At 45.4% G+C, this 288,358-nt stretch overlaps 3 protein-coding genes across 3 annotated transcripts; 1 reads left to right on the plus strand and 2 right to left on the minus strand.

Moving 5' to 3' along the window:
- Nucleotides 1-41,719: 41,719 nt before the first annotated feature.
- Nucleotides 41,720-114,689, minus strand: LOC138643469 (serine/threonine-protein phosphatase 6 regulatory ankyrin repeat subunit B-like). Its single transcript, XM_069732375.1, has 28 exons — nucleotides 114,549-114,689; nucleotides 112,185-112,286; nucleotides 109,550-109,648; nucleotides 108,833-108,946; nucleotides 108,389-108,493; nucleotides 108,139-108,237; nucleotides 107,207-107,308; nucleotides 102,361-102,462; nucleotides 101,893-101,991; nucleotides 100,979-101,179; nucleotides 99,865-99,966; nucleotides 89,136-89,234; nucleotides 88,704-88,832; nucleotides 88,460-88,585; nucleotides 85,328-85,444; nucleotides 81,740-81,838; nucleotides 79,799-79,999; nucleotides 79,280-79,378; nucleotides 76,266-76,472; nucleotides 63,359-63,460; nucleotides 56,601-56,699; nucleotides 52,051-52,197; nucleotides 50,188-50,295; nucleotides 49,853-50,050; nucleotides 49,377-49,583; nucleotides 47,608-48,976; nucleotides 45,892-46,041; nucleotides 41,720-44,488 (listed from the first exon to the last, which is right to left on the minus strand). Exons 1-28 carry the CDS (start codon nucleotides 114,687-114,689, stop codon nucleotides 44,277-44,279), a joined length of 4,935 nt encoding a protein of 1,644 aa, XP_069588476.1. The 3' UTR covers nucleotides 41,720-44,276.
- A 21,190-nt stretch (nucleotides 114,690-135,879) lies between these two features.
- Nucleotides 135,880-209,635, minus strand: PTP4A3 (protein tyrosine phosphatase 4A3). The gene is made up of 7 exons (XM_069731985.1): nucleotides 209,520-209,635; nucleotides 189,150-189,182; nucleotides 144,723-145,368; nucleotides 141,580-141,672; nucleotides 139,025-139,155; nucleotides 138,186-138,260; nucleotides 135,880-137,433 (listed from the first exon to the last, which is right to left on the minus strand). Exons 3-7 carry the CDS (start codon nucleotides 144,825-144,827, stop codon nucleotides 137,316-137,318), a joined length of 522 nt encoding a protein of 173 aa, XP_069588086.1. The 5' UTR covers nucleotides 144,828-145,368; nucleotides 189,150-189,182; nucleotides 209,520-209,635; the 3' UTR covers nucleotides 135,880-137,315.
- On the plus strand, nucleotides 173,500-173,979 carry LOC138643470 (octapeptide-repeat protein T2-like). The gene has a single exon (XM_069732376.1). The coding sequence runs from the start codon at nucleotides 173,500-173,502 to the stop codon at nucleotides 173,977-173,979; it is 480 nt and encodes a 159-aa protein (XP_069588477.1).
- Nucleotides 209,636-288,358: the final 78,723 nt, after the last annotated feature.

The following is a 288,358-nucleotide window of genomic DNA, read 5'->3' on the forward strand; positions in this document are numbered from 1 at the left end:
ATCGTTCTTTGTGGTCATTCTTGCATCGTTCTTTGCGGTCGTTCTTGCATCGTTCTTTGCGGTCGTTCTTGCATCGTTCTTTGCAGTTCTTCTCGCATCGTTCTTTCCGATCGTTTTTCTTACATCATTCTTTGCTGTTGTTCTTGCATCATTCTTTGCAGTTCTTCTCGCATCGTTCTTTCCGATCGTTTTTCTTACATCATTCTTTGCTGTCGTTCTTGCATCATTCTTTATGGTTGTTTTTTTTGCGTTATTCTTTGCTGTCGTTCTTGCATAGTTCTTTGCTGTCGTTCTTGCATCATTCTTTGCGGTTGTTTTTTGCGTTGTTCTTTGCTGTCTTTCTTCTTACTGTGAACTATAGAGACAAATACTCCTTGAATAATCCTCCTTTTGATTTCAGTGAAAAATACAAAATGATTTACAGGTCTCTGATCAAGAAATTAGTCTGTGTCTGTCAGACAAGAGCCTTAAGAGCCTCTTCTACCTGCTGGCATCTCCAGCACCTCTTTAGATTAGTAGACCAGTCACGACATCACCATTATGTTGTGATGCTCACATGATGTTGTGCCAGGTCTACTGATCAGATAAGGCACCAGTTGGTAGGAGGTTTACAAGCTTCTGGTTCGGCGGACGTTGACTACCGATGCAGCCGCTGGACCATGGTCTTGTGAATCATTTTGTTAATTCAAGTTGTCCATCATGTATTTTATTCAAAATAGAATCAGCATTGTCTAACAATGAAAAACAAAGACATGCTAACCTATCAATCCCCCGCTGCTAAAGGATAAAGAATAAAATAAAAAAACAATCCCTTCAGAATAAGAGATAACGTAAATTGGAGAACTAAAATACTGTTCCCCTGAAGAGTCTCGGAGGACAGTCCAGGGGGAATTCTACATATTGGGCCGACAAGCCCTGTGTGCCACTGGAAATTATGCCAGACAATTGACTTTTCAAACCCTGGCTGGCACTGACCCAACGCAAGAAAACAAGCCTGAGAAAATGCAGAGAAAGCCATGAGGGACAGATCCTCAGGACGGAGGAAGAATCTCTTCTTAATATGACCACTCACCATCATATCTCATCCATCCCCAGCGTTCGGGACGCCGTGTGGTGTCACCAGGCTCGGGTATCATATTTGTATATTTATGTTTTATTATGGTGAAGAAATGAATTATAATATAAAGAATAACTATGTGCAGAAATACATTTGCCCAATATAATGAGCTAATAAAGAATCGTTTAATTCACTGATCATTCACAGAACTGAGTCAGCGCCTCGTGATACATTTTTCAAAAGGCGCAAATGAAAAAAAATAAATAAAAACAGTTTGAAATACCTAGATTGGCCTTTTATGGAACTAATAATACCACAATAACCCAAACCTTTCATGAGTTCCTTTACAACAATTCTCCCTCTATTCTTAGTGTTAGACAGTCTACCATGTTCCTAGGGGGTTGGTCTGGCAGTAGAAAATCCCGCCCCTGAGCACTACTATTATAATCAGTGCTTGATGTAAGTTGAGTTTAATAGAACATGCATATTATTTTTGTTCAAATTTTTATAGCCTACATGGTGATTCAATTTTGAGGAGGATAATTTGCATATTCCAGGTGCCTTCTGGGAAAAGCGAAGAGTCTCCCTCAGCTAGAAGATCGTTGGGTACAGCCGGGACCAGCTGCTTGGAAAGCATCACCAAACCAGGGATTCAATTTTGAGAAGGATAATTTGCATATTCCAGGTGCCTTCTGGGAAAAGCGAAGAGTCTCCCTCAGCTAGAAGATCGTTGGGTACAGCCGGGACCAGCTGCTTGGAAAGCATCACCAAACCAGGGATTCAATTTTGAGGAGGATAATTTGCATATTCCAGGTGCCTTCTGGGAAAAGCGAAGAGTCTCCCTCAGCTAGAAGATTGTTGGGTACAGCCGGGACCAGCTGCGTGGAAAGCATCACCAAACCAGGGATTCAATTTTGAGGAGGATAATTTGCATATTCCAGGTGCCTTCTGGGAAAAGCGAAGAGTCTCCCTCAGCTAGAAGATCGTTGGGTACAGCCGGGACCAGCTGCTTGGAAAGCATCACCAAACCAGGGATTCAATTTTGAGGAGGATAATTTGCATATTCCAGGTGCCTTCTGGGAAAAGCGAAGAGTCTCCCTCAGCTAGAAGATCGTTGGGTACAGCCGGGACCAGCTGCTTGGAAAGCATCACCAAACCAGGGATTCAATTTTGAGGAGGATAATTTGCATATTCCAGGTGCCTTCTGGGAAAAGCGAAGAGTCTCCCTCAGCTAGAAGATCGTTGGGTACAGCCGGGACCAGCTGCTTGGAAAGCATCACCAAACCAGGGATTCAATTTTGAGGAGGATAATTTGCATATTCCAGGTGCCTTCTGGGAAAAGCGAAGAGTCTCCCTCAGCTAGAAGATCGTTGGGTACAGCCGGGACCAGCTGCTTGGAAAGCATCACCAAACCAGGGATTCAATTTTGAGGAGGATAATTTGCATATTCCAGGTGCCTTCTGGGAAAAGCGAAGAGTCTCCCTCAGCTAGAAGATCGTTGGGTACAGCCGGGACCAGCTGCTTGGAAAGCATCACCAAACCAGGGATTCAATTTTGAGGAGGATAATTTGCATATTCCAGGTGCCTTCTGGGAAAAGCGAAGAGTCTCCCTCAGCTAGAAGATTGTTGGGTACAGCCGGGACCAGCTGCGTGGAAAGCATCACCAAACCAGGGATTCAATTTTGAGGAGGATAATTTGCATATTCCAGGTGCCTTCTGGGAAAAGCGAAGAGTCTCCCTCAGCTAGAAGATCGTTGGGTACAGCCGGGACCAGCTGCTTGGAAAGCATCACCAAACCAGGGATTCAATTTTGAGGAGGATAATTTGCATATTCCAGGTGCCTTCTGGGAAAAGCGAAGAGTCTCCCTCAGCTAGAAGATCGTTGGGTACAGCCGGGACCAGCTGCTTGGAAAGCATCACCAAACCAGGGATTCAATTTTGAGGAGGATAATTTGCATATTCCAGGTGCCTTCTGGGAAAAGCGAAGAGTCTCCCTCAGCTAGAAGATCGTTGGGTACAGCCGGGACCAGCTGCTTGGAAAGCATCACCAAACCAGGGATTCAATTTTGAGGAGGATAATTTGCATATTCCAGGTGCCTTCTGGGAAAAGCGAAGAGTCTCCCTCAGCTAGAAGATCGTTGGGTACAGCCGGGACCAGCTGCTTGGAAAGCATCACCAAACCAGGGATTCAATTTTGAGGAGGATAATTTGCATATTCCAGGTGCCTTCTGGGAAAAGCGAAGAGTCTCCCTCAGCTAGAAGATCGTTGGGTACAGCTGGGACCAGCTGCTTGGAAAGCATCACCAAACCAGGGATTCAATTTTGAGGAGGATAATTTGCATATTCCAGGTGCCTTCTGGGAAAAGCGAAGAGTCTCCCTCAGCTAGAATATCGTTCTGTACAGCCGGGACCAGCTGCTTGGAAAGCATCACCAAACTTTTTGCCTGTAGGACATTATTGCAAGAGAGCTTGGCTGAGTAGATTGCACAAGAAAGAAAACACACAGCAGGTCAGCAGGATCTAGGAGCAACATGGCAGATGTGACAACCTACATGGTGAGCTGCAGAATGTGCTACATGTGCTACATGTTCACAGATCGACCAGAAGAAGAATCGAATTTCACCTGTCAGAAGTGTAGACTAGTGGCGCTTTTAGAAGAAAAGGTGCGGGGTCTGGAAGAAAGAATAGCAACTTTGAAACTCATCAAAGAGAATGAAGACTTCCTAGACAGAACAGAAGCATCTCTACTGGTCACAGAAGGTGAAAAAAGTGTCAGAGAACCTCCAAAAGCAGATGAGTGGAAGCATGTGACCAAAAGAAGCAAGAAGACCATGGAGAAATCACCAACCACACAACTGAAGAATCGATATCAAATCTTTGTAGAGGATGAAGATGGCACACCTAAGGATGAAGCAATACCAGCAAGCAAAAAAGAAAAGGGCACACAGCAACAAGTGACAGCAAGAAGTACAGCCAAGAAGCAACGAAGAGTGGCGGTGGTGGGAGACTCACTACTGAGTGGCACAGAAGCAGCCATCTGCAGACCGGACATAACTGCAAGAGAAGTATGCTGCCTTCCAGGTGCGATGATCAAGGATGTGACCGATAGGATACCAAAGCTCTTCAGCTCCAAGGACGTCCACCCATTTCTTCTGATACATGTTGGCACCAATGACACGGCAAGGAAGGACCTACCGAGAAGCTGCAAGGACTTTGAAGAGTTGGGGAAGAAAGTAAAGGAACTGGATGCACAGGTAGTTTTTTCTTCTATCCTTCCAGTAGACGGGCATGGCACCAGGAGATGGAACAGGATCCTTGATGCTAACAACTGGCTAAGACGATGGTGCAGACAACAAGGATTCGGATTCCTGGACCACGGTGTGAATTACTTGTACGATGGACTCCTCGCCAGAGACGGATTACACCTCAACAAACCTGGGAAACACACATTCGCCAGAAGACTCACTACACTCATCAGGAGGGCGTTAAACTAGAAGAAGAGGGGACGGGAAGAAAAACATTAGACTCGAACAAAGAAGACCCAGGAAAACATACTCAGAAGGGAGGTAAGAACATTTCTAAAACAATCCACAGCGAGGAGATTGGAACAAAACAAAATCCTCTAAACTGCATGCTCGCGAACGCCAGAAGCCTGACAAACAAGATGGAAGAACTAGAAGCAGAAATATCTACAGGTAACTTTGACATAGTGGGAATAACCGAGACATGGTTAGATGAAAGCTATGACTGGGCAGTTAACTTACAGGGTTACAGTCTGTTTAGAAAGGATCGTAAAAATCGGAGAGGAGGAGGGGTTTGTCTCTATGTAAAGTCTTGTCTAAAGTCCACTTTAAGGGAGGATATTAGCGAAGGGAATGAGGATGTCGAGTTCATATGGGTCGAAATTCATGGAGGGAAAAATGGTAACAAAATTCTCATTGGGGTCTGTTACAAACCCCCAAATATAACAGAAATCATGGAAAGTCTACTTCTAAAGCAGATAGATGAAGCTGCAACCCATAATGAGGTCCTGGTTATGGGGGACTTTAACTACCCGGATATTAACTGGGAAACAGAAACCTGTGAAACCCATAAAGTGTTGTGAGTTCTGTTTTTGGGCTCCCTCTGGTGGTTACTGATGGTATTGGGTGATTTGTGTTCTGCTGTCTCTGGTGTCCACCTGTTATTAGGATTTGGGAGTTTCCTATTTAACCAGGCTTTCTTGTCATTTCCCCGCCGGCTATCAAGGTTATCAGAGTGTTTTGTTACCTCAGCTTCTGGCTTCAGTAATCTTCAGGACAAGCTAAGTTTTGATTTTCTTGTTCCACGTTTTGCTTTATTTTTGTCTTGTCCAGCTTGCATATAATTGTCTCTTTGCTGCTGGTTGCTTTAGTGGGCTGTAATTGCTCCTCATGTTCCATGAGTTGGAACATGAGTTCAAGTAATTACAGGATGGTTTTTTGAAGGTTTTTTTGCTGACCGCGCAGCTTACTTTTGTATCCTCTGCTATCTAGTTTTAGCGGGCCTCATTTTGCTGAATCTGTTTTCATACTGTGTATGTGCCTTCCTCTCATTTCACCGTCATTATATGTGGGGGGCTGCTATTTCTGTGGGGGATTTCTCTGGAGGCAAGAGAGGTCTGTGTTTCTTCTAATAGGGGAAGTTAGATCTTCGGCTGGTGCGAGACGTCTAGGATCAACGTAGGCACGTTCCCCGGCTATTGTTATTTGTGTGTTCAGGTTTAGGGTCGCGGTCAGCTCAGGTTCCATCACCCTAGAGCTCGTTGGTGCTTGTCCTTTTGTGATTCCCTGCCATTGGAATCATGACAATAAAGGCAACAGGTTTCTGCTAATAACCAAGAAAAATTATCTTTCACAATTGGTGCAGAATCCAACCAGAGGAGCAGCACTTTTAGACCTAGTACTATCTAATAGACCTGACAGAATAACAAATCTGCAGGTGGTCGGGCATCTAGGAAATAGCGACCACAATATTGTGCAGTTTCACCTGTCTTTCACTAGGGGGACTTGTCAGGGAGTCACAAAAACACTGAACTTTAGGAAGGCAAAGTTTGACCAGCTTAGAGATGCCCTTAATTTGGTAGACTGGGACAATATCCTCAGAAATAAGAATACAGATAATAAATGGAAAATGTTTAAGAACATCCTAAATAGGCACTGTAAGCGGTTTATACCTTGTGGGAATAAAAGGACTAGAAATAGGAAAAACCCAATGTGGCTAAACAAAGAAGTAAGACAGGCAATTAACAGTAAAAAGAAAGCATTTGCACTACTAAAGCAGGATGGCACCATTGAAGCTCTAAAAAACTATAGGGAGAAAAATACTTTATCTAAAAAACTAATTAAAGCTGCCAAAAAGGAAACAGAGAAGCACATTGCTAAGGAGAGTAAAACTAATCCCAAACTGTTCTTCAACTATATCAATAGTAAAAGAATAAAAACTGAAAATGTAGGCCACTTAAAAAATAGTGAGGAAAGAATGGTTGTAGATGACGAGGAAAAAGCTAACATATTAAACACCTTCTTCTCCACGGTATTCACGGTGGAAAATGAAATGCTAGGTGAAATCCCAAGAAACAATGAAAACCCTATATTAAGGGTCACCAATCTAACCCAAGAAGAGGTGCGAAACCGGCTAAATAAGATTAAAATAGATAAATCTCCGGGTCCGGATGGCATACACCCACAAGTACTAAGAGAACTAAGTAATATAATAGATAAACCATTATTTCTTATTTTTAGGGACTCTATAGCGACGGGGTCTGTTCCGCAGGACTGGCGCATAGCAAATGTGGTGCCAATATTCAAAAAGGGCTCTAAAAGTGAACCTGGAAATTATAGGCCAGTAAGTCTAACCTCTATTGTTGGTAAAATATTTGAAGGGTTTCTGAGGGATGTTATTCTGGATTATCTCAATGAGAATAACTGTTTAACTCCATATCAGCATGGGTTTATGAGAAATCGCTCCTGTCAAACCAATCTAATCAGTTTTTATGAAGAGGTAAGCTATAGGCTGGACCACGGTGAGTCATTGGACGTGGTATATCTCGATTTTTCCAAAGCGTTTGATACCGTGCCGCACAAGAGGTTGGTACACAAAATGAGAATGCTTGGTCTGGGGGAAAATGTGTGTAAATGGGTTAGTAACTGGCTTAGTGATAGAAAGCAGAGGGTGGTTATAAATGGTATAGTCTCTAACTGGGTCGCTGTGACCAGTGGGGTACCGCAGGGGTCAGTATTGGGACCTGTTCTCTTCAACATATTCATTAATGATCTGGTAGAAGGTTTACACAGTAAAATATCGATATTTGCAGATGATACAAAACTATGTAAAGCAGTTAATACAAGAGAAGATAGTATTCTGCTACAGATGGATCTGGATAAGTTGGAAACTTGGGCTGAAAGGTGGCAGATGAGGTTTAACAATGATAAATGTAAGGTTATACACATGGGAAGAAGGAATCAATGTCACCATTACACACTGAATGGGAAACCACTGGGTAAATCTGACAGGGAGAAGGACTTGGGGATCCTAGTTAATGATAAACTTACCTGGAGCAGCCAGTGCCAGGCAGCAGCTGCCAAGGCAAACAGGATCATGGGGTGCATTAAAAGAGGTCTGGATACACATGATGAGAGCATTATACTGCCTCTGTACAAATCCCTAGTTAGACCACACATGGAGTACTGTGTCCAGTTTTGGGCACCGGTGCTCAGGAAGGATATAGTGGAACTAGAGAGAGTACAAAGGAGGGCAACAAAATTAATAAAGGGGATGGGAGAACTACAATACCCAGATAGATTAGCGAAATTAGGATTATTTAGTCTAGAAAAAAGACGACTGAGGGGCGATCTAATAACCATGTATAAGTATATAAGGGGGCAATACAAATATCTCGCTGAGGATCTGTTTATACCAAGGAAGGTGACGGGCACAAGGGGGAATTCTTTGCGTCTGGAGGAGGGAAGGTTTTTCCACCAACATAGAAGAGGATTCTTTACTGTTAGGGCAGTGAGAATCTGGAATTGCTTGCCTGAGGAGGTGGTGATGGCGAACTCAGTCAAGGGGTTCAAGAGAGGCCTGGATGTCTTCCTGGAGCAGAACAATATTGTATCATACAATTATTAGGTTCTGTAGAAGGACGTAGATCTGGGGATTTATTATGATGGAATATAGGCTGAACTGGATGGACAAATGTCTTTTTTCGGCCTTACTAACTATGTTACTGTGTTACTATGTGATATAGACGTCTTAGGAGGGTTGATCCTATTGGAAGCCGGAGTGAAGTTTTCCTGGCTGAAGTAGGTGCTGGCGGGACTGTAGACGTGATGCCGATGCAGGTGTGCATTGTGGTGCTGAAGTGCTGCACCCAAATGTTGGTTATAGGGAGGAGTGTAAATAATACGGGCACCCAGAGGAAAGTTTGGTGACATTATGTGATTTGCCTCGAGAACCTAGTACGGGCCTTTTGTACCTGGGCCATTGGCATGTACTGTATGTTAGACTCAACCCTGGAAAAGTTGGTGGGTTGGGTGAGATCTCCAGGCCTGGGCTCTGAAACGCGTCAGCCTGAGAAAAATTTCAATTAGTGAGAAAAGGGATGGTTGACTTCCCTGTTAGCCATCTATTATTCCAGTCCTGGAGGGTGGTGGTCAGCGGACGGGAGTTTGGAGGGAGTGTTTATCTAATGGGCTCGCTCAGATAAAGCCAGGTGCTTAAAGAGTGGCTCTCCTCCAGAGTGTTAAACAATTGCCGGTTTATTGAAAAACTCCTGACGCGGTCTGTGTAAACTAGTGCACTTGGTGGCTTGAGGCCACTCATTTGTACATGCAATCAAAATTTTGCGTTCTTGGCAAATACAACGTTGGCAACGACTGTTAAAATATGTTTTCACGTGTGTTTAAGTCCCTAATGATTGGTTTAATAAACCAAAAGCCTTTCAAGCTCCATTTATAAATCTGTCTACATTGAGCTCCCCCTAGTGGTGGATGCAGGCAGAGAGGATTTTATCGTGTCACTTTATGGCTATTAAGGCTATTTGGATTTTTTAATATTGCAGATAAATGAAGATAAGTTAAGAAATTAATCAGCAACAGGAAAATTGACTTTATGGGTGCAATGACGAGTGATTTCCCAGAAAACATCAGGATGACATAATCCGTGGATATTAGCCACGAGATGAGGATCAGACTGATCTCTCGTTGTCGGTAATCTCATGATTTATAAGGGATCAAGACGAGTGTATTAAAGTTGAGAGCCATTAGATACATATAAATCACCCAGCAGAATGTCAGCATCCTAGTATTGGATATTTTTATATATCTGGCCGCATGCCTGGAGCGTAATATTCTCATGTATCCGCGGGCCGTTTCTCAGTCAGGTTAGTCGGGATCTATTTAGAGCTGGTGTTGACCTTGGCCATTGGGGCTTTGTAATTGTATACTATGTAAGTTCATGTTGTCCAATTACACCGGTGTCTCAAAGGTCTCAAACGGACCGGTCAGCCAATCGAGGGCAAAATAGTCCATAAATGACAAAATGCAAAAACATTCATCTCTGAGGAGCCGTGTGATCTTCCTAGTTCCTCCAGGTGCCCGATGTAGGATGATTATCCATTCATATGAAAGGAAACTGTCAAAAAGCAAAGCTTCTATCATTGTAGAGTGGCATGCAAAAGTTTGGGCACCCCTGGTCAAAATTACTGTTATTGTGAACAATTAAGAAAGAAGACAATGAAATGATCTCTAAAAGGCCTCAAGTTAAAGATGACACATTTTCCTTATATTTTGGGCAAAAAAAAAGTCACATTTTACATTTCAAAAATTACAAAGAGAAAATTGGGACAATGCAAAAGTTTTAGCACCCTTGGAGATTTGTGTGCTCAGATAATTTTGACCAAGGTTTCAGACCTTAATGAGCCTGTTAGGGTTATGGCTTGATTATTATTATTGTTAGGAAAGGCCAGGTGATGAAAATTTCCCAGCTTTATAAAAACCAGCCTCCTCTAACCTTGTGCCAAAAAATAGCAGCTTCGGGTTCTTCTAAGCAGGTGCCCAACACTCTGAAAATGCCGACAAAGGAGAAGGCTATAAGAAGATAGCAAAGCGTCTTCAAGTTGCCTTTTTCTCAGTTTGAAATGTTATTAAGAAATGACAGTTAACTGGAACAGTGGAGGTCAAGATAAGGTCTGGAAGACCAAGCAAATAGTCAGTGAGAGCTTCTCGTAGGATTTCTAGAGAAGTGAATCAGAAGAGAGGCAAATCTGAACCCCCTGTTGACTGCAAAAGAACTTCAGAAATATTTAGCAGACTCTAGAGTTGTGGTACATTGTTCTACTGTTCAGAAACAACTGCACAAATATGGCCTTCATGGAAGAGTCTTCAGAAGAAAACCTCTCCTGCGCCCTCACCATAAACTTCAGCATTTTTCTTTGTTCCTGCTCTCCTCTATTCCTGAGATGTGACTCTTTTTTACTTGTATATAAATTTAGCTTTGTGAGCAAGAAGGTGTGGTTCTCAACTATTCTATGTGGGCTTCTTCTTGAGAACCACACCCAGTTGACTGATAAGACTAGATTTACTGTATGTGCAAGGAAAAAGGGACCATATCTCAGAAACAGAGAGGTGCAGTAACTATAGAAAAACAGCACTGGACTCAGGAAACCAGCGGCATTTACATCAGGTAAAAAAATATATATATATCTATCTATCTATCTATCTATATATATATATATATATATACAGTATATACACACATAAATGAGAAATGACAGGTGCTATTTTAAAGGGTTTTCTGCTTTCTTTAATTTTTTTTTTTTTAAAAAAAGCTCAGAATTTAGACAGATAATAAAAGAAGTACCGGTAATACTTCTTTTACGGATCCCCTGCTACTCCAATTCTGTTGCTTTCTGGGGACCCTTCCCATCTCTGTACTTCATTGACATTTTTTTGAGCCGAATTCTTCAAAATGAGGAATTTTGTGCAAAATAAAAAAATGCAGCGTTTTTGGGTCTTTTACAGTATTTTTTTTTGCCTTTTTAGAGTAAAAAGTTGCACGGTATTACAAATGTTGCATGCAGCTCTAACATTTGTGCAAAAATTTCTGACGTACACTTATAAAAAAAGATTACTCTGGTAGGGAGGGGAGGAGGAACTGCAGTTCATTTGCTCAAAAATTGTGCGTCTTTTTAAAAAGATGCAATAATGAGTTTGGTAAATATCAGGATGGAAAAAAAGTGACAAAACAAATAGAAAACTGCAGAAAGCCAAGAAAAAGTAGACAAAAAATTAAGCATATAATACCGCCAACCGTAGCATATGAGATACGGAAATGTAACGCACACGTTTGTGACCGTTCTGTGTACATCGATTTTTCATGGTCCACCCTGTATAATACCGCCTACCGTACCATATGAGATAGTACAGAAATGTAACGCACACGTTTGTGACCGCTCTGTGTACATCGATTTTTCATGGTCCACCCTGTATAATACCGCCTACCGTACCATATGAGATAGTACAGAAATGTAACGCACACGTTTGTGACCGCTCTGTGTACATCGATTTTTCATGGCCTACCCTGTATAATACCGCCAACCGTACAATATGAGATAGTACGGAAATGTAACGCACACGTTTGTGACCGCTCTGTGTACATCGATTTTTCATGGCCTACCCTGTATAATACCGCCAACTGTACAATATGAGATAGTACGGAAATGTAACGCACACGTTTGTGGCCGCTCTGTGTATGTCAGTTTTTCATGGCCTACCCTGTATAATACCGCCAACCGTACAATATGAGATAGTACGGAAATGTAACGCACACGTTTGTGACCGCTCTGTGTACATCGATTTTTCATGGCCTACCCTGTATAATACCGCCAACCGTACAATATGAGATAGTACGGAAATGTAACGCACACGTTTGTGAACGCTCTGTGTACATCGATTTTTCATGGCCTACCCTGTATAATACCGCCAACTGTACAATATGAGATAGTACGGAAATGTAACGCACACGTTTGTGGCCGCTCTGTGTATGTCAGTTTTTCATGGCCTACCCTGTATAATACCGCCAACCGTACAATATGAGATAGTACGGAAATGTAACGCACACGTTTGTGACCGCTCTGTGTACATCGATTTTTCATGGCCTACCCTGTATAATACCGCCAACCGTACAATATGAGATAGTACGGAAATGTAACGCACACGTTTGTGAACGCTCTGTGTACGTCGGTTTTTCATGGCCTACCCTGTATAATACCGCCAACCGTACAATATGAGATAGTACGGAAATGTAACACACACGTTTGTGACCGCTCTGTGTACATCGATTTTTCATGGCCTACCCTGTATAATACCGCCAACCGTACAATATGAGATAGTACGGAAATGTAACGCACACGTTTGTGACTGCTCTGTGTACATCGATTTTTCATGGCCTACCCTGTATAATACCGCCAACTGTACAATATGAGATAGTACGGAAATGTAACGCACACGTTTGTGGCCGCTCTGTGTATGTCAGTTTTTCATGGCCTACCCTGTATAATACCGCCAACCGTACAATATGAGATAGTACGGAAATGTAACGCACACGTTTGTGACCACTCTGTGTACATCGATTTTTCATGGCCTACCCACCCTGTATAATACCGCGGCGCCAACCAAACCATATGAGATAGTATGGAAATGTAACGCACATGTTTGTGACCGCTCTGTGTACGTCGGTTTTTCATGGCCTATCCACCCTGTATAATACCGCCAACCGTACAATATGAGATAGTACAGAAATGTAACACACGTTTGTGACCGCTCTGTGTACGTCAGTTTTTCATGGCCTACCCTGTATAATACCGCCAACCGTACAATATGAGATAGTACGGAAATGTAACGCACACGTTTGTGACCGCTCTGTGTACTTCGATTTTTCATGGCCTACCCTGTATAATACCGCCAACCAAACCATATGAGATAGTACGGAAATGTAACACACGTTTGTGACCGCTCTGTGTACATCGATTTTTCATGGCCTACCCTGTATAATACCGCCAACCAAACCATATGAGATAGTACGGAAATGTAACGCACACGTTTGTGACCGCTCTGTGTACATCGATTTTTCATGGCCTACCCTGTATAATACCGCCAACCGTACCATATGAGATAGTACGGAAATGTAACGCACGCGTTTGTGACCGCTCCGTGTACGTGTTATGGTATTACATTTCCAGTTCGGACTGAGAGCGACACTTTTCTCCTGGGTAATTTGTACATTGTGTTTGGTGCACATCCTGCTTTTATGCACCGCAATCCCCTGTGTCATAAATCTGCTGTCACCCGCTATAACGTTTTGATTTGTGTCCAGATTGATCTGCAGTCTCTGCGCTGCACATTACCTCCTTCCTGCTTACATCACATGTCACAATGACACAGCGCAGAAAGGCGCAGGATTTACACCAGCGATCCACGGGGTCACATCACGGGACGCCACAGTCTCACAATACACATAGTATGCTCACAATAACGGGTTATGGATCAGAGGTGAAAATGCGAAGAGACCCCGACTCTCATTTATGTCCCTGATCCCTGTGAACGATTACAGCGACGGAGCGCAGAACTCGCCTCATATGTCAGAACGTCACACCGTACACCGCCATGATGGATTTTACTAACAATTCTGTATAATTCATCTCTTCCTGGATTGTTGGATCTCAAAGATAACTTCCCATACAATTATTAATAACAGCGTGTCTCCTGCTTCTCACTGGTACTGTCCAGATGTATTTACACAGAGCCCAGATTTGTAACAAACTGTGACACCTGCGATGTGTAACCGGACATGTCACATTACTGCAAAAGGGTAGATATATTCCTGCACATAGGGAGCACGAGAGCAGTATTATGGTAGTTATATTCTTGTACATAGGAGCAGTATTATGGTAGTTATATTCTTGTACATAGGAGCAGTATTATAGCAGTTATATTCTTGTACATAGGAGCAGTATTATGGTAGTTATATTCTTGTACATAGGAGCAGTATTATGGTAGTTATATTCTTGTACATAGGAGCAGTATTATGGTAGTTATATTCTTGTACATAGGAGCAGTATTATGGTAGTTATATTCTTATACATAGGGGCAGTATTATAGTAGTTATATTCTTGTACATAGGAGCAGTATTATAGTAGTTATATTCTTGTACATAGGAGCAGTATTATAGTAGTTATATTCTTGTACATAGGAGCAGTATTATAGTAGTTATATTCTTGTACATAGGAGCAGTATTATAGTAGTTATATTCTTGTACATAGGAGCAGTATTATAGTAGTTATATTCTTGTACATAGGAGCAGTATTATGGTAGTTATATTCTTGTACATAGGAGCAGTATTATGGTAGTTATATTCTTGTACATAGGGACAGTATTATAGTAGTTATATTCTTGTACATAGGGGCAGTATTATAGTAGTTATATTCTTGTACATAGGGGCAGTATTATAGTAGTTATATTCTTGTACATAGGAGCACTATTATGGTAGTTATATTCTTATACATAGGGGCAGTATTATAGTAGTTATATTCTTGTACATAGGAGCAGTATTATAGTAGTTATATTCTTGTACATAGGAGCAGTATTATAGTAGTTATATTCTTGTACATAGGAGCAGTATTATAGTAGTTATATTCTTCTTGTACATAGGAGCAGTATTATAGTAGTTATATTCTTGTACATAGGAGCAGTATTATAGTAGTTATATTCTTGTACACAGCAGTATTATAGTAGTTATATTCTTGTACATATGAGCAGTATTATAGCAGTTATATTCTTATACATAGGGGCAGTATTATAATAGTTATATTCCAGTACATTAGGAGCAGTATTATAGTAGTTATATTCTTATACATAGGGGCAGTATTACAGTAGTTATATTCTTGTACATAGGAGCAGTATTATAGTAGTTATATTCTTCTTGTACATAGGAGCAGTATTATAGTAGTTATATTCTTGTACATAGGAGCAGTATTATAGTAGTTATATTCTCGTACACAGCAGTATTATAGTAGTTATATTCTTGTACATATGAGCAGTATTATAGCAGTTATATTCTTATACATAGGGGCAGTATTATAATAGTTATATTCCAGTACATTAGGAGCAGTATTATAGTAGTTCTATTCTTATACATAGGGGCAGTATTATAGTAGTTATATTCTTGTACATAGGGGGGCAGTATTATAGTAGTTATATTCTTGTACATAGGGAGCAGTATTATAGTAGTTATATTCTTGTATATAGGGGCAGTATTATAGTAGTTATATTCTTGTACATAGAGGCAGTATTATAGTAGTTATATTCTTGTACATAGGGGCAGTATTATAGTAGTTATATTCTTGTACATAGGGATCAGTATTATAGTAGTTATATTCCTGTACATAGCGGCAGTATTATAGTAGTTGTATTCATGTACATAGGTGCAGTATTATAGCAGTTATATTCATGAGCATAGGGGCAGTATTATAGTAGTTATATTCTTGTACATAGGAGCAGTATTATAGTAGTTATATTCTTGTACATAGGGGCAGTATTATAATAGTTATATTCTTGTACATAGGGGCAGTATTATAGTAGTTATATGCCTGCACATAGGGACAGGGCCGCCATCAGGGCATGACGGCCGTGACTGGCGTATGGGGCCCGGTGAGCAGAGGGGGCCCGCATCGGGCCCCGTCTTATCTGCTCACCGGGCCCCTACCGGCAGCCGCAGGCTGAACCGGGCCCTTAGCGCCGACACTGCAGCTGTTTAAAGCTATTGACGTGCGGGCGCGGGCCCGCACGTCAATAGTTAACAGCCGCGGCGCCGCCAGCCAATCTGAGGCTGACAGGCGCTGACGTCAGCCGCAGCGTGCGTGCATGTCGCCGGCGTCTGACATCATTGTCAGTCGCTGGCGAGTGCATGCACGCTGCAGCTGCGAGACTTCGCCCGCCGCAGGAGCGCGGCCAGGTAAGAAGAACTTCTTTTTTTTTTTTTTCTTGAGAGCGGCGATCCGGGGGCCCAAGGAAGAACGCTGGACACAGGGGCAAAACGCTGGACAGAGATGGGGCAGAGTGCTGGACAGAGATGGGGCAGACTCGCAGAGTGCTGGGAAGAGATGGGGCAGAGTGCTGGGAAGAGATGGGGCAGAGTGCTGGACAGAGATGGGGCAGAGTGCTGGACAGAGATGGGGCAGAGTGCTGGACAGAGATGGGGCAGAGTGCTGGACAGAGATGGGGCAGAGTGCTGGACAGAGATGGGGCAGAGTGCTGGGAAGATATGGGGCAGAGTGCTGGGCAGAATGCTGGACAGAGATGGGGCAGAGTGCTGGACAGAGATGGGGCAGAGTGCTGGGCAGAGATGGGGCAGAGTGCTGGACAGAGATGGGGCAGAGTGCTGGACAGAGATGGGGCAGAGTGCTGGGCAGAGTGCTGGACAGAGATGAGGCAGAATGCTGGACAGAGATGGGGCAGAGTGCTGGACAGAGATGGGGCATCAGGGCATGACGGCCGTGACTGGCGTATGGGGCCCGGTGAGCAGAGGGGGCCCGCATCGGGCCCCGTCTTATCTGCTCACCGGGCCCCTACCGGCAGCCGCAGGCTGAACCGGGCCCTTAGCGCCGACACTGCAGCTGTTTAAAGCTATTGACGTGCGGGCGCGGGCCCGCACGTCAATAGTTAACAGCCGCGGCGCCGCCAGCCAATCTGAGGCTGACAGGCGCTGACGTCAGCCGCAGCGTGCGTGCATGTCGCCGGCGTCTGACATCATTGTCAGTCGCTGGCGAGTGCATGCACGCTGCAGCTGCGAGACTTCGCCCGCCGCAGGAGCGCGGCCAGGTAAGAAGAACTTCTTTTTTTTTTTTTTCTTGAGAGCGGCGATCCGGGGGCCCAAGGAAGAACGCTGGACACAGGGGCAAAACGCTGGACAGAGATGGGGCAGAGTGCTGGACAGAGATGGGGCAGACTCGCAGAGTGCTGGGAAGAGATGGGGCAGAGTGCTGGGAAGAGATGGGGCAGAGTGCTGGACAGAGATGGGGCAGAGTGCTGGACAGAGATGGGGCAGAGTGCTGGACAGAGATGGGGCAGAGTGCTGGACAGAGATGGGGCAGAGTGCTGGAAAGAGATGGGGCAGAGTGCTGGGAAGAGATGGGGCAGAGTGCTGGGCAGAGTGCTGGATAGAGATGGGGCAGAGTGCTGGACAGAGATGGGGCAGAGTGCTGGACAGAGATGGGGCAGAGTGCTGGACAGAGATGGGGCAGAGTGCTGGACAGAGATGGGGCAGAGTGTTGGGCAGAGTGCTGGACAGAGATGAGGCAAAATGCTGGACAGAGATGGGGCAGAGTGCTGGACAGAGATGGGGCAGAGTGCTGGACAGAGATGGGGCAGAGTGCTGGACAGAGATGGGGCAGAGTGCTGGGAAGAGATGGGGCAGAGTGCTGGGAAGAGATGGGGCAGAGTGCTGGACAGAGATGGGGCAGAGTGCTGGACAGAGATGGGGCAGAGTGCTGGACAGAGATGGGGCAGAGTGCTGGACAGAGATGGGGCAGAGTGCTGGGAAGATATGGGGCAGAGTGCTGGGCAGAATGCTGGACAGAGATGGGGCAGAGTGCTGGACAGAGATGGGGCAGAGTGCTGGGCAGAGATGGGGCAGAGTGCTGGACAGAGATGAGGCAGAATGCTGGACAGAGATGGGGCAGAGTGCTGGGCAGAGTGCTGGACAGAGATGAGGCAGAATGCTGGACAGAGATGGGGCAGAGTGCTGGACAGAGATGGGGCAGAGTGCTGGACAGAGATGGGGCAGAGTGCTGGACAGAGATGGGGCAGAGTGCTGGACAGAGATGGGGCAGAGTGCTGGGAAGAGATGGGGCAGAGTGCTGGGAAGAGATGGGGCAGAGTGCTGGGAAGAGATGGGGCAGAGTGCTGGGAAGAGATGGGGCAGAGTGCTGGACAGAGATGGGGCAGAGTGCTGGACAGAGATGGGGCAGAGTGCTGGACAGAGATGGGGCAGAGTGCTGGACAGAGATGGGGCAGAGTTCTGGACAAAGATGGGGCAGAGTGCTGGACAGAGATGGGGCAGAGTGCTGGGAAGATATGGGGCAGAGTGCTGGGCAGAATGCTGGACAGAGATGGGGCAGAGTGCTGGACAGAGATGGGGCAGAGTGCTGGGCAGAGATGGGGCAGAGTGCTGGGCAGAGTGCTGGACAGAGATGAGGCAGAATGCTGGACAGAGATGGGGCAGAGTGCTGGGCAGAGTGCTGGACAGAGATGAGGCAGAATGCTGGACAGAGATGGGGCAGAGTGCTGGACAGAGATGGGGCAGAGTGCTGGACAGAGATGGGGCAGAGTGCTGGACAGAGATGGGACAGAGTGCTGGACAGAGATGGGGCAGAGTGCTGGAAAGAGATGGGGCAGAGTGCTGGGAAGAGATGGGGCAGAGTGCTGGACAGAGATGGGGCAGAGTGCTGGACAGAGATGGGGCAGAGTGCTGGACAGAGATGGGGCAGAGTGTTGGACAGAGATGGGGCAGAGTGCTGGACAGAGATGGGGCAGAGTGTTGGGCAGAGTGCTGGACAGAGATTAGGCAGAATGCTGGACAGAGATGGGGCAGAGTGCTGGACAGAGATGGGGCAGAGTGCTGGACAGAGATGGGGCAGAGTGCTGGACAGAGATGGGGCAGAGTGCTGGGAAGAGATGGGGCAGAGTGCTGGGAAGAGATGGGGCAGAGTGCTGGACAGAGATGGGGCAGAGTGCTGGACAGAGATGGGGCAGAGTGCTGGACAGAGATGGGGCAGAGTGCTGGACAGAGATGGGGCAGAGTGCTGGGAAGATATGGGGCAGAGTGCTGGGCAGAATGCTGGACAGAGATGGGGCAGAGTGCTGGACAGAGATGGGGCAGAGTGCTGGGCAGAGATGGGGCAGAGTGCTGGACAGAGATGAGGCAGAATGCTGGACAGAGATGGGGCAGAGTGCTGGGCAGAGTGCTGGACAGAGATGAGGCAGAATGCTGGACAGAGATGGGGCAGAGTGCTGGACAGAGATGGGGCAGAGTGCTGGACAGAGATGGGGCAGAGTGCTGGACAGAGATGGGGCAGAGTGCTGGACAGAGATGGGGCAGAGTGCTGGGAAGAGATGGGGCAGAGTGCTGGGAAGAGATGGGGCAGAGTGCTGGGCAGAATGCTGGACAGAGATGGGGCAGAGTGCTGGACAGAGATGGGGCAGAGTGCTGGGCAGAGATGGGGCAGAGTGCTGGGCAGAGATGGGGCAGAGTGCTGGGCAGAGATGGGGCAGAGTGCTGGACAGAGATGGGGCAGAGTGCTGGGAAGAGATGGGGCAGAGTGCTGGGCAGAGATGGGGCAGAGTGCTGGGCAGAGATGGGGCAGAGTGCTGGGCAGAGATGGGGCAGAGTGCTGGGAAGAGATGGGGCAGAGTGCTGGGCAGAATGCTGGACAGAGATGGGGCAGAGTGCTGGACAGAGATGGGGCAGAGTGCTGGGCAGAGATGGGGCAGAGTGCTGGGCAGAGATGGGGCAGAGTGCTGGGCAGAGATGGGGCAGAGTGCTGGACAGAGATGGGGCAGAGTGCTGGGCAGAGTGCTGGACAGAGATGGGGCAGAGTGCTGGACAGAGATGGGGCAGAGTGCTGGACAGAGATGGGGCAGAGTGCTGGACAGAGATGGGGCAGGATTGGACACAGATGGGGAAGAGTGCTGGACACAGATGGGGCAGGATTGGACACAGATGGGGCAGAGTGCTGGACACAGATGGGGCAGGATTGGACACAGATGGGGCAGAGTGCTGGACACAGATGTGGCAGGATTGGACACAGATGGGGCAGAGTGCTGGACACAGATGGGGCAGGATTGGACACAGATGGGGTAGAGTGCTGGACACAGATGGGGCAGAGTGCTGGACACAGGTGGGGCAGGATTGGAAACAGATGGGGCAGAGTGCTGGACACAGATGGGGCAGAGTGCTGGACACAGATGGGGCAGGATTGGAAACAGATGGGGCAGAATGGAGACAGATGGGGCAGGATTGGAGACAGATGGGGCAGGATGGATACGATGGAGACAGATGGGGCAGGATGGGGAGATCATATGGGGCAGAATGGATACTCATGAGGGCAGGATGGGAGAACATATGGCTGGAGCCTGCAATGAGACACACGGGGGCTAGGATGGCGAATATTACCATAGGGGCTAATTAAGGGATATTATTATTGCAGTGATGTATTTATTTTATTTTTTGAGTATACTGTTTTAAATGGGGGGAGGTCCTGTTACTGTGCAGAGTGATACTATGTCACCTTCTTTATGTGGTGTAATGTAGAGACTGTGAAAATTAAGTAATGTGTTCTGCAAGTGGAACTCGAGATAACTGTGTTATTTCCTGCAGAGACGAGTCCTGGCTGGAAGAAATGATGGCGGTCTGTGCTGGATGAAAGATGAAGGACTTCACCTAGAGACGTCACTGGTGAGTCAGTGTTAACTATACACTGACACTATACACTGTATACTATATACAGAGCTCCTGTGTATAATGTCACCGGTGATCACTGTATTACCTGTACACAGACACTGCTTACTAATTACAGATCTCCTGTGTATAATGGCACTGATGGTGATAGTATTGTGTTTTTCTTTTTTTTATTACTGATCATCAGTATTGTAGTATTCAGTCATTGGTGGTAATATGTGGTCTGGTCATGATGTGGTGGTATTTGTTCCTTGTATTTTATATTATTCGATCCCTGTGGTGGTAATATGTCATCTGGTCATAGTGCTGTGGTATTTGTTCCTTGTATGTAGTATTATAGGTCATTTTAAAAATTGAAAAATAAATAAAAATATACCTAAATTGTATTGCATATTTTAACAAATATTTAGTAGGTTACAGTACAGTAGGGCCCGGCCAAAAGTATCAACCGTGTTCTGGTGGCGGCTTAAAAAATCTTTTGGCCAAAACAAAAGCTGCCGGCTATATGTGTGATCTGGTGATGGGAACTGTCAATGTGTGATAGGTGAGAAGTGGAGATTTTCCAAGAGATGGCGGTGGGACTGTGGACAGTTCGAGGGGTGGAGCCTGGAGGCAGGGCTGGGGTGGAGCCTGGGCCCCGAAAATTTTGCCAGTATGGGGCCCTGAAATTTCTAGTGGCAGCCCTGCATAGGGAGCATGAGAGCAGTATTATAGTAGTTCTATTCCTATATATAGGGGAAGTATTATAGTAGTTATATTCTTCTACATAGGAGGCAGTATTATAGTAGTTATATTCTTGTACATAGGAGCAGTATTATAGTAGTTTTATTCTTGTACATAGGGGCAGTATTATAGTAGTTATATTCTTGTACTTAAGTGGCAGTATTATAGTAGTTATATTCTTGTACATAGGAGCAGTATTATAGTAGTTATATTCTTGTACATAGGAGCAGTATTATAGTAGTTATATTCTTTTACATAGGAACAGTATTATATTAGTTATATTCTTGTACTTAAGTGGCAGTATTATAGTAGTTACATTCCTGTACATAGGGGCAGTATTATAGCAGTTATATTCTTGTGCATAGAGGCAGTATTATAGTAGTTATATTCTTGTACATAGGAGCTGTATTATAGTAGTTATATTTTTCTACATAGGAGGCAGTATTATAGTAGTTATATTCTTGTGTATAGGGGCAGTATTATAGTAGTTATATTCTTGTGCATAGGGGCAGTATTATAATAGTTATAGTCTTGTACATAGGGGCAGTATTATGGTAGTTATATTCCTGCACATAGGGAGCATGAGAGCAGTATTATAGTAGTTCTTTTCTTGTACATAGGGGCAGTATTATAGTAGTTATATTCTTGTACTTAAGTGGCGGTATTATAGTAGTTATATTCTTGTACATAGGAGCAGTATTATAGTAGTTATATTCTTGTACATAGGAGCAGTATTATTGTAGTTATATTCTTTTACATAGGGGCGGTATTATAGTAGTTATATTCTTGTACTTAAGTGGCAGTATTATAGTAGTTATATTCTTGTGCATAGGGGCAGTATTATAGTAGTTATATTCTTGTATGTAGGAACAGTATCATAGTAGTTATATTCTTGTACATAGTTTTAGTTATATTCTTGTACTTAAGTGGCAGTATTATAGTAGTTATATTCTTGTACATAGGAGCAGTATCATAGTAGTTATATTCTTGTACATAGGGGCAGTATTATAGTAGTTATATTCTTGTACATAGGGAGCAGTATTATAGTAGTTATATTCTTGTACATAGGGGCAGTATTATAGTAGTTATATTCTTGTACATAGGGGCAGTATTTTAGTAGTTATATTTTTGTACATAGGAGCAGTATTATAGTAGTTATATTTTTGTACATAGGAGCAGTATTATAATAGTTATATTCTTGTACATAGGAGCAGTATTATAATAGTTATATTCTTGTACATAGGAGCAGTATTATAGTAGTTATATTCTTGTACATAGGAGCAGTATTATAGTAGTTATATTCTTGTACATAGGAGCAGTATTATAGTAGTTATATTCTTGTACATAGGAGCAGTATTATAGTAGTTATATTCTTGTACATAGGAGCAGTATTATAGTAGTTATATTCTTGTATATAGGGGAAGTATTATAGTAGTTATATTCTTGTACATAGGGGCAGTATTATAGTAGTTATATTCTTGTACATAGGGGCAGTATTATAGTAGTTATATTCTTGTACATAGGGGCAGTATTATAGTAGTTATATTTTTGTACATAGGGCCAGTATTATAGTAGTTATATTCTTGTACATAGGAGCAGTATTATAGTAGTTATATTCTTGTACATAGGAGCAGTATTATAGTAGTTATATTCTTGTACATAGGAGCAGTATTATAGTAGTTATATTCTTGTACATAGGAGCAGTATTATAGTAGTTATATTCTTGTACATAGGAGCAGTATTATAGTAGTTATATTCTTGTACATAGGAGCAGTATTATAGTAGTTATATTCTTGTATATAGGGGGCAGTATTATAGTAGTTATATTCTTGTACAGAGGGGCAGTATTATAGTAGTTATATTCTTGTACATAGGAGCAGTATTATAGCAGTTATATTCTTGTATATAGGAGCAGTATTATAGTAGTTATATTCTTGTAAAATAGGAGCAGTATTATAGCAGTTATATTCTTGTACATAGGAGCAGTATTATAGTAGTTATATTCTTGTATATAGGGGGCAGTATTATAGTAGTTATATTCTTGTACATAGGAGCAGTATTATAGTAGTTATATTCTTGTATATAGGAGCAGTATTATAGTATTTATAGTCTTGTACATTGGAGCATTATAGTATATACAGCACATTTTTTTTCAGTATGTTCCAGTTCTCCTCCCTGTATATAACAGTGATGTAATTAGTGGGGTTATTTTGAATCTAGAAGGTGCGTCTATAATTTATTTGACAATATAATTTCTTAGTGGGATTATATAGATGTCGGATTGTTACATATTTATATTTCTAGGTGAAATCCATCTCCATGAGGGCGAGTGTTGTAATGGTGATGGTGACGTTACTGAGCGTTATATATTCGGTGTTTATATGAGGAGGGTGAAGGGATCAGACGTTCGGCCTAGCTCCACTTTATCTACTCGGAGTCTTTAGGATGAGTGTCAGCTGGATACAGTTACTGAGATCCCATTACCACCCAGGCTTTATATATAGGGCAATTAAAGGATTAGAACAAAATATTAAAAGAACATCACTCAGAACACAAAAGTGTACCGCAAAGATGCTAAAAATGTAAGGAGGGTCATTAGTTTTGTGTTATTTTAGAGCTAAATGTAGTTCCTAGGGATTTAAGTTGGGATCTCGTTGCATCTTTAGTGTAGATTTTGCAGGCTGATTTTTAAATTGATACCGGTAGCGTTTCTGCATGTAAAATCCTTATGAATATTCAGGCTTTTTTTGGTGCATTTCTGTTGCAGAAACCCAACAAAGCCATGGAATGCCAGTGGTTTTACCTGCAGCTTTAGGATCCCCATTGAAGCCAATAGTTAAAATCCACAATAAGAAAGTGTATTTCCGTAGCAGAAATTAACCTGCTGCCTTAGGCTAGGTTCACTCTTTGTGGATTTGATGCTGATTTTACAAGCAGATTTGCATGCAGAAAATGTGGAGTGTAAATTACTACCAGATTTCAACAAATTGGGATCTTAACTTCAAGGTTTCTCTACTTTAGACAATCCCTTTTTAGTAAAAATAACCTCCAATAATAAATTAATTACAGTTTATCCAGCTACTGGGACCCCAGAGCAACAGCTGTAACCTGTAGGGAAATAGGGCAGCACTTATTCTTTCCACTGCAGCACCTCCCATAGGGGAAATTAAGTATTGCGTGGTTGACATTGCAGTCAGCATATCCTCTGTGTATGAAGCATGGATACATCAGACTGCCCGTCGTGAGCAGTCTCGTGTCTCCTATATGATGTACATATAGCAGTCGCAGTGTCTCCTATGTGATGTATACACAGCAGTCACGGTCTCTCCTGTGTGATGTATATACAGCAGTCACTGTGTCTCCTGTGGCATATATACAGAAATCACATTGTCTCCTATGTGATGTATATTCAGCAGATTCAGTGTCTCCTGCCGTGTATATACATCAATCACATTGTCTCCTATGTGATTTATATACAGCAGTCACAGTGTCTCCTGTGGTGTATATACAGATATCGCATTGTCTCCTATAAAATGTATATACAGCAGTCTCATGACCCTATGTGATGTATATATAGCAGTCTTAGTGTATCCTCGGAGATGTGTATACATCAATATCACTGTATTCTATGTGATGTAAACACAAGAGTCTCAAAGTCTCCTGTTTGATGTTTATACAGCAGTCTCATATCCTATGTGAGGTATGTATAGCAGTCTCAGTGAATGCTAGGTGATGTGTATACAACAGTCTCAGTGTATCCTAAGTGATGTATGTACACCAGTCTCAGTGTCTCCTATGTGATGTATAAACAGCAGTCTCAGTGTATCCTATATGATGTATATACAGCAGTTTCAGAGCGATTCGGGGAATAAATATCATCCAAAGCATTTCAGGAAAAAATGAACTGCTCCAAAAACAAAAGCTTCTTAAAGCTCCCCCAAAAAGGAGCTCTCTTGATATAGTTTTTGCATGAAAAGCTGATGGTTTTTAATCAACTCAAAGAACAGAGCCTAAGAGTGACAGCTCCTGTGTGACTGCTCCTGTGTGAGAACGACTGTGTGACAGCTCCTGTACGACCACTCCTGTGCGACAGCTCCTGTGTGACCGCTCCTGTGTGAGAGCTCCTGTGTGGCAGCTCCTGTGTGACTGCTCCTGTGCGACCACTCCTGTGTGACTGCTCCTGTGCGACCACTCCTGTGTGACAGCTCCTGTGTGACAGCTCCTGTGTGACAGCTCCTGTGTGACCGCTCCTGTGTGAGAACTGCTGTGCGACTGCTCCTGTGCGACTGCTCCTGTGTGACTGCTCCTGTGTGACTGCTCCTGTGTGACAGCTCCTGTGTGACTGCTCCTGTGTGACTGCTCCTGTGTGAGAGCTCCTGTGCGACAGCTCCTGTGTGACCGCTCCTGTGGGACCTCTCCTGTGTGAGAGCTCCTGTGTGACAGCTCCTGTGTGACAGCTCCTGTGTGACCGCTCCTGTGTGAGAACTGCTGTGCGACTGCTCCTGTGCGACTGCTCCTGTGCGACTGCTCCTGTGTGACTGCTCCTGTGTGAGAGCTCCTGTGCGACAGCTCCTGTGTGACTGCTCCTGTGGGACCTCTCCTGTGTGAGAACTCCTGTGCGACAGATCCTGTGTGACTGCTCCTGTGTGAGAGCTCCTGTGTGACAGCTCCTGTGTGACAGGTCCTTTGTGACAGCTCCTGTGTGACTGCTCCTGTGTGACAGCTCCTGTGTGAGATCTCCTGTGTGACTGCTCCTGTGTGAGAGCTCCTGTGTGAGAGCTCCTGTGTGAGAGCTCCTGTGTGACAGCTCCTGTGTGAGATCTCCTGTGTGACAGCTCCTGTGTGACAGCTCCTGTGTGACAGCTCCTGTGTGAGAGCTCCTGTGTGACAGCTCCTGTGTGACTACTGTGTGACAGGTCCTGTGTGAGATCTCCTGTGTGACTGCTCCTGTGTGACTGCTCCTGTGTGACTGCTCATGTGTGACAGCTCCTGTGTGACAGCTCCTGTGTGAGAGCTCCTGTGTGACAGCTCCTGTGTGACAGGTCCTTTGTGACAGCTCCTGTGTGACTGCTCCTGTGTGACAGCTCCTGTGTGACAGGTCCTTTGTGACAGCTCCTGTGTGACTGCTCCTGTGTGACAGCTCCTGTGTGAGATCTCCTGTGTGACTGCTCCTGTGTGACTGCTCCTGTGTGACTGCTCCTGTGTGAGAGCTCCTGTGTGACTGCTCCTGTGTGAGAGCTCCTGTGTGACAGCTCCTGTGTGACAGCTCCTGTGTGAGATCTCCTGTGTGACAGCTCCTGTGTGACAGCTCCTGTGTGACAGCTCCTGTGTGACTGCTCCTGTGTGACAGCTCCTGTGTGACTACTGTGTGACAGGTCCTGTGTGAGATCTCCTGTGTGACTGCTCCTGTGTGACTGCTCCTGTGTGACTGCTCATGTGTGACAGCTCCTGTGTGACAGCTCCTGTGTGACTGCTCCTGTGTGACTGCTCCTGTGTGACTGCTCCTGTGTGACAGCTCCTGTGTGACTACTCCTGTGTGACAGGTCCTGTGTGAGATCTCCTGTGTGACTGCTCCTGTGTGACAGCTCCTGTGTGACAGCTCCTGTGTGACTGCTCCTGTGTGACAGCTCCTGTGTGACTGCTCCTGTGTGACTGCTCCTGTGTGACAGCTCCTGTGTGACTGCTCCTGTGTGACAGCTCCTGTGTGACTGCTCCTGTGTGAGAGCTCCTGTGTGACTGCTCATGTGTGACTCCTCCTGTGTGAGAGCTCCTGTGTGACTGCTCCTGTGTGACAGCTCCTGTGTGACTGCTCCTGTGTGACAGCTCCTGTGTGACTGCTCCTGTATGAGAGCTCCTGTGTGACTGCTCATGTGTGACTCCTCCTGTGTGAGAGCTCCTGTGTGACTGCTCCTGTGTGACAGCTCCTGTGTGACTGCTCCTGTGTGACAGCTCCTGTGTGACTACTCCTGTGTGAGATCCCCTGTGTGACTGCTCCGGTATGACTGCTCCGGTGTGACTGCTCCTGTGTGACAGCTCCTGTGTGAGATCTCCTGTGTCACTGCTCCTGTGTGACTGCTCCTGTGTGACAGCTCCTGTGTGACAGCTCCTGTGTGAGATCTCCTGTGTGACTGCTCCTGTGTGACAGCTCCTGTGTGACTGCTCCTGTGTGACTGCTCCTGTGTGACTGCTCCTGTGTGAGAACTCCTGTGTGAGATCTCCTGTGTGACTGCTCCTGTGTGACTGCTCCTGTGTGACTGCTCCTGTGTGACAGCTCCTGTGTGACAGCTCCTGTGTGACTGCTCCTGTGTGACCGCTCCTGTGTGACTGCTCCTGTGTGACTGCTCCTGTGTGACTGCTCCTGTGTGAGAGCTCCTGTGTGACTGCTCATGTGTGACTCCTCCTGTGTGAGAATACATTTCAAAAAACCTGATCTGCACATCCAAACATAGACACAGTGTGAACAGGTGCTGAACCCAGAGTCGCCAACTCGTATATAATCAAACAAATAGGGCAGCACACTGCAGCGCCAAAACATGCAAACTTGAAAACACGAAATTTTTTTAAACTGCATTACTGCACTAGAAATATGAAAAATGAGAGCTTTTAGCGCATAAAAATGGCCAATTTTATGTGTACCTCGTAGCCACGTTACGGCATCTCTCTTATACGAGGTCCTACTCTAAACCTACCTCTCTGAGAATAAACGTCTCCATCTGAATGGGTACATGTGAAACCTCTTCTTGGACTCAAATTCTCTCTCACTGTGGAGGGGTATTGGACCTACTATAATTAAAACACCTGAAGCTAGGAGGCGGGAGTGCACGATCAGAAGGCTAGAGAATACATTTCAAAAAACCTGATCTGCACATCCAAACATAGACACAGTGTGAACAGGTGCTGAACCCAGAGTCGCCAACTCGTATATAATCAAACGAGATGTGTGAGAGCTCCTGTGTGACTGCTCCTGTGTGACAGCTCCTGTGTGACTGCTCCTGTGTGACAGCTCCTGTGTGACTGCTCCTGTGTGACAGCTCCTGTGTGACTACTCCTGTGTGAGATCCCCTGTGTGACTGCTCCGGTATGACTGCTCCGGTGTGACTGCTCCTGTGTGACAGCTCCTGTGTGAGATCTCCTGTGTCACTGCTCCTGTGTGACTGCTCCTGTGTGACTGCTCCTGTGTGACTGCTCCTGTGTGAGAACTCCTGTGTGAGATCTCCTGTGTGACTGCTCCTGTGTGACTGCTCCGGTATGACTGCTCCGGTGTGACTGCTCCTGTGTGACTGCTCCTGTGTGAGATCTCCTGTGTGACTGCTCCTGTGTGACTGCTCCTGTGTGACAGCTCCTGTGTGACTGCTCCTGTGTGACAGCTCCTGTGTGACTGCTCCTGTGTGACAGCTCCTGTGTGACTACTCCTGTGTGAGATCCCCTGTGTGACTGCTCCGGTATGACTGCTCCGGTGTGACTGCTCCTGTGTGACAGCTCCTGTGTGAGATCTCCTGTGTCACTGCTCCTGTGTGACTGCTCCTGTGTGACTGCTCCTGTGTGACTGCTCCTGTGTGAGAACTCCTGTGTGAGATCTCCTGTGTGACTGCTCCTGTGTGACTGCTCCGGTATGACTGCTCCGGTGTGACTGCTCCTGTGTGACTGCTCCTGTGTGAGATCTCCTGTGTGACTGCTCCTGTGTGACTGCTCCTGTGTGACAGCTCCTGTGTGACTGCTCCTGTGTGAGATCTCCTGTGTGACTGCTCCTGTGTGACTGCTCCTGTGTGAGAACTCCTGTGTGAGATCTCCTGTGTGACTGCTCCTGTGTGACTGCTCCTGTGTGACCGCTCCTGTGTGACTGCTCCTGTGTGACAGCTCCTGTGTGACTGCTCCTGTGTGACTACTCCTGTGTGACTGCTCCTGTGTGAGATCTCCTGTGTGACTGCTCCTGTGTGACTGCTCCTGTGTGAGAACTCCTGTGTGAGATCTCCTGTGTGACTGCTCCTGTGTGACCGCTCCTGTGTGACTGCTCCTGTGTGACAGCTCCTGTGTGACTGCTCCTGTGTGAGATCTCCTGTGTGACTGCTCCTGTGTGAGAACTCCTGTGTGAGATCTCCTGTGTGACTGCTCCTGTGTGACTGCTCCTGTGTGACCGCTCCTGTGTGACTGCTCCTGTGTGACAGCTCCTGTGTGACTGCTCCTGTGTGATCGCTCCTATGTAATGAGGGTTGGAGATGCAATCACATTTTTTTTATATCTGTATCAATTAGTTCCAGCTCCTGACGAGCGGTTGATTAATTGAAGGCATTGCAATCACAGACACATTGCCCTTCCCTGTCCAAAAAGTTCAAGTGTTCAATTAATTTATTCATTAGACGGCAGTAATTCCTCTCCCGGGGGGAAAAAGGGGTCAAAGGGTAATCACTGTGAGATACTAAAATTTTTGGGCCCAAAGAACATATTTGTGATGTAAGCAGCAAAAGACTGTGGAGGCTGCGGAATAGACTTCTACAACTTATGTATCTTCTTCTATGTAATTATATATGTATATATTATATACTAGTACGTACAGTATATCATATATGTACAGCTGGTATAACCCAGTCATTTCCGGTATAACTTGGGCATCTCCTGTACATAATTATATATGTACAGCTGGTATAACCTGGGCATCTCCTGTATATAATTATATATGTACCGCAGGTATAACCTGGGCATCTCCTGTATATAATTGTATATGTACAGCAGGTATAACCTTGGTATCTTCTGTATATAATTATATATGTATAGCTGGTATAACCTGGGCATCTCCTGTATATAATTATCAATGAACAGCGGTTATAACCTAGGTTTATCCTGTATACTAGTATATATATATATGTACAGCTGGTATAACTTGGGTATCTACTGTGTATAATTATATATGTATAGCTGGCATAACCTGGGTATCTCGTGTATATATAATTATATATTTACAGCTGGTATAACCTGGATATCTCCTGTATATAATTATATACACTGCTCAAAAAAATAAAGGGAACACTTAAACAACAGAATCTAACTCCAAGTAAATCAAACTTCTATGAAATCAAACTGTCCACTGAGGAAGCGACACTGATTGACAATCAATTTCACATGCTGTTGTGCAAATGGAATAGACAACAGATGGAAATTATCAGCAATTATCAAGACACCCTCAATAAATGAGCGGTTCTGCAGGTGGGGACCACAGACCACATCTCAGTACCAATGCTTTCTGGCTGATGTTTTGGTCACTTTTGAATGTTGGTTGTGCTTTCACACTCGGGGTAGCATGAGACGGACTCTACAACCCACACAAGTGGCTCAGGTAGTGCAGCTCATCCAGGATGGCACATCAATGCGAGCTGTGGCAAGGTTTGCATTGTCTGTCAGTGTAATGTCCAGAGGCTGGAGGCGCTACCAGGAGACAGGCCAGTACACCAGGAGACATGGAGGGGCCGTAGCAGGGCAACAACCCAGCAGCAGGACCACTACCTCCACCAAGGAGGAACAGGAGGAGCACTGCCAAAGCCCTGCAAAATGACCTCCAGCAGGCCACAAGTGTGCATGTGTCTGCACAAACAGAAATCGACTCCATGAGGATGGTCTGATGGCCCGGCATCCACAGAAGGGGGGATCAGGATGCTTGGCATTTGCCACAGAACACCAGAAATGGCAAATTCACCACTGGCACCCTGTACTCTTCACACATGAAAGCAGGTTCACACTGAGCACATGTGACAGACGTAACAGAGTCTGGAGATGCCGTGGAGAGTGATATTCTGACTGCAACACCCTTCAGCATCACCGGTTTGGCAGTGGGTCAGTAATGGTGTGGGGTGGCATTTCTTTGGAGGGCCGCACAGCCCTCTATGTGCTCGCCAGAGGTAGCCTCACTGCCATTAGGTACCGAGATGAGATCCTCAGACCCCTTGTGAGACCATCTGCTGGTGCGGTTGGCCCTGGGTTCCTCCTAATGCAGGACAATGCCAGACCTCATGTTGCTGGAGTGTGTCAGCAGTTCCTGCAAGATGAAGGCATTGAAGCTATGGACTGGCCCACCCATTCCCCAGTCCTGAATCTGATTAAGCACATCTGGGACATCAGGTCTCGCTCCATCCACCAACGTCACGTTGCACCACAGACTGTCCAGGAGTTGGTGGATGCTTTAGTCCAGGTCTGGGAGGAGATCCCTCAGGAGAACGTATGCCACCTCATAAGGAGCATGCCCAGGCGTTGTAGGGATATCATACAGTCACGTGGAGGCCACACACAATTCTGAGCATCATTTCCTTGTCATGAGGCATTTCCACTGAAGTTGGATCAGTCTGTAATTTCATCTTCCACTTTGATTTTGAGTATCATTCCAAATCCAGACCTCCGTGGGATATAAGTTGTGATTTACATTGATAATTATTATGTTTCATTGTTCTGAACACATTCCACTATGTAATGAAGAAAGATTTGCAACTGGAATATTTCATTCAGCGATATCTAGGATGTGGGATTTTAGTGTTCACTTTATTTTTTGAGCAGTGTATATATACAGCTCGTATAACCGGGGTATCTCCTATATACAATTATATACGTACAGCTGGTATAACCTGGAGATCTACTGGCTCCTACTCCTCATTGCTGGCGACGTATCCGCAAATCCTGGCCTTCTTCAACACTCTCATTTCTAACTCCCTGCCATGATCCACTACACGTTTTCCCAACCATGATAACCTCATACTTTTTCATTCAGCCCCCACTCCCCCGGACCCCTTACCTGGAGTACTATGGAACGCATGCTATGTCTGCAACAAACTGCCGTTTATCCAGATACTCTTTATAATTAACAAACTCTCCTTCCTCGGCATCACGGAAACCTGCCTTACCCCCTCTGACTCAACCTCTCCAGCTGCACTTTTCTATGGTGGATTCCACCTCTCTCACACCCCTTGCTACAGCAACAAACGTGGTGGAGGAGTTGGCTTACTCCTGTCTGATACCTGCTCCTTTACCCCAATTCCGCTACCACCCTCAAGTACTCTTCCCTCGTTTGAGGTGCACTCTGTCTGCATCTACTCCCCCTCCAACCTCCAGCTGACTGTCATCTACCGCCCCCCAGAACTAGCCATCTCCACCTCTCTCGACCACTTCTCCACCTGGCTACTTCACTTCCTCTCTGATGACATCCCCACTATCATTATGGGTGACTTCAACATTGACTCTTGCACCTCAGCTGCCTCTAAACTTTTATCACTGATTGCCACCTTCAGCCTCACTCAACGTTCTTCTGCAGCCAATCACAAAGATGGCCACAGGCTGGACCTTATCTTCACCCGCCTCTGTTCCCATACTAATCTCACTAACTCATCCCTCCCCCTGTCTGACCACAACCTACTGACATTCTATTCCCCCTCCTCTCCTATGCACAACCCCCACTCCACAAACTCACTCACCCTTGCAGAAATCTCAATCACTCTCTGTGTCCCTTCTCCCTCTTACAGACATAGCCTCCCTTCATGACACAGATGCTGCTGAAACTTTTTATAACACCACAATAACAGCAACACTCGACTCGGCCGCCCCCTCACGCATAGCAAAACTCGTACAATCAACAGGCAGCCCTGGCTGACCAGCCTGACCAAAGAACTGAGACGGGCTTCCAGGGTCGTTGAGCGGAGATGGAAGCGTTCCCGCTCTACCGAGCACTTCATCGCATACAAGCAGTCCCTCGCCAGCTTCAAGTCCACGCTCACTGCCGCAAAACAAACTTACTTCTCATCTCTCATATCCTCCCTGTCTCACAACCCTAAACAGCTTTAATTTCTGGGACAGCTCATAGAATCCCACGGTTTGCAGTATCATCTCTATGCCGACGACACGCAGATCTACCTGACCTGACCTCACGTCCTTACTCACCAAAATCCCACACTGTCTGTCTGCTATCTCAGCCTTCTTTTCTCCTCGCTTTCTAAATCTGAACATGGACAAAATAGAAATCATCATCTTTCTCCCATCTCACTCTACCCATCCGCGAGACTTATCCATCAATGTCAATAGCTGCTCACTTGCCCAAGGCCCGCATGCTCAGTGCCTTGGGGTGATCCTCAACTCTGGCCCTCTCTTTCAAGCCACATATCCAAGCCCTTGCCTCCTCCTGCCGACTCAAACTCAAAAATATTTCCCAGATCTGTGCATTCCTTGACCATCAAACCACAAAAACGCTAGTGCATGCCCTTATCATCTCCCGCCTTGACTACACTCTGCTGCCTGAATAATCTACCTGTCTCCCCGTTATTCCCCAGCCTCTCCCCTGTCAGGACCTTTACTGGCTTCCTATTGTCCAGAGGCTCCAGTTCAAAACCCTAACTATGATATACAAAGCCATCCACAACCTGTCTCTTCCATACATCTGTGACCCGGTCTCCCGGTACTTACCTACATGCAACCTTCGATCCTCTCAAGATCTCCTTCTCTACTCCTCTCTTATCTCTCCCTCTCACAACCGCATACAAGACTTCTCCCGTGCTTCCCCTATACTCTGGAACTCTCTACCCCAACACATCAGACTCTCGCCTACCACGGAAACCTTCAAAAAGAACCTGAAGACCCACCTCTTCCAACAAGGCTACAGCCTGCAGTGATCCCTAGTCTGTTGAACAGCCGCACAACCAGCTCCACCCTCTCCTATTGTATCCTCACCCATCCCTTGCAGACTGTGAGCCCTCGCGGGCAGTGTCCTCTCTCCTCCTGTACTTGTGTGTGCCTTGTTTTACTCATGTTTATTGTGCTTTGCCCATTTCACATGTAAAGTGCCATGAAATAAATGGCGCTATAAAAAAGTGTAATAATAATAATAATCTCCTGTATATAATTATATAGTTACAGCTGGTATAACCTTTGTATCTCCCATATATAATTAAAAATGTACAGCTGGTATAACCTGGGCATCTCCTGTATATAATTATATATGTGCAGCTGGTATAACCTGGGTATCTCCTGTATATAATTATATATGTACAGCTAGTATAACCTGGGTATCTCCTTTATATCAGGGGTGTCAAACTGCATTCCTCGAGGGCTGCAAACAGGTCATGTTTTCAGGATTTCCTTGTACTGCACAGGTGATAATTTAATCACCTACACAAATAATGAGTTGGTGATTAAATTATCACCTGTGCAGCACAAGGAAATCCTGAAAACATGACCTGTTTGCAGCCCTCGAGGAATGCAGTTTGACACCCCTGCTTTATATAATATATATGTACAGTTGTTATAACCTGGGCGTCTCCTGTATATAATTATATATGTGCAGCTGGTATAACCTGGGAATCTCCTGTATATAATTATATATGTACAGCTGATATAACCTGGGTATCTTCTGTATATAATTATATATGTACAGCTGGTATAACCTGGGTATCTCCTGTATATAATTATATATGTACAGATGGTATAACCTGGGAATCTCCTGTATATAATTATATATGTACAGCTGATATAACCTGGGTATCTTTTGTATATAATTATATATGTACAGCTGGTATAACCTGGGTATCTTTTGTATATAATTATATATGTACAGATGGTATAACCTGGGTATCTTCTGTATATAATGATATATGTACAGCTGGTATAACCTGGGTATCTCCTGTAGATAAGTTTATATGTACAGCTGGTATAACCTGGGCATCTCCTGTAGATAAGTTTATATGTACCGCTGGTATAACCTGGGCATCTCCTGTAGATAAGTTTATATGTACCGCTGGTATAACCTGGGCATCTCCTGTAGATAAGTTTATATGTACAGCTGGTATCACCTGGGCATCTCCTGTAGATAAGTTTATATGTACCGCTGGTATAACCTGGGCATCTCCTGTATATAATTATATATGTGCAGCTGGTATAACCTGGGCATCTCCTGTAGATAAGTTTATATGTACAGCTGGTATAACCTGAGTATCTCCTGTAGATAAGTTTATATGTACCGCTGGTATAACCTGGGTATCTTCTGTAGATAAGTTTATATGTACCGCTGGTATAACCTGGGTATCTTCTGTAGATAAGTTTATATGTACAGCTGGTATAACCTGGGCATCTCCTGTAGATAAGTTTATATGTACCGCTGGTATAACCTGGGCATCTCCTGTAGATAAGTTTATATGTACCTCTGGTATAACCTGGGTATCTTCTGTAGATAAGTTTATATGTACAGCTGGTATAACCTGGGCATCTGCTCTATATAATTATATATGTACAGCTGGTATAACCTGGGTATCTTCTGTATATAATGATATATGTACAGCTGGTATAACCTGGGCATCTCCTGTAGATAAGTTTATATGTACAGCTGGTATAACCTGGGCATCTCCTGTAGATAAGTTTATATGTACCGCTGGTATAACCTGGGCATCTCCTGTAGATAAGTTTATATGTACAGTTATATGTTAGCGCCATTATTCCCTGGAATGACCCGTATGAGGATGTATCAGATGAGCGGATACTTTATGTTCTGTACGAGGATTTTCTCGTTGCAGGCTCTTGATCATTTTTCCCTCTAGGACAATTGCCATTTGTAATAAGAGCACAAACCTTCCCCTTTTTCTGTACACTCGATGTCGAGCTTGATACATGACAGAGGATAAGAGGCGACTTGTTCGCTGCCTATGATAACAAAACCCGGATTTGTAGAATTTAGGCTTGCCAGCTGCAGTCAGTCATCTGTAAGCAACGGAAAGAAAAAAATAGACATTTTCATCTAGAGGCCAAAAGGCATCTTGTTTCTGAAGCGTCCTCCAGCGTTCTGTAAAAAGAAACATTTATTGGCAGGACACTTTGTTGAAAATCTATGGAAAGGCCATCGCCTCCATTATTCCCAGCCTCTCATATGATCACATCCCGGATTATTCCACTTCTCCATGTATGGTCACGGACCAAGGAGCCAAGGACGAGATAAAAGATCTTCCATTCACACTGGGCGGATTATGGAGATTTTAGGATCTTCTCGTGTTGATCTCTCGTAGTCGAGATGCATAAGGCCACAAGGTGGGCGCTCATTCATTCAAGGTTTCCAAAAGAAGAGAAGAAATTGGATATGTCCTTAAAAGATGCCACTTTTTGAGCTTAAAAGGCACCATGGCCAACACCTTTCTGGATAGTTGAGTGTGCCTTAGCTCGTAAAATTACACTGTTGCCTCTATGAGATGACAGACGATAACTGGACATCCCTTCTTAGAAGTTATCCTCTATCATCTGATCATTACAGGCTGGACTCCAGTAAAGCTTTGTGTACTTCACCATGGTATTTGTTCATTACATGGTCTTGTTGACTCTACAAAGTAGAATCTGCTCTTTTTCCATCAGCTGTTTTTGGCTCTTAGATGGCACCAACCTCTATATAATCTATAAGTCCAAGCATGGATGATATGATTTGGGTACTCCATCCCTTCGGAAGATTATTTCCATACTGGTACTATTGAATTCTGCCATTTACTGCTGTGGTACTTTCTGGGTTTGTCAAATTTCTATTTTGTCTGATAAACTGAAACACCACTCATTGAATATTTTTGGGGCCATTATATTATATTTTGATCCATTAAGTTAATCCTTCATGATCTGAGACAAGCGTCAGTCTTGATCCAGTTGCCCAAAATATAGAGAATAGTGTGACAAGCCTCCCTACCATTTTTCACCCATCTGCCCCAAATTAAACTTGAGCTGAAGTTCTGAGGAACTAGCAAAGTTCATTGACGTATCTACCATGGCAGCATCTATAGGAGTTGCACAGGACCACTGGGGGACATGCCCAAGATATTTTTGCATGATGCCCCAGTGAGCAAAACTTAAAAATTGTACTAATGTCTTCAAGATACTAATATAGCAAAGAACATGGGCAGAGAACCATCAACTCCTTGCCCCGTTATTTACTCTTGTAGACTACAGGCTGGTTTGGGGCTTATGAGAAATTGGGAACAAGCTGAGGATGTACTCGGCCAAAGAAATCACAACGACGTCACTCCATCCTGCTGCTTGCGCTTGTCACTGATGGTACCGCCAGGAAGAAACATCTTCTCGCCACGGTAATACGGCTTGGTATATAGTGTTTTCCAGATTGTAGTAGTTTGGAAATAAATAACTTTTTATAAAAATTTACGTTGTAGTTTCCTTCCAAAACCCTACGTGTGTTTGGGATAAATCTATGAGCATTTGTCTTGCACTGGCAAAAAAAAATAATGACCTGATGACATCTTTGCGAAGCAAGTAGAACTTAACATCTCCATGCTGCCTTTGGTTGTTGTGCTTTTTTTGTTGGTGGTTGTCAAGTATCTAGCCCTGATTGTGGTCAAGTGTCCTGCGTGGATCCTTTGTGTGAAATTCTGGTTCCAGGTTTAATCTTGGGCCCAGACTTCTCATTGGGTTTGATATTGGTGCATATATTCACATGCAGGCGCCTGCTCAAGACGTAGTCTGCTCCAGTCATCTTTTAACTTCCATCTTTTTAATTACTTTGAATTAGACTGAATTCTAGAATGCATTTTGGCTACTCATCACTGCTACAATATTGTCATCATCTACACCATCTTATCAAGCTGTTCTCCTCTTCCCACAGGTATGCACTGACTTTCCCAAGCTCTCCTTGGTTCCTGAATGTCTCTGTATATTGCATTGATTTTCTATGGTATGCACTGACTTTCCCAAGCTCTCCTTGGTTCCTGAATGTCTATGTATATTGCATTGACTTTCTATGGTATGCACTGACATTCCCCAGCTCTCCTTGGTTCCTGAATGTCTCTGTATATTGCATTGATTTTTTATGGTATGCACTGACTTTCCCCAGCTCTCCTTGGTTCCTGATTGTCTCTGTATATTGCATTGATTTTCTATGGTATGCACTGACTTTCCCCAGCTCTCCTTGGTTCCTGAATGTCTCTGTATATTGCATTGATTTTCTATGGTATGCACTGACTTTCCCCAGCTCTCCTTGGTTCCTGATTGTCTCTGTATATTGCATTGATTTTCTATGGTATGCACTGACTTTCCCCAGCTCTCCTTGGTTCCTGAATGTCTCTGTATATTGCATTGATTTTCTATGGTATGCACTGACTTTCCCCAGCTCTCCTTGGTTCCTGAATATTTCTGTATATTGCATTGATTTTCTATGGTATGCACTGACTTTCCCCAGCTCTCCTTGGTTCCTGAATGTCTCTGTATATTGCATTGATTTTCTTTGCTTTCCCTGGCATCTGAGTGTCTATGTGCAGCACATATAACCCTTTTCTGGTATGCTTTCTTACCTATCATCTTGTTTCCATGACCCGTTTCATGTCTCTCATTATGTTATTCTGGCATCTCTTTGAGTGGTCAGACCAACCCCCTCCCTCCCTTTATGACCTTTGCTTAACTCTCTACATCTGGTCTCCCATACCCAGACACCTCCTCATTCACACCTGATTGCCCTTTGCTGGGCAATATTCACATGCAGGTGTCTGCTCCAGACGTAGTCTGCTCCATTCATCTTTTAACTTCCATCTTTTAAATTACATCTTTTTAATTACTTTTAATTAGACTGAATTGGACTGGAAGGTAACAAATTACCAAGCCACTACAATGTTTCGGTTTCTTTTCTCTTTCACTCCCATACTGCTTTCCTTCTTACAATCTCCTGCAATCCCTCCACCTAATAAAGAACTAGTCATTTCTTCCTCCATCTTCCTCAGCCATCTCACCTTCTCCTCAGAACTGTTCCTCCACATACAATCCTTTTTCACCAGACACTCACAGCCGCCTTATGTTCTATCCTATCCTCATCGCTGGTGATGTATCCCCAAATCCTGGCCCTCCTCAACACTTCCCCACACTGATTTCTAACCCCCGGCCACGATCCTCTGCATGTTTTCCCAACCATGATAGCCTCATACCCTTTCATCCAGCCCCCACTCCCCCGCTACCCCTACCTGGAGCACTATGGAACGCACGCTCTGTCTGCAACAAACTGCCATTTATCCATGACCTCTTCATCACCAACAAACTCTCCTTTCTTGACATAACTGAAACCTGGCTCACCCCCTCTGACTTGGCCTCTCCAGCTGCGCTTTCCTATGGTGGTTTCCACCTCTCTCGCACCCCTCGCCCCAGCAACAAATGTGGTGGAGGAGTTGGCTTGCTCCTGTCCTACACCTGCTCCTTTACTCCAATCCCGCTACCACCCTATGCTACTCTTCCCTCATTTGAGGTGCACTCCGTCCGCATCCATTCCCCCTCCAACTTTCAGCTGGCTGCCATCTACTGCCCCCCAGATCTAGCCATCTCCACCTTTCTTGACCACCTCACCACCTGGCTACTTCATTTCCTCTCTGCTGACATCCCCACTATCATCATTGGCGACTTCAGTATCCCCATTGACACTTCCACCTCAGCTGCCTCTAAACTTTCATCACTGACTGCCTCCTTTGGCCTCAATCAATGGTCCCCTGAGGCCACTCACAAAGATGGCCACACGCTGGACCTCATCTTCACCCGCCTCTGTTCCCTTACTAATCTCACTAACTCACCCCTCCCCGTCTGACCACAACCTACTGACATTCTCTTCCCTTTCCTCTCCTAGTGCACAACCCCCACTCCACAAACTCACTCACCATCGCAGAAATCTCAAACACCTCAACTTACAATCACTCTCTGAGTCCCTTCTCCATCTTACAGACATAGCCTCCCTTCATGACACAGATGCTGTTGCCACTTTTTATAACACCACAATAACAGCTACACTTGATTTGGCTGCCCCGCTCATGCATAGCAAAACTTGTACACTCAACAGACAGCCCTGGCTGAGCAGCCTGACCAAAGAACTGAGACAGGCTTCCAGGATCGCTGAGCGGAGACGGAAGCGATCCCGCTCTGCCGACCACTTCACTGCATACAAGCAGTCCCTCGCCAGCTTCAAGTCCACGCTCACTGCCGCAAAACAAACTTACTTCTCATCTCTCATATCCTCCCTGTCTCACAACCCTAAACAGCTTTTCAACACTTTCAATTCTTTTCTCCATCCCCCCGCACCCTCTCTCTCCCCTCTCATTTCTGCTGAAGACTTTGCCTCTTTCTTTAAACAGAAGATCGATACGATCAGAGAAAGCTTTGGCCCGCAGTGCCCAATGTTCCTCTTAGCTGCTCAACACTGTTCCTACAAAACCAGCTTCTCCACATGGCAGAAGATCAGCTCTCCACCATCCTCTCAAGATCCCACCTCATCCCTAACCTAAAGTCTTCATCCCAACCCTAACACACCTCTTCAACCTCTCACTCACAACAGGTGTCTTCCCCTCATCCTTCAAACATGCCAAGATCACACCCTTCCTCTGTGTCTAGCTATCGCCCGATATCTCTTCTCCCTTATGCCTCCAAATTGCTGGAGCAACACATCCATCTTGAACTGTCCTCCCACCTCTCCTCCTGCTCCCTCTTTGACCGGTTACAATCTGGCTTCCGACCCCATCACTCAACCGAAACTGCCCTAACTAAAGTCACCAATGACCTACCAACTACCAAGAGTAAGGGACACTACTCTGTCCTTTTTCTCCTGGACCTGTCTTCTGCCTTTGACACTGTGGACCATTCCCTTCTGATACAGATCCTCTCATCTCTTGGCATCACAGACTTGGCCCTATCCTGGATCTCGTCATATCTGACTGACCGAACATTCAGTGTCTCCCTCCCCCACACCACCTCCTCACTCTGCCCCTTGTCCGTCGGTGTTCCTCAAGGCTCTGTTCTAGGACCCCTACTCTTCTCCATCTACACCTACGGCCTACGACAGCTCATAGAATCCCACGGTATGCAGTATCATCTCTCAGTGGTTTGGTGGATGCTTGAATGTAAGATCCAGTGTGTGTCATGTGCCTGACAATAGGTGGATGCGTGAGTACCCAGACTATTAATGAGATTAAATTACGTTATTAGGAAAACATAGAATCTCACTCAGATGTCAGCAGTCTGACATTACCTTTTCCCTGTCTGTAAATGGCCAGGAACCTCCTCACTTTCTAAAAGAGTCATGGAGGAGGGAGATGCAACTGCAGCTTCTCTCTCTCAGTATGCTGTGAGAGAGGAGTAAGTTGGAGACGTCTGATTGGCTCAGAGCACAGCTGTGACATCACAGCAGGAAGTGCCCGCCCACATAGCACACATGGAGAGAGGGAGTATGCATAATTAAAGGGAGAGGAAGACCCCAAAACACATGATAGACACAAGACCCCAGAAAATGCCTGTCTCATCTTACCCACCTGGAGCACAACGGTCATCTACCCCTGAGGAACGTTACACAGGGAACCACAAATAACTTCTTTCTCCTTGAAGACATCTAGTTTTTAGCATGTCACAAATGTATAATACACAAGCCAAGTAAAATATCCAACGTTTATTGATTCATTACAAAAATAGCAGTATGTCCCCTCCGGTAGCCAGGCGAGAGCATTGGGAAACAATGGAGGAGTAGCGGACATGACATTCATTAATGATCCATGACTTGCTTCTAAAACTATCCTAAAATAATGTCTTTTCCCATAAGAGGCTGTCGTCTGAGCTGCAGATGATGACGGCTTCATCTGGTGTCTGAGGTATATGGGGAGCAGACAGCGTGTGTAGAATGTAAGTGGCTGATATAGGAGACTTCCTAGGCGCCACACAACACCAGAGGCCACCATTTGTTTCCAGAGGTTGTCATGTGTCTAAGCCAAGTCCCTCCATAGTTCCTTTGACATAAACCCTGCCCCCTGGAATAAAGCAGGGTCTGGCGGCCCTTACCCCCCACAACAAGGTAAAAATGATTTTCATGCACAAACCATTCAAATCCAGAAACTGCACTGACTTACATTTTGTAACTTGCCATCTACTCTTTCTGATTTATTAGTTTCACTTCATAAGCATTCTGCCAGCATCATAGATGCAGAAACTTCCTTTCCCTTTCTTCCCTAGCATGGTTTGCTACCACTATTATGCAATGGATTTTCTACCTTTAAAGGGAGTGTCCATCAGTGGAAATCCAACAACGGCAACCCCTTTCTGATCAGCTGTTACTGGATCGAAAAAAATTTGAATGGCGCTGAAAAGCTCAGCTCCGCTCAATGTGTAGTGACTGGAGGGCAGCTCCAATTCAAGAAAATGGACGGTGTTCTGAAGGACATTGAAAGGAGCTATGCTGTGAAACTCCATCCCAAGTGTTTGCATCCGGCAGATGCCAGAGAAAATAAAAGCTGAAAGTAAGGGGGTGTCAGAACCACCACCAATATCATATGACCTATCAATATATTGTGACCAGAAGACCCCTTTAACTGAAAGCCATCAGTTATAACTCCATGCACGCCTACAGACAAGAGATCTGGAGCAGAGAAACATTGACTTGTACCACTATCTGCAGAGAAACAAAGGCGTGCCTTCACTCCCCGCGATCCGTCTCGATGCCTCGCCTGCTGAAGAAGGATTACTCTTTACAACAGGCAGAAGATAACAGTGGCTGACACTTTTGGATGATTTTTCAGGGTTAAAACAACATCATATTGAAATTCTGTGATTTGCAGATTTTACGTTTATCCCATGTTAATCAATAAATTCAGGTGTCTCATTCAGTCCCATCGCCCCCAGTAGATAACATACAGCCCCTCGCCACCGGTGTATGGCCCCTCAGTATATAACATCCGGGCCCTCAATCCCTGGTGTATAATCTCCGCCCCTCGACCCCTGGTGTATAACCTCCGGCCCCTCGACCCCTGGTGTATAACCTCCGGCCCTTTGTCTCCCACTGCACAACAAACTGCCCCTCATCCTCCGGTGTATACCATCCAGCTCCTCACCCCCCAGTGTACAACACCCGGCCCCTCACTCCCAAGTCTGTAACATCCGGCGACTCGCACCCATGGTGTATAACATCTCCCATTATTCCCAATGTATAACATCCAGCCCCCACCATGCCGTCAGAGTGGTGCAGAGCTCACTGATGCCAGCGTGGTCCTGTAATAGGAGCCAATGGGATAACAAGTCCGTCCATAACATTTCTTCCTCCAAAATTTTCCCCCATCACCTGTGAGTGATACTTTTAAGAACGTGGGGGCCGGGTGCTGAGGGGCAGAGCGCAGAAAAGTCAACTCATCACTGCTCTGCTCTGCTGACCCCATAACTGCAGAGTCCAGACCTCCTCTGGTATCAGCAGAAACACTTCACCTCACACTTCATGGCTGAGCAGCTGCTTGCAGCCGTACATCACCAAGCACAATGGCGAGCGTCGGATGGAGTGGTGTAAAGCCGCCAAAACTGGACTCTGGAGGAGACGTGTTCTGTGCAGTGACGGATCGCACTTCTCTATCTGCATCTGATGGAGGAGTCTGGGTTTGGTGATTCCAGGAGGACGTTACCCCCTGGCGGCATTGTGCCCCCTGTACAGATGATGGAGGAGGATAATGCTATGGGGGCCGTTATCAGGGGGCGGCCTCGGCCCCTCAGCTACAGGGAAGGGAAATCGTAATACTTCAGCACAAGACATTTTGGACAATTCAGCTTTGTGGGAACAGTTTGGGGTAGACCGCTCTCCCTTCTCTCTTCCCCGAGACTGTGCCCAGTGCACCAGGTCCATACACACATGGAGGGGGGAGTTTGGTGGAAGAACATGACCAGTTGCCCCATCCAAGAACTAGAAGAGAGGTTGTGAGTCCGGCCTCCCCCCAACACCACAAATGCTTTTCTGGATGAAAGGACAAAAATCCCCACAGACGCCTCTAAAATCTTGTAAAAATCCTTTCCAGAATAGCATGAGCTGTTATATCTGCAGAGGGGCGAATCCATATCTATGGATGTGGTATGGAAAAGCTCGTGGAGGTGGATATGGAAGGGGCAGAATGGTATGTTGGAGGCAACTGTCTTCTCCTGCTGAGGACCTATGCCTCATGGATCTAGGTTTTCAGGAAATGTGATGGAAGGACTTGAGTTATTGACCGCACGGTACAACGTGTCCATTCTGTCGCTCAGTCGGTGATTTCTTGTTGGTTCCCGTGATGTGAGGGATGAAGGGTCTCTCCGCACTCGTCACTCCGTCCGTCTGACCCTTCAGAGACATAAATCGTACCGCTACAGCGTGCCAGTCTATAATCTCATCCACATGTACGGGGCCCGGATATGGATGTTTTCTATGTATCTCACCTGCAGGAAGGAGAGAGGGTAAGATACTGTCCCATATTCATACCTGGGTTCTCGTGTGTCATAATGTATCAATGGGATAGAGAAAGGTGGAGCACCAGGAGACTCCCGTCTGGGCAGCTAAGGACAAAAAAAATGCACCTGGATGGAATAAAAACACATTGACCACCCTAGACCACCAGGGATATTAAGTATCATCTGCTAAGCCCTAAGGGTGTAATACTTCATTATTCCTGCGGGGGCACTGCAGGGAAATGTGAGTACTTGCTGCTAGATTTCAGCACAGATTCCAGCAGATCGCTGGCGGTCCAAACAGACAATCTGGTCTGGAAACTCTAACGAAAAAAAATTCTGCCTCTTTAATTTTTGCAAATTAGTCACAGGAAACTCAATGAAAAGCTTAACTGCAGTAATTCTGCGACGTGTCATCATTTATTATAATCAGATGACATGTATCTCTGCTGATGCTGGACGTGCTGCTGTCTCCTGGGGGGGTTCGCATAATTTACAGCTTTCCTGAAAACTCATAGGGAATTCCTCTCCACTCGCGTGGTTCAGGAGTTTTCCATATTTGTCCAGGCGGCAGCTTATATAATCCTTGTAATAGGCAGTAAAGGTTGGAGCAACCTGACACGACAGCGGAGCGATTTATTGGCATATTTGGCGCAATTATTGGTTTCGGAGACTCGTGAAAGATCTACATATATCACAAGCACAGCTCAATAAGTTACAGATAAAGATTTCTGTGTCCTCAGTAATGTAAGGGCTTGGGTAGAGAGTTTGCCGATTAGTGACCACCATGAAGGGGGATTCCATTTTTAGAGACCTGTCAGGTGTTTTCTGCCCCCAATCCATACAGTCCTGCCCCAGTTCGGTCTATGTCTATAATTCTAAGCCTAATTTTGCAAAAACAGCAGCTTGCACCAAATGCAAATTACTATTCTGAAGTCAAGTAGGTGGAGACGTGCCGAGAAGTCAAGCTGTGACGATAAGGTCTTGCCATGACCTAATTCCTCCCCAGTCTTATCCTGAAGACAGCATACATCATCTCCAACCTTTCATACAGGTTCTACAAGCCTCGACTCCACACGCTACATGAGCTGGACTTAGACGTCCAACAGGACATCGAGAGGTGCCGATGGAAGACCAAACCCCTTAGAAGCTCCAGACAGTTTTGACCATGACATCAAGGGGTGAAACTTCCAGGAACGGAGCAGAAGGAAAGCTTTGTTATACAGCTTTGCTTCCACCGTGGTTTCTAGGGACACTGGACAGTGCCTACAAGATCAGTATGATGGACATATCTCCCAGCCACTCATGGAGGATAAGTCCCAATCTCAGATCAACGGGCAGTGATTTGTTTCTTGGAGACTTCAGTGGCACACTAAGGACAGCGGAGAACTTACTTTCCGGTGATACCTGCATGGTCCTCTTGGCATTTGTTCGTATCCACCCAAATGACGAGTGGGCAAGAAGGTCAATGGAGCGAGTGTCGGAAAAGCCATCCAAATCCTCCTCATTCATTAGAGTTCTGGCGTTAGAAGAACACATCTTACCTGTAATATAAATAGGAATAAGAAGTAAAGTTTTGGTTACAAGATGAATAGAAGGGAACCAAAACGTGAAGGGTATACAGTGTCTCCTTGTGGAAACCACCAAGCTTTAAACTTTAAAGGGAAGCATCATCAGAAAATGACCTATAGTTTAGTTCAATATTTTGTGTTACATGTTGTTCTTAAACATTTTTGGCACTTTTTTTTATCACTATACCTATTAAAAAAAATAAAATAAGTCATCTTGAATTTTTCACAAGACCCTGTTTTTTTTTTAAGACTCTTACATCCTGTTCAGGAAATGCACATGAATATTAGCCTTCATATACTGACTCTGACGCTGTCTTTTTTTATTGAAGCATCTAAAGAGTGTGTGCAATGGACATTGTGAAAAGAGGGGGAGCTGTGACAATGGCTCTTGCAATTGGCGGATCCTTTGTTATCAGCTGTGAGTAGTGGTGTTATCTGTCATTGTAAGGCTGTGTTCACATGGAATTTTTTTCTCAGTTTTTGAAAAAGGAGCTCCTCCAAATTTCTCTGCAAAAACATAAAACTACTCAAAAAATGTAGAGTCTACATTCCAAAAACTCAGCAAAAAAACTCATTGTGAACACATTTTAGGGGTATGTGCACAGAGTTTTTCTTGGAGTGGACCCTCTAGGAAATCCTCTTCAAAAAGTGCTTTATAAGTTCTTTGAAAAAAAAAACCTCTTACAATTGATTTCCATTTATCTTTATATTTTTTTCCTGAAGAAGTAAAAAAAAAAAAAAACGCCCGATGGAGAAAAAAATGAAAGTGAGTGTCAACTCTTTGAAATGAATCCTCAAGGAAACTTCTCCTATCTAGGCACTGTCGAATCAAAAGGCAGCACAGAACATTTCTGGAAAAAAAACTCTTCAGAACCGTTTCAGGAAATAAAAAAACTCCTCGAAGAAATCCCCCAAAAAGGCGAGTTTCCTGCAGTGGTTTCTGCTTGAAACATGTGGGATTTTTTAACTCCTCAAAAAACTCTAACCCTACCTCTGATGGTAAGGAGCCTGCTGTTTCCTGGAGAGACAATGGTGGTAGTGGCCAATGTGAAAATCGCAAGATTGCTAATTTTGTTTTTAGCAAAGATCCTTAGATGAAAAAAAATATATAGTCAACAGTTGTTTTTTTTTTTTGCAATACATGTAACTCAAAAGCCTGATATGACCAATGGATCATTTTATGATGATGTTGCCCTTGAAAGGCAGACAATGTTGTAAATGTGGACTCTTTATCAAGCCTTGCCATATCATTTAGGAGATTTAGCTACAACAGAGTCTTCTACCATGAGGGAAGGCTCGATAAAAGGTCTACAAGAGCACAGAACTTTTGGTAATCTGTGGGCCACTTGTAATGTTTTGAGACGATAGAAGAACCCTCTTTTTGGGTTGTCTAAGAGTTGGGTCCTCACCTTACATATGTTGACTATTCTAATACTTCTCAGAGTAAGACTCTGCTCACATCTGATTTGGTGGCCTCGACAGGACATTGACAGAACCAGAGTTAAATTTGTTTTTTATTTTCGTAATTATTGATCTTACCTTTATATTTGCATAGCAGTTTGATGTAGAAAAATAGGTTGGTGAAGAGGTTGAAAGGAGAAGGCGTCCCGGGTTTCCTGGTCATATCTCTTATTAACGTGGCCCTTCCGAATTTCCATTCCGTGTCTGATTGCGCTTGTATGCGTTGGTAGGTATCACTCATCATCGCGATCAACAGATTGATTAGGACGATTAAAGTAACAACTAAGTAAACTCCAAACACAAAGCGGATGATGACAAAGGTGAACTGCGGAGTCCTGCTCAACGATGGAAGGCAATCAGGTTCCACCAAGCCAAAGAGTGAGAAGAACAAGAGGACAGTGATGTCTATTGGATCCTGGATATAGGTTTCATTTTTGTTGGCTCTGGTTTCGTTGACTGATTGATTGGCTCTGGGTTCTGGATACACCGGCTGATAGACCGCAGATAGTTGCATTGTGAAGGCCACGTGAAATAAAGCGAGAATTACTGCAAATCTGGTGAGATCCTTGATCAAATCTCTTATAATGATCGCCCATGGTCCAAAGAGGTGATGAAAGGTGAGGAACTCCAAGAACTGGACGAATGAGAGAGTCATGGCGATGCCAAGAAAGATATTCCTGGCAAATAGGCAGTGTAAGCGATCGATATCTGTAAACAAGAATGCAAGTAGATGGCAAAAAAAGGCGACGGCAGAAAATCCCAAGACAAATACACGTATCCAAGCAAGACCTGCCCTTTCACCTTGATGAGTAAGCTCTGAAACCAACATCCCTGACAACCAAGCGAGCAGCAACCACTCATTCCAAGATGGGATCATTTGTCCTTCATAAATTGGATTCAAAGGAGGGTAGACGATGGTGATGATGAAGAGTGCCAGCAAGAATATGTGTGATGCCAAGTAACTCATGAACTTCATGATGGGGATTTTGTTAAATCTATGTTTGAGAGGTAGAGAAAAGACGAACCAAACCGGAGGGCATGCTAGGAAGGTAAAGAAGAGAAGGACCAGTTTCCAGGTGGTCCAGTCTAGATTTCCATACCAGACCTCAGTCAAGTATTTTTGAACTGCAGGGTGGGCAACCACATTTTTCTGCTCACACTCAATTAAACAGTCCAATATGGTGGTGCCACGGTGGTCTATAGCTCGGAGGATGTATCCAGCATTTTTACTACCAGATGCTAATGTCAAAAGTTCAGTGGCCATTGATTCAGTGTACTTGGCAGCATTGAGTAGGTCGACTGCCCTCTCCTTCTCTTTCAGGGCAGTGATGGTAAGCGCTCTGGAAAGTTTCACGGCAGTGTCCAGAGGAGCGGCAGAATTCAGGATGTACTCTTCTATAATCTTGTTCCTATTCAGCTTCCCACAAACCATCAAGTCAAACACAAACTGTAAAACAAATAAAAAAGTGAATTTCATGAAACCATAGAGTTAGAGATAATAGGCAAGAAACCTTTTTCAGATAGGCTATTGATAGCTTGGTCATCACTTTTTAGACCTTAGATTTTTTTTATAAGACTATGGAAAGTAGATCGATAGAAATTGTAGAGTGTTCACGAAATACTCAGGGCTAAACCAACAACATCTCTCTCTTTTACCCAACCAGTAGCCTGCTTTGTGCTGATGAAAGGCAAGATCCCCGAAACAACTGTCCACAATTGGGTTTCTGGGTTTGTCTCATATCTCTAGTCCTGTTAGAAGGCTCAAAATAAGGACAGACAAGATCACCCCTCCTATTTAGGATTCACGCACTACACCAGTCCACATGTCACCTCTTGATGAGAATTACCTTCCTGTCTTCGGTTAGTTTGAGGGTATTATGGCTTCTCTTCAGTAAGAAACTCACTACATCTTGGTGGTTGTCACCAGCAGCGTACTGGATTGCTGTCTTCCCATCATTACACTCCAATGTAGGGTCGGCACAACATTCGACAAGAAACTGAACGGTTTCTAAAAAACCAGACTTGGCTGCGAAGTGCAGAGGAGACCACCCATTCTGCCCAAAAAAACATACACAAATTTACATAGTAAAGTATAATTCTGTAATGTTATTCTTAGGTCTACCTGGCCTTTGAAAACAAAGATTATTAAGAAGGAACCATGTCTGGGTGATAACAGACATGATACTTTAGTTGGAAGGTTTGTACATTGTTTCCTGTTGGACTTTATACTCAACCAATTGTGTAAAGGTAATACATTAAAAAGTACCAAGCCCCGCCCCTGAGGAGCACATGCCATCTAAATCACTTTATTAAAGAAAATCACCTTATCAGTCACATTAATCTCTGCTCCTTGTCCAATAAGGGCTCTCATCATCTCATTGTGACCATTGGCAGCTGCTAAGTGGAGACACGTTCTTCCTCTGTTGTCTTTTACATGCAGTTGAGAGGTAGATTTACTGAGAAGGAGCCCTACGACAGCTGTGTGACCATTCTGTGCTGCAAGGTGTATCGGAGTCGAACCCTATGAAAGAGAAATTTTCGATGGCATTTTAAACTTGAAATTCTCGAAGACCAAAAGTAGAAGACTTAGAAAGAAATGATTAGTTTCTTAATTTACAAAAAGCCGAAACATAGCAGAAACAAAATGAAAACTGTCACCTGGCGCCTGGTGGCCGCATCTGCCTGGACTCCTGGGTGGTTTAGTAAAAGGCGTACAAGACTTTCATGACCGGATTGAGAAGCCAGATGCAAGGGTGTGTAACCAGACTGTACAAGAAGAAGACTTATTGATACATAGTGCCTGTGTAGAATGTTATATATATATAAATATATATATATATATATATATATAAATATATATATATATATATATACATACACACACATACTGCTCAAATAAATAAAGGCAACACTAAAATCCCACGTCCTAGATATCACTGAATGAAATATTCCAGCTGTAAATCTTTATTTATTATATAGTGGAACACGTTGAGAACAGTAAAACCTAAAAAATGATCAATGTAAACCACAACTAATATTCCACGGACGTCTGAAGTTGGAATGATGCTCAAAATCAAAGTGGAAAATCAAATTGCAGGCTGATCCAACTTCAGTGGATATGCCTCAAAACAAGGAAATGATGCTCAGTAGTGTGTGTGGCCTCCACATGCCTGTATGACCTCCTACAACACCTGTGCATGCTTCTGATGAGGTGGCAGACGTTCTCCTGAGGGATCTCCTTTCAGACCTGGACTAAAGCATCCACCAACTCCTGGACAGTCTGTGGTGCACGGGACGATGGTGGATGGAGCAAGACATGATGTCCCAGGTGTGCTCAATCAGATTCAGGTCTGGGGAACGGGTAGGCCAGTCTATACCTTCAATGCCTTCATCTTGCAGGAACTGCCGACACACTCCATCCACTTGAGGTCTGGCATTGTCCTGCATTAGGAGGAACGCAGGGCCAACGGCACCAGCATATGGTCTCACAAAGGGTCTGAGGATCTCATCTCAGTACCTAATGGCAGTCAGGCCACCTCTGGCAAGCACATGGAGGGCTGTGCGGCCCTCCAAAGAAATGCCACCCCATACCATTACTGACCCACTGCCAATCCGGTCAAGCTGAAGGATGTTGCAGGCAGCAGATCGCTCTCCACGGCGTCTCCAGACTCTGTCATGTCTGTCACATGTGCACAGTGTGAACCTGCTTTTATCTGTGAAGAGCACAGGGTGCCAGTGGCGAATTTGCCCATCCTGGTGTTCTGTCGCAAATGCCAATCATCCTGCACAGTTTGGGCTGTAAGCACAACCCTCATCTGTGAACGTCGGGCACTCAGACCATCCTCATGGAGTCGGTTTCTAACGGTTTGTGCAGACACATGCACATTTGTGGCCTGCTGGAGGTCATTTTGCAGGGTTCTGACAGTGCTCCACCTTACACAAAGGATGATGTAGCGATCCTGCTGCTGGGTTGTTGCCCTCCTACGGCCCCCCTCCACGTCTCCTGGTGTACTGGCCTGTCTCCTGGTAGCGCCTCCAGCCTCTGGACATTACGCTGACAGATAATGCAAACCTTCTTGCCACAGCTTGCATTGATGTGCCATCCTGGATGAGCTGCACTACCTGAGCCACTTGTGTGGGTTGTAGAGTCCGTCTCATGCTACCATGAGTGTGAAAGCGCAAACAACATTCAAAAGTGACAAAAATATCAGCCTGAAAGCATTGGTGCTGAGATGTGGTCTGTGGTCCCCACCTGCAGAACCACTCCTTTATTGAGGGTGTCTTGATAATTGCCATTAATTTGCACCTGTTCTCTATTCCATTTGCACGACAGCATGTGAAATTGATTGTCAATCAGTGTTGCTTCCTAAGTGGACAGTTTGATTTCACAGAAGTTTGATTTACTTGGAGTTATATTCTGTTTTTTTAAGTGTTCCCTTTATTTTTTTGAGCAGTGTATAAATATACACACCAGAACATACTATCAGCCCAGGACTTTGGTCGTTCTACATACACCCTTACCTCTCCAGCATGTTCTTTTACAAATACCACATCACCCATGAACTTCGGGACCTCACTGTGGATCGTGGCCGGGACCTTTGTTAAAATCTCTCTGACAAAATCTGCTTGCCCAAAATGTGCAGCGACGTGAAGTGCGGTGAATCCAGTCTGAAAAGTAAGCTCATAAATGATGACGGCTACAATTTTTGTTGAGTCCCAATACCAGGGATATTTGATGAAAGTGGAAGTGATAAAAAAAAAAAAATCAGGTCTAAAATATTACATAAATTAATATATAACATTTTTTGTCAGTAACATGAGTAAAATATTGTGATAATAATTGCTGCATAACACGCAATGTATTCCTTAACCCTTTCACTCCGGGGCCATTTTCCATTTTTTTCGTTTTAATTTTTCCCTTACCTTCTTGCAAGAGCCATAATGTTTTTTTTTTATTTTTCCGTCAATATAGCTGTATGAGGGCTTGTTTTTTGCAGGACAAGTTGTGCTTTTAAATGACATTATTAATTTTAATCATATAATGCACTGGAAAGTGGTAAAAAAATTCCAAGTGCGTTGAAATTGCAAAAAAAAAGTGCAATTTCACAATTGTATTTAATATTTTTTATTTACCATGTTCACTATATGGTAAAACTGACCGGCCAATATGATTCTTCAGGTCAGTATGAATACTAAGATACCACACATGCATATTTTATTTATTTATTTATTTTTAATATAAGTGGTGGAAAAAAAATTGGAAATTCTTTAAAAAAAAAAAAAAAAAAAGAAATGTTGCCATTTTCCGAGACTCACAACGTTTTAATTTTTCGGGATATGCGGCTGGGAGAGGTTTTATTTTTTGCACCCTGATCTGATATTTTTACTGATACAATTTTGGGGTAGATATGATGTTTTGAACTCAGCTTATTGCAATGCTGTGTTGGCCAAAAAATTGTAATTCTGGCATTTCGATTTTTTTTTTCTCATTACGCCGTTTAATTCACTTTATATTTTTACAGATCACACTTTTATGAATGCAGCGATATCAAATATGTGTATTTTTTTCAATTGTTTTACTTTCAGTAGGGCAAAAGGGGAGTAATTTGAACTTTTGTGGGTTTTTTTTTATAAAACTTTTTACCATATTTAACAGTTCCCTTAGGGGACTTGAAGCTGTGATCATCTGATCGCTTGTGCTATACATACCAATGCATGATCCCTGCTATACAGTACAGACCAAAAGTTTGGACACACCTCATTTAAAGATTTTTCTGTATTTTCATGACTGTGAAAATTGTACATTCACACTGAAGGCATCAAAACTATGAATTAACACATTTGGATTTATATACTTAACAAAAAAGTGTGAAACAACTGAAATTATGTCTTATATTCGAGGTTCTTCAAAGTAGCCACCTTTTGCTTTGTTGACTGCTTTGCACACTCTTGGCATTCTCTTGATGAGCTTTAAGAGGTAGTCACCGGGAATGGTCTTCCAACAATCTTGAAGGAGTTCCCAGAGATGCTTAGCACTTGTTGGCCCTTTTGCCTTCACTCTGCGGTCCAGCTCACCCCAAACCATCTCGATTCGGTTCAGGTCTGGTGACTGTGGAGGCCAGGTCATCTGGTGTAGCACCCCATCACTCTCCTTCTTGGTCAAATAGCCCTTACACAGCCTGGAGGTGTGTTTGGGATCATTGTCCTGTTGCAAAATAAATGATGGTCCAACTAAAGACAAACCGGATGGAATAGCATGGACTCATCAGACCAAAGCGCAGATTTCCACTGGTCTAATGTCCATTTCTTGTGTTCTTTAGCCCAAACAAGTCTCTTCTGCTTGTTGCCTGTCCTTAGCAGTGGTTTCCTAGCAGCTATTTTACCATGAAGGTCTGCTGCACAAAGTCTCCTCTTAACAGTTGTTGTAAAGATGTGTCTGCTGATAGATCTCTGTGTGGCATTGACCTGGTCTCTAATCTGAGCTGCTGTTAACCTGCGATTTCTGAGGCTGGTGACTCGGATAAACTTATCCTCAGAAGCAGAGGTGACTCTTGGTCTTCCTTTCCGGGGGCGGTCCGCATGTGAGCCAGTGTCTTTGTAGCGCTTGATGGTTTTTGCCACTGCACTTGGGGACACTTTCAAAGTTTTCCCAATTTTTCGGACTGACTGACCTTTAGTTCTTAAAGTAATGATGGCCACTCGTTTTTCTTTACTTAGCTGCTTTTTTCTTGCCATAATACAAATTCTAACAGTCTATTCAGTAGGACTATCAGCTGTGTATCCACCAGACTTCTGCACAACACAACTGATGGTCTCAACCCCATTTATAAGGCAAGAAATCCCACTTATTAAACCTGACAGGGCACACCTGTGAAGTGAAAACCATTCCCGGTGACTACCTCTTGAAGCTCATCAAGACAATGCCAAGAGTGTGCAAAGCAGTCATCAAAGCAAAAGGTTGCTATTTTGAAGAACCTAGAATATAAGACATATTTTCAGTTGTTTCACACTTTTTTAAGTATATAATTCCACATGTGTTAATTCATAGTTTTGATGCCTTCAGTGTGAATGTACAATTTTCATAGTCATGAAAATACAGAAAAATCTTTAAATGAGAAGGTGTGTCCAAACTTTTGGTTTGTATTATATATAGCAAAAATCACGATATCCTATGGACGTGGGCAGGCTTTCAAGGGGGTTTTCAGCAGATCCATTAGCACCTTGTAATCACATCATGGGCGTGCCGATGGGCGGGTGGAATGACACGCCCCCTTGTCAGCGCATGTTAAACACCTCACTTGGGAAAGTTGTTTTCTATTGGAGGAGTCTGGTCACATGCTTCTTCATAGACTGAAGTTCTGTGCAGTTTGTGAGGAAAGCTGCACTAACTAGAGAAAGTGGCCAAACCCTTTAATATGTAATGGTGAAATAGTAACTTAATTTACTCATAAGTAAAGGGGTTACCTGGATACATGACTTATTAAAGCATTAAAGTTTCTCAGAGATTAAGAAATTTCATAATTTAGTTTGTATTAAAATTCAGCTCTATTACTGAGCTGTAACATGCAATGATATGACCTCCAGCTCCTAAGATCCTGCTTGTCACGGTTCCACCCTCAGTGTGTTTGAGATGCAGTTACTGATGGCCCAGCCATCCAATCTTGTACTTAAGCTGTCAGTACTTTGATTGAAAGCTCAATGTCCAGTCTGGTGCAGGGGTGTGCTGAACTGTCGGTGTTTTGATTGACAGCTCAGCCATCCAATTTGAGACTTGGAGGTGCTGGTTGTCTCCAGGTGTTCATTGTCCCAGGTGATTGCTCTGCTACTTAGCTGGGCTGTTAGTCCCAAACGTACATTCAGGTAAGTGTGGTTTGCCTCTCTCTGCCTTGTGTTCTGCTTGTTGATCTTTCGTTCCCTAACCTTGGACCTCGTTCTGATCATCTGTCTGTTTAATCCCTTTGTTCTGATTCCCAATATTCCTGGTATTTTAACATTGCACTGTTACCTGACTACGCCTTTGTCTCTTCCGTCTGTTTATGATGTACCTTCCTGGCTTTTGACCTCGGACTCCTTTACTATCCCAACTCACTGCTTGTCCATGTGACCCACCTTGACATTGCTACAATCCCGTCAAAGCACAGAGTAGAGATTTCCTGTCTGTGCCTTGAATGGCCCAGCCAGCAGCTCTGCAGTATTTCTGGATGGTGATGTCATGGGGAGATATACTTTCACCTACAGCGAGTTTACAGTGACTGGGGATGTGCACAGCAAGGAAGGGAGAGCACAATGCAAACTTCAAACAGAACAAGTAATATTATCAACTTGTGCATTTGGCCAGAAGGGATCGTGCTGGGTATTCCAGAGTGCTACATTACATTATAATACAGGAATACATTATATGACTTACTGTTCCTTGGCAGTACACTAAGTTTATGTGGGGCCAGAGTCAGCACCTGTAGCATTGCTGACTGTAGCAGAGTGTCAGGACACCACATACCAGGTATGTCCACATGATTTATCCATCTTGAGACTGTGCCTGAGTATCAGGATGGTGCTTTGTATATAAAACGGGCAGACACAGGGTGGAAGTAGATGAGAAATGGGAGAGATACAGCTCTGTCTTTTAGAGGAATGTAGACTACAGACACAAAGGAGGAGCTGGCAGGAGGTGCATCAGGTAAACAATAGCAGATCACAAAAAATGGCTGCAGAGTATGAGGGGGAGCTAAAAATAAAGGCAGCCGGAGGTTTGGAGACTCATTGCAGGGCCAGTCAGATTATTTTTTTTGCGTGTGGAAAACCCCTTTAAATCTTTATTAATTTTTCATACAAACGTCCAGCTTTTTCAAACATCTAAATATAATGAAATGACCCTACGTGCACATTTATCATCATCGAATGTGGAATTTTTTTTTATGATCTACTGGTCATTAATAAATATCTACTACTGTATATACAAAAGCTGTGTCAAATCCTGCCCCCAGTGGTCTGTGCTTGTAACTACAGGGCGATGTGTGTATGTCTTCTCAGTGTTCCATCAATAGTTAGAGGCATCATTCTCCAGATCATACCTTACTGCTCGTAATATGAAATGAGACGCTGCCCTTTAACACGTCCAGGACAATGATGTGACCCTTCTTGGCTGCCAAGTGGATGGTGGTCATACCTTCCTATAACACAAAATGACATAGGTCTAAAAAATTTTGGAAAATGTATTAGAAGATTGAAAATCTTTGCATGCACAACATCCGGGTAAATTTTGCACCAAATCCCCCTTGTTAATCCCAGATAGATGTGGGACTTATTTGTCCCCATAGGCAAAGTTACAAATTCGGCACTACATGGATCCACCACCAACCCATCCATGGCTTCTTCAGTTGATCGAAGTCCGACTAATCCATCCTGGAATCTTGTAGCGTTGTCTTGGAGGAAAGCAAAAACAACTCCCACAAGCAAAGTCTAATTTAATCAAAGCGAGAACAGCAGTTCTGACAAAGGTCGAAACTGCAGCAAAAATGGTAAAAAGTTCGTTCTTGGGGAACCCTGCCCACAAAAAGGAGTAAGTAACCCTAGAGATTTTCAAAAGTTTGCCCCCAAAAAATCATTAATTCTCTGCCACACGGATCCTGCAGCAATCACGCATAAGTCACTGTTATGAACAGGTGATTCAGAACCACAATGGACCTTGAAGTTCAGAGCACACAAAGTGACCTGACAATTACCAAAAACATAGGACGAGCTCTGAGACGTGGGAACTCTGCTGACCGCAATCCCTAATCCTATACAACCACACTAAAGGTAGCCGTGGAGCGCTCCTGACCAGTCCTATGCGCCTCGAGCACAGCCTGAGAAACTAGCTAGCCCTAAGAAAGAAAAATAAGCCTACCTTGCCTCAGAGAAATACCCCAAAGGAAAAGGCAGCCCCCCACATATAATGACTGTGAGTAGAGATGAAAATACAAACGCAGAGATGAAATAGATTTAGCAAAGTGAGGCCCAACTTACTGAACAGACCGAAGATAGGAAAGATTGCTTTGCGGTCAACACAAAACCCTACAAACAATCACGCAGAGGGGGCAAAAAGACCCTCCGCACCGACTAACGGTACGGAGGTGCTCCCTCTGCGTCCCAGAGCTTCCAGCAAGCAAGAAAAACCAATATAGCAAGCTGGACAGCAAAAATAGCAAACAAAAATAACACAAGCAAAACTTAGCTTATGCAGGATAGACAGGCCACAGGAACGATCCAGGAGGAAGCAAGACCAATACTAGAACATTGACTGGAGGCCAGGATCAAAGCACTAGGTGGAGTTAAATAGAGCAGCACCTAACGACTTAACCTCATCACCTGAGGAAGGAAACTCAGAAGCCGCAGTACCACTCTCATCCACCAAAGGAAGCTCATAGACAGAACCAGCCGAAGTACCACTCACGACCACAGGAGGGAGCTTGGCCACAGAATTCACAACAGTACCCCCCCTTTGAGGAGGGGTCACCGAACCCTCACCAGAGCCCCCAGGCCGACCAGGATGAGCCACATGAAAGGCACGAACCAGATCGGCAGCATGGACATCAGAGGCAAAGGCCCAGGAATTATCTTCCTGACCATAACCTTTCCACTTAACCAGATACTGGAGTTTCCGTCTCGAAACACGAGAATCCAAAATCTTCTCCACTATATACTCCAACTCCCCTTCAACCAAAACCGGAGCAGGAGGATCAATAGATGGAACCACAGGTGCCACGTATCTCCGCAACAATGACCTATGGAACACGTTATGGATGGAAAAAGAAGCTGGAAGAGTCAAACGAAAAGACACAGGATTAAGAACCTCAGAAATCCTATATGGACCAATGAAACGAGGCTTAAACTTAGGAGAGGAAACTTTCATAGGAATATAACGAGATGACAACCAAACCAAATCCCCAACACGAAGTCGGGGACCCACACAGCGCCTGCGGTTAGCGAAACGTTGAGCCTTCTCCTGGGACAAAGTCAAATTGTCCACTACATGAGTCTAAATCTGCTGCAACCTATCCACCACAGTATCCACACCAGGACAGTCCGAAGACTCAACCTGCCCTGAAGAGAAACGAGGGTGGAACCCAGAATTGAAGAAAAACGGCGAAACCAAAGTAGCCGAGCTGGCCCGATTATTAAGGGCGAACTCAGCCAAAGGCAAAAAGGACACCCAATCATCCTGATCAGCAGAAACAAAACATCTCAGATATGTTTCCAAGGTCTGATTGGTTCGTTCAGTCTGGCCATTTGTCTGAGGATGGAAAGCCGAGGAAAAAGACAAATCAATGCCCATCCTAGCACAAAAGGCTCGCCAAAACCTCGAAACAAACTGGGAACCTCTGTCAGAAACGATGTTCTCCGGAATGCCATGTAAACGAACCACATGCTGGAAAAACAATGGCACCAAATCAGAGGAGGAAGGCAATTTAGACAAGGGCACCAAATGGACCATCTTAGAGAAGCGATCACAAACCACCCAAATGACCGACATTCTTTGAGAGACGGGGAGATCCGAAATAAAATCCATAGAGATATGTGTCCAAGGCCTCTTCGGGACCGGCAAGGGCAAAAGCAACCCACTGGCACGAGAACAGCAGGGCTTAGCCCGAGCACAAATCCCACAGGACTGCACAAAAGAACGCACATCCCGCGACAGAGATGGCCACCAAAAGGATCTAGCCACCAAATCTCTGGTACCAAAGATTCCAGGATGACCAGCCAACACCGAACAATGAACCTCAGAGATAACTTTATTCGTCCACCTATCAGGGACAAACCGTTTCTCCGCTGGGCAACGGTCAGGTCTATTAGCCTGAAATTTTTGCAGCACCCGCCGCAAATCAGGGGAGATGGCAGACAAAATTACCCCCTCTTTGAAAATACCCGCCGGCTCAGGCAAACCCGGAGAATCGGGCACAAAACTCCTAGACAGGGCATCCGCCTTCACATTTTTAGAGCCCGGAAGGTACGAAACCACAAAGTCAAAACGGGAGAAAAACAGCGACCAACGAGCCTGTCTAGGATTCAACCGTTTGGCAGACTCGAGATAAGTCAAGTTCTTGTGATCAGTCAAGACCACCACGCGATGCTTAACTCCTTCAAGCCAATGACGCCACTCCTCGAATGCCCACTTCATGGCCAGCAACTCTCGATTGCCAACATCATAATTTCGCTCAGCAGGCGAAAATTTCCTGGAAAAGAAGGCGCATGGTTTCATCACCGAGCAATCAGAACTTCTCTGCGACAAAACAGCCCCTGCTCCAATTTCAGAAGCATCAACCTCGACCTGGAACGGAAGCGAAACATCTGGTTGGCACAACACAGGGGCAGAAGAAAAACGACGCTTCAACTCCTGAAAAGCTTCCACAGCAGCAGAAGACCAATTGACCACATCAGCACCCTTCTTGGTTAAATCAGTCAACGGTTTAGCAATACTAGAAAAATTATTGATGAAGCGACGATAAAAATTAGCAAAGCCCAGGAACTTCTGCAGACTCTTCAGAGATGTTGGCTGAGTCCAAACATAAATGGCCTGAACTTTAACAGGGTCCATCTCGATAGTAGAAGAAGAAAAAATGAACCCCAAAAATGAAACCTTCTGAACACCAAAGAGACACTTTGACCCCTTCACAAACAAAGAATTCGCACGCAGGACCTGGAACACCATTCTGACCTGCTTCACATGAGACTCCCAATCATCCGAGAAGACCAAAATATCATCCAAGTATACAATCAGGAATTTATCCAGGTACTCTCGGAAGATGTCATGCATAAAGGACTGAAACACTGATGGAGCATTAGAAAGCCCGAATGGCATAACTAGGTACTCAAAATGGCCCTCGGGCGTATTAAATGCAGTTTTCCATTCATCGCCCGTTTAATACGCACAAGATTATATGCACCACGAAGATCTATCTTGGTGAACCAACTAGCCCCCTTAATCCGAGCAAACAAATCATACAGCAGCGGCAAGGGGTACTGAAATTTGACCGTAATTATATTTAGAAGGCGGTAATCAATACAAGGTCTCAGCGAACCATCCTTCTTGGCCACAAAAAAGAACCCCGCTCCCAATGGCGACGATGACGGGCGAATATGACCCTTCTCCAAAGACTCCTTCACGTAACTCCGCATGGCGGCGTGCTCAGGTACAGATAAATTAAACAGTCGACCCTTAGGAAACTTACTACCAGGAATCAAATCGATAGCACAATCACAATCCCTATGCGGAGGTAGGGCATTGGACTTGGGCTCATCGAATACATCCCGGTAATCAGACAAGAACTCTGGGACCTCAGAAGGGGTGGATGATGAGATAGACAGAAATGGAACATCACCATGTACCCCCTGACAACCCCAGCTGGACACAGACATTGATTTCCAATCTAATACTGGGTTATGGACTTGTAGCCATGGCAACCCCAACACGACCACATCATGCAGATTATGCAACACCAGAAAGCGAATATCCTCCTGGTGCGCAGGAGCCATACACATGGTCAGCTGGGTCCAATACTGAGGCTTATTCTTGGCCAAAGGCGTAGCATCAATTCCTCTCAATGGAATAGGACACTGCAAGGGCTCCAAGACAAACCCACAGCGCCTAGCAAACTCCAAGTCCATCAAATTCAGGGCAGCGCCTGAATCCACAAATGCCATGACAGAATAGGAAGACAAAGAGCAGATCAAAGTAACGGACAAAAGAAATTTCGACTGTACCGTACCAATGGTGGCAGACCTAGCGAACCGCTTAGTGCGCTTAGGACAATCGGAGATAGCATGAGTGGAATCACCACAGTAGAAACACAGCCCATTCTGACGTCTGTGTTCTTGCCTTTCAGCTCTGGTCAAAGTCCTATCGCACTGCATAGGCTCAGGTTTATGCTCAGATAATACCGCCAAATGGTGCACAGATTTACGCTCACGCAAGCGTCGACCGATCTGAATGGCCAAAGACATAGACTCATTCAGACCAGCAGGCATAGGAAATCCCACCATGACATCCTTAAGGGCTTCAGAGAGACCCTTTCTGAAAATAGCTGCCAGCGCACATTCATTCCATTGAGTGAGCACGGACCACTTTCTAAACTTCTGACAATAAATCTCTATCTCATCCTGACCCTGACACAGAGCCAGCAAATTTTTCTCTGCCTGATCCACTGAATTAGGTTCATCGTACAGCAATCCGAGCGCCAGAAAAAACGCATCAATATTACATAATGCAGGATCTCCGGGCGCAAGGGAAAATGCCCAGTCTTGAGGGTCGCCACGTAATAAAGAAATAATGATCTTAACTTGTTGAACTGGGTCACCAGAGGAGCGGGGTTTCAAAGCCAGAAATAGTTTACAATTATTTTTAAAATTCAAAAACTTAGCTCTATCTCCAGAAAATAACTCAGGAATAGGAATTTTAGGTTCTAGCATAGGATTCTGAACCACTAAATCTTGAATATTCTGTACATTTATAGCGAGATTATCCATCAAAGAGAACAGACCCTGAATGTCCATGTCCACACCTGTGTTCTGAACCACCCTGATGTAAAGGGGAAAAGAAAGAGAGAACACAGTGCAAAGAAAAAAAAATGGTCTCAGAACTTCTCTTTTCCCTCTATTGAGAAGCATTAGTACTTTGGGCCTCCAGTACTGTTATGAACAGGTGATTCAGAACCACAATGGACCTTGAAGTTCAGAGCACACAAAGTGACCTGACAATTACCAAAAACATAGGACGAGCTCTGAGACGTGGGAACTCTGCTGACCGCAATCCCTAATCCTATCCAACCACACTAAAGATAGCCGTGGAGCGCTCCTGACCAGTCCTATGCGCCTCGAGCACAGCCTGAGAAACTAGCTAGCCCTAAGAAAGAAAAATAAGCCTACCTTGCCTCAGAGAAATACCCCAAAGGAAAAGGCAGCCCCCCACATATAATGACTGTGAGTAGAGATGAAAATACAAACGCAGAGATGAAATAGATTTAGCAAAGTGAGGCCCAACTTACTGAACAGACCGAAGATAGGAAAGATTGCTTTGTGGTCAACACAAAACCCTACAAACAACCACGCAGAGGGGGCAAAAAGACCCTCCGCACCGACTAACGGTACGGAGGTGCTCCCTCTGCGTCCCAGAGCTTCCAGCAAGCAAGAAAAACCAATATAGCAAGCTGGACAGAAAAAATAGCAAACAAAAATAACACAAGCAAAACTTAGCTTATACAGGATCGACAGGCCACAGGAACGATCCAGGAGGAAGCAAGACCAATACTAGAACATTGACTGGAGGCCAGGATCAAAGCACTAGGTGGAGTTAAATAGAGCAGCACCTAACGACTTAACCTCATCACCTGAGGAAGGAAACTCAGAAGCCGCAGTACCACTCTCATCCACCAAAGGAAGCTCATAGACAGAACCAGCCGAAGTACCACTCACGACCACAGGAGGGAGCTTGGCCACAGAATTCACAACAAATCACCACTTAATCCAGTGATTGCCTGCAGTGGTCAAGTGACCAATGGATTGATTGTTTGTTTGCGGCAATGGAGTTGAGAAGGATTGAACCGGTGAGTAATAATTCTTTTTTAATTTTATAACAATTCCTGCTACATTTTTGAAAATCCTGGACAATCCATATTTAGGGGCTGACAGATGTACCGGGACCTCTGAGCTCCATGCTTGTCCCTCTGATTAATAGATGCCAAGCGGACCCCTTCCCCTCCGATAATCCTTCTATAGAACATCCGAAAAATGTTTTTCTAAACCAATCGACGTTTCCAATAACGGAGCTTCAGTCTCTCACCCGAGGCGAACTTACCGCATCCTCGTCCGACGCAGATGCTCCCGCTTCCAGCAAAACCTTCACTACTTCTGCGTGTCCCCCCGATGCCGCCAGGTGCAGAGGCGTGGAGTCATTAGTCTGGACACCAGGAAGAGGGACAAAATAAATCAGAAAGAAATGGAGGAGTGGATAATTTGAGATTTGAATGAAAGTTCCCATTCAGTTTCAGCTCTGAAAATTCCTGGAAAAACTCACATAAGCTGGAGAGTTTCCGCTCAGTAAATTTTCCTCTAAATCTCAAAATTCTTCAAAATCTGAGTTTCCAATGAATTTCTGCTCTGAAAATTCAGCAAAAAGACTACAAATGCACCCGACGTCTTTAATCCGAAGGTCGGAGATTTCTTACAGATCTTCTTCTACAGATAGTGGGCGGATTAATTTGGAAAAAGTTCAAAGAAGTGACGTAACCCGAAACAGGTGCACAGCAATGCAGTAATGTCCATTTTTTTGCGGCACTTTTTCAGGCAGATTCCATATTGGAATCCATTTGCAAAAGAAGTGGTCTGCACATACCCTAAGGGGGTTTCAGTCGTTTTTGGTGCAGCTTAGTAAGCGCACACTTTTTTTAATGCATTTTTAATTATAATACGGGATGTAGCAATAGAGTTTATTTTCTGTCGCATTCCCACTGCAAGAAAAAAAAAAAAAACTCCAGAAAAATCATCAAAAACCTTGATAAAAACTGCAACAAAAACAGACATTTTGCCATGATTTACCTGCAGAAAACGCACCAAAGAATTGACTAAATGGTTTAATAATATGCATCATCTGCACGATTGATGCGTCTCCTTATACAAAGGATTGTGAAGCTTCTTGTAAGCAGATTTTAAGAGTTTTTCACTTGGATTCTGGTGCCGAAAAACCACAATGAAAAACTTGTGAACAAACCCAGCGGCATCTGCCACCAGGGCAGAAATGGGGATCAAGTATCCTAACAAAGGAAAATGCTATTTTGGGGCAGTTTCCTACCGCACACCTGTATACATTCACATATAACACCCATTGTCCGGGGACGCCCATAGATTATGGAGCACGTGTTATCATTTTCCCAGCCATATGGTGGATAATACTGCAGCACAATGGAGAGGAGCGGGCAAACTCGGGAAGTCTCACTACTATTGTACAGTTTACATCAAAGATCTCGTACAGACACAAACATATCCGTCATTACACAAGGCGGGGGATGGAGAGCGCGCCGTACAGTAACCTCTCTGCACACAATAGTGACTTATATAAGGGTCGATGGATATTAGGAAGTCACAGACTAAGGCTTAAAACAAACAAAAAATATATTTTAACGCTTTCATTGCCAGATGAAATCCAGTGAATATACTCATGTACAGATAAGCAGTCAAAAGAACTAATGTACAAGATGGAAAATGTTTACTGTCTGTGCACATATATTCTGCTAACTCCTACAGATCCTGAGTTACCTCCTGTATTATACCCCAGAGCTGCACTCACTATTCTGCTGGTGCAGTCACTGTGTACATACATTACATTACTGATCCTGAGTTACATCCTGTATTATACCCCACAGCTGCACTCACTATTCTGCTGGTGCAGTCACTGTGTACATAAATTACATTACTGATCCTGAGTTACATCCTGTATTATACTCCAGAGCTGCACTCACTATTCTGCTGGTGCAGTCACTGTGTACATACATTACATTACTGATCCTGAGTTACATCCTGTATTATACTCCAGAGCTGCACTCACTATTCTGCTGGTGCAGTCACTGTGTACATACATTACATTACTGATCCTGAGTTACATCCTGTATTATACCCCAGAGCTGCACTCACTATTCTGCTGGTGCAGTCACTGTGTACATACATTACTGTTGTGAATTCTGTTGTCGGGCTCCCTCCTGTGGTCATGAATGGTACTTCGGCTGGTTCTGTCCATGGACTTCCTCTGGTGGGTGTTTCTGAGTTTCCTTACTCAGGTGACGAGGTTAATTCGTTAGCTGGCTGCTCTATTTAACTCCACTTAGATCTTTGCTCCATGCCACCTGTCAATGTTCCAGTATTGGTCTAGTTCACTCCTGGATCGTTCTTGTGACCTGTCTTCCCAACAGAAGCTAAGTCCTGTTTGTTTTTCTTTGGTTTGCTATTTTTCTGTCCAGCTTGCTATTTTTATTGCTGTCTTGCTTGCTGGAAGCTCTGGGACGCAGAGGGAGCGCCTCCGCACCGTGAGTCGGTGCGGAGGGTCCTTTTGCACCCTCTGGGTGGTCTTTTGTAGGTTTTTGTGCTGACCGCACAGCAACCTTTCCTATCCTCGGTCTGTTCAGTTAGTCGGGCCTCACTTTGCTAAATCTATTTCATCTCTGTGTTTGTATTTTCATCTTTACTCACAGTCATTATATGTGGGGGGCTGCCTATTCCTTTGGGGAATTTCTCTGAGGCAAGGTAGGCTTTATTTTTCTATCTTTAGGGCTAGCTAGTTCCTTAGGCTGTGCCGAGTTGCATAGGGAGCGTTAGGCGCAATCCACAGCTATTTCTAGTGTGTGTGATAGGATTAGGGATTGCGGTCAGCAGAGTTCCCACGTCCCAGAGCTCGTCATCATTATCAGTAACTATCAGGTCATTCCGTGTGCTCTTAACCTCCAGATCCATTATTGTCCTGACCACCAGGTCATAACAGTACAGGTGGCCCAAAGTACTAATGCATCTCAATAGAGGGATAAGAGAAGTTCTGAGACCATTTTTTTTTCTTTGCATTGTGTTTTGTCTCTTTTCCCCTTTACCTCTGGGTGGTTCAGGACACAGGTGTAAACATGGACATTCAAGGTCTATCCTCTTGGATGGATAATCTCACTACAAGGGTACAAAACATTCAAGATTTTGTGGTTCAGAATCCGATGTTAGAGCCTAGGATTCCTATTCCTGATTTGTTTTTTGGTGATAGATCTAAGTTCTTGAGTTTCAAAAATAATTGTAAATTGTTTCTTGCCTTGAAACCTTGCTCCTCAGGTGACCCTGTTCAACAAGTAAGGATCATTATTTCTTTGTTACGTGGTGACCCTCAAGACTGGGCATTTTCCCTTGCGCCAGGAGATCCGGCATTGCGTGATGTTGATGCGTTTTTCCTGGCACTTGGATTGCTTTATGATGAACCTAATTCAGTGGATCAGGCAGAGAAAATCTTGCTGGCTCTGTGTCAGGGTCAGGATGAAGCGGAGATATATTGTCAGAAGTTTAGAAAGTGGTCTGTGCTCACTCAGTGGAATGAATGTGCCCTGGCAGCAATCTTCAGAAAGGGTCTCTCTGAAGCCCTTAAGGATGTCATGGTGGGATTTCCCATGCCTGCTGGTCTGAATGAGTCTATGTCTTGGGCCATTCAGATCGATCGACGCTTGCGTGAGCGTAAAGCTGTGCACCATTTGGCGGTACTATCTGAGCATGGGTCAGAGCCTATGCAATGTGATAGGACTTTGACCAGAGCTGAACGGCAAGAACACAGACGTCGGAATGGGCTATGTTTTTACTGTGGTGATTCCACTCATGCTATCTCCGATTGTCCTAAGCGCACTAAGCGGTTCGCTAGGTCTGCCACCATTGGTACGGTACAGTCTAAATTTCTATTGTCCGTTACTCTGATTTGCTCTTTGTCATCCTATTCTGTTATGGCATTTGTGGATTCAGGCGCTGCCCTGAATTTGATGGACTTGGAGTTTGCCAGGCGCTGTGGTTTTTTCTTGGAGCCCTTGCAGTATCCTATTCCATTGAGAGGAATTGATGCTACGCCTTTGGCCAAGAATAAGCCTCAGTACTGGACCCAATTGACCATGTGCATGGCTCCTGCACATCAGGAGGATATCCGCTTTCTGGTGTTGCATAATCTGCATGATGTGGTCGTTTTGGGGTTGCCATGGCTACAGGTTCATAATCCAGTATTGGACTGGAAATCAATGTCTGTGTCCAGCTGGGGTTGCCAGGGGGTACATGGTGATGTTCCATTTTTGTCTATTTCGTCTTCCACTCCTTCTGAAGTTCCAGAGTTTTTGTCAGATTATCGGGATGTATTTGATGAGCCCAAAGCCAGTGCCCTACCTCCTCATAGGGATTGCGATTGTGCAATTAATTTGATTCCTGGTAGTAAGTTTCCAAAGGATCGATTGTTCAATTTATCTGTGCCAGAACACGCCGCTATGCGGAGTTATATGAAGGAATCCTTGGAGAAAGGCCATATTCGCCCGTCGTCATCACCGTTAGGAGCAGGGTTCTTTTTTGTGGCCAAGAAGGATGGTTCTTTGAGACCTTGTATTGATTACCGCCTTCTTAATAAAATTACAGTCAAATTTCAGTATGCTTTGCCGTTGCTGTCTGATTTGTTTGCTCGTATTAAAAGGGCTAGTTGGTTCACCAAGATAGATCTTCGAGGGGCATATAATCTTGTGCGTATTAAACAAGGCGATGAATGGAAAACAGCATTTAATACGCCCGAGGGCCATTTTGAGTACCTGGTTATGCCATTCGGGCTTTCCAATGCTCCATCAGTATTTCAGTCCTTTATGCATGACATCTTCCGAGAGTACCTGGATAAATTCCTGATTGTGTATTTGGATGATATTTTGGTCTTTTCGGATGATTGGGAGTCTCATGTGAAGCAGGTCAGAATGGTGTTCCAGGTCCTTCGTGCGAATTCCTTGTTTGTGAAGGGGTCAAAGTGTCTCTTTGGAGTTCAGAAGGTTTCATTTTTGGGGTTCATTTTTTCCCCTTCTACTATCGAGATGGACCCTGTTAAAGTCCAGGCCATTTACAATTGGACTCAGCCGACATCTGTGAAGAGCCTGCAAAAGTTCCTGGGCTTTGTCAATTTTTATCGGCGCTTCATCGCTAATTTCTCTAGTGTTGCTAAACCGTTGACTGATTTGACCAAGAAGGGTGCTGATGTGGTCAATTGGTCTTCTGCAGCTGTGGAGGCTTTTCAGGAGTTGAAGCGTCGTTTTTCTTCTGCCCCTGTGTTGTGCCAGCCAGATGTTTCGCTCCCGTTTCAGGTTGAGGTTGATGCTTCTGAGATTGGAGCAGGGGCTGCTTTGTCGCAAAGAAGTTCTGATGGCTCGGTGATGAAGCCATGTGCTTTCTTTTCTAGAAAGTTTTCGCCTGCTGAGCGTAATTATGATGTTGGTAATCGTGAGTTGTTGGCCATGAAGTGGGCATTCGAGGAGTGGCGTCATTGGCTTGAAGGAGCCAAGCATCGCGTGGTGGTCTTGACAGATCACAAGAATTTGACTTATCTTGAGTCTGCCAAACGGTTGAATCCGAGACAGGCTCGATGGTCGTTATTTTTCTCCCGTTTTGATTTTGTGGTTTCGTACCTTCCGGGCTCTAAGAATGTGAAGGCTGATGCCCTGTCAAGGAGTTTTGTGCCTGACTCTCCGGGTGTTCCTGAGCCGGCGAGTATTCTCAAAGAGGGGGTAATTTTGTCTGTCATCTCCCCTGATTTGCGGCAGGTGCTGCAAAAATTTCAGGCTGATAGACCTGACCGTTGCCCAGCGGAGAAACTGTTTGTCCCTGATAGATGGACTAGTAGAGTTATCTCTGAGATTCATTGTTCAGTGTTGGCTGGGCATCCTGGAATCTTTGGTACCATTGATTTGGTCTCTAGATCCTTTTGGTGGCCGTCTTTGTCACGGGATGTGCGTTCTTTTGTGCAGTCCTGTGGGACTTGTGCTTGGGCTAAGCCCTGCTGTTCTCGTGCCAGTGGGTTGCTTTTGCCCTTGCCGATCCCGAAGAGGCCCTGGACGCATATTTCTATGAATTTTATTTCGGATCTCCCCGTCTCTCAAAAGATGTCGGTCATTTGGGTGGTTTGTGATCGCTTTTCTAAAATGGTCCATTTGGTACCTTTGTCTAAATTGCCTTCCTCCTCTGATTTGGTGCCATTATTTTTCCAGCATGTGGTTCGTTTACATGGTATCCCGGAGAACATCGTTTCTGACAGAGGTTCCCAGTTTGTTTCGAGGTTTTGGCGATCCTTTTGTGCTAGGATGGGTATTGAATTGTCTTTTTCCTCGGCTTTCCATCCACAGACAAATGGCCAAACCGAACGAACTAATCAAACTTTGGAAACATATCTGAGATGCTTTGTTTCTGCTGATCAGGATGATTGGGTGTCCTTTTTGCCGTTGGCTGAGTTCGCCCTTAATAATCGGGCCAGCTTGGCTACTTTGGTTTCGCCGTTTTTCTGCAATTCTGGTTTCCATCCTCGTTTCTCTTCAGGGCAGGTTGAGTCTTCGGACTGTCCTGGTGTAGATACTGTGGTGGATAGGTTGCAGCAGATTTGGACTCATGTGGTGGACAATTTGACATTGTCCCAGGAAAAGGCTCAACGTTTCGCTAACCGCCGGCGCTGTGTGGGTCCCCGACTTCGCGTTGGGGATTTGGTTTGGTTGTCGTCTCGTTATGTTCCTATGAAGGTTTCCTCTCCTAAGTTTAAGCCTCGTTTCATTGGTCCGTATAAGATTTCTGAGGTTATCAATCCTGTGTCATTTCGTTTGGCCCTTCCTGCTTCTTTTGCCCTCCATAATGTGTTCCATAGGTCGTTATTGCGGAGATACGTGGCGCCTGTGGTTCCATCCGTTGATCCTCCTGCCCCGGTATTGGTTGAGGGGGAGTTGGAGTATGTGGTGGAGAAGATTTTGGATTCTCGTATTTCGAGACGGAAACTCCAGTACCTGGTCAACTGGAAGGGTTATGGTCAGGAAGATAATTCCTGGGCTTTTGCCTCTGATGTTCATGCTGCCGATCTGGTTCGTGCCTTTCATTTGGCTCATCCTGGTCGGCATGGGGGCTCTGGTGAGGGTTCGGTGACCCCTCCTCAAGGGGGGGGGTACTGTTGTGAATTCTGTTGTCGGGCTCCCTCCTGTGGTCATGAATGGTACTTCGGCTGGTTCTGTCCATGGACTTCCTCTGGTGGGTGTTTCTGAGTTTCCTTCCTCAGGTGACGAGGTTAATTCGTTAGCTGGCTGCTCTATTTAACTCCACTTAGATCTTTGCTCCATGCCACCTGTCAATGTTCCAGTATTGGTCTAGTTCACTCCTGGATCGTTCTTGTGACCTGTCTTCCCAACAGAAGCTAAGTCCTGTTTGTTTTTCATTGGTTTGCTATTTTTCTGTCCAGCTTGCTATTTTTATTGCTGTCTTGCTTGCTGGAAGCTCTGGGACGCAGAGGGAGCGCCTCCGCACCGTGAGTCGGTGCGGAGGGTCCTTTTGCGCCCTCTGCGTGGTCTTTTGTAGGTTTTTGTGCTGACCGCACAGCAACCTTTCCTATCCTCGGTCTGTTCAGTTAGTCGGGCCTCACTTTGCTAAATCTATTTCATCTCTGTGTTTGTATTTTCATCTTTACTCACAGTCATTATATGTGGGGGGCTGCCTATTCCTTTGGGGAATTTCTCTGAGGCAAGGTAGGCTTTATTTTTCTATCTTTAGGGCTAGCTAGTTCCTTAGGCTGTGCCGAGTTGCATAGGGAGCGTTAGGCGCAATCTACAGCTATTTCTAGTGTGTGTGATAGGATTAGGGATTGCGGTCAGCAGAGTTCCCACGTCCCAGAGCTCGTCCTTATTATCAGTAACTATCAGGTCATTCTGTGTGCTCTTAACCTCCAGGTCCATTATTGTCCTGACCACCAGGTCATAACACATTACATTACTGATCCTGAGTTACATCCTGTATTATACTCCAGAGCTGCACTCACTATTCTGCTGGTGCAGTCACTGTGTACATACATTACATTACTGATCCTGAGTTACATCCTGTATTATACCCCAGAGCTGCACCCACTATTCTGCTGGTGCAGTCACTGTGTACATACATTACATTACTGATCCTGAGTTACATCCTGTATTATACTCCAGAGCTGCACTCACTATTCTGCTGGTGCAGTCACTGTGTACATACATTACATTACTGATCCTGAGTTACATCCTGTATTATACCCCAGAGCTGCACTCACTATTCTGCTGGTGAAGTCACTGTGTACATACATTACATTACTGATCCTGAGTTACAGCCTGTATTATACTCCAGAGCTGCACTCACTATTCTGCTGGTGCAGTCACTGTGTACATACATTACATTACTGATCCGGAGTTACATCCTGTATTATACTCCAGAGCTGCACTCACTATTCTGCTGGTGCAGTCACTGTGTACATACATTACATTACTGATCAGGAGTTACATCCTGTATTATACCCCAGAGCTGCACTCACTATTCTGCTGGAGCAGTCACTGTGTACATACATTACATTACTGATCCTGAGTTACACCCTGTATTATACCCCAGAGCTGCACTCACTATTCTGCTGGAGCAGTCACTGTGTACATACATTACTGATCCTGAGTTGCATCCTGTATTATACCCCAGAGCTGCACTCACTATTCTGCTGGTGCAGTCACTGTGTACATACATTACATTACTGATCCTGAGTTACATCCTGTATTATACCCCACAGCTGCACTCACTATTCTGCTGGTGCAGTCACTGTGTACATACATTACATTACTGATCCTGAGTTACATCCTGTATTATACCCCAGAGCTGCACTCACTATTTTGCTGGTGCAGTCACTGTGTACATACATTACATTACTGATCCTGAGTTACATCCTGTATTATACTCCAGAGCTGCACTCACTATTCTGCTGGTGCAGTCACTGTGTACATACATTACATTACTGATACTGAGTTATATCCTGTATTATACCCCACAGCTGCACTCACTATTCTGCTGGTGCAGTCACTGTGTAAATACATTGCATTACTGATCCTGATTTACATCCTGTATTATACTCAAGAGCTGCACTCACTATTCTGCTGGTGCAGTCACTGTGTACATACATTACATTACTGATCCTGAGTTATCTCCTGTGTTATACTCAAGAGCTGCACTCACTATTCTGCTGGTGCAGTCACTGTGTACATACATTACTGATCCTGAGTTACATCCTGTATTATACTCCAGAGCTGCACTCACTATTCTGCTGGTGCAGTCACTTTGTACATACATTACATTACTGATCCTGAGTTATTATTTATTATTATAGCGCCATTTATTCCATGGCGCTTTACATGTGAGGAGGGGTATACATAATAAAAATAAGTACAATAATCTTAAACAATACAAGTCATAACTGGTCCAGGAGGAGAGAGGACCCTGCCCGCGAGGGCTCACAATCTACAAGGGATGGGTGAGGATACAGTAGGCGAGGGTAGAGCTGGTCTTGCAGCGGTTTGGTCGATAGGTGGTTACTGCAGGTTGTAGGCTTGTCGGAAGAGGTGGGTCTTCAGGTTCTTTTTGAAGGTTTCGATGGTAGGCGAGAGTCTGATGTGTTGGGGTAGAGGGTTCCAGAGTAGGGGGGATGCGCGAGAGAAATCTTGTTTGCGATTGTGGGAAGAGGAGATAAGAGGGGAGTAGAGTAGGAGATCTTGTGAGGATCGGAGGTTGCGTGTAGGTAAGTACCGGGAGACGAGGTCACAGATGTATGGAGGAGACAGGTTGTGGATGGCTTTGTACATCATGGTTAGGGTTTTGTACTGCAGTCTCTTGGCAATGGGAAGTCAGTGAAGGGATTGACAGAGGGGAGAGGCCGGGGAATAGCGGGGGGACAGGTGGATTAGTCGGGCAGCAGAGTTTAGAATAGATTGGAGGGGTGCGAGAGTGTTAGAGGGGAGGCCACAGAGCAGGAGGTTACAGTAGTCAAGGCGAGAGATGAGGGCAAGGACTAGGGTTTTTGCAGATTCTTGGTTGAGGAATGTACGGATCCGTGAAATATTTTTGAGTTGAAGGCGGCAGTAAGTGGAAAGGGCTTGGATATGTGGTTTGAAGGAGAGATTAGTGTCAAGGATTACCCCGAGGCAGCGAGCTTGTGGGACTGGGGAGAGTGGGCAGCCATTTACTGTAATGGATAGGTTCGTTGGGGGGGGTCGTGTGAGATGGGGGAAAGACGATGAATTCTGTTTTGTCCATGTTAAGTTTTAGAAATCTAGCGGAGAAGAAGGATGAAATAGCAGACAGACATTGAGGGATTCTGGTTAGAAGGGAGGTGATATCTGGTCCAGAGATGTAGATCTGTGTGTCATCAGCATAGAGATAATACTGAAAGCCGTGAGATTCTATGAGCTGTCCCAGGTCAAAGGTGTAAATGAAGAAGAGCAAGGGCCCAAGGACTGAACCTTGCGGGACTCCAACAGATAGGGGGCGAGGTGAGGAGGTGGTGTGTGAGTGGGAGACGCTGAATGTCCGGTCTGTTAGGTATGATGAGATCCAGGATAAGGCCAAGTCTGTGATGCCAAGGGATGAGAGGGTCTGCAGCAGCAGGGAATGGTCCACTGTGTCAAAGGCAGAGGACAGGTCCAGGAGGAGGAGCACAGAGTAGTGTCGCTTGCTCTTGGCGGTTAATAGGTCAATGGTGACTTTAGTTAGGGCAGTTTCAGTGGAGTGGTGTGACCGGAAGCCTGATTGTAAGCGGTCGAAAAGGGAGCAGGAAGATAGATGGGAGGATAGTTCAAGATGGACGTGTTGTTCCAGTAGTTTTGAGGCATAGGGGAGAAGTGATATAGGGCGATAGCTAGATACAGAGAGGGCTTTTTGAGGTTAGGTGTGATTGAGGCATGTTTAATCTTGAGGGGAAAACACCAGTTGTTAGTGATAGGTTGAAGAGATGGGTTAGGGTTGTGATGAAGACTGTGGCGAGGTACATCCTGTATTATACTCCAGAGCAGCACTCATTATTCTGCTGGTGCAGTCACTGTGTACATACATTACATTACTGATCCTGAGTTACATCCTGTATTATATTCCAGAGCTGCACTCACTATTCTGCTGGTGCAGTCACTGTGTACATACATTACATTACTGATCCTGAGTTACATCCTGTATTATACTCCAGAGCAGCACTCATTCTGTTGGTGCACTCACTGTGTACATACATTACATTACTAATCCTGAGTTACCTCCTGTATTCTACTCCAGAGCTGCACTCACTATTCTGTTGGTGCAGTCACTGTGTACATACATTACATTACTGATCCTGAATTGCAACCTGTAAGATACTCCAGAGCTGGACTCACTATTCTGCTGGTGCCATCACTGTGTACATACATTACATTACTTTTCCTGTACTGATGCTGTACTTGCCTCCTTCCTAATTTCCTATAATTTTGCATGTTTGTTAAACTTAAATGTTTCAGATCACCAAACAAGTTTAAGTGTTAGCCAAAGATCACACAAGTACAAGTAAAGATCACACAAAATACAATTTCTAAATGAAAGTCTTTTTTATTAATAGAAAAAGAAATCCAAACTTGCAGGGCACTGTGTGAAAAAGTGATTGCACCCCCACCACCCCCACACTTAAAACATAAATGTAGCTGTGGTATATCACATCTTTGGGAAGCTGAGTTATATTTCCCTAGCAATACCCAGGCATGATTACTGCTACACTTGTTTTCAATCAAGAAATCACTTAAATGGGACCTGCCTAACAAAGTGAAGTAGACTAAATGATCCTCGAAAGTTAGACATAATGCCACAATCCAAAGAAATTCTGCATCAAATGAGAAACAAAGTAATGGAGATTTATCCGTTTGGAAAAGGTTGAAAAGCCATTTCTAAAGCTTTGGGATTCCAATGAACCACAGTGAGAGCCATTATCCACAAATGTCGAAAACATAGAACAGTGATGAACCTTCCCAGGAGTGGCAGGCTGACCACAATTACCACAAGAGTGCAGCAACGACTCATCCAAGACATCACAAAAGACCCCACAATAACACCAAAAGAACTGCAGGCCTCACTTGATTCAGTTAAGGTCAGTGTTCATGACTCCACCATAAGAAAGAGACTGGGCAAAAATGGCCTGCGCGTCAGAGTTGCAAGACGAAAACCACCGCTGAGCAATAAGAACATACAGGCTCATCTCAGTTTTGTCAGAAAACATCTTGATGATCCCCAAGACTTTTGGGAGAATACTCTGTGGACTGATGAGACAAAAGTTGAACTTTTTAGAAGGTGTATGTCCCATTACATCTGATGTAGAAGTATCATAGCATTTCAGAAAAGGAACATCAAACCAACAGTAAAATATGGTGGTAGCAGTGTGATGGCCTGGGGCTATTTTGCTGCTTCAGGACCTGGAAGACTTGCTGTGGTAAATTGAACCGTAAATTTTGCTGTCTACGAAAAAATCCTGAAGGAGAATGTCCAGCCATCTGTTCGTGAGCTCAAGTTGAAGTGCACTTGGGTTATGCAGCAGGACAATGATCCAAAACACATCAGCAAGTCCACCACTGAATGGCTTAAGAAAAACAAAATTAAGGCTTTGGAGTGGCCTAGTCAAAGTCCTGACCTTAATCCGATTGAGATGCTGTGTAGTGAGGAGCGAGTATACTCGATGCTCGGGTTTTCCCGAGCACGCTCGGGTGACCTCCGAGTATTTGTTAGTGTTCGGAGATTTAGTTTTCATCGCCGCAGCTGAATGATTTACAGCTACTACCCAGCCTGAGTACATGTGGGGGATTCCTGGTTGCTAGGGAATCCCCACATGTATTCAAGCTGGCTAGTAGCTGCAAATCATTCAGCCGCGGTGATGAAAATTAAATCTCCGAACACTGAGAAATACTCGGAGACCACCCTATAGGTTTGGATTTCTTTTTCCTTTAATAATAAAGACTTTCATTTATAAACTGCATTTTGTGGTTACTTGTGTTATCTTTGTCTAATATTTAAATTTGTTTGGTGATCGGAAACATGAATCATGCAAAAGAATAGGAAATCAGGAAGGGGACAAACACTTTTTCACACAACTGTACATTACCTTGCTGATCCTATATTATACTGCAAGGCTCATTATCAGTACCGGCTTGAATTCTCACCTTGTTCCGTGCTGTGGTCACACTGCTCATATTTGATTTGAGAAGCTCTTTGATCACGGCGACACTGCCTTTGGCGGCTGCGATATGAGCGCATGTTGAACCCTCCATGTTGGCTGACGTCACCAGCTCCGGACGATGTTTCAGGAACAGTTTTACTACCTCAGAGTGGTCATTTTCAGCGGCGAGGTGAAGAGGGGTCTGTCCTTGCTGGAATATAGTTATAGAACACAAAGATGATCGTTAACTATTTATCTCCTTATATGATTTTAGGAAAACCTTTTAGATGAAAATGGAGAGAAATGCACTTATATTACAAATTTCAATTCGATTCAATTCAAAGAAGCTTTATTGGCAGGACCAAATAAACATTAGTTTTGCCAAAGCACAAATACAGTAGGGAATGGGGAGTAGAGACTGTGGGGATAATGGGTGGGGACTGTGGGTACTGCAAACCACCCAACAAACAAGAGAAAGGACAGCAGCCAATACGACATGGCACCATCACGAGGGACACTGATCTATGATTCTATAGGAAACAACCTAGGGGTTTTCAGCTCCGGTTGGAAGGACACAGATCTGATTCAGTGACCATCTCTGAACCATGGATATGTTTGGAGAAAGCCAGGTTTGGGACCCGCTGGTCGCCTGGTTTCATGGAGATGGTCAGATAAGCCAGGTGGTGACTCTCGTGTCAACTGGCTTTGGACCTTGTATGGACTCTATGGACAGTTCTTGGTCATCTACCTACGCTTGCCGTTACCTCTTCTCTGTGTGTGTGTGTATCAGAGGTGGAATAGCGACCCAGGGAGCTCTGACATCATGTCAACTGGCTTTTGACCTTGTACAGACTCTTCAGGATCTTAGCCGAGGGTCTGTCGGACCCGGCTGAAGAACACAGGACTCCTCTCTGCGTGCATACCACAGATGGAGTAGCGACCCTGGGAGCTCTGACATAACAGCTACCATTATCTCAGCGAGTCAGCGGAATGGTGAGCCCCTGTAATGTGCACCATCTTGGGGTAATTGCTGGGATTGTTCTGTTTGCTATTGTGTGCAAGATACAAGATACTCTTGTTTATTGTATCCAAAGATACAATTAAATTTGTATAAAATTTGCATCAACAATTCTGGAATTTTTTGTAGTCGTAGACAATGACATTCTGCCCGATTTTGGTGGAAGTGTCATTATGTTATGCATAAGCACAATGATGGCAATAAACATTGTGCAAACTGATGAACATCGACATCTCCTTTTTGACTGGATCTCACGAAAATTAGGTTTTCTTACCCACATGGAGGTCTACATCAAAAGACCCTCTTGTGGTGGATCATTGACAGTCCAGCAGATTGATCCATGAGATGACCATCCAACATTGCATGAAAGTTTTCTTTTGAAGAGATGACCAGCCGGCATAATATACGTTGGAAATAAAAACTCTGGTCTTCTCAAAGAGGAGTCTTTCGGAGACTTTTCAGGGTAGTTACAAGACATCCTCAACCAAGAATCTGCAAAAACCCTAGTCCATGCCCTCATCATCTCCCGCCTTGACTACTGCAACCTCCTGCTCTGTGGCCTCCCCTCTAACACTCGCACCCCTCCAATCTATTCTAAACTCTGCTGCCCGACTAATCCACCTGTCCCCCCGCTATTCCCCAGCTTCTCCCCTCTGTCAATCCCTTCACTGGCTCCACATTGCCCAGAGACTCCAGTACAAAACCCTAACCATGACATACAAAGCCATCCACAACCTGTCTCCTCCATACATCTGTGACCTCGTCTCCCGGTACTTTCCTGCACGCAACCTCCGATCCTCACAAGATCTCCTTCTCTACTCCCCTCTTATCTCCTCTTCCCACAATCGTATACAAGATTTCTCTCGCGCATCACCCCTACTCTGGAACCCTCTACCCCAACACATCAGACTCTCGCCTACCATCGAAACCTTCAAAAAGAACCTGAAGACCCACCTCTTCCGACAAGCCTACAACCTGCAGTAACCACCGATCCATCAAACCGCTGCATGACCAGCTCTACCCTCACCTACTGTATCCTCACCCATCCCTTGTAGATTGTGAGCCCTCGCGGGCAGGGTCCTCTCTCCTCCTGTACCAGTTATGACTTGTATTGTTTAAGATTAATGTACTTGTTTTTATTATGTATACCCCTCCTCACATGTAAAGCACCATGGAATAAATGGCGCTATAACAATAAATAATAATAATCCTACTGAGTGAATGCTACAAAACTATTTAAAGTATGAAGAAATGTTGTATTTTCCTTTTTTTAGTTTAGAATTTACTAAAACTTTGTGATAAGCTTAGGGATCGGTGTGGTCTCCAGGGACTGTCTGCTTTGCAAACTCATTTTGGTCAGTCCCAACTTTAATCCGGAAGTTTGAGGAAATTCTTTCCACATTCCAGGCAAGGTCACAGCTTGAGTGTCATTGGCGATGGAGTAGGATAATTACTGGGAGGAAAGGGAGCAGCCCAAAAGGGAAGTGTACTGATCTCCGACCGAGCGAGTCATCCAGGAAGAGATACTTAATGTGAGCGGCGGTCCAGCCTTTCATGTCTGATGTGACACTTGTGATAGAAGTGCCGCCTCTGATGTCAGAGAGTAAATATTATGTAGTGGACATGCGTCACACGACACGAGAAACACAAAGGTGGCATTATATACGTCTGACCACACCTCGGCCTCTGCTGCCACACGAGAATTCCAACATGACCCACAGAGGAATACCGGCTCCATATTCGCTCCATTGTAACGCGATGCAACACTTCCTTGTCGGCAGAGTTTGTATCTTGGATGATTCCTTTGTTGGCAGCCTCCTTGCTAATTTTTCAACTCTATCCATGCACAGTCCCTTATTAGTTTTTAACCCAACTTAGGAAAGATATGTGGTCAGTGCCAGTCAGATGCAAAAGAAGCGGGTAACCGGAGACGCTACAGGAAAAAAAATGCAACCACCACCGGTCAAATCAATGGCAATGAGATTTCTAATGACTCTTACAATATCGGCTGCGTAGACGTCGGCCTTCATGTTCAGGAGGCTGTTGCACACGTCCAGTTGACCATTCAAGGCAGCCAGGTGCAGAGGGGTCCGTTTCGTCTGCAGCATCAAAAAATAAATAAAGAAAAAGGTTGAAATCTCTTTTAAAGGGGTTGTCCAGGTTTAGCTCTTTTTTTATTCCACAGGTAAAGTCTTGAAAAGGTCAGCTAAATCAGTTTAAGTTACCATCTACTGCTCCAACACTTCCTTTCTGATGTCCGGGGTCCTTGTTGACATGGCTGCAGCCAGTTCCTTGGATCAAGTTTACTTCATCATGACAGGTGATTGGCTGCAGCGGTTACCTGCTGTCTTTGTGACAGGCACCACTACAGCCATGTCAACAAAGACCAGGGGTCAGAGGTGGAGAGCCAATGCTGGAGCAGCAAACAAACCTTTGGAATAGAAAATAAAATGTGGACAACCAGTGGAGAGAATTCAGTTGTGACCCAGAGGCCATTGGGTTCTCTGTCTGGAATTTACCAATGACATGATATCAATACTGGCCAGATGGGTTTCCACAAGTAATTTGACAAGATGGTTGAAGCCATTTTGGGCGCACAGGTGAAGAGGTGTCAGACCAAGCTTGGTTTTTGCATTCACAAAGGCTTTGTGCCCGAGCAGAACGTCGGCGATCTTGTCATGGCCGTTCTCACAAGCCAGGTGTAAGGCTGCTTTGCCATGCTGCAGATGAAAGGAAAAATAATGCATTACGGTATTATATATTAGAAATTACGGTATTATCTTTGTGCTTTTCTTTAATTCGTTGATCAGATTTGACTTCTCTATTCTGCTTCCTAATAAAATGCATCACAAAATCCAGCAAAGTGATTGGACGTTAGAAACTAACAAAACATTCATCCCCCATGAAGTCTTACAAGCTTTAGTACCATGATCAATAAATGAGCTCACATTATCAAATGTACATTTACAGGACACTTCTGTCCAAAATTAGGATCAGAGAGGGATTCGGGGGGGAGCATTCATCCAAAAAAAGATGGGCAGTACAGTCCATAGTACATGTTAATCCATTGACGGAGAAGAGACAGACATCAGCAGCTGTCTTAGCACATTTGTTTTGGTGAGGATAAATGAAGAAATGAATACTGGACTTATTTCCCTAGGTATCAGTGGGTGAAAAATTTATTTAATGGACGTCAGTTCCAGTTCATCACAAATTGCATTCTACCCATCACCATTAACTTAAAATGATCTGTGTGGTGTGACTGTTACTAAACACGTTTTTGACATTTTTATTTATGACACTATCCTATAAAATCACAAATGTAAAAATCAACAAGCCATAAAATACTGTTTTTGGTAGCTAAAAACCATACCATACAAAAAAGTTGGACAATTTATTTTTCCCAATAAATATTAATCCATTGGAGGACTCGGGTATTAACAGCTATCACAGCAAATCTAGCTTTGCAAGGATGAATGAAGCATGGATACTGTACTTATTTCCCTAAGTATAAGGGGGTGAAATATGTATGGGATGGGCCATCAGAAACGAATAATCAAAAATTGTATTGTACATATAACCATGATTACATTGGGCGGAATTTATCAAGGCTATTTGCATCTTAACACTGCTTTTTACATTTTTAAAAACTGGTCAGGAAAGTGGACGTGGTTATCGAGGCAGATAGGTCTTAGCATGATGTCTGAATTCCATCTTTGTAAAAAAAAGGCATAAAAAGAGAAAAACATTCTACTAAATTTAACAAACAATGTGCAAAACTTTATATATTTGGTTTTAATAAAGACAGCATGAGCACAAGGAAATCTAACTATCCCATTCGATTTATTTATCCCATAAATTATAGGTTTGGTGTTACTGTGAGGTTATACTTTGCCATATAACCCTACAAAACAAATAATTAACTTCTCTGGTTTTCCCTATTTCTTATGTCTTATACAATTCCAAATGTACTAGACAACCAGCCATAAGAAAAATATGGGAAGTTTAGTTTCGATGATAAAGTTGTCAGATCATTGGAAGATACCGAAAGAAGAGACAGGCAACAGCATCTGAACACAATGTTTTGTGAGGACAAGCAAGTAATGGATACTATACTAAACTCCCTATGTATCAGAGGGTGAAAAGTGCATTTAATGTGACCTAATCATCAGATTATCACGAACTACATTGTCCATTTCGCTATAAGTTAAATAGCCTTAAACTACTGATGTCCACAGTGTCGTGATGTATCATCATGAATAGATTTATTCTGCTCGCAGCAAAAGGAGAAACAAAAAGTGTAAAGAGCTGATAGATCTCATTCAGTAAGACAAATGTATTCAAGAAACTTGAGTGGAAGCAAAATTTCAAAAGTTTTTTCTTGAAGGGTTATATTTGTTTTCGCCGTGGAATAAAGTGGGGTAATGTGACAGTATATTCTGGGCTTTGTGGTATACTACCTCATCAAACACATCCACTCTCGCATGATTCTGCAACAGGATCTTCACAATGCCGATATGACCTCTCTCCGCAGCCACAAGCAATGGCGACCATCCGCTCTATAACAAAACGGGGGGAAAATTAAGGCTCTAATGTTCTTATTTATTTCCATCCTCACTGGGCCGAGAAGTAATTAGGAAATCAATGTTTATTATTTCTACCGTGTTCTGCTAGAAAAATAACCATGTATGAAATAGGAACCAGTGTGAAAATACACATCAATAACCTATGACGAAACCTTTCCTTTACAGCTTAGAACATAACAGAATCAGCCGCCAAAGATTTCGTATTATTATTCACTTTATCTCAAATTACAAAATAATGACAAGAAAAACAAAAAAAATTATTCACATTTACGCCAAAGTTGAAATGTTATTGTACATAGTAATGGCAACTACTGCATGGCACGACAGTATGCTGTAACCAATACGCAGCACTCCAAAAAGGCTAATAAGTACATACAGCGCACCTCAATATATGTCACTACTCACTCCCTAAGACATTAGGGTGATACAATGTTCATTCTAACTGTAGAATGTAGATTGCCACCATTTTATCATCAACACTCAAGTATAACATATACACACGTGGTCAAAATTGTTGGTGCCCCTCGTTAATGACAGAGGAACCCACAATGGTCACAGAAATAAGTTGAATCTGACAAAAGTAATAATAAATGAAAAAAAAATCTATGAAAATGAACAAATGAAAGTCAGACATTGCTTTTCCTCCATGCTTCCACAGAATTTTTATAAAAATAAAACTCATGAAATTGGCCTGGACAGAACTTAATATTTTAATCACTGCAATCACATGATTCCTGTAACCGTTAATAAGACTTCTGCGCCTCTCGACAGGTATTTTGGCTGACTCCTCAAGAGCAAACTGCTCCAGTTGTCTCATGTTTGGAGGTCGCCTTTTCCAGACGGCAGGTTTCAGCTCTTTCCAAAGATGATCAATAGGATTTAGATCGAGGCTCATAGAAGGTCACTGCAGAATACTCCAATGTTTTCCTCTTAGCCATTCTCGGGTGTTTTTAGCTGTGTGTTTTGGGTCATTATCCTGTTGTAAGACCTTTGACTGAGACCAACCTTTCTGACACTGGGCAGCACATTTCTCCCTTGATAGTCTTGATATTTCATTGTACCCCGCACAGATTCTAGACACCCTGTGCCAGATGCAGCAAAGCAGCCCCAGAACATAACAGAGCTTCCTCCATGTTTCACGGTAGGGACAGTGTTCTTTTCTTGATATGCTTCATTTTTCCAACTGTGAACATAGAGCTGATGTGCCTTGCCAAAAAGTTCCATTTTTGTCTCATCTGTCCATAGGACATTCTCCCAGAAGCTTTGTGACTTGTCAACATGTAGTTTGGCAAACTCCAGTCTGGCTTTTTTATGATTTTTTTTTTCAACAATGGTGTCCTCCTTGGTCGTCTCCCATGAAGTTCACTTTGGCTCATACAACAACGGATGGTGTGATCTGACACTGATGTTCCTTGAGCTTGAAGTTCACCTTTAATCTGTTTAGAAGATTGTCCGGGCTCTTTTGTTACTATTCGTATTATCCGTCTCTTTGATTTGTCATCAATTTTCCTCCTGCGGCCACGTCCAGGGAGGTCGGCTACAGTCCCATGGCTCTTACATTTCTGAATAATATGTGCGACTGTAGTCACAGGAACATCAAGCTGCTTGGAGATGGTATTATAACTTTTACCTTTAACATGTTTGCCTATAATTTTCTTTATAATCTCCTGAGACAACTCTTTCCCTCGCTTTCTCTGGTCCATGTTGAGTGTGATACTCACCGTGTCACCACACAGCACAGTGAGGACCTGTAGCCCTATATACCGGCCACTCACTGATTCCAAGAGTGTAGACACCTATGTAATGTCTTCTATGTACAAGAATATAACTACTATAATACTGTCCCTATGTACAAGAATATAACTACTATAAAACTGCTCCTATGTACAAGAATATAACTACTATAATACTGCCCCTATGCACAAGAATATAACTACTATAATACTGCTCCTATGTACAAGAATATAACTACTATAATACTGCCCCTATGTATAAGAATATAACTACTATAAAACTGCTCCTATGTACAAGAATATAACTACTATAATACTGCCCCTATGTACAAGAATATAACTACTATAATACTGCTCCTATGTTCAAGAATATAACTACTGTAATACTGCTCCTATGTTCAAGAATATAACTACTATAATACTGCTTCTATGTACAAGAATATAACTACTATAATACTGCCCCTATGTTCAAGAATATAACTACTATAATACTGCCCCTATGTACAAGAATATAACTACTATAATACTGCCCCTATGTACAAGAATATAACTACTATAATACTGCCCCTATGTTCAAGAATATAACTACTATAATACTGCCCCTATGTACAAGAATATAACTACTATAATACTGCTCCTATGTTCAAGAATATAACTACTATAATACTGCTCCTATGTACAAGAATATAACTACTATAATACTGCTCCTATGTACAAGAATATAACTACTATAATACTGCCCCTATGTACAAGAATATAACTACTATAATACTGCCCCTATGTACAAGAATATAACTACTATAATACTGCTCCTATGTACAAGAATATAACTACTATAATGCTGCTCCTATGTACAAGAATATAACTACTATAATACTGCCCCTATGTACAAGAATATAACTACTATAATACTGCCCCTATGTACAAGAATATAACTACTATAATACTGCTCCTATGTACAAGAATATAACTACTATAATACTGCTCCTATGTACAAGAATATAACTACTATAATACTGCTCCTATGTACAAGAATACAACTATAATACTGCTCCTATGTACAAGAATTTAACTACTATAATACTGCCCCTATATACAAGAATATAACTACTATAATACTGCTCCTATGTACAAGAATATAACTACTATAATACTGCTCCTATATACAAGAATATAACTACTATAATACTGCTCCTATGTACAAGAATTTAACTACTATAATACTGCCCCTATATACAAGAATATAACTACTATAATACTGCTCCCTATGTACAAGAATATAACTACTATAATACTGCCCCTATATACAAGAATATAACTACTATAATACTGCCCCTATGTACAAGAATAGAACTACTATAATACTGCTCCTATGTACAAGAGTATAACTACTATAATACTGCTCCTATGAACAGTATGGAGCATCTATTTTTATTTTTGAAATTCACCGGTAGCTGCTGCATTTTCCACCCTAGGCTTATACTCGAGTTAATAAGTTTTCCCAGTTTTTTGTGGCAAAATTAGGGGGGTCGGCTTATACTCGAGTATATACGGTAATTACTATAATAATTCTATCTCAGATCACTTACCAGGTTTAAAACGAAACTGTGCATAAAGAGGGGTCAATGGCACTAAAAATGTACACTTTTCTAATTGAGAAATGTAGTACTTGGTGCACTTTCTAGAAAATAAAATGTTTCTTTGCATAAATCACTCAGTCACCGGTCACCTTTTCCTGTCTGTTCATGGTCTGCTGCATCTGGTTGGAGCTTATATGTTTAATTATCTCTAGTAAAATGTCTTCATTCCCCATCCTGGCGCAGTAATGCAGTGGAGTCTCGCCAGTCTGCAGAGAGGAAAAATAAATTTTTACCAGCAAAGATGAAATCTACCATCAAATTTCTACATATCACTGACAATGTAAGACTGTATAAGTTTCAGTAATAAAGTAAATCTGATAAAACTAGCAAGTGATAGAGGAAATATACAGTAAGCTGAGAAAAATGGTCCAAAATATCTGTTTATATGTGACATTCAAGGTGCAATGATATATTGTTTTAATTTCTTGATAGATATTATAGCACCAACATAATCTATGGCCATGTACAAGAACTGTGATTATTCATATTCTTCTACAAGCGCAGTATTATAGTAGTTATGTTCTTGTACATAGGGGCAGTATTATAGCAGTTATATTCTTGTACATAGGGGCAGTATTATAGTAGTTATATTCTTGTATATAGGGGCAGTATTATAGTAGTTATATTCTTGTACATAGGAGCAGAATTATAGTAGTTATATTCTTGTACATAGGGGCAGTATTATAGTAGTTATATTGTTGTACAAAGGAGCAGTATTATATTAGTTATATTCTAGTACATAGGAGGCAGTATTATAGTAGTTATATTCTTGTACATAGGGGCAGTATTATAGTAATTATATTCTTCTACATAGGAGCAGTATTATAGTAGTTATATTCTTGTACATAGGAGCAGTATTATAGTAGTTATATTCTTGTACATAAGGGCAGTATTATAGTAGTTATATTCTTGTACATAGGAGCAGTATTATAGTAGTTATATTCTTGTACATAGGGGCAGTATTATAGTAGTAATATTCTTCTACATAGGAGCAGTATTATAGTAGTTATATTCTTGTACATAGGGGCAGTATTATAGTAGTAATATTCTTCTACATAGGAGCAGTATTATAGTAGTTATATTCTTGTACATAGGGGCAGCATTATAGTAGTTATATTCTTGTACATAAGGACAGTATTATAGTAGTTATATTCTTGTACATAGGGGCAGCATTATAGTAGTTATATTCTTGTACAGAGGAGCAGTATTATATTAGTTATATTCCTGTACATAGGAGCAGTATTATAGTAGTTATATTCTTGTACATAGGAGCAGTATTATAGTAGTTATATTCCTGTACATAGGGGCAGTATTATAGTAGTTATATTGTTGTACATAGGAGCAGTATTATAGTAGTTATATTCTTGTACATAGGGGCAGTATTATAGTAGTTATATTCCTGTACATAGGGGCAGTATTATAGTAGTTATATTCTTGTTCATAATTGCAGTATTATAGTAGTTATACTCTTGTACATAGGGGCAGTATTATAGTAGTTATATTCTTGTACATAGGAGCAGTATTATAGTAGTTATATTCTTGTACATAGGAGCAGTATTATAGTAGTTATATTCTTGTATATAGGGGGCAGTATTATAGTAGTTATATTCTTGTACATAGGAGCAGTATTATAGTAGTTATATTCTTGTACATAGGGGCAGTATTATAGTAATTATATTCTTGTACATAGGAGCAGTATTATAGTAGTTATATTCTTGTACATAGGAGCAGTATTATAGTGGTTATATTCTTGTACATAGGGGCAGTATTATAGTAATTATATTCTTCTACATAGGAGCAGTATTATAGTAGTTATATTCTTGTACATAGGAGCAGTATTATAGTAGTTATATTCTTGTACATAGGAGCAGTATTATAGTAGTTATATTCTTGTATATAGGGGGCAGTATTATAGTAGTTATATTCTTCTACATAGGAGCAGTATTATAGTAGTTATATTCTTGTACATAGGGGCAGTATTATAGTAATTATATTCTTCTACATAGGGGCAGTATTATAGTAGTTATATTCTTGTACATAGGAGCAGTATTATAGTGGTTATATTCTTGTACATAGGGGCAGTATTATAGTAGTTATATTCTTGTACATAGGGGCAGTATTATAGTAATTATATTCTTCTACATAGGAGCAGTATTATAGTAATTATATTCTTCTACATAGGAGCAGTATTATAGTAGTTATATTCTTGTACATAGGAGCAGTATTATAGTGGTTATATTCTTGTACATAGGAGCAGTATTTATATTCCAATTTTGCCCACTTATTGCTTGGTTTATTGTGTTGCTCTCCAGTATTGTAATCACTTTTCCTCTTGGGTCCCGTGCGGTTGTCTTCCATGATCACTGTCTGGAGTGGAGGACTGTGCCGGAGCCAAGTGCCGGATATGGTTTATATAGAGGAGGTTTCAGCATAAACATTGATGTGTATGAAGCTGGGGTCTATGTACTGAGCCAGCCCCTGAATGTGCCGCCGGCCCGGAGAGTGGCAGCTGATCCCTATGTATAGCTATAAATCTTCTTAGGAGTCAACAAGCTTTTCTGCACTGTAAACTTTCCAAATAAATATTATTATAGCACTTAGCATTTATTTAAATTTCGCTTCGGGATGTGAGAGGTGCAGGAAACATAATGCATGACAGTAATGCCCAGAACAGGAATATCGGGTATTTTGTCAAGTTTTCTCTTTTTTTCTAAATGTATTTAATCAATTGTAATTAAACATATTTTCTCTAATTATTATTATCTTAATCAAAGATTTAGGAGACCAGTCGGCCTTCAGGTGAGTTCACCTGCTCCAATACTTAAAGTCCGAGGCAGAATTCCGGGATGAGCAAAAGCAGAAATTGTGCTACAATTAAAATTTCAATATAGGAATAACAGCCTGGGAGCGTCCAATTATTATCATTTCGCGATTATGACAGCGATGCAGTTTAATATTCATATCCAGAAGGTTTTTGCATCTGTGTTGGTAGAAAATGTTCGGGTGCGCTGATTTATAGATTTCTTTTATTAATTATGCAGGTAAGAATTCTGCTACTTTCTACCTTGTGTCAATTGCCTAAATTTATGCACAGAAAATCTATATTCAAAAGGGTATAAAATAAACGAACACTCCGGAAAACATTGGAAATCTCAAGCTGGGCATTTCTCATTCTCATATAATCTTTGCTACTAAGAATGGATATTCCGGGCTATCCTCACCTGAGATGTGGAGGAAATATCAGCATCATGGTCCAGCAGGAGTCTGATGATCTTCACAGCGTCTTCCTGACAGTGGATCATGTTTTTACCCACGGCCGCTGCTAGATGTAGAGCTGTTTCCCCTTCCTGGAAGGAAAACATCAGCCATGATCATATAGTCTGGCAGCAGACCAGATACCCCACCGCCCACCAGTATCCGCTCTGGAGCTCGCCGATCATTTGAGATTTACCATCTCTGACTTACCTGGTTGGGTTTCCGGACGGAGGCCATTGCCTCCGCCGGGCTCCGCTCACTGGTCAGGTAGCTAAGTATGACCTCCACAATAGGCAGGTGACAGTGCCGGACGGCCGTGTGCAGGGCGCTCTCTCCAGCCTGGGATGACACGGTCATAGGGAAAAATGAGTGATGGTCCCCAAACATTCTGCGGGTGCTAAGATTTATGCAAACTGACGGTGATCTCCAAGTCACTATGACACAACACTATATAGGGGAGTGATGTTCCCCAGGCCAATGCCAAACAAGTGATCCGTGGGTGCTAAAATGAGTGCAAAAAATATATAACCGTGGCACAGACAGAATACGAGCTTTTCATCAATATGTGCACTGTTAGGCCTCGTTCACATGTTCAGTATTTTACACAACAATGGAACAAAGGAATGACTGAATATGAAGCACCTTTGACTGCCACGTGACCTCTCCTCCTTCTTCCATCAATGTTCGGATCATCTTTACATTGCCGTATTGAGCGGCTATATGCACTGCAGTTTCACCGTTCTGAGAAGAAGGAAAAAAATGACACTAATAAGACTGGAGATACAAGAGCTAGAAAAAAACAGACTTAGGCTGGAGTCACACTAGCGAGTTTTACGGACGTAAGAGCGCAGAAAATACATCTGTAAAACTCGCCTAACAAACGTCCCAATTATTCTCTATGTCCCTGCTCCTATCTGCCGTATTTTACTGATCAGTATTATACGGCTTTCTACGGCCGTAGAAAATCGCAGCATGCTGCGTATGTCACCATATTGCGCAAAAAAAACGCCAATGAAAGTCTATGGAAGCCAGAAAAATATGGATTACACACGGACCAGCAGTGTGACTTGCGAAAAATACGCAGCGGTGTTAGAGAGAAAAGCCGGCAATTCAGTGCGGTGTACAGTAAAATCACACTGACAGGTTACAGTAGAATAGGTAGAATAAATGTGTACACATAGAATAGGTATATATATATATATATATATATATATGTCAGTAGACACATATATGTATATATATTATTACTTCATACAGCGCTAGATAGCTTTAAAGCCGGTAATTCAATTACCGGCTTTTGCTTTCTCCTTCCTAAACCCGACATGATATGAGACCTGGTTACATACAGTAAATCATCTCATATCCCCCTTTTTTTTGCATATTCCACACTACTAATGTCAGTAGTGTGTATATGCAAAATTTGGCCGTTCTAGCTATTAAATTAAAGGGTTAAATGGCAGAAAAAATTGGCGTGGGCTCCCGCGCAATTTTCTCTGCCAGAGTAGTAAAGCCAGTGACTGAGGGCAGATATTAATAGCCTGGAGAGGGTCCATGGTTATTGGCCCCCCCTGGCTAAAAACATCTGCCCCCAGCCACCCCAGAAAAGGCACATCTGGAAGATGCGCCTATTCTGGCACTTGGCCACTCTCTTCCCACTCCCGTGTAGCGGTGGGATATGGGGTGTTATGAAAGGCAATTCAGTATCACAATGGACATGGAGGTCAGAGCACATACAGTGATCTGACAATAACCCAAAATCATAGAACGAGCTCTGAGACGTGGGAACTCTGCAGACCGCAATCCCTGATCCTCTCCAAACACAACTAGAGGCAGCCGTGGATTGCGCCTAACGCTCCCTATGCAACTCGGCACAGCCTGAGAAACTAACTAGCCTGAAGATAGAAAAAATAAGCCTACCTTGCCTCAGAGAAATACCCCAAAGGAAAAGGCAGCCCCCCACATATAATGACTGTGAGTAAGATGAAAAGACAAACGTAGGGATGAAATAGATTCAGCAAAGTGAGGCCCGATATTCTAGACAGAACGAGGATAGGAAAGATAACTTTGCGGTCTACACAAAACCCTAAAGAAAACCACGCAAAGGGGCAAAAGACCCTCCGTACCGAACTAACGGCACGGAGGTACACCCTTTGTGTCCCAGAGCTTCCAGCAAAACAAATAGACAAGCTGGACAGAAAAAATAGCAACAAATAGCAAAGAAGCACTTAGCTATGCAGAGCAGCAGGCCACAGGAATGATCCAGAGAAACACAAGTCCAACACTGGAACATTGACAGGAAGCATGAATCAAAGCATTAGGTGGGGTTAAGTAGAGAAGCACCTAACGACCTCACCAGATCACCTGAGGAAGGAAACTCAGAAGCAGCAGTACCAGTTTCCTCCACAAACGGAAGCTCCCAGAGAGAATCAGCCGAAGTACCACTTGTGACCACAGGAGGGAGCTCTGCCACAGAATTCACAACAGTACCAGGCCGACCAGGATGAGCCATATGAAAGGCACGAAGAAGATCGGGAGCATGGACATCAGAGGCAAAAACCCAGGAATTATCCTCCTGAGCATAACCCTTCCATTTAACCAGATACTAGAGTTTCCGTCTTGAAACACGAGAATCCAAAATCTTCTCCACAATATACTCCAATTCCCCCTCCACCAAAACCGGGGCAGGAGGGTCAACAGATGGAACCATAGGTGCCACGTATCTCCGCAACAATGACCTATGGAAGACGTTATGTATGAAAAAAGAATCTGGGAGGGTCAGACGAAAAGACACAGGATTAATAACCTCAGAAATCCTATAAGGACCAATGAAACGAGGTTTAAACTTCGGAGAGGAAACCTTCATAGGAACATGACGAGAAGACAACCAAACCAGATCCCCAACACGAAGTCGGGGACCCACACGGCATCTGCGATTAGCGAAACGTTGAGCCTTCTCCTGGGACAAGGTCAAATTGTCCACCACATGAGTCCAAATCTGCTGCAACCTGTCCACCACAGTATCCACACCAGGACAGTCCGAAGACTCAACCTGTCCTGAAGAGAAACGAGGATGGAACCCAGAATTGCAGAAAAATGGCGAAACCAAGGTAGCCGAGCTGGCCCGATTATTAAGGGCAAACTCAGCCAAAGGCAAAAAGGACACCCAGTCATCCTGATCGGCAGAAACAAAGCATCTCAGATAGGTTTCCAAGGTCTGATTGGTTCGTTCGGTCTGGCCATTAGTCTGAGGATGAAAAGCCGAGGAAAAAGACAAGTCAATGCCCATCCTACCACAAAAGACTCGCCAAAACCTCGAAACAAACTGGGAACCTCTGTCAGAAACGATATTCTCTGGAATGCCATGCAAACGAACCACATGCTGGAAGAACAATGGCACCAAATCAGAGGAGGAAGGCAACTTGGACAAGGGTACCAGATGGACCATCTTAGAAAAGCGATCACAGACCACCCAAATGACTGACATCTTTTGAGAGACGGGAAGATCTGAAATAAAATCCATAGAGATATGTGTCCAAGGTCTCTTCGGGACCGGCAAGGGCAAAAGCAACCCACTGGCACGAGAACAGCAGGGCTTAGCCCGAGCACAAATCCCACAGGACTGCACAAAAGAACGCACATCCCGCGACAGAGATGGCCACCAAAAGGATCTAGCCACTAACTCTCTGGTACCAAAGATTCCAGGATGACCAGCCAACACCGAACAATGAACCTCAGAGATCACTTTATTTGTCCACCTATCCGGGACAAACAGTTTCCCCGCTGGACAACGATCAGGTTTATTAGCCTGAAATTTTTGCAGCACCCGCCGCAAATCAGGGGAGATGGCAGACACAATTACTCCTTCCTTGAGGATACCCACCGGCTCAGATAAACCCGGAGAGTCGGGCACAAAACTCCTAGACAGAGCATCCGCCATCACATTTTTAGAGCCCAGAAGGTACGAAATCACAAAGTCAAAACGGGCGAAAAACAGCGACCAACGTGCCTGTCTAGGATTCAAACGCTTAGCAGACTCGAGATAAGTCAGGTTCTTATGATCAGTCAATACCACCACGCGATGCTTAGCTCCCTCAAGCCAATGACGCCACTCCTCGAATGCCCACTTCATGGCCAGCAACTCTCGGTTGCCCACATCATAATTCCGCTCAGCAGGCGAAAACTTCCTGGAAAAAAAAGTGCATGGTTTCATCACTGAACAATCAGAACCTCTCTGCGACAAAACAGCCCCTGCTCCAATCTCAGAAGCATCAACCTCGACCTGGAACGGAAGAGAAACATCAGGTTGACACAACACAGGGGCAGAAGAAAAACGATGCTTCAACTCTTGAAAAGCTTTCACAGCAGCAGAAGACCAATTGACCAAATCAGCACCCTTCTTGGTCAAATCGGTCAATGGTTTGGCAATACTAGAAAAATTGCAGATGAAGCGACGATAAAAATTAGCAAAGCCCAGGAACTTTTGCAGACTTTTCAGAGATGTCGGCTGAGTCCAATCATGGATGGCTTGGACCTTAACAGGATCCATCTCGATAGTAGAAGGGGAAAAGATGAACCCCAAAAATGAAACCTTCTGCACACCAAAGAGACACTTTGATCCCTTCACAAACAAAGAATTAGCACGCAGGACCTGAAAAATCGTTCTGACCTGTTTCACATGAGACTCCCAATCATCCGAGAAGATCAAAATGTCATCCAAGTACACAATCAGGAATTTATCCAGGTACTCTCGGAAGATGTCATGCATAAAGGACTGAAACACTGATGGAGCATTGGCAAGTCCGAATGGCATCACTAGATACTCAAAATGACCCTCGGGCGTATTAAATGCAGTTTTCCATTCATCGCCTCGCCTGATTCGCACCAGATTATACGCACCACGAAGATCAATCTTGGTGAACCAACTAGCCCCCTTAATCCGAGCAAACAAATCAGATAACAAAGGCAAGGGGTACTGAAATTTAACAGTGATCTTATTAAGAAGGCGATAATCTATACAAGGTCTCAGCGAACCATCCTTTTTGGCTACAAAAAAGAACCCTGCTCCTAATGGCGACGATGACGGGCGAATATGCCCCTTCTCCAGGGATTCCTTCACATAACTGCATATAGCGGTGTGCTCAGGCACGGATAAATTAAACAGTCGACCTTTTGGGAATTTACCACCAGGAATCAAATTGATAGCACAATCACAATCCCTTGCGGAGGTAGGGCATCGGACTTGGGCTCATCAAATTCATCCCGGTAATCAGACAAGAACTCTGGAACCTCAGAAGGGGTGGATGACGAAATTGACAAAAATGGAACATCACCATGTAACACCTGACAACCCCAGCTGGACACCGACATGGATTTCCAATCCAATACTGGATTATGGGCTTGTAGCCATGGCAACCTCAACACGACCACATCATGCAGATTATGCAACACCAGAAAGCGAATATCCTCCTGATGTGCAGGAGCCATGCACATGGTCAGCTGGGTCCAGTATTGAGGCTTATTCTTGGCCAAAGGCGTAGCATCAATACCTCTCAATGGAATAGGACACTGCAAGGGCTCCAAGAAAAACCCACAACGCTTAGCATATTCCAAGTCCATCAAATTCAGAGAAGCCTGAATCCACAAACGCCATGACAGAATATGATGACAAAGAGCAGATCAAGGTAACGGACAGAAGAAATTTTGACTGTACCGTACCAATGGTGGCAGACCTAGCGAACCGCTTAGTGCGCTTAGGACAATCAGAGATAGCATGAGTGGAATCACCACAGTAGAAACACAGCCCATTCAGACGTCTGTGTTCTTGCCGTTCAACTCTGGTCAAAGTCCTATCGCACTGCATAGGCTCAGGTCTAAGCTCAGGTAATACCGCCAAATGGTGCACAGATTTACGCTCACGCAAGCGTCGACCGATCTGAATAGCCAAAGACATAGACTCATTCAAACCAGCAGGCATAGGAAATCCCACCATGACATCCTTAAGGGCTTCAGAGAGACCCTTTCTGAACATAGCTGCCAGCGCAGATTCATTCCATTGAGTGAGCACTGACCATTTTCTAAATTTCTGGCAATATACCTCTATCTCATCCTGACCCTGACAACGAGCCAGCAAATTCTTTTCTGCCTGATCCACTGAATTAGGTTCATCGTACAGCAATCCGAGCGCCAGGAAAAACGCATTGATATTACTTAATGCAGGATCTCCTGGCGCAAGAGAAAATGCCCAGTCCTGAGGGTCGCCGCGCAAAAAAGAAATAATAATCAAAACCTGTTGAACTGGATCACTAGAGGAACAAGGTTTCAAGGCCAGAAATAACTTACAATTATTTTTGAAACTCAGAAACTTAGTTCTATCTCCAAAAAACAAATCAGGAATAGGAATTCTTGGTTCTAACATAGATTTCTGATCAATAGTGTCTTGAATCTTTTGTACTCTTGCCGAGAGCTGATCCACAAATGAAGACAGACTTCTAATGTCCATCGCTACACCTGTGTACTGAACCACCCAAATGTCTAGGGGGAAAAAAAGACAAAACACAAAGCCAAGAAAAAAAAATGGTCTCAGAACTTCTTTTTTCCCTCTATTGAGAATCATTAGTACTTTTGGCTTCCTGTACTGTTATGAAAGGCAATTCAGTATCACAATGGACATGGAGGTCAGAGCACATACAGTGATCTGACAATAACCCAAAATCATAGAACGAGCTCTGAGACGTGGGAACTCTGCAGACCGCAATCCCTGATCCTCTCCAAACACAACTAGAGGCAGCCGTGGATTGCGCCTAACGCTCCCTATGCAACTCGGCACAGCCTGAGAAACTAACTAGCCTGAAGATAGAAAAAATAAGCCTACCTTGCCTCAGAGAAATACCCCAAAGGAAAAGGCAGCCCCCCACATATAATGACTGTGAGTAAGATGAAAAGACAAACGTAGGGATGAAATAGATTCAGCAAAGTGAGGCCCGATATTCTAGACAGAACGAGGATAGGAAAGATAACTTTGCGGTCTACACAAAACCCTAAAGAAAACCACGCAAAGGGGCAAAAAGACCCTCCGTACCGAACTAACGGCACGGAGGTACACCCTTTGCGTCCCAGAGCTTCCAGCAAAACAAATAGACAAGCTGGACAGAAAAAATAGCAACAAATAGCAAAGAAGCACTTAGCTATGCAGAGCAGCAGGCCACAGGAATGATCCAGAGAAACACAAGTCCAACACTGGAACATTGACAGGAAGCATGAATCAAAGCATTAGGTGGGGTTAAGTAGCGAAGCACCTAACGACCTCACCTGGATACCTGAGGAAGGAAACTCAGAAGCAGCAGTACCAGTTTCCTCCACAAACGGAAGCTCCCAGAGAGAATCAGCCGAAGTACCACTTGTGACCACAGGAGGGAGCTCTGCCACAGAATTCACAACTATGGGGTAATGAAGGGTTAATGCCACCTTGCTATTGTAAGGTGACACTAAGCCAAATTAATAATGGAGAGGCGTCAATTATGACACCTATCCATTATTAATCCAATACTAGTAAAGGGTTAAAAAAAACACAAACACATTATTAAAAATTATTTTAATGAAATAAAAACAAAGGTTGTTGTAATATTTTATTCTACGCTCAATCCAATCACTGAAGACCCTCGATCTGTAACAAAAAAAATAAAATAAACCAACAATATACATACCTTCCGCAGATCTGTAACGTCCAACGATGTAAATCCATCTGAAGGGGTTAAAATATTTTGCAGCCACGAACTCTGCTAATGCAGCGTTTTTCCTGGCTGCAAAACCCCGGGGAATGAAGGTAAAGTAGGTCAATGACCTATATTTACCTTAATTCGCGGTGAGGCGTCCTCTGCTGGGTGTCCTCATATGAACTCGAGCCTGGGAGCTTTCTAGGAAAGTTCCCACGATCTAGGGACAACCAGCAGAGGGCGCCTCACTGCAAATGAAGGTAAATATAGGTCATTGACCTACTTTACCTTCATTCCCCGGGGTTTTGCAGCCAGGAACAACGCTGCATTAGCAGAGTTCGTGGCTGCAAAATATTTTAACCCCTTCAGATGGATTTACATCGTTGGACGTTACGGATCTGCGGAAGGTATGTATATTGTTGGTTTATTTTTTTTTTTTTGTTATTTTTTTTTTGTTACAGATCGAGGGTCTTCAGTGATTGGATTGAGCGTAGAATAAAATATTACAACAACCTTTGTTTTTATTTCATTAAAATAATTTTTAATAATGTGTTTGTGTTTTTTTTAACCCTTTACTAGTATTGGATTAATAATGGATAGGTGTCATAATTGACGCCTCTCCATTATTAATGTGGCTTAATGTCACCTTACAATAGCAAGGTTGCATTAACCCTTCATTACCCCATATCCCACCGCTACACGGGAATGGGAAGAGAGTGGCCAAGTGCCAGAATAGGCGCATCTTCCAGATGTGCCTTTTCTGGGGTGGCTGGGGGCAGGTGTTTTTAGCCAGGGGGGGGCCAATAACCGTGGACCCTCTCCAGGCTATTAATATCTGCCCTCAGTCACTGGCTTTACTACTCTGGCGGAGAAAATTGCGCGGGAGCCCACGCCAATTTTTTCGGCCATTTAACCCTTTAATTTAATAGCTAGAACGGCCAAATTTTGAATATACACACTACTAACATTAGTAGTGTGGAATATGCAAAAAAAGAGGGGGATATGAGATGGTTTACTGTATGTAACCATGTCTCATATCATGTCGGGTTTAGGAAGGAGAAAGCAAAAGCCGGTAATTGAATTACCGGCTTTAAAGCTATCTCGCACTGTATGAAGTAATAATATATATACATATATGTGTCTACTGACACACATATATATATATATATATATATATATATATATATATATATATATATATATATACAGTGGGGCAAAAAAGTATTTAGTCAGTCAGCAATAGTGCAAGTTCCACCACTTAAAAAGATGAGAGGCGTCTGTAATTTACATCATTGGTAGACCTCAACTATGGGAGACAAACTGAGAAAAAAAAATCCCGAAAATCACATTGTCTGTTTTTTTTTATCATTTTTTTTGCATTTTATGGTGGAAAATAAGTATTTGGTCAGAAACAAACAATCAAGATTTCTGGCTCTCACAGACCTGTAACTTCTTCTTTAAGAGTCTCCTCTTTCCTCCACTCATTACCTGTAGTAATGGCACCTGTTTAAACTTGTTATCAGTATAAAAAGACACCTGTGCACACCCTCAAACAGTCTGACTCCAAACTCCGCTATGGTGAAGACCAAAGAGCTGTCAAAGGACACCAGAAACAAAATTGTAGCCCTGCACCAGGCTGGGAAGACTGAATCTGCAATAGCCAACCAGCTTGGAGTGAAGAAATCAACAGTGGGAGCAATAATTAGAAAATGGAAGACATACAAGACCACTGATAATCTCCCTCGATCTGGGGCTCCACGCAAAATCCCACCCCGTGGGGTCAGAATGATCACAAGAACGGTGAGCAAAAATCCCAGAACCACGCGGGGGGACCTAGTGAATGAACTGCAGAGAGCTGGGACCAATGTAACAAGGCCTACCATAAGTAACACACTACGCCACCATGGACTCAGATCCTGCAGTGCCAGACGTGTCCCACTGCTTAAGCCAGTACATGTCCGGGCCCGTCTGAAGTTTGCTAGAGAGCATTTGGATGATCCAGAGGAGTTTTGGGAGAATGTCCTATGGTCTGATGAAACCAAACTGGAACTGTTTGGTAGAAACACAACTTGTCGTGTTTGGAGGAAAAAGAATACTGAGTTGCATCCATCAAACACCATACCTACTGTAAAGCATGGTGGTGGAAACATCATGCTTTGGGGCTGTTTCTCTGCAAAGGGGCCAGGACGACTGATCCGGGTACATGAAAGAATGAATGGGGCCATGTATCGTGAGATTTTGAGTGCAAACCTCCTTCCATCAGCAAGGGCATTGAAGATGAAACGTGGCTGGGTCTTTCAACATGACAATGATCCAAAGCACACCGCCAGTGCAACGAAGGAGTGGCTTCGTAAGAAGCATTTCAAGGTCCTGGAGTGGCCTAGCCAGTCTCCAGATCTCAACCCTATAGAAAACCTTTGGAGGGAGTTGAAAGTCCGTGTTGCCAAGCGAAAAGCCAAAAACATCACTGCTCTAGAGGAGATCTGCATGGAGGAATGGGCCAACATACCAACAACAGTGTGTGGCAACCTTGTGAAGACTTACAGAAAACGTTTGACCTCTGTCATTGCCAACAAAGGATATATTACAAAGTATTGAGATGAAATTTTGTTTCTGACCAAATACTTATTTTCCACCATAATATGCAAATAAAATGTTAAAAAAACAGACAATGTGATTTTCTGGATTTTTTTTTCTCAGTTTGTCTCCCATAGTTGAGGTCTACCTATGATGTAAATTACAGACGCCTCTCATCCTTTTAAGTGGTGGAACTTGCACTATTGCTTACTGACTAAATACTTTTTTGCCCCACTGTATATATATATATAGACAGTATATATGTTTTTGTTTTTTTTTTTACACATGGATCCCTTGTATAGCCGTATGTCGGTTTTGCAAGCCTGCGAGAAAAACACGCAGTACGGATGCCATGCGGATTACATACGGAGGATGCCATGCGCAAAAAACGCTGACACACCCTGCCTACGGGGGAGCTACGGACCACTATTTTGGGGACTTTTCAGCGTATTACGGCCGTAATAATACAGACCGTATTGTCTTACGCCGAGTGTGACTCCAGCCTTATTTCTGAGTTCAATGGGAGCTGTATGAATTCTTATGTAGTATGCTTCCCTGTAGTGGTGGCTGTATAAATCTGTGTGTAGTGAGCTCCCTCTAGTGGTGGCTGTATAAATCTGTATGTTGTGCACGCCCCCTAGTGGTGACTGTATAAATCTGTATGTTGTGCACTCCCCCTAGTGGTGACTGTATAAATCTGTATGTTGTGCACTCCCCCTAGTGGTGGTTGTATAAATCTGTATGTAGAGAGCTCCCCCTAGTGGTGGCTGTATAAATCTGTATGTAGTGAGCTCCCCCTAGTGGTGGCTGTATAAATCTGTATGTAGTGAGCTCCCCCTAGTGGTGGCTGTATAAATCTGTATGTAGTGAGCTCCCCCTAGTGGTGGCTATATAAATCTGAACATAGTGAGCTCCCCCTAGTGGTGGCTGGAAGCAGAGAGAAATGTACAGCAACATGTAACCCGATGGCAGCATGAGGTGAAGCAAGAGATTAATGTTCACTAGACTTCCATGGCAAGGACCTCGCACGACAAGCAATTTCATTGGGCGTTTGGAATGATGTCGGGTGGTGTCCTACTCACCACTCGCTCCATGTTGACATCAGCTCCGCTCTTCAGCAGGATCTCGGCCACTTTCTCTCCATCTTTTATCCGCGCTGCAATGTGTAACGGAGTTTCCTGGTCCTAAGTGATAAATACCGAGTTAAATGGACGCGTCACGGTATAGAAGTCAGCCTGCAACTTTCTCATGTACTGTCAATCCTTCACCAACTTCTAGATCTCTGCTTGCTGTCAATGAATGGAAACCCTCTTGATTAAATGTAGTTTTCGTCAGGTGGGTTCCTCGGGAGCGCCTTCGGGGGTCTCTATTTTTGACAGACTGTCCTACTAATTAGAATTAGATAACGAGTGCATCATTCCTGGCATGAGCACATAGATCTTCATAGGAGCTTTATACACAAAACGGTGGGAGATCCTGTAACCAAGACTTCGCAGGACTGCATCAATTTTATCTGGTGATCATTCGTATTCTCGAGAACCGTCAGGATGGAGACTGATATAATGGGGTTCCCAGGGGGTCCTATACCCCAGAATTACATCACACGTACTAATGGGGGATAGGTAAAGCAGTTTGCGCCCATGGCAGTATGTCTACCCATTTCAAGCCCGGGTTGACAACCTGTGAATTTTCGGGTTTTGCCAAAGTACCGCAGAGGTTGTCAGGGTACGATGGGAGTTGTTACTTTGTAACCCCCAGAGGTCGGAGAACACGGACGTAGATGAAAAATCCAGCTGAGAATAAGTGACCGATCTTTCTAAAGTTCTGCAATAAAAAGAAACTGACTTTATTTTATGGATCTGGGCACAGAAATAAATCCGGGCTCCCAGCAGAGATGAGTCACGTCTTTGACTTCATAATGCGTCATAAACGGAAGACGCAGCACAAAGTCATCTCGCTTCCTGATGGATGGAGTCCTATAAAACCGTCAGTGATACATTGTATCAGCATGTGGGACTCTGTCTCCATCCGGTGGCCGTATCAAGTAATAGGCATGGGAAGAAGCAAATTTCAGCTCTTTATAGGGGCTCCTGCTGGACCCCCCCATTAACTAAACAATTACTTTATAGGGTAAAAAAAAGAAAGAAAGAAATTAAACAATGGTTTTTAGTTTCACATGGGCCTTTGAGCTCTCACCTTCCCTCCTTTGGGTTGTACTTGTGCTCCGAAGCCGAGCAGGGTCTGGACCACCTGCGGTTTGGAGTTCTCCGCAGCAATGTGAAGAGCGGTGTAATTCTCCTTGGTTCTAGCATTGACTTGAGCCCCCTTCTGTAACAACGCTTTTACCACAGCAGTGTGCCCCCTCCTGGCCGCCGCATGGAGGCACAATGCGCCTGACTGCAGGGCAAGGAAAACATACAACACCATTATCAATAATAATATTAATATTAATATACAGGGGTCTACAGATTGTTTCCAACATTTAATATAACATATGATTTACAATTGTGCTACTCATTGATAGAGACAGCCTTTAAAGTAAATGTAGCTATGTTCTCAGGCCCTCGTGGGCGGGGCTTATCAATAAGACCCTCCCCCGAGCAGCTTATTTTCACTGAATATAAAAATTAATACTATCTTCCTTTTCACGTCAATGAAATCTTCTGTAAACACACTTGTGCCCTCAAGATTTGGATTGTTGGGGGTCCACATGGTAAGTTAGTCAAATAAATAGCGACGTTGCAAAAAAAAAAAAAAAAGACACAACCTCATATTATATCCAGATCTAGAAAATGGAAAACCAACCACTGACGATGTTTATGTCCTCATGTTAGTAGTTAAATAATCCTTTGATCAAGAACCTTACCTGTTGTCACTTTATTTCAATGCTCGCGTTCTCTGGATGCAGACAGCAGTGTAAAGCATAGAGGTTTTTTTTTTTCTTTTAAACGTCCTCCAAATTTGTGACCAAAGTCGCCATTCTTTACACTGCAGGCTGCGTGTACATTTGTAAGAGGACGATGACTGTCTCATTTACTTCTCTACTACTAAAGTGGTATTTGACCTTGGCGAGTCCATTAGGTGGCACATGACATTAATTTCATACACACCTTATTGGGCATATGTAGCAGGACGCCCTTCTTCAGGAAGGTGAGCGCCGCTTCTGAATGTCCACACTGGGAGGCGATGTGCATTAGAGTGTCACCGTCCTAGGAAGTAAATCAGAAGAACATGAGGAAATAGAAAAAGGATTTGGGGAAGGATTTGGGTTAGAGGGGCTTTGCCTGGGAGGACTGTAGGACATCAGCACTGGTGCTCCCCCTTGTGGTTACTGGGTAACATTGCAGCTCCTCCTGGAAATAATGAGCAGGAGCTGCAGACTTCTGTTATGTAGCTGGTGGGTGTCAGAGCCGCAATCAAGTTTTTGTTCTAGTTTATTTTTTGACAACACATGAATAATTTAAACAATAAAGGCAAAGTATAAAGGCTGAGACTTCTCTGTTTTGCATCCGCCTTTATGTGTGGCACAAAAACAGCTTAAAAATGCCCAAGAGAAGCAGCTTAAAGATTCTTCTCACCTTAGTTCGAGCTAAAACATTGGCCCGAAACTTTTCTGTGAGTAATTCCACAATCCCGGAGTGTCCCCTCTCTGCAGCAACATGCAGGGGAGATCTGTCCATCTGCAGAAAACACAGAAGGAATTAACCCCATGATGTAATGTCATGTGTGATACTACCTGCTGAGCTCTGTATCTGAGCATGTCATGTGTGATACTGCCTGCTGAGCTCTGTATCTGAGCATGTCACGTATGATACTGTCTGCTGAGCTCTGTACCTGAGCTTGTCATGTGTGATACTGCCTGCTGTATCTGAGCATGTCAGGTGTGATACTGCCTGCTGAACTCTGTATCTGTGCATGTCGTGTGATAATGCCTGCTGAGCTCTGTATCTGAGCATGCCATGTGTGATACTGTCTGCTAAGCTCTGTATCTGAGCATGTCATGTGTGATACTGCCTGCTAAGCTCTGTGTCTGAGCATGTCATGTGTGATACTGCCTGCTGAGCTCTGTATCTGAGCATGTCACCTGTGATACTGCCTGCTGAGCTCTGTATCTGAGCATGTCATGTGTGATACTGTCTGCTGAGCTCTGTATCTGAGCATGTCATGTGTGATACTGCCTGCTGAGCTCTGTATCTGAGCATGTCATGTGGGATACTGTCTGCTGAGCTCTGTATCTGAGCATGTCATGTGTGATACTGCCTGCTGAGCTCTGTATCTGAGCATGTCATGTGGGATACTGCCTGCTGAGCTCTGTATCTGAGCATGTCATGTGTGATACTGCCTGCTGAGCTCTGTATCTGAGCATGTCATGTGTGATACTGCCTGTAGCTCTGTATCTGAGCATGTCAGGTGTGATACTGCCTGCTGAGCTCTGTATCTGAGCATGTCATGTGTGATACTGCCTGTAGCTCTGTATCTGAGCATGTCAGGTGTGATTCTGCCTGCTGAGCTCTGTATCTGAGCATGTCATGTGTGATAATGCCTGCTGAGCTCTGTATCTGAGCATGTCATGTGTGATACTGCCTGCTGAGCTCTGTATCTGAGCATGTCAGGTGTGATACTGCCTGCTGAGCTCTGTATGTATCTGAGCATGTCATGTGTGATACTGCCTGCTGAGCTCTGTATCTGAGCATGTCAGGTGTGATACTGCCTGCTGAGCTCTGTATCTGAGCATGTCATGTGTGATTCTGCCTGCTGAGCTCTGTATCTGAGCATGTCATGTGTGATAATGCCTGCTGAGCTCTGTATCTGAGCATGTCATGTGTGATACTGCCTCCTGAGCTCTGTATCTGAGCATGTCAGGTGTGATACTGCCTGCTGAGCTCTGTATGTATCTGAGCATGTCAGGTGTGATACTGCCTGCTGAGCTCTGTGTCTGAGCCTGTCACATGTGATACTGCCTGCTAAGCTCTGTATCTGAGCATGTCATTTGTGATACTGCCTGCTGAGCTCTGTGTCTGAGCATGTCATATGTGATACTGCCTGCTGAGCTCTGTATCTGAGCATGTCATGTGTGATACTGCCTGCTGAGCTCTGTATCTGAGCATGTCAGGTGTAATACTGTCTGCTGAGCTCTGTATCTGAGCATGTCATGTGTGATACTGCCTGCTGAGCTCTATATCTGAGCATGTCATGTGTGATACTGCCTGCTGAGCTCTGTATCTGAGCATGTCAGGTGTGATACTGCCTGCTGAGCTCTGTATCTGAGCATGTCACGTGTGACACTGCCTGCTGAGCTCTGTATCTGAGCATGTCATGTGTGATACTGCCTGCTGAGCTCTGTATCTGAGCATGTCATGTGTGATACTGCCTGCTGAGCTCTGTATCTGAGCATGTCAGGTGTGATACTGCCTGCTGAGCTCTGTATCTGAGCATGTCATGTGTGATACTGCCTGCTGAGCTCTATATCTGAGCATGTCATGTGTGATACTGCATGCTGAGCTCTGTATCTGAGCATGTCATGTGTGACACTGCCTGCTGAGCTCTGTATCTGAGCATGTCAGGTGTGTTACTGCCTGCTGAGCTCTGTATCTGAGCATGTCATGTGTGATACTGCCTGCTGAGCTCTGTATCTGAGCATGTCATGTGTGATACTGCCTCCTGAGCTCTGTATCTGAGCATGTCAGGTGTGATACTGCCTGCTGAGCTCTGTATGTATCTGAGCATGTCAGGTGTGATACTGCCTGCTGAGCTCTGTGTCTGAGCCTGTCACATGTGATACTGCCTGCTAAGCTCTGTATCTGAGCATGTCATTTGTGATACTGCCTGCTGAGCTCTGTGTCTGAGCATGTCATATGTGATACTGCCTGCTGAGCTCTGTATCTGAGCATGTCATGTGTGATACTGCCTGCTGAGCTCTGTATCTGAGCATGTCAGGTGTAATACTGTCTGCTGAGCTCTGTATCTGAGCATGTCATGTGTGATACTGCCTGCTGAGCTCTATATCTGAGCATGTCATGTGTGATACTGCCTGCTGAGCTCTGTATCTGAGCATGTCAGGTGTGATACTGCCTGCTGAGCTCTGTATCTGAGCATGTCACGTGTGACACTGCCTGCTGAGCTCTGTATCTGAGCATGTCATGTGTGATACTGCCTGCTGAGCTCTGTATCTGAGCATGTCATGTGTGATACTGCCTGCTGAGCTCTGTATCTGAGCATGTCAGGTGTGATACTGCCTGCTGAGCTCTGTATCTGAGCATGTCATGTGTAATACTGCCTGCTGAGCTCTATATCTGAGCATGTCACGTGTGATACTGCCTGCTGAGCTCTGTATCTGAGCATGTCATGTGTGACACTGCCTGCTGAGCTCTGTATCTGAGCATGTCAGGTGTGATACTGCCTGCTGAGCTCTGTATCTGAGCATGTCATGTGTGATACTGTCTGCTGAGCTCTGTATCTGAGCATGTCATATGTGATACTGCCTGCTGAGCTCTGTATCTGAGCATGTCATGTGTGATACTGCCTGCTGAGCTCTGTATCTGAGCATGTCAGGTGTAATACTGTCTGCTGAGCTCTGTATCTAAGCATGTCATGTGTGATACTGCCTGCTGAGCTCTATATCTGAGCATGTCATGTGTGATACTGCCTGCTGAGCTCTGTATCTGAGCATGTCAGGTGTGATACTGCCTGCTGAGCTCTGTATCTGAGCATGTCACGTGTGACACTGCCTGCTGAGCTCTGTATCTGAGCATGTCATGTGTGATACTGCCTGCTGAGCTCTGTATCTGAGCATGTCATGTGTGATACTGCCTGCTGAGCTCTGTATCTGAGCATGTCAGGTGTGATACTGCCTGCTGAGCTCTGTATCTGAGCATGTCATGTGTGATACTGCCTGCTGAGCTCTATATCTGAGCATGTCACGTGTGATACTGCCTGCTGAGCTCTGTATCTGAGCATGTCATGTGTGACACTGCCTGCTGAGCTCTGTATCTGAGCATGTCATGTGTGATACTGCCTGCTGAGCTCTGTATCTGAGCATGTCAGGTGTGATACTGCCTGCTGAGCTCTGTATCTGAGCATGTCAGGTGTGATACTGCCTGCTGAGCTCTGTATCTGAGCATGTCAGGTGTGATACTGCCTGCTGAGCTCTGTATCTGAGCATGTCACGTGTGATACTGCCTGCTGAGCTCTGTATCTGAGCATGTCATGTGTGACACTGCCTGCTGAGCTCTGTATCTGAGCATGTCAGGTGTGATACTGCCTGCTGAGCTCTGTATCTGAGCATGTCATGTGTGATACTGCCTGCTGAGCTCTGTATCTGAGCATGTCATATGTGATACTGCCTGCTGAGCTCTGTATGTAAGATTATGTATAGCAATTAACATTGGGTTTAAAGCAATACTTTTGTCCTTTTCAGTATCAGCATAGACTACTTTTCAACTTTCTAAAGGCAGTGAATATTGCGCAGAGAGTTTCTCAGCTAAGGAGCCCCATCCCGAGTTAGGAGCTGCCCGGGGTGGTACCTATGTCTACGCCTCCTATAGACTGCAGTTATTATAGCTGCTAGAGTGAGATCTCCATCAATAGCGGCGGCTCTGGATACTGCCGGTTGCTGCGAGTGTTCCTGTTGCTGCTGGAAACCACCAAGCTCTGGGTCACACTACAGTGTGTAACCTCCAAATATAATTGTCAAACTCAGCTCCTCAAACCGGATGTGTTATTTCCACATTTTGTGCCTCAATTCTGATGTGAAACTACCAAGCTCTGTACCTAAACTTTCATGCATCACCACCAAGCTCTGTACCTAAACTTTCATGCATCACCACCAAGCTCTGTACCTAAACTTTCATGCATCACCACCAAGCTCTGTACCTAAACTTTCATGCATCACCACCAAGCTCTGTACCTAAACTTTCATGCATCACCACCAAGCAGCTCTGTACCTAAATTTCATGAGCAACCACCAAGCTCTGTTCGTAAACTTTCATGAGTAACCATCAAGCTCTGTCCCTATACTTTCATGTCTAATCAATCACCAAACTCAGTTCCTAAACTTTCATGTGCAACCACCAAGCTTTGTGCCTCAATTTCATGTGTCACCCCCCAGCTCGGTCCCTAAACTTTCATGTGTCACCACCAAGCTCTGTTTCTGAGCTCTGATGTGAAACCACCAAGCTCTGATACGTGAACAACAAGAGCTGTGACTACATTTGAATATGTAACTGCCAAGCTCGGTGCCCTCACTGGGAGACTCACAGCCGCATCAGTGGCTCAATAATCTTCTGCTTCAGGTGAAGCGTGTGCCAACAGATCACAGAATCAGAACTGATCTATAAACAGATCTATAAACCCCAATACAAGACGAGGAAGGACAAAATAAAGAGTAAAATTAAATCCCTCATAGCAGGAGCGGCCACGAGTTACCGTGTCAGTGAGGTTCGGGTCGGCTTTACATTGATAAAGGAACTTCACAGTCATCTCATCACCTTCCCAGGCTGCAACGTGGAGCGGGGTCTGACCGTCACCCTGTGCCAGAAGATCTACTATTAGTAAATCGATAGATGATAGATAATAGATAGATGATAGATAGATAGATAATAGATAGATGATAGATAGATAATAGATAGAAGATAGATAGAGAGATAATAGATGGATAATAGATAATAGATAGATAATAGATAGATAGATAATAGATAGATAGATAGATAATAGATAGATAGATAGATAGATAATAGATAGATAGATGATAGATGATAGATAGATAGATAGATAATAGATAGATAATAGAAAGATAATAGATAGATAAATAGATAGATAGACAATAGATAGATAATAGATAGATAATAGATAGATAATAGATAGATGATAGATATATAATAGATAGTTAGATAGATAATAGATAGATAGATAATAGATAGATAGATGGATAGATTGATAGATAATAGATAGATAGATGGATAGATAATAGATAGATACTGTAGATAGTTAGATAATAGATGATACAGTTGATAGATAGATAGATAATAGATAGATAATGATACAGTTGATAGATAATAGAAAGATAGATAGATAATACATAGATGATAGATAGATAGATAGATAGATAGATAGATAGATAATACATAGATGATACATAGATAATAGATAGATAATACATAGATGATAGATAGATAGATAGATAGATAGATAGATAGATAGATAATAGATAGATGATACATAGATAATAGATAGATAGATAATAGATAGATAATACATAGATGATACATAGATAATAGATAGATAGATAGATAGATAGATAGATAGATAGATAATACATAGATGATAGATAAATGATAGATAGGTAAATTGATCCTCACATTTTGGGAATCCACAGAAGCTCCATATTCCACCAGCAGTTTGACCACGTCCACGTCTCTCTTCCGACACCCTGCATGGAGGGCGCAGTCCCCAGATCGCTGCAGTCAGGATATAAATGTGCAAATGTCACAATGTACCAGAAACAATGTATCAGGGCAGCAAACATGGCAGCTCATAGTGATCAGATCATTGCGGAGTCTGCGGCATCTTCTAGCCGCCACTTGGGTGCAATGTTCTGCAGGTTCTTACTTTGCTTGTAGCTCTGATCTGGGCGTCTACGTGAGACGAGAGCAGTTCTTTACAGATCCCCAGGTTGCCGGACTCGATGGCCAGGAATAGAGGGATGCAGCCGTCCTGGGGGGAAACATTACAATTACTGTGCAGATAAGGCCTCTTTCACATTTCCGTCGGTACGGGGCCATCGCGATCCGTCGTCAATAAAAGTCTATGGCAAAAAAACGCATCCTGCGGGCACATTTGCAGGATCTGTTCTGTTTTTTTTACCAAAACGATGGATTGCGACGGATGGCAAAAAACGGAAGTGTGAAAGAGGCCTTATCTCATATCCTGAGCCAGGACGCGGGGTAAGGCGAGCAGGCTCCTGCCTGGGGCATCATTGCAATGGGGTGCAGACAGATCCCGATGTCTGTGTTATTGCATGGATCTTGGATGGTTGGATACAATTCCTCCTACCTTGTCTTGGACGAGTCGGGCGTCCTTGTGGGAGGCTCTCAGCAATGTCTGGATGACACTGATCGCCCCGGTGGGTCGCTGGGCCGTGTAGTGCAGCGGTAGCTGCTCTTTTAGCTGTGAAACAGCAATGGACAATAATGTAAGTACTGTGGCTATGTGCCAGCCAGGAATCGTATGCTTGTATATGGCTGATATGTTCTGTATGTACTGTGCAAAAGTCTTAGGCAGGTGTGGAAACACTTGTGCAAAGTAAGAAGTTTCCAAATATTGAAGAGTTAATAGCTTTGCACAGTTCTGTATATCTATCCACATCCATGGGTGAAATTCGCAGCAAAATCAACCTGCAGTTTTCAAGGACCCACAACGGCACTGCCTGTTATGTCATTTACAGCCACCTCAGCCAAATAGGTGGCCTTAAAAGACGGCTCCCTGCAGGGCCTAGTGCATGACAGTCATCTGTCCTTGGATGAAACAGCAGCACAAGAACTGCTCATCCAGAGCTTTGTAGGCTGGGATTTATGAGGACTACACAAGTCTGCACAATGCCAGGTGTCTGCAGGATGTGTGTAAAGCCACCACCATTGGGACACATATCGCCTTTAGTGAGAAAGGGAGACGTGGTTCAACTTTCAGGTTTAATCATATGGGGGTTCACATACTTTATGGCCAGGTATGTAAATTACTCCTGTATAATAAGGAATCACGGTGATTGCTTACCCCTCCGGGAAGGTTTGGTTCTGCTTTTTTCACCAGAAGAAGTCGGACAATCTCATCCTTAGAACAGGCTGCGGCGACGTGTAACGCTGTGCGACCGTCCTACAAAATCAAGACGAGGAAGACTGGTTACTAGTGATGAGCACATGTGCTCAAGTGTGCATCGGGTGCGCGGGGGTGCTCAGGTATGCATCGGGTATCCCGGGGGTGCTCGGGTATGCACCGGGTATCGCAGGGGTGCTCGGGTATGCACCGGGTATCGCAGGGGTGCTCGGGTATGCACAGGGTATCGCAGGGGTGCTCGGGTATGCACCGGGTATCGCAGGGGTGCTCGGGTATGCACAGGGTATCGCAGGGGTGCTCAGGTATGCACCGGGTATCGCGGGGGTGCTCGGGTATGCACCGGGTATCGCAGGGGTGCTCGGGTATGCACCGGGTATCGCGGGGGTGCTCGGGTATGCACCGGGTATCGCGGGGGTGCTCGGGTATACACCGGGTATCGCGGGGGTGCTCGGGTATGCACCGGGTATCGCAGGGGTGCTCGGGTATGCACAGGGTATCGCAGGGGTGCTCGGGTATGCACCGGGTATCGCAGGGGTGCTCGGGTATGCACCGGGTATCGCGGGGGTGCTCGGGTATGCACCGGGTATCGCGGGGGTGCTCGGGTATGCACCGGGTATCGCAGGGGTGCTCGGGTATGCACCGGGTATCGCAGGGGTGCTCGGGTATGCACAGGGTATCGCAGGGGTGCTCGGGTATGCACCGGGTATCGCGGGGGTGCTCGGGTATGCACCGGGTATCGCGGGGGTGCTCGGGTATGCACCGGGTATCGCGGGGGTGCTCGGGTATGCACCGGGTATCGCAGGGGTGCTTGGGTATGCACCGGGTATCGCGGGGGTGCTCTGGCATGCACCGGGTATCGCTGGGGTGCTCGGGTATGCACCGGGTATCGCGGGGGTGCTCGGGTATGCACCGGGTATCGCAGGGGTGCTTGGGTATGCACCGGGTATCGCGGGGGTGCTCTGGCATGCACCGCGTATCGCTGGGGTGCTCGGGTATGCACCGGGTATCGCGGGGGTGCTCTGGCATGCACCGGGTATCGCAGGGGTGCCCGGGTATGCACAGGGTATCGCGGGGGTGCTCTGGCATGCACCGGGTATCGCAGGGGTGCTCGGGTATGCACCGGGTATCGTGGGGGTGCTCTGGCATGCACCGGGTATCACAGGGGTGCTCGGGTATGCACCGGGTATCGCGGGGGTGCTCTGGCATACACCGGCTATCGCGGGGGTGCTTGGGTATGCACCGGGTATCGCGGGGGTGCTCTGGCATGCTCCGGATATCGCGGGGGTGCTCGGGTATGCACCGGGTATCGCGGGGGTGCTCGGGCATGCACCGGGTATCGCGGGGGTGCTCGGGTATGCACCGGGTATCGCGGGGGTGCTCGGGCATGCACCGGCTATCGCAGGGGTGCTCGGGTATGCACCGGGTATCGCGGGGGTGCTCGGGTATGCTGTGGGCTGGTATTTTTAGGCTGGGAAGGGCCCAATAACCAGGGATCTTCCCAGCCTGATAATATCAGCCCCAGCTGTCTGCTTTACGCTGGCTGGTTATCACGACCCAACGTCATTTATTTATTAGCGTAATACATGTCCAGTAAACCACATGCAAGACACTAATTATATATCTCACAGATTTATTTCTATCTATTTATCTAGGCTAACATACCAAAGAGAGACAAAAAAGCATAAAAAAAGCATGTGGTAAAATGCATTAAAAAAAAAAGTAAGGAAAAACGCAAGTGAGCTGAGATGTGGGATTCATGTGCAAATTCAGCTGTGTGAAAGCCTGAACAAACACTTATCATGGGGACACGACTTAGGCTTCTTTCACACTAGCGTCGGAATCTCCCCGTCGCAATGCGTCGGGGAGAGATTCCGACGCTAGCGTTTGCTGCATTGCACAATGGGTGCAGCGGATGCATTTTTCCGGCGCATCCGCTGCCCCATTGTAAGGGTGCGGGGAGGTGGGGGCGGAGTTCCGGCCGTGCATGCGCGGTCGGAAAAAGCGGTCCGTCAGGAGAAAAAAACGTTACATGTAGCGTTTTTTGCTCCCGACGGTCCGCCAAAGCACGACGCATCCGTCGCAAGACGGATGCGAAGTGTGGCAATCCGTCGCAAATGCGTCGTCAATACAAGTCTATGGGGAAAAAACGCATCCTGCAAGCAGTTTTGCAGGATGCATTTTTTTTGCAAAACGACGCATTGTGACGGATTAAAATAAAACGCTAGTGTGAAAGTACCCTAAGGCTTCTTTCACACTTCAGTTGTTTGGCGTCAGTCACTTCCGACATAGTGACGGATCGACGGATCCGTCACAATTGTTGAGAAAACGGTTCTAACGGATCCGGTTTTTTGGCGGATGGAACGGACGACCATCCGTCACAATCCGTCGCTAATGCAAGTCTATGGGAAAATAGCGGATCCGTCAAAAAAAATGACGGATCCGTTATTTGAGGAAAATGCTTCATCGCTTCAAGATCATTGCCTGAATGCTCCAGACCAGCAAACTGCCAAAACTTCTGCTCTTATAATGTAGAAGTGGTCACACTTGCTGATGAACACTAAATTTTACTACTTGCCTCAGTTTTCTCTTGGAGATTCACTCCCAGGTCAATGAATCGTTCCACTATGGACAGCCGGTTCTCTCTCACTGCGATCATGAATGGAGTTAGACCAGATTCCTGTTGATATGATAAAGAATCAGCGAAGTGTTACAATGCCCCTGATTAAACGGATTGACCAGTAACTTGACATTGTTTGATGGGTGAGGGTCTGACACCCGGTACCCCCAACATTTAGCGGTATAATGCTCAGCACCGTACGCTGTGCCGTGGTTGGATAGGTCACCAAACGGTACCATGGTGGTCTACATGGATGTCCACTACGAAACGGAAGGTCCTACAGTGACATGGAGCCCGTGGGGCCGTCTGGGTGGGAAACGCGTCGCAGATTGTGATGTAACCTCGGGACAGGAGTCACCCGTATTGCACTACCGCTGGCTGGGCGCCACACACAAATACTTTGGGTGTCAGCTCCGGTTACAATGACTCAGTCGGTTTTTGTTTCATTGTGTTTATCTCAGTCATCTCCTCTCCCCAGAATAATAGTCGGCTTCCAGGAATGCTTTCTGGGGGTGCAGGACCTCACCGTGAGCCGCCTGGAGGCATGAGCGGTGCGGGGAAGGCGCTGAGACTAGGATGAGCTCCTGTACAACTTTCATAAACTTTATATGGCGGTATTAATCAGGCACTGTATGGCGGTGTTATGTCACTGTCATGTTATGGCAGCATCATGTGGACATTTTCAGAGCAGTATTTTTAGGGCTATGCAAAGTGTAACTGACATTATGCAATCTACATATTAATAACCCCACTGAGTGCACAAAATACCGCCCTGATGCGCATGCAGACCACACGCAGAGAGGTGAATAGTCAGTACGCCGATCTGTGAGATGTCATGCACAGACGCACAGACTTACTAATTATGCCGTACACCGCTCTGTATGTGGTTTGCATGTAAGAGATGTGCACAATAGAGCAGTATTTTGTGCGATCGGTAGGGTCTCATGATCTGGCCCCCCACCGATCGTCAGCTATTTGCAATTTCTATTATACATAAAAAATTAGCCAAATGGTATTTACAATTTGAGCACATAATGGTGGCGCTATCATAGAATCCTATGGCAATGTTGTTTGAGTTATGTAACATTAACAGACTGTATAGCAGCAGTATTAAAACCGTATGGCTGTATATTTTTTGCCCTTTATGGTGGTGTTCTGCAGGAATTCTACGGTGGGGGAATCGGACAAGTTATCTGTAAACTGTGTGGCAGAATTACTGAGCTCCGTATGGATACATTATTGAAAAGTGGATGGCAGTATTATTTGGAAAATACTTCTCAGTGTTATTGGTGCTGATATTATTGGGGGCTTTATGGCTGCATTATTTAAGCACTATTACTATTATTTAAACACTATACAGCAGTATTATTTGGGCATTCTATCCTGGTATTACCTGGCACAGTTTGGCAGCATTATAGCGATACATTATGGCATCATTATTGCGGCATTGCATGGAGGCATGTGGCACTGTATGGCAATATGATTTGCACACTATGCGGATGCATTTAGCAGTATTACTTGGCGCTATATAGCTGCCTTTTTTGACCACATCATGGTAGTCTTCAGCCTTTGCATAGCGGTATTTAGACACTGTTTGGCGATATTATTTGCAGTGGTATTATTAGTGCACTGTACGGTGGTACTACTGGACTCCTTCCCTCTAAATGCTATGGTGGCAACTGACTGCAGCATCTAAAAGGTTAATTGTTGCTCTCGACCAGGAGCGGTGGTCTCTCCTTTTCTCAGACCACCTAAGTGCCGCGACCGCTATTGACTGCACCATGTAAGGGGTTAAATCGGAGGATCCATCTTCTTTCCCTTTCTCTAACCCCCCCGAGTGCCCCAGCCTCCATTGACCGAGGCATTTAAAGGATAAAACTTTGAAGATAGTTGTTTTCAAGGACCCCCACAGTGTCAGCCGGAGCCCCCCTATGCCTGTCAGTCAGCCGGTCACACTGGCACAACGGCAGCACCCACCTGATCAATTCCTCCTGGACAAATAATAGAATTTAGCTGCATTTCCAGACACAACCACAAGTCGAAGGTGGCGCTGTTTCTTAAAGAGACATCCCCTTTAATGATTATATTACACTATGGCAAATACAGTAACTACATTATTAGATGTTATTTTTATGCCCCAGGAAATTGTAATTTCATAAATATTAACACCCCCCCCCCCTCCCCAATACTTATATAATTGGCGTCGCTCAGACATTAAATTAGAAAATGGCATAAATGGCAATTACAGAAAGAAGAGTGAAGTTTAGGAGATTGTAGAGCTAGAAGTATTCGCTATAATGAAGAGTTAGTGTCGTCACCCACTGGGTCGGTCTCAGAGGTTCCCAGATCCCCTTTGTCGATCCCTTTCAGTGTCTGCTCCAGGGTGATCCACTCCCCTCTGGTGGCCAGTGGCAGGATCCTGCTCTCCGCCTGGGCCATGGTGTGGGGCCCCGAGAGCGGCATGGGTCTGACATGTATGTGCAGTGTGTGCCCAGTGCCAGGCAGACTTAGCAGGGGGTAATGACCCCTCCACATCCTCCTCTAGTGACTCAGGCTCCCAATCACAGGCGCGGGCCAGCCCGGCTCTACTAGACGCCTCCTGTGTAGCTTGGTTACCTTGGCACTGGGCTCATTCAATGGGGGGCGGAGGAATTTGGCATTTTCTCCCAGAAAGAAACAAAAAAGAAACAAAGTATCTCTTACTTTCCGAAGCTCGATACAAATTGTCATTTATTTTTTACGTTACAATAAATATTAAAGTATCCGGCGCTTTCAGAAGTTTGTTGAAAAAGTATCATTTAATTTTATACTTTAATAATAAATTATAAAGTGTCAGTTACATTCGGAAGTTTCTTACAAAGTATCATTTATTTTTATACTATAATAATAATAACAATAATAAATAATAATAATGTATCCGTCACCTTTGGAAGTTTCTTACATTGTATTATTTATTTTGATATAATAATAATAATAATAATAATAATAATAATAATGTATCCGTCACTTTTGGAAGTTTCTTACAAAGTATTATTTATTTTGATACAATAATAATAATAATAATAATAATGTATCCGTCACTTTTGGAAGTTTCTTACATAGTATTATTTATTTTGATACAATAATAATAATAATAATAATAATAATAATAATAATAATAATAATGTGCCCATCACTTTTGGAAGTTTCTTACATAGTATTATTTATTTTGATACAATAATAATAATAATAATAATAATAATAATAATAATAATAATAATAATAATAATGTATCCGTCACTTTTGGAAGTTTCTTACATAGTATTATTTATTTTCATATAATGATAATAATAATAATAATAATAATAATAATAATAAATCCGTCACTTTTGGAAGTTTCTTACATAGTATTATTTATTTTGATATAATGATAATAATAATAATAATAATAATAATAATAATAATAATAATAAATCTGTCACTTTTGGAAGTTTCTTACATAGTATTATTTATTTTGATATAATGATAATAATAATAATAATAATAATAATAATAATAAATCCGTCACTTTTGGAGGTTTCTTACATAGTATTATTTATTTTGATATAATGATAATAATAATAATAATAATAATAATAATAATAATAATAATGTATCCATCACTTTTGGAAGTTTCTTACACAGTATTATTTATTTTGACCCCGAATGGAGCGGATGTGCACATATTCGACCTGCGGATGGGACTGCTGTGGAGGTCAAGTGTGCGCACCTTCCACTCCATAAGTACTGAGCTCTGCAGACCTCCGGTGATCAGTAGATCATCCTTTGTCCGATAGATAGTTGTCAATGATCATCGAATCGAAACCACAGACATTTTTTTTAATTTTTTTTCTGCCCCCTTGGATTGTGACGTGGATCAGAATAGGATCCATTATGAAAATCAATAATATTGATATTTCTTCCCTTTATTATAATCTTCAAACTTTCTGCCCCTTTAAAAAATGTGTCTTTTATGTATATAGATTTCAGTTCTTCCAAGAACATATGAAGAAATCCGGATCAGTAGACGTCTGAGGATGTTCTGTGCGCATGCCCGAACTTGACTTCACAAGGGCCTTCCCGATGCGCTGCGGTGTGTTTTTAAGCGATCCCGGTTGCCTAGCAACGGTGGATCGCTTGAGTTCCACTTGCGCAGGTTGAAGTGCCCCCACGTGGTGTGGTCGCGCTTGCGCATGCGCCGCTATGGAACTAAACGTCATCGCTTATTGGAAACTCCTGATTGGCCCATAGTCTAGACATATACTAGCTCCCGCACGGCGACAAAGACGGCGAAACGCGCGTAGGGGTGGCAGGTCAGAGTTTATTTTTCATCTCATTATATAAGTATTGGCTTAACTTTGCACTTTGTCACCTTAATTTTTCTGCATAGCGGGGATCTCTTCGGCACTATTGACACTTTAGTCGCTTTGGCATTATTTCTAACTTACTCTCCACCTCTCATGAGGACAACTCTCATTATTGTGGACATTCGGAGTAGCTGGCTGTTAGATTTTTGTAATGCCTCCTGCTTACACAGCAATCTCTAACTTTATTGTGCTGCTCGATTCTTTACCCTTTATGAATCATTCAGGGCTAGACGCATAGATTAATTTTGTATTCTGCTTTAATAGCACTGGATTGTCTTATCTACTATATAAAGCTGAATGTGTGTGTATGTGTGTATGTCCGGGATTGGCATCTGCACCGTCGCAGCTACAGCCACAAAATTTTGCACAGTCACACGTCTGGACCCCGAGAGCATCATAGGCTATATTGTGAGGCGAAATTTTAACCCCGCGCGTTCCAATTCACCAAACAATTTTGCCCCTATCTACATAATGGGGAAAAAAGTGAAAGGAAAAGTGTTGGAAGCGTCGCAGCTACAGCAACAAAATTTTGCACAGTCACACGTCTGGACCCTGAGAGCGTCATAGGCTATATTGTGAGGCGAAATTTTAACCCCGCGCGTTCCAATTCACCAAACAATTTTGCCCCTATCTACATAATGGGGAAAAAAGTGAAAGGAAAAGTGTTGGAAGCGTCGCAGCTACAGCAACAAAATTTTGCACAGTCACACGTCTGGACCCTGAGAGCGTCATAGGCTACGTTGTGAGGTGAAATATTAACCCCGCACTTTCCAATTCACCAAACAATTTTGCCCCTATCTACATAATGGGAAAAAATGAAAGGAAAAGTGTAGGAGGCAAATTGACAGCTGCCAGATGTGAACAAGGGGGACTTAAAGAATGAGAGCGATGGCGCCAAAGAGTATATACCGTACAGTTGCTAAGGTGGGGCCCCGACATGAGATACTCACCACACATGGGGATATGAACACACACACAAAATGCGCCACACACTACCACATGCTTGAACACATATTACCCTCAGCACACATTTCACCACAAATACACCAACCTCGCCACATAAAAGTCAAAACACAAAAGTCGCCACTCAAAACTCGCCACGCGCAGAACTCGCCACATGCAAAAACTAGGCTCTTGCAAAACTCGCCACAAGTGCAAAATTCTCCTCATGAAAAACTCGCCACACGCAAAACTTGCACACGCGGAAAAATTGCCACATGCACAAAAGTTGCAACACATGCAAAAGTTGCTTCACACAAAACTTGCACATACTCAAAAGGCACCACACATAATACTCGCAACGCGCAAAACTCGCCATGCGCAAAACTTGCTGCACACAACTTGCTACACTAACCTGTCACATGCAACTCGACACACAAAAAGTTGCTACACGCATGTTGCTACACAAAACTCATCTCACAAAAGTCGCTACATGCATGTCGCCACACGCAACTCAACACACACAACTTGACAAACGAAACTCGCCCTAAAACACACACAAGTCTGGTATTATCCTTCAAAAATAAAAATCTGATTAATAAGCAGACAAACTACAACAATTGCACCATATAGGAAATACGGCAGCTGTCAGTCACATGACCTGTCTATTATGTGTATGTGTGAGCTAATATATACTGCCAGGGGGAGGGCTTCCTGTTGGCTGGGGATTTATCAGGCTGCCAATTTAGCTTACAAATACTGAGGTAAAAATACTGAGCAAATAACGTGTGAACGAGGTCTAATACAGGAGGAGATGACACACAGGTATATACTATATACAGGCGAGATGACACACAGATATATACTATATACAGGAGAGATGACACACAGGTATATACTATATAGAGGAGGAGATGACATATAGGTACATATATATACAGGAGGAGATGACATACAGGTATATACTATATACAGGAGGAGATGACACACAGGTATATACTATATACAGGAGCAGATGACCTACAGGTATATACTATATGCAGGAGGAGATGACATACAGGTATATGCTATATATAGAAGATGACATGCAGATATATACTATATGCAGGAGGAGATGACACTCAGATATATACTATATACAGGGGAGATGACACACAGGTATATACTATATACAGGAGGAGATGACATACAGGTATATGCTATATATAGAAGATGACATGCAGGTATATACTATATGCAGGAGGAGATGACACTCAGATATATACTATATACAGGGGAGATGACACACAGGTATATACTATATACAGGAGGAGATGACATACAGGTATATACTATATATAGAAGGAGATGACATTCAGGTATATACTATATATAGGGGAGATGACACACAGCAGGTATATACTATATACAGGGGAGATGACATACAGGTATATACTATATACAGGAGATTACATACAGATGTATACTATATATAAGGGAGATGACAAACATGTATATACTGAGGTGATGAGGTGAAAATGAGAGGTGTGAGGTGAAAATGAAAAGGTGTGAGTGCAAAATGAGAGGAGTGAGGAAAAATAGTGGAGTGATCAGAAAATGACAGATGTGAGGTTGAAATGACAAGTGTTAGGGGGGAATGAGAGGAGTGAGGGAGAAAATGAGAGGAGTGAGGGAGAAAATGAGAGATGTGAGGGGGAAAATGAGAGGCGTGATGGGAAAATAAGAGAAGTGACGTGCTATAACTAACCACAGATATTTACTATGCCCAGGCAACGCCGGGCTCTTCAGCTAGTTGTTAATATTTGCCAATCCTTACATGGCACCACCTTTTGCATCAAAATGGACAAAATTTCTACAGAATTTTGGGAACATTTCAAACTCTTTTACAGCAGAAGCTGAATTGAGGCTCTAGTACTTTGTGCCGGAGGACCCCCATATCCGCTGTTTGGTGACCCACATTCACGTCTCTGCTCAGCCTGATTCCCCACTAGGGGGCAGCCTATGACTACGTGTATATCTGCACAATGGTCTGAGGTTACCTAAGGCCTTGCAGGGACACTCAGGATCCCCGCAGGACGTCCCCGCGACAGATGAGGCCTCAGACCCTCAGTATCAGGACATTGATATTGTAATTGTGTAATCCATCACGGCACTCGCTGCTCCAAATCACTCATCATGGACGCGGCACTATCTGATCTGGCAGCGCTCGCCATGTCTGAGCCTTGTAATGTATCCCCCATAGTATGGCGCGGGCCCAACGGCTCATTGTGTAATTAGCAGACACAATATGGTCGTGGCTCCAATAACATCCATTGCATTCTTTCCTAAGGGGTATGTTCATCCGTGATCACCATTTTGTTTATGGCTTTTTTTCTAAAAAGTTCAAAAGTTTTGAGCTGATCTAAATCTGGATATAATCGTCTTTATCAGCCTCTTTATATATATATATATATATATATTTATCTACTATATAATTGTCTAAGGGTCATTCCGTCTGTCTGTCTGTCACGGTTATTCATTCGCTGATTGGTCTCGCCAGCTGCCTGTCATGGCTGCCGCGACCAATCAGCGACGGGCACAGTCCGGAAGAAAATGGCCGCTCCTTACTCCCCGCAGTCAGTGGCCAGCGCCCGCGCCATACTCCCCTCCGGTCAGCGCTCACACAGGGTTAATACCTCTAGAATACCCGATGCGTTAGAATCGGGCCACCATCTAGTATCTATATACAGCTCTACATTGGACTCTGTACCAAACTCAGCTCTGCGTTATTCACCACTGTATTAGTTCTGCATTGGACTCTGTGACAAATCCAGCTGTGCTACTTCTGTTACTTCACTCAGAAACTATGTCTTGTCATTTTTTTCAATGCTAAGTTAATTCTGCTACATTTGTCTCTCCTTCTCCTTCCCCAGGTCTCCGCTGTTTCCTTCTGGATAAGGACTTTGTTACACTTGTTGTTTTAATGTAATCTCTGCTTCATTGGAATGCTTGGCTCTCATTTGCTCCTTCTGATGCCATTTTGCCCTTTCTGTTGTTCCATCTGGATCTCCCTGCTGTACCAATGTCACCAATCTATCGTGCAAAACAACTGCTCAGCTGGACCAAGGGCTTTGATGGCCCAGCTCATTAGATCAGACATAACACAACTGATACATTGTACTCAATAATATCACACTTTGCTGGAAGCTCTTAGTAATTACTCCTGACAGACAGAAGTTAATTTCTTAACTATTTCTTTATAGGAGGATTTGGCACTTTCACCAAATCACCCAAGAACGCAGAAACACTTCCCCATTTCCCCATCTAGATATAAGGGTTCCATTGTAAGCAGCAGTACCCGGGCCCCGATGTCTGAGCACACCCCCTCTTTCACATAAGGAAACATAAATATTGTTAATGTTTTATCCACCTGACCTAGTTCCTGCTCTGTTCTAACTCTGCTACATCAGTTTCCTCTCTTCAAACTATGCTACATCAATCATTGCTGTTCCACCTCAACTACATCAGTTTTCGTTGGTATAGTTATGTTACATTTGTCATTGCTTTTTTTGATCAGCTACATCAGTATCTTCTGTTCCAGCTATGCTACATCCATCATTGCTGTTCCAGCCCAGCTACATCAGTATATGCTGTTCTAGCTATGCTACATCTATAATTGCTGTTCCATCTCAGTTACATCAGTATCTGCTAAACCAGCTATGCTATTTTTGTCATCACTGTTCCAGCTCGCTGCTAAATCAGATTCCGCTGTTCCAGCTCTGCTATATCCGTCATTGCTGTTCGAGCTCAACTACATCAGTTTCCACTCTTTTAGCTATGCTACGTGTATCATTGCTGTTCCAGGTCAGCTACAGTGCTTTGAAAAAGTATTCATACCCTGTGAACTTTTTCAAATTGTTTCATGTTACAGACACAAACTTACGGTAAATTAATTTTATTGAGAGTATTTGACAGTATATGACATGTGAAGGAAATTACACAAAGTTTTCTAATTATTTTAAATACCGTATATAAATTTGCTAATTGGGAGGTGCACAAGTATTCAGTCCTATATAGTCTGATACCCCTAAAATAGAAACCTCAGTGACCAATTGCCTTCAGAAGTCATAGAATTAGTAAATTGAGTCCACCTGTGTAATTTATTCTCAGTGTGAAGGCCTCAGAGGTTTGTGTAAGAACATTAGGGATCAATCAGTATCAGGGAAACCAAGGAGCCCACCAGACAGGTCAGGGATAAAGTTGTGGAGAAGAGTAAAGCTGGGTTAGAGTATAAAAATTAGTCCCAACTCTGAACATCTCATTGAGCAGTGTTCAATCCATCATCCAAAAATGGAAGGTGTATGTCAGAACTGCAAACCTACCAAGACATGACAGTCCACGTAAACTGACATCCCAGCAAGGCGAGCCCTAATTAGAGAATAAGTAAAACGTTATGTGTGTTGGAAAACTAACACTGCACATCACCGTGGAAACACCATCCCCACCATCACACATGGTGGTGGCAGCATCATGCTGTGGGGAGGTTTTCGTTCAGCAGGGACAGAGAAGCTGGTCAGAGTTGCTGAGAAAATCGATGGAGCTTCCTTCAGGGCAGTCCTGGAGGAAAACCTGTTAGAGGCTGTAAAAGACTTGAGACTGGATTGTATGTTCACCTTGCAGCAGAACAACAGCCCTAAACATCCTGCCAGAGCTACAATGGATGGTTTAGATCAGAGCATATTTATGTATATGAACGGCCCAGTCACCATCCAGACCGAAATACCACTGAGAAAGAATCTGTGACAAGATGTGAAAATTGCTGATCACAGACTTCTCCATCAAATCTCACTGAGCGAGAAATGGTTTGCAAAGAAGAAGGGGCAAAAATGCCTTCTCTAGATGTGTAAAGCTGGAGAGACAGACACCAAAAGACTGAAGCAATAATTTCAGTGACAAGTGGTGCTGCAAAGTATTGTTTCAGGGGGCTGAATACATACGCACCACACAATTTTAAGATTTATATTTCTAAAATATTGTGAAAACCCCATGTGTCATTTCCTTTATACATCATAAATACTTGCTACTTTGTGTTGGTATCACATCAAATCCCAATCATAAACATTTAAGTTTGTGAGTGTAATGTAAAAAAAATGTGGGAAAAGTTCACAGAGTATGAATAATTTTTCAAGGCACTGTACATCAGTGTTCCAGCTAGGCTACATCCGTCTCTGCTGTTCAATTTCAGTTGGTCCAGCTACATTAGTTTCCGCTGTTCCAGCTACCATACCTCTAACATTGCTGTTGCAGCTCTCTGCTACATCAGTTTCTGCTGTTCCAGCTACCATATCTCTGACATTGGTGTTGCAGCTCTCTGCTACATTAGTTTCCACTGTTCCAGCTACCATACCTCCGACATTGCTGTTGCAGCTCTCTGCTACATCAGTTTCTGCTGTTACAGCTACCATACCTCCTACATTGGTGTTGCAGCTCTCTTCTATATCAGTTTCTGCTGTTCCAGCTACCATACCTCTGACATTGCTGATGCAGATCTCTGCTACATCACTTTCTGCTGTTCCAGCCACCATACCTCCGACATTGCTGTTGCAGCTCTCTGCTACATCAGTTTCCGCTGTTACAGCTACCATACCTCCGACATTGCAGTTGCAGCTCTCTGCTACATCAGTTTCCACTGTTACAGCTACCATACCTCCGACATTGCTGTTGCAGCTCTCTGCTACATCAGTTTCTGCTGTTCCAGCTACCATACCTCCGACATTGGTGTTGCAGCTCTCTGCTACATCAGTTTCTGCTGTTCCAGCTACCATACCTCCGACATTACTGTTGCAGCTCTCTGCTACATCAGTTTCCGCTGTTACAGCTACCATACCTCCGACATTGCTGTTGCAGCTCTCTGCTACATCAGTTTCCGCTATTACAGCTACCATACCTCCGACATTGGTGTTGCAGCTCTCTGCTACATCAGTTTCCGCTATTACAGCTACCATACCTCCGACATTGCTGTTGCAGCTCTCTGCTACATCAGTTTCTGCTGTTCCAGCTACCATACCTCCGACATTGGTGTTGCAGATCTCTGCTACATCAGTTTCTGCTGTTCCAGCCACCATACCTCCGACATTGGTGTTGCAGCTCTTTGCTGCATCAGTTTCTGCTGCTCCAGCCACCATACCTCTGATATTGCTGTTGCAGAGGTGCGAGTAGACTGCTACGCCATATTTATCCTGCAGGGGTCAGTACAGCTCAAAAAGATTAAAAAAATCTATAATGTGACCCTGCAATAAAAAAAAGGGGGTCTTTACAAAAACGCAGCAATATCCGTCTATTTGTCCGCCGCTGATACCCACTGGCTGACCAGTGCCAGAATCAGGCGTGACTGTGGCACCAGAGGGGTTAACAGTTACACTGCAAAACCCACATAAAAAAGGCTTGAGGCAAATCTCAATGAAAAAAGCGCGTCTATAATGCACGCCGCGTTCAGCGCGGTGTCTTGGCTGAAAAATTCATATAAAAACTGCTTCTAAAAGACTTTTTGGTTCTGGATCAATGTTTTTTTTTCTTCCTGTTTTGAACTATAGTATAGGGTGATGCAAAAATGCCCCCCCCCCCCCCCCCCCCCAGAAAAAAAGCGCTATAAAAATTGCAGGAAAATTAAACTTTTGCCACAATTTACACATGAAAAAGTAACCCAGGAATCCCTGTAATAAGGAATGTGAGAAAAAAAAACGTTACGTGCGCACCGTCGACGCGTTTTCTCATTTAAATGGATGGAAAGAACAGAGTAGAAGCATTTTCTTAATGTGGATTTTGGCATCAAAAACATTTAAAAAATTCCACTATAACAAACCCTTAGAAAAAGCAGCAAGTCAATTTTTTGGTCGGTCGCCCATTAGAACTCATTATTATTTTTTAGATTTTTATTTTTTATTTTTAGGAGATAATAAAAGAAAAGGTCACAAAGCTTTTCCTACGGGCAGAGAGTCTCAGCTGAAATAACCAAAAGGCGAGAAGTGAATTTCCACCAGATTAGAAGCCGAAGTATTTGGACGCCGTGCTCTGTGTTCTCTGCCTTGGACTTCACCAGCTCATCCTCCTGGACCCTTCGTAGGGACAGGGCCGGCTCCAGGTTTTTGAGGGCCCCGGGCGAAAGAGTCTCAGTGGGCCCCCCCTTTAACACATACCCCGATTCATGATCGCATATAAACACAGCCATGTAGTATATAACACTGCCCACGTAGTATATAGCAGCCCATGTAGTATATAGCAGCCCACGTAGCATATAGCAGCCCATGTAGTATATAGCACAGCCCACGTAGTATATAGCAGCGCAGCCCACATAGTATATAGCAGCGCAGCCCACGTAGTATATAGCAGCACAGCCCACGTAGTATATAGCAGCAGCCCACGTAGTATATAGCAGCGCAGCCCACGTAGTATATAGCAGCGCAGCCCACGTAGAATATAGCAGCAGCCCACGTAGTATATAGCAGTGCAGCCCACGTAGTATATAGCAGCGCAGCCCACGTAGTATATAGCAGCAGCCCACGTAGTATATAGCAGCGCAGCCCACGTAGTATATAGCAGCGCAGCCCACGTAGTATATAGCAGCGCAGCCCACATAGTATATAGCAGCGCAGCCCACGTAGTATAAAGCAGCGCAGCCCACGTAGTATATAGCAGCGCAGCCCACGTAGTATATAGCAGCGCAGCCCACGTAGTATATAGCAGCGCCACTCACTCAGTCACTGGTAGGACTAGGAGCTCCTCCTGAATATGCCTCATAACTTCAGCAGCACGGCAGCCAGCCAGGGGCGGAGAGCAGAGCAGAGAACGTGCTCTCTCCGCCCACAAACAATGTCACACTGGCTGCCTTCTCTTAACCCCTATGTGCCTGCCTGGCTGCACTCACTGAGAGAGAATATGCTTGTGTCAGAGCTGGCACATAGGGGTTAAGAGAACGCAGCCAGCAGTGACTTTGTGGGCGGAGAGAGCATGTTACCTCCTGCTCTGCTCTCCCAGCTGTATCTATGACAGCATGAGTGGGCCCCCTCTCTCCCCAGGGCCCCGGCATTTGCCCGGTGCGCCGGGTGCTGACGCCGGCCCTGCGTAGGGATATTCACACCTTCTAGAGGGATGTCTCTAGGACATGCCATCGCTTTATGAATATTGGCCAAACCATCGTCCATCCATCGGCCATCTATTGTATCTGGGGCCCTGTCACGATTCACACCGTGACCGTCACCGCTACGTCACGGATCGGGGTGACTTTAGGCCAACAGACGGCTATCACATGTGCAGGGGGGCTTATCTTAGTTATCCCTCCACTGCTACAATGTGATGAAAAAACACACACAAGGCTATTGACCTCTTAGTTTACAGCAGGGGCTTATTTTAGGTATCCCACTGCTCTTCAATATACCACGAACTGCAGGGATTTATGTATATCCCACTTCACAGTTCCGCTTGAAAACTTGCAGCTCTCTGGTGCCCCCTCACCCTCAGGTCAGATTAGGTACTGCACCTAGGGTAATTAGTCGCCAGAAAGGCTGCCTGCTATGTACTGGCTATTGGGCATGCTGCAGCGAGGCGATATAACTACTCCCACTCAGGCAGGAACAATAATTATCAACGCCGCAGTCACCACGACTCCCAAAGGCACAACACACGGTATGCTGCCACCAGCTCCGTTTAAACGGGTCCAAAGCTAACCCAAAACAGTAGCGTAATACCCTTCAGAAGACTTAGGGTACGTATTATAGCAGGAAGAACGAAAACTAGTCATTTATATATTTTACTCCGAAATTAAGGCAGTGATTATAAAAAGGCATATAAAGATGTTACAATATGAGACAATTGAAAATATGTACAAAGGCAATTATAAAAATAACAGGGATTAAATAAGAAATCAACACTTACATGTGATCAGATCATGGTTGGCAGAACCAGGCTAGTGGGCGGAGCTCTCATATGTCCCAATTCATCAGGGCTAGCAGTCAGGGCTCCTCAGGTAAAAACTAACTGCTGGGGGCCTGGCAGAAACTTATAAACCGCAGCCTGTGACATCACCAAGAGGGCTGGTTTACCCAGACCCTCCTCTCTCCTCAGCCTTACAGTTTTCTCCAACAATTCTTACGATTTGTGTATTTTCGGTCCAGAACATGTCAGAATCAAAACACACCCAGCATTCACCTTATTTTAAAATTGGCTTTCTAATGAGACCAAATTTGTGCTATTTGGGACACACAGTTCCACAGAAATCCATACTTTGTACCTGATGGAGTTAGAGGCTCATGTTTACAGCGGCTGGCAGATCCGCCGATGGACGTTAACAATATGCACTTTTTATTTTCCTAGCCTAAATCGTTGGCCCAATATCTTGCAATATTAGGACAAAGAACCTCATGTTTTAAAAGGGAGATCCGACCAGTTTCAGCTGGTACAACTGTCTATGCATCTACTATACCGATCGTAAAAATTCCTTTAGGAGGGGCATGAGGGGTTTGGGAGCTGAAAGTCAGGAATGCAGCAAGAAGCAATAAAAGCTCTTCTACACCCATTGAAAAGAAAAGCTAAACTCTGAAGTGAAGGGGTGTCAACGCCCACCCTATAGGTGCTGGCAGAGAAACTAAACTTATTATATACATTTTCCTCACAGGCCCCTAATTTATCTCTCCCAACTCCTCCATACACAGGAGCCGTTCACTCCGCTGAGCGCTTCCTTGTCCTCTACGATAGAGCCGCTGCCGGACTTCCCTGATGGCGGCTTATCCTGACGAGAACCATAGAATTGGCAATCCAAAACTGGACATGTTGGATCCTCTTGTCCTCCGACATAATCTGCTGGATGAGACTCGCGAGGCACCAAAACATATCAAGCTGTCAGTCGAGCTCGAGGACACTGTCAATCTTGACCAAATCCACAACTTGCAGAAGCCTCCACCATGCTTCACTGTTCCTGCAGACCCTCATCACTGTGCCGCTCTCCATCCCTTCGGGAACAAACTGTCTTCTGTTCCAGCCAAATATTTCACATTGTGACTCATCAATCCAGAGACCTGCTGACATTTTTCTGGTTCCCATGTTTTTGTGCATAAGTGAGTGACTTGGCTTCCTTTCCATGTGGAAAGTTTCGTTTTTTGGCCATTATTTTCCCATGAAGACCACTTCTGGCCAAAGACTAGTTGGGTGTAGCCGGTCCCACTGGCTGCTGCCAGTTCTGAGCTGATGGCACTGCTGGACATCTTCCGATTTTGATTGAAAGTAATATGATGTATCTGCTTTACAGTTTCCTTGGCTGACCCCGGCCTCTATGGTCCTCAACATTCCTCATTTCTTGCTGCTTCTTGCTGAACACATCATGTGATGTAACCCCGTCTGCTCGGACGTCTGTTCCTGGATGACACCTGGCTGATGCAGTATAACTACCTTGTGTCTTAGGGTATGTTCAGACGTTCAGGATTTCCATCCTTTTTTTTTCAGGACAGTTTTTTTTAAAAAACTGCAGCTCTTGGCAGAAAACGCAGGTCCTTTTTTTGGTCCTTTTTTTGTCCTTTTTTGATGCGTTTTTTTATCCTTTTTTTATGCAGTTTTCTATGCAGAGACTGTGTGTTTCCTAGGAAGCCCTACCCCTAACCCTAACCCTACCCCTATTCTAACCTTAGTGAAAAAAAAAAAAAAAAATTCTTAATTTTTTTATTGTCCCTACCAATGGGGGTGACAAAGTGGGGGGGGTGTCATTTACTATTTTTTTATTTTGATCACTGAGATAGGTTATATCTCAGTGATCAAAATGCACTTTGGAGCGAATCTGCCAGCCGGCAGATTCGGCGGGCGCACTGCGCATGCGCCCGCCATTTTGCAAGATGGCGGCGCCCAGGGAGAAGACGGCCGGACGGACACCGGGACGCCGGGTAAGTATAAGGGGGGGAGATTAGGGCACGGGGGGTGCATCGGAGCACTGGGGGGGGGGGGGCATCGGAGCACGGGGGGGGCATCGGAGCACGGGGGGGCGGGATCGGAGCACGGGGGGGCAGCCACACTCCGCCCACGCACTTCCGCCCGCTCCCCCGCACTTCCTGCTGCAGCGGTTCTGCACATCAAATCGCAGTAAAACCCGCAGATATATTTTTGATCTGCGGGTTTTACTGCGATTTTGACCTCACAATGGAGGTCTATGGGTGCAGAACCGCTGCGGTTCAGGAAAAAGAAGTGACATGCTCCTTCTTTTTTGCCGCAGCTATTCTGCGCGGCTTTTTAAACGAAATTACGGATCATGTGCACAGCAGTGACTGTTTTCCATAGGGTTACATTGTTATGTACCCTGCATGGAAAACAGCTGCGGAACCGCAGCGGCAAAACCGCTGCGGTTCCGCAGTAAAAAACGCACTGTGTGAACATGGCCTTACTGTGCTCAGCCTTGCCATGGTGCCTGTCCTGTGACATACAACTGTTTTCCACAACCTCACCTAGGTTGCAGAGTTTGTCTGTTCCTCACCCAGTTTTAAGCCTCTAACACAGCTGTTTCTGTTTCAGTTAATGATTGTGCTTCAACCTAAATATGAAAATCATCATTATCAATTGATTGCTGATTGTTAACTGATACAGATAAACTATTAACACTTCTGTTTCTGAACGTTTCTTACTTTGCGGTGTTTTCCCCACCTGCCTACAAGCTCACTTCACACCAGATACTATTTCTATACTATTTACACGAGAGGGGGGGCAAATACTTATCAATAATCACAGTTTACTGCCGGGATACTGGCTCCATCATTCCATGGACGTTCTGATCATCGCACGTCTCCGGTCACAAGGATTTAATGTCATCTGACTCCCGGGCCCCCGGGCCACCAGGACGACATATATAGGATATCCTCATGACATGGGTAAGGTTTCCACACATGTCTGACTACTTAACATTCCCGACACCCCCGCCGCAAACACTGGAGATTACTGGGCCTCGCTAAGTAGAAAGAACTGGATCAGAGCGGAGCGAGGGCACAAGGTGGGGGGCAGTGAGAGAAGACCCCGGTGCCGTCCGCCCGGCTACCCCATAAATGTCCTACCAGTGACAGGTGGTCGCTCTGCAGACTAAGGACCACGCGGAGGGGAAACAACGAGGCCAGAGAAGACTCTCCCCTATTAAACCTGCAACATCTCCACCAATGCATTAGGCCAGTTGATTAGGGATCAATTTCCCAAGTGATCAGTCGATTCCTATAAATCAGGCAGCTGAATCCTCTGGTGATCAACATATTCCTACAGATCCGGTAGCTGAATCCCCTGACGATCAGTCGATTCTTACAGATCAGGTAGCTGAATCCTCTGGTGATCAACAGATTCCTATACATCTGGTAGCCGAATCCCCGAGCGATCAGTCGATTCCTACAGATGCAGTAGCTAAATCCCCGAGCGATCAGTCGATTCCTACAGGTCCAGTAGCTGAATCCCATAGCGATCAGTCGATTCCTACAGATCCAACAGCTGAATCCCCTGGCGATTAGTCGATTCTTACAGATCCGATAGCTGAATCCTCTGGCGATTAGTCGATTCCTACAGATCCGATAGCAGAATCCCCTAGCGATCAGTCGATTCCTACAGCTCCAGCAGCTGAATCCCCTGGAGTTTAGTCGATTCCTACAGGTCCGGTAGCTGAATCCCATAGCGATCAGTCAATTCCTACAGATCCAACAGCTGAATCCCCTGGCGATTAGTCGATTCCTACAGATCCGATAGCTGAATCCTCTGGCGATTAGTCGATTCCTACAGATCCGATAGCTGAATCCCCTGGCGATTAGTCGATTCTTACAGATTCAGTAGCTGAATCCCTTGGCGATTAGTCGATTCCTACAGATCCAGAAGCTGAATCCTCTGGTGATCAATAGATTGCTAGAGATCCAGCAGCTGAATCAACTGGAGATCAATTGATTCCTACAGATCCAGCAACTTAATCCTCTGGCAATGAATTGATTACTGCCAATCCAAATGCTGAATTCCCTGGTGATCAATTGATTCCTACAGATCCAGCAGGGGTATTCCCTGGCAATCAAGGGATCATAAGTCACAGGCAGGATTGCGCCTGTAGAAAGGGATCTACTGCTGTGCTGGGGTCAGAGTTGGGCAGACAGATGTGCAGGCCCATGTTGGTCACTGCCTGCAGGTGTACAGCCCCGCTAACCTCCTACCTATCGGCCTCGCCGCTTCCTCTGATTAGCGGCCGGTGTGACGTCATCACGTAGCTGTGTGTCAGAAGAATGACATCATACCGGAGGGGCCCAGACAAGAACTGCTGATGGGGCCCCTTTAAGGACATCATTAATTTGCTCACTTGGACCTGAAACATTTTGATTTGTAAAGCTGCACAAAGATGTTCTACATGGAAATGTGCAGATGTAGCAGAGCTGAGTGTGATTACAGTAAGTTATATGTACAAAAGTAGCAGAGCTGAGTGGTTACAGTAAGTTGTGTACAGATGTAGCAGAGCTGAATGTGCGATCACAGTCAGTTATATGTTCAGATGTAGCAGAGCCGAGTGTGTGATCATAGTTATATGTTCAGATGTAGCAGAGCGGAGTGTGTGATCACAGTAAGTTATATGTACAAAAGTAGCAGAGTGGAGTGGTTACAGTAAGTTATGTGTACAGATGTAGCAGAGCCGAGTGCAGATGTAGCAGAGCTGTGTCATCACAGTAAGTTATATGTGCAGATATAGCAGAGCCGAGTGTTATTAGTTACAGTTACGTCCATATATATTTGGACAGAGACAACATTTTTCTAATTTTGGTTATAGACATTACCACAATGAATTTTAAACAAAACAATTCAGATGCAGTTGAAGTTCAGACTTTCAGCTTTCATTTGAGGGTATCCACATTAAAATTGGATGAAGGGTTTAGGAGTTTCAGCTCCTTAACCTGTGCCACCCTGTTTTAAAGGGACCAAAAGTAATTGGACAGATTCAATAATCAAATAAAATGTTCATTTCTAGTACTTGGTTGAAAACCCTTTGTTGGCAATGACTGCCTGAAGTCTTGAACTCATGGACATCACCAGACGCTGTGTTTCCTCCTTTTTGATGCTCTGCCAGGCCTTCACTGCGGTGGTTTTCAGTTGCTGGTTGTTTGTGGGCCTTTCTGTCTGAAGTTTAGTCTTTAACAAGTGAAATGCTGCTCAATTGGGTTGAGATCAGGTGACTGACTTGGCCATTCAAGAATATTCCACTTCTTTGCTTTAATAAACTCCTGGGTTGCTTTGGCTTTATGTTTTGGGTCATTGTCCATCTGTAGTATGAAACAACGACCAATCAGTTTGGCTGCATTTGGCTGGATCTGAGCACACAGTATGGCGGCTCTGAAGACCTCAGAATTCATTCGGCTGCTTCTGTCCTGTGTCACATCATCAATAAACACTAGTGACCCAGTGCCACTGGCCGCCATGCATGCCCGCGCCATCACACTGCCTCCGCCATGTTTTACAGATGATGTGGTATGCTTTGGATCATGAGCTGTACCGCGCCTTTGCCATAATTTTCTCTTTCCATCATTCTGGTAGAGGTTGATCTTGGTTTCATCTGTCCATAGAATGTTCTTCCAGAACTGTGCGGCTTTTTTAGATGTTTTTTAGCCTTTTTCTTCTTGATGCTTATGAGTGGCTGCACCGTGCAGTGAACCCTCTGTAGTTACTTTCATGCAGTCTTCTCTTTATGGTAGATTTGGATATTGATACGCCGACCTCCTGGAGAGTGTTGGTCACTTGGTCGGCTGTTGTGAAGGGGTTTCTCTTCACCATGGAGATTATTCTGCGATCATCCACCACTATTGTCTTCCGTGGGCGCCCAGGTCTTTTTGCATTGATGAGTTCCCCAGTGCTTTCTTTCTTTCTCAGGATGGACCAAACTGTAGATTTTGCCACTCCTAATATTGTAACAATTTCTCGGATGGGTTTTTTCTGTTTTCGCAGCTTAAGGATGGCTTGTTTCACCTGCATGGAGAGCTCCTCTGACCGCATGTTTACTTCACAGCAAAACCTTCCAAATGCAGCACCACACCTCAAATCTACTCCGGGCCTTTTATCTGCTTAATGGAGAATGATATAATGAAGGTATTGCCCACACCAGTCCATGAAATAGCCTTGGAGTCAATTGTCCAATTACTTTTGGTCCCTTTAAAAACAGGGTGGCACATGTTAAGGAGCTGAAACTCCTAAACCCTTCATCCAATTTTAATGTGGATACCCTCAAATGAAAGCTGAAAGTCTGAACTTCAACTGCATCTGAATTGTTTTGTTTAAAATTAATTGTGGTAATGTCTATGACCAAAATTAGAAAAATGTTGTCTCTGTCCAAATATATATGGACCTGTGTATATGCAGATCTAGCAGAGCTGTGTGTGATCACAGTAAGTTATATGTGCAGATGTAGCAGAGCTGAGTGTGATCACAGTAAATGTGTGCATACGTAGCAGAGCTGAGTGTGTGATCATAGTAAATTTGTGCAGATGTAGCAGAGCTGTGTGTGATCACAGTAAATTTGTGCAGATGTAGCAGAGCTGAGTGTGTGATCACAGTAAGTTATATGTGCAGATGTAGCAAAGCTTTGTGATCACAGTAAATTGTATGTGCAGATGTAGCAGGGCTGAGTGTGTGATCACAGTAAGATATCTGTGCAGATGTAGCAGAGCTGAGTGGGCGATCGCAGTAAGTTATATGTGCAGATGTAGCAGAGCTGAGTGATCACAGTAAGTTATATATGCAGATGTAGGAGAGCCGAGTGTGTGATCACACTAAGATATCTGTGCAGATGTAGCAGAACTGAGTGTGTGATCACAGTAAGATATCTGTGCAGATGTAGCAGAGCCGAGTGTGCGATCGCAGTAAGTTACATTTGCAGATGTAGCAGAGCCGAGTGTGTGATCACACTAAGATATCTGTGCAGATGTAGCAGAGCTGAGTGATCACAGTAAGTTATATATGCAGATGTAGGAGAGCCGAGTGTGTGATCACACTAAGATATCTGTGCAGATGTAGCAGAGCTGAGTGTGTGATCACAGTAAGATATCTGTGCAGATGTAGGAGAGCTGAGTGTGTGATCACAGTAAGTTACATTTGCAGATGTAGCAGAGCCGAGTGTGTGATCGCAGTAAGGTATTGGCAGGTTATACAGAGTGACAGGTAACCGTGCTGCCATATTCACTCCGCCATGAGTCAAAGGACTCATTCAGCTCTGCTACATCTCACCGCATGGTGTGACACTTAAGGAGCCGGGTATAAGTCGCTTTCCATTCAGTCATAACTTGGAGGAGCCGATCCGAGAATCCCGCAGAATTATATCGACTTACAAACATAAAAAAAAAAAAGCAGAGAAGTAATAACACGAGATCTGGATTAGACGGACGCCGCGCTCGCCGAGAAATATGCTTAGGAAGCTTATGTTATTCCAGGAACCGGACAATGCAAAGTATTGAGCCCGAACCCGTGAGCAGAACGACGGCCACATAGCTAGAATTCTCCAAAGGGCAAAAAAAAAAAAAAAATAGCTTTGCAAAAAGCCTCAGTATAAAAAAAAATAATGATATCTGAGCTGCAATACCAGACACAACCAGGGGGCAAGTGTGGCGCTGCTCTAGGAAAAAAAAAAGTTTTCTAATCCCAGACAATCCCTTTAAACACAGATATCCACTCGATAGTAATACTTCTAGGACTCCAGCAAAGCTGTGTTCTGATGGATTCAGAGGTAACACGAAACACCCCATCCTGTCTTGGATTTTGGCTCTTTACACTGCAGCGCTGCTCTATTAAAGCACAGCCATGACCCCCCCCCTGCTTAATGGCATTAACTTGCAATCTAAACCCCCCCACCGGTCTCATCAGTCACTGGGTGTTGCTTTACACTGCAGCTCGGCTTCATTTTGGCCACAGCTAGGATCAGATCCCTCAGCCGTAAAAGCCAACATGACGTATTAGTGGCTCTTGTCCTCCGCACCGGGAGAACTCAATCACACAATTCAGATTTCTTACAGCGACCACCAGGGGGAGCTCCGTGAATTATATTATTGAGTACAGTGTATAATAATGGGCAGCAAGTGCGTCAGCTCCCTCTAGTGGCGGCTGCAGGAAGGCCAAACGTCATTATCTCTCTTCACATTTCCATCCAAACTTTCTAATCAGAACTTTATTTTACCATTGATTTTTACCTGACGTGGATTTTAGTTTTTTTGCAAACTTAAAAGGTGTTAAAAGAAGCTCAAAAAGATTGAAGATTTGCTCAGTCATTTTTTTTTGTGTGCTTCTTCAGGCAGCATCTACCTGATAGCATTGTGTGGACATAGCCTTTGGATATGTTCACGTGCCCCTCTCCCCCACCACGTTAGGAGTTTTTGCAGCAAAAACTCTCCAGTTGAGATTTGTGGTTTTTGGAGAGTCTTTGCACCAAAAACTAGTGCTAATCTTTTTTTTTTTTTAATCCGAGCCCACGAACTGTCCCGAGGCCAAAACCTGTCCCGAGGCCAAAACCTGTCCCGAGGCCAAAACCTGTCCCGAGGCCAAAACCTGTCCCGAGGCCAAAACCTGTCCCGAGGCCAAAACCTGTCCCGAGGCCAAAACCTGTCCCGAGGCCAAAACCTGTCCCGAGGCCAAAACCTGTCCCGAGGCCAAAACCTGTCCCGAGGCCAAAACCTGTCCCGAGGCCAAAACCTGTCCCGAGGCCAAAACCTGTCCCGAGGCCAAAACCTGTCCCGAGGCCAAAACCTGTCCCGAGGCCAAAACCTGTCCCGAGGCCAAAACCTGTCCCGAGGCCAAAACCTGTCCCGAGGCCAAAACCTAAGCCTGAAATTAACAGTAAGGTTTTGCGCACACAGAGTTTTCAAAGTGGTCAAAAACTGCCAAGTTTTTAATCTGGAAGAGTTTTTGAGTTTTTCACTTTATTAAAAAGTTTTGAAGAGTTTTTAAATCATTTTTTTTCCTTGAACTTTTAATTGTAGAGTGCTCAGATTAGACTACAGCAGCTTCCGTCAGAAATAAAAAAAACAAACAACCCAAAGTGTGCATGTTATTAAAAAAAGGCAAACTTTTTGGTTTAAGCATTTGACTATCTTCAGGCTTTTCTATAAGGGAAAAAAATATATATAAATGTCGTGAGCTGAAATGTGAATGAGGAATGAATTATTTTTGATTTTTTTTTTTTTTTACAAGAATTGTACAAAAAAAAAATGAAAAAAACAATGAGGTTATTTTACAGAATTGTCCAATTATCTCCTAATTTTTCCTCTGAAAACAGCAACACAAACCCCCCAAAATTTAGAGCTCCCCCCCCATGAAAAAAGAAAACCAAGACTCTTCAATTTAATAATAAACTCCAGTGCCATTTATTTTATTCCGAAATCTCCAATACATGGACATAATCAAAGTGTTAAAAGACACAAACTCCTCGATTGGACGAAGTCGTCCTAGAAGAATTTTTCTTTTTTTTTTTTTAAATTACAAAAAAAAAAAAAAAATTTCTTCAAGTCACAAGAAATCCTCCGGTCGGCCATTTTTTTTGTTTTACAGAATATGTCGTCATTCATCTTGTAGAACACGTGATGTGTATAAAAGTGATTCTGTTACATACAGCGTCACAACCGTTTTATTATTTCTACCAAGCTCAATACCGAAAAATCTAAAAAATAAAAATATATATATAAAAAAAACAAAAACATCAGCACTGAGCTCCCCGACACTCATCCGAATGGCGTGCGCTGTGACCGGTGCGAACCGACGGCTGTTGCACAACCCTCTGCAGGAAGAGGTAGATTGGACCTGTAAATACAAGTGCGATACAAAGCAGGCGCTGCAGATTTACGGTTATGGAACCACCGTTGGAATCGATTTTATATATTTTTATACATTTTTTTTTTACTTTCTTTTAAGTTACCCTTCGAGTTCATACAGTCATGAAGGAAACCCCTTTTCCGAAAGTAGATCAAGGGAAAAAAAAAAAAAAAAATGTAACAGACATTTGTACATGTGAGTCAATCTTCATTTTAAAAGTTTAAGTTTTCAAAAGTTTTATAAGTTTTTTTTTTTTTTTCTTTATACCCTCACAGATAATCTGACCTTATGCCCCTCCTCTCAACCCTTTTCCATCTGTGACTTAAAGGCTACTGTGACCCCCCCCCCCCCCCAAAAAAAAAAAGAAAAAAAAGAAAAAAAGAAAACCTTCAGTCAGCACGCGCAGATTTACAGGTTGAAAAAAAAAAAATTCTTATTTTTACAAAGCGTTTAGAAATTGATTGAGCAGATGCCAAATCCACATTTTTTTTTCTAATCTCCCCGTTGTGGTTGCTGGCGGCACTTCCAAACTTTTTATTTATTTTTTTTAAAAGATAATTCGAAGACGAGAACCTTGTGAAATGGATCGAGCTGGAGAGGAGAAGCGGTATATTAAGGCTCGGATGTGTCAGACGCTTCCTATAGTGTGTGGTCCGATGGGACAAGATTAGTAACCAGTGCACCCTTTATCCACAAGGGGGCAGCAAAAAGGAAAAAGACAAAAAACACACAAAATACACCAGAGGCATCTGATCTCCTTCACATGGGCGGTATCTGCTGGTAGGGGAATATCCGGCGTTTATCTGCCGGAATTAACCCTGTGTATGCTATTGCTGGTACTTCTAGTACTGGCGGATTTGAGTCAGATGATGGCTGGAGGAAGCGGCGGACTTCATGGCAGAAGCTCGTGTTACGGGGGAGGGGGATGGGGCGCCCGTGTGAGAGCTTTGGCAATGAGTCTGGGCGTCTACATGATGCAGCACTTGTTTTTGTGGTTGTGAGGGTCCTTGAATCGTAGTCTCTGCTTTGGCCGGTATTTTTCCAGGTACGTCAGTTGTTTGCTGTTGATGGCGCCTCTGCGCTTTCTGCAAGTGAAACACATGGCGGTCACTGAGGAGGACAAGTGATCGTCGTACAAGAGCAGCAAAGCCAAGGGGGCGAGATTACAAAAGAAGACATGGCGCAAGCTGCATAGCGGGAGGGGCAGGAGGGCAGGAAAGGGCCGGGGGCGCGACGGAAGGAAAGGGCCGGGGGCGCGACGGAAGGAAAGGGCCGGGGGCGCGACGGAAGGAAAGGGCCGGGGGCGCGACGGAAGGAAAGGGCCGGGGGCGCGACGGAAGGAAAGGGCCGGGGGCGCGACGGAAGGAAAGGGCCGGGGGCGCGACGGAAGGCAGGCAGAAAGGGGCTTGGTGGGACGGAAGGAAGGCAGAAAGGGGTTGGCGGGACGGAAGGAAGGCAGAAAGGGGTTGGCGGGACGGAAGGAAGGCAGAAAGGGGTTGGCAGGATGGAAGGAAGGCATAAACTGGCTTGGCGGGATGGAAGGAAGGCATAAACTGGCTTGGCGGGAAGGAAGGGGCTTGGTGGGATGGAAGGAAGAAACAAGATAATTAAGGAAGCAAAAAAAGGGGAAAAAGAAAGGGAAAGTTGGGGAAGGAACAAAAAGGAAGGGTGAAGAGTGATGAAGTAAGGAATAAGCGTGGAATGGGCAAAGTGAGGAAAATAGGCAAGGAAGTTGGGAAATGAGGGGAAAGAGGCAGGGAAAGGATGGTTAAGTAAAGGCATGAAAATTACAAAAAATAATAATAATAATAATAAAGCGAGAAGGGAAAACACTTACTGCCGAATAAACTGTATGGCATCTTCATACTTCATCCCGCTCTCGATGAGCGCCAGAGCCACCAAGACGGGAGCCCTAAAAAACAAACCAAGAATTACTCATGTGGGGTCTTCATTACCGACTTTTCTTCCCATCTTCATACTCTGCAGTGAATATCTGCTGCCCGTGTGCGGTCGCCCTTTTTGTATCTCAAATTTTGGGAACATAGATATAAATTTCAAGTCTTCCAAATTGCTCCCTGCAGATGGCGGCCAATGTGCTGTGCTGGGTCCTAGAGCCCGTAGTCCAGTTTGGGTCGGAGTCTAAAGAGACTGACAGAGGATCTGACGCCCGAACTCAATTTTCACCTTAAATTCTCTTTTGGACGTTCAGACCCAAGATCTCTACGGGGGCTCAGCGTGACCTTGTGTTCAGTATTCCGGTCTATTTCTATCCTCAGATGTTCTGGCACGGAGCCCGAGAACCGCCGTCCTTTCTATGGCCAAAGTAAAGTGCCGCGCCCCATCGGAGAATCTGTCTGCGGAGTCCGAGATTTGACAAATAGACCCCAAAGGGATCATTCATTATGGGCTCACGCTGATCTCCGGTGCGGCGCGTCTCTGGCTATGGTCCGAATACTGGAGGTTTTGCGGGTCAGTAGATAAGCAGCCCCCATAACAGTATTTGGCAGAGCTCAGATTCTAGGGATGCAGATAGGCGCCAAGCGTCCTCAGAATTCTTGAGGATTTCCACCCAGAACAAGAGACATGTATACAAGAAGGTCTCATTGTGACTATGATTTGCCATCAGCTTGCTGATGGTTTCCACTTCAGACCAGAGTACAGAGCTGCGGTCCTCACCTGCCCAAACCGGCTACGCAGTGCACGGCCACGCAGCAGCCAGGATCTTCACAGAATTTAGATTTGAGCAAGTTCAGCCAATCGTCCACAATCTTGCTGGGAGGCGGCGCGCCATCATCGAAAGGCCAGTCCTACAAAACAAGAATCACCGTTCACCACAAAAAGGAAAAAAAAAAAAAATCAACGACAGCAACACAATACTGTGAGATCTCCTGCTTTCTGTAACCAGTCGGCCGCGCTCTCCCCCCTCTCACAGCATTCACTCTCACAGAAGCTGCATTTCCCTCCTCCTTTCTCCTAATTTGCTTTGTTCTCCTTGGATTTTTTAAAGACTGAAAAAGTTTAACATTTAATCTGCAAGAGAAATTAAAAAGGACAGAAGGAAACTCCCCTAGAAGTTTGTGATGTCGGCTGCGGCAGTTTTGGGTGGGAGATGATGTGGTGTAAAGTGAAGGAATTCACAGGAAATCGGTCTCTCCCGCCGCACAGCTGAGAGCGCAAAATAATGGAAGTGGAGTCTTCCAGGAATAACGCCTCTTACATCCTACAGTCCCAGAAACAATGGGGAACTCTGGAGACTCGAATTATCACCACCAGAGAACACGCGACTTTCTGCAATAGCGGCAGAGGACAGAACAAAGAATCCTCATTACCCTGCAGAAGCTCCCGGCAGGCCGACCCCGGGAAACCAGCTGGCGACTGGCACAAGCCTCCTGGCCAATGCCCTGAGCAGGCAACATGGCCGGCACCACCCAAGATCAAAGGGACTGTCGCTACTGGCAGCTGAGCATCAATCCCGCCAAGAAGAGATGGCTGCGGCGTGGATAAGAGGCTCATTTACTGCAGCGCAATGCTCAGACCAATGGCCTCCAGGAGTCGTCACTGGAGCAGAAGGCTGAGAAGGCAGCAACACAGCCACAGATGTGATGAGCGCTGGAAGATGGCCACCGGAGAATAAGCCAATGATAGGGCAAGGTGCTTGGGCCCTGGCGGACATGGTGCTGGCAGGTGAGACAGGCACAGGAAGGTGGCCACGACCCCCAGCAGACAAGATAATGGCCGGGAAGGTGCTCGAGCCCTCTAGGACAGGTTGGTGGCCATGGTGCTGGAAGGTGAGAAGGTGGCCATAACCCCCACCGACACTACAGGGGGCCAGCCATAACCCCCACCGACACTACAGGGGGCCAGCCATAACCCCCACCGACACTACAGGGCGCCAGCCAACCCTCCACCGGCCAGCGCCAGCCAACCCTCCACCGGCCAGCGCCAGCCATCCCTCCACCGGCCAGCCATGTATGGGGTGCGGGAGATGTCGGGTGCGTGGGATGATGCCTGTGCCGTCCTCGGGGCCTCATTAGTGGAGACCGGCATCAGCGGGAGCTCTCCTATTTATGGTGTCCTGGACACAGGCAAGCGGCTGAGCAGGAGATCAGGGACATTACTGGGATTTCACAGCCCTCATGAGCCATGAAGATCGGGCTCTCTCCCTTTTTCTCTTGAAAGAGTATTTGGGCTTTTTCCGAATATCTGCTGTTCTGGGACAGTCGCCCGGTTCAGAGGACGGCATATGTGGAGGGTTAATAAGCGGCGGAGGCTTTTATAGAGCGAGGCCGCACGACTCTTCCTGGAAGGCTTCTCTGCTGAAGGGCAACAGACTGGAAAATCGCCCATCAGCAAACAGGCGGCACTGCCAAGTATGCCATCCAGGAATCTGCGCAGAGCCTGGCACTGGGCACACGGACACCAGCTGTCACACAGCTTTTCTACAATCCTGCACGGCTAATCTAAGGGACAGATATGGGCCGGTGTCCAATACGGCGGCCATGAGGATACAGGACACGGGGGCCAAACCCTAAGGGTCAAGAAACAAGTGCGGGGGAGTAAAGCTCTGTCCTGGGGGGCAGAAAAAGGGGCACTGGGAGTTCTGCCACATTGATCATCACAAAACAGAAATAACCAAGAAAGCGCAGCCCCGCCGGCGATGAGATTACATAACGGCACGGGGGCCCTCGGGTCACAACACAACGGAGAGTAAAGTTTCCACCGCCTCGTCCTTCAGCTATTTCCAGCTCTTCTAATCAGCGCCGACAAACGGAAAACGCGTTACCTATCAAAGCGCAGAACGCGGGGAGAAAAACAAAAAGCCCAAAATATAAAAAAACATGGAAAATAAAAATAGAAAAAAAAAAAATTAAAAATAAAGGTTTTTTTTAGTACTGATGCAATGTTTCAAAAAAACATTGAAAAAAAAAAAATAAAATTGGAAAAGCAAAAGAACTATAAAAAAAGAAATAGTTACTTCTATATATTTTTATGTACATATTTATATATTAATATAAAAAAGAAATAAAATGGCAAAAGAAAAAAAATAAAGATATACCGTGTATAAAGTAAATAATTATATATGTAAATAAATATATATAAATATTTACTTTATATATATTTTTTGTCTTTTCTTTTGCCATTTTATTTTATTTAATGTTTATTGGATAATATATATATATATATATTTCTGATCTGATCGCTGGCGATAGGTTAGCGGTCTTCGATCTTACCATGACAGTGATGCCGTCTTTCTCCAGGGGGGTCTTGTCGTAGGTCACCTCGCAGACCCTCACCACCGTGGTGGCCCCGTACTTCTTCAGATCCTGGATAAGAGACAGAAAAGCGGACGTCAGACGGTGAAGGAGGCGGCCGGACCTCGCGGAGCACTGTGCCGCCGGTGGGTTTTACGTCTTACTCCTTCCGACAAATGTAGCAGAGCGGCCATTGCTTCCATCTCGAGTGTTACTTACATAGGACTGCACATAATTACGTAGGGGGACGTGAACTCCCGACAATGGCAGCCAGGGATCTACCGGCCCCCAAAACTCCATCACCGCCGATCGCTCGTGATGCACGGGGAGGAAGAGTGCGGCAGCGGTGGTCGGATGGGGCGAACCAGAGCTATTTGCATTCGCAAAACCCAAAAGTCAATACATGCAAATTGAGGATTTCAGCTCCGGAAACGATGACTGGACGGTTTGTTGTTGGGCACAGGGTAAATACGAGCGTCATACATTACATCCATAGGAGGCGCTGGCCGGAGGAAGTCATTAACGACAGGCAGGCGGCGGGATAGGAACAGGGCCGCCGCCGCCGCCATACTCCTCACTCCCCTTCCTGCCACCTTGCGGTCCGGACCTCCTCCTCCTCAGAGGTTCCTGCGCGGCACACAACATGCAGCGACCTACGGGACCTGGACGCTAAAGGCCGGAGCTGCTGGGAGGAAGAAGGGGACCGGATGGACGGCGGGCATTGTTATTTTTCTGCCGCCAACTCTTGGCTGCGCAGGGTTAATCCGGACTGAACACGGCACGATTAATCGCAGAACGTTCTGCCGCGGTCGGATGATTATTCGACCTTTTTTTTGTGCTCTCCAAGTTCAATTTATTTTTAGTCTTCGTCCGTTTAGGTTCCCAAACATCCTATAAAGACGAGCGCCGCGCTTGGAAGGCGTCCACCCCGCGCTCGGCAGCCGCCACAAGAATAGCTCGGTGCGGCCCGCTGCCAAGTCCCTGGCTGCGCACATGGCAAGGAGCGCAGCACTGGAGCTTACGGGATTAACCTGGCACCTTAGCCCAACACTCCGGTTACACCCGAAGCTGCCGCCAAGCTTGCAACTTTGAGTCTGTGCCGACAGCTTACACGCGGCGCTCCTGCCTTTTACAATAAGAGCCGCCGCGTAGTTTTACCGCAGTTTCTAAAAGGGGTAAAAATGACAATTAACTTGCGTAGTGCTGGTAACATGGGAAAAAAAAAGGGGAGCCGGGGGTCCGACGTCCCTAATTCTGGGGCTACAGATGGACTAGTGGAGGGAATCATCAGGGCATGCTGGGATTTGTGGTTGGATGGTGCCGCCATAAGTGACATCAGCCGACGTAATCCCACCGCACAGACAGAATTATCCTCGCAGAATAAGGGGCATCAGACGGAAGGTTTTATTTTCTCTTTTTTAAAAGGTTTGTAGTCGGGTGGTCGATGTCCAACAAACTCTGCATAAAGTACCAATAAATATGAGAAACGTTTCTCCATCTAGGAGCCACTTCTCCCCGTTGCTTCCTGAGCTCAACATTCACTCTGCATCACTGATAAAATCTGTAAGACGGACTCTTCCAGCTCACTGAGGAATCACATTACAGCTGTCGACTAAAACCTATATACAGGGGGGTGAGGGATGAGGAGCAGAGTGACTGTGGTGCTGCTGCTTTCTAGTGTTTTATCCACAGTTACACTGTTCAATACTGCTGTACAATTTCTTCCATGCAGCAGCTTTCTATTGTTTTTCCCACCCCAGCGCTGGATTTACATCTACACTGCTCAGTACTGCTGTACAATTTCTTCCTTGCAGCGTATTTCTATTGTTTTTCCCACCCCAGTGCCGGATTTACATCTACACTGCTCAGTACTGATGTACCATGTCCTCCATGCAGCTGCTTTCTATTGTTTTTTCTCACCCCAGCGCTGGATTTACATCTACACTGCTCAGTACTGGTGTATAATGTCCTCCATGCTGCTGCTTTCTAGCGCTATCGCAAACAAAATCTGCATTCATAGCTACACTGCAGTACAGCGTTTTCCATGCTGCTTTGTAATGTTTTAGGTTATCCTAGAGCTGTAATCACATCTATGTAGCTCAGTACTGTTGCATGTCTTCCATGCTTCTGTTTTCTAGCGTTCTTTCCCATCTGTATTCACAGCTACACTGCTTAATGCTGCTGCACTTTGATACACATCTCAGCACTGCTGTAGAATGTCCTACATATTGCTGAGAAGTGCGCCTGTGTATCCAGCTCCAGAGTAAGAAAAAAAACACACTGCAAACCATCAGCATGGAGTACATTGTAGAGCAGTTATGAGCAGTGTAGATGTGAAGACAGCTCTAGAGGAGAGATAAAACACTAGAAAACAGCAGTATGTAGGACATTCTACAGCAGTGCTGAGGTTTTCTATTGTTGGATTTTCATCTACACTTTCATCCATGCTGCTGCTTTGTAGTGTTTTAGCTCTCCCCAGAGCTGGATTCACAGTTAAACTGCTTAATACTGATGCATAATTTACTCCATGCTGATGGTCTCTACTGTTTTATCTCACTTTTCTAGCGATTTATCTCACCCCACAACTGGATTCATACCTACACTTTCCTCCATGCAGCTGCTTTTTAGTGTTCTCTCCCCAGACCTGGATTCACAGCTACACTGCTTAATACTGATGTATAATGTACTCCATGCTGACGGTCTCTGTTTTATCTCATTTTAGAGCTGGATACACAGGTACACATCTCAATACTGATGTACAATGTCCTACATACTGCTGTTTTCTAGCGTTTTATCTCACCCCACCTCTGGATTCACATCTACACTGTCCTCCATGCTGCAGCATTCTAATGTTTTATCTGTGCTGTGTATGGGAGAACACCATAAACAGATAGACTCCCCCCACTAGCTCAGAGACAACTGAAAAGTGGAGACAGAATCTGCAAAGTTAATGCATGATACAAGTCATAGGTGGCAGGAAAAAATGTTACTGAAACAGGTAGACGTAAACAAGAAAATGTCTCCTAAGGCTCCAACGCCGAATTAATGGAATGTAATTCTTGGTGAAAATGGCGTATACAGGGTGAAACAACAACAAGGTGCGCCCGTCAGCCTTCACTCACCTCTATGAAGGTGTTCATCGTGGCGTTTGTAGGGTTGTGGGTGATCAGGAAGCGCATGTTTTTGTAGCAGACTTCCACTGGAGCCGGGCGATTAATCCGAGCCATGGCGAAACGTTCAAGAGATACAAAGAGGTAAAAACGTACAAAAAAAAAAACCTAACAAATATTGTGCAAAAAATCTTTAAAAAAAAACAACAAAACACCCAAACCAGTAAAGGGGTGGGGAGGTTGTATGGTAACAGCCCGTGTGCAAGGCTCAGGATCAATATCCAAACTTTCCAAAACTTCTTAACACTTAGTTCCCGAGACTTTTCCTTCCGTATAGAAAAAAAAAAAAAATCTTTGTGATGAGTCCTGGCAGCTCAGAGGAAAACAGATGATCCTTGTGGACCAATCACGTTACCCCATCTGGATAAACTGTGAATTTTACAGCCGGGACGGACTGTGCCTGGAGACCAGGGTTCCAGAGACGCAGGAGTCTTCTGCTGGAGGAGAACTGTGCACAGAGGCCTCTAATGGTGTGCGCTGCCCGCGACCCGGCTCCTGAGCAATGGGCAAAGCGTGAAATTCATGCGGAGAGGGGGTGTTGGGCGTGACAGTATTCAAAAGTGTTTTTCAGCAGCTCCATATATCTCCAAAGTCAGAACTGTAAGAGAAATAGAAAAAAAAAAAAAAAAGTTAGGGACGAGGCATGTCCAATATTCACACTTTACAGCAGTCTGGAAAGCGAGAGGTTCAAAAAGGAAGTATGTGCTCTGCTGACATCTAGAGGTCAATATGGACACTGCATGGGATGTATGTGCTCTACTGACATCTATAGGTCAATATAAACACTGCACGGGATGTATGCGCTCTACTGACATCTACAGGTCCATATGGACACTGCACGGGAAGTATGCGCTCTACTGACATCTAGAGGTCAATATGGACACTGCATGGGATGTATGTGCTCTACTGACATCTATAGGTCAATATGGACACTGCACGGGATGTATGCGCTCTACTGACATCTAGAGGTCAATATGGACACTGCACGGGAAGTATGCGCTCTGCTGACATCTACAGGTCCATATGGACACTGCATGGGAAGTATGCGCTCTGCTGACATCTACAGGTCCATATGGACACTGCACGGGATGTATGTGCTCTACTGACATCTATAGGTCAATATAAACACTGCACGGGAAGTATGCGCTCTACTGACATCTAGAGGTCAATATGGACACTGCATGGGATGTATGTGCTCTACTGACATCTATAGGTCAATATGGACACTGCACGGGATGTATGCGCTCTACTGACATCTAGAGGTCAATATGGACACTGCACGGGAAGTATGCGCTCTGCTGACATCTACAGGTCCATATGGACACTGCATGGGAAGTATGCGCTCTGCTGACATCTACAGGTCCATATGGACACTGCACGGGATGTATGTGCTCTACTGACATCTATAGGTCAATATAAACACTGCACGGGAAGTATGCGCTCTACTGACATCTAGAGGTCAATATGGACACTGCACGGGAAGTATGCGCTCTGCTGACATCTAGAGGTCAATATGGACACTGCACAGGAAGTATGCGCTCTGCTGACATCTATAGGTCAATATAAACACTGCACGGGAAGTATGCGCTCTACTGACATCTATAGGTCAATATAAACACTGCACGGGAAGTATGCGCTCTGCTGACATCTACAGGTCAATATGGACACTGCACGGGAAGTATGCGCTCTGCTGACATCTATAGGTCAATATAAACACTGCACTTCTACCTTTTACTGAGCCATTTTTTACTCTTCGTGTCAGTGCCATGATGGCGATGCCAACCTGAAGAGTATTTTTATTTTATATGTACTGTTTAAAAACTAATTCTTTCCGAACACAGACCTTTTCAAAACTCCTGTACATGGCGTACGGCGGCACCATATGGCGGCACAGCAGAGCCAACGTTACACATGAACTCCTCCACGTATGTGGAGAACAGCAGAAACCTTTTCGTTTAATATGTGTGTGTGGGTGCACGTCTCCAGAAGCCAATCCCTCGCTGGTGGCAATAATTAGCACATCCAGAATTAGAAGACATTATGCCAAACATGTATCCATGAGAAGCAGCAATGTATACGGCAGTGACAGCCCTTACCCAGGTGGCACTATATGGCGGCACATTGGATCAAAAAGTAACACATGGACCTCAAACAATGTAGCAAGAATACACGGGCGATGATAAATATCTGGTAGTTTTGCTTCTCCGGGGTTCTGATTATGGCGATAATGTTTCCAAGGTTTCTGTGGTTTTCGCGCCACCAGACTGGCGACTAATTCTCTCTCCTGTTACCGAGCTTATTTTCTCTCGTGTGAATACATCTCTATTTTTTTTATTTCTGAAATTTTTTTTTTTTTTTTGGGGGGGGGGGGGGGGGGAGGAAAGGGGGGAGAGGGGGAAGTGCAAGATGAGCCCATAAAAGAAAGTGAAATGTTATGTTTACGGTACAGGTTAATCAATTTTACAATTTCATGGATTATACCAGGGGCACGGTGACACCAGATAGTTAACATTTACTCTGCCAACAGGTTTTTGCCATCTAATCTAAGAACAGCATGATGTAGGGACAGAGACCCCGATTCCAGCGATGTGTCACTTACTTGGCTGTCTGCTGTAGTTTGGATAAAAATCACTTAGCAGGAGAAGATCACTGGGGGACTAGTAAACCTGCTGCCAGGTAACCTATCCCTGACCCCACAAGTTCACAGATTTTTGCCTATGCACAGTGTACAGAGGAAGCTGCCAATCACTGATGTGGGTGGGGTTATACACAGAAAGCTGCCAATCACTGGCGTGGGCAGGGTTATACACAAAGTCACCAATCACGGGTGTGGGTGGGGTTATACACAAAGCCGCCAGTGTTGTGGGCGGGGTTATACACAGAAAGCCGCCAACTAGTGGTGTGGGTGGGGTTACACATTAATCTGCCAATCATGGGTGTGGGTGGGGTTATCGACATAAAGCTGTCAGTGGTGTGGGCGGGGTTATATACATCGCTGTCATTGGTGTGGGCGGGATTATATACATCACAGTCAATGTTGTGGGCGGGGTAAAACAAAACTCAGAATTCAGATCTGCAGCAGAGAAACCGGTGATCAAAACGGCAGCAAGCAACCTGGAAAGTGACAGCTGGAATCAGGGTCTCTGTCCCTACATCATACAGCGCAGCACAGCCAGCACCCATGTCTCACTATGGGACCTGAGCCGAATACATACTGGGCCCACTGCTTGTGGAGTGGTCACATGGATTGCGGCCATGTTAAGGCTTTCAGTAGCCATGGGAGATCGCTCTGATCATTACTGATAGCCGCAGATGGAGCTCTGTAAAGCACAGCCAGCAGCCACCACGTACGGGACAGGCACAGCCAGCAGCCACCAGTACTGGACGGGCACAGCCAGCAGGCACCACGTACAGGACTGGCACAGCCAGCAGCCACCACGTACGGGACAGGCACAGCCAGCAGCCACCACGTACGGGACGGGCACAGCCAGCAGCCACCACGTACGGGACAGGCACAGCCAGCAGCCACCACGTACGGGACAGGCACAGCCAGCAGCCACCACGTACGGGACGGGCACAGCCAGCAGCCACCAGTACTGGACGGGCACAGCCAGCAGGCACCACGTACAGGACTGGCACAGCCAGCAGGCACCACGTACGGGACGGGCACAGCCAGCAGCCACCACGTACGGGACGGGCACAGCCAGCAGCCACCACGTACGGGACGGGCACAGCCAGCAGCCACCACGTACAGGACTGGCACAGCCAGCAGCCACCACGTACAGGACTGGCACAGCCAGCAGCCACCACGTACGGGACTGGCACAGCCAGCAGGCACCACGTACGGGACTGGCACAGCCAGCAGGCACCACGTACGGGACGGGCACAGCCAGCAGCCACCACGTACGGGACGGGCACAGCCAGCAGCCACCACGTACGGGACGGGCACAGCCAGCAGCCACCACGTACAGGACTGGCACAGCCAGCAGCCACCACGTACAGGACTGGCACAGCCAGCAGCCACCACGTACGGGACTGGCACAGCCAGCAGGCACCACGTACGGGACTGGCACAGCCAGCAGCCACCACGTACAGGACTGGCACAGCCAGCAGGCACCACGTACAGGACGGGCACAGCCAGCAGCCACCACGTACGGGACGGGCACAGCCAGCAGCCACCACGTACAGGACTGGCACAGCCAGCAGCCACCACGTACAGGACAGGCACAGCCAGCAGGCACCACGTACGGGACTGGCACAGCCAGCAGCCACCACGTACAGGACTGGCACAGCCAGCAGGCACCACGTACGGGACGGGCACAGCCAGCAGCCACCACGTACGGGACGGGCACAGCCAGCAGCCACCACGTACAGGACAGGCACAGCCAGCAGGCACCACGTACGGGACTGGCACAGCCAGCAGCCACCACGTACAGGACTGGCACAGCCAGCAGGCACCACGTACGGGACGGGCACAGCCAGCAGCCACCACGTACGGGACGGGCACAGCCAGCAGCCACCACGTACAGGACTGGCACAGCCAGCAGCCACCACGTACGGGACTGGCACAGCCAGCAGCCACCAGTACAGGACTGGCACAGCCAGCAGCCACCACGTACGGGACGGGCACAGCCAGCAGCCACCACGTACGGGGTGGGTTCTCCCCGTGTTTGCGTGGGTTTCCTCTGGGTTCTCCGGTTTCCTTCCACATTCCAAAGACATACTGATAGGGAATTTAGATTGTGAGCCCCATCAGGGACAGTGATGTTAATGTGTGCAAAATGTAAAGCGCTGGAGAATATGTTAGCGCTATATAAAAATAAAGATTATTTATTATTTGTGCGGTTGGGGTTTGCAGCCGGTTCCGGGTTGAGTGTCAGACGGCGGCCTCGGTCGCCCACGGCCTCCTATCCGTGCCTCTATAGTTAGACCCGTAGTGATCACATGGACGCCCCGGGAGGGGGGGGGACACACAGCAGAGCACATGTTTATCTGATGACTGACACCGGAGAACAATAGCAGGAGAGCCCCCGGGTGACGTCACCATTTATGGCCGGCCTCACACAATGGCCCATGCGTCACCGCTGCCATCACTATCGGTCAGTGACCTACATGGGTCGTCATCGCTCGGGGGGCTGCTCAGCAGGGAAGGGCTGGGTCCTCGTGCTACGTGCTGGATTAGGCGGCTCCGCTGTGGGGGTGGGAAGGGGCGAGGACACCACACCTGGTGATCACCACAATAAGAGGGACAGACTGGCCAAACTGGTCACCTCCGGAGGAAGAAGACTGAACTCCTGACCCTCACAGCACATGTCCAAGGACAGAAGGATGGAGCACTTGGATCCCGACATGCCCGATCCCTCTGTCCTCTGGGGAATCTGTATTGGGGGGTTGAGGGTAATAGTTATTGGACACGGTGAGTAAGTGAATGGGGGTCAGGAGAAATAGCCCCCCCTATACCAGTGCCCGGCCGGGTCTAATGGGGAGAAACTGGCCGCCAGACACCTGGGCCATAGATATTCCAACTACCATTCCCTCCCCGGAAATCACCTGCCGGGATAAAAGGCACCACTCCCCTCCCTGGCACTCAGGGGGTCCCAGTGCCCGCTCCCCGGTGAGGACATCTCGTCCCATGGGGAGGTTGGGTGTATAGACAGACAAGGTACCGGGTAAGGGAGGGGGTAACAGGGGGAATGCCGCCCAAGCTGCCACCATCCACACAATCAGGGGTGCAGAGGGACCTGCTCAGGATCACGAGGAGCACGGATGGTGCCGGATTTACCTCCTGCTCGCTGCAGGCACAAAGTATCTGTAGCCGGATACAGAGTCACACTGGAGTCATCCCCCCGATAACGTATTGGCCCTGAGGGTCCCGACAGGTACAGCCCCGCAACGTGCCCCTAACCCCGAGATGGAGCAGAGACAAAGGCGCCATGTCAGTAGGCAACACCGGGGACACAGTAACAAATACTCAGAAACGACCAGTGAACACATCCTGCACAGCAGACACTAGAGATTATAGAGGACCCTGCCCCAGTATATATAGAGGCCGTATATACAGAGCTGGTACCAGCAGTGATTATAGAGGACCCTGCCCCAGTATATATAGAGGCCGTATATACAGAGCTGGTACCAGCAGTGATTATAGAGGACCCTGCCCCAGTATATATAGAGGCCGTATATACAGAGCTGGTACCAGCAGTGATTATAGAGGACCCTGCCCCAGTATATATAGAGGCCGTATATACAGAGCTGGTACCAGCAGTGATTATAGAGGACCCTGCCCCAGTATATATAGAGGTCGTATATACAGAGCTGGTACCAGCAGTGATTATAGAGGACCCTGCCCCAGTATATATAGAGGCCGTATATACAGAGCTGGTACCAGCAGTGATTATAGAGGACCCTGCCCCAGTATATATAGAGGCCGTATATACTGACCTGGTACCAGCAGTGATTATAGCGGACCCTGCCCCAGTATATATAGAGGCCGTATATACAGAGCTGGTACCAGCAGTGATTATAGAGGACCCTGCCCCAGTATATATAGAGGCCGTATATACAGAGCTGGTACCAGCAGTGATTATAGGGGACCCCTGCCCCAGTATATATAGAGGCCGTATATACAGAGCTGGTACCAGCAGTGATTATAGAGGACCAAGCCCCAGTATATATAGAGGCCGTATATACTGATCTGGTACCAGCAGTGATTATAGAGGACCCTGCCCCAGTATATATAGAGGCCGTATATACAGAGCTGGTACCAGCAGTGATTATAGAGGACCCTGCCCCAGTATATATAGAGGCCGTATATACAGAGCTGGTACCAGCAGTGATTATAGAGGACCCTGCCCCAGTATATATAGAGGCCGTATATACAGAGCTGGTACCAGCAGTGATTATAGAGGACCAAGCCCCAGTATATATAGAGGCCGTATATACAGAGCTGGTACCAGCAGTGATTATAGAGGACCCTGCCCCAGTATATATAGAGGCCGTATATACAGAGCTGGTACCAGCAGTGATTATAGAGGACCCTGCCCCAGTATATATAGAGGCCGTATATACAGAGCTGGTACCAGCAGTGATTATAGAGGACCCTGCCCCAGTATATATAGAGGCCGTATATACAGAGCTGGTACCAGCAGTGATTATAGAGGACCCTGCCCCAGTATATATAGAGGCCGTATATACAGACCTGGTACCAGCAGTGATTATAGAGGACCCTGCCCCAGTATATATAGAGGCCGTATATACAGAGCTGGTACCAGCAGTGATTATAGAGGACCCTGCCCCAGTATATATAGAGGCCGTATATACAGAGCTGGTACCAGCAGTGATTATAGAGGACCCTGCCCCAGTATATATAGAGGCCGTATATACAGACCTGGTACCAGCAGTGATTATAGAGGACCCTGCCCCAGTATATATAGAGGCCGTATATACAGAGCTGGTACCAGCAGTGATTATAGAGGACCCTGCCCCAGTATATATAGAGGCCGTATATACAGAGCTGGTACCAGCAGTGATTATAGAGGACCCTGCCCCAGTATATATAGAGGCCGTATATACAGAGCTGGTACCAGCAGTGATTATAGAGGAACCTGCCCCAGTACATATAGAGGCCGTATATACAGAGCTGGTACCAGCAGTGATTATAGAGGACCCCTGCCCCAGTATATATAGAGGCCGTATATACAGAGCTGGTACCAGCAGTGATTATAGAGGACCCTGCCCCAGTATATATAGAGGCCGTATATACAGACCTGGTACCAGCAGTGATTATAGAGGACCCTGCCCCAGTATATATAGAGGCCGTATATACAGACCTGGTACCAGCAGTGATTATAGAGGACCCTGCCCCAGTATATATAGAGGCCGTATATACACACCTGGTACCAGCAGTGATTATAGAGGACCCTGCCCCAGTATATATAGAGGCCGTATATACAGAGCTGGTACCAGCAGTGATTATAGAGGACCCTGCCCCAGTATATATAGAGGCCGTATATACAGAGCTGGTACCAGCAGTGATTATAGAGGAGCCTGCCCCAGTATATATAGAGGCCGTATATACAGAGCTGGTACCAGCAGTGATTATAGAGGACCCTGCCCCAGTATATATAGAGGCCGTATATACAGAGCTGGTACCAGCAGTGATTATAGAGGACCCTGCCCCAGTATATATAGAGGCCGTATATACAGAGCTGGTACCAGCAGTGATTATAGAGGACCCTGCCCCAGTATATATAGAGGTCGTATATACAGAGCTGGTACCAGCAGTGATTATAGAGGACCCTGCCCCAGTATATATAGAGGCCGTATATACAGAGCTGGTACCAGCAGTGATTATAGAGGACCCTGCCCCAGTATATATAGAGGCCGTATATACAGAGCTGGTACCAGCAGTGATTATAGAGGACCCTGCCTCAGTGTATATAGAGGCCGTATATACAGAGCTGGTACCAGCAGTGATTATAGAGGACCCTGCCCCAGTATATATAGAGGCCGTATATACAGAGCTGGTACCAGCAGTGATTATAGCGGACCCTGCCCCAGTATATATAGAGGCCGTATATACAGAGCTGGTACCAGCAGTGATTATAGAGGACCCTGCCCCAGTATATATAGAGGCCGTATATACAGAGCTGGTACCAGCAGTGATTATAGAGGACCCTGCCCCAGTATATATAGAGGCCGTATATACAGACCTGGTACCAGCAGTGATTATAGAGGACCCTGCCCCAGTATATATAGAGGCCGTATATACAGAGCTGGTACCAGCAGTGATTATAGAGGACCCTGCCCCAGTATATATAGAGGCCGTATATACAGAGCTGGTACCAGCAGTGATTATAGAGGACCCTGCCCCAGTATATATAGAGGCCGTATATACAGACCTGGTACCAGCAGTGATTATAGAGGACCCTGCCCCAGTATATATAGAGGCCGTATATACAGAGCTGGTACCAGCAGTGATTATAGAGGACCCTGCCCCAGTATATATAGAGGCCGTATATACAGAGCTGGTACCAGCAGTGATTATAGAGGACCCTGCCCCAGTATATATAGAGGCCGTATATACACACCTGGTACCAGCAGTGATTATAGAGGACCCTGCCCCAGTATATATAGAGGCCGTATATACTGACCTGGTACCAGCAGTGATTATAGCGGACCCCTGCCCCAGTATATATAGAGGCCGTATATATAGACCTGGTACCAGCAGTGATTATAGAGGACCCTGCCCCAGTATATATAGAGGCCGTATATACAGAGCTGGTACCAGCAGTGATTATAGAGGACCCTGCCCCAGTATATATAGAGGCCGTATATACTGACCTGGTACCAGCAGTGATTATAGCGGACCCCTGCCCCAGTATATATAGAGGCCGTATATATAGACCTGGTACCAGCAGTGATTATAGAGGACCCTGCCCCAGTATATATAGAGGCCGTATATACAGAGCTGGTACCAGCAGTGATTATAGCGGACCCTGCCCCAGTATATATAGAGGCCGTATATACTGACCTGGTACCAGCAGTGATTATAGAGGACCCTGCCCCAGTATATATAGAGGCCGTATATACAGACCTGGTACCAGCAGTGATTATAGAGGACCCTGCCCCAGTATATATAGAGGCCGTATATACACACCTGGTACCAGCAGTGATTATAGAGGACCCTGCCCCAGTATATATAGAGGCCGTATATACAGAGCTGGTACCAGCAGTGATTATAGAGGACCCTGCCCCAGTATATATAGAGGCCGTATATACAGAGCTGGTACCAGCAGTGATTATAGAGGACCCTGCCCCAGTATATATAGAGGCCGTATATACAGAGCTGGTACCAGCAGTGATTATAGAGGACCCTGCCCCAGTATATATAGAGGCCGTATATACACACCTGGTACCAGCAGTGATTATAGAGGACCCTGCCCCAGTATATATAGAGGCCGTATATACAGAGCTGGTACCAGCAGTGATTATAGAGGACCCTGCCCCAGTATATATAGAGGCCGTATATACAGAGCTGGTACCAGCAGTGATTATAGAGGACCCTGCCCCAGTATATATAGAGGCCGTATATACAGAGCTGGTACCAGCAGTGATTATAGAGGACCCTGCCCCAGTATATATAGAGGCCGTATATACACACCTGGTACCAGCAGTGATTATAGAGGACCCTGCCCCAGTATATATAGAGGCCGTATATACAGAGCTGGTACCAGCAGTGATTATAGAGGACCCTGCCCCAGTATATATAGAGGCCGTATATACAGAGCTGGTACCAGCAGTGATTATAGAGGACCCTGCCCCAGTATATATAGAGGCCGTATATACTGACCTGGTACCAGCAGTGATTATAGCGGACTCTGCCTCAGTATATATAGAGGCCGTATATACAGAGCTGGTACCAGCAGTGATTATAGAGGACCCTGCCCCAGTATATATAGAGGCCGTATATACAGAGCTGGTACCAGCAGTGATTATAGAGGACCCTGCCTCAGTGTATATAGAGGCCGTATATACACACCTGGTACCAGCAGTAGTTACAGGGGATCGTGGCGGTGCCGGTCTCCTCGTCAGGCGGGTGCAGTGTGTGCACAGAACAGGTCCCAGCTGCCCGCTCCTAGGACACACTGCTGACACCGTCACACACTGCTCGCACTTGTAAGGCTCTTACAGTAACTAATCCCTACACAAATACTCATCTTCCTCCTCCTCTGCGCTCAGGGCCGTGTGTGGATCCAGGCTGTCGGCAGCGCGCAGTCCGCGACATCACAGGAGCGCAGGGACCACCACCTAATGTCACCCCCAAAGGAGCACCGAGGGCACGCTACTGCCCTCTGGTATCAGCCATTACTGGGGAGGAGACTGCAATCTATTACTCCCTGTTATCAGCCATTACTGGGGAGGAGACTACAGTCTATTACTCCCTGTTATCAGCCATTACTGGGGAGGAGACTACAATCTATTACTCCCTGTTATCAGCCATTACTGGGGGAGAAGACTACAATCTATTACTCCCTGTTATCAGCCATTACTGGGGGAGGAGACTACAATCTATTACTCCCTGTTATCAGCCATTACTGGGGGAGAAGACTACAATCTATTACTCCCTGTTATCAGCCATTACTGGGGGAGGAGACTACAATCTATTACTCCCTGTTATCAGCCATTACTGGGGGAGGAGACTACAATCTATTACTCCCTGTTATCAGCCATTACTGGGGGAGGAGACTACAATCTATTACTCCCTGTTATCAGCCATTACTGAGGAGGAGACTACAATCTATTACTCCCTGTTATCAGCCATTACTGGGGGAGGAGACTACAATCTATTACTCCCTGTTATCAGCCATTACTGGGGGAGGAGACTACAATCTATTACTCCCTGTTATCAGCCATTACTGGGGGAGGAGACTACAATCTATTACTCCCTGTTATCAGCCATTACTGGGGAGGAGACTGCAGTCTATTACTCCCTGTTATCAGCCATTACTGGGGAGGAGACTACAGTCTATTACTCCCTGTTATCAGCCATTACTGGGGAGGAGACTACAATCTATTACTCCCTGTTATCAGCCATTACTGGGGGAGGAGACTACAATCTATTACTCCCTGTTATCAGCCATTACTGGGAGGAGACTACAGTCTATTACTCCCTGTTATCAGCCATTACTGGGGGAGGAGACTACAATCTATTACTCCCTGTTATCAGCCATTACTGGGGGAGGAGACTACAGTCTATTACTCCCTGTTATCAGCCATTACTGGGGAGGAGACTACAATCTATTACTCCCTGTTATCAGCCATTACTGGGGGAGGAGACTACAATCTATTACTCCCTGTTATCAGCCATTACTGGGGAGGAGACTACAGTCTATTACTCCCTGTTATCAGCCATTACTGGGAGGAGACTACAGTCTATTACTCCTGTTATCAGCCATTACTGGGGGAGGAGACTACAGTCTATTACTCCCTGTTATCAGCCATTACTGGGGAGGAGACTACAATCTATTACTCCCTGTTATCAGCCATTACTGGGGGAGGAGACTACAATCTATTACTCCCTGTTATCAGCCATTACTGGGAGGAGACTACAGTCTATTACTCCCTGTTATCAGCCATTACTGGGGAGGAGACTACAATCTATTACTCCCTGTTATCAGCCATTACTGGGAGGAGACTACAGTCTATTACTCCCTGTTATCAGCCATTACTGGGGAGGAGACTACAATCTATTACTCCCTGTTATCAGCCATTACTGGGGGAGGAGACTACAATCTATTACTCCCTGTTATCAGCCATTACTGGGAGGAGACTACAATCTATTACTCCCTGTTATCAGCCATTACTGGGAGGAGACTACAATCTATTACTCCCTGTTATCAGCCATTACTGGGGAGGAGACTGCAATCTATTACTCCCTGTTATCAGCCATTACTGGGGGAGGAGACTACAATCTATTACTCCCTGTTATCAGCCATTACTGGGGGAGGAGACTACAATCTATTACTCCCTGTTATCAGCCATTACTGGGAGGAGACTACAATCTATTACTCCCTGTTATCAGCCATTACTGGGAGGAGACTACAATCTATTACTCCCTGTTATCAGCCATTACTGGGGAGGAGACTACAATCTATTACTCCCTGTTATCAGCCATTACTGGGGGAGGAGACTACAATCTATTACTCCCTGTTATCAGCCATTACTGGGAGGAGACTACAGTCTATTACTCCCTGTTATCAGCCATTACTGGGGAGGAGACTACAATCTATTACTCCCTGTTATCAGCCATTACTGGGGGAGGAGACTACAATCTATTACTCCCTGTTATCAGCCATTACTGGGAGGAGACTACAATCTATTACTCCCTGTTATCAGCCATTACTGGGGAGGAGACTACAATCTATTACTCCCTGTTATCAGCCATTACTGGGGGAGGAGACTACAATCTATTACTCCCTGTTATCAGCCATTACTGGGAGGAGACTACAGTCTATTACTCCCTGTTATCAGCCATTACTGGGGAGGAGACTACAATCTATTACTCCCTGTTATCAGCCATTACTGGGGGAGGAGACTACAATCTATTACTCCCTGTTATCAGCCATTACTGGGAGGAGACTACAGTCTATTACTCCCTGTTATCAGCCATTACTGGGGAGGAGACTACAATCTATTACTCCCTGTTATCAGCCATTACTGGGGGAGGAGACTACAATCTATTACTCCCTGTTATCAGCCATTACTGGGAGGAGACTACAATCTATTACTCCCTGTTATCAGCCATTACTGGGAGGAGACTACAATCTATTACTCCCTGTTATCAGCCATTACTGGGGAGGAGACTGCAATCTATTACTCCCTGTTATCAGCCATTACTGGGGAGGAGACTACAATCTATTACTCCCTGTTATCAGCCATTACTGGGGAGGAGACTACAATCTATTACTCCCTGTTATCAGCCATTACTGGGGAGGAGACTACAATCTATTACTCCCTGTTATCAGCCATTACTGGGAGGAGACTACAATCTATTACTCCCTGTTATCAGCCATTACTGGGAGGAGACTACAGTCTATTACTCCCTGTTATCAGCCATTACTGGGGGGAGACTACAGTCTATTACTCCCTGTTATCAGCCATTACTGGGGGAGGAGACTACAATCTATTACTCCCTGTTATCAGCCATTACTGGGGAGGAGACTACAATCTATTACTCCCTGTTATCAGCCATTACTGGGGGAGGAGACTACAATCTATTACTCCCTGTTATCAGCCATTACTGGGGAGGAGACTACAATCTATTACTCCCTGTTATCAGCCATTACTGGGAGGAGACTACAGTCTATTACTCCCTGTTATCAGCCATTACTGGGGAGGAGACTACAATCTATTACTCCCTGTTATCAGCCATTACTGGGGGAGGAGACTACAATCTATTACTCCCTGTTATCAGCCATTACTGGGGAGGAGACTACAATCTATTACTCCCTGTTATCAGCCATTACTGGGAGGAGACTACAGTCTATTACTCCCTGTTATCAGCCATTACTGGGGAGGAGACTGCAATCTATTACTCCCTGTTATCAGCCATTACTGGGGGAGGAGACTACAATCTATTACTCCCTGTTATCAGCCATTACTGGGGGAGGAGACTGCAATCTATTACTCCCTGTTATCAGCCATTACTGGGGAGAGGAGACTACAATCTATTACTCCCTGTTATCAGCCATTACTGGGGAGGAGACCACAATCTATTACTCCCTGTTATCAGCCATTACTGGGGGAGGAGACCACAATCTATTACTCCCTGTTATCAGCCATTACTGGGGAGAGGAGACTACAATCTATTACTCCCTGTTATCAGCCATTACTGGGGGAGGAGACTACAGTCTATTACTCCCTGTTATCAGCCATTACTGGGGAGGAGACTACAGTCTATTACTCCCTGTTATCAGCCATTACTGGGGAGGAGACTACAGTCTATTACTCCCTGTTATCAGCCATTACTGGGGGGAGACTACAATCTATTACTCCCTGTTATCAGCCATTACTGGGGAGGAGACTGCAATCTATTACTCCCTGTTATCAGCCATTACTGGGGGAGGAGACTGCAATCTATTACTCCCTGTTATCAGCCATTACTGGGGAGGAGACTGCAATCTATTACTCCCTGTTATCAGCCATTACTGGGGAGGAGACTACAATCTATTACTCCCTGTTATCAGCCATTACTGGGGAGGAGACTACAATCTATTACTCCCTGTTATCAGCCATTACTGTGGAGGAGACTACAATCTATTACTCCCTGTTATCAGCCATTACTGGGGAGGAGACTGCAATCTATTACTCCCTGTTATCAGCCATTACTGGGGAGAGGAGACTACAATCTATTACTCCCTGTTATCAGCCATTACTGGGGAGGAGACTGCAATCTATTACTCCCTGTTATCAGCCATTACTGGGGAGGAGACTACAATCTATTACTCCCTGTTATCAGCCATTACTGGGGAGGAGACTGCAATCTATTACTCCCTGTTATCAGCCATTACTGGGGAGGAGACTACAATCTATTACTCCCTGTTATCAGCCATTACTGGGGAGGAGACTACAATCTATTACTCCCTGTTATCAGCCATTACTGTGGAGGAGACTACAATCTATTACTCCCTGTTATCAGCCATTACTGGGGAGGAGACTGCAATCTATTACTCCCTGTTATCAGCCATTACTGGGGAGAGGAGACTACAATCTATTACTCCCTGTTATCAGCCATTACTGGGGGAGGAGACTACAGTCTATTACTCCCTGTTATCAGCCATTACTGGGGAGGAGACTACAGTCTATTACTCCCTGTTATCAGCCATTACTGGGGGGAGACTACAATCTATTACTCCCTGTTATCAGCCATTACTGGGGAGGAGACTGCAATCTATTACTCCCTGTTATCAGCCATTACTGGGGGAGGAGACTGCAGTCTATTACTCCCTGTTATCAGCCATTACTGGGGAGGAGACTGCAATCTATTACTCCCTGTTATCAGCCATTACTGGGGAGGAGACTACAATCTATTACTCCCTGTTATCAGCCATTACTGGGGAGGAGACTGCAATCTATTACTCCCTGTTATCAGCCATTACTGGGGAGGAGACTACAATCTATTACTCCCTGTTATCAGCCATTACTGTGGAGGAGACTACAATCTATTACTCCCTGTTATCAGCCATTACTGTGGAGGAGACTACAATCTATTACTCCCTGTTATCAGCCATTACTGGGGGAGGAGACTACAATCTATTACTCCCTGTTATCAGCCATTACTGGGGAGGAGACTACAATCTATTACTCCTGTTATCAGCCATTACTGGGGAGGAGACTACAATCTATTACTCCCTGTTATCAGCCATTACTGGGGGAGGAGACTACAATCTATTACTCCTGTTATCAGCCATTACTGGGGAGGAGACTGCAATCTATTACTCCCTGTTATCAGCCATTACTGGGGAGGAGACTACAATCTATTACTCCCTGTTATCAGCCATTACTGGGGGAGGAGACTACAATCTATTACTCCCTGTTATCAGCCATTACTGGGGGAGGAGACTACAGTCTATTACTCCCTGTTATCAGCCATTACTGGGGAGGAGACTACAGTCTATTACTCCCTGTTATCAGCCATTACTGGGGGAGGAGACTACAATCTATTACTCCCTGTTATCAGCCATTACTGGGGGAGGAGACTACAATCTATTACTCCCTGTTATCAGCCATTACTGGGGGAGGAGACTACAATCTATTACTCCCTGTTATCAGCCATTACTGGGGAGGAGACTACAGTCTATTACTCCCTGTTATCAGCCATTACTGGGGAGGAGACTACAATCTATTACTCCCTGTTATCAGCCATTACTGGGGGAGGAGACTACAATCTATTACTCCCTGTTATCAGCCATTACTGGGGGAGGAGACTACAATCTATTACTCCCTGTTATCAGCCATTACTGGGGGAGGAGACTACAATCTATTACTCCCTGTTATCAGCCATTACTGGGGGAGGAGACTACAGTCTATTACTCCCTGTTATCAGCCATTACTGGGGGAGGAGACTACAGTCTATTACTCCCTGTTATCAGCCATTACTGGGGGAGGAGACTGCAATCTATTACTCCCTGTTATCAGCCATTACTGGGGAGAGGAGACTACAATCTATTACTCCCTGTTATCAGCCATTACTGGGGGAGGAGACTACAATCTATTACTCCCTGTTATCAGCCATTACTGGGGGAGGAGACTACAATCTATTACTCCCTGTTATCAGCCATTACTGGGGGAGGAGACTACAATCTATTACTCCCTGTTATCAGCCATTACTGGGGGAGGAGACTACAATCTATTACTCCCTGTTATCAGCCATTACTGGGGGAGGAGACTGCAATCTATTACTCCCTGTTATCAGCCATTACTGGGGAGGAGACTACAGTCTATTACTCCCTGTTATCAGCCATTACTGGGGGAGGAGACCACAGTCTATTACTCCCTGTTATCAGCCATTACTGGGGGAGGAGACTACAATCTATTACTCCCTGTTATCAGCCATTACTGGGAGAGGAGACTGCAATCTATTACTCCCTGTTATCAGCCATTACTGGGGAGGAGACTACAATCTATTACTCCCTGTTATCAGCCATTACTGGGGAGGAGACTACAGTCTATTACTCCCTGTTATCAGCCATTACTGGGAGGAGACTACAATCTATTACTCCCTGTTATCAGCCATTACTGGGGGAGGAGACTACAATCTATTACTCCCTGTTATCAGCCATTACTGGGGGAGGAGACTACAATCTATTACTCCCTGTTATCAGCCATTACTGGGGGAGGAGACTACAATCTATTACTCCCTGTTATCAGCCATTACTGGGGAGGAGACTACAATCTATTACTCCCTGTTATCAGCCATTACTGGGGAGAGGAGACTACAATCTATTACTCCCTGTTATCAGCCATTACTGGGGGAGGAGACTACAATCTATTACTCCCTGTTATCAGCCATTACTGGGGAGGAGACTACAATCTATTACTCCCTGTTATCAGCCATTACTGGGGGAGGAGACTACAATCTATTACTCCCTGTTATCAGCCATTACTGGGGGAGGAGACTACAATCTATTACTCCCTGTTATCAGCCATTACTGGGGGAGGAGACTACAATCTATTACTCCCTGTTATCAGCCATTACTGGGGGAGGAGACTACAGTCTATTACTCCCTGTTATCAGCCATTACTGGGGAGGAGACCACAATCTATTACTCCTGTTATCAGCCATTACTGGGGAGGAGACCACAATCTATTACTCCCTGTTATCAGCCATTACTGGGGAGGAGACTACAATCTATTACTCCCTGTTATCAGCCATTACTGGGGAGGAGACTACAATCTATTACTCCTGTTATCAGCCATTACTGGGGAGGAGACCACAATCTATTACTCCCTGTTATCAGCCATTACTGGGGAGAGGAGACTACAATCTATTACTCCCTGTTATCAGCCATTACTGGGGGAGGAGACTACAATCTATTACTCCCTGTTATCAGCCATTACTGGGGGAGGAGACTACAATCTATTACTCCCTGTTATCAGCCATTACTGGGGGAGGAGACTACAATCTATTACTCCCTGTTATCAGCCATTACTGGGGAGAGGAGACTACAATCTATTACTCCCTGTTATCAGCCATTACTGGGGGAGGAGACTACAATCTATTACTCCCTGTTATCAGCCATTACTGGGGAGGAGACTACAATCTATTACTCCCTGTTATCAGCCATTACTGGGGGAGGAGACTACAATCTATTACTCCCTGTTATCAGCCATTACTGGGGGAGGAGACTACAATCTATTACTCCCTGTTATCAGCCATTACTGGGGGAGGAGACTACAATCTATTACTCCCTGTTATCAGCCATTACTGGGGAGGAGACTACAATCTATTACTCCCTGTTATCAGCCATTACTGGGGGAGGAGACTACAATCTATTACTCCCTGTTATCAGCCATTACTGGGGAGGAGACTACAATCTATTACTCCCTGTTATCAGCCATTACTGGGGAGGAGACTACAATCTATTACTCCCTGTTATCAGCCATTACTGGGGAGGAGACTACAATCTATTACTCCCTGTTATCAGCCATTACTGGGGAGGAGACTACAATCTATTACTCCTGTTATCAGCCATTACTGGGGGAGGAGACTACAATCTATTACTCCCTGTTATCAGCCATTACTGGGGGAGGAGACTACAATCTATTACTCCCTGTTATCAGCCATTACTGGGGGAGGAGACTACAATCTATTACTCCCTGTTATCAGCCATTACTGGGGGAGGAGACTACAGTCTATTACTCCCTGTTATCAGCCATTACTGGGGGAGGAGACTACAAGCTATTACTCCCTGTTATCAGCCATTACTGGGGGAGGAGACTACAATCTATTACTCCTGTTATCAGCCATTACTGGGGGAGGAGACTACAATCTATTACTCCCTGTTATCAGCCATTACTGGGGGAGGAGACTACAGTCTATTACTCCCTGTTATCAGCCATTACTGGGGAGGAGACTACAGTCTATTACTCCCTGTTATCAGCCATTACTGGGGGGAGACTACAATCTATTACTCCCTGTTATCAGCCATTACTGGGGAGGAGACTGCAATCTATTACTCCCTGTTATCAGCCATTACTGGGGGAGGAGACTGCAGTCTATTACTCCCTGTTATCAGCCATTACTGGGGAGGAGACTGCAATCTATTACTCCCTGTTATCAGCCATTACTGGGGAGGAGACTACAATCTATTACTCCCTGTTATCAGCCATTACTGGGGAGGAGACTGCAATCTATTACTCCCTGTTATCAGCCATTACTGGGGAGGAGACTACAATCTATTACTCCCTGTTATCAGCCATTACTGTGGAGGAGACTACAATCTATTACTCCCTGTTATCAGCCATTACTGTGGAGGAGACTACAATCTATTACTCCCTGTTATCAGCCATTACTGGGGGAGGAGACTACAATCTATTACTCCCTGTTATCAGCCATTACTGGGGAGGAGACTACAATCTATTACTCCTGTTATCAGCCATTACTGGGGAGGAGACTACAATCTATTACTCCCTGTTATCAGCCATTACTGGGGGAGGAGACTACAATCTATTACTCCTGTTATCAGCCATTACTGGGGAGGAGACTGCAATCTATTACTCCCTGTTATCAGCCATTACTGGGGAGGAGACTACAATCTATTACTCCCTGTTATCAGCCATTACTGGGGGAGGAGACTACAATCTATTACTCCCTGTTATCAGCCATTACTGGGGGAGGAGACTACAGTCTATTACTCCCTGTTATCAGCCATTACTGGGGAGGAGACTACAGTCTATTACTCCCTGTTATCAGCCATTACTGGGGGAGGAGACTACAATCTATTACTCCCTGTTATCAGCCATTACTGGGGGAGGAGACTACAATCTATTACTCCCTGTTATCAGCCATTACTGGGGGAGGAGACTACAATCTATTACTCCCTGTTATCAGCCATTACTGGGGAGGAGACTACAGTCTATTACTCCCTGTTATCAGCCATTACTGGGGAGGAGACTACAATCTATTACTCCCTGTTATCAGCCATTACTGGGGGAGGAGACTACAATCTATTACTCCCTGTTATCAGCCATTACTGGGGGAGGAGACTACAATCTATTACTCCCTGTTATCAGCCATTACTGGGGGAGGAGACTACAATCTATTACTCCCTGTTATCAGCCATTACTGGGGGAGGAGACTACAGTCTATTACTCCCTGTTATCAGCCATTACTGGGGGAGGAGACTACAGTCTATTACTCCCTGTTATCAGCCATTACTGGGGGAGGAGACTGCAATCTATTACTCCCTGTTATCAGCCATTACTGGGGAGAGGAGACTACAATCTATTACTCCCTGTTATCAGCCATTACTGGGGGAGGAGACTACAATCTATTACTCCCTGTTATCAGCCATTACTGGGGGAGGAGACTACAATCTATTACTCCCTGTTATCAGCCATTACTGGGGGAGGAGACTACAATCTATTACTCCCTGTTATCAGCCATTACTGGGGGAGGAGACTACAATCTATTACTCCCTGTTATCAGCCATTACTGGGGGAGGAGACTGCAATCTATTACTCCCTGTTATCAGCCATTACTGGGGAGGAGACTACAGTCTATTACTCCCTGTTATCAGCCATTACTGGGGGAGGAGACCACAGTCTATTACTCCCTGTTATCAGCCATTACTGGGGGAGGAGACTACAATCTATTACTCCCTGTTATCAGCCATTACTGGGAGAGGAGACTGCAATCTATTACTCCCTGTTATCAGCCATTACTGGGGAGGAGACTACAGTCTATTACTCCCTGTTATCAGCCATTACTGGGAGGAGACTACAGTCTATTACTCCCTGTTATCAGCCATTACTGGGAGGAGACTACAATCTATTACTCCCTGTTATCAGCCATTACTGGGGGAGGAGACTACAATCTATTACTCCCTGTTATCAGCCATTACTGGGGGAGGAGACTACAATCTATTACTCCCTGTTATCAGCCATTACTGGGGGAGGAGACTACAATCTATTACTCCCTGTTATCAGCCATTACTGGGGAGGAGACTACAATCTATTACTCCCTGTTATCAGCCATTACTGGGGAGAGGAGACTACAATCTATTACTCCCTGTTATCAGCCATTACTGGGGGAGGAGACTACAATCTATTACTCCCTGTTATCAGCCATTACTGGGGAGGAGACTACAATCTATTACTCCCTGTTATCAGCCATTACTGGGGGAGGAGACTACAATCTATTACTCCCTGTTATCAGCCATTACTGGGGGAGGAGACTACAATCTATTACTCCCTGTTATCAGCCATTACTGGGGGAGGAGACTACAATCTATTACTCCCTGTTATCAGCCATTACTGGGGGAGGAGACTACAGTCTATTACTCCCTGTTATCAGCCATTACTGGGGAGGAGACCACAATCTATTACTCCTGTTATCAGCCATTACTGGGGAGGAGACCACAATCTATTACTCCCTGTTATCAGCCATTACTGGGGAGGAGACTACAATCTATTACTCCCTGTTATCAGCCATTACTGGGGAGGAGACTACAATCTATTACTCCTGTTATCAGCCATTACTGGGGAGGAGACCACAATCTATTACTCCCTGTTATCAGCCATTACTGGGGAGAGGAGACTACAATCTATTACTCCCTGTTATCAGCCATTACTGGGGGAGGAGACTACAATCTATTACTCCCTGTTATCAGCCATTACTGGGGGAGGAGACTACAATCTATTACTCCCTGTTATCAGCCATTACTGGGGGAGGAGACTACAATCTATTACTCCCTGTTATCAGCCATTACTGGGGAGAGGAGACTACAATCTATTACTCCCTGTTATCAGCCATTACTGGGGGAGGAGACTACAATCTATTACTCCCTGTTATCAGCCATTACTGGGGAGGAGACTACAATCTATTACTCCCTGTTATCAGCCATTACTGGGGGAGGAGACTACAATCTATTACTCCCTGTTATCAGCCATTACTGGGGGAGGAGACTACAATCTATTACTCCCTGTTATCAGCCATTACTGGGGGAGGAGACTACAATCTATTACTCCCTGTTATCAGCCATTACTGGGGAGGAGACTACAATCTATTACTCCCTGTTATCAGCCATTACTGGGGGGAGGAGACTACAATCTATTACTCCCTGTTATCAGCCATTACTGGGGAGGAGACTACAATCTATTACTCCCTGTTATCAGCCATTACTGGGGAGGAGACTACAATCTATTACTCCCTGTTATCAGCCATTACTGGGGAGGAGACTACAATCTATTACTCCCTGTTATCAGCCATTACTGGGGAGGAGACTACAATCTATTACTCCTGTTATCAGCCATTACTGGGGGAGGAGACTACAATCTATTACTCCCTGTTATCAGCCATTACTGGGGGAGGAGACTACAATCTATTACTCCCTGTTATCAGCCATTACTGGGGGAGGAGACTACAATCTATTACTCCCTGTTATCAGCCATTACTGGGGGAGGAGACTACAGTCTATTACTCCCTGTTATCAGCCATTACTGGGGGAGGAGACTACAAGCTATTACTCCCTGTTATCAGCCATTACTGGGGGAGGAGACTACAATCTATTACTCCTGTTATCAGCCATTACTGGGGGAGGAGACTACAATCTATTACTCCCTGTTATCAGCCATTACTGGGGAGGAGACTACAATCTATTACTCCCTGTTATCAGCCATTACTGGGGGAGGAGACTACAATCTATTACTCCCTGTTATCAGCCATTACTGGGGGAGGAGACTACAATCTATTACTCCCTGTTATCAGCCATTACTGGGGGAGGAGACTACAGTCTATTACTTCCTGTTATCAGCCATTACTGGGGGAGGAGACTACAATCTATTACTCCCTGTTATCAGCCATTACTGGGGGAGGAGACTACAATCTATTACTCCCTGTTATCAGCCATTACTGGGGGAGGAGACTACAATCTATTACTCCCTGTTATCAGCCATTACTGGGGGAGGAGACTACAATCTATTACTCCCTGTTATCAGCCATTACTGGGGAGGTGACTACAATCTATTACTCTCTGGTATCAGCCATTACTGGGGAGGAGACTACAATCTATTACTCCCTGTTATCAGCCATTACTGGGGGAGGAGACTGCAATCTATTACTCCCTGTTATCAGCCATTACTGGGGAGGAGACTACAATCTATTACTCCCTGTTATCAGCCATTACTGGGGGAGGAGACTACAATCTATTACTCCCTGTTATCAGCCATTACTGGGGGAGGAGACTACAATCTATTACTCCCTGTTATCAGCCATTACTGGGGGAGGAGACTACAATCTATTACTCCCTGTTATCAGCCATTACTGGGGGAGGAGACTACAATCTATTACTCCCTGTTATCAGCCATTACTGGGGGAGGAGACTACAATCTATTACTCCCTGTTATCAGCCATTACTGGGGAGGAGACTACAGTCTATTACTCCCTGTTATCAGCCATTACTGGGGAGGAGACTACAATCTATTACTCCCTGTTATCAGCCATTACTGGGGAGGAGACTACAGTCTATTACTCCCTGTTATCAGCCATTACTGGGGAGGAGACTACAGTCTATTACTCCCTGTTATCAGCCATTACTGGGGAGGAGACTACAGTCTATTACTCCCTGTTATCAGCCATTACTGGGGGAGGAGACTGCAATCTATTACTCCCTGTTATCAGCCATTACTGGGGGAGGAGACTACAATCTATTACTCCCTGTTATCAGCCATTACTGGGGGAGGAGACTACAATCTATTACTCCCTGTTATCAGCCATTACTGGGGGAGGAGACTGCAATCTATTACTCCCTGTTATCAGCCATTACTGGGGAGGAGACTACAATCTATTACTCCCTGTTATCAGCCATTACTGGGGGAGGAGACTACAATCTATTACTCCCTGTTATCAGCCATTACTGGGGGGGAGACTGCAATCTATTACTCCCTGTTATCAGCCATTACTGGGGAGGAGACTACAATCTATTACTCCCTGTTATCAGCCATTACTGGGGAGGAGACTACAATCTATTACTCCCTGTTATCAGCCATTACTGGGAGGAGACTACAGTCTATTACTCCCTGTTATCAGCCATTACTGGGGGAGGAGACTACAGTCTATTACTCCCTGTTATCAGCCATTACTGGGGAGGAGACTACAATCTATTACTCCCTGTTATCAGCCATTACTGGGGAGGAGACTGCAATCTATTACTCCCTGTTATCAGCCATTACTGGGAGGAGACTACAGTCTATTACTCCCTGTTATCAGCCATTACTGGGAGGAGACTACAATCTATTACTCCTGTTATCAGCCATTACTGGGAGGAGACTACAGTCTATTACTCCCTGTTATCAGCCATTACTGGGGGAGGAGACTACAATCTATTACTCCCTGTTATCAGCCATTACTGGGGGAGGAGACTACAATCTATTACTCCCTGTTATCAGCCATTACTGGGGGAGGAGACTACAATCTATTACTCCCTGTTATCAGCCATTACTGGGGAGGAGACTACAGTCTATTACTCCCTGTTATCAGCCATTACTGGGGGAGGAGACTACAATCTATTACTCCCTGTTATCAGCCATTACTGGGGAGGAGACTACAATCTATTACTCCCTGTTATCAGCCATTACTGGGGGAGGAGACTACAATCTATTACTCCCTGTTATCAGCCATTACTGGGGAGGAGACTACAGTCTATTACTCCCTGTTATCAGCCATTACTGGGGGAGGAGACTACAATCTATTACTCCCTGTTATCAGCCATTACTGGGGAGGAGACTACAATCTATTACTCCCTGTTATCAGCCATTACTGGGGGAGGAGACTACAATCTATTACTCCCTGTTATCAGCCATTACTGGGGAGGTGACTACAATCTATTACTCCCTGTTATCAGCCATTACTGGGGAGGAGACTGCAATCTATTACTCCCTGTTATCAGCCATTACTGGGGAGGAGACTACAATCTATTACTCCCTGTTATCGGCCATTACTGGGGGAGGAGACTACAATCTATTACTCCCTGTTATCAGCCATTACTGGGGAGGAGACTACAGTCTATTACTCCCTGTTATCAGCCATTACTGGGGGAGGAGACTACAATCTATTACTCCCTGTTATCAGCCATTACTGGGGGAGGAGACTACAATCTATTACTCCCTGTTATCAGCCATTACTGGGGGAGGAGACTACAATCTATTACTCCCTGTTATCAGCCATTACTGGGAGGAGACTACAATCTATTACTCCCTGTTATCAGCCATTACTGGGGGAGGAGACTACAATCTATTACTCCCTGTTATCAGCCATTACTGGGAGGAGACTACAGTCTATTACTCCCTGTTATCAGCCATTACTGGGGGAGGAGACTACAGTCTATTACTCCCTGTTATCAGCCATTACTGGGGAGGAGACTACAGTCTATTACTCCTGTTATCAGCCATTACTGGGGAGGAGACTACAATCTATTACTCCCTGTTATCAGCCATTACTGGGAGGAGACTACAATCTATTACTCCCTGTTATCAGCCATTACTGGGGGAGGAGACTACAATCTATTACTCCCTGTTATCAGCCATTACTGGGAGGAGACTACAGTCTATTACTCCCTGTTATCAGCCATTACTGGGAGGAGACTACAATCTATTACTCCTGTTATCAGCCATTACTGGGAGGAGACTACAGTCTATTACTCCCTGTTATCAGCCATTACTGGGGGAGGAGACTACAATCTATTACTCCCTGTTATCAGCCATTACTGGGGGAGGAGACTACAATCTATTACTCCCTGTTATCAGCCATTACTGGGGAGGAGACTACAGTCTATTACTCCCTGTTATCAGCCATTACTGGGGGAGGAGACTACAATCTATTACTCCCTGTTATCAGCCATTACTGGGGGAGGAGACTACAATCTATTACTCCCTGTTATCAGCCATTACTGGGGGAGGAGACTACAATCTATTACTCCCTGTTATCAGCCATTACTGGGAGGAGACTACAATCTATTACTCCCTGTTATCAGCCATTACTGGGGGAGGAGACTACAATCTATTACTCCCTGTTATCAGCCATTACTGGGAGGAGACTACAGTCTATTACTCCCTGTTATCAGCCATTACTGGGGGAGGAGACTACAGTCTATTACTCCCTGTTATCAGCCATTACTGGGGAGGAGACTACAGTCTATTACTCCTGTTATCAGCCATTACTGGGGAGGAGACTACAATCTATTACTCCCTGTTATCAGCCATTACTGGGAGGAGACTACAATCTATTACTCCCTGTTATCAGCCATTACTGGGGGAGGAGACTACAATCTATTACTCCCTGTTATCAGCCATTACTGGGGGAGGAGACTACAATCTATTACTCCCTGTTATCAGCCATTACTGGGGGAGGAGACTACAATCTATTACTCCCTGTTATCAGCCATTACTGGGGAGGAGACTACAATCTATTACTCCCTGTTATCAGCCATTACTGGGGGAGGAGACTACAATCTATTACTCCCTGTTATCAGCCATTACTGGGGGAGGAGACTACAATCTATTACTCCTGTTATCAGCCATTACTGGGGGAGGAGACCACAATCTATTACTCCCTGTTATCAGCCATTACTGGGGAGGAGACTACAGTCTATTACTCCCTGTTATCAGCCATTACTGGGAGGAGACTACAATCTATTACTCCCTGTTATCAGCCATTACTGGGGGAGGAGACTACAATCTATTACTCCCTGTTATCAGCCATTACTGGGGGAGGAGACTACAATCTATTACTCCCTGTTATCAGCCATTACTGGGGGAGGAGACTACAATCTATTACTCCTGTTATCAGCCATTACTGGGGGAGGAGACTGCAGTCTATTACTCCCTGTTATCAGCCATTACTGGGGGAGGAGACCACAATCTATTACTCCCTGTTATCAGCCATTACTGGGGAGGAGACTACAGTCTATTACTCCCTGTTATCAGCCATTACTGGGGAGGTGTTGTAGGAACCTTGTGAGTTTCTCTCCTGTGTGGAGACATTTGCGGTCTGACACGGCTCCTCATTACGCTGTCGGACCCTCATCAGGGGCTGTGGGGGCCTTCCACATTGTTCGGGGGCTCGTGTGACGTGGGGGTGAGGTTGTCGCTGGCGGTGGTCTCATGGTGACTGATACATGTCGCTCTACCTCGGTAATCAGCCATTCAGAAAGCCTCTGCTGCCATGGCAACAGCCGGGCCGTATGATGGGGGTTGTAATAGAAAAACCCTGCAGACGCCATCAAGGTGTAAAATTCTGGGATTGGAATGGGCGACGTGTGACGTGACGCCGGGCCTGGAATAGCCGAGCAGCCTCCCCCTCCACACGAGGAGGAATTAACCTTAAAAAGGGCCAATTAATACAGGAGCGGGGCAGAGATGGCCATGGGGGGCAGACACATGGGGGGCAGACACATGGGGGGCAGACACATGGGGGGCAGACACATGGGGGGCAGACATCCAGGTCCTCAGGTCACTACCACACAAAATCCAGCACTGGGGTCTCTGCACCATGTACATGTATACACGCCATTCATTGCCCACAGGAAGGCCTGAGACCACCGGGGACATCACCTGGGCGGCCGCCTGTGGGGCAGAGCCATGGTCTCAGGATTGTGGGGGCCGACACTGGGTGACCAGCGACTCACCCAATATATACACAGAAAAAACACTTAACACCACAGGCTATTGCTGGAAAACCAGTGTAGAATTATCTGCATTTTTTTTTTGGGCACTTAAAGGGAACCTGTCACCCCTTTTTTTCGATTTGAGATAAAAATATGATTCAATTGTGCCCGAGCTCAGCATTACAGCAGTACCTTTCATATTGCCCAATTCCCCACCTTTGCTGATTAAATACCTTTGTAATCTCTCCGTTTTCCTATGTAAATTACCCGGTCTGATGGGTGGAGCCTATTCGCCATCTCTCCCCACCTGCTGCCATGCTCTACGGATTCATTTTTCTTTCCTGCGTCGGCGTAGTTTTCATTACTGCGCATGCGCCATTTTCCATGACGTTCTGTGCCCCGGAAGTCTTGCCATGCAAGGGGGCATAGAACGTAATTAAAAATGTGGGCGCATGCGCAATAGTGTTTTTATGCTTTGACCACAGTTGGGCAAAGCATACTGCGCAGGCGCAAGAGGCCAATTCAATGCGCAGGTGCAGAAACTGTGCGGGACCTGTGCTATTCATACATCTCATTACGTCCAGCACACCGAGGAGCGGGGGGGTGGTAGGCGCGGAGAATAGGCTCCGCCCATCGGTTCGGGGTAATTTACATATGAAAAGATTACAAAGGTATTTTCTAAGCAAAGGTGGGGAATCAGGGGATATGAAAGGTACTGATGTAATGCAGAGCTCAGGCACTATTGAACCATGTTTTTTTTTAACTCAAATCGAAAAAAAAGGGGTGACAGGTTTCCTTTAAGCCATTTTGATCACTGGGGAAAAACAAAAATACAAAAGGCAAAGATGGAAGGTAAGAGGCAAGAAGAGGCAAAGGAGGAAGAAAGGGGCAAGAAGAGGCAAAGGAGGAAGGGAAAGCACAGGAGGGAGCGGGAAAGACAAGACAAACAAGGAAGGAACGTGCAAAGGGGAAGAAATGGAACGACAAGGCAAAGAAGGAAAGGAGCGAGAAAGGCAAGACAAAGAAGGAAGAGAAATAAAAAGGAAGGGGAAGAAATGGGAAGGGCAAGGCAAAGAAGGAAGGTAAGGGGCAAGAAGAGGCAAAGGAGGAAGGTAAGGGGCAAGAAGAGGCAAAGAAGGAAGCAACATGCACAGAAGGGGAAGAAATGGAACGGCAAGGCAAAGAAGGAAGGGAGCGAGAAAGGCAAGACAGAAGGAAGGGAAATAAAAAGGAAGGGGAAGAAATGGGAAAGACAAGGCAATGAAGGAAGAAAGGGGCAAGAAAAGGCAAAGGAGGAAGGGAAAGGGAAATGCAAAAGAAGGTAAGAGGAAGGCACAGTAGGAAGAGAGCGGGAATGGCAAGACAAAGCAGGAAGGAAATGAGAAAGAAAAAGGCAAAAAAAGAAGGGAAGGGGAAGGAAAAGGAGAAAAGGGACAGGAAAGGAAAGAAACGAGGAAGTGAAGGAGCAAAGGGGTAAGGAAAGAAATGAGGAAGGGAAATGTTAAAGGAGAAAAATAGCAGGAAAGAAAGGCAAAAAGGGAAGAAAACAAATGAAAGGCAAGGAAGGAGGGAAAGAAAGCCACAAGACGAAGTATGGGAGGACGAGTTACATAACGGAGGAGTCTCTTCATGTACTTGTAGCACGGGACCAAGATCAGCAACAACAACTCCAGAGAAATCATCCCACAGCCTCCGTGACAACAGATTCCCGGTCGCCATAACAGCAGTAACCTTGTTTTGATTTATGTAAAGTGGCAACTACTTAATATCAAGTTTCAGAAGTTAAATCAGAAAAAAAAAATCCTGGGATGTTGTTGTTGACTCAGGCAGTCACAATCTGCTCCCCAGAGATCAGCGGCGCAGCGATCAGCAGCAAGTACACCAGAGATCAGCGGTGCAGCAAGCACACCAGAGATCAGCGGCACAGCAAGTACACCAGAGCTCGGCGGCGCAGCGATGAGCAGCAAGTACACCAGAGCTCAGCGGCGCAGCGATCAGCAGCAAGTACACCAGAGCTCAGCGGCGCAGCGATCAGCAGCAAGTACACCAGAGCTCAGCGGTGCAGCGATCAGCAGCAAGTACACCAGAGCTCAGCGGCGCAGCAAGTACACCAGAGCTCAGCGGCGCAGCAAGCACACCAGAGATCAGCGGCGCAGCGATCAGCAGCAAGTACACCAGAGCTCAGCGGCGCAGCGATCAGCAGCAAGTACACCAGAGCTCAGCGGTGCAGCGATCAGCAGCAAGTACACCAGAGCTCAGCTGCGCAGCAAGTACACCAGAGCTCAGCGGCGCAGCAAGTACACCAGAGCTCAGCGGCGCAGCAAGTACACCAGAGCTCAGCGGCGCAGCAATCAGCAGCAAGTACACCAGAGATCAGCGGTGCAGCAATAAGCAGCAAGTACACCAGAAGTAAGCTGCAAGTACACCAGAGATCAGCGGCGCAGCAAGTACACCAGAGCTCAGCGGCGCAGCAATCAGCAGCAAGTACACCAGAGCTCAGCGGCGCAGCAATCAGCAGCAAGTACACCAGAAGTCAGCTGCAAGTACACCAGAGCTCAGCGGCGCAGCAATCAGCAGCAAGTACACCAGAAGTCAGCTGCAAGTACACCAGAGCTCAGCGGCGCAGCAAGTACACCAGAGCTCAGCAGCGCAGCAAGTACACCAGAGCTGAGTGGTGCAGCAATCAGCAGCAAGTACACCAGAGATCAGCGGCGCAGCAATCAGTAGCAAGTGCTCAGTTCTCCTGCAGGGCACCCCCCCCCCCACCCCCAAGTGATACAAAGCATTACACAGAGATAACTGATCTAGCGCATGTAACGGTTTGACATATTGGGGTCGGGTGAGAACACTGTCCCTTTACAACCTGTGTCAGGGGAAGGATCACATGCCGGGTTAGGACATTTCCGAATCTTTGTTCCCATGTGACGGCTGCTTATTCCCCTTTGCTATTGTAAGCACACACAGGAAAGTGTATACGGGGACTCATGAGGAATATCTGCCGGCCAACAGCTCATATGCGGCTTTGGGCAAGTTAGATGTCACAGAACTTTAAGTCTGTGTGCACACGTTGCTGATTTTTTGCGTTTTTTCCGCTATAAAACCGCAAAAAAAAAAAAAAAAAAAACAGCATACATTATGCATCCCATCATTTAGAATGAATTGCGCAATTTTTGTGCACATGATGCATTTTTTTACGCAAAAAAAACAAAACGCATCGCTGTAAAAACGCAGCATGTTCATTAATTTTGCGGATTTCCCACTATATAATGCATTGGGAAATGTCCGGAAAAATCCGCAAAAAAAAAAAAAAAAAAAAACGCACCAAAAACGTGGTGAAAACGCGCAAAAAACGCACGCAGGTTTTTCTCAGGAAATTTCTGCAAGAAATCCTGAACGTGTGCACATAGCCTAAAGGGAATCGGTCAACAGGATTTCACACCCCAAATTATATGCGCATGGACAAGTTTGTGCAACCCTGGTTACAATTACGGTTATTGTGAACAATTAAGCAAACTGAAGATCAAATTATCTCTAAAAAGGCCTAAAAGATAAAGATGACATTAACATTTTAAAAATTACAAATAGAAAAAAAAAAGGGCCGATGCTAAAGTTTGGGCACCCTTGGAGATTTGTGTGCTCAGATAACTGTGACCAAGGTTTCAGTTCTTAGCCTGTTCACCATCATAGTGAGGAAAGCCCAGGTGATGCAGATTTCCACACAGCAGCCATGGGTTCTTCTAAGCAGCTGCCTAACACTGAAGTTTAAAATGATAGGTCCACAAAGCAGGAGAAGGCTGTAAGAAGATGGCAAAGCATTTTCAAGTTGCCTTTTCCTCAGTTCGAAATGCTATTAAGAAATGACAGCTAACAGCAACAGTGGAGGTAAAGATAAGGTCTGGAAGATCAAGCAAAAATTTCAGGAAGAGCTGCTCGTAGAATTGCTAGAGAGGGAAATCAGAACCTCTGCATGATTGCAAAAGACCTTCAGAAAGATTTAGCAGACTCTTGAGTTGTGGTACATTGTTCTACTGTTCAGAAACCACTGCACAAATATGGCCTTCATGGAAGAGTCATCAGAAGAAAACCTCTCCTGTGTCCTCACCATAAAATTAAAAGGTCAGAGTATGCAAAAACATCTAAACAAGCCTGATGGAAACAAGTCCTGTGGACAGATGATGTTAAAATAGAACTCTTTGGCCACAATGATCAAATTTGTGTGGGGAGAGAAAAAAAAAAAAAAAGCACAGAATTTCAGGAAAAGAACATCTCACCAACCATTAAGCATGGGGGTAGATCAATCATGCTTTGGGGTTGCGTTGCCGCCAATGGTACGGGAACATTTCATGGGTAGAGGGAAGAATGGATTCAATAAAATTTCAACAAATTCTTGATGCAAACATAACACAATCTGTAAAAAGCTGAAGGTGAAAAGAGGAAGAGGATGGCTGCTACAAGAGGATAATGATCCTGAACACAAATCCACAATAGACGACCTCAAAAGGCTCAAACTGAAGGTTTTACAATGGCCCTCACAGTCCCAGAATCTGAGCATCTTTGAAAATATGTGGCCAGACCTCAAAATAGAGGAAGCATGGGATTTATATCTTACCTGATGAACGCTTTTCTCAAGCCGAAACGCGTTTTTACTTGGTACATTTAGAATAAAAACCATGTTTTAAATAAGCCTATCACGTTACAATTTTCGGGTAAAATCAGTGTTTCAATTTATATACAAATGAGGATAAAGTGCTATGGTAGATCTGAAGCCTCTGCCACTCCAGCTCTATTCCCTGCCCAGCGCAGCCTCCCTTCGCTTCACTGACAGCCTCTTATCTCTGTAATTAAAAGGCAAAGGAACCAGACAGTTTCCCTTTCTGGCAACTTGATCTCATTTGACAGAGAATGTGACAATCTGCCAGTACGGTAATTTAAAACTAAAAATAATTTTGTCTTATCCACGATAAATCACCGAGTCCGAAGTGCCGGCCACTTGGAGTTTCCCTTCTGTCTAGTTTGCGGTCCACTGTCTGTTGTCAAGTGTAATCTGTTTATAGCAGAAGAGGGTTGTGGAGGAAACAGTGCAGGAAACTTTAGTCCCTGCACCTATGGTTCTGGCAGAATGCTGATGAAGGGGTGCTTTCCGACTCTGGATTTGTCCTCCATCAACTCCAGACTGTCCAGCAGATTGATTTCTACACCAGAAAACCCCTATTAAACACGTTCTTGCTCTGGAGGACTTAGAAGCCCATTGATTTCAATGGTAGAGAAGTAATTCCTCAACTGCCCTGCGGGGGCGCTGTATGGTAACCCCAATTCTCAAATCCACAGATGCTGCAGCAGCGGCGGTGCAGCCAGTAAGATCTGGTTGTCACTACTTGTGATATATTAATGTTTGGTCCCTGGTAAAGGTGGAAAAAGTTCCTGGGTTATTATTGTCTGCGGAGAGCGTCTTGGCTGCCGTATAAGACAGACCGACTTGTGAGGGGGCTCCAGCCAAATATAGGAGCAGCGGCCCACCCTGCATGTCCCTTGTAACCTGAGCTCCCATCACACGTACACCATGTTACATGGGACTGACCAGTGTGTTCTCCGGGGAGGATATTTCAGATTTTACCTTACATGCCCTGATCGCAGAGCCCGATGCACAATGTATCCCCCCCATCCCCCGCAGCAAAACTGGACCTGGATGATAAACTCCAGGAAGAAAACGGAAATCCACAGGAAACCCCATAAGGGGGACATCACTGCCCACCCTCCAAAAAACATCAGGAAGTACAACCTCTTGTATCGAGGTCCTAATTGTAAGGGGTCCGGAGTAGTAACCCATAGGCAAGCGCCTCTGGCGGCAATGTATCTCCTGGCGGCAATGTACCTCCTGGCAGAAGAAGAAAAATCAAGACATGAAATTATCCCAAGCGAGTGACACTTGGGCTTGGTACTGTGATGCCACGACATACGTAGCCTGGCACGGGAGGCGACGGGATGGCGCGGGCGCCTGTGCTATATCAGGCAGCTAATCCTCAGTTTTCACAGTCCGGGCGGGACAGCATGTAATTTGGGCTCGATGGCGGCCGTCTGATGTGCAGTGACCGCACCAATGAGCCGGATCTGGGAGCTGGCACCACGGACGGGCTTATAATGACAGTGCGCTGGGTGCCAGCCGCGTGGGCAACAATGCAGAGACCTAATCTGCCACAGTCTGCTGCCTCCGGCGCCCTATGCCAGCGCTCCGGCCACATCGCTGTGCTTACCAACTAGCCATGCCAGCGAGCGGTAAAGGGTTATCCGTTCTGCCCAGTGCCACCTCCCGTCATACATGGGTGACCAATTACAGATTTCACATTCAATTCCTCACCAAGATCTCCGCTTGGTGTCCTCACTACTCACAGCTGAAGGTTTGTCACAATTGTCTCGGAGCTAAATCCACAGGCTGCACAAGTCTCTGCCTGTTCTTACAGGTTGTAACAATGTATCAGTCTGGAGAAGAACAATGGAAACCATCGCTCACATCTCCTACAGGATAATCGTGGCAGCGTTCGTAACAAGACAGCGCCACACCAGTCCACAGGTCGTGTGCGGTACTGCAGCTCGGCTAAATTCACTCCCACTACAAGAGGATACGTGGGGGGCGCCAGGAGGAAGCGGACAGGGTCTTGAAACGCCTTTAGTGCTTGGATGTAGATGGTGTTTCTATTTAAAAAAGCCAAGCAGAGATGACTAAAAATGGTGAAAGTCCTGCAGCAGGCGGCTCGGCAGCGCTCATTATCCAGCACATGGGCGGGTGCGAGCCAATTAGTGCAGATTCCACCAGATGCAACGGGCCCCCCGGGGCCACTAGTCACATCAGGAGCCACCGCACGCGAGAACGACAAGCAAAGTAGTCAACAAGATGTTTACACCAGCTCAGCAATAAGGGGCTCACCGCTGGGACCCCCAGAACGCCACAGGCCGTGGAGCGCCACAACAGGGAAAATGAGGCATTGCACCGTATCATTGGGAAGACTCCGCCCTCTGTACACTGCCTCCACTCTGCTTCATGGAGGATATTCCTAAATCTGCAACATCCCCCTATTAATGGGGTGGTCTTATTTTGTACATTTATGGCACGTCTTCAGTTGTAGGTATGTGCATCAGGCCAGGACTCGCTGCACGCTGGCTCGCTCCCCCGGCCAGGACTAGCTGCATGCCGGCTCGCTCCCGCGACCAGGACTAGCTGCACGCCGGCTCGCTCCCCCGGCCAGGACTAGCTGCACGCCAGCTCGCTCCCCCGGTCAGGACTAGCTGCACGCCGGCTCCCTCCTCCAGCCAGGACTAGCTGCACGCCGGCTCGCTCCTCCAACCAGGACTAGCTGCACGCCGGCTCCCTCCCCCGGCCAGGACTAGCTGCACGCGAGCTCCCTCCTCCGGCCAGGACTAGCTGCACGCCGGCTCGCTCCCCCGGCCAGGACTAGCTGCACGCCGGCTCCCTCCTCCGGCCAGGACTAGCTGCACGCCAGCTCGCTCCTCCGGCCAGGACTAGCTGCACGCCGGCTCCCTCCTCCGGCCAGGACTAGCTGCACGCTAGCTCGCTCCTCCGGCCAGGACTAGCTGCACGCTAGCTCGCTCCTCCGGCCAGGACTGCGTACTTTTCCGTGCTGCAAGTAGAGGACGCTTTGCCGCCACCTTCCCTGCGCTCCTCCGATGCTGCAGTGATGTTGGCCGCATCCAGCAAACCTGGCGCTTACAAGATCTATAGAAAAGAGCTTGTAAGCGCGGGATGCCTTGCTTGAAAAGCCAGTCAGAGCTCAGACTGCAAAGGTGAATTGCCAAGTTCCTTGTTTTCGCAAGCAATCTGCATTTTACCATTTGTGATCAGGAGATTAACCCTTTAAATACATCAGTAGCGCAAATCTAGTTTGTGACAATGCGTCAGCACAGATACTATGTATTCATCTGCAGGAAGAACCTGTAGACTGGACACAGGCTGCCACTTTCCCAGCAGCGAGAAGCTTTGGGTTTCATTGGAAGCAAGCAGAGATCTAGAAAAAACTGGCAACAAGATCTCCTACAGACCGTCCATTATATCACAGGACGATGAGCATTTAACTATCTGATGTAAGATGTAAAGCAGGCCCAGTTCTCACCAATGGGTGTGGAAGGAGCCAAATTTGTGGTGCCTATTTGCATATATTTGCATATTTCAGTTTTGGATGTTTCCAAAGAACAAACGCAGAAAAGTCATGGCGTTTTTCTGGGATTCGCAGTCGTGGCGAGGTCACGTGAGGACAGGGGGTGCTCCGGATGATGAGGGGTCTGTGCCGTGTACTCAGATTATGGCTCCCGCTGTGGTCTCCACCTGGCTGTGAGCGGCAGGCGGGGGTCCGGTCTGTGCCCCGCGATGGGGGGCGGCCGCTGATCTCCTGTAGTCACTGTCTCATACACAGCTGGAAAGGTTTAGTATTAGGTGACATAAGACCACACACCGAACCTCTGTGGGGGTCCGACGCAGGCAGCGGAACGCTATGGGAGCACTTGTAGATGGATGGAAGTTTACAGATGCCAGCAGCACAGTATTTCAGGAGAGGAGTGTGCAGTCCACCCACCCAGGGAGGTCAGGACAAGATATGATAAAGTGAGATTAGACAGATCACAGAGATTCACCAACAGCAGCAGAGAGTATTTCAGGAGAGGAGTGTGCTATCCCACTCAGGGAGTCCAGGACAAGATATGATAAAGGGAGATTAGGCAGATCACAGAGATTCACCAACAGCAGCAGAGAGTATTTCAGGAGAGGAGTGTGCTATCCCACTCAGGGAGTCCAGGACAAGATATGATAAAGGGAGATTAGGCAGATCACAGAGATTCACCAACAGCAGCAGAGAGTATTTCAGGAGAGGAGTGTGCAGTCCACCCACCCAGGGAGGTCAGGATAAGATATGATAAAGTGAGATTAGACAGATCACAAAGATTCACCAACAGGAGCACAGGGTATTTCAGGAGAGGAGTGTGCCGATCTATGGGGGTCACAGAGGGAGATATACGGCCGAAGGAGCAGGGTGACAGCAGCACAGAGTATTTCAGGAGGTGTGTGTACTCATGCTGGAGATCACAGGAAAGTACAGTAGCTGCAGCACAGAGTATTTCAGGAGAGATGGCTGCCCACAGGTCACTCCACCCAGCCACGATCCCTGCGCCGTGGACAGAGGAATATTCCCACAGCGCGTCTGTGATCCGGTGCTGCAGACTGTAAGATCAGGGCCCGGAGGACGGGGTGCCGTGCAGGACAGCAGGGAGCCCTCCAATCACATACAATGGGAGACTCCCTCATCCATCCGTTCATCCTGAGCCTCCTGGTTCACATGACAACTACAGGGGGGAAAAAATGACAGCAACGTATATTCCCAGGTAGAAAAAGCCTATAAGTGCTTGGTGCAGCGCTGCAGTGTAAAGCATGACGGAGAGAGGGCAGCACCCCGAGCCGAGCTGAAGTCATCGCTGTGTCCTCATGGAGCAGGACTGTAGTGTAAAGCATGGAGGAGAGACCCTCACTTACAGGCTCCAGCTACAATGGCCGGGATCAGAGTGGACCCCGATCTTGGCTGCTAGACCCCATGTTACAATATGGTAATTCGGGAAGAAAGAAAAACAAGAAAACTTAAAACTGCTTCATCAGGAAAGGGTTAACCTTGTTGTGTCACCATCCTAAGACTGATGGGTGCCCCCCATGTGACTGCGCCCCCCACTACACCAGGGCACGGCTGCATGGTAAAGAGGGCGAGGGTCCGCATGGTACATAAGGCTGACTGTGGGCACCTGAACACTGGCAGCGCCGCCTCACACCGTGCTGCCGGCATTTCGGTTACTTCTGTGCCCCGGACGAAAAAGGGGGAATAAAGAGACCCCCAACCCGCAGTGCTAACGGGTCCGATACCACTCCGACAATCAGGAGTCACTAACCCACAGTCTGGGCTCACCGATCCCTCGCTGGCTTCATTGGCTGTGAAAGTGAATGCTATTGTTATCTGTTATCAGCCACTGCAGGGTATGGGACATTAACGGTTCTTGGGATAAAAAGGGGGGAGGTTTGCAAACCGGCACAGACGAGAGGGAGACGAGGGGCCTGTAGGGCCTCAGCCTCCAGGGACGGTCACCGGTACGTACACTATTGTTCTCTGGTGTCTGATCGATATATAATATATACACACTATATACATAGCTCCCGCTCTGTTAGATTACCCAGGAGAGCAGAATATATATATATATATATATACAAAAAAAAAAAACAACTATTCAAATATTAAATGAAATTAAATCTCCAACCTGCAGCTTTCCAGCTGTTATAAGACTACAACTCCCAGCATGTCTTGCATAGTCCCCATGCTTTAGGTAATAAGGGTCTGGGAACAGAACCAGGGGCCGGGCACCAGATGAAGGACCCAAACCCATAAACATACCCCCCACTGGTGTCCGCTCCACAGCACAGCGCCAGCATCCCCCTGTAGTGGGCTCCAGCCGGACCCCCGTCACTCACCGGCGGTGCAGCCGATGTGGCGGCGTTCCCCCTATAAGAGCGCCAGCATCCCTCTGTAGTGGGCTCCGGCCGGACCCCCGTCACTCACCGGCGGTGCAGCCGATGTGGTGGCGTTCCCCCTATAAGAGCGCCAGCATCCCTCTGTAGTGGGCTCCGGCCGGACCCCCGTCACTCACCGGCGGTGCAGCCGATGTGGCGGCGTTCCCCCTATAAGAGCGCCAGCATCCCTCTGTAGTGGGCTCCGGCCGGACCCCCGTCACTCACCTGCGGTGCAGCCGATGTGGCGGTGTTCCCCCTATAAGAGCGCCAGCATCCCTCTGTAGTGGGCTCCGGCCGGACCCCCGTCACTCACCTGTGGTGCAGCCGATGTGGCGGCGTTCCCCCTATAAGAGCGCCAGCATCCCTCTGTAGTGGGCTCCGGCCGGACCCCCGTCACTCACCTGCGGTGCAGCCGATGTGGCGGTGTTCCCCCTATAAGAGCGCCAGCATCCCTCTGTAGTGGGCTCCAGCCGGACCCCCGTCACTCACCTGCGGTGCAGCCGATGTGGTGGCGTTCCCCCTATAAGAGCGCCAGCATCCCTCTGTAGTGGGCTCCGGCCGGACCCCCGATGTGGTGAGGCTCGTCTATCCCTGGGATTTCCCTCCTATCAGCAGCGGGGAACGTTCCTACGTTTTGCGGACGTCACAGGTTTTCCCGGCCGGGATGGAGCGTGATCAGTAAATCCGTGCGGCTGGGAGAAATCTGCAGCGCGACACACACAGCGCCGCACGCTCCGCTCGTGTCTGCTGTGCAGGGGGGACAGAGCGCTCCGCCACCGGAGAAGGGAGGGGGGGGCGACGCTGCTTATAGAGCAAGACATTCGCTTCCTAAAATACCCCCAGATGTAGCAGAGCTCAACCTGTCAGCCAACACTGACGCTCAACCTGCAGTCCTATGTAAAATCAGAGCTTACTCTTACCCGGCACTGCTACATCTGACACTCAGTTGAGTCAGGTCACAGATTCCAGACCCAATCCTCACGGGCAGCAGATTGCCAACTGTAGTGACAGTCTATACCGCAGCTCCAGAATTACATTCATGAAGCAGGTGGATCAGGATGAACAGGACATTGCATTCATAATAAAAGCCTGCACAGAGCCGTCAGCTCTGCTGCATCCGCCATGTACAGAGGCTGCAGGAACCAGAGCGAGGGTCTCCAGGAACCAGAGCGAGGGTCTCCAGGCATTTCCTGCCGTTCTCTCCCTCTCGGGTCTGTCTTCAATTAGTGATGTCAATGCCAGGCCCCCAAAAACCCCGCGGAGGGCGTCCCACAGGGGAGTGCAGCGCTGCACAGCGCATCGTGATACGGGGTCAGCGGAGAGGAACCGCCGCCGGGGATCGGTCCAGCGCCATATACAAGATGCAGAAACTTATTGCATTTTTTTTTTTTGAATGAAAAATTGGACAAAATTTGCAACTTTTTTTTTTTGTTTTAAAGCATTTAATAAAAATTTGTCCTATATAGTGAAAAATAAAGACTTGCAATATAAATATTCTATATATTCAGTTTCATTTTTCATAGTTCAGGTCTCCATTGTTTTCAATGGGGTTGGGGTAACAAGTTCTGGCACCGGAACTTTTGGAACTCAGCTGAGACTAGCTCTGTAGGCCGATAAACTGACACACTGTAACAAACTATCAGCAGGGAAAGAACTGTCCACACTGGATACATTGTAACAAAACATCAGCTCTAGCAGACAACCTCCCCAGCCTGGTACGTGGCGGCCATATAACAGCCGGCCAGGTCCAGCAGAGCCGGCGTCATCCTCACTGACCGCAGCGGTGTTACATTGGTTTGTTACAATGCATCAGTGCAGGGAGTTTTCATCAATCAGGACATTATAAGGGGCGACAAGTGTAACAAATAATCGATGAGGGCGGCCACGTATCTGCTCCAGGGATAGCACAGATGTACCCTCCGTGGGACGGCGGCGTTATTGTCGCCCGCAGCCGCCGCCATGTCAGCGGAGGAGGAGCGCGTTCATTCACAACCTCCGCAGAGCCATTGTTCTGCCCCTGAAGGATGTGAGGAGAAGAAGGGTTTAATGAGAGGAGCGGCCGGCGTTACTGGCCGGGGATCATGGACGCTCATCCGGTAGGACGGGAGGATTACGGTCACACCGGAGATCACAGCCCAGCATACCCTGTGTGTGACCGCGGCAGGACGGTGTCGGACGCCCACGACAGAGGAATTAACGCAATTACTGAAAACCGTCCCCATAACCAGGAAACGCAGGACGTCGCCCCCAACGGGTCTCCGGACGGAGGGAAGAAACGGCTCAGTGTCGTCCCCTAGTGAGTCAAATGCCTGGGGACCAGAAGTGATTGGGACCCCCATGCACTGGCGGACACAGAACGGTAGCCCACCTGCCATCACAGTGATCAGATGACCAAGCGCCCCTATAATCCCCGGTGATCAGTGATGACACCATTGCCTACACACAGGAGCGGTGCCGGTCGGAGCCCCCGTTACATCACTGACGGCTCAGGCCGCTCCGGGGCCCCCCGTTACATCACTGACGGCTCAGGCCGCCCCGGGGCCCCCGTTACATCACTGACGGCTCAGGCCGCCCCGGGGCCCCCGTTACATCACTGACGGCTCAGGCCGCCCCGGGGCCCCCGTTACATCACTGACGGCTCAGGCCGCCCCGGGGCCCCCGTTACATCACTGACGGCTCAGGCTGCCCTGGGACCCCCGTTACATCACTGACGGCTCAGGCCGCCCCGGGGCCCCCGTTACATCACTGACGGCTCAGGCCGCTCCGGGGCCCCCCGTTACATCACTGACTGCTCAGGCCGCTCCGTGGCCCCCGTTACATCACTGACGGCTCAGGCCGCTCCAGGGCCCCCGTTACATCACTGAGGGCTCAGGCCGCCCCGGGCCCCCGTTACATCACTGACGGCTCAGGCCGCTCCGTGGCCCCCGTTACATCACTGACGGCTCAGGCCGCCCTGGGACCCCCGTTACATCACTGACGGCTCAGGCCGCCCCGGGGCCCCCGATACATCACTGACGGCTCAGGCCGCTCCGGGGCCCCCTGTTACATCACTGACGGCTCAGGCCGCCCCGGGGCCCCCGTTACATCACTGAGGGCTCAGGCTGCCCCGGGCCCCCGTTACATCACTGACTGCTCAGGCTGCCCCGGGGGCCCCGTTACATCACTGACGGCTCAGGCCGCCCCGGGGCCCCCGTTACATCACTGACGGCTCAGGCCGCCACCGGGCCATGGCATACAGCTGAGCTATGATGAGCGCTGCTCCGGACCCAGCAGAATAAAAGAAAAAAAAAAAAAAAACCACAGCAGAAATATATCAGGGCAAGAAGAAAAAAAAATAATATGGGAGAATATTCCGGCCCCGGCAGAGGAGGAAGCAGATTTACATACAGACGATGCAGCATTTCATTGTTTGGCGCGGAGGAGATTCTTGCTCCTCGGAAACACAATGTCCCAGCGTTACTGAGAAATGATGGGCAGAAGAGCAGGAACGAGACCTGCCCGTCCGGGAGGACAGACGTCACCAAGGTCACAGGCGGAAGAGGCGCCAACATGGGCTCAGACCGTCCTGAAATACTCTGTGCTGCTGGGAACACAGCTCCTGAATCCAATGCTCCGTACAAAGATCAGCACATCCCCCTCCTGTAATACTCTGTGCTGCTGGGAATACAGCTCCTCAATCCAATGCTCTGTATACAGATCAGCACATCCCCCTCCTGTAATACTCTGTGCTGCTGGGAATACAGCTCCTCAATCCAATGCTCTGTATACAGATCAGCACATCCCCCTCCTGTAATACTCTGTGCTGCTGGGAATACAGCTCCTCAATCCAATGCTCTGTATACAGATCAGCACATCCCCCTCCTGTAATACTCTGTGCTGCTGGGAATACAGCTCCTCAATCCAATGCTCTGTATACAGATCAGCACTTCCCCCTCCTGTAATACTCTGTGCTGCTGGGAATACAGCTCCTCAATCCAATGCTCTGTATACAGATCAGCACATCCCCCTCCTGTAATACTCTGTGCTGCTGGGAACACAGCTCCTCAATCCAATGCTCCGTACAAAGATCAGCACATCCCCCTCCTGTAATACTCTGTGCTGCTGGGAACACAGCTCCTCAATCCAATGCTCTGTATACAGATCAGCACATCCCCCTCCTGTAATACTCTGTGCTGCTGGGAATACAGCTCCTCAATCCAATGCTCTGTATACAGATCAGCACATCCCCCTCCTGTAATACTCTGTGCTGCTGGGAATACAGCTCCTCAATCCAATGCTCTGTATACAGATCAGCACTTCCCCCTCCTGTAATACTCTGTGCTGCTGGGAATACAGCTCCTCAATCCAATGCTCTGTATACAGATCAGCACTTCCCCCTCCTGTAATACTCTGTGCTGCTGGGAATACAGCTCCTCAATCCAATGCTCTGTATACAGATCAGCACATCCCCCTCCTGTAATACTCTGTGCTGCTGGGAACACAGCTCCTCAATCCAATGCTCCGTACAAAGATCAGCACATCCCCCTCCTGTAATACTCTGTGCTGCTGGGAACACAGCTCCTCACACCAATGCTCTGTATACAGATCAGCACATCCCCCTCCTGTAATACTCTGTGCTGCTGGGAACACAGCTCCTCACACCAATGCTCTGTATACAGATCAGCACAACCCCCTCCTGTAATACTCTGTGCTGCTGGGAGCACAGCTCCTCACACCAATGCTCCGTACAAAGATCAGCACTTCCCCCTCCTGTAATACTCTGTGCTGCTGGGAACACAGCTCCTCAATCCAATGCTCCGTACAAAGATCAGCACTTCCCCCTCCTGTAATACTCTGTGCTGCTGGGAACACAGCTCCTCACACCAATGCTCTGTATACAGATCAGCACATCCCCCTCCTGTAATACTCTGTGCTGCTGTGGACCTGTCAGCCTCTGTCCTAGGCTACAATCATAATTCTGTAGCAACAAGAACAACTTAATGTAAAAGGGGTGAAAGGAGCCAAAGGAAGAACGAGGGGCACCCCGAAAATTACAGGGACAAGAGGCAATACCCAACACAGGCACAGGGGAAGAGGGGGCGCTCTTCTGGGGGAAGCAGAATGACACTTTACAGGGAATCACATTAATCACGGAAAACGCACAAAATGCAACATAAGCTGCAATGAGACGGTGAGTAACACTACACACGTATATCGCACACACACTGCCATACATCGTGTATAGTGCAGACATACAGGGGGGAAGTTAGGATTTGATACGCTGCCAATGTCACATGATTTCCCACCTACAAAGAACGGAGAGGTCTGTAATTTTTATTATAGGAACGCTTCACCCGGGACACAGAATGGAAGAACAAAAACCAGGAAAATCACATTGTATGATATTTAGATATTTCATGCAATAAACTGCAAATTAATTAAGTATTTGATCACCAACCAACCAGCAGGAATTGTGGCTCTGACAGTCAAACATTACCATTAGTGACACCGTCATGGATTGATATCCTGGAAGGTCTCCCAGCTCACTCCAGAACATGTCCAGGCATGTTTGAAGTTCACCAGTGGCCATCTGGACGATCCAGAGGAGGTAAGGGAGAAGATCATGTGGTCAGATGAGGCCAAAATAGAACTTTTTAGCATCAACTCCACTCGCCATGTTTGGAGGAAAAAGAAGGGAGAGTACAAGTCGAAGAACACCATCCCAACCGTGAAGCATGGTGGGGGAAACATACTTTAGGGGTGCTGTTCTGCAACTGCACCCTATTGAAGGGAGGATGGACGGGGTCATTTATCGTAAGATTTTGACCAACAACCTCCTCTCAGTCAGAGCATTGAAGATTGGTCGTGGCCGTGTCTTCAGCAGGACAATGACTCGAAACACAACCGGGGCAACTAAGGAGTGGAACACATACATAGCTATTTATTGCAAAAAAATGAAAAACTCACCTACCACCGGCCGTCGTGAAGCTTTAACACTACCTGAAACAAAGAATAGCGGAATTAGCTCTTTGTCACCTCCATCAGGAAAATATTTCAAAGTATCAGTCACAAAGACCCCCATAATGGTGATGCCTAGGACATAAGGTCCGTCCTCAGACCCCCTCGCTGATCGCCAGTATGAAGGGCTCGCCGGTACAATTACATGTCGGGCTATACGGTTGGCGATTTCAGAAGTGACCCCCTGACCAGTATGGAGGGAGGTGGGAAGGGGGCATCCGACCACCCAGATCCCCATTCTTGGACCCCCTCCCCATTGATCATTTTTAGAGGGAGGATTAACCCTTTAAGCCCACAGCATGCTCATTTTCTTCGAGACGCACGTATACTGGAAATGATAAAAACAACAACAATTCCCATCACAGGACTGGAGAACGGAGTCTAATACAGTAAAAGCTCGTTAATACCGGGATGAACTTCAGATTATTAAAACCTTGAGATGTAGGACCGCGACCAATCATGGACTGGAAACTTTGTGGAAAATAAGTAAAACATGGCGGCAGAAGAATGACCAGATTAAGAGTCATCGGCCATCAGCGGGATCGTAACGCCGACCAGTGGTGCACCGCCGACCATCAGGGGAACACGTCTAACCCTCCTAAATGTGAGCACCTCGCAGTGAGCTCTGCAGGAGGCCCAGGCCGCCATCCCGAGGGTGGGACAATCCCCTCGTTTGGGGCTGGTAGCCAAGGCATTCCTGGCGCCCGCTCTCCGGAGAGTGTGCCAGGCCGGTGTACCCGCTCTGGGCCGGAACGCATCACATTTCCACTTGCGGAGAGGTGTGGAAAGCAAAAGATTTGACTTGAGGAAACCCCCACACAATGCGCCACCTGAAGAAGCTCTGGACGTGCGGGAAACTGATGACGCCAGCGCGGCTCCCGGCGGGCAGCCATGGCCACCTGCGTCCCGTAGCGCCCCATTACCCCATGTGCCCCCTTAGCACCTGCTCAAGGGTCTACAATGGAGCCGCATTCCGGGCTGTAAATCCACGTGAGGTCGAACTCGCAATCAGTGGTCATGAAAAGTCAGAAAGTCAAAGAAAGAATCCGTGTTCTACAGATCTCACAAGACGAGCTTCACTAAGGCTCAGTCACCGCTTCCCCAAAGGTTATAAACAAAGGAAGAATGTGCAGGAACAAAGCAGTCCCCAGCGCTGCGCAGATGCCCCGGAGCAGCGCTCAGATTCCCACAGAACGAGCAGAAACTCACCGCGCTTTATTACATGCAGGAGAAAGGTAAAGCAGTGCCCCCATAGTGTGCGCGGAGAAGTATTCACCCCCCAAACTCAGACTAACCCACCAACTGTGCACATGTGCAGAGGGCAGTACTATAGCAGATATATTCCTATACATAGGGGCAGTATTATAGTAGTTATATTCTTGTACATAGGAGCAGTATTATAGTAGTTATATTCTTGTACATAGGAGCAGAATTATAGTAGTTATATTCTTGTATATAGGGACAGTATTATAGTAGTTATATTCTTGTACATAGGAGCAGTATTATAGTAGTTATATTCTTGTATATAGGGACAGTATTATAGTAGTTATATTCTTGTACATAGGAGCAGTATTATAGTAGTTATATTCTTGTACATAGGAGCAGTATTATAGTAGTTATATTCTTGTACATAGGAGCAGTATTATAGTAGTTATATTCTTGTACATAGGGGCGGTATTATAGTAGTTATATTCTTGTACATAGGGGCAGTATTATAGTAGTTATATTCGTGTACATAGGGGCAGTATTATAGTAGTTATATTCTTGTACATAGGAGCAGTATTATAGTAGTTATATTCTTGTACATAGGGGCAGTATTATAGTAGTTATATTCTTGTACATAGGAGCAGTATTATAGTAGTTATAGTCCTATACATAGGGGCAGTATTATAGTAGTTATATTCTTGTAGATAGGGGCAGTATTATAGTAGTTATAGTCCTATACATAGGGGCAGTATTAGGCCGGCTTCACACTTGCGAGTTTTACGGACGTAAGAGCGCAGAAACTACGTCCGTAAAACTCGCAAAAAATACGGCACAATTATTCTCTATGCCCCTGCTCCTATCTGCCGTATTTTACTGATCAGTATTATACGGCTTTCTACGGCCGCACAAAATCGCAGCATGCTGCGTTTGTCACCGTACTGCGCAAGAAATACGCCAATGAAAGTCTATGGAAGCGTGAAAAATACGGATTTCACACGGACAAGCAGTGTGACTTGCGAGAAATACGCAGCGCTGTTAGAGAGAAAAGCCGGTAATTCAGTGCGGTGTACAGTAAAATCACACTGACAGCTTACAGTCCAATAGGTAGAATAAATGTGTACACATAGAATAGATAGATAGATAGATATATAGATGGATAGATAGATAGATATATAGATAGATATATAGATAGATATATAGATAGATAGATATATAGATAGATAGATATATAGATAGATAGATATATAGATAGATAGAGATATAGATAGATATAGCTATAGATATATAGATATATAGATATAGATATAGATATAGATATAGATATATATATATATATATATATGTCAGTGAGACACATATATGTATATATATATTACTATTTATTCCAGCGCTAGACAGCTTGAAAGCCGGTAATTCAATTACCGGCTTTTTCTTTCTCCTTCCTAAAACCCGACATGATTTGAGACATGGTTTACATACAGTAAACCATGTCTTCTCTCCATTTTTTTTTGCAGATTCCACACTACTAATGTTAGTAGTGTGTATCTGCAAAATCTGGCCGTTCTAGCTCTTAAAATAAAGGGTTAAATGGCGGAAAAAATTGGCGTGGGCTCCCGCGCAATTTTCTCCGCCAGAGTAGTAAAGCCAGTGACTGAGGGCAGATATTAATAGCCTGGAGAGGGTCCACGGTTATTGGCCCCCCCCCCCCTGCCTAAAAATATCTGCCCCCAGCCACCCCAGAAAAGGCACATCTGGAAGATGCGCCTATTCTGGCACTTGGCCACTCTCTTCCCACTCCCCTGTAGTGGTGGGGTATGGGGTAATGAAGGGTTAATGCCACCTTGCTATTGTAAGGTGACATTAAGCCTAATTAATAATGGAGAGGCGTCAATTATGACACCTATCCATTATTAATCCAATTGAATGAAAGGGTTAAATAAAACACAAACACATTATTTAAAATTATTTTAATGAAATAAAAACAATGGTTGTTGGAGTATTCTATTCTACGCCCAATCCAATCACTGAAGACCCTCGTTCTGTGAAAGAAAAAACATAATAAACCAACAATATACATACCTTCCGCAGATCTGTAACGTCCAACGATGTAAATCCTTCTGAAGGGGTTAAAACATTTTGCAGCAAGGAGCTTTGCTAATGCAGGCTGCTCCTCGCTGCAAAACCCCGGGGAATGAGTCTAAATAAAGATCAATGATCTATATTTAGCTTCATTTGCGGTGAGGCGCCCTCTGCTGGCTGTTTATAGATCGTGGGAACTTGCCTAGAAAGCCTGGGAGCTTTCTAGGAAATTTCCCACGATCTATGAACATCCAGCAGAGGGCGCCTCACCGCAAATGAAGCTAAATATAGCTCATTGATCTATATTTAGACTCATTCCCCGGGGTTTTGCAGCGAGGAGCAGCCTGCATTAGCAAAGCTCCTTGCTGCAAAATGTTTTAACCCCTTCAGAAGGATTTACATCGTTGGACGTTACAGATCTGCGGAGGGCAAGTATATTGTTGGTTTATTATGTTTTTTCTTTCACAGAACGAGGGTCTTCAGTGATTGGATTGGGCGTAGAATAAAATACTCCAACAACCATTGTTTTTATTTCATTAAAATAATTTAAAATAATGTGTGTGTTTTATTTAACCCTTTCATTCAATTGGATTAATAATGGATAGGTGTCATAATTGACGCCTCTCCATTATTAATTAGGCTTAATGTCACTTTACAATAGCAAGGTGGCATTAACCCTTCATTACCCCATATCCCACCGCTACACGGGAATGGGAAGAGAGTGGCCAAGTGCCAGAATAGGCGCATCTTCCAGATGTGCCTTTTCTGGGGTGGCTGGGGGCAGATATTTTTAGCCAGGGGGGGGGGGCCAATAACCGTGGACCCTCTCCAGGCTATTAATATCTGCCCTCAGTCACTGGCTTTACTACTCTGGCGGAGAAAATTGCGCGGGAGCCCACGCCAATTTTTTCCGCCATTTAACCCTTTATTTTAAGAGCTAGAACGGCCAAATTTTGCAGATACACACTACTGACATTAGTAGTGTGGAATCTGCAAAAAAAATGGAGAGAAGACATGGTTTACTGTATGTAAACCATGTCTCAAATCATGTCGGGTTTTAGGAAGGAGAAAGAAAAAGCCGGTAATTGAATTACCGGCTTTCAAGCTGTATAGCGCTGGAATAAATAGTAATATATATACATATATGTGTCTAATGACATATACATATATATATACATATATACATATATACATATATACATATATACATATATACATATATACATATTTTTTTTTTTTTCTTTTTGGGACACATGGATCATTTCTATAGCGGTATGTTGGTTTTGCAAGCCTGCGAGAAAACCACGCAGTACGGCTGCCATACGGAGGATGCCATGCGCAAAAAACGCTGACACACCCTGCCTACGGAGGAGCTACGGACCACTATTTTCGGGACATTTCAGCGTATTACGGCCGTAATATACGGACCGTATTTTCATACGCTGAGTGTGAAGCCGGCCTTATAGTAGTTATATTCTTGTACATAGGGGCAGTATTATAGTAGTTATATTCTTGTACATAGGGGCAGTATTATAGTAGTTATATTCTTGTACATAGGGGCAGTATTATAGTAGTTACCGTATATTCTTGTACATAGGAGCAGTATTATAGTAGTTATATTCCTATACATAGGGGCAGTATTATAGTAGTTATATTCTTGTACATAGGGAGCAGTATTATAGTAGTTATATTCTTGTACATAGGGGCAGTATTATAGTAGTTATATTCTTGTACATAGGAGGCAGTATTATAGCAGTTATATTCTTGTACATAGGGGGCAGTATTATAGTAGTTATATTCCAGTACATAGGAGCTGTATTATAGTAGTTATATTCTTGTACATAGGAGGCAGTATTATAGTAGTTATATTCTTGTACATAGGAGGCAGTATTATAGTAGTTATATTCTTGTACATAGGGGGCAGTATTATAGTAGTTATATTCTTGTACATAGGAGCAGTATTATAGTAGTTATATTCTTGTACATAGGGGGCAGTATTATAGTAGTTATATTCTTGTACATAGGAGCAGTATTATAGTCGTTATATTCTTGTACATAGGGGCAGTATTATAGTAGTTACCGTATATTCTTGTACATAGGAGCAGTATTATAGTAGTTATATTCTTGTACATAGGGAGCAGTATTATAGTAGTTATATTCTTGTACATAGGAGCAGTATTATAGTAGTTATATTCTTGTACATAGGGGCAGTATTATAGTAGTTATATTCTTGTACATAGGAGGCAGTATTATAGCAGTTATATTCTTGTACATAGGAGGCAGTATTATAGCAGTTATATTCTTGTACATAGGGGGCAGTATTATAGTAGTTATATTCCAGTACATAGGAGCTGTATTATAGTAGCTATACTCTTGTACATAGGAGCAGTATTATAGCAGTTATATTCTTGTACATAGGGGGCAGTATTATAGTAGTTATATTCTTGTACATAGGAGCAGTATTATAGTCGTTATATTCTTGTACATAAGGGCAGTATTATAGTAGTTATATTCTTGTACATAGGGGCAGTATTATAGTAGTTATATTCTTGTACATAGGAGGCAGTATTATAGTAGTTATATTCTTGTACATAGGAGCAGTATTATAGTAGTTATATTCTTGTACATAGGAGCAGTATTATAGTCGTTATATTCTTGTACATAGGGGCAGTATTATAGTAGTTATATTCTTGTACATAGGAGCAGTATTATAGTCGTTATATTCTTGTACATAGGAGGCAGTATTATAGTAGTTATATTCTTGTACATAGGAGCAGTATTATAGTCGTTATATTCTTGTACATAGGGGCAGTATTATAGTAGTTATATTCTTGTACATAGGAGCAGTATTATAGTCGTTATATTCTTGTACATAGGAGGCAGTATTATAGTAGTTATATTCTTATACATAGGAGCAGTATTATAGTCGTTATATTCTTGTACATAAGGGCAGTATTATAGTAGTTATAATTATGACAATAGAGGGGGTTTAGCGCAGTATATGCAGATTCTGTCTGCAGACTATAATCATTTTGTGCTGACTTGTCGCTTCCCTTCTTACAATGTGTATTACTCATGGATGTGTCAGTTAATCTTTAAGGTTGGACAATAAATTAAATCTGTTCTTCGTTATTAAGAATTAAGTGATCTGATGAATGAAAAAAAAAAAAAAAAAAAACACCATCTGATACACGGCCGAGTTTTCGCACCTAGAAGGAATGGAGAGGTCTGTAAGTTTTATCGTAGGTACACTTCAATTATGAGAGAGAATCTAAAAATAAAAATCCAGAAAATCACGTCGTAGAATTTATACATAATTAATTTGTATTTTTATTGCCGGAAGTATTTGATACAATAGAAAAACAGAACTTAATATTTGTATAGAAACTTTTGTAATTACAGAGGTCAGACGTTTCCTGTGGTTCTTGACCAGGTTTGCGCACTCTGCAGCAGGGATTTTGGCCCCCTCCCCCATACAGGTACACTCAGGATCTTTCAGGTTTTGGGGCTGTTGCTGGGAAACGGAGTTTCAACTCCCTCCAAAGATTTTCTATTGGGTTCAGGTCTGGAGACTGGATACGACACTCCAGGACCTTGAAATCCTTTTTACGGAGCTGCTCCTTAGTTGCTCTGTGTGTTTCGGGTCATTGTCATGCTGGAAGACCAAGCCACAATCCAACTTCAAAGTTCTTACTGAAAGAAGGAGATTGTTGGCCAAAATCTCTTGATACATGACCCCATCCATCCTCCTTTCAATACGATGCAGTCGTCCTGTCCCATTTGCAAGAAAAAGCACCCACTAAGTATGAAGTTTCCTCCACCATGCTTCATGGTTGGGACGGTGTTCTTGTGGTTGTACTCGTCCTTCTTCCTCCAAACACTGTTAGTGGAGTTGGGACCACAAAGTTTTATTTGGTCTCATCCGACCACATGAGCTTCTTCCATGCCTCCTCTGGATCACCCAGATGGCCACTTGTGAACTTCAAACGGGCCTGGACATGTGCTGACGTGATGTGGGGTGTCTTGCATGTCCATAACGGCGTAGTGACTAGCTGTAATGCTGGAGACTGTGGTCCAAGCTCTCTTCTGGTCATTGACAAGGTCCTCCCGAGTAGTTCTGGGCTGATTCCTGACCTTTCACAGAATCTTCCTTACCCCACGAGGCGAGATCATGCATGATGCCCCAGACTGAGGAACATTGACAGTCATCTTGTGTTTTCTTCCAGTTTCTAATAATTGTACCATCAGTTATTTCCTTCTCCCCAAGCTGCTTGCCTATCTTCTTGTAGGACATCCCAGCCTTGTGCAGGGCTACAATTTTGTCCCTGGTGTCCTAAGGCAGCTCTTTGGTCTTGGCCATGGTGGAGAGGTTGGAATGTGATTGATTGTGTGGACAGGTATCTTTTATACACGTAACAAGTTCATACAGGTTCAATTAATCCAGGTAATGACTGCAGAGTAGGAGGTTTCTTACAGAAAACTAACAGGTCTGTGAGAGCCAGATTTCCTGCTGGTTGGTCGGCGATCAAATCCTTATTTCATGCAAGAAAATGCAAATTAAATATGTAAAAATCCTATAATGTGATTGATTGAGAATATATATATATATATATATATATATATATATATATATATATATATATATATATATTAGATTATGTCTCTCACAGGTGAAGTGTACCTATGGTAAAAATTACAGATCTCCATTCTTTATAGGTCGGAAAACTTGCAAAATCGGCAGGGGATCAAATAGTGTGTGTGCGCGTGCGTGCGTGCGTGCGTGCATGTATTATTTTTTTTTTTTCTCGAAATAGTGGGAATATACATAAAAGCTGGCAAAAACTGAGTAATCAGTGAAGTCTCGGAAGAAGGTTACAATCATATATTAGGAGTTCATTATAGACGCAGGAGGACATACTGCCCCCACATTAATGGGAATCCAGATGGTGAGCGCCTCAGCGAGGGAAAGCGCGTCAGCACGGCTATAGATACCCTCAGTGTCGTCCGCTCGCTGGGCACATGTATTTTTATGTCAAAATAAATAGTAGAGAAGGTCTTGGCTCGCTCTCTGCTTTGGAGACCCCAAGCGTTTTCTGGCAACGTCAAGAGCAGCAAGAACAGACTCCTTCAGTACCCGAGCCAATTCACCAGCCTTCAGATCATCACAGAACCTGACCTGGGGTGTAAAGCTCAGGACGACACCGGAATTTGGGAGAGTTCCTGTGTGAACCACGAAAAGCTCTGCTGAAAATCAGGAGGGTCAACAGTTCCCAGGAACCAAAAAGTGGCTTCATTTTAACGCATAATAAAAACAAACAAACGCAGTATTATAGTAGTTATATTCTTGTACATAGGGGCAGTATTATATTAGTTATATTCTTGTACATAGGAGCAGTATTATAGTAGTTACATTCTTGTACATAGGGGCAGTATTATAGTAGTTATATTCTTGTACATAGGGGCAGTATTATAGTAGTTATATTCTTGTACATAGGGGGCAGTATTATAGTAGTTATATTCTTGTACATAGGGGCAGTATTATAGTAGTTATATTCTTGTACATAGGAGCAGTATTATAGTAGTTATATCCTTGTACATAGGAGCAGTATTATTGTAGTTATATTCTTGTACATAGGGGGCAGTATTATAGTAGTTATATTCTTGTACATAGGGGCAGTATTATAGTAGTTATATTCTTGTACATAGGGGCAGTATTATAGTAGTTATATTCTTGTACATTGGAGCAGTATTATAGTAGTTATATTCTTGTACATAGGGGGCAGTATTATAGTAGTTATATTCTTGTACATAGGGGGCAGTATTATAGTAGTTACATTCTTGTACATAGGGGGCAGTATTATAGTAGTTATATTCTTGTACATAGGGGGCAGTATTATAGTAGTTATATTCTTGTACATAGGGGGCAGTATTATAGTAGTTATATTCTTGTACATAGGGGCAGTATTATAGTAGTTATATTCTTGTACATAGGGGCAGTATTATAGTAGTTATATTCTTGTACATTGGAGCAGTATTATAGTAGTTATATTCTTGTACATAGGGGGCAGTATTATAGTAGTTATATTCTTGTACATAGGGGGCAGTATTATAGTAGTTACATTCTTGTACATAGGGGCAGAAATATATTAGTTATATTCTTGTACATAGGAGCAGTATTATAGTAGTTATATCCTTGTACATAGGAGCAGTATTATTGTAGTTATATTCTTGTACATAGGGGGCAGTATTATAGTAGTTATATTCTTGTACATAGGGGCAGTATTATAGTAGTTATATTCTTGTACATAGGGGCAGTATTATAGTAGTTATATTCTTGTACATAGGGGCAGTATTTTGTAGTACTTACTCATTTCTATGACTTATGCATCTATAATCAGTTTTTAGGATAAAACAAAAACTACGATAACCTGGAGGATATTTCCTAACAGAAACATATACTTTTGTTTGTTAAGCCTCTTAAACAAAAAATAAATACTAGAACACGACCTGACTACATTTTGCCTAGTACATACCATATATTTATTCAGGCAATTGCTGCTAGACTTTGTACAGATCGACTTCACAGTGCAAAAGGCGGTCTGTGGATGGAGGGGGCTGGGGACGACTTCAAAGGCATTCCAAGTATCTGGTGAGGATGAGGAGGGAATTACTGGCACAATACTGGCCCCTCAGAGCCCAGCTGCCAGCTCAGAGCCGGTATACAGCCCGGGCCGGAGAACAGTGGCCACATTCCTAGCTTTTCTCTGCTTCATTGATGTTCCTCTTCCTTTCTCCATTCACCGAGGGGACATGTACATAGATAAAGTGACTATGGGACAAGAAAGACATAACAGAGGACATGAGGGTGAGTTCACACACTGCGGCAGCGGTTGGACGCATTCCTGAAGGTTAATACTCGCCGTACAGAACAATGAATCCGAGCCGGGCCACCAGCAGAAGACTTGACCACGCGGCTTCTCCAGAGCTACCATGCTTGGTGGTCGATGACGTTGGGCGCACAGGTCAAATTCTAAGTCTTTATTTCTTCTTCCAGAAAACAAGTTATTGTGGGCGATTGACCCTGGTGCTGCCTCTCGACCGGACACAACACTCAAAGTCAAACATTTGAAGCCATTTCTATAGTTTACGAGAAGGAAACGTTTAAGATGCCGCAGGAGAAGTCGCGAGAAATCCAGAGGCCAAATATTAGGAATTCTGAAGGGTCATCAAGACATTTGGAGTCAAATCTGTGGTGATCCATAAGTCGGGAGCTCTTCTCACCATCGTGGTTCCACTTGGTCCTCCTCAGTGTATTGCGGTGGCTTTTGTGGGCCCATATAAAGTTACCAAGGAGTGTCCTTACCATTGATCTAATGACTTGGAATGGATAGTCATCGTCCTTCAAGAACGGTTCCTTAGACCCAAGGTCAGGCTTGGACTAGCACCTATAAAATACTATTAGGAGCCCCAGCAAACACTAGAGCAAGGGTTCATTTATTGCACCACACTCCACAATCTGATGGATCAGCCCCATTTAAAGGGGGCTGTCCATTTTAAAGACAAATTGGGGAACAACCATGACAGAACAAGCATCACTGTTCCGTTGATGGACCTGTCTTTCTAGCACTTGCTTTTCATTGCTTTTTTGGATTACAAGGAAGCAGCAGGGTGGTCTCTCTTATGTGACCGCTGCAGCCGATCACTAAACTCAGTATTCTACTGCTATCTACCGTGACATGGCTGTGAAAGCCAATAACTGGCCGCAGTGGGCATGTGTTGTAAACATCAAGTTACCATTGAAGCCGAAGACCAGCGAAGTAGTCAGGGCTTTGACAAGCCATTAGTAGTTTGGCATTTTACTAGTCCACGTTCTCCGCAACGTAGTGAAGATTATGTCACGTAAATGCGATGAAAACGTCCTCAGGTGCAATTTGCATCATCTGCTTGGTTTAGTAGAAGTGGCGACTGCATTGCCTCCTAATGGACGGATGGGTAGCAAAGCAACTAAAACTGCTTACTTGAGACGTAGGTGCGGTCTCAGGTTTATTTTTTAAGATCCGGATTCAGACCCTGCTGATTTGCTAGTAGAAACCCAAATAGCAAAAAACTTCAGGTAACCAAATAGGAACTCGAAAAAAAACGAACCAAAAAACTCTCAGGAGTCTGATCCATTTCTTCCTGGTTGCCCTTTGCAGGATCAGAAAGTTCTCAGTGTAATTTGCAAGGTAGGGAATGTTCCATGGGAGCCGTCAAGCTGTCATTCGCATGGACTAAATTTACTAGCTGATCTGGCCTTTCCGACACGGACCCCGGACGAGGGAGCCTGGTATCAATAGCCCGATAGAACGACGGCAGCAGCTGGATATGTGCAAGCCCGGGTATTCCTGCCCTTACCGGTTTCATATAGTCACCGCGATCCAAGGTCAAAGAATCTGTGAAACCACAAACCCATACAGGACTCTAGAGTAGCGAGAAATGGCGCGTCCTTGGTGGAGGTGATGAAGCACTCCTGAGGACCACCGGCCGGGCCAAACATTCCCAAACCATTCTCCACCATGGCTAAAGGGGGCACCTAGTGTAGTGAACACTACATCTTCCAGATCGGAGATTCTTTACTTGTTTGACCGTACAAGTTACAGGTGAAGCTTCAAATATGACAAAGTCGTGTTCCTAATAGAACCAAAATCTCAGAAACGTCCATCCAACACGAAACACGAGCAAAAGCCAACACGATCCCAAAGATATGAATGTGTTCCCCTCCTTAAGTAAAGCGTTCGCTACATCCTTTTAGAAAATCTGGATATTTCATGGTCTGAGCCCAACGTAAACCATCCCGTGCCAAGACCCTCTTACCCCCCACCCGTGACTGGTGAGCCAACGTCAATAAGCAAAGACAGGATGGTCCTGGGCTCCGGGGCGACCCACATTAACACGGCATTCCAGCTGTGGCACGGCATGTCCAAATGTTACACAAACACGGCTTTTATAATGGACATGGGAATAGTAAACCTCCGAGGACTGTGAGAACCTCAGCACCGAACACAACGCCCAACGTACAGAAGAGCAAAGATCTGCAAGAAGGAGATGTGGGACCCAACATGGAAGCATCCGGCACGGTGTATGGTCCAACAAGCACATGCGACCTCTGAAGCCAGTGCACAGGGAAGGTACCCGGCATTATTCAAGCAGGAAAACACTAGACCTCAACCGACGCCCGTCCTGTGGTGAGGCAGGGGTCGCTCTCTACTTCCCCCGACGCCCGTCCTGTGGTGAGGCAGGGGTCGCTCGCTACTTCCCCCGACGCCCGCCCTGTGGTGAGGCAGGGGTCGCTCTCTACTTCCCCCGACGCCCGCCCTGTGGTGAGGTGGAGGTCGCTCTCAACTTCCTCGTAGTGTCAACTCTGTGGCGAGGCCGCTCTCCACTTTCCCTGGGGCCCACTCTGTGGCGAGGTGAGGCCGCTCTCCACTTTCCCCGGGGCCCACTATGACGAGGTGAGGCCGCTCTCCACTTTCCCTGGGGCCCACTATGACGAGGTGAGGCCACTCTCCACTTTCCCCGGGGCCCACTATGGCGAGGTGAGGCCGCTCTCCACTTTCCCCGGGGCCCACTATGACGAGGTGAGGCCACTCTCCACTTTCCCCGGGGCCCACTATGGCGAGGTGAGGCCGCTCTCCACTTTCCCCGGGGCCCACTATGACGAGGTGAGGCCACTCTCCACTTTCCCCGGGGCCCACTCTGTGGCGAGGTGAGGCCGCTCTCCACTTTCCCTGGGGCCCACTATGACGAGGTGAGGCCACTCTCCACTTTCCCCGGGGCTCACTCTGTGGCGAGGTGAGGCCGCTCTCCACTTTCCCCAGGGCCCACTCTGTGGCGAGGTGAGGATGCTCTCCACTTTCCCCGGGGCCCACTCTGGTGAGGTGAGGCCGCTCTCCACTTTCCCCGGGGCCCACTCTGTGGTGAGGTGAGGCCGCTCTCCACTTCCTCTGGGGCCCACTATGACGAGGTGAGGCCGCTCTCCACTTCCTCCGGGGCCCACTATGACGAGGTGAGGCCGCTCTCCACTTTCCCCGGGGCCCACTCTGTGGCGAGGTGAGGCCACTCTCCCCGGGGCCCACTCTGTGGCAAGGTGAGGCCACTCTCCACTTTCCCCGGGGCCCACTCTATGGCGAGGTGAGGCCACTCTCCACTTTCCCCGGGGCCCACTCTGTGGCGAGGTGAGGCCGCTCTCCACTTTCCCAGGGGCCCACTATGACGAGGTGAGGCCGCTCTCCACTTTCCCCGGGGCCCACTCTGTGGCGAGATGGGGCCGCTCTCCAGTTCCCCCACCAGGTAAAGACTCAGGACTTATAACTATGGTCAGCCATGCCATGGACGTGTCGGCAGGACTGATCCCACAGTCCTGATTTTGCAGGACTTTATTTGGGGGCAGCAGCTCGGGGGTCCCTTTTCCTGGTACTGAGATCTAACGCGTTATTATCGGAGTGTAATGCAGCTTTGTGCAAACACATTTATGTTAATTATCAGATCCACGAGAAGAAAACAAGACAATTCATGTCCACAACCTATAATCACCTAATCCCCAAGTGTTAATTATGCTAATTAGAGCCTGACCGGAGAAGGCGTCTGCAGGAGGACACCGGACTGCCGGCTGCCCAGCAGCGCCGTCCCCGGGCCTCCGCGGGACCCCCATTATCCCAGCACCCTAGAGTCACAGTGTTGTTAACGGGAAAACCCACGTTCCAGTGACTTCAATAGGAGAATTTCTGAAGTGGCTTTAATATGAATTATGCCAAAAACTTACGCTTTCCCCTCTGAATAATAAAGGCTGATCCTCAGGGAAGAACAAACAAGAAATATTAACGAGTAACAGAAGAGGCCGGCGGCACGGCTGATCCGCCATCACCGGAGAGGGAATCCCTGAATTACCAAGGCGCACATTCACACCGGGCAGGAAAAATAACTGCACGCCGGACGTTAAATTGCCGCCAATGTCACCCATTGATTTCACATTTCCTACACAGCTGCGAAGGATGAAATCTGCGGCATCGGCTCCGTCCGATGTGAACGCAGCCTTAAAGCTTGGTGCACGTGGGCTGCGGATCAGCTGCAAAACCCTCATGTGCAAAATGCAGATTTTCCACACATCATCATAGAAAAGCGTGAAAGCAAAAAAAAAAAAAACAACAACCCTGCAACGAAAAAACGGCACGTGTCAAAACGGGCTAATGGAGTCTGGTTACATAGGAGCCATGTAATAATCGCTTCGGTGAGCGGAGAATTGCCATGGCAACAGCGGAATACCACCCGGGAGGAGAATCCGAGAGCGAGGGCACCGCCTGCTGGTATATACCGTATACTCTACACTAGGTGGCGGCTACACAAATCCATTACATTGGCAGCCAATTCATGGACCGGCTGCACCAGTCCGCTCCCACCTGAGAACATGATGGGGGATGGCGGGGGGCACAGGTCTCCATATATTTCCTTCCTTGGAGGCGCTGATGTTTCGGTCACAATCATTCACTGCAATCAAAGCCGTCAGACAATGAGTAATGCACAAAACCCATTGTGAGTCACCCGCAAAACTGGGTCACCGTGCATCCGTGCCACCCGGCCAGGGCACGTACTGTACCAATGATGCACCTAATCAGCCAGCTGCTCCGAGGCCGGACCCCACCGATGCCCAGAGCAGAGGGGCAACAGCCCAATAACGGGCAGAATTCACGTGTACGGGAACGCTGCGCGACCGCCGCACCGGAGGAACCAGCCGGACAAATCTACAAGGGTTGTCGCTAGAGGTCGCACCGATCATAGACTCCGAGAGGAAACATCTAATCTTACAAGCTATAGGTTGTGGATCACAGGGGTCTGTGCGGACCCTGAAAAAGGGGCCACAAATGCCACCGCCCTGCCGTTTGAGAGCATGGCGATTGGTATTGAGGGCGCGTTGGCCGTTTCCCCATTCCTGGAGTCATACACCAGACTAGTTTATGTAATGTCAAGTTACCGCCCCCGAGGGGCAAAACTCACTATCAAAGAGGTCCCTGGAGAAGTGGAAGGAGGCGAATGGGTCACAGCCCCGTCCATCAAACTAGCCCTAATGAGACCTCGGGGGCCATTGTGCCCCCGCTGTGACTAATACATGTCAATAGCACCAAAGTCACAAAGAAACAGAAAAGCCTCCGGGCGCCATCTGATGCGGATCTCAGGTGTTTGTGCTCCGTCAATAAGGAAATACCTGCATGACACGGATTTTATGCGCATTTGTAGCCCCTTCATCAGTAACAGACGCCCCCTGGTCACACTACAAACAATAAAATCCCAACTTTTCGCTGGAAAACCCCCTTCAATTCCATTATGGATGCCCCCCAGGTACCCACTTGTACCTCCGGCCCCGCTGTGTCCTGTGTGGATATTTAGGATGGAAATCCATCAGAAGCCACAAAAGTAACTTTCCATCACAATCACAGAAAAAGTAACTGATGTAAAGCAGCAAAGTGACCTGAAGGGAAATCCGCGCTCCTCCACATTAACCCCTTCTGGATGCGGCCATTTCTCGCTTTTACATTTTTCCCCAAAAGCCATAACTTGTATTTCCGTACACAACAGGGTTATTTTTTGCAGTGTTAATGACAACATTCGCGTCCCTGAAAAACATGGAAGAAAAAAAAAATGTAAGTGGTAAAATCCCACCATGGTAATACTTGGGGTCTTGTGTTTGCGGTGGTCGCTGTGCGGTAAGATCAGATATGAAGGCCGCTGTCAGTGGGATTATTTTTTGCATTTTTTATTTTATTGAGGTGGGGGATACAAAGTTTAATTTGCCTTTTGTTGCTGTGGGGACAATCGGACCTCATCTCTAGGAAGTGGAAGGTGATAAGCGGCAAACTCCCCGAGAGGTGCACGCCGCCGTAATAAATCTGGTGCCGCGACACAAACGTTACCAACATTCCGGGAGTGAAGACGCCGCCCCAGCTCCACGGATCCAAAGAGGCAACGTCAAAAAACTTGTGCCGGAACGTCCCGAAAATATTGGTGTGAGGGCAATGCTCCAGCAAGACGTAGACAAAGCACACACACGTAATAACTGGGGGGTCTGACGATTGGGACCCCACTAATAACATAGCAGGGCTCATCAGAGACCCATCCCTGGCTTTGGAGGGGGTCTCCGCGATCACCTGTCCTCGGATGGATCAGGGCTGTTTTCATAGGGATACTCCAGTGATTAGAGGAAGATCATCAATATTAGATCAGCGGGGGATCTAGTCGGGGGTATACATTCCACACCGAGCCATTCACAGCACTACAATAGGCTGCAGACACTGCGGGGGGCTTATACAGAGACCCCTCCAACGAAAGGCCATCAAGTCATTCAGGATGAATGCTCATTATGTGCCAAATATCAGATTAATCCCTTTAACAGAGATCAGTAGATGAGTCCAGTCCGCAGCCATTGGGGGGGGGGTGATTGGCTGCAGCCGCACTGTGCGCAGCGGATCCTACATGACATCAGGAGGATATAACCGGCAGAGGTCGGGAGTGTGAGTCACCAGTGATCGGAAGACGCCGGGGCTGATGTCCCCTCCGCGGTGACAACGGGCGGCTATTGTTGTGCAGGGAAATCGCCATCTGCTACTCTGCCATAACTCCGCTATACGGACAGCCGGCAACAATGTATCACAGAGCGGAGAGCAAAACGTACCACCGCCACGCACCGCGCAGACCGGGACGTACCACACAGGTGATATATTGTACATATACGTTATATGCAGGGCCTGTATCGTGTGCGCGGTATACACAGGAGAGGACAGCACACAGAGCAGCAGGGGACGTGCGGTGTATAGGAGCTGATACACATACATCATCACAGCTACAGCACAGTATACACAGGCAGCACGGCGCGGCACAGTATACACAGGAGAGGACAGCACACATATACATCATCATAGCTGATACACCACGGCACAGCATATACAGGCCATACGATACAGCACGGCATACAGGGGCGATACAGCACGGCATACAGGGGCGATACAGCACGGCATACAGGGGCGATACAGCACGGCATACAGGGGCGATACAGCACGGCATACAGGGGCGATACAGCACGGCATACAGGGGCGATACAGCACGGCATACAGGGGCGATACAGCACGGCATACAGGGGCGATACAGCACGGCATACAGGGGCGATACAGCACGGCATACAGGGGCGATACAGCACGGCATACAGGGGCGATACAGCACGGCATACAGGGGCGATACAGCACGGCATACAGGGGCGATACAGCACGGCATACAGGGGCGATACAGCACGGCATACAGGCCATGTATTGCACAGCACAGCGGGTCACACAGCGCGGTATATAGGGGATACATCACACATACAGGCCATACAGCACAGCGCGGTATATAGGGGACACAACACAGTATATACAGGCCATGTATAGCACAGCGCGGTATATAGGGGCAGTATACAGAGGATACAGCATAGTACATACAGGCCATGTATCGCACAGCGCGGTATACAGGGGATACAGCATACTACATACAGGCCATGTATAGCACAGCGCGGTATATAGGGGACACAACACAGTACATACAGGCCATGTATCGCACAGCGCGGTATATAGGGGCAGTATACAGGGGATACAGCATACTACACACAGGCCATGTATCGCACAGCGCGGTATATAGGGGCAGTATACAGGGGATACAGCATACTACACACAGGCCATGTATCGCACAGCGCGGTATATAGGGGCGGTATACAGGGGATACAGCATACTACACACAGGCCATGTATCGCACAGCGCGGTATATAGGGGCGGTATACAGGGGATACAGCATACTACACACAGGCCATGTATCGCACAGCGCGGTATATAGGGGCAGTATACAGGGGATACAGCATACTACACACAGGCCATGTATCGCACAGCGCGGTATATAGGGGCGGTATACAGGGGATACAGCATACTACACACAGGCCATGTATCGCACAGCGCGGTATATAGGGGCGGTATACAGGGGATACAGCATACTACACACAGGCCATGTATCGCACAGCGCGGTATATAGGGCCAGTATACAGGGGATACAGCATACTACACACAGGCCATGTATCGCACAGCGCGGTATATAGGGGCGGTATACAGGGGATACAGCATACTACATACAGGCCATGTATCGCACAGCGCGGTATATAGGGGCGGTATACAGGGGATACAGCATACTACACACAGGCCATGTATCGCACAGCGCGGTATATAGGGGCAGTATACAGGGGATACAGCATAGTACACACAGGCCATGTATCGCACAGCGCGGTATATAGGGGCGGTATACAGGGGATACAGCATAGTACACACAGGCCATGTATCGCACAGCGCGGTATATAGGGGCAGTATACAGGGGATACAGCATACTACACACAGGCCATGTATCGCACAGCGCGGTATATAGGGGCGGTATACAGGGGATACAGCATACTACATACAGGCCATGTATCGCACAGCGCGGTATATAGGGGCGGTATACAGGGGATACAGCATACTACACACAGGCCATGTATCGCACAGCGCGGTATATAGGGGCAGTATACAGGGGATACAGCATAGTACACACAGGCCATGTATCGCACAGCGCGGTATATAGGGGCAGTATACAGGGGATACAGCATAGTACACACAGGCCATGTATCGCACAGCGCGGTATATAGGGGCAGTATACAGGGGATACAGCATACTACACACAGGCCATGTATCGCACAGCGCGGTATATAGGGGCGGTATACAGGGGATACAGCATACTACACACAGGCCATGTATCGCACAGCGCGGTATATAGGGGCGGTATACAGGGGATACAGCATACTACACACAGGCCATGTATCGCACAGCGCGGTATATAGGGGCAGTATACAGGGGATACAGCATAGTACACACAGGCCATGTATCGCACAGCGCGGTATATAGGGGCGGTATACAGGGGATACAGCATACTACACACAGGCCATGTATCGCACAGCGCGGTATATAGGGGCAGTATACAGGGGATACAGCATACTACACACAGGCCATGTATCGCACAGCGCGGTATATAGGGGCGGTATACAGGGGATACAGCATACTACACACAGGCCATGTATCGCACAGCGCGGTATATAGGGGCGGTATACAGGGGATACAGCATACTACACACAGGCCATGTATCGCACAGCGCGGTATATAGGGGCGGTATACAGGGGATACAGCATACTACACACAGGCCATGTATCGCACAGCGCGGTATATAGGGGCAGTATACAGGGGATACAGCATACTACACACAGGCCATGTATCGCACAGCGCGGTATATAGGGGCGGTATACAGGGGATACAGCATACTACACACAGGCCATGTATCGCACAGCGCGGTATATAGGGGCGGTATACAGGGGATACAGCATACTACACACAGGCCATGTATCGCACAGCGCGGTATATAGGGGCAGTATACAGGGGATACAGCATAGTACACACAGGCCATGTATCGCACAGCGCGGTATATAGGGGCGGTATACAGCATAGTACACACAGGCCATGTATCGCACAGCGCGGTATACAGGGGATACAGCATACTACACACAGGCCATGTATCGCACAGCGCGGTATATAGGGGCAGTATACAGGGGATACAGCATACTACACACAGGCCATGTATCGCACAGCGCGGTATATAGGGGCGGTATACAGGGGATACAGCATACTACACACAGGCCATGTATCGCACAGCGCGGTATATAGGGGCAGTATACAGGGGATACAGCATAGTACACACAGGCCATGTATCGCACAGCGCGGTATATAGGGGCAGTATACAGGGGATACAGCATAGTACACACAGGCCATGTATCGCACAGCGGGTCCCGTCTCCCGGTGCAGCACTGTGTGACTACGTGACATAACGGGAATCTCAGCTCTTTGTGCTGTGAGAAGCGGAGGCGCCTCCATCCGCCGCTGCCAGCAGATTCCCCCCCCCTCCGCCGCTTACCGTGCACCGCCCGCTCTCCTGCCGTGCTGCTCCACCGAGGACTGCGTGCCGATACTGCTTCCCCCGCCACCAATCAGTCCGCCTCTGCTGCACGCTCCGCCCCTTTACAGAACACGCCCCTAAACCATACTATTTATAGAGCCACGCCCTACTATGAATTGCGTCTTCTATACCACGCCCCTTTTGCGTGTCACACGTCTCCTACGTTTTAGGTCCGCCCATCGCTTGGTAACCCTGGACGCGCTGATTGGGCGAAGCCCCAGAGAAACTATGTGGCCGTCACGTGACCTGGAGCAAAGGAGACCTGAGTGTCCTGAAGTGACCTGGACACCGGGGAGAGAAGGCGGGAAAACCCGGACCACCGGCAGTGAGCGGAGACCCCGGGAGCCGCCCTCCTCCACACCGTCACCACCACACCGTCACCACCACACCGTCACCACGTGCAGGGAAAATGTGTCTGTGCGTGCTGAGGTACAGCTGACGGTATCACACAGGAGAGGATAATGAGATACACAGCTCAGCAGACAGTATCACATAGGATAGGATTAGATACACAGCTCAGCAGTTAGTATCACACAGGATAGGATTAGATACACAGCTCAGCAGACAGTATCACACAGGAGAGGATAATGAGATACACAGCTCAGCAGACAGTATCACATAGGATAGGATTAGATACACAGCTCAGCAGACAGTATCACACAGGAGAGGATAATGAGATACACAGCTCAGCAGACAGTATCACACAGGATAGGATAAGGGTACGTTCACACTAGCGTTGCGCCGCCCTGCGTCGGCGACGCAACGCGCGACGCATCGAAAAACGCGCGCAAAAACGCGCGCGTTTTGCGACGCGTGCGTCGTTTTTGACCAAAATCGGACGCACAGAAAATGCAACTTGTAGCGTTTTCGTGCGTCCGACGCCAGCGTCGGAAACGACGCACGTGGCGAAAAACGCAACCAAAAAGACGCACGCGTCCCCTATGTTAAACATAGGGGCGCGTCGCCGCTGCGTCGCCGACGCAACAGCGGCGCAACGCTAATGTGAACTTAGACTAAGATACACGGCTGAGCAGACAGTATCACACAGGATAGGATTAGATACACTACTCAGCAGACAGTATCACACAGGATAGGATTAGATACACTGCTCAGCAGTCAGTATCACACAGGAGAGGATTAGATACACGGCTCAGCAGACAGTATCACACAGGAGAGGATTAGATACACAGCTCAGCAGACAGTATCACACAGGAGAGGATTAGATACACGGCTCAGCAGACAGTATCACACAGGATAGGATTAGATACACGGCTCAGCAGACAGTATCACACAGGATAGGATTAGATACACGGCTCAGCAGTCAGTATCACACAGGATAGGATTAGATACACGGCTCAGCAGTCAGTATCACACAGGATAGGATTAGATACACGGCTCAGCAGACAGTATCACACAGGATAGGATTAGATACACGGCTCAGCAGTCAGTATCACACAGGATAGGATTAGATACACGGCTCAGCAGACAGTATAACACAGGATAGGATTAGATACACGGCTCAGCAGACAGTATAACACAGGATAGGATTAGATACACTGCTCAGCAGACAGTATAACACAGGATAGGATTAGATACACTGCTCAGCAGACAGTATAACACAGGATAGGATTAGATACACGGCTCAGCAGACAGTATCGCACAGGATAGGATTAGATACACGGCTCAGCAGACAGTATCGCACAGGATAGGATTAGATACACGGCTCAGCAGACAGTATCACACAGGATAGGATTAGATACACAGCTCAGCAGACAGTATCACACAGGATAGGATTAGATACACGGCTCAGCAGACAGTATCACACAGGATAGGATTAGATACACGGCTCAGCAGTCAGTATCACACAGGATTGGATTAGATACACAGCTCAGCAGACAGTATCACACAGGATAGGATTAGATACACGGCTCAGCAGACAGTATCACACAGGATAGGATTAGATACACGGCTCAGCAGACAGTATCACACAGGATAGGATTAGATACACGGCTCAGCAGACAGTATCACACAGGATTGGATTAGATACACAGCTCAGCAGACAGTATCACACAGGATAGGATTAGATACACAGCTCAGCAGACAGTATCACACAGGATAGGATTAGATACACGGCTCAGCAGACAGTATCACACAGGATAGGATTAGATACACGGCTCAGCAGACAGTATCACACAGGATGGGATTAGATACACGGCTCAGCAGACAGTATCACACAGGATAGGATTAGATACACCGCTCAGCAGTCAGTATCACACAGGATAGGATTAGATACACGGCTCAGCAGACAGTATCACACAGGATAGGATTAGATACACGGCTCAGCAGACAGTATCACCCAGGATAAAATTAGATACACGGCTCAGCAGACAGTATCACACAGGATAGAATTAGATACACGGCTCAGCAGACAGTATCACACAGGATAGGATTAGATACACGGCTCAGCAGACAGTATCACACAAGATAGGATTAGATACACGGCTCAGCAGACAGTATCACACAGGATAGGATTAGACACACGGCTCAGCAGTCAGTATCACACAGGATAGGATTAGATACACGGCTCAGCAGACAGTACCACACAGCACAGGATTAGATACACGGCTCAGCAGACAGTATCACACAGGATAGGATTAGATACACGGCTCAGCAGACAGTATCACACAGGATAGGATTAGATACACGGCTCAGCAGACAGTACCACACAGGAGAGGATTAGATACACGGCTCAGCAGACCGTGTCACACAGGATAGGATTAGATACACGGCTCAGCAGTCAGTATCACACAGGAGAGGATTAGATACACGGCTCAGCAGACAGTATCACACAGGATAGGATTAGATACACGGCTCAGCAGACAGTATCACACAGGATAGGATTAGATACACGGCTCAGCAGTCAGTATCACACAGGATAGGATTAGATACACAGCTCAGCAGTCAGTATCACACAAGAGAGGATTAGATACACGGCTCAGCAGACCGTGTCACACAGGATAGGATTAGATACACGGCTCAGCAGACAGTATCACATAGGAGAGGATTAGATACACGGCTGAGCAGTCAGTATCACACAGGATAGGATTAGATACACAACTCAGCAGACAGTATCACACAGGATAGGATTAGATACACAGCTCAGCAGTCAGTATCACACAAGAGAGGATTAGATACACGGCTCAGCAGACCGTGTCACACAGGATAGGATTAGATACACGGCTCAGCAGACAGTATCACATAGGAGAGGATTAGATACACGGCTGAGCAGTCACTATCACACAGGATAGGATTAGATACACGGCTCAGCAGACAGTATCACACAGGATAGGATTAGATACACGGCTCAGCAGACAGTATCACACAGGATAGGATTAGATACACAGGTCAGCAGACAGTATCACATAGGAGAGGATAAGATACACGGCTGAGCAGTCAGTATCACACAGGATAGGATTAGATACACAGCTGAGCAGTCAGTATCACACAGGATAGGATTAGATACACGGCTCAGCAGTCAGTATCACACAGGATAGGATTAGATACACGGCTCAGCAGACAGTATCGCACAGGATAGGATTAGATACACGGCTCAGCAGACAGTATCACACAGGATAGGATTAGATACACGGCTCAGCAGACAGTATCACACAGGATAGGATTAGATACACGGCTCAGCAGACAGTATCACACAGGATAGGATTAGATACACGGCTCAGCAGACAGTATCACACAGGATAGGATTAGATACACGGCTCAGCAGTCAGTATCACACAGGATTGGATTAGATACACGGCTCAGCAGACAGTATCACACAGGATAGGATTAGATACACGGCTCAGCAGACAGTATCACACAGGATAGGATTAGATACACGGCTCAGCAGACAGTATCACACAGGATAGGATTAGATACACGGCTCAGCAGTCAGTATCACACAGGAGAGGATTAGATACACGGCTCAGCAGACAGTATCACACAGGATAGGATTAGATACACGGCTCAGCAGACAGTATCACCCAGGATAGAATTAGATACACGGCTCAGCAGACAGTATCACACAGGATAGGATTAGATACACGGCTCAGCAGTCAGTATCACACAGGATAGGATAAGATACACGGCTCAGCAGACAGTATCACACAGGATAGGATTAGATACACGGCTCTGCAGTCAGTATCACACAGGATAGGATTAGATACACGGCTCAGCAGTCAGTATCACACAGGATAGGATTAGATACACAGCTCAGCAGACAGTATCACACAGGATAGGATTAGATACACGGCTCAGCAGACAGTATCACACAGGATAGGATTAGATACACGGCTCAGCAGACAGTATCACACAGGATGGGATTAGATACACGGCTCAGCAGACAGTATCACACAGGATAGGATTAGATACACCGCTCAGCAGTCAGTATCACACAGGATAGGATTAGATACACGGCTCAGCAGACAGTATCACACAGGATAGGATTAGATACACGGCTCAGCAGACAGTATCACCCAGGATAGAATTAGATACACGGCTCAGCAGACAGTATCACACAGGATAGAATTAGATACACGGCTCAGCAGACAGTATCACACAGGATAGGATTAGATACACGGCTCAGCAGACAGTATCACACAAGATAGGATTAGATACACGGCTCAGCAGACAGTATCACACAGGATAGGATTAGACACACGGCTCAGCAGTCAGTATCACACAGGATAGGATTAGATACACGGCTCAGCAGACAGTACCACACAGCACAGGATTAGATACACGGCTCAGCAGACAGTATCACACAGGATAGGATTAGATACACGGCTCAGCAGACAGTATCACACAGGATAGGATTAGATACACGGCTCAGCAGACAGTACCACACAGGAGAGGATTAGATACACGGCTCAGCAGACCGTGTCACACAGGATAGGATTAGATACACGGCTCAGCAGTCAGTATCACACAGGAGAGGATTAGATACACGGCTCAGCAGACAGTATCACACAGGATAGGATTAGATACACGGCTCAGCAGACAGTATCACACAGGATAGGATTAGATACACGGCTCAGCAGTCAGTATCACACAGGATAGGATTAGATACACAGCTCAGCAGTCAGTATCACACAAGAGAGGATTAGATACACGGCTCAGCAGACCGTGTCACACAGGATAGGATTAGATACACGGCTCAGCAGACAGTATCACATAGGAGAGGATTAGATACACGGCTGAGCAGTCAGTATCACACAGGATAGGATTAGATACACAACTCAGCAGACAGTATCACACAGAATAGGATTAGATACACAGCTGAGCAGTCACTATCACACAGGATAGGATTAGATACACGGCTCAGCAGACAGTATCACACAGGATAGGATTAGATACACGGCTCAGCAGACAGTATCACACAGGATAGGATTAGATACACAGGTCAGCAGACAGTATCACATAGGAGAGGATAAGATACACGGCTGAGCAGTCAGTATCACACAGGATAGGATTAGATACACAGCTGAGCAGTCAGTATCACACAGGATAGGATTAGATACACGGCTCAGCAGTCAGTATCACACAGGATAGGATTAGATACACGGCTCAGCAGACAGTATCGCACAGGATAGGATTAGATACACGGCTCAGCAGACAGTATCACACAGGATAGGATTAGATACACGGCTCAGCAGACAGTATCACACAGGATAGGATTAGATACACGGCTCAGCAGACAGTATCACACAGGATAGGATTAGATACACGGCTCAGCAGACAGTATCACACAGGATAGGATTAGATACACGGCTCAGCAGTCAGTATCACACAGGATTGGATTAGATACACGGCTCAGCAGACAGTATCACACAGGATAGGATTAGATACACGGCTCAGCAGACAGTATCACACAGGATAGGATTAGATACACGGCTCAGCAGACAGTATCACACAGGATAGGATTAGATACACGGCTCAGCAGTCAGTATCACACAGGAGAGGATTAGATACACGGCTCAGCAGACAGTATCACACAGGATAGGATTAGATACACGGCTCAGCAGACAGTATCACCCAGGATAGAATTAGATACACGGCTCAGCAGACAGTATCACACAGGATAGGATTAGATACACGGCTCAGCAGTCAGTATCACACAGGATAGGATAAGATACACGGCTCAGCAGACAGTATCACACAGGATAGGATTAGATACACGGCTCTGCAGTCAGTATCACACAGGATAGGATTAGATACACGGCTCAGCAGTCAGTATCACACAGGATAGGATTAGATACACAGCTCAGCAGACAGTATCACACAGGATAGGATTAGATACACGGCTCAGCAGACAGTATCACACAGGATAGGATTAGATACACGGCTCAGCAGACAGTATCACACAGGATGGGATTAGATACACGGCTCAGCAGACAGTATCACACAGGATAGGATTAGATACACCGCTCAGCAGTCAGTATCACACAGGATAGGATTAGATACACGGCTCAGCAGACAGTATCACACAGGATAGGATTAGATACACGGCTCAGCAGACAGTATCACCCAGGATAGAATTAGATACACGGCTCAGCAGACAGTATCACACAGGATAGAATTAGATACACGGCTCAGCAGACAGTATCACACAGGATAGGATTAGATACACGGCTCAGCAGACAGTATCACACAAGATAGGATTAGATACACGGCTCAGCAGACAGTATCACACAGGATAGGATTAGACACACGGCTCAGCAGTCAGTATCACACAGGATAGGATTAGATACACGGCTCAGCAGACAGTATCACACAGGATAGGATTAGATACACGGCTCAGCAGACAGTATCACACAGGATAGGATTAGATACACAGGTCAGCAGACAGTATCACATAGGAGAGGATAAGATACACGGCTGAGCAGTCAGTATCACACAGGATAGGATTAGATACACAGCTGAGCAGTCAGTATCACACAGGATAGGATTAGATACACGGCTCAGCAGTCAGTATCACACAGGATAGGATTAGATACACGGCTCAGCAGACAGTATCGCACAGGATAGGATTAGATACACGGCTCAGCAGACAGTATCACACAGGATAGGATTAGATACACGGCTCAGCAGACAGTATCACACAGGATAGGATTAGATACACGGCTCAGCAGACAGTATCACACAGGATAGGATTAGATACACGGCTCAGCAGACAGTATCACACAGGATAGGATTAGATACACGGCTCAGCAGTCAGTATCACACAGGATTGGATTAGATACACGGCTCAGCAGACAGTATCACACAGGATAGGATTAGATACACGGCTCAGCAGACAGTATCACACAGGATAGGATTAGATACACGGCTCAGCAGACAGTATCACACAGGATAGGATTAGATACACGGCTCAGCAGTCAGTATCACACAGGAGAGGATTAGATACACGGCTCAGCAGACAGTATCACACAGGATAGGATTAGATACACGGCTCAGCAGACAGTATCACCCAGGATAGAATTAGATACACGGCTCAGCAGACAGTATCACACAGGATAGGATTAGATACACGGCTCAGCAGTCAGTATCACACAGGATAGGATAAGATACACGGCTCAGCAGACAGTATCACACAGGATAGGATTAGATACACGGCTCAGCAGTCAGTATCACACAGGATAGGATTAGATACACGGCTCAGCAGTCAGTATCACACAGGATAGGATTAGATACACAGCTCAGCAGACAGTATCACACAGGATAGGATTAGATACACGGCTCAGCAGACAGTATCACACAGGATAGGATTAGATACACGGCTCAGCAGACAGTATCACACAGGATGGGATTAGATACACGGCTCAGCAGACAGTATCACACAGGATAGGATTAGATACACCGCTCAGCAGTCAGTATCACACAGGATAGGATTAGATACACGGCTCAGCAGACAGTATCACACAGGATAGGATTAGATACACGGCTCAGCAGACAGTATCACCCAGGATAGAATTAGATACACGGCTCAGCAGACAGTATCACACAGGATAGAATTAGATACACGGCTCAGCAGACAGTATCACACAGGATAGGATTAGATACACGGCTCAGCAGACAGTATCACACAAGATAGGATTAGATACACGGCTCAGCAGACAGTATCACACAGGATAGGATTAGACACACGGCTCAGCAGTCAGTATCACACAGGATAGGATTAGATACACGGCTCAGCAGACAGTACCACACAGCACAGGATTAGATACACGGCTCAGCAGACAGTATCACACAGGATAGGATTAGATACACGGCTCAGCAGACAGTATCACACAGGATAGGATTAGATACACGGCTCAGCAGACAGTACCACACAGGAGAGGATTAGATACACGGCTCAGCAGACCGTGTCACACAGGATAGGATTAGATACACGGCTCAGCAGTCAGTATCACACAGGAGAGGATTAGATACACGGCTCAGCAGACAGTATCACACAGGATAGGATTAGATACACGGCTCAGCAGACAGTATCACACAGGATAGGATTAGATACACGGCTCAGCAGTCAGTATCACACAGGATAGGATTAGATACACAGCTCAGCAGTCAGTATCACACAAGAGAGGATTAGATACACGGCTCAGCAGACCGTGTCACACAGGATAGGATTAGATACACGGCTCAGCAGACAGTATCACATAGGAGAGGATTAGATACACGGCTGAGCAGTCAGTATCACACAGGATAGGATTAGATACACAACTCAGCAGACAGTATCACACAGAATAGGATTAGATACACAGCTGAGCAGTCACTATCACACAGGATAGGATTAGATACACGGCTCAGCAGACAGTATCACACAGGATAGGATTAGATACACAGGTCAGCAGACAGTATCACATAGGAGAGGATAAGATACACGGCTGAGCAGTCAGTATCACACAGGATAGGATTAGATACACAGCTGAGCAGTCAGTATCACACAGGATAGGATTAGATACACAGCTCAGCAGACAGTATCACACAGAATAGGATTAGATACACAGCTGAGCAGTCAGTATCACACAGGATAGGATTAGATACACAGCTCAGCAGACAGTATCACACAGAATAGGATTGGATACACAGCTGAGCAGTCAGTATCACACAGGATAGGATTAGATACACGGCTCAGCAGACAGTATCACACAGGATAGGATTAGATACACAGGTCAGCAGACAGTATCACATAGGAGAGGATAAGATACACGGCTGAGCAGTCAGTATCACACAGGATAGGATTAGATACACAGCTGAGCAGTCAGTATCACACAGGATAGGATTAGATACACAGCTCAGCAGACAGTATCACACAGAATAGGATTAGATACACAGCTGAGCAGTCAGTATCACACAGGATAGGATTAGATACACAGCTCAGCAGTCAGTATCACACAGGATAGGATTAGATACACGGCTCAGCAGACAGTATCACACAGAAGAGGATTACATACACGGCTCAGCAGACAGTATCACACAGGAGAGGATTAGATATACGGCTCAGCAGTCAGTATCACACAGGAGAGGATTAGATACACGGCTCAGCAGTCAGTATCACACAGGATAGGATTAGATACACGGCTCAGCAGTCAGTATCACACAGGATAGGATTAGATACACGGCTCAGCAGACAGTATCACACAGAAGAGGATTAGATACACGGCTCAGCAGACATTATCACACAGGATAGGATTAGATATACGGCTCAGCAGTCAGTATCACACAGGATAGGATTAGATACACGGCTCAGCAGTCAGTATCACACAGGAGAGGATTAGATACGGCAGTTGTGGATAGTGATCGGCTTAGTGGTGACTTTTCCGCCGTCAGTTGTCGGTTTGTGATCGGTGAGTGATCCGTTGCCTCCGGACGCAGCTCCCTACAGACGACCATGGACACATGACCTTGTGCGGCTGCTGCTCTGTCTTTAGGGCCTCGTTCAGACCTCTATGATTTCTCTCTTACGTGTATATAAACAGCTCCAGAAACTAAGATCGGAATGAAGCGCACAGAGCACGTATGTGACAACGGACATCTGGAGACATCTACTGAGAATTCTGACCACTGTCCCTTTAAGAGGTTATAACTCTGGAACGCTTAAACGGATCCCGGTGATTCTGAGACTGTTTTTGTCCTTCATGTTGGTGTTAAAAGTTCTTCGATATTACTTGAGTTTATTTATGAAAAAAAATGGAAATTTGGCAAAAATGTTGAAAATTTTGCCATTTTCAAAGTTTTAATTTTTGTACCCTTAAATCAGAGAGATATGTCACACAAAACAGTTAATAAGTAACATTTCCCACATGTCTACTTTACATCAGCACAATTTTGGAAACATAATTTTTTTTTGTTAGGATGGTGTAAGGTTTAAAAGTTGACCAGCAATTTCTCATTTTTTTCATCAAAATTTACAAAACCATTTATTTTAGGGGCCACCTCACATTTGAAGGGAGTTTGGGGGGGGTCAATATAACAGAAAATACCCAAAAGTAACACCAATCTAAAAACTGCACATTCAAGAAGTTTATTAAGCTTTCAGGTGCTTCACGAGAACTAAAGCAAATGTGGAAGGAAAACATGAACATTTTACGTTTTTCACAAAAAATTTACTTTGGAACCAGTTTTTTTATTTTCACAAGGGTATCAGGAGACAATGGACCATAAAATTTGTTGTGCAATTTCTCCTGAGTACGCCGATACCCCGTATGTGGGGGAAAACCACAGTTTGGGTGCATGGCAGGGCTTAGAAGGGAGGGAGCACCATTTGACTTTTAGAACGCAAAATTGGCGCGGAATCAATGGTGGCGCCATGTCAAGTTTGGAGACCCCCTGATGTACCTAAACAGTGGAACCCCTCCAATTCTAACCCCAACACACACCAAACCCTAATCCCAACCCTAACCATAACCCTAACTACAACCCTAACACAACCATAACCACAACACTAGCCCAACCCTAACCATAACCACAACACTAGCCCAACCATAACCACAACACTAGCCCAACCCTAACCATAATCACAACCCTAGCCCAACCCTAACCTTAACCCTAACTACAACCCTAGCCACAAACCTAACACACCCATAACCACAACCCTATCCCTAGCCTAACCACATCCCTAGCCGAACCCTAACCACAACCCTAGCCCAACCCTAACCACAAACCTAACACACCCATAACCACATCCCTAGCCCAACCATAACCACAACCCTAGCCCAACCCTAACCATAATCACAACCCTAGCCCAACCCTAACCTTAACCCTAACTACAACCCTAGCCACAAACCTAACACACCCATAACCACAACCCTATCCCTAGCCTAACCACAACCCTAACCTTAACCCTAACTACAACACTAACACACCCGTAACCACATCCCTAGCCCAACCCTAACCATAACTACAACCCTAACCATAATCACAACCCTAGCCCAACCCTAACCTTAACCCTAACTACAACCCTAGCCACAAACCTAACACACCCATAACCACAACCCTATCCCTAGCCTAACCACAACCCTAGCCCAACCCTAACCACAACCCTAGCCCAACCCTAACCATAACCACAACCCTAACCATAGTCACAACCCTAGCCCAACCCTAACCTTAACCCTAACTACAACCCTAGCCACAAACCTAACACACCCATAACCACAACCCTAGCCCAACCCTAACCACAACCCTAGCCCAACCCTAACCTTAACCCTAACTACAACCCTAGCCACAAACCTAACACACCCATAACCACAACCCTATCCCTAGCCTAACCACAACCCTAGCCCAACCCTAACCTTAACCCTAACTACAACCCTAACCACAAACCTAACACACCCATAACCACAACCCTAACCGTAATCCCTAGCCCAACCCTAATCCCAACCCTAACCATAATCACAACTCTAGCCCAACCCTAACCTTAACTTTAGCCCAACCCCAGTAGCCCAGACCCCGGAGAAATTCCAAATCTGGGGGCGCTATACACTTATTTCTCAGCTCGTTTAAAAAGCGTTGCTGAGGCATAAGTACCCTTAACTGCCGCCGTTAAAAGGCGTATCGGCGGTCGTTAAGGGGTTAAGGATATGGGCTTTCTTTTTTTTTCTTAAATGCTTATATTTTGGGCTAAAAATATTTCTTAAATTCGGGTTCCTCGTTGCAACCTTTGCCTTTTAAAAGCTGCTTGTTTTCCTGCCCATTGCTGACTGTCGGTGAACTTGGTCTGCTGGAGAGTCTGTAAAGGCCCCGTCACACATAGCGAGATCGCTAGCGAGATCGCTGCTGAGTCACAAGTTTTGTGACGCAACAGCGATCTCAGTAGCGATCTCGCTATGTGTGACACGTACCAGCGATCAGGCCCCTGCTGTGAGATCGCTGGTCGTGTCGGAATGGCCTGGGCCATTTTTTGATCGTTGAGGTCCCGCTGACATCGCTGAATCGGCGTGTGTGACGCCGATTCAGCGATGTCTTCGCTGGTAACCAGGGTAAACATCGGGTAACTAAGCGCAGGGCGGCGCTTAGTAACCCGATGTTTACCCTGGTTACCATCATAAAAGTAAAAAAACAAACGCTACATACTTACCTATCGCTGTCTGTCCTCGGCGCTCTGCTTCTCTGGTCTGGCTGTGAGCGCCGGTCAGCCGGAAAGCAGAGCGGTGACGTCACCACTCTGCTTTCCGGCCGCTGTGCTCACAGCCAGACCAGAGAAGCAGAGCGCCGAGGACAGACAGCGATAGGTAAGTATGTAGCGTTTGTTTTTTTTTACTTTAACGATGGTAACCAGGGTAAACATCGGGTTACTAAGCGCGGCCCTGCGCTTAGTTACCCGATGTTTACCCTGGTTACCGGGGACCTCGGGATCGTTGGTCGCTGGAGAGCGGTCTGTGTGACAGCTCTCCAGCGACCAAACAGCGACGCTGCAGCGATCCGGATCGTTGTCGGTATCGCTGCAGCGTCGCTATGTGTGACGGTACCTTAACTCCTTTATCTGTCTTTTTTTCCTAAGTTTGCCGTGTTTGACCACCCCGTCCTCGCTGCGTTCATCCCCGATCAAGGATACAAGTTCCATATTCTGCCGGTTGCTGCTGGTCCCAGCGGTCGGACACCCATGTTGTGGATATGAGAACTTCTTTTCGCCAGACAATTAACAAAAAAAAAAGTTTCTAAAGTTGTCCATATCCTTTAAAAGCCTTGCTGCCTTTGAAAAAAAAACAACCCCTTTTTCAGCATACAAATACAATACGCCATCACTATTTGATCTGCGGGGGGCCGACTTGTATGAGGATAAAGGGTCCGTGTGTCTGATGTAGCGCAGTGTCCCCGCCATTGTTTTTTTCCTCCATTGCAGACTTCGCCTGTTCATTCCTCCATTGGCCAGTGCAGATAAAGTATAACCTTGGTGATATGCGATCACTTACTGAGCTGGGAAAACACTTTAATCAGTGTATAATGACTCTCCTCTGTTTGCTTTCATTGAATGGAAACAATCCTATTAAGACTGGAGACTGAAAAACCTATGTGACCCAGACCTGTTCTTTACAGCAGCAGCAAAAATTTCAGTTCCCAGTATGTTTTTTTTGCTTTTGTGGGCGAAGAACAAATAAGTGACCTTTAAGGCCCTCATCGGGTCGGGCTGTTTACTAATCGACCAAGCAGGTTACGTCCTTAGGAAAATCTAATCATAGATGTAGCTCAGGAGCTATTCACACCCCGGCAGTGCTGACGCCAGCGATGCAGAGGTGGTCATGCTTCTGTAAGGTCACATCAAGAGGAATCGAATTATTACCGGTATTAGCAAGTGGATAAACGTCTACGTTTCCCACTCATCGCCAATACGTTACTCAGAGCAAATGACCTGTCTAATCTGCCCATGTATACAAGGCGAATGCTCAGGATGGCACAGAGTTTATCGCAATGTTATGTATCAAAACGTAAGAAATATAGAACCTCCAGATGGTTTACTGATCCGAAGACTACAACGATGTAAGCGGGGACACTCGGAGGTAGTGATGGCTTGTTGTTCACTGTAAGATTGGAATAGGCACTTTTGTCATTGTTATCTAATTTCTCTTTTACTATATATATAATATATATATATATTATAGTGTGTGTGTGTGTGTGTGTTTTTTCTGTATATCTGCAAAGTTGCAGGTTTAGAGCTTGGTGGGTTTTCCCCTCTTTGTTGATGTTCAGAGCTCTGTGGCCTTCTAGAGCTCTAGCGGTTTCTTTTTTGTGGATCTGAATGTTCAGAGCTCAGTGAGGGGTTAATGCTTGTTGGGTTGCAGTTTCAGAGATCATTGGGTATTTCCTGTTCAGCAAGCAGTGTTCACACATCAGCAGGTGTTCCCTGCTGTAGATTTAGAGCTCTAGAGGTTTCTTTTTTGGGAAGGTTCAGGTTAGAAGCTCATTGATTGTTCCTTGTTTGGTGAGATGCAGGTTCAGACCTCAGTGAGTGTTCCCTGCTTGTGGAGCTGCGGGTTTACACCTCAGTGAGCGTTCCCTGCTTGTGGAGCTGCGGGTTTACACCTCAGTGAGTGTTCCCTGCTTGTGGAGCTGCAGGTTCAGACCTCAGTGAGTGTTCCCTGCTTGTGGAGCTGCGGGTTTACACCTCAGTGAGTGTTCCCTGCTTGTGGAGCTGCAGGTTCAGACCTCAGTGGGCGTTCCCTGCTTGTGGAGCTGCGGGTTTACACCTCAGTGAGTGTTCCCTGCTTGTGGAGCTGCGGGTTTACACCTCAGTGAGTGTTCCCTGCTTGTGGAGCTGCAGGTTTACACCTCAGTGAGCATTCCCTGCTTGTGGAGCTGCGGGTTTACACCTCAGTGAGTGTTCCCTGCTTGTGGAGCTGCGGGTTTACACCTCAGTGAGTGTTCCCTGCTTGTGGAGCTGCGGGTTTACACATCAGTGAGCATTCCCTGCTTGTGGAGCTGCGGGTTTATACCTCAGTGAGCGTTCCCTGCTTGTGGAGCTGCGGGTTTACACCTCAGTGAGCGTTCCCTGCTTGTGGAGCTGCGGGTTTACACCTCAGTGAGCGTTCCCTGCTTGAGGAGCTGCGGGTTTACACCTCAGTGAGTGTTCCCTGCTTGTGGAGCTGCGGGTTTACACCTCAGTGAGTGTTCCCTGCTTGAGGAGCTGCGGGTTTACACCTCAGTGAGCGTTCCCTGCTTGTGGAGCTGCAGGTTTACACCTCAGTGAGTGTTCCCTGCTTGTGGAGCTGCGGGTTTACACCTCGGTGAGTGTTCCCTGCTTGTGGAGCTGCAGGTTTACACCTCAGTGAGTGTTCCCTGCTTGTGGAGCTGCGGGTTTACACCTCGGTGAGTGTTCCCTGCTTGTGGAGCTGCAAGTTCAGACCTCAGTGAGCGTTCCCCGCTTGTGGAGCTGCAGGTTTACACCTCAGTGAGTGTTGCCTGCTTGTGGAGCTGCGGGTTTATACCTCAGTGAGTATTCCCCGCTTGTGGAGCTGCAGGTTTACACCTCAGTGAGTGTTCCCCGCTTGTGGAGCTGCAAGTTCAGACCTCAGTGGGCGTTCCCTGCTTGTGGAGCTGCGGGTTTACACCTCAGTGAGCGTTCCCTGCTTGTGAAGCTGCAGGTTTACACCTCAGTGAGCATTCCCTGCTTGTGGAGCTGCGGGTTTACACCTCGGTGAGTGTTCCCTGCTTGTGGAGCTGCGGGTTTACACCTCAGTGAGTGTTCCCTGCTTGAGGAGCTGCGGGTTTACACATCAGTGAGCGTTCCCTGCTTGAGGAGCTGCGGGTTTACACCTCAGTGAGCGTTCCCTGCTTGTGGAGCTGCGGGTTTACACCTCAGTGAGCGTTCCCTGCTTGTGGAGCTGCGGGTTTACACCTCAGTGAGTGTTCCCTGCTTGTGGAGCTGCGGGTTTACACCTCAGTGAGTGTTCCCTGCTTGTGGAGCTGCAAGTTCAGACCTCAGTGGGCGTTCCCTGCTTGTGGAGCTGCAGGTTTATACCTCAGTGAGTATTCCCCGCTTGTGGAGCTGCAGGTTTACACCTCAGTGAGTGTTCCCTGCTTGTGAAGCTGCGGGTTTACACCTCAGTGGGCGTTCCCTGCTTGTGGAGCTGCGGGTTTATACCTCAGTGAGTGTTCCCTGCTTGTGGAGCTGCGGGTTTACACCTCAGTGAGTGTTCCCTGCTTGTGAAGCTGCGGGTTTACACCTCGGTGACTGTTCCCTGCTTGTGGAGCTGCGGGTTTACACCTCAGTGAGCATTCCCTGCTTGAGGAGCTGCGGGTTTACACCTCAGTGAGCGTTCCCTGCTGGTGGAGCTGCGGGTTTACACCTCAGTGAGCGTTCCCTGCTTGAGGAGCTGCGGGTTTACACCTCAGTGAGCGTTCCCTGCTTGAGGAGCTGCGGGTTTACACCTCAGTGAGCGTTCCCCGCTTGTGGAGCTGCAGGTTTACACCTCAGTGAGTGTTCCCTGCTTGTGGAGCTGCGGGTTTACACCTCAGTGAGCGTTCCCTGCTTGTGGAGCTGCGGGTTTACACCTCAGTGAGCGTTCCCTGCTTGAGGAGCTGCGGGTTTACACCTCAGTGAGCGTTCCCTGCTTGAGGAGCTGTGGGTTTACACCTCAGTGAGTGTTCCCTGCTTGAGGAGCTGCGGGTTTACACCTCAGTGAGCATTCCCTGCTTGTGGAGCTGCGGGTTTACACCTCAGTGAGCGTTCCCTGCTTGTGGAGCTGCGGGTTTACACCTCAGTGAGCGTTCCCTGCTTGTGGAGCTGCGGGTTTACACCTCAGTGAGCGTTCCCTGCTTGAGGAGCTGCGGGTTTACACCTCAGTGAGCGTTCCCTGCTTGAGGAGCTGCGGGTTTACACCTCAGTGAGCGTTCCCTGCTTGAGGAGCTGCGGGTTTACACCTCAATGAGCGTTCCCTGCTTGAGGAGCTGCGGGTTTACACCTCAGTGAGCGTTCCCCGCTTGTGGAGCTGCAGGTTTACACCTCAGTGAGTGTTCCCTGCTTGTGGAGCTGCGGGTTTACACCTCAGTGAGTGTTCCCTGCTTGAGGAGCTGCGGGTTTACACCTCAGTGAGCGTTCCCTGCTTGAGGAGCTGCAGGTTTACACCTCAGTGAGCGTTCCCTGCTTGAGGAGCTGCGGGTTTACACCTCAGTGAGCGTTCCCTGCTTGTGGAGCTGCGGGTTTACACCTCAGTGAGTGTTCCCTGCTTGTGGAGCTGCGGGTTTACACCTCGGTGAGCGTTCCCTGCTTGTGGAGCTGCGGGTTTACACCTCAGTGAGTGTTCCCCGCTTGTGGAGTGAGCTACAGGTTCAGAGCTCTGTGGGTATTCCCTGTAAAGCTGATCTTTCTTCCCTCTATTCTCATGATGATTTGCCTGCGTGTCCTCGACTTACTGTCATAAAAGTGCAAGCTATAATTTCTAGGATGCATAACTATACAAATAACAATGATATGCTGTGATTTAATGTGTCTCTACATAGCTACGATGGAGGTAAACAAGAAACTTGAGAGTTAGGTAACTGTACACAGTCCGTAACCAAGGTACAGAAACTGCATCAACCTAGTACACACAGGCGGTGAACACAGAAACCTATGTCCCTCCAGGAGGCGGCTGGCAACAAGCAGGAGTGTTATACAGAACTGCTGACTCAGATTATACACACGTTTCATAGAGGGGGAGGTTTTTTTTTTTTTAAATCAAGACTCTCCACTAAATGCCCCCCGCACAAGTGAACCCTCTATTGTGCATGGGAGACCTCATAATTCTTCCATCACATAAGGGGGGAACGGTTTGGGTATATTCAATGGCAATGACTGACCCAGAAGTTGGGAGCAGAGGTCTTCTCCCCTCACCATGCAGAGTACAAACGTCACTGTTGTCTATGGGTGGGCTTGGAAAGATAACAGTAGACCAAACAAGCAGTTTACACAGTTGATTCCTTATCAAGGGGCCAAACTCCATAGGGCTGTCACCTGAGGGAGCCGAGTGCAGAGACCGTACCAATATGTGATGGAAAAATAGGAAGAAAAACATCCACAACAGAAAATCGCAGTAATTAGTCTTATACATAGGGGGCAGTATTATAGTGTTATATTCTTGTACATAGGGGCAGTATTATAGTAGTTATATTCTTGTACATAGGGGGCAGTATTATAGTAGTTATATTCTAGTACATAGGGGCAGTATTATAGTAGTCATCCACCTCTCGTGTCTCCCCTTTTCCTCATAGTTTGTAAGCTTGCGAGCATGGCCCTCATTCCTCCTGGTATCTGTATTGAACTATATTTCTGTTATGCTGTAATGTCTATTGTCTGTACAATTCCCGTCTATAATTTGTAAAGCGCTGCGGAATATGTTGGCGCTATATAAATAAAAATTATTATTATTACTATTATAGTTCTTGTGCATAGGAGCAGTATTATAGTAGTTATATTCTTGTATATAGGAGCAGTATTATAGTAGTTATATTCTTGTACATAGAGGCAGTATTATAGTAGTTATATTCTTGTACATAGGGGGCAGTATTATAGTAGTTATATTCTTGTACATAGGAGCAGTATTATAGTAGTTATATTCTTGTACATAGAGGCAGTATTATAGTAGTTATATTCTTGTACATAGGGAGCAGTATTATAGTAGTTATATTCTTGTACATAGGAGCAGTATTATAGTAGTTATATTCTTGTACATAGGGGCAGTATTATAGCAGTTATATTCTTGTACATAGGGGGCAGTATTATAGTAGTTATATTCTTGTACATAGGGAGCAGTATTATAGTAGTTATATTCTTGTACATAGGAGCAGTATTATAGTAGTTATATTCTTGTATATAGGAGCAGTATTATAGTAGTTATATTCTTGTACATAGGGGCAGTATTATAGTAGTTATATTCTTGTACTTAGGGGCAGTATTATAGTAGTTATATTCTTGTACATAGGGGCAGTATTATAGTAGCTATAATCTTGTACATAGGACAGTATTATAGTAGTTATATTCTTGTACATAGGAGCAGTATTATAGTAGTTATATTTTTGTACATAGGGAGCAGTATTATAGTAGTTATATTCTTGTACATAGGGAGCAGTATTATAGTAGTTATACAGCTTTCTACGGCCGTAGAAAATCGCAGCATGCTGCGTTTGTCACCGTATTGCGCAAGAAAACGCCAATGAAAGTCTATGGAAGCCAGAAAAATACGGATTACACACGGACCAGCAGTGTGACTTGCGAGAAATACGCAGCGGTGTTAGAGAGAAAAGCCGGCAATTCAGTGCGGTGTACAGTAAAATCACACTGACAGCTTACAGTAGAATAGGTAGAATAAATGTGTACACATAGAATAGGTATATATATATATATATGTCAGTGAGACACATATATGTATATATATTATTACTTCATACAGCGCTAGATAGCTTTAAAGCCGGTAATTCAATTACCGGCTTTTGCGATCTCCTTCCTAAACCCGACATGATATGAGACCTGGTTACATACAGTAAACCATCTCATATCACCTTTTTTTTTTGCATATTCCACACTACTAATGTCAGTAGTGTGTATATGCAAAATTTGGCCGTTCTAGCTATTAAATTAAAGGGTTAAATGGCGGAAAAAATTGGCGTGGGCTCCCGCGCAATTTTCTCCGCCAGAGTAGTAAAACCAGTGACTGAGGGCAGATATTAATAGCCTGGAGAGGGTCCACGGTTTTTGGCCCCCCCCCCCCCTGGCTAAAAACATCTGCCCCCAGCCACCCCAGAAAAGGCACATCTGGAAGATGCGCCTATTCTGGCACTTGGCCACTCTCTTCCCATTCCCGTGTAGCGGTGGGATATGGGGTAATGAAGGGTTAATGCCAATGGGATTCAAGCTTGAGGAGGCTAATTTGCATATTCCAGGTGCCTTCTGGGAAAGCGAAGAGTCTCCCTAAGCTAGAAGATCGTTGGCTACAGCCGGGACCAGCTGCTTGGAAAGAATCACCAAACCAGGGATTCAAGTTTGAGGAGGCTAATTTGCATATTCCAGGTGCCTTCTGGTAAAGCGAAGAGTCTCCCTAAGCTAGAAGATCGTTGGGTACAGCCGGGACCAGCTGCTTGGAAAGAATAACCAAACCAGGGATTCAAGTTTGAGGAGGCTAATTTGTATATTCCAGGTGTCTTGTGGGAAAGCGAAGAGTCTCCCTAAGCTAGAAGATCGTTGGGTACAGCCGGGACCAGCTGCTTGGAAAGAATAACCAAACCAGGGATTCAAGCTTGAGGAGGCTAATTTGTATATTCCAGGTGCCTTCTGGGAAAGCGAAGAGTCTCCCTAAGCTAGAAGATCGTTGGGTACAGCCGAGACCAGCTGCTTGGAAAGAATCACCAAACCAGGGATTCAAGTTTGAGGAGGCTAATTTGCATATTCCAGGTGCCTTCTGGGAAAGCGAAGAGTCTCCCTAAGCTAGAAGATCGTTGGGTACAGCCGGGACCAGCTGCTTGGAAAGAATCACCAAACCAGGGATTCAAGTTTGAGGAGGCTAATTTGCATATTCCAGGTGCCTTCTGGGAAAGCGAAGAGTCTCCCTAAGCTAGAAGATCGTTGGGTACAGCCGGGACCAGCTGCTTGGAAAGAATCACCAAACCAGGGATTCAAGCTTGAGGAGGCTAATTTGCATATTCCAGGTGCCTTCTGGGAAAGCGAAGAGTCTCCCTAAGCTAGAAGATCGTTGGGTACAGCCAGGACCAGCTGCTTGGAAAGAATAACCAAACCAGGGATTCAAGCTTGAGGAGGCTAATTTGCATATTCCAGGTGCCTTCTGGGAAAGCGAAGAGTCTCCCTAAGCTAGAAGATCGTTGGGTACAGCCGGGACCAGCTGCTTGGAAAGAATCACCAAACCAGGGATTCAAGTTTGAGGAGGCTAATTTGCATATTCCAGGTGCCTTCTGGGAAAGCGAAGAGTCTCCCTAAGCTAGAAGATCGTTGGGTACAGCCGGGACCAGCTGCTTGGAAAGAATCACCAAACCAGGGATTCAAGTTTGAGGAGGCTAAATTGCATATTCCAGGTGCCTTCTGGGAAAGCGAAGAGTCTCCCTAAGCTAGAAGATCGTTGGGTACAGCCGGGACCAGCTGCTTGGAAAGAATCACCAAACCAGGGATTCAAGTTTGAGGAGGCTAATTTGCATATTCCAGGTGCCTTCTGGGAAAGCGAAGAGTCTCCCTAAGCTAGAAGATCGTTGGGTACAGCCGGGACCAGCTGCTTGGAAAGAATCACCAAACCAGGGATTCAAGTTTGAGGAGGCTAATTTGCATATTCCAGGTGCCTTCTGGGAAAGCGAAGAGTCTCCCTAAGCTAGAAGATCGTTGGGTACAGCCGGGACCAGCTGCTTGGAAAGAATCACCAAACCAGGGATTCAAGTTTGAGGAGGCTAATTTGCATATTCCAGGTGCCTTCTGGGAAAGCGAAGAGTCTCCCTAAGCTAGAAGATCGTTGGGTACAGCCGGGACCAGCTGCTTGGAAAGAATCACCAAACCAGGGATTCAAGTTTGAGGAGGCTAATTTGCATATTCCAGGTGCCTTCTGGGAAAGCGAAGAGTCTCCCTAAGCTAGAAGATCGTTGGGTACAGCCGGGACCAGCTGCTTGGAAAAAATAACCAAACCAGGGATTCAAGCTTGAGGAGGCTAATTTGCATATTCCAGGTGCCTTCTGGGAAAGCGAAGAGTCTCCCTAAGCTAGAAGATCGTTGGGTACAGCCGGGACCAGCTGCTTGGAAAGAATCACCAAACCAGGGATTCAAGTTTGAGGAGGCTAATTTGCATATTCCAGGTGCCTTCTGGGAAAGCGAAGAGTCTCCCTAAGCTAGAAGATCGTTGGGTACAGCCGGGACCAGCTGCCTGGAAAGAATCACCAAACCAGGGATTCAAGTTTGAGGAGGCTAATTTGCATATTCCAGGTGCCTTCTGGGAAAGCGAAGAGTCTCCCTAAGCTAGAAGATCGTTGGGTACAGCCGGGACCAGCTGCTTGGAAAGAATCACCAAACCAGGGATTCAAGTTTGAGGAGGCTAATTTGCATATTCCAGGTGCCTTCTGGTAAAGCGAAGAGTCTCCCTAAGCTAGAAGATCGTTGGGTACAGCCGGGACCAGCTGCTTGGAAAGAATCACCAAACCAGGGATTCAAGTTTGAGGAGGCTAGTTTGCATATTCCAGGTGCCTTCTGGGAAAGCGAAGAGTCTCCCTAAGCTAGAAGATCGTTGGGTACAGCCGGGACCAGCTGCTTGGAAAGAATAACCAAACCAGGGATTCAAGCTTGAGGAGGCTAATTTGCATATTCCAGGTGCCTTCTGGGAAAGCGAAGAGTCTCCCTAAGCTAGAAGATCGTTGGGTACAGCCGGGACCAGCTGCTTGGAAAGAATAACCAAACCAGGGATTCAAGCTTGAGGAGGCTAATTTGCATATTCCAGGTGCCTTCTGGGAAAGCGAAGAGTCTCCCTAAGCTAGAAGATCGTTGGGTACAGCCGGGACCAGCTGCTTGGAAAGAATCACCAAACCAGGGATTCAAGTTTGAGGAGGCTAATTTGCATATTCCAGGTGCCTTCTGGGAAAGCGAAGAGTCTCCCTAAGCTAGAAGATCGTTGGGTACAGCCGGGACCAGCTGCTTGGAAAGAATCACCAAACCAGGGATTCAAGTTTGAGGAGGCTAATTTGCATATTCCAGGTGCCTTCTGGGAAAGCGAAGAGTCTCCCTAAGCTAGAAGATCGTTGGGTACAGCCGGGACCAGCTGCTTGGAAAGAATCACCAAACCAGGGATTCAAGTTTGAGGAGGCTAATTTGCATATTCCAGGTGCCTTCTGGGAAAGCGAAGAGTCTCCCTAAGCTAGAAGATCGTTGGGTACAGCCGGGACCAGCTGCTTGGAAAGGATCACCAAACCAGGGATTCAAGTTTGAGGAGGCTAATTTGCATATTCCAGGTGCCTTCTGGGAAAGCGAAGAGTCTCCCTAAGCTAGAAGATCGTTGGGTACAGCCGGGACCAGCTGCTTGGAAAGAATCACCAAACCAGGGATTCAAGCTTGAGGAGGCTAATTTGCATATTCCAGGTGCCTTCTGGGAAAGCGAAGAGTCTCCCTAAGCTAGAAGATCGTTGGGTACAGCCGGGACCAGCTGCTTGGAAAGAATCACCAAACCAGGGATTCAAGTTTGAGGAGGCTAATTTGCATATTCCAGGTGCCTTCTGGGAAAGCGAAGAGTCTCCCTAAGCTAGAAGATCGTTGGGTACAGCCGGGACCAGCTGCTTGGAAAGAATAACCAAACCAGGGATTCAAGTTTGAGGAGGCTAATTTGCATATTCCAGGTGCCTTCTGGGAAAGCAAAGAGTCTCCCTAAGCTAGAAGATCGTTGGGTACAGCCGGGACCAGCTGCTTGGAAAGAATCACCAAACCAGGGATTCAAGTTTGAGGAGGCTAATTTGCATATTCCAGGTGCCTTCTGGGAAAGCGAAGAGTCTCCCTAAGCTAGAAGATCGTTGGGTACAGCCGGGACCAGCTGCTTGGAAAGAATCACCAAACCAGGGATTCAAGTTTGAGGAGGCTAATTTGCATATTCCAGGTGCCTTCTGGGAAAGCGAAGAGTCTCCCTAAGCTAGAAGATCGTTGGGTACAGCCGGGACCAGCTGCTTGGAAAGAATAACCAAACCAGGGATTCAAGTTTGAGGAGGCTAATTTGCATATTCCAGGTGCCTTCTGGGAAAGCGAAGAGTCTCCCTAAGCTAGAAGATCGTTGGGTACAGCCGGGACCAGCTGCTTGGAAAGAATCACCAAACCAGGGATTCAAGTTTGAGGAGGCTAATTTGCATATTCCAGGTGCCTTCTGGGAAAGCGAAGAGTCTCCCTAAGCTAGAAGATCGTTGGGTACAGCCGGGACCAGCTGCTTGGAAAGAATAACCAAACCAGGGATTCAAGTTTGAGGAGGCTAATTTGCATATTCCAGGTGCCTTCTGGGAAAGCGAAGAGTCTCCCTAAGCTAGAAGATTGTTGGGTACAGCCGGGACCAGCTGCTTGGAAAGAATAACCAAACCAGGGATTCAAGTTTGAGGAGGCTAATTTGCATATTCCAGGTGCCTTCTGGGAAAGCGAAGAGTCTCCCTAAGCTAGAAGATCGTTGGGTACAGCCGGGACCAGCTGCTTGGAAAGAATCACCAAACCAGGGATTCAAGTTTGAGAAGGCTAATTTGCATATTCCAGGTGCCTTCTGGGAAAGCGAAGAGTCTCCCTAAGCTAGAAGATCGTTGGGTACAGCCGGGACCAGCTGCTTGGAAAGAATCACCAAACCAGGGATTCAAGTTTGAGGAGGCTAATTTGCATATTCCAGGTGCCTTCTGGGAAAGCGAAGAGTCTCCCTAAGCTAGAAGATCGTTGGGTACAGCCGGGACCAGCTGCTTGGAAAGAATAACCAAACCAGGGATTCAAGTTTGAGGAGGCTAATTTGCATATTCCAGGTGCCTTCTGGGAAAGCGAAGAGTCTCCCTAAGCTAGAAGATCGTTGGGTACAGCCGGGACCAGCTGCTTGGAAAGAATAACCAAACCAGGGATTCAAGCTTGAGGAGGCTAATTTGTATATTCCAGGTGCCTTGTGGAAAAGCGAAGAGTCTCCCTAAGCTAGAAGATCGTTGGGTACAGCCGGGACCAGCTGCTTGGAAAGAATCACCAAACCAGGGATTCAAGTTTGAGGAGGCTAATTTGCATATTCCAGGTGCCTTCTGGGAAAGCGAAGAGTCTCCCTAAGATAGAAGATCGTTGGGTACAGCCGGGACCAGCTGCTTGGAAAGAATAACCAAACCAGGGATTCAAGCTTGAGGAGGCTAATTTGTATATTCCAGGTGCCTTCTGGGAAAGCGAAGAGTCTCCCTAAGCTAGAAGATCGTTGGGTACAGCCGGGACCAGCTGCTTGGAAAGAATCACCAAACCAGGGATTCAAGTTTGAGGAGGCTAATTTGCATATTCCAGGTGCCTTCTGGGAAAGCGAAGAGTCTCCCTAAGCTAGAAGATCGTTGGGTACAGCCGGGACCAGCTGCTTGGAAAGAATCACCAAACCAGGGATTCAAGTTTGAGGAGGCTAATTTGCATATTCCAGGTGCCTTCTGGGAAAGCGAAGAGTCTCCCTAAGCTAGAAGATCGTTGGGTACAGCCGGGACCAGCTGCTTGGAAAGAATCACCAAACCAGGGATTCAAGTTTGAGGAGGCTAATTTGCATATTCCAGGTGCCTTCTGGGAAAGCGAAGAGTCTCCCTAAGCTAGAAGATCGTTGGGTACAGCCGGGACCAGCTGCTTGGAAAGAATCACCAAACCAGGGATTCAAGTTTGAGGAGGCTAATTTGCATATTCCAGGTGCCTTCTGGGAAAGCGAAGAGTCTCCCTAAGCTAGAAGATCGTTGGGTACAGCCGGGACCAGCTGCTTGGAAAGAATCACCAAACCAGGGATTCAAGTTTGAGGAGGCTAATTTGCATATTCCAGGTGCCTTCTGGGAAAGCGAAGAGTCTCCCTAAGCTAGAAGATCGTTGGGTACAGCCGGGACCAGCTGCTTGGAAAGAATCACCAAACCAGGGATTCAAGCTTGAGGAGGCTAATTTGCATATTCCAGGTGCCTTCTGGGAAAGCGAAGAGTCTCCCTAAGCTAGAAGATCGTTGGGTACAGCCGGGACCAGCTGCTTGGAAAGAATCACCAAACCAGGGATTCAAGTTTGAGGAGGCTAATTTGCATATTCCAGGTGCCTTCTGGGAAAGCGAAGAGTCTCCCTAAGCTAGAAGATCGTTGGGTACAGCCGGGACCAGCTGCTTGGAAAGAATAACCAAACCAGGGATTCAAGTTTGAGGAGGCTAATTTGCATATTCCAGGTGCCTTCTGGGAAAGCAAAGAGTCTCCCTAAGCTAGAAGATCGTTGGGTACAGCCGGGACCAGCTGCTTGGAAAGAATCACCAAACCAGGGATTCAAGTTTGAGGAGGCTAATTTGCATATTCCAGGTGCCTTCTGGGAAAGCGAAGAGTCTCCCTAAGCTAGAAGATCGTTGGGTACAGCCGGGACCAGCTGCTTGGAAAGAATCACCAAACCAGGGATTCAAGTTTGAGGAGGCTAATTTGCATATTCCAGGTGCCTTCTGGGAAAGCGAAGAGTCTCCCTAAGCTAGAAGATCGTTGGGTACAGCCGGGACCAGCTGCTTGGAAAGAATAACCAAACCAGGGATTCAAGTTTGAGGAGGCTAATTTGCATATTCCAGGTGCCTTCTGGGAAAGCGAAGAGTCTCCCTAAGCTAGAAGATCGTTGGGTACAGCTGGGACCAGCTGCTTGGAAAGAATCACCAAACCAGGGATTCAAGTTTGAGGAGGCTAATTTGCATATTCCAGGTGCCTTCTGGGAAAGCGAAGAGTCTCCCTAAGCTAGAAGATCGTTGGGTACAGCCGGGACCAGCTGCTTGGAAAGAATAACCAAACCAGGGATTCAAGTTTGAGGAGGCTAATTTGCATATTCCAGGTGCCTTCTGGGAAAGCGAAGAGTCTCCCTAAGCTAGAAGATTGTTGGGTACAGCCGGGACCAGCTGCTTGGAAAGAATAACCAAACCAGGGATTCAAGTTTGAGGAGGCTAATTTGCATATTCCAGGTGCCTTCTGGGAAAGCGAAGAGTCTCCCTAAGCTAGAAGATCGTTGGGTACAGCCGGGACCAGCTGCTTGGAAAGAATCACCAAACCAGGGATTCAAGTTTGAGGAGGCTAATTTGCATATTCCAGGTGCCTTCTGGGAAAGCGAAGAGTCTCCCTAAGCTAGAAGATCGTTGGGTACAGCCGGGACCAGCTGCTTGGAAAGAATAACGAAACCAGGGATTCAAGTTTGAGGAGGCTAATTTGCATATTCCAGGTGCCTTCTGGGAAAGCGAAGAGTCTCCCTAAGCTAGAAGATCGTTGGGTACAGCCGGGACCAGCTGCTTGGAAAGAATCACCAAACCAGGGATTCAAGTTTGAGGAGGCTAATTTGCATATTCCAGGTGCCTTCTGGGAAAGCGAAGAGTCTCCCTAAGCTAGAAGATCGTTGGGTACAGCCGGGACCAGCTGCTTGGAAAGAATAACCAAACCAGGGATTCAAGTTTGAGGAGGCTAATTTGCATATTCCAGGTGCCTTCTGGGAAAGCGAAGAGTCTCCCTAAGCTAGAAGATCGTTGGGTACAGCCGGGACCAGCTGCTTGGAAAGAATAACCAAACCAGGGATTCAAGTTTGAGGAGGCTAATTTGCATATTCCAGGTGCCTTCTGGGAAAGCGAAGAGTCTCCCTAAGCTAGAAGATCGTTGGGTACAGCCGGGACCAGCTGCTTGGAAAGAATAACGAAACCAGGGATTCAAGTTTGAGGAGGCTAATTTGCATATTCCAGGTGCCTTCTGGGAAAGCAAAGAGTCTCCCTAAGCTAGAAGATCGTTGGGTACAGCCGGGACCAGCTGCTTGGAAAGAATCACCAAACCAGGGATTCAAGTTTGAGGAGGCTAATTTGCATATTCCAGGTGCCTTCTGGGAAAGCGAAGAGTCTCCCTAAGCTAGAAGATCGTTGGGTACAGCCGGGACCAGCTGCTTGGAAAGAATCACCAAACCAGGGATTCAAGTTTGAGGAGGCTAATTTGCATATTCCAGGTGCCTTCTGGGAAAGCGAAGAGTCTCCCTAAGATAGAAGATCGTTGGGTACAGCCGGGACCAGCTGCTTGGAAAGAATAACCAAACCAGGGATTCAAGCTTGAGGAGGCTAATTTGTATATTCCAGGTGCCTTCTGGGAAAGCGAAGAGTCTCCCTAAGCTAGAAGATCGTTGGGTACAGCCGGGACCAGCTGCTTGGAAAGAATCACCAAACCAGGGATTCAAGTTTGAGGAGGCTAATTTGCATATTCCAGGTGCCTTCTGGGAAAGCGAAGAGTCTCCCTAAGCTAGAAGATCGTTGGGTACAGCCGGGACCAGCTGCTTGGAAAGAATCACCAAACCAGGGATTCAAGTTTGAGGAGGCTAATTTGCATATTCCAGGTGCCTTCTGGGAAAGCGAAGAGTCTCCCTAAGCTAGAAGATCGTTGGGTACAGCCGGGACCAGCTGCTTGGAAAGAATCACCAAACCAGGGATTCAAGCTTGAGGAGGCTAATTTGCATATTCCAGGTGCCTTCTGGGAAAGCGAAGAGTCTCCCTAAGCTAGAAGATCGTTGGGTACAGCCGGGACCAGCTGCTTGGAAAGAATAACCAAACCAGGGATTCAAGCTTGAGGAGGCTAATTTGCATATTCCAGGTGCCTTCTGGGAAAGCGAAGAGTCTCCCTAAGCTAGAAGATCGTTGTGTACAGCCGGGACCAGCTGCTTGGAAAGAATCACCAAACCAGGGATTCAAGTTTGAGGAGGCTAATTTGCATATTCCAGGTGCCTTCTGGGAAAGCGAAGAGTCTCCCTAAGCTAGAAGATCGTTGGGTACAGCCGGGACCAGCTGCTTGGAAAGAATCACCAAACCAGGGATTCAAGTTTGAGGAGGCTAAATTGCATATTCCAGGTGCCTTCTGGGAAAGCGAAGAGTCTCCCTAAGCTAGAAGATCGTTGGGTACAGCCGGGACCAGCTGCTTGGAAAGAATCACCAAACCAGGGATTCAAGTTTGAGGAGGCTAATTTGCATATTCCAGGTGCCTTCTGGGAAAGCGAAGAGTCTCCCTAAGCTAGAAGATCGTTGGGTACAGCCGGGACCAGCTGCTTGGAAAGAATCACCAAACCAGGGATTCAAGTTTGAGGAGGCTAATTTGCATATTCCAGGTGCCTTCTGGGAAAGCGAAGAGTCTCCCTAAGCTAGAAGATCGTTGGGTACAGCCGGGACCAGCTGCTTGGAAAGAATCACCAAACCAGGGATTCAAGTTTGAGGAGGCTAATTTGCATATTCCAGGTGCCTTCTGGGAAAGCGAAGAGTCTCCCTAAGCTAGAAGATCGTTGGGTACAGCCGGGACCAGCTGCTTGGAAAGAATCACCAAACCAGGGATTCAAGTTTGAGGAGGCTAATTTGCATATTCCAGGTGCCTTCTGGGAAAGCGAAGAGTCTCCCTAAGCTAGAAGATCGTTGGGTACAGCCGGGACCAGCTGCTTGGAAAAAATAACCAAACCAGGGATTCAAGCTTGAGGAGGCTAATTTGCATATTCCAGGTGCCTTCTGGGAAAGCGAAGAGTCTCCCTAAGCTAGAAGATCGTTGGGTACAGCCGGGACCAGCTGCTTGGAAAGAATCACCAAACCAGGGATTCAAGTTTGAGGAGGCTAATTTGCATATTCCAGGTGCCTTTTGGGAAAGCGAAGAGTCTCCCTAAGCTAGAAGATCGTTGGGTACAGCCGGGACCAGCTGCCTGGAAAGAATCACCAAACCAGGGATTCAAGTTTGAGGAGGCTAATTTGCATATTCCAGGTGCCTTCTGGGAAAGCGAAGAGTCTCCCTAAGCTAGAAGATCGTTGGGTACAGCCGGGACCAGCTGCTTGGAAAGAATCACCAAACCAGGGATTCAAGTTTGAGGAGGCTAATTTGCATATTCCAGGTGCCTTCTGGGAAAGCGAAGAGTCTCCCTAAGCTAGAAGATCGTTGGGTACAGCCGGGACCAGCTGCTTGGAAAGAATCACCAAACCAGGGATTCAAGTTTGAGGAGGCTAATTTGCATATTCCAGGTGCCTTCTGGGAAAGCGAAGAGTCTCCCTAAGCTAGAAGATCGTTGGGTACAGCCGGGACCAGCTGCTTGGAAAGAATAACCAAACCAGGGATTCAAGCTTGAGGAGGCTAATTTGCATATTCCAGGTGCCTTCTGGGAAAGCGAAGAGTCTCCCTAAGCTAGAAGATCGTTGGGTACAGCCGGGACCAGCTGCTTGGAAAGAATCACCAAACCAGGGATTCAAGTTTGAGGAGGCTAATTTGCATATTCCAGGTGCCTTCTGGGAAAGCGAAGAGTCTCCCTAAGCTAGAAGATCGTTGGGTACAGCCGGGACCAGCTGCTTGGAAAGAATCACCAAACCAGGGATTCAAGTTTGAGGAGGCTAATTTGCATATTCCAGGTGCCTTCTGGGAAAGCGAAGAGTCTCCCTAAGCTAGAAGATCGTTGGGTACAGCCGGGACCAGCTGCTTGGAAAGAATCACCAAACCAGGGATTCAAGTTTGAGGAGGCTAATTTGCATATTCCAGGTGCCTTCTGGGAAAGCGAAGAGTCTCCCTAAGCTAGAAGATCGTTGGGTACAGCCGGGACCAGCTGCTTGGAAAGAATCACCAAACCAGGGATTCAAGCTTGAGGAGGCTAATTTGCATATTCCAGGTGCCTTCTGGGAAAGCGAAGAGTCTCCCTAAGCTAGAAGATCGTTGGGTACAGCCGGGACCAGCTGCTTGGAAAGAATCACCAAACCAGGGATTCAAGTTTGAGGAGGCTAATTTGCATATTCCAGGTGCCTTCTGGGAAAGCGAAGTCTCCCTAAGCTAGAAGATCGTTGGGTACAGCCGGGACCAGCTGCTTGGAAAGAATCACCAAACCAGGGATTCAAGTTTGAGGAGGCTAATTTGCATATTCCAGGTGCCTTCTGGGAAAGCGAAGAGTCTCCCTAAGCTAGAAGATCGTTGGGTACAGCCGGGACCAGCTGCTTGGAAAGAATAACCAAACCAGGGATTCAAGTTTGAGGAGGCTAATTTGCATATTCCAGGTGCCTTCTGGGAAAGCGAAGAGTCTCCCTAAGCTAGAAGATCGTTGGGTACAGCCGGGACCAGCTGCTTGGAAAGAATCACCAAACCAGGGATTCAAGTTTGAGGAGGCTAATTTGCATATTCCAGGTGCCTTCTGGGAAAGCAAAGAGTCTCCCTAAGCTAGAAGATCGTTGGGTACAGCCGGGACCAGCTGCTTGGAAAGAATCACCAAACCAGGGATTCAAGTTTGAGGAGGCTAATTTGCATATTCCAGGTGCCTTCTGGGAAAGCGAAGAGTCTCCCTAAGCTAGAAGATCGTTGGGTACAGCCGGGACCAGCTGCTTGGAAAGAATAACCAAACCAGGGATTCAAGTTTGAGGAGGCTAATTTGCATATTCCAGGTGCCTTCTGGGAAAGCGAAGAGTCTCCCTAAGCTAGAAGATTGTTGGGTACAGCCGGGACCAGCTGCTTGGAAAGAATAACCAAACCAGGGATTCAAGTTTGAGGAGGCTAATTTGCATATTCCAGGTGCCTTCTGGGAAAGCGAAGAGTCTCCCTAAGCTAGAAGATCGTTGGGTACAGCCGGGACCAGCTGCTTGGAAAGAATCACCAAACCAGGGATTCAAGTTTGAGGAGGCTAATTTGCATATTCCAGGTGCCTTCTGGGAAAGCGAAGAGTCTCCCTAAGCTAGAAGATCGTTGGGTACAGCCGGGACCAGCTGCTTGGAAAGAATAACGAAAACAGGGATTCAAGTTTGAGGAGGCTAATTTGCATATTCCAGGTGCCTTCTGGGAAAGCGAAGAGTCTCCCTAAGCTAGAAGATCGTTGGGTACAGCCGGGACCAGCTGCTTGGAAAGAATCACCAAACCAGGGATTCAAGTTTGAGGAGGCTAATTTGCATATTCCAGGTGCCTTCTGGGAAAGCGAAGAGTCTCCCTAAGCTAGAAGATCGTTGGGTACAGCCGGGACCAGCTGCTTGGAAAGAATAACCAAACCAGGGATTCAAGTTTGAGGAGGCTAATTTGCATATTCCAGGTGCCTTCTGGGAAAGCGAAGAGTCTCCCTAAGCTAGAAGATCGTTGGGTACAGCCGGGACCAGCTGCTTGGAAAGAATAACCAAACCAGGGATTCAAGTTTGAGGAGGCTAATTTGCATATTCCAGGTGCCTTCTGGGAAAGCGAAGAGTCTCCCTAAGCTAGAAGATCGTTGGGTACAGCCGGGACCAGCTGCTTGGAAAGAATCACCAAACCAGGGATTCAAGTTTGAGGAGGCTAATTTGCATATTCCAGGTGCCTTCTGGGAAAGCGAAGAGTCTCCCTAAGCTAGAAGATCGTTGGGTACAGCCGGGACCAGCTGCTTGGAAAGAATCACCAAACCAGGGATTCAAGTTTGAGGAGGCTAATTTGCATATTCCAGGTGCCTTCTGGGAAAGCGAAGAGTCTCCCTAAGCTAGAAGATCGTTGGGTACAGCCGGGACCAGCTGCTTGGAAAGAATCACCAAACCAGGGATTCAAGTTTGAGGAGGCTAATTTGCATATTCCAGGTGCCTTCTGGGAAAGCGAAGAGTCTCCCTAAGCTAGAAGATCGTTGGGTACAGCCGGGACCAGCTGCTTGGAAAGAATAACGAAACCAGGGATTCAAGTTTGAGGAGGCTAATTTGCATATTCCAGGTGCCTTCTGGGAAAGCAAAGAGTCTCCCTAAGCTAGAAGATCGTTGGGTACAGCCGGGACCAGCTGCTTGGAAAGAATCACCAAACCAGGGATTCAAGTTTGAGGAGGCTAATTTGCATATTCCAGGTGCCTTCTGGGAAAGCGAAGAGTCTCCCTAAGCTAGAAGATCGTTGGGTACAGCCGGGACCAGCTGCTTGGAAAGAATAACCAAACCAGGGATTCAAGTTTGAGGAGGCTAATTTGCATATTCCAGGTGCCTTCTGGGAAAGCGAAGAGTCTCCCTAAGCTAGAAGATCGTTGGGTACAGCCGGGACCAGCTGCTTGGAAAGAATAACCAAACCAGGGATTCAAGTTTGAGGAGGCTAATTTGCATATTCCAGGTGCCTTCTGGGAAAGCGAAGAGTCTCCCTAAGCTAGAAGATCGTTGGGTACAGCCGGGACCAGCTGCTTGGAAAGAATAACCAAACCAGGGATTCAAGTTTGAGGAGGCTAATTTGCATATTCCAGGTGCCTTCTGGGAAAGCGAAGAGTCTCCATAAGCTAGAAGATCGTTGGGTACAGCCGGGACCAGCTGCTTGGAAAGAATCACCAAACCAGGGATTCAAGTTTGAGGAGGCTAATTTGCATATTCCAGGTGCCTTCTGGGAAAGCGAAGAGTCTCCCTTAGCTATAAGATCGTTGGGTACAGCCGGGACCAGCTGCTTGGAAAGAATCACCAAACCAGGGATTCAAGTTTGAGGAGGCTAATTTGCATATTCCAGGTGCCTTCTGGGAAAGTGAAGAGTCTCCCTAAGCTAGAAGATCGTTGGGTACAGCCGGGACCAGCTGCTTGGAAAGAATCACCAAACCAGGGATTCAAGTTTGAGGAGGCTAATTTGCATATTCCAGGTGCCTTCTGGGAAAGCGAAGAGTCTCCCTAAGCTAGAAGATCGTTGGGTACAGCCGGGACCAGCTGCTTGGAAAGAATAACCAAACCAGGGATTCAAGTTTGAGGAGGCTAATTTGCATATTCCAGGTGCCTTCTGGGAAAGCGAAGAGTCTCCCTAAGCTAGAAGATCGTTGGGTACAGCCGGGACCAGCTGCTTGGAAAGAATAACCAAACCAGGGATTCAAGTTTGAGGAGGCTAATTTGCATATTCCAGGTGCCTTCTGGGAAAGCGAAGAGTCTCCCTAAGCTAGAAGATCGTTGGGTACAGCCGGGACCAGCTGCTTGGAAAGAATCACCAAACCAGGGATTCAAGTTTGAGGAGGCTAATTTGCATATTCCAGGTGCCTTCTGGGAAAGCGAAGAGTCTCCCTAAGCTAGAAGATCGTTGGGTACAGCCGGGACCAGCTGCTTGGAAAGCATCACCAAACCAAATTTTTGCCTGTAGGACATTATTGCAAGAGAGCTTGGCTGAGTAGATTACACAAAAAGGATAACACACAGCAAGTCAGCAGGATCTAGGAGCAACATGGCAGATGTGACAACCTACATGGTGAGCTGCAGCATGTGCTACATGTTCACAGATCGACCAGAAGAAGAATTAAATTTCACCTGTCAGAAGTGTAGACTAGTGGCCCTTTTAGAAGAAAAGGTGCGGGGTCTGGAAGAAAGAATAGCAACTTTGAAACTCATCAAAGAGAATGAAGACTTTATAGACAGAACAGAAGCATCTCTACTGGTCACAGAAGGTGAAAAAAGTGTCAGAGAACCTCCAAAAGCAGATGAGTGGAAGCATGTGACCAAAAGAAGCAAGAAGACCATGGAGAAATCACCAACCACACAACTGAAGAACCGATATCAAATCTTTGTAGAGGATGAAGATGGCACACCTAAGGATGAAGCAATACCAGCAAGCAAAAAAGAAAAGGGCACACAGCAACAAGTGACAGCAAAAAGTACAGCCAAGAAGCAACGAAGAGTGGTGGTGGTGGGAGACTCACTACTGAGAGGCACAGAAGCAGCCATCTGCAGACCGGACATAACTGCAAGAGAAGTATGCTGCCTTCCAGGTGCGATGATCAAGGATGTGACCGATAGGATACCAAAGCTCTTCAACTCCAAGGACGTCCACCCATTTCTTCTGATACATGTTGGCACCAATGACACGGCAAGGAAGGACCTACCGACAATCTCTAAAGACTTTGAAGAGTTGGGGAAGAAAGTAAAGGAACTGGATGCACAGGTAGTTTTTTCTTCTATCCTTCCAGTAGACGGGCATGGCACCAGGAGATGGAACAGGATCCTTGATGCAAACAACTGGCTAAGACGATGGTGCAGACAACAAGGATTCGGATTCCTGGACCACGGTGTGAATTACTTGTACGATGGACTCCTCGCCAGAGACGGACTACACCTCAACAAACCTGGGAAACACACATTCGCCAGAAGACTCGCTACACTCATCAGGAGGGCGTTAAACTAGAAGAAGAGGGGACGGGAAGAAAAACATTAGACTTGAACAAAGAAGATCCAGGAAAACATACTCAGAAGGGAGGTAAGAACATTTCTAAAACAATCCACAGCGAGGAGATTGGAACAAAACAAAATCCTCTAAACTGCATGCTCGCAAACGCCAGAAGCCTGACAAACAAGATGGAAGAACTAGAAGCAGAAATATCTACAGGTAACTTTGACATAGTGGGAATAACCGAGACATGGTTAGATGAAAGCTATGACTGGGCAGTTAACTTACAGGGTTACAGTCTGTTTAGAAAGGATCGTAAAAATCGGAGAGGAGGAGGGGTTTGTCTCTATGTAAAGTCTTGTCTAAAGTCCACTTTAAGGGAGGATATTAGCGAAGGAAATGAGGATGTCGAGTCCATATGGGTCGAAATTCATGGAGGGAAAAATGGTAACAAAATTCTCATTGGGGTCTGTTACAAACCCCCAAATATAACAGAAACCATGGAAAGTCTACTTCTAAAGCAGATAGATGAAGCTGCAACCCATAATGAGGTCCTGGTTATGGGGGACTTTAACTACCCGGATATTAACTGGGAAACAGAAACCTGTGAAACCCATAAAGGCAACAGGTTTCTGCTAATAACCAAGAAAAATTATCTTTCACAATTGGTGCAGAATCCAACCAGAGGAGCAGCACTTTTAGACCTAATACTATCTAATAGACCTGACAGAATAACAAATCTGCAGGTGGTCGGGCATCTAGGAAATAGCGACCACAATATTGTACAGTTTCACCTGTCTTTCACTAGGGGGACTTGTCAGGGAGTCACAAAAACACTGAACTTTAGGAAGGCAAAGTTTGACCAGCTTAGAGATGCCCTTAATCTGGTAGACTGGGACAATATCCTCAGAAATAAGAATACAGATAATAAATGGGAAATGTTTAAGAACATCCTAAATAGGCAGTGTAAGCGGTTTATACCTTGTGGGAATAAAAGGACTAGAAATAGGAAAAACCCAATGTGGCTAAACAAAGAAGTAAGACAGGCAATTAACAGTAAAAAGAAAGCATTTGCACTACTAAAGCAGGATGGCACCATTGAAGCTCTAAAAAACTATAGGGAGAAAAATACTTTATCTAAAAAACTAATTAAAGATGCCAAAAAGGAAACAGAGAAGCACATTGCTAAGGAGAGTAAAACTAATCCCAAACTGTTCTTCAACTATATCAATAGTAAAAGAATAAAAACTGAAAATGTAGGCCCCTTAAAAAATAGTGAGGAAAGAATGGTTGTAGATGACGAGGAAAAAGCTAACATTTTAAACACCTTCTTCTCCACGGTATTCACGGTGGAAAATGAAATGCTAGGTGAAATCCCAAGAAACAATGAAAACCCTATATTAAGGGTCACCAATCTAACCCAAGAAGAGGTGCGAAACCGGCTAAATAAGATTAAAATAGATAAATCTCCGGGTCCGGATGGCATACACCCACGAGTACTAAGAGAACTAAGTACTGTAATAGATAAACCATTATTTCTTATTTTTAGGGACTCTATAGCGACAGGGTCTGTTCCGCAGGATTGGCGCATAGCAAATGTGGTGCCAATATTCAAAAAGGGCTCTAAAAGTGAACCTGGAAATTATAGGCCAGTAAGTCTAACCTCTATTGTTGGTAAAATATTTGAAGGGTTTCTGAGGGATGTTATTCTGGATTATCTCAATGAGAATAACTGTTTAACTCCATATCAGCATGGGTTTATGAGAAATCGCTCCTGTCAAACCAATCTAATCAGTTTTTATGAAGAGGTAAGCTATAGGCTGGACCACGGTGAGTCATTGGACGTGGTATATCTCGATTTTTCCAAAGCGTTTGATACCGTGCCGCACAAGAGGTTGGTACACAAAATGAGAATGCTTGGTCTGGGGGAAATTGTGTGTAAATGGGTTAGTAACTGGCTTAGTGATAGAAAGCAGAGGGTGGTTATAAATGGTATAGTCTCTAACTGGGTCGCTGTGACCAGTGGGGTACCGCAGGGGTCAGTATTGGGACCTGTTCTCTTCAACATATTCATTAATGATCTGGTAGAAGGTTTACACAGTAAAATATCGATATTTGCAGATGATACAAAACTATGTAAAGCAGTTAATACAAGAGAAGATAGTATTCTGCTACAGATGGATCTGGATAAGTTGGAAACTTGGGCTGAAAGGTGGCAGATGAGGTTTAACAATGATAAATGTAAGGTTATACACATGGGAAGAAGGAATCAATGTCACCATTACACACTGAACGGGAAACCACTGGGTAAATCTGACAGGGAGAAGGACTTGGGGATCCTAGTTAATGATAAACTTACCTGGAGCAGCCAGTGCCAGGCAGCAGCTGCCAAGGCAAACAGGATCATGGGGTGCATTAAAAGAGGTCTGGATACACATGATGAGAGCATTATACTGCCTCTGTACAAATCCCTAGTTAGACCGCACATGGAGTACTGTGTCCAGTTTTGGGCACCGGTGCTCAGGAAGGATATAATGGAACTAGAGAGAGTACAAAGGAGGGCAACAAAATTAATAAAGGGGATGGGAGAACTACAATACCCAGATAGATTAGCGAAATTAGGATTATTTAGTCTAGAAAAAAGACGACTGAGGGGCGATCTAATAACCATGTATAAGTATATAAGGGGACAATACAAATATCTCGCTGAGGATCTGTTTATACCAAGGAAGGTGACGGGCACAAGGGGGCATTCTTTGCGTCTGGAGGAGAGAAGGTTTTTCCACCAACATAGAAGAGGATTCTTTACTGTTAGGGCAGTGAGAATCTGGAATTGCTTGCCTGAGGAGGTGGTGATGGCGAACTCAGTCGAGGGATTCAAGAGAGGCCTGGATGTCTTCCTGGAGCAGAACAATATTGTATCATACAATTAGGTTCTGTAGAAGGACGTAGATCTGGGGATTTATTATGATGGAATATAGGCTGAACTGGATGGACAAATGTCTTTTTTCGGCCTTACTAACTATGTTACTATGACATTAAGCCAAATTAATAATGGAAAGGCGTCAATTATGACACCTATCCATTATTAATCCAATACTAGTAAAGAGTTAAAAAATACACAACCACATTATTAAAAAGTATTTTAATGAAAAAATCACAAAGGTTGTTGTAATATTTTATTCTACGCTCAATCCAATCACTGAAGACCCTCGATCTGTAACAAAAAAAAAATAATAAACCAACAATATCCATACCTTCCGAAGATCTGTAACGTCCAACGATGTAAATCCATCTGAAGGAGTTAAAATATTTTGCAGCCACGAACTCTGCTAATGCAGCGTTGTTCCTGGCTGCAAAACCCCGGGGAATGAAGGTAAAGTAGGTCAATGACCTATATTTACACTCATTTGTGGTGAGGCGCCCTCTGCTGGTTGTTCCTAGATCGTGGGAACTTTCCTAGAAAGCTCCCTGGCTCGAGTTCATATGAGGACAACCAGCAGAGGGCGCCTCTTATGAGGCTACACGGGAATGGGAAGAGAGTGGCCAAGTGCCAGAATAGGCGCATCTTACAGATGTGCCTTTTCTGGGGTGGCTGGGGGCAGGTGTTTTTAGCCAGGGGGGGGGGGGGGGGGCAATAACCGTGGACCCTCTCCAGGCTATTAATATCTGCCCTCAGTCACTGGCTTTACTACTCTGGCGAAGAAAATTGCGCGGGAGCCCAAGCCAATTTTTTCCGCCATTTAACCCTTTAATTTAATAGCTAGAACAGCCAAATTTTGCATATACACACTACTAACATTAGTAGTGTGGAATATGGAAAAAAAAGGTGATATGAGATGGTTTACTGTATGTAACCAGGTCTCATATCATGTCGGAAGGAGATAGCAAAAGCCGGCAATTGAATTACCGGCTTTAAAGCTATCTAGCGCTGTATGAAGTAATAATATATATACATATATGTGTCTACTGACATATATATATATATATATATATATATATACAGTGGGGCAAAAAAGTATTTAGTCAGTCAGCAATAGTGCAAGTTCCACCACTTAAAAAGATGAGAGACGTCTGTAATTTACATCATAGGGAGACCTCAACTATGGGAGACAAACTGAGAAAAAAAAATCCAGAGAATCACATTGTCTGTTTTTTTAACATTTTATTTGCATATTATGGTGGAAAATAAGTATTTGGTCAGAAACAAAATTTCATCTCAATACTTTGTAATATATCCTTTGTTGGCAATGACAGAGGTCAAACGTTTTCTGTAAGTCTTCACAAGGTTGCCACACACTGTTGTTGGTATGTTGGCCCATTCCTCCATGCAGATCTCCTCTAGAGCAGTGATGTTTTTGGCTTTTCGCTTGGCAACACGGACTTTCAACTCCCTCCAAAGGTTTTCTATAGGGTTGAGATCTGGAGACTGGCTAGGCCACTCCAGGACCTTGAAATGCTTCTTACGAAGCCACTCCTTCGTTGCCCTGGCGGTGTGCTTTGGATCTTTGTCATGTTGAAAGACCCAGCCACGTTTCATCTTCAATGTCCTTGCTGATGGAAGGAGGTTTGCACTCAAAATCTCACGATACATGGCCCCATTCATTCTTTCATGTACCCGAATCAGTCGTCCTGGCCCCTTTGCAGAGAAACAGCCCCAAAGCATGATGTTTCCACCACCATGCTTTACAGTAGGTATGGTGTTTGATGGATGCAACTCAGTATTCTTTTTCCTCCAAACACGACAAGTTGTGTTTCTACCAAACAGTTCCAGTTTGGTTTCATCAGACCATAGGACATTCTCCCAAAACTCCTATGGATCATCCAAATGCTCTCTAGCAAACTTCAGACGGGCCCGGACATGTACTGGCTTAAGCAGTGGGACACGTCTGGCACTGCAGGATTTGAGTCCATGGTGGCGTAGTGTGTTACTTATGGTAGGCCTTGTTACATTGGTCCCAGCTCTCTGCAGTTCATTCACTAGGTCCCCCCGCGTGGTTCTGGGATTTTTGCTCACCGTTCTTGTGATCATTCTGACCCCACGGGGTGGGATTTTGCGTGGAGCCCCAGATCGAGGGAGATTATCAGTGGTCTTGTATGTCTTCCATTTTCTAATTATTGCTCCCACTGTTGATTTCTTCACTCCAAGCTGGTTGGCTATTGCAGATTCAGTCTTCCCAGCCTGGTGCAGGGCTACAATTTTGTTTCTGGTGTCCTTTGACAGCTCTTTGGTCTTCACCATAGTGGAGTTTGGAGTCAGACTGTTTGAGGGTGTGCACAGGTGTCTTTTTATACTGATAACAAGTTTAAACAGGTGCCATTACTACAGGTAATGAGTGGAAGAAAGAGGAGACTCTTAAAGAAGAAGTTACAGGTCTGTGAGAGCCAGAAATCTTGATTGTTTGTTTCTGACCAAATACTTATTTTCCACCATAATATGCAAAAAAAATAATAAAAAAAACAGACAATGTGATTTTCTGGATTTTTTTTTCTCAGTTTGTCTCCCATAGTTGAGGTCTACCTATGACGTAAATTACAGACGCCTCTCATCTTTTTAAGTGGTGGAACTTGCACTATTGCTGACTGACTAAATACTTTTTTGCCCCACTGTATATATATGACAGTATATATGTTTTTGTTTTTTTTTACACATGGATCCCTTGTATAGCCATATGTTGGTTTTGCAAGCCTGCGAGAAAAACACGCAGTTCTGATGCCATACGGATTACATTTGGAGGATGCCATGCGCAAAATACGCTGACACACCCTGCCTACAGAGGAGCTACGGACCACTTTTTTTGGGACTTTTCAGCGAATTACGGCCGTAATATACGGACCGTATTGTCTTACGCTGAGTGTGACGCCGGCCTTAACCCCTTAGTGACAGAGCCAATTTGGTACTTAATGACCAGGCCAATTTTTGCAATTCTGACCACTGTCACTTTATGAGGTTATAACTCTGGAACGCTTCAACGGATCCCGCTGATTCTGAGATTGTTTTTTCGTGACATATTGTACTTCATGTTAGTGGTAACATTTCTTCGATATTACTTGCGATTATTTATGAAAAAAACGGAAATATGGCGAAAATTTTTAAAATTTTGCAATTTTCAAACTTTGTATTTTTATGCCCTTAAATCAGAGAGATATGTCACGAAAAATAGTTAATAAATAACATTTCCCACATGTCTACTTTACATCAGCACAATTTTGGAAACAAAATTTTTATTTGTTAGGGAGTTATAAGGGTTAAAAGTTGACCAGCAATTTCTCATTTTTACAACACCATTTTTTTTTAGGGACCACATCACATTTGAAGTCATTTTGAGGGGTCTATATGATAGAAAATAATGAAGTGTGACACCATTTTAAAAACTACACCCCTCAAGGTTCTCAAAACCACATTCAAGAAGTTTATTAACCCTTTACGTGCTTCACAGGAACTGAAACAATGTGGAAGGAAAAAATGAACATTTAACTTTTTTTTGCAAACATCTTAATTCAGAACCATTTTTTTTATTTTCACAAGTGTAAAAACAGAAATGTAACCATATATTTTGTTATGCAATTTCTCCTGAATACGCCAATACCCCATATGTGGGGGTAAACCACTGTTAGGGCGCACCGCAGAACTTAGAAGTGAAGGAGCGCTGTTTGACTTTTTCAATGCAGAATTGGCTGGAATTGAGATCGGACGCCATGTCACGTTTGGAGAGCCCCTGATGTGCCTAAACAGTGGAAACCCCCCACAAGTGACACCATTTTGGAAACTAGACCCCTTAAGGAACTTATCTAGATGTGTGGTGAGCACTTTGAACCCCCAAGTGCTTCACAGAAGTTTATAACGTAGAGCCGTGAAAATAAAAAATCGCTTTTGTTTACACAAAAATGATCTTTTCGCCCACAAATTCTTATTTTCACAAGGGTAACAGGAGAAATTAGACCACAAAAGTTGTTGTGCGATTTCTCCTGAATACGTCGATACCCCATATGTGAGGGTAAACCACTGTTTGGGCGCACCGCAGAGCTTGGAAGTGAAGGAGCGCCGTTTTACTTTTTCAATGTTGAATTGGCTGGAATTGAGATTGGACGCCATGTCGCGTTTGGAGAGCCCCTGATGTGCCTAAACAGTGGAAACCCCCCACATGTGACACCATTTTGGAAACTAGACCCCCCAAGGAACTTATCTAGATGTGTGGTGAGAACTTTGAATGCCCAAGTGCTTCACAGATGTTTAGAATGCAGAGTCGTGAAAATAAAAAATATTTTTTTTTCCACAAAAAAGATATTGTAGCCCCCAAGTTTTTATTTTCACAAGGGTAACAGGAGAAATTGGACTGCAATAGTTGTTGTCCAATTTATCCCGAGTACGCTGATGCGCCATATGTGGGGGTAAACCACTGTTTGGGCGCACGGCAGAGCTCGGAAGGGAAGGAGCGCCTTTTTGGAATGCAGACTTTGATAGAATGGTCTGTGGGCATTATGTTGCGATTGCAGAGCCCCTGATGTACCTAAACTGTAGTAACCCCCCACAAGTGACCCCATTTTGGAAACTAGACCCCCCCAAGGAACTAATCTAGATGTGTGGTGAGAACTTTGAATGCCCAAGTGCTTCACAGAAGTTTAGAATGCAGAGTCGTGAAAATAAAAAATATTTTTTTTTTCACAAAAAAGATTTTGTAGCCCCCAAGCTTTTATTTTCACAAGGGTAACAAGAGAAATTGGACCCCAGAAGTTGTTGTCCAATTTATTCCGAGTACGCTGATGCCCCATATGTGGGGGTAACCCACTGTTTGGGCGCACGGCAGAGCTCAGAAGGGAGGGAGCACCATTTGACTTTTTGAGCGCAAAATTGGCTGTCGTGTTTGGAGACCCCCTGATGTACCTAAACAGTGGAAACCCCCCAATTCTAGCTCCAACCCTAACCCCAACACACCCCTAACCCTAATCCCAACCTGATCCATAATCCTAATCACTAACCCTAACCATAATCACAACCCTTACCCCAAAACAACCCTAATGTCAACCCTAACCATAACCCTAATCAAAACCCTAAATCCAACACACCCCTAATCCTAATCTCAACCCTAATCCCAATACACCCCTAATCACAACCCTAACCTTAACCCTAATCCCAAACCTAACCCTAATCCCAAGCGTAATCCTAATGCCAACCCTAACCCTAATACCAACCCTAATCCAAACCCTAACCCTAATCCCAGCTCTAACCCTAACTTTAGCCCCAACCCTAGCCCTAACTTTAGCCCCATCCCTAACCCTAGCCCTAAGGCTACTTTCACACTTGCGTCGTTTGGCATTCCGTCGCAATCCGTCGTTTTGGACAAGAAACGGATCCTGCAAATGTGCCCGCAGGATGCGTTTTTTGCCCATAGACTTGTATTGCCGACGGATCGTGACGGATGGCCACACGTCGCGTCCGTCGTGCACTGGATCAGTTGTGTTTTGGCGGACCGTCGGCACATAAAAACGTTCAATGAAACGTTTTTTTGTACGTCGCATCCGCCATTTCTGACCGCGCATGCGTGGCCGTAACTCCGCCCCCTCCTCCCCAGGACATAGATTGGGCAGCGGATGCGTTGAAAAACTACAGCTGCTGCCCACGTTGTGCACAATTTTCACAACGTGCGTCGGTATGTCGGGCCGACGCATTGCGACGGCCCCATACCGACGTAAGTGTGAAAGAAGCCTAACCCTAAATTTAGCCCCAACCCTAACCCTAAATGTAGCCCCAACCCTAGCCCTAACCCTAACCCTACCCCTAACCCTACCCCTAACCTAACCCTACCCCTAACCTTAACCCTAACCCTACCCCTAACCCTACCCCTAACCCTAACCTACCCCTAACCCTACCCCTAACCCTACCCCTAACCCTAATTTTAGCCCCAACTGCTGTTCTCCTGCCGGCCGGCAGATGGAGACAGATGGCGGGCGCACTGGGCATGCGTCCGCCATGTTCTTCTGCCGGCGGCCAGGAGGAGCAGCAAGAGGATCCAGGGACCTAGGTGAGTATGCTAGGGTCCCCGAATCCCCCTATTTCTCTGTCCTCTGATGTGCGATCACATCAGAGGACAGAGAATTGCACTTTACTTTTTTTTTTTTTGCGGTCGCCGGTAAACAGTTAATTACCGGCGATCGCAAAACAGGGGTCGGTAATACCGACCCCGATCATGCTCTTTGGGGTCTCGGCTACCCCCGGCAGCCGAGACCCCAAAGATTCTCCCGGTGCCGGCCGGCGGGCGCACTGCGCATGCGCCCGCCATTTTGAAGATGGCGGCGCCCACCGGGAGACACGAGGAGCATCGGGGGAGCTAGGTGAGTATTGGGGGGCCACCTGGGACCCCTTTTCTCTGTCCTCCGATGTGCGATCACATCGGAGGACAGAGAAATTAAAAAGAGATCGCTTTTTTTTTTTGCTATCGCCGGTAAACGGTTAATTACCGGCGATCGCAAATGCGGGGTGGGTTAAAAAACCCCCGAATCATGTTCTCTGGGGTCTCGGCTACCCTCGGCAGCCGAGACCCCGGAGAAAATCGGCCTCTGGGGGGCGCTATGGACTTTTTCCACAGCGCCGTTAACTAAGTACCCTTAGCGGCCGCCGTTAAAAGGCGTATCGGCGGTCGCTAAGGGGTTAAACCAACTGTGGGTACACTGTGTGTTATTTATTTAGTTATATTCTTGTACATTGGAGCAGTATTATAGTAGTTATATTCTTGTACATAGGAGCAGTATTATAGTAGTTATATTCTTGTACATAGGGGCAGTATTATGGTGGTTATATTCTTGCACATAGGAGCAGTATTATAGTAGTTATATTCTTGTACATAGGAGCAATATTATAGTAGTTATATTCTTGTACATAGGAGCAGTATTATAGTAGTTATATTCTTGTACATAGGGGCAGTATTATGGTGGTTATATTCTTGCACATAGGAGCAGTATTATAGTAGTTATATTCTTGTACATAGGGGCAGTATTATAGTAGTTATATTCTTGTACATAGGAGCAATATTATAGTAGTTATATTCTTGTACATAGGGGAAGTATTATAGTAGTTATATTCTTGTACATAGGGGCAGTATTATAGTAGTTATATTCTTGTACATAGGGGCAGTATTATGGTGGTTATATTCTTGCACATAGGAGCAGTATTATAGTAGTTATATTCTTGTACATAGGGGCAGTATTATAGTAGTTATATTCTTGTACATAGGAGCAATATTATAGTAGTTATATTCTTGTACATAGGGGCAGTATTATAGTAGTTATATTCTTGTACATAGGGGCAGTATTATAGTAGTTATATTCTTGTACATAGGAGCAATATTATAGTAGTTATATTCTTGTACATAGGGGAAGTATTATAGTAGTTATATTCTTGTACATAGGGGCAGTATTATAGTAGTTATATTCTTGTACATAGGGGCAGTATTATGGTGGTTATATTCTTGCACATAGGAGCAGTATTATAGTAGTTATATTCTTGTACATAGGGGCAGTATTATAGTAGTTATATTCTTGTACATAGGAGCAATATTATAGTAGTTATATTCTTGTACATAGGGGCAGTATTATAGTAGTTATATTCTTGTACATAGGGGCAGTATTATAGTAGTTATATTCTTGTACATAGGGGCAGTATTATGGTGGTTATATTCTTGCAAATAGGAGCAGTATTATAGTAGTTATATTCTTGTACATAGGGGCAGTATTATAGTAGTTATATTCTTGTACATAGGGGCAGTATTATAGTAGTTATATTCTTGTACATAGGGGCAGTATTATAGTAGTTATATTCTTGTACATAGGGAGCAGTATTATAGTAGTTATATTCTTGTACATAGGGGCAGTATTATAGTAGTTATATTCTTGTACATAGGGAGCAGTATTATAGTAGTTATATTCTTGTACATAGGGAGCAGTATTATAGTAGTTATATTCTTGTACAAAGGGGCAGTATTATAGTAGTTATATTATTGTACATAGGGGCAGTATCATAGTAGTTATATTCCTGTACATAGGGGCAGTATTATAGTAGTTATATTCTTGTACATAGGGGGCAGTATTATAGTAGTTATATTCTTGTACATAGGGGCAGTATTATAGTAGTTATACTCTTGTACATAGGGGCAGTATAATAGTAGTTATATTATTCTACATAGGAGCAGTATTATAGTAGTTATATTCTTGTACATAGAGGCAGTATTATAGTAGTTATATTCTAGTACATAGGGGCAGTATTATAGTAGTTATATTCTAGTACATAGGGCAGTATTATAGTAGTTATATTCTAGTACATAGGGGCAGTATTATAGTAGTTATATTCTAGTACATAGGGCAGTATAGTAGTTATATTCTAGTACATAGGGGCAGTATTATAGTAGTTATATTCTTGTACATAGGAGCAGTATTATAGTAGTTATATTCTTGTACATAGGGGCAGTACTATAGTAGTTATATTCTAGTACATAGGGGCAGTATTATAGTAGTTATATTCTTGTACATAGGGGCAGTATTATAGTAGTTATATTCTTGTACATAGGGGCAGTATTACAGTAGTTATATTCTTGTACATAGGGGCAGTATTATGGTGGTTATATTCTTGCACATAGGAGCAGTATTATAGTAGTTATATTCTTGTACATAGGGGCAGTATTATAGTAGTTATATTCTAGTACATAGGGGCAGTATTATAGTAGTTATATTCTTGTACATAGGAGCAGTATTATAGTAGTTATATTCTTGTACATAGGGGCAGTACTATAGTAGTTATATTCTTGTACATAGGAGCAGTATTATAGTAGTTATATTCTTGTATATAGGAGCAGTATTATAGTAGTTATATTCTTGTACATAGGAGCAGTATTATAGTAGTTATATTCTAGTACATAGGGGCAGTATATAGTAGTTATATTCTAGTACATAGGGACAGTATTATAGTAGTTATATTCTTGTACACAGGGGCAGTATTATAGTAGTTATATTCTAGTACATAGGGGCAGTATATAGTAGTTATATTCTTGTACATAGGGGCAGTATTATAGTAGTTATATTCTTGTACATAGGGGCAGTATTATAGTACCGTAGGTATTTTCTTGAGTTGGCTGCAGCACTTATGTTCTTATCAGCAGTTAGCGGAATGGCTTTGACAATTGATTTTTATTACAATTTTATTATCTCACCACAGTTCACGGCTTTCAGTGTCATTTCCTTGCTGGACCTAAACGGATGTTTTTGTTATACAATTTCCCTTGTGGCCGATATCTTATGGCAGTGTCACTACCAAACACAAAGGAAGTATCGTAACCACAGTATCTCAGTAGGGAAGTCCAAACATACTTTGTGCAGAGTTCAAAGACTCTTCCCCGGCTGTGGAGCCAACTGTACAATTGTCTGGGAATATGAGCGTTTCCTGTTTTATCACTGTAACTGTCTTTTCTGTTTTCAGCCACCCGAACCTGTTCTTACATGGACAATGTCTGATTATATAGCACAAAATAAACTGCAATTTCACAGCTGGGATTTTCTAGAGCCGGACAAATCAGTAACTTTAAAAATTACAAACAAGACAAACGACCTATTGGACAAATGGGAGTCATCTAAAACTTGTAATTTCCCAACAACATAAGGAGAGTGAAACCATTAACCAGGGAAAGGTCTGATGAGCTGACCAGTGGGATATCACATTATAAGCGGATTAGTAAGTGTCCACAACCTTCAAAGAACATGTATGGTACAATGTATGTATGTATGGCACACTATCTTGCCCCATAAGGGAAGAGGACTCAAGTGGTCAAAAAAATGGATGAATACAAGCCCCGACGTGCGTTTCGCGTGGATATTATCCCTGCTTTCTCAAAGGGAGGTATATGTATCTGTTCAACAGCCACAACACATGCAGGCAATCCCTGCTTCCTCATCACTAATCATCACGCATCCTATTCTAATGAATAATGGCCGTCCAAGTTCTTCAGCAGCAACTGTGGCTGGGATGTTGTCTGTATCACTCGATGCGGAGATTCAGAACCTTGTTGAATTAATAGCATCACGAACGTTATGTCGATTTATTTGTAACAATAAATATTGATTCCCACCCTATCAGATGCCAGAGGTGATCTACTTGATGTAGATCTGGTGATTGTGTAACCTCCAGAGAATAAATCCTATTGGTCGAATATATTTCCATTGATTATAAAACGCCAACATATCTGTCACTGTTGAAAATTCCCCATTAGTATGTCTTTGTAGTGTGGGAATATACCAGAGTACACAGAGGAAGAGTACACAGAGGAAACCCGTGCAAGCACAGAGACGACCTTCAGACTCCATACAGAGGACACTCATGACCCCAGCAGTGCCGCTGTATAAGCTGAAGGTGATGCATCCTTTGTTGTATGCAGGATTTATAGTCTGCCACTATAAATCGATGCACATAGTCAGCATATGACTGCAGGGTCTGACTACAGTGACATGTAAAAGTCTTGGCACCCCTGGTCAAAATTACCTTTGCTGTGAACAGTTGAGTAGGTTGAAGATGAAATGATCTCTAAAAGGCCTAAAGTTAAAGAGGACACATTTAATTTGTATTTTAGGCAAAAAAAAAATCATTTCAAATTAGAAAAATGGTCCAATGCAAATGTTTGGACACCCTACATGGTTAGTATCTAGTAGCGCCCCCTTTTGAAAGCATCACGGCTTGTAAACACTTTTTGTAGCCAGACAAAAGTCTTCCAATTTTTGTTTGAGGGATTTTCATCCATTCTTCCATGGAGAATTCTTCCAGTTCTGTGAGATTCCTGGGTCGTCTTGCATACACTGATAATTTGAGGTCTAGACACAGACTTTCAATGATGTTCCGATCAGGGGACTGTGAGGGCCATTGTTTAACCTTCAGCTTGCACGTTTTGAGGTCGTTTATTGTGGATTTTGACGTGTGTTTAGGATCATTATCGATTTGTAGAAGCCATCCTCTTTTCAACTATAGCTTTACAGAGTGTTATGTTTGGATCAAGAATTTGTTGAAGTTTCATTGAATCCATTCTTCCCCCTACCCATGAAATGTTCCCACTGACAGTGGCTGCAACACAATTCCACACAACACAAAGGCATGATTGATCCACCCCCATGCTTAATGGATGGCGAGATGTTCTTTTCCTGAAATTCTCTGCCTTTTTTCTCCATACAAACCTTTGATCATTGTGGCCATAGAGTTCTATTTTTATCCTCATCGGTCCACAGGACTTGTTTCCAAAATGCATCAGGCTTGTTTAGATTTTCTTTTGCATACTTCTGATGCTGAATTTTATGGAGAGGACACAGAAGAGGTTTTATTCTGATGACTCTTCCATGAAGGCCATATTTGTGTAGGTGTCTCTGAACAGTAGAACAATGTACCACTACTCCAGAGTCTGCAAAATCTTTCTGAAGGTCTTTTGCAGTCAAGTGGGGTTTCTGATTTCCTTCTCGTGGAATACTACCAGCAGCTCTCACTGAAATTTTGCTTGGTCTTGCAGACCTTATCTTGTTCCTGGTAACTGTCATTTCTTAATTATATTTAGAACTGAAGAAAGTGGAACTTGAAAACCTTTTTACTATCTTCTTATAGCCTTCTCCTGCTTTGTGGGCCTCCACCATTTTCAGGCAGCTGCTTAGAAGAACCCATGGCTGCTGTTTTTGACACAAGTTTAGACAAGGCTGGGTATTTATAAAGTGGGGAAATTTGCATCACATGGCCTTTCCTAACGACGATGGTAAAGAGGCCATAACCCTAACAGGCTAATTAAGGTCTGAAACCTTGGTCAAAGTTAGCTGAGCACACAAATCTCCAAATTTTTGCATTGGCCCATTTTCCTTTTTGTAATTTTTAAAATTGGGGGAAAAAATGACAGAATGACTGAACCGAATCTTAAGCTGCATTTACACTGAAATATGATCGTGAACTTGCTTTCTTAAGAATCTCATTTCGCGATCATCTTTCAGTGTTAAACAGGCTGCCGATCAACGTGATGAAAGTTTATAATGTTTGTTTATCTGGTGAAACGATCTCACGTGGTGCAGAACAAAATCATTGATAGCGGTGAATCGTCTTGTCTAAATAGGAGTCGTACGGCCAAGACAATGTAGATCTAGTACAGATTGCCAATGTAAATCGTTTAATGTAGCCTACGTAAACAGGCTATTACTAGACAATCAATAATAATTTTACAGATCAGCAGTCATTTTGTGCAACCACTCGTCGTTCCATGTAAATGGACCTTTAGTTACACAAAGCATCAATTAACATCAGTTAGATAAAATAATAGTTTTCTTGTTGGTGGTTTATGTTTGGAAGCTGCTTGCTAGTTTATATATACAGTGAAGAAAAAAAAAAACTGGAAAAGCCTCTTCTTCAAGGCAACCAAGGAGATCCCTAATAACAAGACGATTCAAGGAAGGAAAACTTTCTTCATATTTACAAAAAAAATAATCAGTGGGTTTTCCTGAGTCTTAAAGTAAGCCAAACCATACCGTGACCTCATCATTGGCAAAGTTCAAACTGATGGGTTTTTTTCTACTGGAAATTGCAGGAAAACTCTCCTTCTTGGAGGCGTTTTTTTTGTTTTATGAAGTGGTTTTGAGAAATTTTTAAATCATTATTAGGCTTTTTGTGCACAATTTTATTTTTTTCAGAGGCAGATCCGCAGAGTTTCTCTGTGCAAAGCTGCTTCATGAGAATGCCGGCAGTTTTATTCCTAAAGTGGTTTTGCAGGCAATTTCACCATCTTTTTTTTGTTTTTACGCCAGCTTCGCCCCCATCGTCTTTTCTCTGTGCATTTCATTATATTGTGAACGGTTTCCTAATGGAAGTTTCCTGAAGAATGAACTTGCTACTCTGAACCTTGGAGCTGTTAAAAGAAGTAGAAAAAGACACTCGTGACACTTTTTCAGGCGGATTCCAGGTTGCATCTGCTGGAATAATACATTATGGACAAGTAGCCTTAAGAGTTTTTTTTTTCCCTGAAGCGGTTTTTGCATCCTTTTGGTTGGACAGTGCGTAGTTTGGAGCTTTTTCCATGAGGATTTGCTTAAAAGAAAAAAACCTGCACCGAAAGCCTAAATCCTATAAAAAAACAATGAAAAGAATGAACTAATGGACAACAGGCCATTTTTCAATAGAAACAAATAGGAATATTCTTTTAAGCGTTTTGTGAGCAATTTTGGCGGAAAAAGAGGCAGTGTGAACATTCGCTAAGGCTGCCTTAAAACAAGCACCAATTGAGTATACAGGTAATCTGTGCTCATCACCATAATGAAAACAGTGTGAACCCCATTCATCAAATTGGGTGGTCTTGATGAGGGGAGGACATGCCTGGGTCAGTCCTGATTCATGAAGATCGGCAAGTGCTTCCGTGCACTGCGCCAGAGATCCTACTCCAGTCAGGTATTGGAGGGAGATTTCTGGCATAAGGAATGCCACGGCTCACGAGAAGAGCTGTGGACTCTTGCGCAGCATAGCTCCGACAATATGTAACATTTTGGTGCAAGTCCGAGTTTTGTCTAAATTTTTGCAATTTTTCAAAAGTTTTATGCCAAAAATATACTCTTATAGACAACTAGGAAAGGGAAACGGTGGTGCTGTATGGGGTCACTTCTGAGGGATCTACTCGAGGGGATCAGCTGTGGCGTAGTATGGGGCAACTCAGCTGGGATAAGCTGAACACTAGGTGATGGGGTACATTAGCGACCAGAAGGATCAGTTGGGAGGCAGGTCCCGGCTTCGGAATTATGGCCATCTTTACAGAATGAAAGGTCATGGCTCCCGAGTTCAGGCATGATTTGTAGATTGGGTATAATGTGCTGCTGAATACGTCATCCTTACGTTAGTTTTTCTTCTGAAATGGGTCAGAGAAAGTTGACGGGATTCCTGGGATTCAAGCGTTTGCAGACTGTGGGGCCAAAGATCAGATTTGGTCCAGCACTCACAGAGGAGCTCAAATGAAAATTGTCCCGCAAACCTTGGCCGAGATTTCCCTTGCGATCAAGAGGAGTTGATGGATGGCTATCTACTTGCCCTAAGGCTTCAGAGACACAGAACTCTATAATCCAGTGGTGGATAAAAGTTTTCTTCAGCCCTGAGAACTTCAGACATCTGTCATCATATCTGAAAGAATGTAATTCTCTACGTCTGTGAAAATATCCTAGGCTGATACCACGACATTAATGGGAAATGGTGCAGGACCCACTGAATTCTCCCTGGTGGGATCCTTCTGACGGGGCTGTCAGGAAGCCGTGGAATATATATATGATAGCAGAGGGGGAATACATTGCGTTATGCTCAGATGCATTGGATTTGTGGGGCATCCTCCAATTCCATGTATGTGTTATTGCTCACCAGGTGAGGTAGATTCACAAAGCCGTAGAAGCATGGACTTCAGGCGTCCATGTAACGAGATGAACCCCTAGAAGTAATGGTGGCTGTAGAGGCTAGATCAACATGTTAGGGCATGTTAGGTTAGGCTATGGGTTGAACTAGATGGACTTGGTCTTCCTTCAACCTTAAAAACTATGTTACTGTGTTAGATGCCAGTAGGAGCAATGGATTCAGTAAAGTGGAATAGCAGAGCAGGGTATGCCTGGTGACTCACTGGGTTGAAGTAGCATAGTCCACGGGAACAGCAGAGCTGGGTATGTCAGGAGGCACACTTGTAGAGATGTAGCTTAGCCCTGTGGAACAGTAAAGTTGTTTATGTTGGGTGACTATAAGCCAAGCTGATACTCGAGTTTCCACAAACTACCTGATTACTCAGGCAGTGTGCCACCACCTGAGCTGGTCTATAAGGTTTAGGTGTATAACCACAGTGCACACAGAGAAAGCCATCTGCTAGGGGCTGAGGATGGAAAGGCTGGCACTGTAGCTGAAACTGGTGACTGAACAGTGTAATTAGGAGCTGAATAACTTTACTTATTCTGAACAGATCATGATTTCTGATTAGCTCCTTGGCAGCTCCACCAATCTGCATGAGAAATGTGTGATGGGAGCCATTAATCTGAATGGTTGTCCATCTAATATTTCATTTTTTTTAGTGATGGCTACAAAATTGGCAGATTCCTGGGAGTCTCCGATTTCATATTGATTTCTTTGCGACATTTGCCTTGTATATATGATTCTGTCTTGCGCGACCTTACACAAACCGCTGTATATGTACAGTGCTGGCTCAGGAGCTGAAACTGAACCGTCGCACCAAGCTCATTCTACAATGGCCAGTATCAAAGCTTGGGCGCCAGTGGAGCTTCAGTGAAGCAAGTGGCTTGGTGATGTCTGCAATGAAGCATGGCATTGACTTTGTGATGCCTATAGTTAAACATGGCGTTGGCTCAGTGATGCCTACAGTGAAGCATGGTGATGCCTTTATATTGGCATGACAAAGGCTTGATGCTGCCTACAGTGAAACATGGTGGAGGTAGGTGCTCTGGGGCTACTTCCTCTGACAGTTTGTGGAGGGCAAGCTGGGCGTCTTTGAACAATCCAACAGGATAATGATCCCAAGCCTACTTCCAAGTCCACCAAGACTTTTTGTTAATAAAAGCCCTGGAATCTTCTGTAGCAGTCGTCAGTCGCTTGGCTTGACCTACACAGAACATTTTTGGTGGGACAAAAAGAATGAGGAAACACAAAAATATAAGTGTCCTGGACGTCATTGCCCATGAGAAATTGGCTAAGATTCATGAGGAACCCTGGCAGAAGCTGGTGTCTGGCTGTGTATCAAGTACGCAGCAGGTTATAACAGCCAGAGGGGCTCTACTAAGGGCTAAACATGCTGCTCTAGAAGAGGAGAATAACTCTTAGTGGTCAGTAAAAGTGTATTTTGTGCTGAATTTGTAGAAACCTCTTGTTATATTAGTTGTGTTCAGCTATTTACATTGTTCTGGTTTTATTGTACCTATGTAATAAAGTTTCCCTGAAACTTTCTTCAGAAGTGGATGCAGAAGTTTTCAGGGTTGATGCAGGGACCGAAACCTTGCAGGAAATGTGCTGCTATATTTATGCCTCTGACACTTCTTAGGACACTTTGTTAACAACTTCTCACTTTGTATTTATTTTCTTACAAGTGGCTTCCGGGAACATCACAGCTGAAATCAACAGAACCAGGCCTGCACCTAAGCAGCTGTCACCGGGTGTTAGAGGCTGCATATATTAGCACCCAGGGCTGGGGCTCTGTTTATTTGTTATAGGGCTTTTCCCCTATAATCACTTCCTTGTGATGATCCTGGGAGTCGTGATCTGCAGCAGGAGGATGGGTGGGACTCACAGCTGCCCCCCAATACTAACGGCCAGGATCGGACAAAATTCTGATCCCGGGGGTTTAATCCTGATACAGGAAAGAGGCTTCCATAATCCCAGGCAGGTTCACAGCATTGGTGTGAAAAATGACACACACGTTCCGATATGTTTACTTCTTCTTGCCAAAAATGCTGCGTCCATATTTTACATTAAAGGTTATAAAGAACTTTATAAAAAAAAACCTTTTGGTGAGCGATGTTTTTGGAATCGGTCAGCTTTTCTCTGGGTGTTCCTTTTTTTTTGACATTTTTCAAGTCCCATAGCAAGATCTATATGAGAAGTGACAGAGAAAACGTGTTTGTCATGGGTTTACCACGACATAGAGGAGCCAGAAGACCGCAGCGTCTGATTTTTCCTACTTCTACACTGATTAGAAGCACTTCACCTTCATATTAAATGGTGCAGGGGTTCATTTGCGCATTTTAGAGCTCCTGGAAGCTTTCCTGCATTAAGGCTCTCAGCTGTTCACTGTTAGCCACTCCCATCTCCTATATAATGTGGGTCCTGGCTAGCACTCATTGTCAGAGGTAGCTTATGCTACATGGCTGGAAGTTGTTATTTGGTGGTTGTTATTTGAGAAGGCGTTTGGATTTATCTGAGACTGCTGCTAGGTTTTGTGTATGTGTTATTTCCCCTTTTTCTCTTTAGTTTTACCCCATCCTCCACTCCCTGGTGCATTCCTCTATTATAAGTTTGAATATGTTTGGTATTTTTCATTATCCCTGTTCATCTTACCTTGTTAGTCTGGTTGGAGTATTACAGTACACTACTACTCCCCTCTTCCCTGGGTGGGGGTAGGATACAGACTGCGGATGGATTCAGAAGCTAAGGCAAGGTACGTGGCCCTGGTGTCTTCACCATCAGAAGTAACCAGGAGAAGGCGAGCTAGGGAGCCTCTAGCATTCGGGACAGGGAAGTAGCCTCTATTCCTGTGACACCCGACAAGAGTCGTGACGGTGTTCCAAAAAAACCTAATATAGGCGCTATAACACCACCCTGGACCCTAATCCACCCTGAACGATCCAGTATAAGCCCGTAATAAACAAATGTTAGATTATATTGTACATGTATTACAAAAAAAATAATCAAACAAATTAAGCTTATAAGTCACCTGGTAGGACTAGAAATAAAAATGTTTTGATCTTTTTTCGAGAGGGTGTATTATTTCCTGTATAAAAGCTGAGGCATGGAAGGCAGCAGCCACTTGGATGAATCTGGACAGTGAGAGGCTCAGAAATCAGCTATAGAAATAGGGAGAGACAACCATAACACACTGAATAAACAGTATAGACAGTGTTTGACAGCACAGCATTGAAGAAAATTGGTGTGTGACAGTAGTGCAGTGAAAAATGTTTCCCATCTGTTTACCTATAGCCATATACTGTATGTGGAGGTGACTTCCACATAACTATGACTGCTTTTGCATTGAAGAGATTGTCTGGGACTTTATAATTGATGGCCTATTCTTAGGATAGGTAGTCAAGGTCTGACGGTTGGGGGTGCTACCGCCTATCAGCTGTCCCCAGTTGCGGCAGCCAGAACTGCTCTGCATAGCTCCGTCAACTGTATAGTGGCCATGACCGGGTACAATTATGATTTATGTTTGAAAATGTGGGAGAAATTCGGCAAAGCTGGAGCTTTCAAAAGGTTTGCTCATGTCTACGGATAAATACAACCTCAGTATTACTCCTACTACTAAATATAATGGGGGGGAATTGAAATAAAGTACCGACTAATACAATGCTATAAAGCAAAAATGAAAAATCTTATGGTCATCTCCAGGATCGGGCCTCAACATGCGGCTCACCCGGGCAAGTGCCGAGGCCCTGAGAAAGATACATAATACTGTATGGAGGACTATGTGGTGCCCATAATACTGTATGGAGGACTATGCGGTGCCCATAATACTGTATGGAGGACTATGTGTTGTTCATAATAATGTATGGAAGACAATGTAGTGCCTATAATACTGTATGGAGGACTATGCGGTGCCCATAATACTGTATGGAGGACTATGTGGTGTTCATAATACTGTATGGAAGACAATGTGGTGCCCATAATTCTGTATGGAGGACTATGTGGTGCCCATAATACTGTATGCAGGACTATGCGGTGCCCATAATACTGTATGGAGGACTATGCGGTGCCCATAATACTGTATGGAAGACAATGTAGTGCCTATAATACTGTATGGAGGACTATGCGGTGCCCATAATACTGTATGGAGGACCATGTAGTGCCCATAATACTGTATGGAGGACTATGCGGTGCCCATAATACTGTATGGAGGACTATGCGGTGCCCATAATACTGTATGGAGGACCATGTAGTGCCCATAATACTGTATAGAGGACTTTGTGGTGCCCATAATACTGTATGGAGGACTTTGCGGTGCCCATAATACTGTATGGAGGACTTTGCGGTGCCCATAATGTTGTATGGAGGACTATGCGGTGCCCATAATACTGTGTGGAGGACTTTGCGGACCTTTTAGTTCTTTTCAGTAGCACCGTTTTACAAAAAGTCGAGTGCTAACCATTTGTCTTTCCTAATTCCTTAATGACTGTCGATGCACCTTTTAACAGTGCTAAGAAATTAGGGTATAGTGCCCCCAGAGTTGGAAAATCTCCAGGGTCTTGGCTAGCTGAGACCCCGGAGAACATGACGACTAGGGTCAATTTTTACCATCCCCAGTGTTGCGATCTCTGTAATTCATCGAATAACGGCGACTGGAAAAAAAAAAACAATTTCCTATTTATTTCTCTCTCGTCTGATATGATCTAGCATACCATAGGAGAGAGAAATGGGGTCCCCACAGCCATCCTTTCCCGTTACCTCCAGTGTCTCTGGACCCTCTGGCTCTGTCCCCCTGGCCCTCGTCCTCTTCTTCTGGGAAGAAAATGCCGGGCGCATGAGCAGTACACCCGCCAAGATCTGCCGGCTAGAACCCGGCAACAATAAGAGGTTTTTCCTTTGGTTCATTTTGATCACTGTGATAGAGTCTATTACAGTGATCAAAATAAAAAAAAATTGTAAATCAAACTGCCCTTCATCACCTTTTAAGTTAGGTAAAAAAATGTATTAATTTCCATTAGGGTTGGGGCTAGGATTCGGGTTAGAGCTAGGGTTAGGGTTGGGCTATGGTTGGGTTGGGCTGGGGTTAGTGCTAGGGTTGGGCTAGGGTTAGGATTGGGGATATGGTTTGGATTGGGGCTAGGTTTAGGGTTGGGTCTAGGGTTAGGATTGGGGCTATGGTTAGGATTGGGGCTATGGTTAGGATTGGGGCTAGGGTTAGGGTTGGGGCTTTGGTTAGGATTGGGGCTTTTGGTTAGGATTGGGGCTATGGTTAGGATTGGGGCTAGGGTTAGGATTGTGGCTAGGGTTAGGGTTGGGCTATGGTTTGGCTGGGGTTAGTGCTAGGATTGGGGCTAGGGTTAGGATTGTGGTTAGGGTTGGGGCTAGGGTTAGGATTGAGGCTAGGGTTAGGGTTGGGGCTAGGGTGTGGGCTAGGGTTAGGGTTGGGCTATGGTTTGGCCGGGATTAGTGCTAGGGTTGGGGCTATGGTTAGGATTGGGGCTAGGGTTGGGGCTAGGGTTAGGGTTGTGTTGTGATTAGGGCTGGGATTACAGATATGGTTGGGATCAGGGTTAGGGGTGTGTTGGGGTTAGAGCTATGTTAGGGTTGAAGTTAGAATTGGGGGGTTCCACTGTTTAGGTGCATCCAAACGCGAAATGATACCCACCATTGATTCCAGACAATTTTGGGTTCAAAAAGGCAAACGGCGCTCCTTCCCTCCTAAGCCCTGCCATGCGCCCATACAGTGGCTTTCCCCCACATACGGGGTATCTGTGTACTCAGGAGAAATTACACAACAAATTTTGTGGTCCATTTTCTCCCTTTACCCTTGTGAAAATAATGTTTGTGTCTAAAGTAATTTTTTTGTGAAAAAAAGTAAAATGTTCATTTTTTTTCCTTCCACGTTGCTTTAGTTCTCGTGAAGCACCTGAAGGGTTAATAAACTTCTTGAATGTGGTTTTGAGCACCTTGAGGGGAGCAGTTTTCAGAATGGTGTCACTTTTGGGTATTTTCTGTCATGTACACCCCTCAAAGTCACTTCAAATGTGAGATGGTCCCTAAAAAAATGGTTTTGTAAATTTTGTTGGAAAAATGAGAAATTGTTGTTCGACTGTTAACCCTTATAACTGTGTCCAATGGTGAAAGAAACCCACATCCGCACTGCTCGAGGGTCAAACTCAGTGACCGTGTTATATTATCGGTCTGGCACCAAAAAAAGTGATACTGGTTGTATAAATCCTCTACACCTAAATCAACGGGGTGCTGCAGCCAGAAAAAATGTTCACAGAATCCAGTAGCAAAATAGAAAAAAGTAGGCGCGCACTTACCCTGTTGCGGTGAATATCACTTTATTAGGACATAGAAATAAACAAAAAGCAGGGAGGGATAGAGTCAGCTACGGACAACAGCCGTTTCGTGCTCTGCGGCACTTCTACTTTTTTCTATTTAACCCTTATAACTTCCTAACAAAAAAAAATTGCGTTTCCAAAATTGTGCTGATGTAAAGTAGACATGTGGGAAATGTTATTTATTGACTATTTTGTGTGACGTGACTCTCTGATTTAAGGGCACAAAAGTTTTAAAATGGCACAAATAAACGCAAGTAATATCGAAGAATTTTTACCACTAACATGAAGTACAATGTGTCACGAAAAAACAATCTCGAGTGCCGGGTATTAATGCGAGAGCCTTAAAAGGGGATCTTCAACTTTCAGACTGCATTCAAAGCTGTGCTGTGATTTTGCTGAGGAATCAAATTAAGGGGACAATGTAGCGCCGAGCCCCATTCCCGCTGCAGAGGGGGTGGAGTGCCCAGGAGCGCCGTGCGGCAGCTCCAAAGAGATACCATGATTTGCCGTCAGATGCCGGGGAATCTCCATTATTGTCATTTTATTTCTACATTTTCCACAGGATTTCAAGCACTGCAACACTTCAGCTTCTCTGACATTTCTTGTTCCGTTCAATTATAACCTCCTTTATAAATAAGCTCTAATTATGACAAGAGGCTTCCGTGTGCAGCTAAAAATTGCTAGAAGTTTTACAAAAAGGGAAACACATTTACTGGGACTGCTGCAGGTGGTAAAAAGCAATGTTTCCTGTCACTCATATGGGTACAGAAAATACATTATTGAAAACTGAAAAGTCCTGTACACAAAAAACATCGCAATCAGCGAAAAATCATAAACAGCAGGATAACCGTAACCAGAAAAGTTATTATAGGAGTTATATTCTTGTACATAGGAGCAGTATTATAGTAGTTATATTCTTGTACATAGGGGGCAGTATTATGGTAGTAATATTCTTGTACATAGGGGGCAGTATTATAGTAGTTATATTCTTGTATATAGGGGCAGTATTATAGTAGTTATATTCTTGTACATAGGAGCAGTATTATAGTAGTTATATTCTTGTACATAGGGGCAGTATTATAGTAGTTATATTCTTGTACATAGGAGCAGTATTATAGTAGTTATATTCTTGTACATAGGGACAGTATTATAGTAGTTATATTCTTGTACATAGGAGCAGTATTATAGTAGTTATATTCTTGTACATAGGAGCAGTATTATAGTAGTTATATTCTTGTACATAGGAGCAGTATTATAGTAGTTATATTCTTGTACATAGGGAGCAGTATTATAGTAGTTATATTCTTGTACATAGGGAGCAGTATTATAGTAGTTATATTCTTGTACATAGGGGCAGTATTATAGTAGTTATATTCTTGTACATAGGAGCAGTATTATAGTAGTTATATTCTTGTACATAGGAGCAGTATTATAGTAGTTATATTCTTGTACATAGGAGCAGTATTATAGTAGTGATATTCTTGTACATAGGAGCAGTATTATAGTAGTGATATTCTTGTACATAGGAGCAGTATTATAGCAGTTATATTCTTGTACATAGGGAGCAGTATTATAGTAGGTATATTCTTGTACATAGGAGTAGTATTATAGTAGTTATATTCTTGTACATAGGAGCAGTATTGTAGTAGTTATATTCTTGTACATAGGAGCAGTATTATAGTAGTTATATTCTTGTACATAGGAGCAGTATTATAGTAGTTATATTCTTGTATATAGGGGCAGTATTGTAGTAGTTATATTCTTGTACATAGGGAGCAGTATTATAGTAGTTATATTCTTGTACATAGGGGCAGTATTATAGTAGTTATATTCTTGTACATAGGAGCAGTAGTATAGTAGTTATATTCTTGTACATAGGAGCAGTATTATAGTAGTTATATTCTTGTACATAGGAGCAGTATTATAGTAGTGATATTCTTGTACATAGGAGCAGTATTATAGCAGTTATATTCTTGTACATAGGGAGCAGTATTATAGTAGGTATATTCTTGTACATAGGAGTAGTATTATAGTAGTTATATTCTTGTACATAGGAGCAGTATTGTAGTAGTTATATTCTTGTACATAGGGGAAGTATTATAGTAGTTATATTCTTGTACATCGGGGGCAGTATTATAGTAGTTATATTCTTGTACATGGGAGCAGTATTATAGTAGTTATATTCTTGACCGTAGGGGCAGTATTATAGTAGTTATATTCTTGTACATAGGAGGCAGTATTATAGTAGTTATATTCTTGTACATAGGAGCAGTATTATAGTAGTTATATTCTCGTACATAGGAGCAGTATTATAGTAGTTATATTCTTGTACATAGGAGGCAGTATTATAGTAGTTATATTCTTGTACATAGGAGCAGTATTATAGTAGTTATATTCTTGTACATCGGGGGCAGTATTATAGTAGTTATATTCTTGTACATGGGAGCAGTATTATAGTAGTTATATTCTTGACCGTAGGGGCAGTATTATAGTAGTTATATTCTTGTACATAGGAGGCAGTATTATAGTAGTTATATTCTTGTACATAGGAGCAGTATTATAGTAGTTATATTCTCGTACATAGGAGCAGTATTATAGTAGTTATATTCTTGTACATAGGAGGCAGTATTATAGTAGTTATATTCTTGTACATAGGAGCAGTATTATAGTAGTTATATTCTTGTACATTGGAGCAGTATTATAGTAGTTATATTCTCGTACATAGGAGGCAGTATTATAGTAGTTATATTCTTGTACATAGGGGCAGTATTATAGTAGTTATATTCTCGTACATAGGAGGCAGTATTATAGTAGTTATATTCTTGTACTTAGGGGCAGTATTATAGTAGTTATGTTCTTGTACATAGGAGCAGTATAATAGTAGTTATATTCCTGTACATAGGGGCAGTATTATAGTAGTTACAGTTAGGTCCATATATATTTGGACAGAGACGACATTTTTCTAATTTTGGCTATAGACATTACCACAATGAATTTTAAACAAAACAATTCAGATGCAGTTGAAGTTCAGACTTTCAGCTTTCATTTGAGGGAATCCACATTAAAATTTGATGGAGGGTTTAGGAGTTTCAGCTCCTTAACATGTGCCACCCTGTTTTTAAAGGGGCCAAAAGTGATTGGACAAATTAAATAATTTTAAATAAAATGTTCATTTTTAGTACTTGGTTGAAAACCCTTTGTTGGCAATGACTGCCTGAAGTCTTGAACTCATGGACATCACCAGACGCTGTGTTTCCTCCTTTTTGATGCTCTGCCAGGCCTTCACTGCGGTGGTTTTCAGTCGCTGTTTGTTTCTGGGCCTTTCTGTCTGAAGTTTAGTCTTTAACAAGTGAAATGCTGCTCAATTGGGTTGAGATCAGGTGACTGACTTGGCCATTCAAGAATATTCCACTTCTTTGCTTTAATAAACTCCTGGGTTGCTTTGGCTTTATGTTTTGGGTCATTGTCCATCTGTAGTATGAAACGACGACCAATCAGTTTGGCTGCATTTGGCTGGATCGGAGCACACAGTATGTCTCTGAATACCTCAGAATTCATTCGGCTGCTTCTGTCCTGTGTCACATCATCAATAAACACTAGTGACCCAGTGCCACTGGCAGCCATGCATGCCCGCGCCATCACACTGCCTCCGCCATGTTTTACAGATGATGTGTTATGCTTTGGATCATGAGCTGTACCACGCCTTCGCCATACTTTTCTCTTTCCATCATTCTGGTAGAGGTTGATCTTGGTTTCATCTGTCCAAAGAATGTTCATCCAGAACTGTGCTGGCTTTTTTAGATGTTTTTTAGCAAAATCCAGTCTAGCCTTTTTATTCTTGATGCTTATGAGTGGCTGCACCATGCAGTGAACCCTCTGTATTTACTTTCATGCAGTCTTCTCTTTATGGTAGATTTGGATATTGATACGCCGACCTCCTGGAGAGTGTTGGTCACTTGGTTGGCTGTTGTGAAGGGGTTTCTCTTCACCATGGAGATTATTCTGCGATCATCCACCACTGTTGCCTTCCGTGGGCGCCCAGGTCTTTTTGCATTGATGAGTTCACCAGTGCTTTCTTTCCTTCTCAGGATGTACCAAACTGTAGATTTTGCCACTCCTAATATTGTAGCAATTTCTCGGATGGGTTTTTTCTGTTTTCGCAGCTTTAGGATGGCTTGTTTCACCTGCATGGAGAGCTCCTTTGACCGCATGTTTACTTCACAGCAAAACCTTCCAAATGCAAGCACCTCTCCTGAAATCAACTCCAGGCCTTTTATCTGCTTAATGGAGAATGATATAATGAAGGTATTGCCCACACCTGTCCATGAAATAGCCTTGGAGTCAATAGTCCAATTACTTTTGATCCATTTGAAAACAGGGTGGCACATGTTAAGGAGCTGAAACTCCTAAACCCTTCATCCAATTTTAATGTAGGTACCCTCAAATGAAAGCTGAAAGTCTGAACTTCAACTGCATTTTAAATATTTTGCTTAAAATTCATTGTAGTAATGTCTATAAGCAAATTTAGAAAAATGTTGTCTCTGTCCAAATATATATGGACCTAACTGTATATGCTTGTACATAGGGGCAGTATTATAGTAGTTACATTCCTGTACATAGGGGCAGTATTATAGTAGTTATATTCTTGTACATAGGGGCAGTATTATAGTAGTTATATTCTTGTATATAGGGGCAGTATTATAGTAGTTATATTCTTGTACATAGGGGCAGTATTATAGTAGTCACGTTCTTGTACATAGAGGCAGTATTATAGTAGTTATATTCTTGTACATAGAGGCAGTATTATAGTAGTTATATTCTTGTACATAGGAGCAGTATTATAGTAGTTATATTCTTGTACATAGAGGCAGTATTATAGTAGTTACATTCTTGTACATAGGGGCAGTATTATAGTAGTTATATTCTTGTACATAGGGACAGTATTATAGTAGTTATATTCTTGTACATAGGGGCAGTATTATAGTAGTTATATTCTTGTACATAGGAGCAGTATTATAGTAGTTATATTCTTGTACATAGGGGCAGTATTATAGTAGTTATATTCTTGTACATAGGGACAGTATTATAGTAGTTATATTCTTGTACATAGGAGCAGTATTATAGTAGTTATATTCTTGTACATAGGAGCAGTATTATAGTAGTTATATTCTTGTACATAGGAGCAGTATTATAGTAGTTACATTCTTGTACATAGGGGCAGTATTATAGTAGTTATATTCTTGTACATAGAGGCAGTATTATAGTAGTTATATTCTTGTATATAGGGGCAGTATTATAGTAGTTATATTCTTGTACATAGGGGCAGTATTATAGTAGTCACGTTCTTGTACATAGAGGCAGTATTATAGTAGTTATATTCTTGTACATAGAGGCAGTATTATAGTAGTTATATTCTTGTACATAGGAGCAGTATTATAGTAGTTATATTCTTGTACATAGAGGCAGTATTATAGTAGTTACATTCTTGTACATAGGGGCAGTATTATAGTAGTTACATTCTTGTACATAGGGACAGTATTATAGTAGTTATATTCTTGTACATAGGGGCAGTATTATAGTAGTTATATTCTTGTACATAGGAGCAGTATTATAGTAGTTATATTCTTGTACATAGGGGCAGTATTATAGTAGTTATATTCTTGTACATAGGGACAGTATTATAGTAGTTATATTCTTGTACATAGGAGCAGTATTATAGTAGTTATATTCTTGTACATAGGAGCAGTATTATAGTAGTTATATTCTTGTACATAGGAGCAGTATTATAGTAGTTATATTCTTGTACATAGGAGCAGTATTATAGTAGTTACATTCTTGTACATAGGGGCAGTATTATAGTAGTTATATTCTTGTACATAGAGGCAGTATTATAGTAGTTATATTCTTGTACATAGAGGCAGTATTATAGTAGTTATATTCTTGTACATAGGAGCAGTATTATAGTAGTTATATTCTTGTACATAGGAGCAGTATTATAGTAGTTATATTCTTGTACATAGAGGCAGTATTATAGTAGTTACATTCTTGTACATAGGGGCAGTATTATAGTAGTTATATTCTTGTACATAGGGACAGTATTATAGTAGTTATATTCTTGTACATAGGGGCAATTTTTATTATAAAAACCAAACATAAATACAATTATAATAAAAACAAAAATCACCCAGAATTACAAGAATTACAAAACACAATTCACTTTGGTCATATATACACAAGTACTACATAATCAGATCATATTGATACATAAATTAAAGTGTCCACACCTGGAGGTAGAAGAAAATTAAACTAAACAAAACAAACAAACAAAAACAAAACAAAAAAAAAAAAGTCATATCATATTTTCTAACTGAATTTAACATTCCTCCATAGCTTAATATTTCTCGGACTCCTTCCAACTTCTAGCGATTTTATCCACCGGAGTTCTGACATAACCTGACCAGCCGCAGCGGTGTGATCGAACGGCTCATTGTGCAGTGACACCCGGGTTCTCATGTGCCAATGATAGTATTTAATGACGCTTATTATAATGTACATCGTCTCTCTGTCGATGTTACTAACAGTGGAGGGGACACCATAGATTATGTCAGAATACTTTAGAGTCCGCAGTCTGGGGATTCTTAGATTATCAGACACTTCCTCCCAGATCTTCCTCCCTCCCCAGCAATCACATATAAAGTGCTCCATAGTCTCCTCCTGCTGACAACCAAGGGGACAATTCCGATCGGCGACACTCAAGTGTTTCAGGTTCCCCCTGACAAAGAGCCGACTATGCAGTGAAAGCCAAGTGACATCAAACAGTTTAGGAGGAAGTCTTTTCCCGTTTAGGAACCTAAGGCTTTCCTGCAGGGTGGTGGTGACACAATCTCTCAGGGCCAGTGGAGAGTAGAAGAAAGTCCTACATACATGAGCATACAGGTCTCTTCTCGTACTGCTCTCAATGTAAGACTTCTCCAGTCCCCACCTCCTAACACACTTCAGACCATAGTCCAGATACTGGGGGAGGTGGTCACCTGTCCATCTCCTCCTCTTGAGACTGCCGCCTCGCACCCAAGATTCTGCAAAAGGCAATATCCAGTACCTGATACTATTTACCCACAGGGAGCTACTGTTTGAGTCCATGTTCCCAAAATTTACCTTTAGAAACAAGGAGTCAAAGAAAACCCTTGGATTCAACATATCCAGCCCACCCTCTCTCCGCCGTAGGTACGTTATTCCCCTCTTTATTAGATTCAACCTATTCCCCCACAAGAGCTGGAAGAACAGGCTGAAGAGCCTCGCTGAGAAAGATTCTGGCAAAGGGAAAATGACAGAGACATACAAGAAAACAGGGACCAGATAAGTCTTCAACATTGCGACCCTTTCTCTGTAGGTCAGCCTCCAGTTCTTCCATCGCTGAACCTTTGCATTTCCGGTTTCCAATTTCTCCTCCCAATTTAGCGTGGCATTATCATCCCTCCCAAATTTAACCCCTAGGATCTTAATATGGGTGGAGGCTTTGGCAAACTGCCGCAGATCATAGCTGGGATCAGTATCTAATGTCCACAGAGCTTGACTCTTCTCAAGGTTGACCAGAGACCCGGAGGTCTCTGAGTAACTTCTGATAGACGAAGATAACATCTGCACCTCTCGAGGATTAGAGATCACCAACGTCACATCATCCGCATAGGCAACAACATTCAGAGGCTGGCAATGGGGGACCGGCACCCCCTGAAAATCACACTCCTGCAGTGACCTCAGAAACGGGTCTAGGGCAAAAACATACAGGAGCGGACTCAGTGGGCAACCCTGTCTCACCCCTGCCCCAACTCCAAAACTGTCACCCTGCCAACCATTAATCAGAGGAAAGCTCACTGCCTCTCTGTACAATGTCTTCAGCCAATCCACAAATTGTCCCGGAATACCGTACTTTGACAAAGTGGCCCACAGATAGTCATGATCAACCCTGTCAAAGGCTTTAGCCTGGTCCAGACTAACAATATATTTCCCACACCGCAGAGCTTTACATCTCTCAAACATCTCCCGTATCGAGATGACTGCTCCAGAGATGTTCCGCCCTTTTACTGTGCCAAACTGAGAGCCTGCCAACAGTGCTGGGGACAAACAGACTAATCTAGAAAACAGGATCTTTGCTAGAATCTTCCTGTCCACATTCAAGAGGGCAATTGGCCTCCAGTTCTTGATGTCGCTTGGCTCTTTACCTTTAGACAGCAGAATCAACGAAGACACTCTCATGGATGGAGGCATCAGGTGATTTTCTAGACAACTTTTATACACATCCACGAGGATTGGAGCCAGGAGGTCTCTGAATTTCCTATAAAATTCTGCTGTTATGCCATCTGGACCTGGTGCCTTCTTCAGATGTAATTTATCAATAGCCTCCTTAACTTCCTCCACTGATAACTCTGCTGTCAAAGGAGAAAAGTCCAGATCATTAGTATCAGGCGCAGGAGTTGCCTCCAAGAATTGAGCCATCTTATCTTTATCCAAAACTTTCCTCTGAAACAAGTCAGCATAGTAAGATCTCACCACCTCCAGGATACCCTCCCGTGAATCCTGCAATACACCCTGGAAGTCAGTGAGACCCGTGACCATCTTTTTTACTACCCTCTCCCTGCAATTCTCAAAGGGATCAGGGGCCCCTAAAGACCCATAATCCCGTTCAAGAACCAGGGAGGTATACCTACTATACTGATACTGCCTTATCTCAGATTTCAGTCGGTCGATCTTCACTTTGTCATCCCCGCCTGCCGAATATAGTGACTCCGATTCTTTACGCAGCTTTAGGTACTGGCTGTACTTATTCCTCCCTTTATTAACTGACAGTCTCTTTAAGAGGGATCTGATATCCTCCTTGACGTCCTCCCACCAGCCGGTCATGTTGTCATAGAAGTCAACCCTATCTAGATGAAGCTGGATAAGGGAGTAGACACGACTCTGAACATAAGCATCATCCAGGAGACTGGAATTGAGCTTCCACAACCCTCTACCGATCTCCGGACGGTTAGAGGTCCCCAGACAGAAGCACAAGGCGAGATGATCAGAGTAAGGGACGACCTTCTCACTCAGGGTGTCAACAGCCTCAGTAGGACTCACAAAAGCAAAATCTATCCTACTGCTCCTGTTGGAACATGTATATGTGAATTTTGGCTGTCGACCTCCCTGTGCGAAAATGTCAGTCAGTCCAGACTGCATTATAATGTTATGTAGGACCTTACCGTCCCTGGTCACTGTCCTGCCCGAGGAACTGTCACCTGATGTCAGTATGGCATTAAAGTCCCCTGCCATCACCACCGGAAGAGAAGTGAAGAGGTAAGGCTTAACATTATTAAACAGCTGGATCTTGTCAGTCACTGTCTGTGGCCCATAGATGTTAATAAGCCGGAGTCGCCTCCCATGAATAGTGACTTCCAGGACCAAACATCTTCCCATGACCACCTCCGTCATCCTATGCACAGTCACATCATTGGTGTTAAACAGGACAGCGACTCCGGCGTAAGGCTCCACAGCCAGTGACCAGAAAGAAGGACCGCACCGCCATTCCCTCTCAGCCTCTCTCATAAGCCCCTGAGATGTCAGTCGTGTCTCCTGCAGGAAAATGACATCGGTGTCCAGATGTGTGAGATGTTCATACACCACATGTCTCGTCCTCCTTGCCTTAATACTGTTGACATTACTTGATGTTAGTGTTAATGAGAACCCCGCCATCACAACACAATAGAGAAGGAGCACAGTAACTGCCATCATCATGAGTCAGGGATGTTCTGTCCACCACCGGTGTCCATGTCAGACTCTACCCGAGGGTCTACAGATAAGGGCTTCCGCTTTGACGGAGGGTGGTCCTCTATGTCCCTGTCACACTCTGCATCAACTTTCCTCAACTCTGTCTCATAATCGTCATCATTAGACTCAGATAAAACCCCATACTTGTTGGACACAACCATCACTCCTGCAGAATTCTGAACCTTCTTAGTAGCACTCTGACGGGCGTCATATTCTGCCTCAGGTTTACGGGAGGACGTGCTCTTTTTCTTCCTTTTATTATGATTAACACTCCAGTCATCAGATTCAGACAGTGATGCTGAAGGGGGGGCTACCTGAGGCTGCTGGACCTCCATGTTCCCCTCTGCACCCTCTATACCCTGCTTCTCTGGTGTTACATGAATGGACTCCTGGTGGGCATCTGGGCTGGTCACCATCTCTCCTGAAATTAAATCCTCCCCCTCATGCGCCCCTGCCACCACATCCTCATCCTCCTGAGCCTCTGCCCCTGCTAGTACAGCCTCATCAGGGAAGACTCTGCAGATATTATGCCAGGCGTCTGGACAGTCCCTGTGAGGGTGGCCCATCTTACCGCAGAGGTTGCACCTAACATCCCGGCAATCCACAGCGACATGGCCGATATCCCCGCACAGGCTGCACTTCACCACAGTAAAGGCGTTGGCTAGATGACCTTTCTCACCACATTTGAAGCATTTCCTGGGCTGCCCGGGGTAATAACATCTTCCCTTCTCCCTCCCAATGAAGAAGGAGTTGGGTAAATGGGCAGTAATATTATTAAATTGCCGCAGTTTCACCACAGCTTTCCACCCCATTGTCCAGATACCATCCTCATCTCTGACCTTGGAGAGTCCAGAGGCGAGGTCACAGTGTCTCCGGAGCCAAACCTCGATGTCCTGTGGGGGAACGGCCTCATTCCAGAAGGTGATGTTTACCGTGACAGTGTCCGGCCTGGAGATAGGAACCAATATAAATTTATTCCAGCCTTCAGCGTCTCTGAACCTGGGGTAATTGGACCAGAACCTGTCCAGGTCACACTGCAGCTTGAAGCTGACCTCATAGCCCTGTCTGTCCAGAAGATTGGACACCGCCAGTATCTCATTTGCCACAAACCCCATCTGGCCGCATAGCAGCTCTCTCACCACATACCTGCGCTGTGGGAGATCCTCCTTGGCACCTATGTACTTAAACCGCACCACATTAATGCGCTTAAATGTCTGGCCGGTATACCTGGCGCTGGAAGTGAAGGATGGGGCGCCGCGGCTCCAGGCATTCCTGGGGGGCACCTGCCGGGTCACACTGGGCCGACTGACAGGGAGAGGGTCTGCAGCAGGGGGGGCTGCCACACCTTGTGGACTAGATGGTAATGGGGGATAGTCACACATATCATGCATATTATCATTAGCAGCATCATTATCAGACAGTGCCACGTTCATGACAGAATGTGAAGCCTCCCCAACCCCCGACCCCATGGGCACAACATCACCAGCCCCAGTCTGTGCCTCAGCCTCGGCCTCATCAGCACAAACAGTCTCACAAACACTGTCCTGCTCCTGCATGGGGCATTCTGGGACCTGTGGTGCCTCTGCTGGAGTCTGAAGTGTATGATCTTGTTCACACTCAGCTGCCTCAGCAGCACAAACAGTCTCACAAATACAGTCCGGCTCCTGCGTGGGGCATTCTGGGACCTGTGGTGCCTCTGTTGGAGTCTGAAGTGCAAGCTCCTGTTCACACTCAGCTGCTTGCTGCTGCAGTTTTTTCCCTTCCTGGAAGCAGAAGCGGGCAGCCTGTAACACAGGCCGTGTCCGCTGCTGGGGGGTCCCGGTCTCTACAGCACAGTCCTGCTTATAGGAGGCGAACCGCTCCCGGTTCCTGTAGGTCTCCGCCAGGGGCCCCATGCCCTCCAGCACAGATTCAATGTCCTGCACCACACTTGCCAGCTGCACCCCCAGTGTGTTCAGCCTCAGGTCATACACATCATTACTGGCAGGATTAGTGGTCTTTAGACTATAGATAAAGTCGACTTCCATTTGCAGCGCTTTTTTTTGCTGCTGTAACTCACCCAGCTTTCTGACAAGTCCCGGTATCTCGTCCGCTAGCTGCAGCTCGGGTGCACGCACCGGCTGCACAGGTTTTGTCTTCACCACAGGTACAGGGGCTTTGAATACAGACTTGTGCGGTTCCACCACAGACGGCTTTGTGGCTCCTCGGCTGGATGCCGGCTCTGCAGCAGGTTTATCGCTGCCACCTGACTGTGACCGGGTGCGTCCTGACAGCGCCACACTGCCATGTTGCTGCAAGTTCTCCTGGATGGTCTGTCTTTCCAAAGACGTCCGTCTCTGCCTGGAAGCAGGAGAGGTGATTGGTACAGCTGAGACCGATCTCACCTGAGCCTCAGGCAGGGGCGGCTGACTAACCGGGGAGTTACAGGACTTCATACTGTGCTGTGGAACATCACTCACCAACACTTTACCTTCTGGCTTCTTTGCTGGACTTGGAGTAGATTTTCCTCCCAAAACTTTACTCGCAAGTTTTTCTTCCTTCACAGAAATGCTGCAGCTTTGGCCGCTGCATTCACTGGTCTCACAGAGGCTTTGGGATTAACATTCCCATTCAGAGAAGCCTGGGAGCCTTGTCCCAGTGTAGGCCGAGAAGCCTGGGCCTTGCCTGGGGAGCTTCCCCGCCCAGGGTGGCCCCTCCCTGGGCTTGCTCCAGACATCAGGAGAGCTACCAACACACAACCTCACAGCTAGGAGGCAGTATTATAGTAGTTATATTCTTGTACATAGGAGCAGTATTATAGTAGTTATATTCTTGTACATAGGGGCAGTATTATAGTAGTTATATTCTTGTACATAGGAGCAGTATTATAGTAGTTATATTCTTGTACATAGGAGCAGTATTATAGTAGTTATATTCTTGTACATAGGAGCAGTATTATAGTAGTTATATTATTGTACATAGGGGCAGTATTATAGTAGTTATATTCCTGTACATAGGAGCAGTATTATAGTAGTTATATTCCTGTACATAGGGGCAGTATTATAGTAGTTATATTCTTGTATATAGGAGCAGTATTATAGTAGTTATATTCTTGTACATAGAGGCAGTATTATAGTAGTTATATTCTTGTACATAGAGGCAGTATTATAGTAGTTATATTCTTGTACATAGGAGCAGTATTATAGTAGTTATATTCTTGTACATAGAGGCAGTATTATAGTAGTTACATTCTTGTACATAGGGGCAGTATTATAGTAGTTATATTCTTGTACATAGGGACAGTATTATAGTAGTTATATTCTTGTACATAGGGGCAGTATTATAGTAGTTATATTCTTGTACATAGGAGCAGTATTATAGTAGTTATATTCTTGTACATAGGGGCAGTATTATAGTAGTTATATTCTTGTACATAGGGACAGTATTATAGTAGTTATATTCTTGTACATAGGAGCAGTATTATAGTAGTTATATTCTTGTACATAGGAGCAGTATTATAGTAGTTATATTCTTGTACATAGGGGCAGTATTATAGTAGTTATATTCTTGGACATAGGAGCAGTATTATAGTAGTTATATTCTTGTACATAGGAGCAGTATTATAGTAGTTATATTCTTGTACATAGAGGCAGTATTATAGTAGTTATATTCTTGTACATAGGAGCAGTATTATAGTAGTTATATTCTTGTACATAGGAGCAGTATTATAGTAGTTATATTCCTGTACATAGGAGCAGTATTATAGTAGTTATATTCCTGTACATAGGGGCAGTATTATAGTAGTTATATTCTTGTATATAGGAGCAGTATTATAGTAGTTATATTCTTGTACATGGGAGCAGTATTATAGTAGTTATATTCTTGTACATAGGGGCAGTATTATAGTAGTTATATTCTTGTACATAGGGGCAGTATTATAGTAGTTATATTCTTGTACATAGGAGCAGTATTATAGTAGTTATATTCTTGTACATAGGAGTAGTATTATAGTAGTTATGAGCTAAATATTAGACTTTGGAGCCCAAAGTTCTTAGAAGCGATTTACCCCTAAATCTGTGTTTCTTACATAATGGATACTTTGTTTTATGATTTGGTGAAGTCTGACATCTAGTGGTCGTAGCATATCATGCATCAATGCTTCTAAAACTTTTCTCTGCATTTGGATGCTTATGTGCTGTGATTGCAATATTTGAAAATTGCTAAAGAAAATGCAAACATTCTGCACAATTCTGGTTAAAGAAGGAACCAAAAACACTACAGTATGTAACTAACTTGTGTGAGAACATCCAAATCTTATTCCGCTGAGGAGCCATCACTTCATCTGTCTGATGATAATAGAAAAACAACTGAAATGAACGATTTTATATTATTTCAGCAAATTTAGTAGCAAAATTTGCGACAACTGTATTGTGGTTGGATATCATTGGGGTCATTCTTAATAAAGCCCTTGATAAGATCTGGATTCTGCTATTTTTCTTTTTTGCGCTTTAGTGTTTTCCTCCTGGTCCTCCAAGAGTAATCTTTTTTTTTCTGTACAGATGTATGAATTTTTTTTTTCGTCCTTTGATATACACAAATCACGTTTCTATATAACTTTCTGAAAAACAGGAAAAATCAAAACTGGTTAAAGTTGTGAAAGCTCCACAATTCCTCCATAACTATTTGTGTTATGTTTTTATGCCATTCATAGTGCAGTACAAATGACCCGACATCGTAATTGTCCAGGTCAGTTTGATTATGATATATGAGTTTTTCAAATATATTTTTGTGCTTTAAAAAAAATGTAAAAATTAACCCCTTCATGACCCAGCCTATTTTGACCTTAAAGACCTTGCCGTTTTTTGCAATTCTGACCAGCGTCCCTTTATGAGGTAATAACTCAGGAACGCTTCAACGGATCCTAGCGGTTCTGAGATTGTTTTTTCGTGACATATTGGGCTTCATGTTAGTGGTAAATTTAGGTCAATAAATTCTGCGTTTATTTGTGATAAAAACGGAAATTTGGCGAAAATTTTGAAAATTTCGCAATTTTCACATTTTGAATTTTTATTCTGTTAAACCAGAGAGTTATGTGACACAAAATAGTTAATAAATAACATTTCCCACATGTTTACTTTACATCAGCACAATTTTGGAAACAAAATTTTTTTTTGTTAGGAAGTTATAAGGGTTAAAATTTGACCAGCGATTTGTCATTTTTACAACAAAATTTACAAAACCATTTTTTTTAGGGACCACCTCACATTTGAAGTCAGTTTGAGGGGTCTATATGGCTGAAAATACCCAAAAGTGACACCATTCTAAAAACTGCACCCCTCAAGGTACTCAAAACCACATTCAAGAAGTTTATTAACCCTTCAGGTGCTTCACAGCAGCAGAAGCAACATGGAAGGAAAAAATGAACATTTAACTTTTTAGTCACAAAAATTATCTTTCAGCAACAATTTTTTTATTTTCCCAATGGTAAAAGGAGAAACTGAACCACGAAAGTTGTTGTCCAATTTGTCCTGAGTACGCTGATACCTCATATGTGGGGGTAAACCACTGTTTGGGCACACGGCAGGGCTTGGAAGGGAAGGAGCGCCATTTGACTTTTTGAATCAAAAATTGGCTCCACTCTTTAGCGGACACCATGTCACGTTTGGAGAGCCCCCGTGTGCCTAAAAATTGGAGCTCCCCTACAAGTGACCCCATTTTGGAAACTAGACGCCCCAAGGAACTTATCTAGATGCATAGTGAGCACTTTGAACCCCCAGGTGCTTCACAAATTGATCCGTAAAAATGAAAAAGTACTTTTTTTTCACAAAAAAATTCTTTTAGCCTCAATTTTTTCATTTTCACATGGGCAACAGGATAAAATGGATCCTAAAATGTGTTGGGCAATTTCTCCTGAGTACACCAATACCTCACATGTGGGGGTAAACCACTGTTTGGGCACATGGTAAGGCTCGGAAGGGAAGGAGCGCCATTTGACTTTTTGAATGAAAAATTATTTCCATCGTTAGCGGACACCATGTCGCGTTTGGATAGCTCCTGTGTGCCTAAACATTGGCGCTCCCCTACAAGTGACCCCATTTTGGAAACTAGACCCCCCAAGGAACTTATTTAGATGCCTAGTGAGCACTTTAAACCCTCAGGTGCTTCACAAATTGATCTGTAAAAATGAAAAAGTACTTTTTTTTTCACAAAAAAATTCTTTTCGCCTCAATTTTTTCATTTTCACATGGGCAGTAGGATAAAATGGATCATAAAATTTGTTGGGCAATTTCTCCCGAGTACGCCGATACCTCATATGTGGGGGTAAACCACTGTTTGGGCACACGGCAGGGCTCGGAAGGGAAGGCGCGCCATTTGACTTTTTGAATGGAAAATTAGCTCCAATTGTTAGCGGACACCATGTCGCGTTTGGAGAGCCCCTGTGTGCCTAAACATTGGCGCTCCCCCACAAGTGACCCCATTTTGGAAACTAGACCCCCCAAGGAACTTATCTAGATGCATATTGAGCACTTTAAACCCTCAGGTGCTTCACAGAAGTTTATAACGCAGAGCCATGAAAATAAAAAAAAAAAATTATTTTCTCAAAAATGATCTTTTAGCCTGCAATTTTTTATTTTCCCAAGGGTAACAGGAGAAATTTGACCCCAAAAGTTGTTGTCCAGTTTCTCCTGAGTACGCTGATACCCCATATGTGGGAGTAAACCACTGTTTGGGCGCACGGCAGGGCTCGGAAGTGAAGTAGTGACGTTTTGAAATGCAGACTTTGATGGAATGCTCTGTGGGCGTCACGTTGCGTTTGCAGAGCCCCTGATGTGGCTTAACAGTAGAAACCCCCCACAAGTGACCCCATTTTGGAAACTAGACCCCGAAAGGAACTTATCTAGATGTGAGGTGAGCACTTTGAACCCCCAAGTGCTTCATAGAAGTTTATAATGCAGAGCCGTGAAAATGATAAATACGTTTTCTTTCCTCAAAAATAATTATTTAGCCCAGAATTTTTTATTTTCCCAAGGGTTACAGAAGAAATTGGACCCCAAAAGTTGTTGTCCAGTTTCTCCTGAGTACGCTGATACCCCATATGTGGGGGTAAACCACTGTTTGGGCACACGTCGGGGCTCAGAAGGGAAGTAGTGACTTTTGAAATGCAGACTTTGATGGAATGGTCTGCGGGTGTCACGTTGCGTTTGCAGAGCCCCTGATGTGCCTAAACAGTAGAAACCCCCACAAGTGACCCCATTTTAGAAACTAGACCCCCCAAGGAACTTATCTAGATGTGTGGTGAGCACTTTGAACCCCCAAGTGCTTCACAGACGTTTACAACGCAGAGCTGTGAAAATAAAAAATCATTTTTCTTTCCTGAAAAATGATGTTTTAGCAAGCATTTTTTTAGATTCACAAGGGTAACAGGAGAAATTGGACCCCAGTAATTGTTGCGCAGTTTGTCCTGAGTATGCTGGTACCCCATATGTGGGGGTAAACCACTGTTTGGGCACACGTCAGGGCTCGGAAGTGAGGGAGCACCATTTGACTTTTTGAATACGAGATTGGCTGGAATCAATGGTGGCGCCATGTTGCGTTTAGAGACCCCTGATGTGCCTAAACAGTGGAAACCCCTCAATTCTACCTCCAACACTAACCCCAACACACCCCTAACTCTAATCCCAACTGTAGCCATAACCCTAATCACACCCCTAACCACAACCCTAATTCCAACCCTAACCCTAAGGCTATGTGCCCACGTTGCGGATTCGTGTGAGATATTTCCGCACCATTTTTGAAAAATCCGCGGGTAAAAGGCACTGCGTTTTACCTGCGGATTTTCCGCGGATTTCCAGTGTTTTTTGTGCGGATTTCACCTGCGGATTCCTATTGAGGAACAGGTGTAAAACGCTGCGGAATCCGCACAAAGAATTGACATGCTGCGGAAAATACAACGCAGCGTTTCCGCGCGGTATTTTCCGCACCATGGGCACAGCGGATTTGGTTTTTCATATGTTTACATGGTACTGTAAACCTGATGGAACACTGCTGCGAATCCGCAGCGGCCAATCCGCAGCCAAATCCGCACAGTGTGCACATAACCTAATTCTAAAGGTATGTGCACACGCTGCGGAAAAGCAGCAGTTTCCCATGAGTTTACAGTTCAGTGTAAACCTACGGGAAACAAAAATCGCTGTACACATGCTGCGGAAAAACTGCACGGAAACGCAGCGGTTTACATTCCGCAGCATGTCACTTCTTTGTGCGGATTCCGCAGCGGTTTTACAACTGCTCCAATAGAAAATCGCAGTTGTAAAACCGCAGTGAAATGCGCAGAAAAAAAAGCGGTAAATCCGCCATAAATCCGCAGCGGTTTAGCACTGCGGATTTATCAAATCCGCAGCGGAAAAATCCGCAGAGGACCAGAATACGTGTGCACATACCGAAACCCTAACCCTAACCCTAGCCCTAACCCTACCCCTACCACTACCCCTAACCCTACCCCTAACCCTAACCCTACCCCTAACCCTACCCCTAACCCTACCCCTAACCCTAACCCTAACCCTATTCTAACATTAGTGGAAAAAAAAAAATTTCTTTATTTTTTTATTGTCCCTACCTATGGGGGTGACAAAAGGGGGGGGTCATTTATTATTTTTTTTATTTTGATCACTGAGATATAATCTATCTCAGTGATCAAAATGCACTTTGGAACGAATCTGCCAGCCGGCAGATTCGGCGGGCGCACTGCGCATGCGCCCGCCATTTTGGAAGATGGCGGCGCCCAGGGAGAAGACGGACGGGACCACGGCTGGATCGGTAAGTATGATGGGGTGGGGGGGACCACGGGGGGAGGATCGGAGCACGGGGGGGGAATCGGAGCGCGGGAGGGGTGGAACGGAGCACGGGGGGCGTGGAACGGAGCACGGGGGGGCTGGAATGGAGCACGGGGGGGTAGAACGGAGCACCGGGGGGGGTGGATCGGAGTGCAGGGGGGGTGATTGGAGCACGGGGGGGTGATTGGAGCACGGGGGGAGCGGACAAGAGCACGGGGGGGAGCGGAGCACTGGACGGAGGGGAGCCGGAGCAGTGTACCGGCCAGATCGGGGGGCTGGGGGGGGCGATCGGTGGGGTGGGGTGGGGGCACATTATTATTTCCAGCCATGGCCGATGATATTGCAGCATCGGCCATGGCTGGATTGTAATATTTCACCCGTTATAATGGGTGAAATATTACAAATCGCTCTGATTGGCAGTTTCACTTTCAACAGCCAATCAGAGCGATCGTAGCCACGAGGGGGTGAAGCCACCCCCCCTGGGCTAAACTACCACTCCCCCTGTCCCTGCAGATCGGGTGAAATGGGAGTTAACCCTTTCACCCGATCTGCAGGGACGCGATCTTTCCATGACGCCACATAGGCGTCATGGGTCGGATTGGCACCGACTTTCATGACGCCTACGTGGCGTCATGGGTCGGGAAGGGGTTAATTTAAAAAATTTGGAAATAACAATTTGGTTTGTACTCCCATTTTACAACATTTTTTGGAGAATATTCATTTTTTTTGTAATTTTATCAGCACAAAATCAGCAAAATAGCAGCCTTTTACCACGCTGAAGAGTAGAGGTTCGGCAAAAACTAGAGTCCGGTGTTTACTCGAGGCTGGGTCTTCAGACTGTAAGCAGTCCCTGGGGTTATGTGCCAAATCGAGTTTTTGTCAGATTGGCTCATCTTAAATTATTATTTTCTATGACCATTTTTGTTACGTTTACTGATGGAAAAATGGTTTGACTTTACCAGTTTTGCCGAAATTTCCCAAAAATGCTAAATACTGCAAAGCATCTAAGAGGTGTATAACACCTGTTTTGTAGGGCGGTATAAACTCCCCCTTGGGCTCTTTAATTCCTTTACGTCAAGACCATTTTCCGTTTTTTTTTTTTTTTGTTTAACCTTTTTCTCCCCTTTTTCCAAGAGCCATAACTTTTTTTTATTAATTTTTTTTATATTTCCATCAATATAACAGTATATTGGCTTGTTTTTTTTTGCAGTGTCACCATTGATTGTACCATATAGTGTACCGGAAAACCAGAAAACAAAAATTACAAAAAAAAAATGTGCAATTTCACAATTGTTTTTTATTTTTTTTTTTATTTACCGTTTTCACTACATGGTAACATTGACCTGCCGCTATGATTCTACAGCTCAGTACCATTATGTAGATAGCAAACATGTATCGTTTATTTTTTTATTTTAGCGGTGATGTTTTGATCCCCTCCCATTGTGTGTTATTGTTCCGGCAGCTAAAAAAACCATAGTTCTGGTGTTTTGATTACTGTTCTCGTTACACCGTTTACCAATCTGATTGTTTTTATGTTTTGATAGATTGGACATTTCTGAACTCGGCAATAAAAAAAGGGGGGTTGATTTGATTTAACTTGTTTTTATTTAAACTTTTTTTTTTTACATTTTTTGTAATGTCTTCAATACATTTTTAGGAGACTTGAAGCTTACATTA

This window comes from Ranitomeya imitator, chromosome 6 (assembly GCF_032444005.1).
Source record: "Ranitomeya imitator isolate aRanImi1 chromosome 6, aRanImi1.pri, whole genome shotgun sequence".
NCBI classification, from domain to species: Eukaryota; Metazoa; Chordata; class Amphibia; order Anura; family Dendrobatidae; genus Ranitomeya; species Ranitomeya imitator.

Bases quoted from the DNA above. Each gene is read 5' to 3' on its own strand.
- LOC138643469 (XM_069732375.1), bottom strand. From the start codon at position 114,689: ATGCCGCTCTCGGGGCCCCACACCATGGCCCAGGCGGAGAGCAGGATC. The intron at 52,198-56,600 runs GTATGATCTGGA...CTTACTTTTCAG, and splicing joins TTCATATTACGAGCAGTAAG to ACTGGATTCACCGCACTTCA. The intron at 44,489-45,891 runs GTAAGTTCTCCG...TCCTTCCTGCAG, and splicing joins CATGCAGGTATCACCGGAAA to GTGAGATACATAGAAAACAT.
- PTP4A3 (XM_069731985.1), bottom strand. From the start codon at position 144,827: ATGGCTCGGATTAATCGCCCGGCTCCAGTGGAAGTCTGCTACAAAAAC. The intron at 139,156-141,579 runs GTAAGATCGAAG...CTTGTTTTGTAG, and splicing joins AAGACGGCATCACTGTCATG to GACTGGCCTTTCGATGATGG. The intron at 137,434-138,185 runs GTAAGTGTTTTC...TTTCACTTGCAG, and splicing joins GCCATACAGTTTATTCGGCA to AAAGCGCAGAGGCGCCATCA.
- LOC138643470 (XM_069732376.1), top strand. From the start codon at position 173,500: ATGGAAGGTAAGAGGCAAGAAGAGGCAAAGGAGGAAGAAAGGGGCAAG.